Genomic DNA, 288,358 nt, shown 5'->3' with positions numbered 1-288,358 from the left:
CATCTATAACCATCTTGGAATCCCTAACAAAAGCAAAACATGATCTCAACAATCATTTTGTAAAAGAATATCAGTGCAAAGCTACTCTATTACAACAAAGATAGTTTGACGTAAGTGATAAGGTAGGCTCTTCCCTAGCTAAAGCACTTAGAAGGAAACAACTGAATACACATATTCACACACTATCAGATGCAACAGGCCAAACACATAGGGACAGCAAGCATATTGCCAAGACATTTAGACAGTATTACGAGACTCTGTACAACCTCCAAAATGACTGCTGACAAGGGGAAATAGATGGTTTCCTATCTGACATACAACTATGCACACTAGATGAAGCAGACCTTGAGTTTCTTGACTCACCAATCGCACCAGAAGAAATTAAGATGGCCATAAAGAGCATGCCCAATGGTAAAAGCCCGGGCCCAGATGGACTGGGCATAAGATATTACAAGACATACCTGCATCACATGCTGGCCCCCCTAACGTCATTATTCAATTCTCTGCTAAAAGACAAAGGTTTCACCAGCCAAATGCTGGAAGCACATATTACTGTGCTCCCCAAACAGGGTAAGAACCCGGATAAGCCAGAAAACTTCCACCCTATTTCACTCTTGAATTCGGACATCTATGCTAAAATTATGGCCACCAGAATCAATAAATTTCTCCCCAAACTAATACATCCGGATCAGGTAGGCTTTGTGCCCAGACGGGAAGCGCGTGATAATACACTGAAAACATTCCAATTAATATCCTGTGCCCAACAACAACACATACCATTGGTTTTAGTCTCTACGGACGCCAAAAAGGTGTTCGACAGGGTCCATTGGCAAATCTTAAAATTAGTACTACGCAAAATGAAATTTAGTAAAAACTTTATAGACCTAATTTTCACGTTATACCAAAGCCCAACCGCATGGGTCAAGGTAAACGGCATTCTTTCGGACAGTTTTTCTATCTATAATGGCACGAGGCAGGGCTGCCCTCTCTCTCCAATCCTATTTGCCATCACCATTGAGGCTCTAGCCCAAAAAATAAGAACTAACAAACAAATATCAGGGATTAAAACTAAAATTTGTGAGCATAAATTAGCATTATATGCAGATGATGTTCTGCTCACATTAACGAATATTGACACATCATTAGACAAAACATTAGCCATTTTCAGATCATACGGAGAAGTCTCAAATTTCCAATTTGGGGTACCTAACTTGCATATTTATAAACAGGCTATCACCTTGCTTAGACTTTAGGACTGGTGCTATAATGACCACAACAAGAAATGGGTACAACTGGACTGTGACATCCTAGGCACTAGAAATGCCGGCACAACGGTATGGCTACTGGGGAAAGACAGACCAAAAACAACCTTAACCTACCCACTACTATCAGACTTTTACACCAACTGGGACAGGATCCTGAATACCTCAACAAACATATCCTCACAGTTCCCCCCACTGACACCTGTTTATCAAAACCCTGTAGTCCCATATAGAATTGCAAAGAGAAAAGATCAATCCAGAAAACACCTTTCGGGGAATGGACAATTTCAATACTGTTTGCAGGGAATAAGCTTAAACCCATAGCAGAAATAAAATAAACTATGCCTGACATCAACGTGAATTGGCTTTTACATTCTCAACTTAACCATTTCTTAGCGACACACAAGCATAAACACAACCTCACCAGACAAATGACTCCATTTGAAAGTGTCTGTATACGCGAAACACCAACAGCGCGTGCAACATCACTTATGTATCGACTACTGCTGGTAGAAGATGCACACATGCTCCCCTCATACACCAATGCCTGGGAAAAAGAATTGCAAACAGACATAGACCTCCAAGACTGGCAGATAGCTTTACAGATTACAAAACAATAATCAATCTCAACCAGAGTACAGGAATCTAGCTACACATTTTTGTCCAGGTGGTATCTCACTCCTAGAAGGCTGCAACACTTATATAAAACAACCTCAGGGAAATGCTAGAGAGGTTGCGGGGGGGGGGGGGGGGGGGGGGGAACTCCCACAGACATTTGGTGGGACTGTCCCAGACTGGACATGTATTGGTTAGAGATCCTGGGATATATTGAAGCAGCAACAGGGAAACCACTTCAGAACAGCCCCAAGACACTACTATTCCTTTCATTACCCAAGCTTGAGAGTAAGGCAAGTAGAACATTGAGGCTGATTATGCTAAACAGTGCTAAAATGTTAATTTGGCAACATCAGGTAGATACCCTAATACATCTAGAAAGGTATCATCATATGGAGCAAGGAACAACAGACATAATGTACATGAACACATGTTGGCACAATGGGCCGAATGTATGTCACCTCAAGGAAGGGGTACACCGGGGGGGACTAGTCAGGTCAATTGAGTAGTGACAAAGTATCATACTCGTTCTTATGGAATATTCAACAGGGTGAGAGGGTCATTTCATTTCATTCTATTTGGGATGGTATTAAGAATCCCTTTTTAAAATTTAGATTTTTCTTTACATAACTTTGTACATGTTTAGTTAATATTTGTTCACAGCTTTGCATGGACTGGATTGTCAATATGGACACTGATCTGAGATGTTAATCTGGAATAACCATGTCTTGGCAATTAGTAATTTCAAAGAAAAGATTATTGTATAAGGCACCGGGTGCCAGCATCTTAAAATTTTCATGTAACCATAAAAAGCTGAACAGTTTGTAACATTTATATGATTTTCAATAAAGCTCTTTTGAAATTAAAAAAATAAATTAAAAAATGTCAATGTTCGCTGACAATGTTCTGCTTACACTTTCATCCCCTACTACATCTCTACCCCCCTGCTAGAGGAATTTGACACTTTTAGTAGTCTATCTAATTTTTTGATTAACAAGCAGAAATCCTAAATTCTAAATATATCTATTCCACGTAATGAATTTAAGCATCTCCAGAGTACATGTCCATATAAAACACAACACAGCAAACTAAAATACTTGGGAATACAGCTAACTCCCCGACTATCACAACCTTATGATGCCAACTATAAAACCCTACTTAACTCCACTCAACATACTTTACATACTTGGCAAGAAAAGCCACTATCTTGGTGGGGCAGAATACAAGCCATTAAGATGTCACTACTCCCCAAGATAATATATATACTATAAACCATACCAATAACGCTACCCAAATTCTATATTGAGCAACTACAAAAATGTATTAATACTTTTATATGGGGTAAAACGCGTCCACGTATAAACGCAGCAAATATGTATAGAACACTAGGAAAGGGTGGACTGGGTGTTCCTAAGTTAGAATCCTACTACCGGACAATTATATTGCAACATATATTAGACTGGCATAGCAAAAAAGAAGCTAAAGCCTGGGTCTCAATGGACTTGAAAATCCTAAAAGCACCCAGCCCTGGAGCTATCTGTTGGATACCCAAAAACCTCAGGACCCATCTATGTTACAAATCGCCTTTATATAGACACATTCTCAGCACTTGGGACCATATGATTATAAATGCACCAAAAATCTCCACCATATACTCTCCACTGACCCCAATACCCCCCAACATGTAATTTATGGGGGGGGCTACGAATTGATATGGAAAGCAAAAGTAAACTGGGAAAAAACGGAAACAGTTCCAATCATTAGAACACTAGAACAAGGGAAATTGAATCCACGATTAGACTTACATAATATACTAAATGGTGCATTTACCTCCTGGCTTAAAAATTCACAGTTGAACCACTTCCTCCAAAACAATCACCTCAAGCAGAACCTCACCAGATCCCTAACCTCCTTCGAACATCTTTGTTTAACAGCTATCCCTTCTTTATCACTATCTAAAACAATATTAGATACAGCATGCCGACCTCCGCTACCATCATACACGACACAATGGCACAATGAACTAGATCCCCAATTAGACGAAACATTTAATTTTTTTTTATAATAACACACGCAAATCCTCTACATTAGCTCGCCTGATAGAATTAACTTTCAAAGTCCTCCTTCGCTGGTATTTAACACCTACCAGACTTTACAGAATCTATCCCTCTTCCTCCCCATTGTGTTGGAGGGGATATAGAGATACTGGAACCATGATCCACATTTGGTGGACATGCCCCAGACTCGCATTTTTTTTGGAAATTCATTGAACAGACACTAAAAACAATATTAGGACAAGAGTTTGCTTTGAAACCTGAGATTGCACTATATAACAAAAGTACAAATTTTAGATGTAAAATACGTTCCCTACTTAAATAGAAACAGAGAAAAAGGTCTTAGAAAGCAAAGGATTTTCTTCAGATGAACCTTGTATAGTTATGTTTGTAGAGCTAAGTAATCTGAAGTGTGCTGTGAGCATATAATAATATATGTACTTAGAAAAAAACCCTATTAAAGAAATAGGGAGAGAAAGAATGCTCATATAGCACTAACTAGTGATTAGAGGTTAAAATAATATGACAGCTACAATAATAAAGTAAAAATGAGTTATTATGGCTTGCCAGAAGAAGATATTAAAAACACAACTCCATTATGAAAGACTTGTTACACTGTTTGAATTTAAAAATTACAATGTTGTTAATCCCTAAGTGGGTGCAAAGTGAATGGTTTAGGTGAGATGAGATTTCAACACATTATTAAGAATTAAGCCTCTAATTGGGAAATGCCCAGTGTCCCCTGTATTGGGGTAGAGTAAGTGTTCCGTTACTATTATTATCCCCTTCCCATCCTTCCCACCATTCTTTAGCAAAAACAAGGATTTGAAGTTAAATAATTAGTTTGATAATACTGGTCTTAAACAGAGTGCAATTAAAATAAACAGTGTAACAAGTCTTTCATAACGGAGTTGTGTTTTTTAATATCTTCTTCTGGCAAGCCATAATAACTCATTCTTACTTTATTATTGTAGCTGTCATATTATTTGAATTACTAGTAAAAGTTATATTTTAACTTCTAATCACTAGTTAGTGCTATATGAGCATTCTTTTTCTTCCTATTTCTTTAATAGGGCTTTTTCTAAGTACGCTCCTTACTTACTCAGATGTGCGCAAAACTATTAATAGCGCAAAACTGGAAATCTACATTTATCCCAACACACCAACTATGGAAGCAAAAAACAAACTAAATTTTCCCCCTAGAACAATATGGATACTATAAACAAAATAAACTACCTATCTTTCTCGATGAAAAATTCTATTGGGAATCACTAGATGAAACATGCCCTAATCCTGACCCTTCTATTAGTTACAATTCACATTACTAGTAGACAGTCTCAACACCATGACCGGAACCTATCATACTGTCAGGCTTTTTTCCCTGTTTTGTTTGCCATGTGCTGCTGGCAGCCATTTTTACTCACCTCTCTTCCTGACTATGGTGCATTGTGGGGGATGCTGCTCATTTCCTGCACTTCCTTTTATGGCCAGACTGGTGTGCATCATCCATGTGAGACAGGATGCAGTCTCAGAATTGTGATGTCATCACTTATTATTTAAAGTGCCTCTGTTCAGTATGCTTTGCCCTTGCGTTGTCTCAGACCTGTTTGTAAGAGTTCCTGTGTATTACCTGGCTGCCTGATGTCCTTCCTGGTTCCTGATCCCTGGCTTGTTCCTGACTCTGCTGTTTTCCTTGTTGCTGATTCCGGCTTGTCTGACTATTCGCTTTGGCTCCTGACTCGGCTCGTCTGACTACCTGCTCTGGTTTTGACTCCTGTCTTGTTATTTGACTTGTGGACTTTTTATTATTTTTTGCTATTAATAAAGGTGTGATTATTTTTGCACTTCTCATCTCAGTCTAATTCCTGGCACCCTGACATTATGCAAAGGCCATGAATCCTGATGGTGCTAATAATCCACCTTTACCTGCCATCATTTCCAGGATGGATGTACAGGATCACCGCTTGGATCAACTTGCACCAGCCCTGCAAACCCTGCTGACTCTCACTGCACATTTGGACCAAAGTGTCCCACAAGTTATGGCTGCCCCTGTTTCCGCTGCTGCACCTATGCCTACCAGGAGCATGTCCGGTTCTGCACCTCTACCTCAGCGATATGGAGGCGATCCTATTCAGTGCAGAGGGTTTTTGAACCAGGTGGGCATTTACTTTGAGATGTTACCTCAGGCGTTTCCCTCTGACAGAGCTAAGGTGGGATTTCTCATCTCGTTACTCTCTGACACAGCTCTTGCCTGGGCTAATCCCTTGTGGGAGACAAATAAACCTGTGATTTCAAATTACCCTGAATTTGTGGCCTCCTTTCGAAGGGTATTTGATGTTCCGGCTCGCTCCTCCTCTGCTGCTAAACGACTCATGTCCATTCAGCAAGGTACAAGATCTGTTGCTCAGTATGCTATTGAGTTCCGTACGCTTGCCGCAGAGGTAGGTTGGAACAATGAAGCCCTTGATGCTGCCTTCTTTCATGGGCTCTCTGATGCAATTAAAGACAAAGTTGCTGCCAGAGATTTACCAGAGGATCTCGAGGCATTGGTGTCTTTTTTTATCCTAATTGACATCAGACTCAGAGAGAGGCCCTCTTTCAAGGAGCGCTTGCGGAAGCCTCCTGTTCCGTTGCCTCCTACGTGTTCATTCCCACCCATGCCTCCCTTTCCTCCCATGCCTTCTGGTCCCGAGTCACCAGGTACTGCTGAGCCGATGCAGTTGGGATTCAAGCGTCTCTCCGTGGCAGAGAGGGCCTTTAGGAGGAGGGAGGGGCTCTGCCTCTATTGTGGGTTACAGGGCCACCTTTTGAAGTCTTGTCCTACACAGACGGGAAACGCTCACACCTAAGGTCCTGTCGGGGGCAGACTTTGGGTGTTTTATCCTCATCCCCGGAACCGCTTAAGGAGAAACCTTTGGTCACGGTTGTCCTTTCCTGGGTAGACTCCTCCATAGTCACTCAGGCTCTTGTTGACTCTGGTGCTGCGGGCTATTTCATTGACAGTGCTTTTGTATCAAAGCACTCCATTCCTGTTTTTCCTTGGTCCGTTGCACTTGCTATTGAGGCCATTGATGGCAGACCCCTTCAGCCCGCACTCGTTACTCACGAAACTGCTCCGTTGTCCATGGCTGTTGGGGTTCTCCATTTTGAAACCCTCCAGTTCCAGGTGATACACTCTCTGCATTTTCCGGTTGTTCTGGGTTATCCCTGGCTCCAAAAGCACAATCCCAGTCATGACTGGCGCAGGTCTGAAATTTTGTTGTGGTCCCCGCAATGTATTTCCACTTGTCTTCAGAAACCAGTTAAAGTCTTGTGCCCTTCTTCGGTATCTCAATTGCCAGAGGAGTACCGAGAGTTCATAGACATTTTTGACAAGGTGCGTGCCGGTACATTGCCTCCTCACCGGTCTTAGGATTGTGCCATAGACCTGCAACCCAGAGCCATTCCTCCTTGGGGCCGGGTGTACCCTCTGTCTGTTGCAGAGAATTGTGCTATGGAGGAGTATGTTGCCAATGCTCTGTCACGGGGGATCATCCGCAAATCCTGCTCTCCTGCAGGGGCTGGCTTCTTCTTTGTGAAGAAAAAGGGTAGTGAGTTAAGACCATGCATCGATTATAGGGGTCTTAATCGTCTTACCATTAAGAATGCTTACTCTATTCCACTCATTACGGAACTCTTTGACCGCCTCAAGGGAGCTACGGTCTTTACTAAACTTGATTTGAGAGGAGCGTACAATCTCGTTAGGATTAAGGAGGGCCACGAATGGAAAACAGCATTTAACACCAGGAACGGGCATTATGAGTATCTTGTAATGCCCTTTGACCTATGTAATGCTCCTGCTGTTTTTCAGGCTTTTATTAATGATGTCCTATGAGATATGTTGCAACACTGTGTTGTGGTGTACTTACTCACCCACACTTGAGGCTCATCGTTCTGATGTTACATGGGTTCCTAAGAGACTACGTGAGAACGGCCTGTTTTGTAAACTTGAGAAATGTGAGTTCCATCAGACTCAAGTAACCTTCCTAGGTTATGTAATCTCCGTTGCAGGGTTCTCTATGGATCCTGACAAGTTATCTGCAGTGGCCTTGCCCAGTTGGTCTTCGGTCTATTCAATGTTTTTTGGGGTTCGCCAATTACTATAGAAAGTTTATTAAAAACTTTTCTTCCTTGGTCAAACCTATCACAGACATGACCCGTAAAGAGAATGATCCACTCCATTGGTCACCTACTGCCATTAAGGCCTTTGATAGTCTTAAGACTGCCTTTGCTGCCGCTCCAGTTCTGGCTCATCCTAACCCTGTCCTGCCTTTCGTTCTTGAGGTCGATGCATCTGAGACTGGAGTAGGTGCCCTCTTGTCTCAACGTCCTACGCCTGATGGTTCCTTGCATCCGTGTGGTTTCTTCTCTAAGAAATTGTCTCCAGCAGAGTGCAATTATGAAATTGGCGACAGGGAATTACTGGCCATAATTTTGGTACTCAAGGAATGGAGGCATCTTCTCGAGGGTACTAACGTGCCAGTGCCCATTCTTACTGACCACAATAATTTAACTTATCTCTCTGAAGCAAACTTATCTATCTGAAGCAAAACGTTTGTCGCCCCGACAGGCCAGATGGGCGCTATTTTTGTCTCAGTTTATTTATGTGGTCTCCTACCTGCCTGGTAGTAAGAATGTTAGGGCTGATGCCCTCTCTTGACAATTTTCGCCTCTGTCCAAGGAGGAGTCTGTACCTACTCCTGTTATACCTCCTGACCATATTTTGGCTACCATACGTACTAATTTGACTTCTACCTTGGGGGAGGAGATCCTGGCTGCACAAACCAATGCACCTCCTGAGAAACCTAGTGGTAAGTGTTTTGTTTCTGAGAATCTTCGAACTAAAGTTTTGCACACTTACCACTATCCTAAAGCCGCAGGTCACCCAGGCAAGAACCAATGATTTGGTCTGTCACTCGACAATTCTGGTGGCCAGGTCTTCGTTCTGATGTTGCTGCGTATGTTGCCTCCTGCTCAGTTTGTGCACAAAATAAGACTCCTCGATGTCTTCCTGTGGGTCTTCTTCAACCTATTGCTAATGGTGAGCGTCCTTGGACACATCTTTCCATGGACTTCATTGTCGAGCTGTGCTTCCAATGGCAATACTTTTATCCTTATGGTGGTTGACCGTTTTTCTAAAATGTCACATTGCATTCCCTTTGATGAAGCTGCCTACCGCTCAGGAGCTTGCTTCTATCTCTTTGGGTAACATGGGTTACCCAAAGAGATAGTGTCGGACCGGGGTAGCCAGTTTGTCTCCAGATTTTGGCATTCGTTTTGTGCTCAAATGGGGATCCAACTTTCCATCTCCTCTGCATATCACCCTCAATCCAATAGGGCTGTGGAACGGTCTAATCAAGCTCTGGAACAGTTCCTCCGTTGCTATGTCTCAGATCACCACAATAATTGGTCTGAACTGTTACCTTGGGCAGAGTTTGCTCGTAATAGTGCTATTAATGCTTTCTCCAAGTTATCCCCGTTCATGGCGAATTATGGGTTTCAACCATCCTTGTTGCCCGATTCATTCATGTCTCAGGGTATTCCGGCTTTGGAGAAGCATCTCCAGCAACTCCGTTCCTCGTGGGTGCAGATTCAGGATTGCCTTCATCGATCTATGCAGCGCCAAACGTTCCAGGCTGATCGTAGGCGTCTGCCAGCTCCTTCCTACCTGTGGTATACCTTTAACTATAACCCCTCCTATTTAGTCTCCACCCTATATAAGGACTACCTGTAACACTCATTTACTGCCTGATTATTGAAGTCTTAGCTACTCTGGTGTAGCTTTCCTTATCTCAGGTCTCCTATTGCTTGTATCCTGTGCAAGGTGGTTTACTTTGTTTACTCTAGCTGCGTCTTGAATCTCTTATGCTCAAATCGTTACTTTGTCATTACCGACTTTGGATCATTCAACGGCCGGATCTACTTTTTCACCGCTACCCGGAAGTAAGCCGCATTCACACACGCTGCCTCTCCAAACACGGATCTTCCAATGCGGTAACAGAAATATCACGGTCCTCAAGGTGGTAACGTATACGAACAATGCTAAAGCCTTTAAACTTCTTACCTGCTTGTTTTTGTTACCATACTGAATTATTGGGCATCTCCTATTACCTGCAACATCCAATATGAACAAACATTGTATGTCTGTGGAATGTCTGAACTTGTAAATATTTTAGGCTGTGTGTGATTGCGTGAAGTAAGAAGAATCATTTGTTTCTACCAATTCAGATTCTGAGCTTGTCAGTATTTCTTTTTCATCTGTGGCCTCCGGTTATATATATATATCTTGAACATAAGATATATATTATATTAAATATTCCTTATATTTATTAACACTTAAGTCAGTAGTTAATATACAAATTCATGATATATTAAATGTCTCATATTGTTTAATCAGGCTACATAGAAGTTGTTTTCTGATTACTACAAAAAAGAGCAACAAGCTCTAATTTTAGAGCTAACCTTTATAACCAATGTGCAAATACTTGTTTACTCAAATACGAAGCTCAGATTACCACATAATAATCAGGCCCAAAAAACCGAATTTTGAATTAATTAAACATTATGGATCCTAATGAAATAAAAAAGGAGTTTAATAATGTTTACCTCAAACTTGATTATTTAGCAAGAGCTGTGACAGAAGTGCAGACTGAAAATGCTGCACTGAAAACTATAGTTAAAGATTTTGTTACACAAAAGCCTCATGACCCACCTGAACCTCATATTAATTATCCACAACCTTTTTCAGGGAAACGTTCTGAGTTCAGAGAATTTAAGAATGCCTGTAATTTATTATTTTCTCTTAGACCTAAGACTTATCATACTGAGCGGATTAAAGTTTGTACCACAATATCTTTCCTACAAGGTGAACCCAGGACTTGGGCTAATAGGTTTTTTGAAAACAATAACAATATCCTGGATTCATTACAAGATTTTTTTTCTGCTTTAACTAGTCTATATCAAGACTCAAATTCTCAAATAAATGCTGAAATGAGATTGAGGTCTTTAAAACAAGGTAAGAGAAATGTGGAGGATTATACCACTGAGTTTCAGATGTGGGCAGAGGACTCTCAGTGGAATGAAATCAGTTTGAAAAATCAATATCGTTTAGGTTTATCTGAAACACTCAAAGATGAACTTTCACGTCTTGAGATCCCAGAAACCCTTGATGGTCTTATTAAATTAAGTACATCTTTAGATCGTCGTTTGAGAGAAAGGAGGGCAGAAAAGGCCTCTAATGATACCTCATATAGAAGACCTTACCAAGTCACAACAAGTCATGACAAAGCTCATGGCAGTGCTACCCCTATGGAGATTGGTGTACTTAGAGGACCTCTGCCACCAGAGGAAAAAATTAGAAGGAGGTTGGAAAATCTCTGTTTATATTGTGCTCAAAAAGAACATGTAGTATCTACTTGTCCTTTGTTGAAAAAACAAAAGAATGGTAAGAAAAAAACCAGTGACTTTATTTACAGCATAACTAATGATACACACATGACTTTGTCTATTTCTTTACAGTGGGACCAGAAAAATATCCAAACCAAGGCATTAATTGATTCAGGAGCATCCGGAAATTACATTGATTCCACTTATGTAAATAAAAATCGAATACCTATTATTTGTAAACAAAATCCTGTATCTATTAAGCTGATAGATGGTTCATTAATAGAACAAGGACCTATTACACATCATACTATTCCCCTGCTTGTAACATCATTGCAGGGACACACTGAATATTTATCTTTTGATCTCATAACCATTCATCAGCATACTCTCATCCTAGGCTATCCTTGGTTGAAGAAACACAACCCTCACATAAATTGGGTTTCAAATAAGGTAACATTAGATTCTGCTTTTTGTTCCCAAACTTGTTAACCACATCAAACCATAGCGTCACTTGATATTGGTTTACCCTCGTGTTATCAGGATTTGGCAGATGTATTTAATTTAAAAGAGGCAGAAAACCTTCCACCTCATAGGGAGTTTGACTGTCCTATCGATATAATACCTGGTTCCAAAATCCCTCATGGTAAGATCTATCCCCTCTCTCAAGAGGAACTCCAGTATATAAGAAACTACTTAGACGAAAATTTACGTAAGGGATTTATTTCACACTCCACATCCCCTGCAGCTGCAGGTATGTTTCTAGTAAGAAACAAGGATGGTACCATAAGACCTATTATTGATTATAGAGCTTTAAATAACATCACAATAAAAAACAGATACCCGTTACCTTTAATACCTGAACTTTTGGAACGTCTAACTGGTGCAACTATTTACACCAAATTAGATTTAAAGGGAGCTTATAATTTGATTAGAATTAAAGAAGGTCACGAATGGAAAACGGCATTCAGGACCAGATATGGCCTTTTCCAATATAATGTAATGCCTTTTGGTCTGAGTAATGCTCCGGCAACTTTTCAGTTTTTTATAAATGAGATCTTTCGTGACCTGATAGACGTTTGTGTCATAATATACCTTGACGACATATTAATTTATTCTAGAACACCTCAAGAGCATGAAAAACATGTACGCTGGGTATTAACTCGTTTAAAAGAACACAAACTATATGCTAAACTGGAAAAATGTTCCTTTCATGTCACAGAAATAAAATTCTTGGGTTACATCATCAGTCCCAACAAAATTCAAATGGATCCGGAGAAGGTATCAGCAATTCTAAATTGGCCTACTCCTACTTCCACAAAATCTGTACAACGATTCATTGGTTTTGCGAATTTTTATAGGAAGTTTATAAAAAAATTTTCTTCAATCGTTAAACCATTAACAACACTCACTAGTGAAAAACAAAGATTTAAGTGGACCGAATCCGCTAGTCTTGCCTTTAATAAATTGAAAGAAAATTTTACTACAGCTCCCATTCTAGTTATGCCAGATTTTGATTCAGAATTTATCCTTGAAGTAGATGCATCCGACTCAGGTATCGGTGCAGTTTTATCACAACAAGATAAGAACAAGACTGAGATTCATCCTATTGCTTTCTATTCAAAAATGTTAACTAGTGCTGAGAAAAACTATAGCATAGGAGATAAAGAACTTCTAGCTATAAAACGTGCTCTAGATCATTGGAGACATTTATTAGAAGGTTCTAAGCTACCTTTTAAGATTTATACTGACCATAAAAATCTTGAATTTCTAAAAACAAGTAAGACCTTGTCTGCAAGACAAGCAAGATGGTCTATATTTTTTGATCGTTTCGATTTTCTCTTAACCTACAGACCAGGACATTTAAATACCAAAGCCGATGCCCTCTCTAGATTACATGAACAAGACACTCATAATCAAATTTACCAAATCATTCCAAAAGAAAAAATTATAGGTTTATTAACACCTTTAGAAGAGGAGATCTTAAAAGAATTAAAACATGAACCACCACATGGAATAGACTGTCAAAAAGATTCCAAGACTGGTCTTTTCTATCATAATTCTAAACTATATATCCCCAAACAAATTAGATCTTCTATTCTTAAACAAACCCATGACGGGACACTAGCAGGCCATCCAGGTATTTCTAAAACTATAGACCTAACCAGGAGAAATTATTGGTGGCCACTCATGGATACCTATATTACAAACTATGTAAAACATTGTGATACCTGTGCCAGAAACAAGTTAACACACAAAAGACCATCAGGTCTTTTATCTCCTCTGCCTATTCCTGACAAACCCTGGAGTACCATATCAATGGACTTTATTGTCGAGTTACCTGAATCCCACCATTACAATACTATTTTAGTTGTCATTGATCATTTAACAAGACTGGCTCATTACATTCCCCTAAAAGGTCTCCCTACAGCTTTCACTACAGCTCACGTTTTCCTAGACAACATAGTTCGCTTACATGGACTGCCCAAAGTTATAATAACTGATCGTGGTACACAGTTTACCTCTAATTTTTGGAGATCCCTATGTAAGTTAATCAAAATTGATTCTAGATACTCGACTGCTTTTCACCCTCAGACAAATGGCCTTACAGAACGACTCAACCAAACCCTTGAGCAATATCTTCGTTGTTATATATCTCATCTGCAGGATGACTGGTCATCCTATTTACCTTTGGCTGAATTCTGTTATAACAATACTACTTCTACATCTACTAAACTATCCCCATTCTTCGTTACTTATGGATATCATCCTACTACTATTTCATTGTCCTCTCAGCAAGTGAACTCTCCCTCAGCATTGGATTTCGCAACTACCCTACAAGAAAGACTTAACATCCTGAAAAAACATCTTTCGGAAGCTAAAGATTATCAAAAAAGGTTATATGATACCCATCACACTGCTAGCCCGGCTTATCAGATTGGAGATTTGGTACTACTCTCGACTAAGAATCTCAAACTGTCAGTTCCTAGCAAAAAGTTAGCAAATCAATATTTGAGTCCTTTTAAGATTTCTAAAATAATCAACCTCAATGCTGTGAGATTAGAGCTTCCCCAGGATTTTAAGATTCACCCCTCTTTTCATGTCTCTCTGTTAAAGCCATATCTTCCTTCACCTCAGTCTCTCTCCTTGTCTCGACCACCTCCAATACTCGTTGATGATCGAGAGGAGTATGAAGTTGAAGCTGTATTGGATTCTAGGATCCATAGGAAGAGGTTAGAGTATCTTGTGAAATGGAAAGGTTATGGTTCGGAGGATAACTCTTGGCAGCTTCATTCTGATCTTCGCACTCCCCGTCTTCTACGAAATTTTCATCGCCGCTATCCTGAGAAACCTAGTTTGGAAACCCCTGGGGTGCTTCCTTGAAGGGGGGGAGATGTGGTATACCTTTAACTATAACCCCTCCTATTTGGTCTCCACCCTATATAAGGACTACCTGTAACACTCATTTACTGCCTGATTATTGAAGGCTTAGCTACTCTGGTGTAGCTTTCCTTATCTCAGGTCTCCTATTGCTTGTATCCTGTGCAAGGTGGTTTACGTTGTTTACTCTAGCTGCGTCTTGAATCTCTTATGCTCAAATCGTTACTTTGTCATTACCGACTTTGGATCATTCAACGGCCGGATCTACTTTTTCACCGCTACCCGGAAGTAAGCCGCATTCACACACGCTGCCTCTCCAAACACGGATCTTCCAATGCGGTAACAGAAATATCACGGTCCTCAAGGTGGTAACGTATACGAACAATGCTAAAGCCTTTAAACTTCTTACCTGCTTGTTTTTGTTACCATACTGAATTATTGGGCATCTCCTATTACCTGCAACATCCAATATGAACAAACATTGTATGTCTGTGGAATGTCTGAACTTGTAAATATTTTAGGCTGTGTGTGATTGCGTGAAGTAAGAAGAATCATTTGTTTCTACCAATTCAGATTCTGAGCTTGTCAGTATTTCTTTTTCATCTGTGGCCTCCGGTTATATATATATATCTTGAACATAAGATATATATTATATTAAATATTCCTTATATTTATTAACACTTAAGTCAGTAGTTAATATACAAATTCATGATATATTAAATGTCTCATATTGTTTAATCAGGCTACATAGAAGTTGTTTTCTGATTACTACAAAAAAGAGCAACAAGCTCTAATTTTAGAGCTAACCTTTATAACCAATGTGCAAATACTTGTTTACTCAAATACGAAGCTCAGATTACCACACTACCAGGTTGATGAGAGAGTTTGGCTGTCCTCCTGCAACTTGAACCTTCATGTGCCTTCCAATAAATTGGCTCCCTGTTATGTTGGTCCTTTTCGAATACTCCGACGGGTTAATCCTGTGGCCTACGCTCTTGACCTTCCTCCTGCTATGCGCATCTCCAATGTTTTTCATGTCTCCCTCTTGAAACCATTGGTTTGTAATCGGTTTACCACTGTGTTGCCTCGTCCCCGTCCTATCTTTGTTGACAACCATGAGGAGTATGAGGTCAGCAGCATTATTGACTCACGTATGTCCAGGGGCCGTGTACAGTATTTAGTTCACTGGAGGGGCTATGGTCCGGAGGAGCATTCTTGGGTTCCCTCCTCTGATGTTCATGCTCCCGCCCTTCTCCATGCCTTCCATGCCCTTTTCCCCAATAAGCCTCTTGTCCTCCCACGGGGGAGGGGTCATTGAGGGGAGGGTACTGTCAGGGTTTTTTCCCTGTTTTGTTTGCCATGTGCTGCTGGCAGCCATTTTTACTCACCTCTCTTCCTGACTATGGTGCATTGTGGGGGATGCTGCTCATTTCCTGCACTTCCTTTTATGGCCAGACTGGTGTGAATCATCCATGTGAGACAGGATGCAGTCTCAGAATTGTGATGTTATAACTTATTATTTAAAGGGCCTCTGTTCAGTATGCTATGCCTTTGCATTGCCTCATACCTATTTGTGAGAGTTTCTGTGTATTACCTGGCTGCCTGACGTCCTTCCTGGTTCCTGATCCCTGGCTTGTTCCTGACTCTGCTGTTTTCCTTGTTGCTGATTCCGGCTCGTCTGACTATTCGCTTTGGCTCCTGACTCGGCTCGTCTGTCTACCTGCTCTGGTTTTGACTCCTGGCTTGTTATTTGACTTGTGGACTTTTTATTATTTTTTGCTATTAATAAAGGTGTGATTATTTTTGCACTTCTCGTCTCAGTCTGATTCCTGGCACCCTGACACATACACACTATGAAATATGAAAACATTAGCTTTAACAGCTTGTCAAACCTGCACCACTGAATGTAATACATGTTGCCTCAATTGTTATTTTTTAAGTTATGTTGCAGAACAAGGTTTATATGTTTGTATTTTATCTTGCTTACTACCCACATACTCCTCAAGAGGAGATTAACCGAAACTGGACTCTATAAACTGGAAACAACTAAACTGGTTCATCAACACATTATTAAACCAACAGGACAATGGCAAGCTAATAGACTATATCTCTACATTAATGTATTCACAAGTAAATTCCTGTATACTACAAGCCTGTACCTGTATTTGTTTTCTGTCTATATGTATGCCTAAAAACTAATAAAAATGAAGTTTAAAAAAAATAAATAATAAAAAATAAATAAATCCTAAATTACATGATTAAAAAAGCCTAACACTACGAAAAAGTAAAAAACCTAAATTACAAATATAAATAAACATAACACTATGAAAAAATTAAAAAACCTAACATTACAAAAAAAAAACTAAAATTGCAAAAAATAAAAAAACACTAAGATTTCAAAAAATAAAAAACAAAATTATCCAAAATAATAAAAATTACACCTAATCTAATATCCCTATAAAAGAAAAAAAGCCCCCCCAAAATAAACCCCCCCTAACCTAACAATAAACTACCAATAGTCCTTAAAAGGGCCTTTTGTAGGGCTTTGTCCTTAGCTAAACAGCTCTTTTACATAAAAAAATTACAAAATCCCCCCCTAAAAGTAAAACCCCCCCACCCAACCAACAAATAAATCCTAAGCTACCCATTGCCCCTAAAGGGGAATTTGTATGGGCATTTCCCTTAAAAGGGCATTCATCTCTTTTACTGCTCATCAAAACTCTAATCTAAAACAAAAACCCACCCAAAATTTTTTTTAAACAACAAACGAACATTAAACCCCGTAGACCCACTCACAGTTTCTGAAGTCTGGACATCCATCCTCATCCAGGCGGCAAGAAGTCTTCATCCAGGCGACGTCTTTTATCTTCATCCCAGCGGAGCGGACCCATCCTTGAAGACATCCGGCGCAGAGCGTCCTTTTCATATGGTCACCGCCGTACACTGGGTCTTCAATGCAAGGGAGCCTTTTCAAAATGGCATCCCTTGCATTCCTATTGGCTGATTTGATTCTTGAAATTGGGGTGTTATGATTTGATTATGTTTGATTATGTTTGATTCTTGAAATTTGAATCAGCCAATAGGATGAAAGCTACTGAAATCCTATTGGCTGTTCAAATCAGCCAATAGGATGAGAGCTAATGAAATTTGTATCTTTTTCCAGATAAAAGAGCTGATTTCTTTAGGGCAATACCCCTTTTAAGGACTATTGGTAGTTTATGTTTATGTTAGGTTAATTTATAGTTTAAACTTAGTTTTTTTTTTAATTTCACAGGTAAGTTTTTATATATTTTAAGGTAGGGATTTTGTAATTTTAATATAAAGTTAGGGGGTGATAGGTTTAGGGGTTAATAGTTTAATTTAGTAGTGGCAATGTGGGGGGGGGCTGGCGGTTTATGGGTTAATAGGTTTATTAAGTGGCGGTGATGTGGGAGGTCAGAGGTTTAGGGGTTAATAAATGTATTATAGTGGCGGCGTTGTCTGGGAGTGGCGGAATAGGGGCTAATAACTTTTATTAGTAGCGGCTATGTCAGGGAGCGGCAGATTAGGGGTTAATAACTTTATTTTGGTGTCAGCGATGTCGGGGTGGCAGATTAGGGGTGTTTAGACTTGGGCTTTATGTAGGATGTTAGGTTTAAACGTAACTTTTTTTTCCCCATAGACATCAATTGCGTATAGCCATACCACGTGACGTAACATACATTTAGCCGATAAATTGCTAGTGCATTATCACAGCAATACACAATCCTGAATGACTAAACAGATTTTTGAGGACATTACAATAAACTGCTTTGTTCCTCGGGTTGAGAGATATTGTAATGAAAAAGCAATTTCTTTCAAAATGTAGTTAATTCTTGATAATGCTCCTGGATATGCTGCCTATATTGGTGACCTCCATCATAATGTGCATGGAATTTCTGCCACCAAATACCACTTATCTGATCTAACCAATGGATCAAGGTGTAAGATCTGCATTCAAGGCGTATTACCTGAGAAGAACATTTGCTTAGTCAATTCCAGCAACAGATGAAGGCACTGTGAAGACATTAAAAGATTTTTGTAATAAAGTATAACATCTATGACTGTATTAAAAACATAGCTGCTTCTTGGGATGAAGTGACTGAACAGTGTATGAATGGCACCTGGAAAAATACACTAAAAAGGTATGTGCACAATTTCAAAGTGTTTGCAAGAGATGAAGAAGTTGGGAAAATTACCCAAAACATTGTACAGTTGGCCAACAGTTGGCAACTTGAAGTGGACCCAGATGATATGGAGAAACTCACAGAAATAGTTCCAGAAGAACTAACAATTGAAGAGTTACTTGAACTAGCAGAGGAATGTGTTACAGAAGAGGAGGAAAGACAAATAGCATTTTCTTCACTATGAACAGTGTTTTAAAGGAGATAGAGGAAATTGATCTTAAAGGGATACTAAACCCAAATTTTTTCTTTAATGATTCAGATAGCGCATGCAATTTTAAGCAACTTTCTAATTTACTCCTACTATCAACTTTTATTCTTTCTCTTGCTATCTTTATTTAAAAAGTAGGAATTTAAAGCTTAGGATCCAGACCATTTTAGGTTCACCACCATGGATAGTGAATGCTTATTGGTGGATACAGTTAGCAAACCAATAAGCAAGCATAACCCAGGTTCTCAACAAAAAATGGGCCGGCTCTTCAGCTTTACATTCTTGCATTTTAAATAAAGATAGCAAGAGAACGAAGAAAAATTTGGAACGTTTTGTCACTGTAGAGAGAAATCCTTATCATTCACTTGCCTGCTACAAACAGATTTATGAGGAAATATAGAAAAACACTGTCCAAACAAAACTGGACATTTTCCTAAAACAACCAACATCTCCTCCCTGTACTGTATTCTACAAAAAACAGTACTATAGTATATAGTTATAGTACTGTACAATATTCAAAAATAATAAGTGACTACAGTAGTTAATGTACTGTGCTCCAAAATAAAAGTTAATGCAATAGTCTTGTTTGTGTATTTATTTTTTGTGTGTTTAGTTTTAAGCAAATACATTATATTCTGCTCTACAGTAGATGTGCAATAATGTAGAGTGCTCTACAGTAGTATTACACAGAGCTGCCTTTATTGAAATCACCACATAACATGGTAAGTACATCAACACTAATTTGCAGTTATTCATCATTTTATATGCAATGTTGACTTATGACCAATACAACTTATGACAGATCTGTTGGAGCATAACCCCGTCATAAGTCGAGTTATATCTGTAGTTTAAATAATACATTTTGTTAAAAGGGGAACTTGAGTGTAGTCTGTATATATATATATATATATATATATATATATAATTTAGGGCTAGATTACAAGTGACCGCATTGTGGGGGTAAGTAGCTCAGCATTTTTAAATAAATATGTGTATATACACATATTAACACATAAATACATATGTATATAAGCATATAAATATATATTTACATTGCGGTCTAGGAGAACACACAGTTCCCATAGATCGCAATTTAAATGCACTTTTCAGTGCCGTTTTATTTTTTCTAACACACACTCGCACCAGCTTTAAAGCCCCAAAACTGCCTAGTGCAGTTATTTTTTATTTTGAGGGCACTTTTAGAAAATTCATTTTCTGAGCGCTAATTGCTACCGTGAGCAATAACCAGCCAATACCCAGCCACCGTTTGCGGACACGCAATAATTTAGTGCTCCACTTGTAATCTAGCCCTTAATGGGTTAAACACATTGTAACTCATCAGGTATGCTCCAATGCTTGTCCTAAGCAGGACAGGGCAAATGATTGGGCTAATATGTGCGTATGCTACTCATTATCTCACAAGCTTTTCCCTGCTCAGATATTGCGTCTGCCAGTTAGTCCCTTTGCAGGGATGACATTTGCTAGGGATTGATTCCAATCTTTCAGATTTTCCAGTTCAATATCGTAAAATTGAGATAGTCCGTTTAACAAACAATCACAGTCTTCCTGAGTCAAACACAGCTGAGCTTGATAACTGTGACTAAGGATTTGATGGTCAAAACATCCACAATGTAGCGATATATTCAAGAGATCTGTTGTGGGATTGTGAAAGCCGGGAATATATTTAAAAGTGGTGAAATGAGTTTTGCTAAGAGGCTTTTTACTATACATCTCAGTAGATGTGTTATTGAAGGTGTTATGTAAATGATTAATTTACACAGTATTGTATGGCGATATCTTTTACATGTGTAAACCGAAACTCTGCTAATTTTGTTACAATAGTGAAACTAGGAGCTGTGGGATTGTGGGTAAATTATACATATGTGTATTTATATGTATTTTATTGTTTAATGCTATTATATGTATTTAAATTATTGCCATGTTTTGAAAAATTGTGTTTTTTACTTTTGGTGTGTTTTTTCTTTTTTTAAGGAAGAAGATTTTGTGTTCGTGATATTGAAATAGCTACAACTTTCTAGTTTTATTTCTTTATTGCTGATAAGGGTTCTCACTGTTTTGAATGTGTTTTACTTAAAATATTGCGACCTGTTATTAATATCGAGCACAGTGCAGTCGCAATATTATGGGCCAGATTACAAGTAGAGCACTATTTAGCGATTTTGCTCGAGTGCTAACATTGCCACTTTTTGTGTGCACGGATTAGTGCTTGTATTAAAAGTTGTGCACAAGCAAAACCCAACGCGTGCTAACCAAAGAACTTCTGATATCGCAACCACGTTAACTTCTTCTCACCATAGACTTCAATGGAAAGCGCTGTTAAAAATGAAAATCTACCACATAAGACTCGCAAGCTAACCAGACACCATATTGTACCCAAAGCACTATACCTGACAGGAATTATTCATTTGTTTACATTTCAATGTTCTTCACATAGAGGAAAATATTCTTTGTATTTGAAATAGATATGTCTATATGTGTGCAAAACCTGACAGGAGTACACTAATTCTTAGTGTGTGCTAACCCGACATGAGTTATATTAAGATGCGTTATGTATTTATTAAATATATAATATTTAAAAATATCAATAATTAAAATAATTATAGATGTACTTGAAAATTTAAAAAAATCATCTGAATATATATATGTTTTTTACAGTATCTATAATTATTAATAGTATTTTTAATATTTTATATGTAATATTTACATAATGCGCCTTAAGAAAATTCTTCATGTGCACTAACCTGACACCCCACTAGACCTACAGCGCGAAACCCAAAGTGTTTTATGCATATTTTACATTCACATAGAAGAAAATGTTTTTATTTTTAAATATATATATATATATAATCATGTTAATGTAAAAAATATATCTATACCTATAAATCTATATAAATATATAAGTATAGATCTATACAGACATATATAGGAATATCGATTTAAAAATACAAATAAAATTTTTGCAATTACACATTTTTAGGCATTCACATGCTAATTTATTTTGTTTGTATTGGTATGACACAAAAAAGTGGTGGTGGTGGTGGGGGGGGGGAGCCAAATCTGACAGATTCCACTCAAAACTCCAAAAATTGACTGGACAAAATTATGTATCAATTAGCATGTGCTGACAATATAGAAATCCCACCGACAACCAGTTAAAACTGTGAAAAATTGACTCAACCTTTCTGTTGTGTGTCTCTGTGTGCCATACTGAGTATGGAGAAGAGAAAGAGCAGCAAAGTATTTTCTCAGGATTTAAAAACAAAAATTGTGGAAAAGCATGGAAAATCTAAAGGTTACATGTCCATCTCCAGAGATCTTAATGTTCCTGTGTCCACTGTGCGCAACATTGTCAAGAGGTTTACAGCCCATGGCACTGTAGCTAATCTCCCTGGACGTGGACAAAAGAGAAAAATAGATCATAGAAGGATTGTTCTAATGATGGATAAAGAACCTCGATCAACTTCCAGACAAATTCAAGCTGACCTTCAGGCACAGGGTACAAATGTGTTAGCTCGCACTATACATCACCATCTGAATGAAAAGGGACGCTATGGTAGGAAACACAGGAGGACCCCACTGCTGAAACAGAAACATAAAAAAGCCAGTTTGGAGTTTGCCAAAATTTACTTGATCAAACCAAAATAATTTGTGGAGAATGTGCTGTGGACAAATTAAACAAAATTACAGCTTTTTGGTAAAGCCCATCATTCTACTGTTTTCAAGACATCCGACGCAGAGCATCCTCTTCTTCCGACGGACTAACGATTAATGAAGGTACCTTTAAATGACGTCATCCAAGATGGTGTCCCTTAGATTCCGATTGGCTGATAGAATTCTATCAGCCAATCGGAATTAAGGTAGAAAAAATCCTATTGGCTGATCCAATCAGCCAATAGGATTGTGCTTGCATTCTATTGGCTGATTGGACCTAGTAGAATGAGCTGTAATCTCTGAGGCGGAGTTTTACCCGACTCAACATAGGCAAGATGAATTAAAGATTTCAACCAAGATGCCAAAGAAATGGCAGAAGCTTTCTGGCCTTTTCTAGAACCGGAAAAGATAACAAATAGACTAGAAGTCTTCGGAAAGATTTAGTAGCTTCAACATAATATTTCAAAGCTCTAACAACATCCAAAGAATGCAACGATTTCTCCTTAGAATTCTTAGGATTAGGACATAATGAAGGAACCACAATTTCTCTACTAATGTTGTTGGAATTCACAACTTTAGGTAAAAATTCAAAAGAAGTTCGCAACACCGCCTTATCCTGATGAAAAATCAGAAAAGGAGACTCACAAGAAAGAGCAGATAATTCAGAAACTCTTCTGGCAGAAGAGATGGCCAAAAGGAACAAAACTTTCCAAGAAAGTAATTTAATGTCCAATGAATGCATAGGTTCAAATGGAGGAGCTTGAAGAGCCCCAGAACCAAATTCAAACTCCAAGGAGGAGAAATTGACTTAATGACAGGCTTTATACGAACCAAAGCTTGTACAAAACAATGAATATCAGGAAGAATAGCAATCTTTCTGTGAAAAAGAACAGAAAGAGCAGAGATTTGTCCTTTCAAGGAACTTGCGGACAAACCTTATCTAAACCATCCTGAAGAAACTGTAAATTCTCGGTATTCTAAAAGAATGCCAAGAAAAATGATGAGAAAGACACCAGAAATATAAGTCTTCCAGACTCTATAATATATCTCTCTGATACAGATTTACGAGCCTGTAACATAGTATTAATCACAGAGTCAGAGAAACCTCTTTGACCAAGAATCAAGCGTTCAATCTCCATACCTTTAAATTTAAGGATTTCAGATCCTGATGGAAAAAAGGACCTTGAGACAAAGGTCTGGTCTTAACGGAAGAGTCCACGGTTGGCAAGAGGCCATCCGGACAAGATCCGCATACCAAAACCTGTGAGGCCATGCCGGAGCTACCAGCAGAAAAAAAAAAAAAAAAAAAAAAAAAAAAAAAAAAAAAAAAAAAAAAAAAAAAAAAAAAAAAAAAAAAAAAAAAAAAAAAAAAAAAAAAAAAAAAAAAAAAAAAACGAGCATTCCTTCAGAATCTTGGAGTTACTCTTGGAAGAAGAACTAGAGGCGAGGAAAGATATAGGGAGGATGATACTTCCAAGGAAGTGATAATGCATCCACTGCCTCCGCCTGAGGATCCCGGGATCTGGACAGATACCTGGGAAGTTTCTTGTTTAGATGAGAAGCCATCAGATCTATTTCTGGAAGTTCCACATTTGAACAATCTGAAGAAATACCTCTGGGTGAAGAGACCATTCGCCCGGATGCAACGTTTGACGACTGAGATAATCCGCTTTCCAATTGTCCATACCTGGGATATGAACCGCAGAGATTAGACAGGAGCTGGATTCCGCCCAAACCAAAATTCGAGATACTTCTTTCATAGCCAGAGGACTGTGAGTCCCTCCTTGATGATTGATGTATGCCACAGTTGTGACATTGTCTATCTGAAAACAAATGAACAACTCTCTCTTCAGAAGAGGCCAAGACTGAAGAGCTCTGAAAATTGCACGGAGTTCCAAAATATTGATCGGAAATCTCACCTCCTGAGATTCCCAAACCCTTGTGCCGTCAGATACCCCCACACAGCTCCCCAACCTGTAAGACTTGCATCTGTTGAGATTATAGTCCAGGTCGGAAGAACAAAGAAGCCCCCTGAACTAAACGATGGTGATCTGTCCACCATGTCAGAGAGTGTTGTAAAATCGGTTTAAAGATATTAATTGAGATATCTTTGAGTAATCCCTGCACCATTGGTTCAGCATACAGAGCTGAAGAGGTCGCATGTGAAAACGAGCAAAGGAGATCGCATCTGATGCGGCAGTCCTAAGACCCAACATTTCCATGCATAAGGCTACCAAAGGGAATGATTGTGACTGAAGGTTTTGACAAGCTGATATCAATGTTAAACTTCTCTTGTCTGACAAGGACAGAGTCATAGACACTGAATTTATCTAGAAACCTAAAAAGGTTACCCTTGTCTGAGGAATCAATGAACTGATTGGTAAATTGATCCTCCAACCATGAACTTGAAGAAACAACACAAGTCGATTCGTATGAGAGTCTTCGAAAATGAGAAGACTGAGCAAATACCAAGATATCGTCCAAATAAGGAAATACCAAAACCCTATTCTCTGATTACAGAAAGAAGGGCACCGAGAACCTTTGAAAAAAATTCTTGGAACTGAGGCTAAGCCAAACGGTAGAGCCACAAAACTGGTAATGCTTGTCTAAAAAGAGAATCTCAGACACTAAAAGTGATCTGGATGAATCGGAATATGCAGATACACATCCTGTAAATCTATTGTAGACATATAATGCCCTTGCTAAACAAAAGGCAGGATAGTCCTACAGTAACCATCTTGAATGTTGGTATCCTAACATAATGATTCAATAATGATAGATCCGGAACTGGTCTGAAGGAATTGACCTTCTTTGGTACATTGAAGAGATAAAATAAGACCCCAGCCCCTGTTCCAGAACTGGAACTGGCATAAATACTCCAGCCAACTCTAGATCTGAAACACATTTCAGAAATGCTGAGCCTTTGCTGTGTTAACTGGGACACGGGAAAGAAAAGAATCTCTTAGCAGGAGGCCTTAACTTGAAGCCAATTCTGTACCTTTCTGAAACAATGTTTCTGAAACCAGAGATTAAGAACGGAATTGATCCAAATTTCTTTGAAGAAAACGTAATCTGCCCCATACCAGCTGAGCTGGAATAAGGGCCGCACCTTCATAGGTACTTAGGAGCTGGCTATAGGTTTCTATAAGGCTTGGATATATTCCAAACTGGAAATAGTTTCCAAACTGATACCGCTCCTGAGGATGAAGGATCAGGCTTTTGTTCCTTGTGAGGAAAGGAACGAAAATGATTATTTACCCTGGAAAGAAAGGGAAAGCAAAGTTGACTTAGAAGACATGTCAGCATTCCAAGTTTAATCCATAAAGCTTTTCTAGCTAAAATAGCTAGAGACATATACCTGACATCAACTCTAATGATATCAAAAGATGGTATCACCAATAAAATTATTAGCATGTTATAGAATAAAAATAATGCTATAAAATTATGATCTGTTACTTGTTGCGCTAAAGCTTCTAACCAAAAAGTTGAAGCTGCAGCAACATCCGCTAAAAATATAGCAGGTCTAAGAAGATTACCTGAACATAAGTAAGCTTTTCTTAGAAAGGAATCAATTTTCCTATCTAAAGGATCCTTAAATGAAGTACTATCTGCCGTAGGAATAGTAGTACATTAGCAGGAGTAGAGACAGCCCCATAACCTTAGGGATTTTTGTCCCAAAAAACTCTAATCTGTCAGATGGCACAGGATATAATTTGCTTAAACGTCTAGAAGGAGTAAATAAATTACCCAAATTATTCCATTCCCTGGAAATTACTTCAGAAATAGCATCAGGGAGATAAAACACTTCTGGAATAACTACAGGAGATTTAAAAACCTTATTTAAACGTTTACATTTAGTATCAAGAGGACCAGAATCCTCTATTTCTAATGCAAATAACACTTCTTTAAGTAAAGAACGAATAAATTCCATCTTGAACAAATACAAAGATTTATCAGCATCAACCTCTGAGACAGAAACCTCAGAACCAGAAGAACCATTATCAGTATCAGAATGATGATGTTCATTTAAAAATTCATCTGAAAAAAAGAGAAGTTTTAAAAGACTTTTATGTATACTAGAAGGAAAAATAACAGACATAGCCTTCTTAATGGATTTAAAAAATAAAATCTCTTATGTTATCAGGAACACTCTGAAAATTAGATGTTGACGGAACAGCAACAGGTAATGTAACAGTACTAAAGGAAATTTTATCTGCATTAATAAGTTTGACATGACATGCAATACAAATAACAGCTGGAGAAACAGATACCAAAAGTTTATAGCAGATACACTTAGCTTGGTAGCTCCAGCATTGTGCAGTGATTTTCCTGAAGTATCTTCTGACTCAGTTGCAACGTGGAACATCTTGCAATATGTAAAAGAAAAAAAACAACATATAAAGCAAAATTGATCAAATTCCTTAAATGACAGTTTCAGGAATGGGAAAAAATGCCAAAGAACAAGCTTCTAGCAACCAGAAGCAATAAAAAATGAGACTTAAATAATGTGGAGACAAAAGTGACGCCCATATTTTTTCGCGTCAAATAAGACGCCCACATTATTTGGCGCCTAAATGCTTTTTGGCGCCAAAAATGACGCCACATCCGGAACGCCGACATTTTTGGCACAAAATAACATCAAAGAATGACGCAACTTCCGGCGACACGTATGACGCCGGAAACGGAAATAGAATTTTTGCGCCAAAAAAGTCAGCGCCAAGAATGACGCAATAAAATGAAGCATTTTCAGCCCCGCGAGCCTAACAGCCCACAGGGAAAAAGTCAAATTTTAAGGTAAAAAATGTTAAATTAAAATGCATTATCCCAAATATGAAACTGTCTGAAAAATAAGGAAAGTTGAACATTCTGAGTCAAGGCAAATAAATGTTTGAATACATATATTTAGAACTTTATAAACAAAGTGCCCAACCATAGCTAGGAGTGTCACAGAAAATAAGACTTACTTACCCCAGGACACTCATCTACATATAGCAGATAGCCAAACCAGTACTGAAACGAGAATCAGCAGAGGTAATGGTATATATAAGAGTATATCGTCGATCTGAAAAGGGAGGTAAGAGATGAATCTCTACGACCGATAACAGAGAACCTATGAAATAGACCCCTTAGAAGGAGATCACTGCATTCAAATAGGCAATACTCTCCTCACATCCCTCTGACATTCACTGCACGCTGAGAGGAAAACCGGGCTCCAACTTGCTGCGGAGCGCATATCAACGTAGAATCTAGCACAAACTTACTTCACCACCTCCATCGGAGGCAAAGTTTGAAAAACTGAATTGTGGGTGTGGTGAGGGGTGTATTTATAGGCATTTTAAGGTTTGGGAAACTTTGCCCCTCCTGGTAGGAATGTATATCCCATACGTCACTAGCTCATGGACTCTTGCTAATTACATGAAAGAAAGCCACGGCTACTGTCTTCTATAGAATATTAATAGCCCATACACAAAATTATGTTTCTTAAAAAGAAAAAAACATGCCAAAACACTTGCGAAAACACTTTAAATATATAATATAGTATTTTGTTTTGTTATTTCACTATGGGGGCCATAATTGTTCATGTTTAATTTTGGCTTTCCTGTCCTTTTAATGTGACAGAACCCTGATGGATGTTACAAATGATTAAAACAAACTTGTTGTGATCACAACAGGAGAAATTTACACATCTATTATTCATTTTTATGTCACACTCTTTTATAGTGACTTTTCAGCTCTGCTATTCCAAAGATTTACAAGGCTTTAATCTCCTCAAAATACCTCAAATAAATCACTTCTAAGGGGGAAGAAAATAGATTTTTTCTTCTTATAATACACATTCATGTGTATGACCATTGCCACAGAAAGAAACAGCAAGCTAATTTTTTTAAGAAAACATTTACCTGTCTTCAGATCAACAAATATTTTTATTTTTTTTCACCCTGACCATTTTTGCCTATGTTGTGGATAAAAAGGTATTTTGTATAACCTCAGCTACTATTTGTGTGTGAGAGATAGAGAAGAGAGAGAGAGAGGAGACATTGGCCCCTATTTAACAAAGGTCTTGCGGACCTGATCCGACAGTGCGGATCAGGTCCGCAAGACCTCGCTGAATACGGCGAGCAATACGCTCTCTGTATTCAGAATGGCACCAGCAACTCACAAAGAGCTGCTGGTGCAATGCCGCCCCCTGGAAGAATCGCGGCCAATCGGCCGCCAGGAGGGAGGTGTCAATCAACCCGATCGTACTCGAGCGGGTTGATTTGTGGCGATTCCTGTCCGCCTGCTCAGAGCAGGCGGACAGGGTTATGGAGCAGCGGTCTTTGTGATCGCTGCTTCATAACTGCTGTTTCTACTCGCCAGAAAACACGGCCGTCAAGCTCCTTTCGGAGCTTGATAGATAGGCCCCAGAGAGTGGAGAGAGAGAAGAGAGAAAGAGAAGAGAGGAGAGAGAGGAGAGAGAGAGAAGAGAGAGAGAAAGAAGAGAGAGGAGAGAGAGAAGAGAAAGAGGAGAGAGAGGAGAGAGAGAACAGAGAGAAAGAGAGAGAGAGAGAAAGAAGAGAGAGAGAGAGAGAGGGAGAAGAGAAAGAGAGAGAGCGAGAGAAAGAGAAAGAAGAGTGAGGAGAGAGAGAGAAAGAACAGAGAGGAGAGAGAAAGAACAGAGAGAAGAGAAAGAACAGAGAGAGAAGAAGAGAAGAAGAGAGAGAGAGAAAGAAAGAAAGAAAAGAAAAGAGAAAGGAAAAAGAAAGAAAGAAAGAAAGAAAGAAAGAAAGAAAGAAACACTACTACACTACTGGTTTCTAACACATGGGGTGAGCCATTCACAATTGGTATATATATATGTGGCAAATTAAGTTAAGGACGTAAATTGGAAAGTTGTTTAAAATTGTATGCTCTAAATCATGCTCTAAATCAATTACAACTTTACTGTCCCTTTAACTAAGTCTTCAGAAAGTCTGCTTGTGGCAATGCAACTTCCACACACTTGAGTGCTGACAGTCTGTAAAAAGTGAGCTGCTTTTTGCTGTGATAGCAGACATAGGGGCTGAATTATCAAGCTCCGAATGGAGCTTGACGATCCTGTTTCCGCACGAGCCTTTGAGCTCACCGGAAACAGTAGTTATGAAGCATCAGTCTAAAGCCCGCTGCTCCATAGCTGATCCGCTGCCTCTGAGGCTGCGGTCTGCAATCCGCCTGATCCTATACAATCGTGCTGGTTGACACCCCCTGCTAGAGGCTGATTGTTAGCGGAATTGCAGGGGGCGGCACACTGCGCGGCAATATTAAATGCGACAGGTATGCTGTCGGCATCAGCATGTCTGTCGGACATGATACGCTACAACGTATCATGTTGGATAGACATTGATAAATCGGCCCCTAAGATTCTACAGCATGCAAGGAAGGTCCTGGATGATAGCCTATGGAGCTATTATCAAGCTCCGAATGGATCTGTTACACATCTACAACCACTAGAAAACACCAAGCTAAAAAATTCAAAATGTTGTCCTGAGTTTAGAAACACCCAATGTTTACATGTTCCTTTGCTTTTTTTGCAATTATAGGGCAATAAGTACAAGTAGCACTTTGCTATTTCCAAACAATTTTTTTTTTAAATTAGCGATAGTTACATTGTAACACTAATATATGTCAGGGAATCCCTGAATAACCTTCACATGTATATATTTTGTTTTAGTAGACACCCAAAGTATTGATCTAGGCCCATTTTGGTATATTTCATGCCACCATTTCACCGCCAAATGCAATCAAATAAAAAAATCGTAACTTTTTCACAAACTTTAGGTTTCTCACTGAAATTATTTACAAACAGCTTGTGCAATTAAGGATAAAATGGTTGTAAAAGCTTCTCTGGGATCCCCTTTGTTAGAAATAGCAGACATATAAGTTTTGGCATTGCTTTTTGGTAATTAGAAGGCCACTAAATGCCGCTGCGCACCACACTTGTATTATGTACGGGATTAATTAGATAGCTTGTAGGATTGTATCTTTAATTAAGTATCGCGTAGATCGAAGGCTTGCACATGTTCTAGATGTTTATCATCTAACTTGTACTATCTTAATAAAGCAGCAACTAAGTGCATTACGAATGACGCTCACTGGCTTTTCTTTATTTCTACAGTGGGGAGCAAGCTCAATTTTTACACAAAAATGTTTTAATTTTACTTCCTTTAAAATATATATTTTTTTAAGTAACAGGAAAATGGCAGAATAACATTTGATTTGTGTAATACATTATTATAATACATCTAAATTATGTATAAAATAGGTGTATAATTATTTACTTGATATATTCAATGATAGAAAGATACATAGATTGATTGATAGATGTTAAGATGTTGATGTATTAGAATTTACTTTTGTGTTTTTTTTTTTTTTATTTAGTGGCATTTTATTAATATCTATATATAATATTGTAAGTACATAAATATGTATTAATTGTTTGTTTATTTTATTTTACAGATTTTTCTTCCATGGTAATAATTTGAATAGTCTTCACAGTTGATTCACCTGAATGTTTTACCTTCTGAGTTTGGAGGCACACTTCCACCTTATGACATGGGTACCTGGGCTAGGACATTGCTGGGTCCTGATTACAATGATGATAATGAGTATACTCACAGCTCCTACAATGCCATACATGTAAAGTATGACCTAACAACATGGAGAGAGATTGTTCACCAAAGTATATGAAAGGTAATCTTGTTTTTATAATGGCACAAATAAGAGTGGCAGATTTAGAGACTGTGGCAGAGTTTAATAAAGCAGTGATTTGGTGGCATATTTGTGGCATTTTGCTTTGTACCTATCACTACTCACCTCTTTTCCTGCCTTTCTGTAAAACAGAGTCTGACACCTGCCACATCAGACTCTAGCCCTTACACGTTTGGTTGGTGGATGTAGTGCAGACTGCCCAACAGTGAGGGGCTGAAGCAGTAGCTTTTTGAAGGGACTACAAAATGTCTTGATATTTATTTTTTATTATAACTGTTTACTGATTTAATTTTTTTCATGCTGTAATATTTTTATGCCATCACACTACTATGGCATGCATATCTGCAGCTGTTAGCATCTCTGCCATTGGGGAACTACAGTGCAAGCAGCATTGGTTGAGAAGTCTGCATTCCTTTTTTAGTGGTGTCTGATTGGGAGTTGGGACAGGCAACTTGTAAACAAAGAGATAGCTGAGCACCAGAGATCTGAAGAGTGATTTGAACAGCAAAATAAAGCAATTGAACAGCAGAGAGTGCAGTTTAACATCAGAGAGAGAGTTGAACAGCAGAGAGATTACTCTGCCAGTTTATGTTTAATAACTACTAATGTTCTTTACAGGGCAGTTTCTATAGAATCTGTCTCTCAGTGCAATTTGAAAAATGTGCCTCCCCCAAATTATATATATACAGCAGGAGTGCACTCTCACTTTAATTTCCAGCTGCCAGGGTGCATGCAATAAAAAGACAGGTCTGAGGAAGGGGATACGTTCACGAAATGTCACATTAAGGCACCAGTTATTTAAGATCAGCGAGTGCAAGCCTGCTCTTTTTATTATATATATATATATATATATATATGTGTGTGTATATATATATATACAGTATATATGTGTGTGTGTATATATGTATATATATATATATATATATATATATATTATATATATTTATATATATATGCATGCAAATATAGATGCACAAAAAAGTAAAATACAGCAATATTTCAAAATAAATTAAGCACACCATACCCCCCTTCCTCCATCAATCTACTCAAGGGCATTGCAACAATTTTCAAAGCTGCAGAAAAAGATGTCTTTTAGATAGTAGTAATTTTAATTAATGGCAAAAAGCTAAAGGACTCTGCATGCATACCATACAGAAGGGGTTCTTGATTTAGTGAAGTTTAATGCCAGTGATTGGCCAGCAGTATTGTGTATAGCACATGAAGCCTCTAGCATTTTAAAAAGTACTTTACTATATTTTAACAAACAGATACTATAGTTTACACGCACAATTATACACATGTAGGGAAACATACACACAGAGACACACACACACATGTACATACAGAAATACACATAAGCATACAAATACACATACATACGTAGACGAACACACAGATATATATAAACACAGATGTACACACACAAAGACACACATAAACATAGTCAGACACACATACATACATAGACACACAAACACAGATACACACACATACATACACACAAACACACACATACACACACAGACACACATAAACATAGTCAGACACACATACATACATAGACACACAAACACAGATACACACACATACATACACACAAACACAGATGTACACACACACACATAGACACACATTACCACAGATACACATAAACACAGATGTACACACACACATAGACACACATTACCACAGATGCACACACACACATAGTCACACATAAACACAGATGCAAACACACACACATAGACACACATTACCACAGATACACATAAACACAGATGCACACACCACACATAGACACACATTACCACAGATGCAGACACACACAATGAGGCCTATTTATCAAAAGTCTGTCGGACCTGATCCGACAGTGCGGATCAGGTCCGACAGACTTCGCTGAATGCGTAGAGCAATACGCTCTCCGTATTCAGCATTGCACCAGCAGCTCTTGTGAGCCTCTGGTGCAACGCCGCCCCCTGCAGATTCGCGGCCAATCGGCTGCCAGCAGGGAGTTGTCAATCAGCCCGATCGTACTCGATCGGATTGAATTGTGGCAATCTCTGTCCGCCTCATCAGAGCAGGTGGACAGGTTATGGAGCAGCGGCCTTTAGAAGACTTTCTGAAGACTCGCCAGAATCACGGGCCCTCAAGCCCCATTCGGAGCTTGATAAATGGGCCTCATAGTCACACATAAACACAGATGCACACACACACATAGACACACATTACCACAAACATACATAAACACAGATGCACACACACATAGACACACATTACCACAGATGCAGACACACACATAGTCACACATAAACACACATGCACCACACACACATAGACACACATTACCACAGACACACATAAACACAGATGCACACACACATAGACACACATTACCACAGACACACATAAACACAGATGCACACACACACATAGACACACATTACCACAGACACACATAAACACAGATGCACACACACATAGACACACATTACCACAGACACACATAAACACAGATGCACACACACACATAGACACACATTACCACAGACACATATAAACACAGATGCACATACACACATAGACACACATTACCACAGACACACATAAACACAGATGCCCACACACACATAGACACACATTACCACAGACACACATAAACACAGATGCACACACACACATTACCACAGACTCACATAAACACAGATGCACACACACACATAGACACACATTACCACAGATTCACATAAACACAGATGCACACACACACATTACCACAGACTCACATAAACACAGATGCACACACACATAGACACACATTACCATAGACTCACATAAACACAGATGCACACACACATAGACACACATTACCACAGACTCACATAAACACAGATGCACACACACACATAGACACACATTACCATAGACTCACATAAACACAGATGCACACACACACATAGACACACATTACCACAGACTCACATAAACACAGATGCACACACACACATAAACACACATTACCTTCTTCGAGACATCCGACACCTGACATTTCTCTGATGGTTGGAGACTCTATTCTCAACACCTCACCCCATGTCCGTTGCCTTGGGGTCACACTAGACTCAGAACTCACATTCAACCCACATATACAAATGCTTACCAAATCCTGCCGTTCACACCTACGCAACATTTCCAGAATTCGGCCCTTCCTTACTCAAAAAACTACAAAAATACTTATTCATCCCCTCATCCTGTCATGCATTGATTATTGCAATCTATTCTTAATTGGCCTTCCAAAACACCGCCTCTCCCCCCTCCAATCTATTATGAATGCTTCTGCTAGATCATCCACCTAAGTCGACGATCTACATCAGCTGCTCCGCTCTGCCAGTCTCTACACTGGCTCCCCATACACTCCAGAATACAATTTAAAGTATTAGCCCTAACCTACAAAGCACTCAACAGTCTAACTCCCAACTATATTTCCTCTCTCATCGTGAAATACTCCCCATCCCGTCCTCTTCGATCAACCTCTGACCTACATCTCTACACTCCTGTTATCTCTACATCCCACTCCCGCCTCCAAGACTTTGCACGTGCTGCTCCTGTCCTCTGGAACTCTCTACCCCGCTCCATCAGACTGTCTCCAACCTTGTATAGCTTCAGACGATCCTTGAAAACCCACCTATTCAGAGAGGCTTACCATCTCTCCTCCATCCCGCATCCGAACCAAGCTAATACATTTACATGAACTGCCTGACTCACTGCTGCAAATACCGATGTAACAAGCTACCCCAACCTTATGTCTCTGCACCCTAAACCTATAGACTGTGAGCTCTCCGGAGCAGGGCCCTCTTCCTCCTGTGCTAGATTTGTTTAGTTTTTTTATCACAAATCTTTGTCATTGTATACCCCTATCATTGTACCCAGCGCTACGGAATTTGGCGGCGCTATACAAATAAATGATAATAATAATAATTACCACAGACACGCATAAACACAGATGCACACACACACATAGACACACATTACAACAGATGCAGACACACACATAGTCACACATAAACACAGATGCACACACACACATAGACACACATTACCACAGATGCAGACACACACATAATCACACATAAACACAGATGCACACACACACATAGACACACATTACCACAGACACACATAAACACAGCGAAAAAAGAAAAAGCGCGTCCATCCAGCAGCTTAAATCATGAAATGACTTTATTATAGAATTTCAGGTCGTTTAAAAAACTTGAGTACTTCAGAGGCACACATATAAAATAAAGGAGTAGTTGAGAGGTTCGGTTTTGGACTTACGCGTTTCGGCGTATCCTGACCGCCTTAATCATAGACCATCACATAAACACAGATGCACACACACATAGACACACATTACCACAGACACACATAAACACAGATGCACACACACAAATAGGCCTCTAGTTATCAACGTGTCTACTTACCTGCCTTCGCCGGCCCAATACGCCCGCCTAAGCTTGCCTACCATCGCCGCCGCGGACCTGAAAAATCTCGCCAAAGTTATCAATAAATCTGTCAAAAAGTCGCGCACCAAGTACGGGGCGATGAGCAGCGGACTGTGATAGTTATCTCTCATACGATCTTGGTGCTCTTCAGCTTTTCTACAGCTTTATTGATAATCTGTCACTAAGCACCCACAATAAACTACAGTGTTCTAACCCCTATACCGGCACCCCCCGCAACTAAATAAAGTTATTAACCTCTAAACCACCGCTCCTAGACCCCGCCGCAACTTTAATAAAGTTATTAACCCCTAAACCGCCGCTCCTAGACCCCGCCGCAACTATAATAAAGTTATTAACCCCTAAAACGCCGCTCCCGGAGCCCACCGCCACCTACATTATACCTAGTAACCCCTATCCTGCCCCCCTATACCGCCGCCACCTATAATAAAGTTATTAACCCCTATCCTTCGGATCCCGGACCTCGCCGCAACTAAATAAATAGTTTAACCCCTAAACCGCCACTCCTGGACCCCGCCGCAACCTATCTTAAACTTATTAACCCCTAATCTGCCCCCCTACACCGTCGCCACCTATAATAAATTTATTAACCCTATCCTGCCCCCCATACCGCCGCAAACCTATAATAAATTTATTAACCCCTATCCTGCCACCCTATACCGCCGCAACCTATAATAAATTTATTAACCCCTATCCTGCCCCCCCTACACCGCCGCCACTATATAAAATTATTAACCCCTAAACTTAAGTCTAACACTAACCCTAACACCCCCTAACTTAAATATTAATTAAATAAATCTAAATAAATTTCTCTTATTAACTAAATTAATCCTATTTAAAACTAAATATTTACCTTTAAAATAAACCCTAATATAGCTGCAATATAAATAATAATTATATTGTAGCTATCTTAGGATTTATTTTTATTTTACAGGCAACTTTCAATTTTTTTTAACTAGGTACAATAGCTATTAAATAGTTATTAACTATTTAATAGCTATCTAGTTAAAATAAAGAGAAATTTACCTGTAAAATAAAAACAAACCTAAATTACAATTACACCTAACACTACACTATAATTAAATAAATTATTCCTATTTAAAACTAAATACTTACCTGTAAAATAAACCCTAAGATAGGTACAGTGTAATTAATAATTACATTGTAGCTATTTTAGGATTTATATTTATTTTACAGGTAACTTTGTATTTATTTTAGCTAGTTAGAATAGTTATTAAATAGTTATTAACTATTTAATAACTACCTAGTTAAAAGAAATACAAAACTACCTGTAAAATAAATCTTAACCTAAGTTACAATTAAACCTAACACTACACTATCATTAAATTAATTAAATAAATTAGCTACAAATAACTACAATTAAATTCAATTAAATAAACTAACTAAAGAACAAAAAATAAAAAAGCTGTTACAAAAAATAAAAAAAATAATTTACAAACATTTCAAAAATATTACAACAATTTTAAGCTACTTACACCTAATCTAAGCCCTAATAAAATAACAAAGCCCCCCAAAATAAAAAAATGCCCTACCCTATTCTACATTAAAAAGTTACCAGCTCTATTACCTTACCAGCCCTTAAAAGGGTGTTTTGTGGGGCATGCCCCAAAGAAAACAGCTCTTTTGCCTGTAAAATAAAAATACAACCCCCCAACATTAAAACCCACCACCCATATACCCCTACTCTAACCCAAACCCCCCTTAAATAAACCTAACACTACCCCCTGAAGATCATCCTACCTTTAGCCGTCTTCAGCCAGCCTACCACCGATGGAACCAAAGAGGAGATCCTGAGCGGCAGAAGTCATCATCCAAGGGGCACTGAAGAAGTCTTCCATCTGATTGAAGTCTTCATCCAAGCGGCGTCTTCAATCTTCATCCATCGGAGCGGAGCGATCTTCAGACGAGCCGACGCAGAGCCATCCTCTTCTTCCCGATGACAAATGACGGTACCTTTAAGTGACGTCATCCAGATGGCATCCCTTCAATTCCGATTGGCTGATAGGATTCTATCAGCCAATCGGAATTAAGGTAGGAAAATCTGATTGGCTGATTTAATCAGCCAATCGGATTGAAGTTCAATCGGATTGGCTGATCCAATCAGCCAATCAGATTGAGCTTGCATTCTATTGGCTGATCGGAACAGCCAATAGAATGCGAGCTCAATCTGATTGGCTGATTGGATCAGTCAATCGGATTGAACTTCAATCTGATTGGCTGATTAAATCAGCCAATCAGATTTTTCCTACCTTAATTCCGATTGGCTGATAGAATCCTATCAGCCAATCGGAATTGAAGGGATGCCATCTTGGATGACGTCACTTAAAGGTACCGTCATTCGTCGTTAGTTGTCGGGAAGAAGAGGATGGCTCGCGTCGGCTCGTCTGAAGATGGCTCCACTCCGCTGAGGATGGATGAAGATTGAAGACGCGCTTGGATGAAGACTTCAATCGGATGGAAGACTTCTTCAGCGCCCCTTGGATGATGACTTCTGCCGCTCCGGACCTCCTCTTCGGTTCCATCGGTGGTCAGCTGGCTGAAGACGGCTAAAGGTAGGATGATCTTCAGGGGGTAGTGTTAGGTTTATTTAAGGGGGGTGTGGGTTAGAGTAGGGGTATGTGGGTGGTGGGTTTTGATGTTGGGGGGGGTTGTATTTTTATTTTACAGGCAAAAGAGCTGTTTTCTTTGGGGCATGCCCCGCAAAAGGCCCTTTTAAGGGCTGGTAAGGTAATAGAGCTGGTAACTTTTTAATGTAGAATAGGGTAGGCATTTTTTTATTTTGGGGGGCTTTGTTATTTTATTAGGGGGCTTAGATTAGGTGTAAGTAGCTTAAAATTGTTGTAATATTTTTGAAATGTTTGTAAATTATTTTTTTATTTTTTGTAACTTAGCTTTTTTTATTTTTTGTACTTTAGTTAGTTTATTTAATTGAATTTAATTGTAGTTATTTGTAGCTAATTTATTTAATTAATTTAATGATAGTGTAGTGTTAGGTTTAATTGTAACTTAGGTTAGATTTATTTTACAGGTAATTTTGTATTTATTTTAGCTAGGTAGTTATTAAATAGTTAATAACTATTTAATAACTATTCTAACTAGCTAAAATAAATACAAAGTTACCTGTAAAATAAATATAAATCCTAAAATAGCTACAATGTAATTATTAATTACATTGTATATCTTAGGGTTTATTTTACAGGTAAGTATTTAGTTTTAAAAGGATTAATTTATTTAATTATAGTGTAGTGTTAGGTGTAATTGTAACTTAGGTTAGTTTTTATTTTACAGGTAAATTTCTCTTTATTTTAACTAGATAGCTATTAAATATTTAATAACTATTTAATAGCTATTGTACCTAGTTAAAATAAATTGAAAGTTGCCTGTAAAATAAAAATAAATCCTAAGATAGCTACAATATAATTTTATTTATATTGTAGCTATATTAGGGTTTATTTTAAAGGTAAGTATTTAGTTTTAAATAGGATTAATTTAGTTAATAAGAGAAATATTATTTAGATTTATTTAATTAATATTTAAGTTAGGGGGGTGTTAGGGTTAGTGTTAGACTTAGGTTTAGGGGTTAATAATTTTATTATAGTGGCGGCGATGTAGGGGGGGCAGGATAGGGGTTAATAAATTGTATTATAGGTTGCGGCGGAATAGGGGGGCAGGATAGGGGTTAATAAATTTATTATAGGTGGCGACGGTGTAGGGGGGGCAGATTAGGGGTTAATAAGTTTAATATAGGTTGCGGCGGGGTCCGGGAGCGGCGGTTTAGGGGTTAAACTATTTATTTAGGTGCGGCGAGGTCCGGGATCTGCAGGATAGGGGTTAATAACTTTATTATAGGTGGCGGCGGTATGGGGGGGCATAATAGGGGTTACTAGGTATAATGTAGGTGGCGGCGGTGTCCGGGAGGTCGGTTTAGGGGTTAATAACTTTATTATAGTTGCGGCGGGGTCTAGGAGCGACGGTTTAGGGGTTAATAACTTTATTTAGTTGCGGGGGGCTGCAGGGGCGCCGGTATAGGGGGTAATACATTTATTTAGTTGCGGCGGTGTAGGGGGGGGCAGATTAGGGGTGTTTAGACTCGGGGTACATATTAGGGTGTTCGGTGTAGACAGCTCCCTTAGGAATCAATGGGATATCTGGCAGCAGCGAACATGAACTTTGCTATGGTCAGACTCCCATTGATTCCTATGGTATCAGCCACCTCCAGGGCGGCGGTTTGAAAACCAGGTACGCTGGGCCGGAAAAGTGCCAAGCGTACCTGCTAGTTTTTTGATAACTAGCAAAAGTAGTCAGATAGTGCCGAACTTGTGTGCGGAACATCTGGAGTGACGTAAGAATCGATCTCTGTCGGACTGAGTCCGGCGGATCGAAGCTTACGTCACTAAATTCTACTTTTGCCGGTGTCTAGGGCTTGATAACTAAGGCGAATCAGCCTCGCCACAAATACGCTGCGGAATTCCAGCGTATTTGAGGTTGACGGCTTGATAACTAGGGGCCACAGACACACATTACCACAGATGCAGACACACACATAATCACACATAAACACAGATGCACACACACACACATAGACACACATTACCACAGATGCAGACACACACATAAACACAGATGCACACACACACATAGACACACATTACCACAGATGCAGACACACACATAATCACACATAAACACAGATGCACACACACACATAGACACACATTACCACAGATGCAGACACACACACATAATCACACATAAACACAGATGGCGCACACATAGACACACATTACCACAGATGCAGACACACACATAATCACACATAAACACAGATGCACACACACACATAGACACACATTACCACAGACACACATAAACACAGATGCACACGCACACATAGACACACATTACCACAGATGCAGACACACATAATCACACATAAACACAGATGCACACACATGTACATACATAGACACACATAATTACTCACACACACATATCAGACTTTTCAGAAAGGAATTTAATTACCTCAGCTACAGAAACATTAGTAGCCCCTAGAACTTTACTTGTATGGGATGTACAGACTCCTGACCGTTACTGAACTGTACACTGATAAGCGCATAAACTAATAATGAGTACACTATACAGTATAATAGTGCTGCAAATTTGCCAAGTAAGTAAACCAAACTAATGTGTCCAAATGCCAATGCACATAAGAGTCCCTACTCATCTCAACATTTACTAAAAAGAGCCTAACTTTCTAAGCATAAAAATGCCCATGAAAATACTTAGGTGATCAAACGGGTTAAAATGTTATGCTCAGAAAATGATGCTCTTTAATACTATTAATATGTTTTAATATTTTATTTTTAATAATTCAATAACACGCATTGAAGTTAGCAATTCTTCATGTGCGCTAACCCAACACCACGTTAAACCTAATGTGCGAACCCTGATGCGTGTTAAAGGGACAGTCTACACCAGAATTTTTATTGTTTTAAAAGATAGATAATCCCTTTATTACCCATTCCCCAGTTTTGCATAACCAACACAGTTATATTTATATACTTTTTACCTCTGTGATTATTTTGTATCTAAGCCTCTGCAAACTGCCCCTTTATTTCAGTTCTTTTGACAGACTTGCAGTTTAACCTGCTCCCAGATAACTTCATGTGCACGAGCACAGTGTTATCTATATGAAATACATGAACTAACACCCTCTAGTGGTGAAAAACTGTTAAAATGCATTCTGAAAAGAGGTGGCCTTCAAGGTCTAAGAAATTAGCATATGAACCTCCTAGGTTAAGCTTTAAACTAAGAATACCAAGAGAACAAAGCAAAATTGGTGATAAAAGTAAATTGAAAAATTGTTTAAAATTACATGCTCTATCTGAATCATGAAAGTTTATTTTGGCCTAGACTGTCCATTTAAGCATATTTTACATTCCTATGTTCTTCACACACAAATTTTTTTTATTTTTAAATATATATTCCTATATATAGCTGATATTCATGTAAAATAGATATCTATACCTATATATACTATAGGAATAGATATACAGGTATAGGTATATACAGATATATATAGAAATATGTATTTACAAAAAAAAAATAACATTGTCCTGTTTGTGAAGAATGTTGTAATGTGAAGTATTCATAACAGCTGTCGAGTTAGCTAGCGAGCGATATATGTTAGTTTTTTTCCTGCGAATATTAACGAATATTCAGTATTAATTTTAAACTAAATGAATATTGAATAGTGCAGAACACGAATATTCGGGAAAACTAATGTTTCAGAATATTTTTTCCGAATGATTATTCTGAAACAAATAATTCTAGTAAATATCCTATACAATTAAAAATACATTTTTAAGAACAACAATAGTACTTAACCCCTAAAAAAAGTGCAGTGTTGGTGCTTTATATGGAGCTGAATATATTTTATGACTATACATTGTATGTGTCATTTACTCGCATAACTTATTCTAAGAATGATTTGGATGCCTGTAATAACTCTTAATCCCAAATGAAGTGTCAAATTGCAGGAACAATAAACATTAAACATATTACACTACAAAGTATTCAGGAGTGCTTTCTAGATTATTTTGAACCTGCTATGGGTGCCTGTTGCATAATGATTGATATAGAGAGATGCCTGGTGTAGAGAGCAAACAAACACTCATAAGGGAGTTTTAGATATACTTTGAACTTTTTGCAGGTATAAAGACAATAGATTGCATATTTTACTTCATAATTCATTACAACATTCCTTTGGGTCAAATCATCAAGGGTACACAATGTAAAAAGCCAGATCTAGCAAATATTTTAAGATTAAAGGATGAATTTCATAATTTTTTAGATATTAGATACAAAATACATATTATTAGTCTCTAGATGCTTTACAATCCACAATAATATGTATAACAAAGCGTGAAATGTGCATGTTGCTCCAGAAAATAGTTACGTTACACGTTATTGATATGCTAAATCACTTGGATGTGATGCAGCATATCTGTAAAAATCTGACTAATGAAATCACATCTCTATGTTAAAAAAAGAAGAAATTTTATATGAAAATGTCTCCATCTCACCAGAGTAAGTGCTCTGTTATCAGATATCATTCAGGGGGGGAGGAAACAAAACAGCCAATCAGCATCACCTGTGCTAAATTCACCTTTTCCTTTACTCCTATCTCATGGGATTATTCCATAATCTCCCAATATTTCCTAAAAATTTTCTTAAACTGAGAGATGCTTAAAGTTCCTTTATAATAGTATGTGGCTACTGAGGAATTTTTTCGCTAAAAGATATTCCTTTTTTTACACAGAGTTAATGTGATATTTTCTAGTCAGCCTTTTACAGAAATGCTGCATCACGTTTAAGAGATTTAACAGCTGGGTAACATATGCTTAAATATGACTGATATTATGTATTGCTTACTCAAATAATAACACACAGAATGGTGTAATGAATTGTGAGATATATACATATAATTTAATGTATATAGATCCTGAAGAGATATTTTCTAGACATGCTGCATTTCCTTCAAGGGATTCAGCATCTGGGTAACATATCCCTTTAATATATCTGTTTTGGGGTTTTTTTGTATTGTGTACTCCCACAGAATTACACACAGAATGGTCTAATGAATTGGGATATATATATGTAAATACATATGTAATTTAATGTAATGCATAAAGTATTTTACATTTGCAGCATTTCCAGTAGCCTAGCTGTGAAATATGCAGTGTTTTTTGTCAGACACTGTGCAGCCTTCAGCAAAAAATACTAGTAACCACATTAGCAGTAGCAGCAGCTGTTATTTGCAATCAGATTAATGATGTTGACCTAGACGAAGGACATTCTTGCAATTAAAATATTTCCATCTAGTATTCTTCCACACAATTTCAAATCATCTAAATTCGAAGCACAGCTCAGGGAATGATTTGTTTACATTACATTTGCGAGGTACTTCCATAATCACTTAAATTCTATTTCAAATGCCACAATGAAAATAAATATGTATATAAGTAATCATGCTTCTAACACAAGCATAAAATCATATTTTTATTAAGTAGTTAGTCATTTACAGTTCCCAGCATGAACATCATTATAACTGTCAAGATTAAGTAAAGTAAAAAGTACAAGGAACTTGGTCATTGGGATTTAAATTAACATCTGGTGTTTGTCTTATTTACAAACAAAAAAAAGAGAGAGAGATTTGTATCTCCATGACATTGGTTTTCGGTCTTTTCTTATCTTGTTCCCATGATTGTTATAATCCTGCATATTTACTGCATTCTTGGCGTGATGTAGTTAGGCAGTAACTATGGTAGCACCAGGTGAAGATGCCGTCTATTCATGGTATTGTGATGTCTGGAGCAAACATGTTCTGGTGAAAGCAGAAAGGCTAAAAGTTGATGGGGTTAGCTTCAGTATCATTATGGAATAACTCTCATAGGCTTAGGACAAAACGGGAGAAAATAGAAATTCTGCATAATCTGCAATATCAGAAATAAAAATGAAATCTGTGTATTTAGATTCAGACGAATGTAAAAAAAACAATACATTTCCATATTTGTTGCATTTATCCATAAACAATAAAAATAATTTTTGAAGAAACTAATGTATGCAGGCAAAACATTTTTTGTTGATTTGTTCATGTGGGTAAAGTGATGGTAAATCCAAGCGTTAAACGCTAGGATTTACCAACACTAAAAATCAAGGGGAGCTTAAGTGATTAGATCTAAAAAAAAAAGGGTGCTAAACTCACCCTTTCTATGCCGTGGCACAGCCCTAAACTCAGGGGCTCCAGCCGCCCATGGCACATCGGTTTTCTACCAATGAGGTGCCGCTTGCACCTCTGCACCAATAGCCGTGCATGCATACAGAAACCTGTTGACACGCACGGCTATTGGTTTAGAGATGCAAACGTCACCTCATTGAAGGAGACCAATGTTCCCTGGATGGCCGGTGTTCTAAAGTTATGCCTCTACCCGTAGGAATGTGTATACCTCGTCACTTTGTCAGCTGGTGGAGGCTTGTGGCGCTCACTGCGCATGCGCTAGAGGCCCAAACTCCTTACAACAGCTGATGAGGAATTATGTGGCACGCGCACGTTACTGGTTACAAAATCCAATGAACAAGCGGCGTGTCATTGGATTTTGTAACCAGAAACGGTACTGACATTGTATTGAAGATATATGAATATATAGTATATATATATATTTATATATAGTATATATATATATAGTATATATATATATATATATATATATATAGTGTTATATATATATATATAACACTATATATAGGCTTACCATAATTTTTAGAGGTGAAACTGGGACCACCTGGTGCGGTGCCAGTGGGGGTGTGGTCAGGAGCGTGGTCAAGGGGGCGTGGCAAATACCGGTCCTTTTAAAGTAGTAGCTTTTATGTGTGTAATGTTTCGTGGATACTCTACCCTTCCTCAGTCAAACAAGTGAATCGCACAGTTTAAATAGACCATAACACCACCCCTAGTGAAAAAGGCACCATTACGTTGTCATGGCAAATAAGTCATTAATTTAATCTCAGGTGCTAAATAATGCCAAACATCAAGCATAATTATCACTTTCATAATTATCAATTTCACAATTTAATATCTGCAGTGTAATATGTGTTTTATGTGTCTAGTTAAGGAACAGAGCCAAATACTGATAAGCCATAAATACAACATTGAATGAAAGTAAAAATGAAACACGTACCCGCTAAAGCTGTTTAAGAGGCTACTCTATACCATAATGCAGGAAGATTATTGCCAAAATGCTATCCTGCATGAAGTAAAGCAAGATCCAGGCCAAAAAATCCTGCCTGTCTGTACTTCCTAGTCATACCCATATGATTCCCCTAAAGGCGTATTACTGGCAATGTCCCCAGGGGTCGGGGGGTGTTAAATTCTTAGAAAAATAAACCAAGTAGTACTACAAAATTAAAAAAAAACTATGCTGCTCACTAAGCCTGTATTACTAAATGTAAACTTTGAAGGACACAAACGTTAAGCTAAGCAGGGCTGTATGTAACAAAGTACCAGCATCCAATTATGCTGGAGAGCCACAGTCCAGTCATTTCGAATAATGTGTCTGGGTTTCAGGTGGGCTGAAACCCAGACACATGATTTGAAACCTGGAGGTGTCAACCCTACTGGGACAGAATGAACAACTGGGTGGGACACTGGGACAGCGCCTCCAAACCGGGACAATCCCAGTAAAAGTGGGACTTCTGGTAAGCCTAAACTATATATATATATATATATTATATAATATATATATATATATATTATATATATATATATGAACAGTGAATATGTGAAAATTGTCACTAGTACATGGTGTGTGTATTTAGTAACAGTTGACCGCGGTGTACATATTCTGCGACCCTTTCTGGTTACAAAATCCAATGAACAAACACGTTCATTGGGATTTTGTAACCAGTAACGTGCGCGTGCCACATCATTCTTTGAATCTTCGCATCAGCTGATGTAAGGAGTTTGGGCCTCTAGCGCATGCGCAGTGAGCGCCACAAACCTCCACCAGCTGATAAAACGTCACCGGAAGTGACGTAGTATACAAATGCCTATGGTAGAGGGATTAATTTAAGACACCGGAGCCACTGTATTTAGCGCTGTGCAGCGGCACACAAAGGGTGAGTTTAGCACCCTTTTTTTAGCTCTGATAACTTAAACTCCCCTTGATTTTTTAGTGATGGTAAATCCTAGCGTTTGTTTAATGCTTGGATTTACCATCACTAAAATCAAGGGGAGTTTAAGTTATCAGAGCTAAAAAAAGGGTGCTAAACTCACCCTTTGTGTGCCGCTGCACAGCGCTAAATACAGTGGCTCCGGTGTCTTAAATTAATCCCTCTACCATAGGCATTTGTATACTACGTCACTTCCGGTGACGTTTTATCAGCTGGTGGAGGTTTGTGGCGCTCACTGCGCATGCGCTAGAGGCCCAAACTCCTTACATCAGCTGATGCGAAGATTCAAAGAATGATGTGGCACGCGCACGTTACTGGTTACAAAATCCCAATGAACGTGTTTGTTCATTGGATTTGTAACCAGAAAGGGTCGCAGAATATGTACACCGCGGTCAACTGTTACTAAATACACACACCATGTACTAGTGACAATTTTCACATATTCACTGTTCATATATATATATATATATATATATATATATATATATATATATATATATAATATATTAGTTAGGCTTACCAGAAGTCCCACTTTTACTGGGATTGTCCCGGTTTGGAGGCGCTGTCCCAGTGTCCCACCCAGTTGTTCATTCTGTCCCAGTAGGGTTGACACCTCCAGGTTTCAAATCATGTGTCTGGGTTTCAGCCCACCTGAAACCCAGACACATTATTCGAAATGACTGGACTGTGGCTTCCAGCATAATTGGATGCTGGTACTTTGTTACATACAGCCCTGCTTAGCTTAACGTTTGTGTCCTTCAAAGTTTACATTTAGTAATACAGGCTTAGTGAGCAGCATAGTTTTTTTTTAATTTTGTAGTACTACTTGGTTTATTTTTCTAAGAATTTAACACCCCCGACCCCTGGGGACATTGCCAGTAATACGCCTTTAGGGGAATCATATGGGTATGACTAGGAAGTACAGACAGGCAGGATTTTTTGGCCTGGATCTTGCTTTACTTCATGCAGGATAGCATTTTGGCAATAATCTTCCTGCATTATGGTATAGAGTAGCCTCTTAAACAGCTTTAGCGGGTACGTGTTTCATTTTTACTTTCATTCAATGTTGTATTTATGGCTTATCAGTATTTGGCTCTGTTCCTTAACTAGACACATAAAACACATATTACACTGCAGATATTAAATTGTGAAATTGATAATTATGAAAGTGATAATTATGCTTGATGTTTGGCATTATTTAGCACCTGAGATTAAGATTAATGACTTATTTGCCATGACAACGTAATGGTGCCTTTTTCACTAGGGGGTGGTGTTATGGTCTATTTAAACTGTGCGATTCACTTGTTTGACTGAGAGAAGGGTAGAGTATCCACGAAACATTACACACATAAAAGCTACTACTTTAAAAGGACCGGTATTTGCCACGCCCCCTTGACCACGCTCCTGACCACACCCCCACTGGCACCGCACCAGGTGGTCCCAGTTTCACCTCTAAAAATTATGGTAAGCCTATATATAGTTTATATATATATATAACACTATATATATATATATATATATATATACTATATATATATATATACTATATATAAATATATATATATACTATATATTCATATATCTTCAATACAATGTCAGTACCGTTTCTGGTTACAAAATCCAATGACACGCCGCTTGTTCATTGGGATTTTGTAACCAGTAACGTGCGCGTGCCACATAATTCCTCATCAGCTGTTGTAAGGAGTTTGGGCCTCTAGCGCATGCGCAGTGAGCGCCACAAGCCTCCACCAGCTGACAAAGTGACGAGGTATACACATTCCTACGGGTAGAGGCATAACTTTAGAACACCGGCCATCCAGGGAACATTGGTCTCCTTCAATGAGGTGACGTTTGCATCTCTAAACCAATAGCCGTGCGTGTCAACAGGTTTCTGTATGCATGCACGGCTATTGGTGCAGAGGTGCAAGCGGCACCTCATTGGTAGAAAACCGATGTGCCATGGGCGGCTGGAGCCCCTGAGTTTAGGGCTGTGCCACGGCATAGAAAGGGTGAGTTGTAGCACCCTTTTTTTTTAGATCTAATCACTTAAGCTCCCCTTGATTTTAGTGTTGGTAAATCCTAGTCGGTTTAACGCTTGGATTTACCATCACTTTACCCACATGAACAAATCAACAAAAAATGTTTTGCCTTGCATACATTAGTTTTCTTCAAAAATTATTTTTATTGGTTTATGGATAAATGCAACAAATATGGAATGTATTGTTTTTTTTTACATTTCTGTCTGAATCTAAATACACAGATTTCATTTTTATTTCTGATATTGCAGATTATCAGAATTTCTATTTTCTCCCTTTTTGTCCTAAGCCTATGAGAGTTATTCCATAATGATACTGAAGCTAACCCCATCAACTTTTAGCCTTTCTGCTTTCACCAGAACATGTTTGCTCCAGACATCACAATACATGAATAGACGGCATCTTATCACCTGGTGCTACCATAGTTACTAAGCCTAGACTACATCACGCCAAGAATGCAGAAATATGCAGGATTATAACAATCATGGGAACAAGATAAGAAAAGACCGAAAACCAATGTCATGGAGATACAAATCTCTCTCCTCTTTTTTTGTTTGTAAATAAGACAAACAACCAGATGTTAATCTTAAATCCCAATGACCAAGTTCCTTGTACTTTTTACTTTACTTAATCTTGACAGTTATAATGATGTTCTGCTGGAACTGTAAATGACTAACTACTTAATAAAAATATGATTTTATGCTTGTGTTAGAAGCATGATTACTTATATACATATTTATTTTCATTGTGGCATTTGAAATAGAATTTAAGTGATTATGGAAGTACCTCGCAAATGTAATGTAAACAAATCATTCCCTGAGCTGTGCTTCGAATTTAGATGATTTGAAATTGTGTGGAAGAATACTAGATGGAAATATTTTAATTGCAAGAATGTCCCTTCGTCTAGGTCAACATCATTAATCTGATTGCAAATAACAGCTGCTGCTACTGCTAATGTGGTTACTAGTATTTTTGCTGAAGGCTGCACAGTGTCCTGACAAAAAACACCTGCATATTTCACAGCTAGGCTACTGGGAAATGCTGCAAATGTAAATACTTTATGCATTACATTAAATTACATATGTATTTACATATATATATCCCAATTCATTAGACCATTCTGTGTGTAATTCTGTGGAGTACACAATACAAAAAAAACCCCAAAACAGATATATTAAAGGGAGTATGTTACCCAGATGCTGAATCCCTTGAAGGAAATGCAGCATGTCTAGAAAATATCTCTTCAGGATCTATATACATTAAATTATATGTATATATCTCACCAATTCATTACACCATTCTGTGTGTTATTATTTTGAGTAAGCAATACATAATATCAGTCATATTTAAGCATATGTTACCCAGCTGTTAAATCTCTTAAACGTGATGCAGCATTTCTGTAAAAGGCTGACTAGAAAATATCACATTAACTCTGTGTAAAAAAAAGGAATATCTTTTAGCGAAAAAATTCCTCAGTAGCCACATACTATTATAAAGGAACTTTAAGCATCTCTCAGTTTAAGAAAATTTTTAGGAAATATTGGGAGATTATGGAATAATCCCATGAGATAGGAGTAAGGAAAAGGTGAATTTAGCACAGGTGATGCTGATTGGCTGTTTTGTTTCCTCCCCCCCTGAATGATATCTGATAACAGAGCACTTACTCTGGTGAGATGGAGACATTTTCATATAAAATTTCTTCTTTTTTTAACATAGAGATGTGATTCATTAGTCAGATTTTTACAGATATGCTGCATCACATCCAAGTGATTTAGCATATCAATAATCGTGTAACGTAACTATTTTTCTGGAGCAACATGCACATTTCACGCTTTGTTATACATATTATATGGATAGTAAATGCATCTAGAGACTAATAATATGTATTTTGTATCTAATATCTAAAAATTATGAAATTCATCCTTTAATCTTAAAATATTTGCTAGATCTGGCTTCTTTACATTGTGTACCCTTGATGATTTGACCAAAGGAATGTTGTAATGAATTATGAAGTAAAATATGCAATCTATTGTCTTTATACCTGCAAAAAGTTCAAAGTATATCTAAAACTCCCTTATGAGTGTTTGTTTGCTCTCTACACCAGGCATCTCTCTATAACAATCATTATGCAACAGGCACCCATAGCAGGTTCAAAATATATCTAGAAAGCACTCCTGAATACTTTGTAGTGTAATATGTTTAATGTTTATTGTCCTGCAATTTGACACTTCATTTGGGATTAAGAGTTATTACAGGCATCCAAATCATTCTTAGAATAAGTTATGCGAGTATAATGACACATACAATGTATAGTCATAAAATATATTCAGCTCCATATAAAGCACCAACACTGCACTTTTTTTTAGGGGTTAAGTACTATTGTTGTTCTTAAAAATGTATTTTTAATTGTACTAGGATATTTACTAGAATTATTTTGTTTCAGAAATAATCATTCGGAAAAAATATTCTGAAACATTAGTTTTCCCGATATTCGTTGTCTGCACTATTCAATATTCATTTAGTTTAAAATTAATACTGAATATTCGTTAATATTCGCAGGAAAAAAAATAACATATATCGCTCGCTAGCCTAACGTCGACAGCTGTTATGAATACTTCACATTACAACATTCTTCACAAACAGGGACAATGTTATTTTTTTTTTGTAAATACATATTTTCTATATATATCTGTATATACCTATACCGTATATCTATTCCTATAGTATATATAGGTATAGATATCTATTTTACATGAATATCAGCTATATATAGGAATATATATTTAAAAATAAAAAAAATTTGTGTGTGAAGACATAGGAATGTAAAATATGCTTAAATGGACAGTCTAGGCCAAAATAAACTTTCATGATTCAGATAGAGCATGTAATTTTAAACAATTTTTCAATTTACTTTATCACCAACTTATTGCTTTGTTCTCTTGGTATTCTTAGTTTAAAGCTTAACCTAGGAGGTTCATATGCTAATTTCTTAGACCTTGAAGGCCACCTCTTTTCAGAATGCATTTTAACAGTTTTTCACCACTAGAGGGTGTTAGTTCAATGTATTTCATATAGATAACACTGTGCTCGTGCACATGAAGTTATCTGGGAGCAGGTTAAACTGCAAGTCTGTCAAAAGAACTGAAATAAAGGGGCAGTTTGCAGAGGCTTAGATACAAAATAATCACAGAGGTAAAAAGTATATAAATATAACTGTGTTGGTTATGCAAAACTGGGGAATGGGTAATAAAAGGGAATTATCTATCTTTTAAAACAATAAAAATTCTGGTGTAGACTGTCCCTTTAACACGCATCAGGGTTCGCACATTAGGTTTAACGTGGTGTTGGGTTAGCGCACATGAAGAATTGCTAACTTCAATGCGTGTTATTGAATTATTAAAAATAAAATATTAAAACATATTAATAGTATTAAAGAGCATCATTTTCTGAGCATACATTTTAACCCGTTTGATCACCTAAGTATTTTCATGGGCATTTTTATGCTTAGAAAGTTAGGCTCTCTTTTTAGTAAATGTTGAGATGAGTAGGGACTCTTATGTGCATTGGCATTTGGACACATTAGTTTGGTTTACTTACTTGGCAAATTTGCAGCACTATTATACTGTATAGTGTACTCATTATTAGTTTATGCGCTTATCAGTGTACAGTTCAGTAACGGTCAGGAGTCTGTACATCCCATACAAGTAAGAGTTCTAGGGGCTACTAATGTTTCTGTAGCTGAGGTAATTAAATTCCTTTCTGAAAAGTCTGATATGTGTGTGTGAGTAATTATGTGTGTCTATGTATGTACATGTGTGTGCATCTGTGTTTATGTGTGATTATGTGTGTCTGCATCTGTGGTAATGTGTGTCTATGTGTGCGTGTGCATCTGTGTTTATGTGTGTCTGTGGTAATGTGTGTCTATGTGTGTGTGTGCATCTGTGTTTATGTGTGATTATGTGTGTGTCTGCATCTGTGGTAATGTGTGTCTATGTGTGCGCCATCTGTGTTTATGTGTGATTATGTGTGTGTGTCTGCATCTGTGGTAATGTGTGTCTATGTGTGTGTGTGCATCTGTGTTTATGTGTGATTATGTGTGTGTCTGCATCTGTGGTAATGTGTGTCTATGTGTGTGTGTGCATCTGTGTTTATGTGTGTGTCTGCATCTGTGGTAATGTGTGTCTATGTGTGTGTGTGTGCATCTGTGTTTATGTGTGATTATGTGTGTGTCTGCATCTGTGGTAATGTGTGTCTGTGGCCCCTAGTTATCAAGCCGTCAACCTCAAATACGCTGGAATTCCGCAGCGTATTTGTGGCGAGGCTGATTCGCCTTAGTTATCAAGCCCTAGACACCGGCAAAAGTAGAATTTAGTGACGTAAGCTTCGATCCGCCGGACTCAGTCCGACAGAGATCGATTCTTACGTCACTCCAGATGTTCCGCACACAAGTTCGGCACTATCTGACTACTTTTGCTAGTTATTAAAAAACTAGCAGGTACGCTTGGCACTTTTCCGGCCCAGCGTACCTGGTTTTCAAACCGCCGCCCTGGAGGTGGCTGATACCATAGGAATCAATGGGAGTCTGACCATAGCAAAAGTTCATGTTCGCTGCTGCCAGATATCCCATTGATTCCTAAGGGAGCTGTCTACACCGAACACCCTAATATGTACCCCGAGTCTAAACACCCCTAATCTGCCCCCCCCTACACCGCCGCAACTAAATAAATGTATTACCCCCTATACCGGCGCCCTGCAGCCCCCCGCAACTAAATAAAGTTATTAACCCCTAAACCGTCGCTCCTAGACCCCGCCGCAACTATAATAAAGTTATTAACCCCTAAACCGACACTCCCGGACACCGCCGCCACCTACATTATACCTAGTAACCCCTATTATGCCCCCCCCTATACCGCCGCCACCTATAATAAAGTTATTAACCCCTATCCTGCAGATCCCGGACCTCGCCGCACCTAAATAAATAGTTTAACCCCTAAACCGCCGCTCCCGGACCCCGCCGCAACCTATATTAAACTTATTAACCCCTAATCTGCCCCCCCTACACCGTCGCCACCTATAATAAATTTATTAACCCCTATCCTGCTCCCCCTATTCCGCCGCAACCTATAATACATTTATTAACCCCTATCCTGCCCCCCCTACATCGCCGCCACTATAATAAAATTATTAACCCCTAAACCTAAGTCTAACACTAACCCTAACACCCCCCTAACTTAAATATTAATTAAATAAATCTAAATAATATTTCTCTTATTAACTAAATTAATCCTATTTAAAACTAAATACTTACCTTTAAAATAAACCCTAATATAGCTACAATATAAATAAAAATTATATTGTAGCTATCTTAGGATTTATTTTTATTTTTACAGGCAACTTTCAATTTATTTTAACTAGGTACAATAGCTATTAAATAGTTATTAAATATTTAATAGCTATCTAGTTAAAATAAAGAGAAATTTACCTGTAAAATAAAAACTAACCTAAGTTACAATTACACCTAACACTACACTATAATTAAATAAATTAATCCTTTTTAAAACTAAATACTTACCTGTAAAATAAACCCTAAGATATCTACAATGTAATTAATAATTACATTGTAGCTATTTTAGGATTTATATTTATTTTACAGGTAACTTTGTATTTATTTTAGCTAGTTAGAATAGTTATTAAATAGTTATTAACTATTTAATAACTACCTAGCTAAAATAAATACAAAATTACCTGTAAAATAAATCTTAACCTAAGTTACAATTAAACCTAACACTACACTATCATTAAATTAATTAAATAAATTAGCTACAAATAACTACAATTAAATTCAATTAAATAAACTAACTAAAGTACAAAAAATAAAAAAAGCTAAGTTACAAAAAATAAAAATAATAATTTACAAACATTTCAAAAATATTACAACAATTTTAAGCTACTTACACCTAATCTAAGCCCCCTAATAAAATAACAAAGCCCCCCAAAATAAAAAAAATGCCTTACCCTATTCTACATTAAAAAGTTACCAGCTCTATTACCTTACCAGCCCTTAAAAGGGCCTTTTGCGGGGCATGCCCCAAAGAAAACAGCTCTTTTGCCTGTAAAATAAAAATACAACCCCCCCCAACATCAAAACCCACCCACCCACATACCCCTACTCTAACCCACACCCCCCTTAAATAAACCTAACACTACCCCCTGAAGATCATCCTACCTTTAGCCGTCTTCAGCCAGCTGACCACCGATGGAACCGAAGAGGAGGTCCGGAGCGGCAGAAGTCATCATCCAAGGGGCGCTGAAGAAGTCTTCCATCCGATTGAAGTCTTCATCCAAGCAGCGTCTTCAATCTTCATCCATCCTCAGCGGAGTGGAGCCATCTTCAGACGAGCCGACGCGGAGCCATCCTCTTCTTCCCCGACAACTAACGACGAATGACGGTACCTTTAAGTGACGTCATCCAAGATGGCATCCCTTCAATTCCGATTGGCTGATAGGATTCTATCAGCCAATCGGAATTAAGGTAGGAAAAATCTGATTGGCTGATTTAATCAGCCAATCAGATTGAAGTTCAATCCGATTGACTGATCCAATCAGCCAATCAGATTGAGCTCGCATTCTATTGGCTGTTCCGATCAGCCAATAGAATGCAAGCTCAATCTGATTGGCTGATTGGATCAGCCAATCCGATTGAACTTCAATCCGATTGGCTGATTAAATCAGCCAATCAGACTTTTCCTACCTTAATTCCGATTGGCTGATAGAATCCTATCAGCCAATCGGAATTGAAGGGATGCCATCCTGGATGACGTCACTTAAAGGTACCGTCATTTGTCATCGGGAAGAAGAGGATGGCTCTGCGTCGGCTCGTCTGAAGATCGCTCCGCTCCGGATGGATGAAGATTGAAGACGCCGCTTGGATGAAGACTTCAATCAGATGGAAGACTTCTTCAGTGCCCCTTGGATGATGACTTCTGCCGCTCAGGATCTCCTCTTTGGTTCCATCGGTGGTAGGCTGGCTGAAGACGGCTAAAGGTAGGATGATCTTCAGGGGGTAGTGTTAGGTTTATTTAAGGGGGGTTTGGGTTAGAGTAGGGGTATATGGGTGGTGGGTTTTAATGTTGGGGGGGTTGTATTTTTATTTTACAGGCAAAAGAGCTGTTTTCTTTGGGGCATGCCCCACAAAACACCCTTTTAAGGGCTGGTAAGGTAATAGAGCTGGTAACTTTTTAATGTAGAATAGGGTAGGGCATTTTTTTATTTTGGGGGGCTTTGTTATTTTATTAGGGAGCTTAGATTAGGTGTAAGTAGCTTAAAATTGTTGTAATATTTTTGAAATGTTTGTAAATTATTTTTTTTATTTTTTGTAACAGCTTTTTTTATTTTTTGTTCTTTAGTTAGTTTATTTAATTGAATTTAATTGTAGTTATTTGTAGCTAATTTATTTAATTAATTTAATGATAGTGTAGTGTTAGGTTTAATTGTAACTTAGGTTAAGATTTATTTTACAGGTAGTTTTGTATTTCTTTTAACTAGGTAGTTATTAAATAGTTAATAACTATTTAATAACTATTCTAACTAGCTAAAATAAATACAAAGTTACCTGTAAAATAAATATAAATCCTAAAATAGCTACAATGTAATTATTAATTACACTGTACCTATCTTAGGGTTTATTTTACAGGTAAGTATTTAGTTTTAAATAGGAATAATTTATTTAATTATAGTGTAGTGTTAGGTGTAATTGTAATTTAGGTTTGTTTTTATTTTACAGGTAAATTTCTCTTTATTTTAACTAGATAGCTATTAAATAGTTAATAACTATTTAATAGCTATTGTACCTAGTTAAAAAAAATTGAAAGTTGCCTGTAAAATAAAAATAAATCCTAAGATAGCTACAATATAATTATTATTTATATTGCAGCTATATTAGGGTTTATTTTAAAGGTAAATATTTAGTTTTAAATAGGATTAATTTAGTTAATAAGAGAATTATTATTTAGATTTATTTAATTAATATTTAAGTTAGGGGGGTGTTAGGGTTAGTGTTAGACTTAAGTTTAGGGGTTAATAATTTTATTATAGTGGCGGCGGTGTAGGGGGGGCAGGATAGGGGTTAATAAATTTATTATAGGTTGCGGCGGTATAGGGGTGGCAGGATAGGGGTTAATAAATTTATTATAGGTTTGCGGCGGTATGGGGGGGCAGGATAGGGGTTAATAAATTTATTATAGGTGGCGACGGTGTAGGGGGGGCAGATTAGGGGTTAATAAGTTTAAGATAGGTTGCGGCGGGGTCCAGGAGTGGCGGTTTAGGGGTTAAACTATTTATTTAGTTGCGGCGAGGTCCGGGATCCGAAGGATAGGGGTTAATAACTTTATTATAGGTGGCGGCGGTATAGGGGGGGCAGGATAGGGGTTACTAGGTATAATGTAGGTGGCGGTGGGCTCCGGGAGCGGCGTTTTAGGGGTTAATAACTTTATTATAGTTGCGGCGGGGTCTAGGAGCGGCGGTTTAGGGGTTAATAACTTTATTAAAGTTGCGGCGGGGTCTAGGAGCGGTGGTTTAGAGGTTAATAACTTTATTTAGTTGCGGGGGGTGCCGGTATAGGGGTTAGAACACTGTAGTTTATTGTGGGTGCTTAGTGACAGATTATCAATAAAGCTGTAGAAAAGCTGAAGAGCACCAAGATCGTATGAGAGATAACTATCACAGTCCGCTGCTCATCGCCCCGTACTTGGTGCGCGACTTTTTGACAGATTTATTGATAACTTTGGCGAGATTTTTCAGGTCCGCGGCGGCGATGGTAGGCAAGCTTAGGCGGGCGTATTGGGCCGGCGAAGGCAGGTAAGTAGACACGTTGATAACTAGAGGCCTATTTGTGTGTGTGCATCTGTGTTTATGTGTGTCTGTGGTAATGTGTGTCTATGTGTGTGTGTGCATCTGTGTTTATGTGATGGTCTATGATTAAGGCGGTCAGGATACGCCGAAACGCGTAAGTCCAAAACCGAACCTCTCAACTACTCCTTTATTTTATATGTGTGCCTCTGAAGTACTCAAGTTTTTTAAACGACCTGAAATTCTATAATAAAGTCATTTCATGATTTAAGCTGCTGGATGGACGCGCTTTTTCTTTTTTCGCTGTGTTTATGTGTGTCTGTGGTAATGTGTGTCTATGTGTGTGTGTGCATCTGTGTTTATGTGTGATTATGTGTGTGTCTGCATCTGTGGTAATGTGTGTCTATGTGTGTGTGTGCATCTGTGTTTATGTGTGACTATGTGTGTGTCTGCATCTGTTGTAATGTGTGTCTATGTGTGTGTGTGCATCTGTGTTTATGCGTGTCTGTGGTAATTATTATTATTATCATTTATTTGTATAGCGCCGCCAAATTCCGTAGCGCTGGGTACAATGATAGGGGTATACAATGACAAAGATTTGTGATAAAAAAACTAAACAAATCTAGCACAGGAGGAAGAGGGCCCTGCTCCGGAGAGCTCACAGTCTATAGGTTTAGGGTGCAGAGACATAAGGTTGGGGTAGCTTGTTACATCGGTTGTATTTGCAGCAGTGAGTCAGGCAGTTCATGTAAATGTATTAGCTTGGTTCGGATGCGGGATGGAGGAGAGATGGTAAGCCTCTCTGAATAGGTGGGTTTTCAAGGATCGTCTGAAGCTATACAAGGTTGGAGACAGTCTGATGGAGCGGGGTAGAGAGTTCCAGAGGACAGGAGCAGCACGTGCAAAGTCTTGGAGGCGGGAGTGGGATGTAGAGATAACAGGAGTGTAGAGATGTAGGTCAGAGGTTGATCGAAGAGGACGGGATGGGGAGTATTTCACGATGAGAGAGGAAATATAGTTGGGAGTTAGACTGTTGAGTGCTTTGTAGGTTAGGGCTAATACTTTAAATTGTATTCTGGAGTGTATGGGGAGCCAGTGTAGAGACTGGCAGAGCGGAGCAGCTGATGTAGATCGTCGACTTAGGTGGATGAGTCTAGCAGAAGCATTCATAATAGATTGGAGGGGGGAGAGGCGGTGTTTTGGAAGGCCAATTAAGAATAGATTGCAATAATCAATGCATGACAGGATGAGGGGATGAATAAGTATTTTTGTAGTTTTTTGAGTAAGGAAGGGCCGAATTCTGGAAATGTTGCGTAGGTGTGAACGGCAGGATTTGGTAAGCATTTGTATATGTGGGTTGAATGTGAGTTCTGAGTCTAGTGTGACCCCAAGGCAACGGACATGGGGTGAGGTGTTGAGAATAGAGTCTCCAACCATCAGAGAAATGTCAGGTGTCGGATGTCTCGAAGAAGGTAATGTGTGTTTATGTGTGTGTGTGCATCTGTGTTTATGTGAGTCTGTGGTAATGTGTGTCTATGTGTGTGTGTGCATCTGTGTTTATGTGAGTCTATGGTAATGTGTGTCTATGTGTGTGTGTGCATCTGTGTTTATGTGAGTCTGTGGTAATGTGTGTCTATGTGTGTGTGTGCATCTGTGTTTATGTGAGTCTATGGTAATGTGTGTCTATGTGTGTGTGTGCATCTGTGTTTATGTGAGTCTGTGGTAATGTGTGTGTGTGCATCTGTGTTTATGTGAATCTGTGGTAATGTGTGTCTATGTGTGTGTGTGCATCTGTGTTTATGTGAGTCTGTGGTAATGTGTGTGTGTGCATCTGTGTTTATGTGTGTCTGTGGTAATGTGTGTCTATGTGTGTGTGGGCATCTGTGTTTATGTGTGTCTGTGGTAATGTGTGTCTATGTGTGTATGTGCATCTGTGTTTATATGTGTCTGTGGTAATGTGTGTCTATGTGTGTGTGTGCATCTGTGTTTATGTGTGTCTGTGGTAATGTGTGTCTATGTGTGTGTGCATCTGTGTTTATGTGTGTCTGTGGTAATGTGTGTCTATGTGTGTGTGTGCATCTGTGTTTATGTGTGTCTGTGGTAATGTGTGTCTATGTGTGTGTGCATCTGTGTTTATGTGTGTCTGTGGTAATGTGTGTCTATGTGTGTGTGTGTGCATCTGTGTTTATGTGTGACTATGTGTGTGTCTGCATCTGTGGTAATGTGTGTCTATGTGTGTGTGCATCTGTGTTTATGTATGTTTGTGGTAATGTGTGTCTATGTGTGTGTGTGCATCTGTGTTTATGTGTGACTATGAGGCCCATTTATCAAGCTCCGAATGGGGCTTGAGGGCCCGTGATTCTGGCGAGTCTTCAGAAAGTCTTCTAAAGGCCGCTGCTCCATAACCTGTCCACCTGCTCTGATGAGGCGGACAGAGATTGCCACAATTCAATCCGATCGAGTACGATCGGGCTGATTGACAACTCCCTGCTGGCAGCCGATTGGCCGCGAATCTGCAGGGGGGCGGCGTTGCACCAGAGGCTCACAAGAGCTGCTGGTGCAATGCTGAATACGGAGAGCGTATTGCTCTACGCATTCAGCGAAGTCTGTCGGACCTGATCCGCACTGTCGGATCAGGTCCGACAGACTTTTGATAAATAGGCCTCATTGTGTGTGTCTGCATCTGTGGTAATGTGTGTCTATGTGTGTGTGTGTGCATCTGTGTTTATGTGTATCTGTGGTAATGTGTGTCTATGTGTGTGTGTTTGCATCTGTGTTTATGTGTGACTATGTGTGTGTGTGCATCTGTGGTAATGTGTGTCTATGTGTGTGTGTACATCTGTGTTTATGTGTATCTGTGGTAATGTGTGTCTATGTGTGTGTGTGTACATCTGTGTTTGTGTGTATGTATGTGTGTGTATCTGTGTTTGTGTGTCTATGTATGTATGTGTGTCTGACTATGTTTATGTGTGTCTGTGTGTGTATGTGTGTGTTTGTGTGTATGTATGTGTGTGTATCTGTGTTTGTGTGTCTATGTATGTATGTGTGTCTGACTATGTTTATGTGTGTCTTTGTGTGTGTACATCTGTGTTTATATATATCTGTGTGTTCGTCTACGTATGTATGTGTATTTGTATGCTTATGTGTATTTCTGTATGTACATGTGTGTGTGTGTCTCTGTGTGTATGTTTCCCTACATGTGTATAATTGTGCGTGTAAACTATAGTATCTGTTTGTTAAAATATAGTAAAGTACTTTTTAAAATGCTAGAGGCTTCATGTGCTATACACAATACTGCTGGCCAATCACTGGCATTAAACTTCACTAAATCAAGAACTTCTTCTGTATGGTATGCATGCAGAGTCCTTTAGCTTTTTGCCATTAATTAAAATTACTACTATCTAAAAGACATCTTTTTCTGCAGCTTTGAAAATTGTTGCAATGCCCTTGAGTAGATTGATGGAGGAAGGGGGGTATGGTGTGCTTAATTTATTTTGAAATATTGCTGTATTTTACTTTTTTGTGCATCTATATTTGCATGCATATATATATATATATATATATATATATATATATATATATATATATATATATATATATACATATATACACACACACATATATACTGTATATATATATATACACACACATATATATATATATATATATATATATATAATAAAAAGAGCAGGCTTGCACTCGCTGATCTTAAATAACTGGTGCCTTAATGTGACATTTCGTGGAACGTATCCCCTTCCTCAGACCTGTCTTTTTATTGCATGCACCCTGGCAGCTGGAAATTAAAGTGAGAGTGCACTCCTGCTGTATATATATAATTTGGGGGAGGCACATTTTTCAAATTGCACTGAGAGACAGATTCTATAGAAACTGCCCTGTAAAGAACATTAGTAGTTATTAAACATAAACTGGCAGAGTAATCTCTCTGCTGTTCAACTCTCTCTCTGATGTTAAACTGCACTCTCTGCTGTTCAATTGCTTTATTTTGCTGTTCAAATCACTCTTCAGATCTCTGGTGCTCAGCTATCTCTTTGTTTACAAGTTGCCTGTCCCAACTCCCAATCAGACACCACTAAAAAAGGAATGCAGACTTCTCAACCAATGCTGCTTGCACTGTAGTTCCCCAATGGCAGAGATGCTAACAGCTGCAGATATTGCATGCCATAGTAGTGTGATGGGCATAAAAATATTACCAGCATGAAAAAAAATTAAATCAGTAAACAGTTATAATAAAAAATAAAAATCAAGACATTTTGTAGTCCCTTCAAAAAGCTGACTGCTTCAGCCCCTCACTGTGGGCAGTCTGCACTACATCCACCAACCAAACGTGGTAAGGGCTAGAGTCGTGATGTGGCAGGTGTCAGACTCTGTTTTACAGAAAGGCAGGAAAAGAGGTGAGGTAGTGATAGGTAGCAAAGCAAAATGCCACAAATATGCCACCAAATCACTGCTTTATTAAACTCTGCCACAGTCTCAAAATCTGCCACTCTTATTTGTGCCATTATAAAAACAAGATTACCTTTTCATATACTTTGGTGAACAATCTCTCTCCATGTTGTTAGGTGCATACTTTACATGTATGGCATTGTAGGAGCTGTGAGTATACTCATTATCATCATTGTAATCAGGACCCAGCAATGTCCTAGCCCAGGTACCCATGTCATAAGGTGGAAGTGTGCCTCCAAACTCAGAAGGTAAACATTCAGGGTGAATCAACTGGTGAAGACTATTCAAATTATTACCATGGAGAAAAATCTGTAAAATAAAATAAACAAACAATTAATACATAATTATGTACTTACAATATTATATATAGATATTAATAAAATGCCACTAAATAAAAAAAAAAAAAACACAAAAGTAAATTCTAAATACATCAACATCTTAACATCTATCAATCAATCTATGTATCTTTCTATCATTGAATATATCAATAAATAATGTATACAACCTATTTTATACATAATTTAGATGTATTATAATAATGTATTACACAAATCAAATGTTATCTGCCATTTTCCTGTTACTTAAAAAAATATATATTTTAAAGGAAGTAAAATTAAAACATTTTTGTGTAAAAATTGAGCTTTGCTCCCCACTGTAGAAATAAAAGAAAAGCCAGTGAGCGTCATTCGTAAATGCACTTAGTTGCTGCTTTATTAAGATATGTACAAGTTAGATGATAAAACATCTAGAACATGTGCAAGCCTTCGATCTTACGCGATACTTAATTAAAGATACAATCCTACAAGCTATCTAATTAATCCCTGGACATAATACAAGTGTGGTGCGCAGCGGCATTTAGTGGCCTTCTAATTACCAAAAAGCAATGCCAAAACCTTATATGTCTGCTATTTCTGAACAAAGGGGATCCCAGAGAAGCTTTTACAACCATTTATGCCTTAATTGCACAAGCTGTTTGTAAATAATTTCAGTCAGAAACCTAAAGTTTTTGAAAAGTTAACGATTTTTTTTTTATTTGATTACATTTGACGGTGAAATGGTGGCATGAAATATACCAAAATGGGCCTAGATCAATACTTTGGGTTGTCTACTAAAACAAAATATATACATGTGAAGGGTTATTCAGGGATTCCTGACATATATTAGTGTTACAATGTAACTATCGCTAATTTAAAAAAAAAATTGTTTGGAAATAGCAAAGTGCTACTTGTACTTATTGCCCTATAATTGCAAAAAAAGCAAAGAACATGTAAACATTGGGTGTTTCTAAACTCAGGACAACATTTTGAATTTTTTTAGCTTGGGTGTTTTCTAGTGGTTGTAGATGTGTAACAGATCCATTCGGAGCTTGATAGATAGGCTCCATAGGCTACATCCAGGACCTTCCTTGCATGCTGTAGAATCTTAGGGGCCGATTTATCAATGTCTATCCAACATGATACGTTGTAGCGTATCATGTCCGACAGACATGGCTGAATGCCGACAGCATACGCTGTCGGCATTTAATATTGCGCGCGCAGTGTGCCGCCCCCTGCAGATTCGCTAACAATCAGCCTCTAGCAGGGGGTGTCAACCAGCACGATTGTATAGGATCAGGCGGATTGCAGACCGCAGCCTCAGAGGCAGCGGATCAGCTATGGAGCAGCGGGCTTTAGACTGATGCTTCATAACTACTGTTTCCGGTGAGCTCAAAGGCTCGTGCGGAAACAGGATCGTCAAGCTCCATTCGGAGCTTGATAATTCAGCCCCTATGTCTGCTATCACAGCAAAAAGCAGCTCACTTTATTACAGACTGTCAGCACTCAAGTGTGTGGAAGTTGCATTGCCACAAGCAGACTTTCTGAAGACTTAGTTAAAGGGACAGTAAAGTTGTAATTGATTTAGAGCATGATTTAGAGCATACAATTTTAAACAACTTTCCAATTTACGTCCTTAACTTAATTTGCCACATATATATATATACCAATTGTGAATGGCTCACCCCATGTGTTAGAAACCAGTAGTGTAGTAGTGTTTCTTTCTTTCTTTCTTTCTTTCTTTCTTTCTTTCTTTCTTTCTTTCTTTCTTTCTTTCTTTCTTTCTTTCTTTCTTTCTTTCTTCTCTCTCTCTTCTTTCTCTTCTCTCTGTTCTTTCTCTTCTCTCTGTTCTTTCTCTCTCCTCTCTGTTCTTTCTCTCTCTCTCCTCACTCTTCTTTCTCTTTCTCTCGCTCTCTCTCTTTCTCTTCTCCCTCTCTCTCCTCTCTCTTCTTTCTCTCTCTCTCTCTTTCTCTCTGTTCTCTCTCTCCTCTCTCTCCTCTTTCTCTTCTCTCTCTCCTCTCTCTTCTTTCTCTCTCTCTTCTCTCTCTCTCCTCTCTCTCCTCTCTTCTCTTTCTCTCTTCTCTCTCTCCACTCTCTGGGGCCTATCTATCAAGCTCCGAAAGGAGCTTGACGGCCCGTGTTTCTGGCGAGTAGAAACAGCAGTTATGAAGCAGCGATCACAAAGACCGCTGCTCCATAACCCTGTCCGCCTGCTCTGAGCAGGCGGACAGGAATCGCCACAATTCAACCCGCTCGAGTACGATCGGGTTGATTGACACCTCCCTCCTGGCGGCCGATTGGCCGCGATTCTCCAGGGGGCGGCATTGCACCAGCAGCTCTTGTGAGTTGCTGGTGCAATTCTGAATACAGAGAGCGTATTGCTCTCCGTATTCAGCGAGGTCTTGCGGACCTGATCCGCACTGTCGGATCAGGTCCGCAAGACCTTTGTTAAATAGGGGCCAATGTCTCCTCTCTCTCTCTCTTCTCTATCTCTCACACACAAATAGTAGCTGAGGTTATACAAAATACCTTTTTTATCCACACATAGGCAAAAATGGTCAGGTGAAAAAAAATAAAAATATTTGTTGATCCTGAAGACAGGTAGAATGTTTTCTTAATAAAATAGCTTGCTGTTCTTTCTGTGGCAATGGTCATACACATGAATGTGTATTATAAGAAGAAAAAATCTATTTTCTTCCCCCTTAGAAGTGATTTATTTGAGGTATTTTGAGGAGATTAAAGCCTTGTAAATCTTTGGAATAGCAGAGCTGAAAAGTCACTATAAAAGAGTGTGACATAAAAATGAATATTAGATGTGTAAATTTCTCCTTGTGTGATCACAACAAGTTTGTTTTAATCATTTGTAACATCCATCAGGGTTCTGTCACATTAAAAGGACAGGAAAGCCAAAATTAAACATGAACAATTATGGCCCCCATAGTGAAATAACAAAACAAAATACTATATTATATATTTAAAGTGTTTTCGCAAGTGTTTTGGCATGTTTTTTTCTTTTTAAGAAACATAATTTTGTGTATGGGCTATTAATATTCTATAGAAGACAGTAGCCGTGGCTTTCTTTCATGTAATTAGCAAGAGTCCATGAGCTAGTGACGTATGGGATATACATTCCTACCAGGAGGGGCAAAGTTTCCCAAACCTTAAAATGCCTATAAATACACCCCTCACCACACCCACAATTCAGTTTTTCAAACTTTGCCTCCGATGGAGGTGGTGAAGTAAGTTTGTGCTAGATTCTACGTTGATATGCGCTCCGCAGCAAGTTGGAGCCCGGTTTTCCTCTCAGCGTGCAGTGAATGTCAGAGGGATGTGAGGAGAGTATTGCCTATTTGAATGCAGTGATCTCCTTCTAAGGGGTCTATTTCATAGGTTCTCTGTTATCGGTCGTAGAGATTCATCTCTTACCTCCCTTTTCAGATCGACGATATACTCTTATATATACCATTACCTCTGCTGATTCTCGTTTCAGTACTGGTTTGGCTATCTGCTATATGTAGATGAGTGTCCTGGGGTAAGTAAGTCTTATTTTCTGTGACACTCCTAGCTATGGTTGGGCACTTTGTTTATAAAGTTCTAAATATATGTATTCAAACATTTATTTGCCTTGACTCAGAATGTTCAACTTTCCTTATTTTTCAGACAGTTTCATATTTGGGATAATGCATTTTAATTTAACATTTTTTACCTTAAAATTTGACTTTTTCCCTGTGGGCTGTTAGGCTCGCGGGGGCTGAAAATGCTTCATTTTATTGCGTCATTCTTGGCGCTGACTTTTTTGGCGCAAAAATTCTATTTCCGTTTCCGGCGTCATACGTGTCGCCGGAAGTTGCGTCATTCTTTGATGTTATTTTGTGCCAAAAATGTCGGCGTTCCGGATGTGGCGTCATTTTTGGCGCCAAAAAGCATTTAGGCGCCAAATAATGTGGGGCGTCTTATTTGACGCGAAAAAATATGGGCGTCACTTTTGTCTCCACATTATTTAAGTCTCATTTTTTATTGCTTCTGGTTGCTAGAAGCTTGTTCTTTGGCATTTTTTCCCATTCCTGAAACTGTCATTTAAGGAATTTGATCAATTTTGCTTTATATGTTGTTTTTTTTTCTTTTACATATTGCAAGATGTTCCACGTTGCAACTGAGTCAGAAGATACTTCAGGAAAATCACTGCACAATGCTGGAGCTACCAAGCTAAGTGTATCTGCTATAAACTTTTGGTATCTGTTTCTCCAGCTGTTATTTGTATTGCATGTCATGTCAAACTTATTAATGCAGATAAAATTTCCTTTAGTACTGTTACATTACCTGTTGCTGTTCCGTCAACATCTAATTTTCAGAGTGTTCCTGATAACATAAGAGATTTTATTTTTTAAATCCATTAAGAAGGCTATGTCTGTTATTTTTCCTTCTAGTATACATAAAAGTCTTTTAAAACTTCTCTTTTTTTCAGATGAATTTTTAAATGAACATCATCATTCTGATACTGATAATGGTTCTTCTGGTTCTGAGGTTTCTGTCTCAGAGGTTGATGCTGATAAATCTTTGTATTTGTTCAAGATGGAATTTATTCGTTCTTTACTTAAAGAAGTGTTATTTGCATTAGAAATAGAGGATTCTGGTCCTCTTGATACTAAATGTAAACGTTTAAATAAGGTTTTTAAATCTCCTGTAGTTATTCCAGAAGTGTTTTATCTCCCTGATGCTATTTCTGAAGTAATTTCCAGGGAATGGAATAATTTGGGTAATTTATTTACTCCTTCTAGACGTTTAAGCAAATTATATCCTGTGCCATCTGACAGATTAGAGTTTTTTGGGACAAAAATCCCTAAGGTTATGGGGCTGTCTCTACTCCTGCTAATGTACTACTATTCCTACGGCAGATAGTACTTCATTTAAGGATCCTTTAGATAGGAAAATTGATTCCTTTCTAAGAAAAGCTTACTTATGTTCAGGTAATCTTCTTAGACCTGCTATATTTTTAGCGGATGTTGCTGCAGCTTCAACTTTTTGGTTAGAAGCTTTAGCGCAACAAGTAACAGATCATAATTTTATAGCATTATTTTTATTCTATAACATGCTAATAATTTTATTGGTGATACCATCTTTTGATATCATTAGAGTTGATGTCAGGTATATGTCTCTAGCTATTTTAGCTAGAATAGCTTTATGGATTAAACTTGGAATGCTGACATGTCTTCTAAGTCAACTTTGCTTTCCCTTTCTTTCCAGGGTAAATAATCATTTTCGTTCCTTTCCTCACAAGGAACAAAAGCCTGATCCTTCATCCTCAGGAGCGGTATCAGTTTGGAAACTATTTCCAGTTTGGAATATATCCAAGCCTTATAGAAACCTATAGCCAGCTCCTAAGTACCTATGAAGGTGCGGCCCTTATTCCAGCTCAGCTGGTATGGGGCAGATTACGTTTTCTTCAAAGAAATTTGGATCAATTCCGTTCTTAATCTCTGGTTTCAGAAACATTGTTTCAGAAAGGTACAGAATTGGCTTCAAGTTAAGGCCTCCTGCTAAGAGATTCTTTTCTTTCCCGTGTCCCAGTTAACACAGCAAAGGCTCAGCATTTCTGAAATGTGTTTCAGATCTAGAGTTGGCTGGAGTATTTATGCCAGTTCCAGTTCTGGAACAGGGGCTGGGGTCTTATTTTATCTCTTCATTGTACCAAAGAAGGTCAATTCCTTCAGACCAGTTCCGGATCTATCATTATTGAATCATTATGTTAGGATACCAACATTCAAGATGGTTACTGTAGGACTATCCTGCCTTTTGTTTAGCAAGGGCATTATATGTCTACAATAGATTTACAGGATGTGTATCTGCATATTCCGATTCATCCAGATCACTTTTAGTGTCTGAGATTCTCTTTTTAGACAAGCATTACCAGTTTTGTGGCTCTACCGTTTGGCTTAGCCTCAGTTCCAAGAATTTTTTTCAAAGGTTCTCGGTGCCCTTCTTTCTGTAATCAGAGAATAGGGTTTTGGTATTTCCTTATTTGGACGATATCTTGGTATTTGCTCAGTCTTCTCATTTTCGAAGACTCTCATACGAATCGACTTGTGTTGTTTCTTCAAGTTCATGGTTGGAGGATCAATTTACCAATCAGTTCATTGATTCCTCAGACAAGGGTAACCTTTTTAGGTTTCTAGATAAATTCAGTGTCTATGACTCTGTCCTTGTCAGACAAGAGAAGTTTAACATTGATATCAGCTTGTCAAAACCTTCAGTCACAATCATTCCCTTTGGTAGCCTTATGCATGGAAATGTTGGGTCTTAGGACTGCCGCATCAGATGCGATCTCCTTTGCTCGTTTTCACATGCGACCTCTTCAGCTCTGTATGCTGAACCAATGGTGCAGGGATTACTCAAAGATATCTCAATTAATATCTTTAAACCGATTTTACAACACTCTCTGACATGGTGGACAGATCACCATCGTTTAGTTCAGGGGGCTTCTTTGTTCTTCCGACCTGGACTATAATCTCAACAGATGCAAGTCTTACAGGTTGGGGAGCTGTGTGGGGGTATCTGACGGCACAAGGGGTTTGGGAATCTCAGGAGGTGAGATTTCCGATCAATATTTTGGAACTCCGTGCAATTTTCAGAGCTCTTCAGTCTTGGCCTCTTCTGAAGAGAGAGTTGTTCATTTGTTTTCAGATAGACAATGTCACAACTGTGGCATACATCAATCATCAAGGAGGGACTCACAGTCCTCTGGCTATGAAAGAAGTATCTCGAATTTTGGTTTGGGCGGAATCCAGCTCCTGTCTAATCTCTGCGGTTCATATCCCAGGTATGGACAATTGGAAAGCGGATTATCTCAGTCGTCAAACGTTGCATCCGGGCGAATGGTCTCTTCACCCAGAGGTATTTCTTCAGATTGTTCAAATGTAGGAACTTCCAGAAATAGATCTGATGGCTTCTCATCTAAACAAGAAACTTCCCAGGTATCTGTCCAGATCCCGGGATCCTCAGGCGGAGGCAGTGGATGCATTATCACTTCCTTGGAAGTATCATCCTCCCTATATCTTTCCGCCTCTAGTTCTTCTTCCAAGAGTAACCTCCAAGATTCTGAAGGAATGCTCGTTTGTTCTGCTGGTAGCTCCGGCATGGCCTTACAGGTTTTGGTATGCGGGTCTTGTCCGGATGGCCTCTTGCCAATCGTGGACTCTTCCGTTAAGACCAGACCTTTTGTCTCAAGGTCCTTTTTTTCCATCAGGATCTGAAATCCTTAAATTTAAAGGTATGGCGATTGAACGCTTGATTCTTGGTCAAAGAGGTTTCTCTGACTCTGTGATTAATACTATGTTACAGGCTCGTACATCTGTATCCAGAGAGATATATTATAGAGTCTGGAAGACTTATATTTCTTGGTGTCTTTCTCATCATTTTTCTTGGCATTCTTTTAGAATACCGAGAATATTACAGTATTCTTCAGGATGGTTTAGATAAGGGTTTGTCCGCAAGTTCCTTGAAAGGTCAAATCTCTGCTCTTTCTGTTCTTTTTCACAGAAAGATTGCTATTCTTCCTGATATTCATTGTTTTGTACAAGCTTTGGTTCGTATAAAGCCTGTCATTAAGTCAATTTCTCCTCCTTGGAGTTTGAATTTGGTTCTGGGGGCTCTTCAAGCTCCTCCATTTGAACCTATGCATTCATTGGATATTAAATTACTTTCTTGGAAAGTTTTTTGTTCCTTTTGGCCATCTCTTCTGCCAGAAGAGTTTCTGAATTATCTGCTCTTTCTTGTGAGTCTCCTTTTCTGATTTTTCATCAGGATAAGGCGGTGTTGCGAACTTCTTTTGAATTTTTACCTAAAGTTGTGAATTCCAACAACATTAGTAGAGAAATTGTGGTTCCTTCATTATGTCCTAATCCTAAGAATTCTAAGGAGAAATAGTTGCATTCTTTGGATGTTGTTAGAGCTTTGAAATATTATGTTGAAGCTACGAAATCTTTTCGTAAGACTTCTAGTCTATTTGTTATTTTTTCCGGTTCTAGAAAAGGCCAGAAAGCTTCTGCCATTTCTTTGGCATCTTGGTTGAAATCTTTAATTCATCTTGCCTATGTTGAGTCGGGTAAAACTCCGCCTCAGAGAATTACAGCTCATTCTACTAGGTCAGTTTCTACTTCCTGGGCGTTTAGGAATGAAGCTTCGGTTGACCAGATCTGCAAAGCAGCGACTTGGTCCTCTTTGCATACTTTTACTAAATTCTACCATTTTGATGTATTTTCTTCTTCTGAAGCAGTTTTTGGTAGAAAAGTACTTCAGGCAGCGGTTTCAGTTTGAATCTTCTGCTTATGTTTTTCATTAAACTTTATTTTGGGTGTGGATTATTTTCAGCAGGAATTGGCTGTCTTTATTTTATCCCTCCCTCTCTAGTGACTCTTGTGTGGAAAGATCCACTTCTTGGGTAGTCATTATCCCATACGTCACAAGCTCATGGACTCTTGCTAATTACATGAAAGAAAACATAATTTATGTAAGAACTTACCTGATAAATTCATTTCTTTCATATTAGCAAGAGTCCATGAGGCCCGCCCTTTTTTTGTGGTGGTTATGATTTTGTATAAAGCACAATTATTCCAATTCCTTATTTTATATGCTTTCACACTTTTTTTATCACCCCACTTCTTGGCTATTCGTTAAACTGAATTGTGGGTGTGGTGAGGGGTGTATTTATAGGCATTTTAAGGTTTGGGAAACTTTGCCCCTCCTGGTAGGAATGTATATCCCATACGTCACTAGCTCATGGACTCTTGCTAATATGAAAGAAATGAATTTATCAGGTAAGTTCTTACATAAATTATGTTTTTTCATTTTACCAAAGTAACGGCTAGATTACGAGTTTTGTGTTAAGGTGAAAAAGCAGCATTATCAGGTCCTAACGTTGCTTTTTCTTTCATGTAATTGGCAAGAGTCCATGAGCTAGTGACGTATGGTATATACAATCCTACCAGGAGGGGCAAAGTTTCCCAAATCTCAAAATGCCTATAAATACATCCCTCACCACACCCACAATTCAGTTTTACAAACTTTGCCTCCTATGGAGGTGGTGAAGTACGTTTGTGCTAAGATTTCTATGTTGACATGCGCTTCTCAGCATTTTGAAGCCCGATTCCTCTCAGAGTACAGCGAATGTCAGAGGGACGTGGAGAGTATCATCTATTGAATGCAATGATTTCCCTAACGGGGGTCTATTTCATAGGTTCTCTGTTATCGGTCGTAGAGATTCATCTCCTACCTCCCTTTTCAGATCAACGATATACTCTCATATACCATTACCTCTACTGATAACTGTTTCAGTACTGGTTTGGCTATCTGCTATATGTGGATGGGTGTCTTTGGTAAGTTGTTTTTATTTCTTAAGACACCTCAGCTATGGTCTGGCACTTTATGCATTTATATAAAGTTCTAAATATATGTATTGTACTTATATTTGCCATGAGTCAGGTTCATGTATTTCCTTTTGCAGATTGTCAGTTTCATATTTGGGTAAGTTAATATTGAGAAATATTTTTCTTACCTGGGGTTTAGTCTTTTTTTAAATTGACTACTTGTTTTAATTTGCGGGCTGTCTTAGGCTCGCAGGTGCGCTAAATGCTACTCTTTATTGTGTCATTCTTGGCGCGAGAATTTTTTGGCGTGAAAAGGCACGTCCGTTGACGCAAGTTCATCATTTCCAGCGTTGTAGTTGATGCAGGGGTTCACATAGGGTTGCGTGTGTGTCATTTCCGGACATGGTTGGCGGCAAACAAATTTCTAGTTACGTTGTGCATCATACTTGGCTATGCTATTTTGCATTTTTTCCCAGGGCTATGCTATTTGCATTTTTTCCCATTCCTGAAACTGTCATATAAGGAAATTGATAATTTTGCTTTATATGTTGTTTTTTCTTTTACATTCTGCAAGATGTCTCAATCTGATCCTGCCTCAGAAGTATCTGCTGGAACTTTGCTGCCTGACATCGGTTCTACCAAAGCTAAGTGCATTTGTTGTAAAATTGTGGAGATTATGGCCTCTAGTTATCAAGCCGTCTACTTACCTGCCTTCGCCGGCCCCAATACGCCTGCCTAAGCTCGCCTCACATCGCCGCAGCGGACCTGAATACGCTCGCCAAAGTTATAAAAAAAGCTGTCAAAAAGCCGCGCACCAAGTACGGGGCGATGAGCAGCGGACTGTGATAGTTATCACTCATCCGATCTCGCTGCTCTTCGGCTTTTTCCCAGCTTTATTGATAAGCTGTCACTAAGCACCCACACTAAACTACACTGTTCTACCCCTTATACCGCCGCCCCCGGAGCCCCCCGCAACTAAATAAAGTTATTAACCCCTAAACCGCCACTCCTAGACCCCGCCGCAACTATAATAAATATATTAACCCCTAAACTGCCGCTCACGGACCCCTCCATCACCTACATAATACCTATTAACCCCTATCCTGCCCCCCCCTATACCGCCGCCACCTATAATAAATTTATTAACCCCTATCCTGCGGATCCCGGACTAAATAAATTGTTTAACCCCTAAACCGCCGCTCCCGGACCCCGCCGCCACCTATATTAAACTTATTAACCCATAATCTGCCCCCCCTACACCACCGAAACCTATAATAAATTTATCAACCCCTATCCTGCCCCCCCTACATCGCCGCAACAATTAAATACAATTAAATAAACTAACTAAGTTACAAAAAATAAAAAAAAGATTACAAGATTTTTAAGATAATTACACCTAATCTAAGCCCCCTAATAAATAACAAAGCCCCCCAAAATAAAAAAATGCCCTACCCTATTCTAAATTACAAAAGTTAACAGCTCTTTTACCATCCCTTAAAAGGGCCTTTTGCGGGGCATGCCCCTAAGTAAACAGCTCTTTTGCATGTAAAAAAATATACAACCCCCCCAACATTAAAACCCACCACCCACATACCCCTACTCTAACCCAAACCCCCCTTAAATAAACCTTACACTACCCCCCTGAAGATCTCCCTACCTTGAGTCGTCTTCACCCAACCGGGCCGAATAGAATGCGAGCTCAATCTAATTGGCTGATTGGATCAGCCAATCCGATTGAACTTGAATCTGATTGGCTGATTCAATCAGCCAATCAGATTTTTCCTACCTTAATTCCGATTGGCTGATAGAATCCTATCAGCCAATCGGAATTCGAGGGACGCCATCTTGGATGATGTCACTTAAAGGAACCTTCATTAGTCGAGTAGTCGTCGGGGAAGGAGGATGTTCCGCGCCAGAGGTCTTGAAGATGGAGCCGCTCCTCGTCGGATGGATAAAGATAGAAGAATCCGCTTGGATGAAGCTGTCTGCCGGTCTGGATGTCCTCTTCTGCCCGGATAGGATGAAGACTTCTGCCGGTCTGGATGTCCTCTTCTGTCCCATCGGATGAAGACTTCGGCCCGGTTGGGTGAAGACGACTCAAGGTAGGGAGATCTTCAGGGGGGTAGTGTTAGGTTTTTTTAAGGGTGGTTTGGGTTACAGTAGGGGTATGTGGGTGGTGGGTTTTAATGTTGGGGGGGTTGTATTTTTTTTTACATGCAAAAGAGCTGTTTACTTAGGGGCATGCCCCGCAAAAGGCCCTTTTAAGGGCTGGTAAAAGAGCTGTTAACTTTTGTAATTTAGAATAGGGTAGGGCATTTTTTTATTTTGGGGGGTTTTGTTATTTTATTAGGGGGCTTAGATTAGGTGTAATTAGCTTAAAAATCTTGTAATCTTTTTTTATTTTTGTAACTTAGTTTTTTTTATTTCTTGTACTTAAGTTAGTTTATTTCATTGTATTTAATTGTAGGTAATTGTAGTTAATTAATTTAATTTATTTAATGATATAGTGTAGTGTTAGGTTTAATTGTAACTTAGGTTAGGATTTATTTCACAGCTAATTTTGTATTTCTTTTAGCTAGGTCGTTATTAAATAGTTAATAACTATTTAATAGCTATTGTACCTAGTTAAAATAAATACAAAGTTACCTGTAAAATAAATATAAATCCTAAAATAGCTACAATGTAATTATTAATTACATTGTAGCTATCTTAGGGTTTATTTTACAGGTAAGTATTTAGTTTTAAATAGGAATAACTAATTTAATAAGAGTAATATTTATTTAGATTTATTTAATTAATATTTAAGATAGGGGGAGTGTTAGGGTTAGACTTAGGTTTAGGGGTTAATAATTTTATTATAGGTTGCGGCGGTGTAGGGGGGGCAGGATAGGGGTTAATAAATTTATTATAGGTGACGGCGGTGTAGGGGGGGCAGGATAGGGGTTAATAAGTTTAATATAGGTGGTGGCGGGGTCCGGGAGCGGCGGTTTAGGGGGTTAAACAATTTATTTAGTTGTGGCGGGGTTCGGGATCCGCAGGATAGGGGTTAATAACTTTATTATAGGTGGCGGCGGTGTAGGGGGGGCAGGATAGGGGTTAATAACTTTATTATAGGTGGCGGAGGTATAGGGGGGGGCAGGATAGGGGTTAATAGGTATTATGTAGGTGGCGGCGGGGTCCAGGAGCAGCGGTTTAGGGGTTCACATATTTATTATAGTTGCGGCGGGGTCCGGGAGCGGCGGTTTAGGGGGTAATAGATTTATTTAGTTGCGGCGGTGTAGGGGGGGCAGATTAGGGGTGTTTAGACTCGGGGTACATGTTAGGGTGTTAAGTGTAGACAGCTCCCATAGGAATCAATGGGATGTTGGGCAGCAGCGAACATGAACTTTCGATATGGTCAGACTCCCATTGATTCCTATGGGATCCGCCGCCTCCAGGGCGGCGGATTGAAAACCAGGTACGCTGGGCCGGAAAAGTGCCGAGCGTACCTGGTAGTCATTTGATAACTTCCAAAAGTAGTCCGATTGTACCGAACTTGCGTTCGGAACATCTGCAGTGACACAAGAATCGATCTGTGTCGGACTGAGTCCGGCGGATCGAAGCTTACGTCACTATATTCTACTTTTGCCGGTGTGTAGTGCTTGATAACTTAGGCGAATCAGCCTCGCCACAAATACGCTGCGGAATTCCAGCGTATTTGAGGTTGACGGCTTGATAACTAGAGGCCAGTATCTCCTAATGTCATTTGTATTAGTTGTCATGATAAACTTTTTACATGCAGATAGAGTGTCCCTCTGTAATAGTACATTACCGGTTGCAGTTCCTTCAACTTCTAATGTACATGATATACCTGTGAATTTTAAAGAATTAGTTACTGATTCTATTCAGAAGGCTTTGTCTGCATTTCCACCTTCTAATAAGCGTAAGAGGTCTTTTAAAACTTCTCATAAAGTTGATGAGGATCTATCTGATTCAGAAGAACCTTCCTCAGACAATGACACTGACAAATCTACTTATTTATTTAAAATAGAGTATATGCGTTCTTTGTTAAAAGAAGTGTTAATTACTTTGGATATTGAGGAAGCTAGTCCTCTTGATATTAAAACCAGTAAACGTTTAAATGCTGTTTTTAAACCTACTGTGGTTACTCCAGAGGTTTTTCCTATTCCTGATGCTATTTCTGACATGATTTCTAAGGAATGGAATAAGCCAGGTACTCCTTTTAATCCTTCTGCAAGGTTTAAAAAACTGTATCCTTTACCAGCGGTTGCAATAGAGTTTTGGGAAAAGATCCCCAAAGTTGATGGGGCTATTTCTACTCTTGCTAAACAAACCACTATTCCTATGGAAGATAGTACTTCCTTTAAAGATCCTTTAGATTGACATCTAAGTCTAGATTACTATCTCTTTCTTTCCAAGGTAATAATTTATTTGGTTCTCAGTTGGATTCTATTATTTCAACTGTTACTGGGGGGAAAGGAGTTTTTTGCCTCAGGAAAAAAAACTAAGGGTAAATCTAAGGCTTCTAATCATTTTCGTTCCTTTCGTCAAAATAAGGAACAAAAACCTAATCCTTCCCCCAAGGACTATGTTTCCAATTGGAAGCCTTTCTCAAATTGGAATAAATCCAAGCCTTTCAAGAAACCAAAGTCAGCCCCTAAGTCTGCATGAAGGTGCGGCCCTCATTCCAGCACAGCTGGTAGGGGGCAGATTAAGGTTTTTCAAGGATGTTTGGATAAATTCTGTCCAAAATCAATGTATTCAGAGCATTGTCTCTCAGGGGTACCGAATTGGATTCAGAGTAAGACCTCCTGTGAGGAGATTTTTTCTCACGTATCCCAGTGAATCCAGTAAAAGCTCAAGCTTTCCTGAAGTGTGTTTCAGATCTGGAGTTTTCAGGGGTAATCATGCCGGTTCCTTTTCAGGAACAAGGCCTGGGGTTTTATTCAAATCTATTCCTTGTCCCAAAGAAAGAAAATTCAATTCAGACCAGTTCTGGATCTGAAAATTTTGAATTGTTATGTAAGAGTACCAACTTTCAAGATGGTAACTATAAGGACTATTCTGCCTTTTGTTCAGCAAGGACATTATATGTCTACAATAGACTTGCAGGATGCTTACCTTCATATCCCGATTCATCCAGAACATTATCAGTTCCTGAGATTCTCTTTTCTAGACAAGCATTACCAATTTGTTGCTCTTCCATTTGGCCTAGCAACAGCTCCAAGAATCTTTTCAAAGGTTCTGGGTGCCCTACTCTCTGTAATCAGAGAACAGGGTATTGCTGTGTTTCCTTATTTGGACAATATCTTGGTACCAGCTCAGTCTTTACGTTCTGCAGAATATCACACAAATCAACTTGTGTTGTTTCTTCGAAAACATGGTTGGAGGATCAATTTACCAAAAAGTTTTTTGATTCCTCAGACAAGGGTCACCTTTTTAGGTTTCCGGATAGATTCAGTGTCCATGACTCTGTCTCTAACAGACAAGAGACTTTGAAATTGGTTGCAGCATGTGGGCACCTTCAGTCTCAGTCATTCCCTTCAGTGGCTATGTACATGGAAGTTTTAGGCCTCATGACTGCAGCATCAGACGCGATTCCTTTTGCTCGTTTTCACATGAGACCTCTCCAGCTTTGCATGCTGAATCAATGGTGCTGGGATTATACAAAGATATCACAATTAATATCCTTAAATCCCAATGTTCGACACTCTCTGACGTGGTGGTTAAATCACCAGTGTTTAGTTCAAGGGACCTCTTTTGTTCATCCAACCTGGACTGTGATCACAACAGATGCGAGTCTTTCAGGTTGGGGAGCTGTCTGGGGATCTCTGACAGCACAAGGAGTTTGGAAATCTCAAGAGGCGAGATTACCAATCAATATTTTAGAACTCCGTGCAATTCTCAGAGCTCTTCAGTTTTGGCCTCTGTTGAAGAGAGAACCATTCATTTGTTTTCAGACAGACAATATCACAACGGTGGCATATGTCAATCATCAGGGTGGGACTCACAGTCCCCTAGCTATGAAAGAAGTATCTCGGATACTTGTTTGGGCGGAATCCAGCTCTTGTCTAATTTCTGCGGTTCACATGGCTAGAAACACGTGTACGCTCCTGAGCTCACGTAGATTACTCTTTAACAAAGGATACCAAGAGAACTAAGCAAAATTCATAATAGAAATAAATTGGAAAGTTATTTGAATTTCATGCTCTATCCAATCCATTGAAGTTTAATTTTGACTTTATTGTCTCTTTAACTTGCCTGACCATGATTGTAACTTGTGAGCAGCATTCGCTGCCTGTATTTATCAATGTACGAGTGGGTGCTTGTGCAAGCTGCCCCTGCTCTTGTGCAAGCAATTGCACAGGAGTAGATCTTGTCAATCACCCTGGTCAGATCAGTCTTGCCTGACGTTAATAGAGATGACAGAGATGGGTTAGGAAGCAGCGGTTTAAACCTCTGCTTAATAAATATTAAATGCAGGCTTGCATGATAACTCTAGTCCTGAGTGCTTTGGTTTCTTGGGGGCTTTAGTGTAATAGTGGCTATGCGAATTGAGTATGAAGGCTACGTGAGTGTCATGTATTCCATTTTCAGTCATGTTCCAACCATTGCTTTAAAGGACGTGTGTACTTAAATTCATATTCCTAACTACTCAGCTTTATGTACAACAAGGGGTGTAACTGAACCTCAGTGGGACCAAGGGCAAAGGTTGTAGGGGGGTGTCCTATTTCAACTCTTTGTCTGTTTACAATTAGAAGATGTAGCCACATAGGAGAAAAAGCACATGATTCTTTGTGACTGTGAGTCATCCTTCCCTTTAAGTTAGTCAGAGCCAGAGGATATGCAAATGTGCCGCCTTCCTGTACAAATATGGTGCCGTTTTTTAATTCCTGTACAGCAATACTGCAATAGTCATCTTGGAAAGCTTGCCACAATATTGTAAAGGAAAATCAATACACTTACATTAAACTGTGAGCCCTGTTTTGCAGGGGGCACACAGAATGGCGAGACAAAATGCAGGTGGATCCCTGGCCTCAACAGACCCTGTGTAGTGACATCACTTCTTACCGCAGGTCTAAATGGCCCCCTAGAGGTGTGGACCCAGTCTCAACTTAGACACCATATACCACTGGTAAATACATTACGGGCCAGATTAAGAGTGGCACGCTAACAGTTACGCGCAAGCTATATCGTGTTTATTGCGGCTGTTTGTGCATGTCTGATGTAGCGCTCATATTACAAGTTGACAGTAATACTATTGTTTGAGTGCAATTAAATTAAACACACGTCAGAGCTCTGGTTAACTGTTTCTCTATACAAAAAAGTGTCACAAAACACATCAAAAAATACATTTAAAAGTACAGTTACACTCATAATATAACACCATCTGAATTACATACATATCTATGCATATGTATGTGTGTGTGTGTATATATATATATTATTATATATTTAACACAATAGTAGATGTCAACAGACTGGTCAGAAATTTGACTCTAAAAAAACATTTTCACAGTACACAAGAAATAAGAGAGACCGTAGAGGCTAATATAATAGGTGAAGAAACCACACCAGAGATACAATTAGATTTCCAAGACTCATGTGCAAAGGAGACTCTAATGAGTCTACTAAGTGAACAGCTAAACACAGGAGAAAAAAATGCACATATAGGTTTCAAACCTAAGTCCACCTTTTACCCCATTCAGTCCAGGGGGACAATTTTAGAACAATTTCAAGAAAGAGTGGTTAAAGACTTAGAAATACTAAACACAGCCAGTAGTCCCTATCAAGACACCAATTTAACAAGAAAAGAGAGAACAGCTCTGAAACAAATCGCAGAAAATGATAACATAGTCATTAAAAAATCGGACAAGGGGGGTAGCATAGTGGTACTAAATAAGACAGACTATGATAAAGAAATAAAAAGACAACTCAATGACACAAATAACTATCAAATATTAAGAGGAGACCCAAAATCAAACTACATGCTCCAACTCTCCCACTTATTGGATGAGGGCCTAGCCAATGGTTTTATAAATAAAGAGACACATGATTATATGGTAAATAAACATCCAAAGACACCATTATTTCATATATTCCCAAAAGTACATAAAAGTACAGAAAATGTTCAGGGGCGACCCATAGTGTCAGGGATGGGATCACTACTAGAACCGGTATCAGAATGGGTAGATTCCATCCTACAGCCATTAGTTCTAAATCTAACCAGCTATCTCAGGGACTCCACACATTTAATACAAAAATTAAAAAATATAACATGGACCACCAAAAGCAGATGGTTATCCCTAGACGTAGTGTCACTCTACAGTAACATACCACATGTACTAGGTATAGAAGCAGTTAAGTACTTCCTACAAACACGTAGCAATTTGGATGAGAATTTTCAGGAATTTCTCTTAAGAATCATAGAATACCTTCTAACACATAATTATTTTTCTTATGGAGGGGTGTTCTATCTGCAGAGATGTGGCACAGCTATGGGGGCAAAGTTTGCCCCCACTTACGCCAACTTATTTATGGGCTGGTGGGAGCTGTGCCACATCTATGCGGATGGAAGCCCCTTCAGGGAAAATATCAAGCTTTACCATAGATTCATAGATGACCTGATTCTAATATGGGAGGGGGATGACGCCTCAATAGAAAATTTCCTGCAATACATAGGAAATAATAAGATGGGAATAAGATTCACACATGAGTTAAAAAATAAGGAAATTAATTATTTGGACCTCACACTGCGAGGTAATTACTTTAATGGCGAAATTGAAACCACAATATATAAAAAACCAATAACTAGGAATGCACTTTTACACGCAAGGAGCGAACACCCCAAAGAAACCTTCAGAGCCATAGCAAAGGGTCAACACATTAGAATAAAAAGAAACTGCTCTAATGACGAAGATTATTTAAAAGAAGCAAATCTTCTAGATAAACAACTTAAAGTGAGGGGTTACAACAAACAAACTATAAAGAATGCACGCATGGCAGTGTCCACTAAGGCACAGGGAGATTTGATTGTAACTAAACCCAAAAAGAAACCCAGATTTGACACAAATAGAATTAAGTTTGTCACACAATATTCACCCCAATATAACCAAATATGTAATATAATAAAGAAACACCTACCTATTTTGAAGGCAGATAATAGTCTAGCAAAGATAATAGACAGTAATTGTCTTTTTTCATATAGAAGAGGTAGGACTATAGGGAATATAGTCTCCCCAACTAATCTAAAAATGAACAAAAGAACAACTTGGTTACAATCTAAAAGCCTCTACAAATGTGGTTATAGTGACTGTAAAGCTTGTAAACATGCAGATATAGGAAACATCTTCAAATCGACCAAGACAGGAGAAATACTCCAGATAAATAAACACTTAAATTGCAGAGACAAAGGGGTAGTGTACCTCATAGAGTGCAATATTTGCAAACTTCAGTATATTGGAAAAACGGTGAGAGAAATAAGAAATAGAATTAGGGAGCACTTATCCAGTATCACAGTAGACACAGAAAAGAGCAGACAAAGAGAGGACAAACTGCTACCAATAACTAAACATTTTATAGAGGTACACAATAGGAACACCACATCACTCAGATGGACAATTAGTAGAAAAAATAACCCTAGACTCAAGGGGGGGAGATCTGGACAGTATACTCAGTAAGAAAGAGGTATACTGGATGTTCCGTATGAAAACAAATGTACCCTATGGATTTAATTCCAGGTTTGAGCTTATAAATTTTTGGAAATAAACCTATTATGTAAGGAATTCTAGTCAGGAAAGTAAAGGATTAAGATATATTCAAGTGACTAGATAACCAAGGGTTTAACCTAGAGCTCTGGTATTTAAACCAATGACAATGAATTTGCTAAACTCGAATTAATGTTATATTTTAAACAACAACAGACTCCAGAAGCCTACAATTAAAAAAGCATATACTCACATAAAAAGTTTCAGGTACCCCATACCATATAATATAATAGAGAGGATACTATACACATAATAACACTCAGGGGTTAACTGTCTGAAACTAATTGGGCAAGACTGTTTTTAATTAACCTCATTATGAAATGTATATAGTTGTGCAATTACTGCACCAGATCAGAGGTCTATGAGTACGGCTCAACAGAGCTGAAACGCGTAAGACCTGACCTGATCTGATGCCCTTTTATTTTTCCCATGTTTTGGATATGCTTTTAAATATATTTCAATAAATTTCAAGTTTTAATCTACTCACGGCTGGAAATTCCTTTGCTTGTATTTGGATATATATATATATATATATGTGTGTGTGTGTGTGTATGTGTATATATATATATGTGTGTGTGTGTATGTGTATATATATATATATATATATATATATATATATATATATATATATATATATATATATGTTTATATGTGTGTACATCTGTATTTATTTTTTTATATGTATATATTCATTTACAGACATATTATACACATGAATACATACGGAATTTGGTGACGCTATACAAATAAATGATAATAATAATATGTATACATAAATAGACATATAAAGAAGTGCTTTGTATCACTTTGCAGTTAAGTAGATGAAAACATGAAAAAGCATATTTATGCAATATTCAATTTTAATAAAGTGTTATACTGTGTATTTAGTGTAAATATTTCACATTCCAATGTTCTGCACATAGCAGGATATTCCTTTATATATCTATACCTATCTCTCTCTCTCTCTCTCTCTCTATATATATATATATATATACATACATACAGTATATATATATATATATATATATATATATATATATATATATATATATATATATATAGGAATAGATATATATTTTACCAAAATACTATCAGATATATGTAGAAATATGTATTTATGAATAAATATAACATATTCTGCTATGTGAAGAACATTGGAATGTGAAATATTAATATTTTCATGTAAGGTTAGTGCATTTGAGAATATGCAATCAGGTTTGCGAGTGAGTAGGGTGTTTTTTCCCCACTTTTTTTGCTCCTTTGACTTCTATGGGGTAATACGTTAACGTGGTTGCGATATTCCAATGTCGGATTCTTGCACGCATCTGGGAGTCATGGAGATAAGAGATCCACAGGTCAGGGTGTGTGATGATGCCAAGAGAGCAGTCACTGGATGGTCAAGGGGTGTGGCTGAAATTACGTAGCCTATGGGCATCACTGTTCGTTTGAAGGTGGGTATAGACTGTTTCTGGTTTGACTTTGAATACGGCAGAGGCATTGGAACACCTTTCTCAACCCCTGTGAGTCCCACAAAATGCACAATGATTGAGAGCTCTTAAAGGGCCTAATGCTCAAAACCTCGCCGCTCAGGTAGGATATTCTAAGGGCGTGGCCCTTAAAAAATGTAGAATTTAGAAACACAAATTTTATGTTGAGAAATGTTTATGTTGCTAAGTAGTATTATTTATGTGAAACAGAGACTCCTAGTTTAGAAAACAAGGTCTAAAAAAAATCCCCAAAGATTTTGCGCAATTTCTTGCCATGCCGGTGAGATTTTGAATATCAGGCCCAAAATGCTCTAATAGCTATGACCCATTTTCCCTGCAAAGCTTGCTGATCTGTCTAACAATATGAGGAATTTTATAAAATAATAAAAAAAATGTATAATGATTTTGAAGGAAATACAAGTTAAATTGCTCTAATGGCTTTGTATTTTGATTTATGCTCACTTCAAAAGGCGAGCGTGAATAAATGCAGTCCCATGATTGCTTTACACTGAGTTCCATTAGTTTCTATGGGAAGCAGCTCCCAGCTGCAGGGAATTCCAGCTTCCGTCCCCTTTCTTAATGAATTCCTTAGGGACTGCCCCTGTGAGGTCTATAAGCACACGTTCCCATTCAGTTTTATTTCATTTTCCAGCCAGAAGGCTTAGTATTTTTAGAAATTGTGTGAAATACTTGATATTGGACTTACCCTTTTCCTTGTCTTGTCCTTAAGGAATGGTTTAATTATAGTGTACAGGGCATGGATGTACCAGGGTTGATTGACAAAATGAACACCTCCAAAGCGAGCTGGGAAACTGTCCTATAAGGAAATAAAGAAGAAAGTTATTTTATTAGACACATTAGGGAAAGCAGCACACCTGAAAGGCAATCACTGTTATTGATGCAAACATACGTAGATCTTTATTCTCTAAAGCTCTCTGGTCTGGCGAGATTCTATAAGATGCATCATCACTATTACCAGGATCCTCCGGATTGTTTTAAAGGCATTTTATTCCTTGGGTAACTTTGTATCTTATAAAAGGGACATTATTTAGATAGAGCATGGAATTTTAAACAACTTTCTAATTTACTTCTATTATAATTTTTATTTTCTCTTGGTATCTTTTGTTGAAAAGCAGGGACATATGCTCAGGAGCGTGCATGTGTCTAGGGCACTATATGGCAGCAGTTTTGCAATAAAGTTTTCCATTTGCCAGAGCACTAGAGGGCAGCACTAGTTCCTGCCATGTAATGCTCTAGACATCTACCTAGGTATCTCTTCAATGAATCAGAAACTTTTTTTTTTTTTTTTTTAAATGACAAAATATTTTTTTTTCTGTTTCATATCCCTTTAAGGGGAGTTCACTGATATGTGAGGCAGAGACACTTACATTACAATATAATTAGTTAGTAGGAAAAAAAGCTGATGTTTCCTCTCCATGCAGAGAGTTTTTGAGAATCTGTCCCAAAGTGGGAAATATATGGATAAAATGTATCTAACAAAAAAGTAATGGGAAATAAAAAAGTCAAACTTTAATTTCCCTGTATAGTGAAATATCTTTTATTATGTATTTTGCCTTTAATTACAATCTGAATATTGTAGTGTTTCACTGCCCTTAGAGAGATTAGATTTTGTACAGTTTAGAACCCTAAACTCCTACATGCTGGACAGTGATTGCTTACTATGTGCCACTGCCGGGGCCTCTAAATGGCAATCCACAGGAGGTTTCCTAGGCCTATGTCCCTAGACTTCAAAACAATGCAATAAGACCGTTTTAAATGCTTTTTAAACATATTTTGTTATACTTGAACATCCCATTAAGCAGAAAATATACATAATAATTACCATGAAACATACAATTCTCCTGATTAAATCTAAAATAAATATAAGTGGCTCAGTACAAAGACACCATAATAGTAAGAAACCATGGTATATGAGATTGGGTTACTACATGACCTCATTAAACATATTAAAAAGAAAAGTATTAATCTGACAAATAGCTTAGAAACCTATATAAACCACGATAACTAACCCCATCCTTAGCTACGCCTTTCCAAATAATTTAAAGGGACAGTAACATCAAAATTAGACTTTCCTGCAACTTTTTTTGCATTACATTGTTTTGTTTTGTGTTAAACTATAAGAATGTTTAAATATGAAATTGTTTTCAGTGATATGATAAGACCTGCTGTTTAAAGGGACAGTAAACGCCATGTAATTACAAGACAGTTTGGCTGTCTAGCTATAGAATAACATATCAGCCAAGTCTAAAAAAAATTAAAACAAATTAACATCTTTTTTGCTGCCTTTGTTTTTTAATAAGCAAACTCAACCCAGCATTTGCCTTTTTTGGACACAGCAATTTGGGCTTTACTCTGAAAACAGCAAGGCTAGCCATGGTCCAAATATTAGTATAAAGGGCATTGTTATCTGTTAAACTCAAATAGGAAAAGATATGTAGCTGGGTAAGCTTTGACAAATCAGCAAGGTGTAGGGTTGCTAGCTGTTCTTTGCAAAAATACTGGACAATCTGAAAATAACTGGTCACAGTGGTAGGTGGGGTCACACACTGCCTCTGCAAAAGCCCAAACTCTTGATCACACTATGCATATTTGTACAACCAATCAGCCATTTCACCTCTTGGCTGCCATTTACATTAAAATCAGTCATTTTCCTCTTTGATTGCTAGCAATACATGTAAACAGTAGTGATTGTATCCCTTTGACTGCCTCTCACTTCTTTCTGCTCCATATTTGTAATTCACTGAGACATAGGAGACACTTTACATTTAGCTAACACTCACAGACTTTAAAAACTGGACATTTAGGGGTCAAGTATTTTTGTGAGGAATTTACTGGACAGCCTGCTAAAATACTGGACTGTCCGGTTCAATACTGAACACCTAACAACTCTAGCAGGGTGTGTTTCAAGTTTTGAGAATAAGAAAATCCACAATTTTCAGTGCTAAATTAGGCAAAGTTTGTAATAAAAGTTTAATCACAATATTGTTTATCCATAACCAAATATTTTACTTTAAAATGTCAGGATGTTTCCTTTCCCTTTCATGCAGGACAAATTAGTAACATGCTTGAATCACATCTCTGCCCAGGATGTTGCTTTTTTTTACGTGGAACTGAAATACTAAATATAAACACATATTATTTGTTTACAACTGCTGTCATATTTACCCTTGAGTGAATTAAAAAACTTAAATTATGCTTACCAGATAATTTCATTGCCTTCTGTATAAGGAGAGTCCACGGCTTCATTCCTTACTGTTGGGAAATTCTGAAACTGGCCACCAGGAAGAGGCAAAGACACCCCAGCCAAAGGCTTGAATACCTTTCCCTCTTCCCCTATCCCCCGTTCATTCTGCCGAGGGAACAAGGAACAGTAGGAGAAATATCAGGGTATAAAAGGTGCCAGAAGAAAAATATAATTTAGAGGGCCACCCATCAGAGAACATGAAATTAAATTATCTGGTAAACATAATTTATGTTTTCCTTCTTAATATAAGTAGAGTCCACAGCTTCATTCCTTACTGTTGGGAAACTTATACCCAAGCTCTAGAGGACACTGAATGAAAACGGGAGGGAAATAAAGAGAGGCAGACCCTAATCTGAGGGCACCAAAGCCTGCAATACCTTTCCTCCAAAGGCTGCTTCCGCAGAAGCAAAAACATAAAACTTGTAAAATTTAGAAAAAGTGTATAAAGAGGACCAGGTAGCCCCGCCTTACAAATCTGATCCATAGAGGCCTAGTTTTTAAAGGCCCAAGAGGAAGCCACTGCTCTAGTAGAATGAGCCGTAATTCTCTGAGGAGGCTTATGTCCCACTGTCTCATAAGCTAAGCGGATAACACTCCAAGGAAGTCGCAGAGAGCCTCTGCTCCTTACGCTTCCCAGAATAGACAAGAAGGAGTTTGTCTAAAATCCTTAGTAGACTGAAGATAGAACTTCAAGGCTCGAACAATGTCCAAATTATGAAGCAAACATTCCTTCAAAGAAGAAGGCTAAGGACACAAGGAAGGAACCACAATCTCTTGATTGATGTTGCAGTCTGACACGACCTTAGGGAGAAACCCTAACTAAGTACATAGCACAGCCTTATATGAATGGAACACCAGATAAGGAGGCTCACATTGCAAGGCGGCAATCTCAGATACTCTGCACGCAGAAGCAATAGCCAGTAGAAAAAGAACCTTCCAGGATAACAACTTAATGTCAATATCATGCATAGGCTCAAGCGAAGCCCGCTGCAAAACCTTAAGAACAAGATTCAGACTCCGGGGAGGAGCCTTAGATCTGAACACAGGCCCTGATCCTAATCAGAGCCTTAACAAAAGACTGTACATCTGGAAGCTCCAAGAGCCTCTTGTGCAGTAAAACAGACAGGGCCGAACTCTATCCCCTCAGGGAACTGGCAGAAAGACCCTTGTCCAGTCCATCCTGGAGAAACGATAGGATCCTGGCAACTTTAACTTTATGCCAGGGGAATCTACGCTCTTCAAACCAAAATAAATAGGTTCTCCACACTTTATGATAGATGCAACGAGTAACCGGCTTACGAGCTTGAATGAGAGTATCAATAACTCTCTCAGAAAAACCTCTCTTGACTAGGACTAAGCGTTTAATCTCCACGCAGTCAGCCTCAGAGAATCTAGATTTTGATGAACAAAAGGACCTTGTTCCAGCAGATCCCTGCAACAAGGTAACTTCCATGGAGGAGAAGATGACATCCCCACCAGATCCGCGAACCATGTCCTTCGCGGCCACGATGGAGCAATCAGTATCACTGATGCCTGCTCCTGCTTGATGCGAGCCACTACACAAGGAAGGAGTGGTAACACTTATTATCTTAAATTTATAGTAGTATTTTTATTCTAATAGTAATCTATGAATTCTGCAGGTTCTGCAGCTGTGATTCTGCACACCAAAAAACTGGATTAATTGTTAAACATATCCATAGTTGTAACAATTATAGTACCCGTGAATTCTACCCTGGTGCTTGGAATCAGAGAACTCTTGTCTAAGTTTATCTTCCATCCATGAGATCGAAGAAGAGAGGGAAGAGATACCGAATGGTCCTCCGCCAAATGAAAAGATGGTGCTTGTACCAGAATATCGTCCAAGTAGGGAGCTACTGCTATACCCCGGGTTCTGGCAACGGCCAGAAGAGCCCCTAGAACTTTCATAAACATTTTTGGAGCAGTAGCTAGACCAAACGGAAGTGCAATAAACTGGAAGTGATGGTCCAGGAACGCAAACCTTAGGAACTGGAAGTGATCCTTGTGGATTGCAAAGTGAAGGTAAGTATCCTTCAGATCTATAGTGGTCATAAACTGTCCTTCCTGAACTAGATTAAGGATGGACCTTATTGTCTCCATCTTGAATGAGGGGACATTTAGAAACTTGATGGTAAAGAGGAAAGTGCTGCTGCAGTATTCATCCGCCAGGCAAAGGAAACAGAGCGGATCAACTCATGTGTAAACAAGGGGAATGGTGTGGAGCCAACCAAAAAAAAAGCGGCGGACTACCGCAAAATGCACAAAGGAAAAGTGGAGGCTGCTGAGCAACAGTAAAAATGGTAAGTTTATTTCCAATTTAAAAAATACACATAGGGGTGAACACAGCAAACAAGGAAGGAGACAGCAATCTTACATGTTTCACGCACACTTGCTCTTAATCATAGATGCTCATTTAGAAACTTGTTTAAGCATTTTAGGTCCAGAATTGGGCGGAAAGTTCCCTCCTTCTTTGGGACCACAAACAGGTTTGAATAGTATTCCAAACCTCTTTTTGCGATAGGAACCGGGACAATGAACCCTAGAGAGGACAGATCCTGCACGCACCACAGAAAGGCTTCACTCTTTTCTGGCTTTGAAGACAGGCTTGAAAAGATAAATCTGCCCTTGGGTGGTTGAGATTTGAAACCTATCTTGTATCCTTGAGCTATGACCTCCAGGACCCATGGATCCTGCACGTCCCTGAACCAAACATCTAAATTCAGCGAAAGTATGCCCCCTACACGATCCAGTGCCAGATTGGGGGCCGCCCCTTCATGCCGACTTGGTCTAGACGACCTTCTTGCTCTGCTTGGATTTATTCCAGGATTGAGCTGGCTTCCAAGTACTCTTGGCTTGCTCGCCTTAGAGGAGGACTGTTGTTGTTGGGATTTCTCAGAACAAAAGGAACACAAATTAGAGCCTTGTCCCTTAGACTTGTTCTTTTTATCCTGCGGTAGGAAGGCACCCTTGCCCCCTGTAACTGTGGAGATAATGGAGTCCAGGCCTGGACTAAATAAAAGTTTTCCCTTAAAAAGAAGGGAAAGGAGTGTAGACTTAGAAGTCATATCCGCAGACCAGGAAACAGAGATCTTAGCATTTAGGCAAATGATCTGCATGTTTGCATCACAGATAAAAGAATTAGCAATTCACAAGGCCTTAATTCTTTTTTGGATAACGTTGAGGGGAACCTCCATAGTGATCAAATCCGATAAGGAGTCGCACCAGTAGGCCGCAGCTCCAGCAACCGAGACAACAGCAGCTGCCTGTTGAAACAAGTATCCCGTATGCTGAAACACTTTTCTGAGAAAAGTTTCCATCTTCTTATCCATCGGCTCTCTGAACGACGAACTATCCTCAAGTGGGACAGTAGTACGCTTAGACAATGTGGAGATAGCACCATCCACTTAGGGACGGAACCCCACAAATCCAATTGAGAGTCCGGGAATCATTTTTTAAAGGAAGATGAAGGGGAAAAGGAAGATCCAATTCTATCCCACTCGTTCTTAATAATGTTTGCCATTTTTACAGGTACAGGAAAAGTTAACGGCATTACCCTGTCCTCGTAAATTCTGTCTAATTTAGGGATCAAAGGTTCATCAGGCAGCTTGGCCTCTGGAACCTCTAATGTAGACAGAACCTTATTTAGAAGAAAAAGTAAGTGTTCAATCTTAAATCTAAAGCAGGAGGTCTAGAGATAGCAGACTCCGATCCAGAAAATTCACCCTCTGAAGACTCAGAGTGTGACCCATCCTTGGATAATTGAAAAACAGATAAATCCAATAAATCACTAGATGACCCCTGGACAGGAGAGTTATGTTTAACCTTTTGCTTGCGCTTGGCAGGGGGAGGTAAAGCACTAAGAGCCTCAGACACCGCCATTTTTAACTGCGCTGTAAAGTCTGATGGTAAAAGGCTCCCTCCAGATGGAGGATCAGGCGTGCTATGGGAAGCTGCATGTGACAAGGGTGATGACTGATGGGTATGCACCTCACAGGACGACAAGTGGATGGCTCAGTCGTACTACATAATAACTTTGTTGATGCATATGGAAAATAGCTGAGAGGGTGGGCAATATAAACAGGTATTTTTATTTGGAATAGAGGGAGTACCCTCAAACATATCAGAATCCTCCATAGCTTGCGCTAATGACAGTAGGACACAGAATAAAAAAAATATCTTTTTTATTTCTCACAAAAATGACACCTTTATACTCCCAATAACTGTGGCATTCACCACCTCCTAGACCCAGGCAAACAGAGAAAAACACACCTGATGAAGCGGACCGGGAAACGCGTTGTGTGTTTTTGTACATTCCAATAAAGTCTGTATTGGTTTTAGACTGTTGGATCACGACTATAATTTTATAATCAGTATTCAGCTAATCATTTTAGCTATCAGAGAGCATACTTTCCAGCTCATATAGATATTAGGTTGGATTCATACCGGGCTTATGCAAGCTTTCTACCGATTGAATGAGAGCCGTTCCCCGACTGATATAAAGCACAGCATCACCGAGAGGCTAGCTATCTGGAAAGCTACTAAAGTCCAGCAGGCATTTGTGGCACTTATCAAGTGCTTTACTCTCTGTAAGAATAACTTGTACTGCGTGTTTGGAGACCAAGTACCACTGATTGTGTACTATTGTGGCGCCCTTATCTATTCCATTTCTCTTCAGATCTGTATTCCTTGCATCACCATCAAGCTCTGGAAGAGGTTTACAGCCTACGGTCCCTCACAGCCTTCGGTCCGTTGAAGATTTCTTGGAGGACTTTTCTGGCACACACTTTGTGGGATATCCCCATGGACACTAATACACACAAGTATTGTGTTTATCTATGAACTCTGTTCATTGGTATGACATTTGTTTTATATGTTTTTTTATTGATTTTTTTAGCACTTATATAATTTTTAGCACATTTGGACATTAATGCACGTTTGTATCATTAGCTATTTGCTACTCAACATAGTTATACACTCACTTGTATTAGTGGCTAATTGCTACACTTCAAATAGTCACAGGTATATCCATGCATATAGTGGAGCACTTGCTACTACTGCTTAACACTTGCTCATTATTTTATATTTTATCACTTATATCAGCAATATTCAATTTCACCATATATGAATAGGCGCATCTAACATTATTTTGTTTAACAGAGACAAAACTTCTTCTCCGACAGCTAGCTTGGTCAGGAAAGAAGAAATGAAAGTGTGACCACTCCCGGTCACGTGGTGAGCAAGGCAGGACCGCCCCCAAAATGAGAAAAAGCGCGCCAAGCTACAAACTGTGCAGCGTTCAAAGTGAAAGTAAAAACCTGTGTGTTCCAGCCACATAACAAACAGTCTATGAGCCTAATGAAATCTCACACATAAAGCAGCATGCAATCAAAGCATCACATTTGATTAATCCCCACTGTTCAATAACCTCCCTCAAGAGATATTAATCCATGATTCTATTAAGATAAAAGGAGTCACACTGTGACCCTGTCTTCTAGCGTTTTCAACATATGTAAAATTTGAAGCGATCTTACCAGAATCCATGCTGTGGAACAGAAACACAGCCTCTCAAGTGTGACAGTCTTGTAGCATCACTCCTGACATGGACTTGAGTGAAGAAAAAGCAGACAGTGAAACTCCTCAACCCTGATTGCTTAGGAGCTGTTAGCAGGCAGTCAGGATGGGTTTGCAGAAAGGCTCTCCCTGCATCTCCAGACTCTAACTTTCATCAATGCTTTAACTGAGAGGTTGACAAGACTACTTAAAACTCAAGTCCCATATTGAAGGGCAGATACCCCTCCTAAGGAACACTCCGAAATCTTCTGACACTTCTCTGCCACCCTCCTGTGACGAAAGGCAAAGAATGAGTGGGGGATAGGGGAAGTGGGAGAGGTATTTAAGCTTTTAGCTGGGGTGTCTTTGCCTCCTCCTGGTGGCCAGGTTCAGTATTTCCTAACAGTAAGGAATGAAGCCGTGGACTCTCCCTATATTAAGAAGAAAAATACTATTAACCAAATACAACATCTAACAGGTATTTAGGAATTGCAAAAAAGGATGATATATATTTTTTTAATTATTATTATATGTATATATGTGTGTGTGTGTGTGTGTATATATATATATATATTAAGGGTTGCATTTTTAATTTAGAAAAAGGAAATAACTAAATAACTTTATTTCTAGCATTCCATTTTTTTTTTTTATTTTTTTTTCTGTCTGTGTGGGTAATTAGGGGTGGGATTATTTTCACCTGTGTGTGCCTTGCAAGCCTATAAATTTAGCACATTTACTCTGTGAGCTTGCTCTTTCAGGCTTGCTGTATTGATTATCTGTTAAAGTAACATTGTCTGTTTAAGTATAATAGCTAACCAAGCTATTTTATAAATTATTTGCTTTGCAAGGGTTGCATTTTTAATTTAAAAAAAGGAAATAACTAAATAACTTTTTTTCTAGCATTCCATTTTTTTTTTTATTTTTTTTTTTCTGTCTGTGTGGGTAATTAGGGGTGGGATTATTTTCACCTGTGTGTGCCTTGCAAGCCTATAAATTTAGCACATTTACTCTGTGAGCTTGCTCTTTCAGGCTTGCTGTATTGATTATCTGTTAAAGGTAACATTGTCTGTTTAAGTATAATAGTTAGCTAACCAAGGTAGTTAGGCAAACAAGGTTTTGGAGTAACCAAGGGGAAATATATTTATTTTAAACTTTTAAGTTAAACCTTTTATTAAGAATGTGTGAGAATCTCATTCAGTGTACAGCTTGCCACATGTTTGCATCACTGGAGCAGCCGCTTCTGGGATTATATGTTTGTGGCAAGTGTGAGCATATTGTCTCTTTAGAAACTCGTATTGGGGATCTGGAGGAACGAATTGCAACACTACATGAAATTCAGACACTTGAAAGGGAAATGGATAGGACTGAGCTGGTTGTTAATGGTTCCAGCAGTGGGAATGGGGAGGATTCAGATGAGGAGACTCCAGGATGTAGCTGGGTCACAGTAAGAGGGCGAAGTAAGCGGAAGAGACAGGCCAGTTCTGAGCTGGTACACCCCAATAGATTTGTAAGATTAAGTGAAGATGTTGGGGATATCAGTTCAGGGGTGGCAGTGTCAGAGAGGGCCGTGTTGCCTAGTATAGTGAACAGTCCTTTAGCTGTGGAAGAGGAGCATACTATGGTGGGCAGTCCTTCAGTCATGGAAGAGGGGCATACAAGTCAGGGCCAGAGGCAGATGTTGGTGGTAGGAGACTCTATTATAAGGAAGGTTGATAGGGTAATTTGTCATCCAGACCCTTTACATAGAACAGTTTGCTGTCTTCCAGGAGCTCGTGTTAGGCATATTGTGGAGCGTATTGATAGATTGTTAGAGGGATGTGGGTCTGATCCTGCAGTCATGGTGCATATTGGTACTAATGAAGGAATCAGTGGGAGATGGAGAGTCCTAAAAAATGACTTCAGGGAGTTAGGTAGCAAGCTTAAAGCAAGGACCTCCAAAGTAATATTTTCTGAGATATTACCAGTGCCGTGTGTTAACTCAGTAAGGCAGAAGGAGCTAAGGTCTGTTAATTCATGGCTAAAAACATGGTGTAAAAATGAGGGGTTTGACTTTTTAGAACACTGGGCTGATTTTTCACTAGGGTACAATTTGTACAGTAAGGATGGATTGCACCTGAATGACATGGGTGCAGGTGTGTTGGGGGAAAGGATGGTAGCACGTTTAGAGAACATTTTAAACTAGGCAAAGGGGGGGAGGGTCAATTAGAACAAAACAGAACAGAGAGATCAGTCTCTGAATATGTCACTCCCTTAATATCTCAAGGAAGGGATGACTTAAGAAATGTCACATTAGAAAGTATAGAGGAAAGTACACCAAGTAGCAGCAGAAAGCACATGAAAATTAAATGTATGACAACAAATGCAAGAAGCATGACAGGTAAAATGGGGGAGCTGACGCTCTTAGTTGCAGAAGAGGACTATGATGTTATCAGTATAACTGAAACTTGGTGGGATGATTCACATGACTGGGCAGTTAACTTAGAGGGGTATACATTATTTAGGAGGGACAGGAATAATAAAAGGGGTGGAGGAATTTGCATGTATATTAAACCTGACCTTAAACCTACAATAAGGGAAGATATTTATGATACAAGTGACAATGTAGAGACCCTGTGGGTTGAAATAAAGAGTGGGGGGAAAAATCCTAAAAAAATATTACTAGGAACATGCTACAAGCCTCCCAACATTAGTGACCCGGAGGAAACTCAACTACTTATCCAAATAGGTAAGGCTGCTAATAACAGTGCTGTAATTATGGGAGATTTTAACTACCCTGATATAAACTGGGCCAATGAAACTAGTAATTCAGCTAAGGGGGATAGATTTTTAAATGTTCTCAGGGATAACTTCTTGTCACAATTAATAGAGGAGCCAACTAGGAGTAAAGCTATATTGGATTTAGTGCTATCAAACAATACAGATATAATATCAAACATAGAAGTTAAAGAACATTTGGGTAACAGTGATCATAACATGGTCACATTTGAAATCTCTTTTCATATGCAGTGTTTTAAAGGCTTAACTAAGACTTTTAATTTCAAGAAAGCAAAATTCAACGATTTAAGGAAATCATTAAATAATATAAATTGGGACAATGTATTTTCTAATAAAAATACAGAGGATAAATGGATAATATTTAAAAATTTGTTAAATAAATATACATATCAATACATACCATATGGTTATAAAAATAAAAATAAAAAACTAAGCCGTTATGGCTAAATAAAAATGTGTTAAGAGAAATTAGGAAAAAACGTAGGGCATTTAAATTATTAAAAGAAAATAGTACAGACTCAGCATACAATATTTATAAGGAATGTAACAAAGCATGCAAAAAAGCAATCAAATTAGCCAAAATTGAAAATGAAAAATTAATTGCTAAGGATTCTAAGTCTAACCCTAAAAGGTTCTTTAAGTACATAAATAGCAAAAAATCTAAGAAGGATAATATAGGTACATTAAAATGTGTGGAGGGTAGCATGATAAATAATGACAGGGAGAAGGCTGAGGTACTAAACCAGTTTTTTTCATCAGTATACACAAGAGAGGAACCAGTGAATGATACTTTGGAACAGAATAGAACATGCCAGTCCATACCACTAACTGGGTTTTGTTTAGAGGATTTTAGGAAAAAACTAAAAAATATTAAGGTAAATAAAACTCCAGGCCCAGATGGAATACACCCAAGGGTGTTAAATGAACTTAGCACTGTTATAGACAAACCTTTATTCTTAATTTTTCAAGACTCATTATCCTCAGGCATGGTACCCCAGGATTGGCGTAAAGCTGATGTGGTGCCACTCTTCAAAAAGGGAAGCAGGGATGATCCAGGAAGCTATAGACCAGTTAGTCTGACATCAATAGTGGGGAAGATATTTGAAGGGATTATAAGGGATTATATTGATGAGCATATTTGTGTAAACAAGATTATGAGTTCTAATCAGCATGGCTTTAGGAGAAATAGATCATGTCAAACTAATCTAATTAGATTCTACGAGGAAGTAAGTAAAAATATAGATAAAGGGGAATCAGTTGATGTGATATACTTAGATTTTGCAAAGGCATTTGATACAGTGCCACATGAGAGATTAATGCACAAAATTAAGGGACTGGGAATAGCTGAAAATGTTAGCTCATGGATAAATAACTGGATAAAAGATAGGGAGCAACGAGTAGTAGTAAATGGATCATACTCAGATTGGACAAAGGTAATCAGTGGCGTCCCCCAGGGATCAGTACTGGGCCCTGTTCTTTTTAATATTTTTATAAATGACTTGGAGCAAGGATTAAATAGCGACATCTCTATTTTTGCAGATGATACTAAGTTAAGTAAGGTCATTAGGTCAGAGCAGGACGAACTCTCTTTACAAAGGGATTTGCTAAAATTAGAGCTATGGGCAAGTGAATGGAAAATGAGATTTAATACGGAAAAATGTAAGGTTCTACATTTTGGAAGTAAAAATAAGCAGGCTACGTATTTTTTAAATGGGACAAGACTTAGCCAAACACAGGAGGAAAGGGATTTGGGAGTAGTAATAGATAACAAGCTAAAGATGAGTGCACAATGCAGGGCAGCGGCTTCAAAGGCTAATAAGATACTAGCATGTATTAAAAGAGGCATTGATTCAAGGGAGGAAAGCATAATTCTGTCATTATATAAAGCCCTGGTAAGACCTCACCTTGAGTTTGGAGTGCAGTTCTGGGGACAGATTGCTAAAAAAGATATTGCAGAACTAGAAAAAGTTCAGAGAAGGGCCACAAAGCTAATAAGGGGATTGGAGAAATTAACCTATGAGGAGAGGCTAGCCAAACTGGGTCTGTTCTCTTTAGAAAAAAGGCGCTTGAGAGGTGACATGATTACTTTATATAAATATATTCAAGGCCCATATACAGAGATGGCAGAAGCTCTTTTTATTCCAAGAAAATTGTTTCTGACAAGAGGTCATAATTTAAGGTTGGAGGAAAGGAGATTTAATCTCCTGCAACGGAAACGTTTTTTCACTGTAAGAGCAATAAAATTGTGTAACTCTTTACCAAAGGAGGTAGTGAATGCAAATACCATAGATTCATTTAAAAATAGTCTGGATACATTTCTGTATATAAACAAAATTCATGGATATGATTGCTAGTATTAAATGGGTCACATTTTAATGGGGTTATTTAAGCTTAACTGGAGCTTTTTGTAAGTATTTTAGATTTGTATAGGTTGAACTCGATAGATTTCAGTCTTTTTTCAACCTTATCTACTATGTTACTATGTTACTATATATATATATATATATATATATATATATACACACACACAAGCACTATCTAAATAAACAATGATATGTAGACACCCCAACTAATTAATGAATTCAGGTGTTTCATCCACACCCCTTGATAACAGGTGAATAAAATCCAGCATATCACAATTAAATATTTATAGACACACATTAACAGTGGGCTGTAAATAGGAGCTCAGTGAAACTGTGGTGGGATTCCACATTTACTTCAAGTCAGTTTGTTAAATTTCTGCCCTACTAGACCTGTGAACTGTAAGTGCTATTATTGTAACTTATTATAAGTGGAAGTGTCTAGGAGCAAGAATAGCCATGAAGTGGTGAACCATGCAAACATAGAGAGCTGAAGCGTGTTGCGAATAAAAGTAACCTATAATCTCACACTACAGTTCCAAACTGCCTCCAGAAGCAACATCAGCATAAGAACTGTGCATTGGGAGCTTTATGAAATGAGCCTCACATCAACATGCAGAATACAAAGTGTCGGCTGGAGTAGTGTAAAGCAGTGCTTCTCAACCGCGGTCCTAAACTAGCCCCAACAGGCTAGGTTTTTAATTAGCTGAACTAGAGCAACAGATGATGGGTGAGAGCAGGTTAGTAACCATGGTTACTGATCAGCTGATTATTTCACCTGTGCTCTAATTCAGCTAAAATGAAAACCTGGCCTTTTGGGGGTACTTGAGGATCACGGTTGAGAAACACTGGTGTAAAGCACTCTGTAACTGCACTCTGGAGTAGTTCTCTAGAGTGATGAATCCGGCTTCATTGGCAGATTGCAAAAAAATGCTACCTACTAGAATGCATAGTGCCAACTATAAAGTTTGCTAGAGGACGGATAATGGTCTAGGGCTTAGTTTCAGTGCAGAGTCATCTAAATTTTACAGGATACAAAGACATTTTAGACAACAGCAATAGTTAGGAGAAGGCCCTTTCATGTTCAAGCATGACTGCACCCTTTTGAGCACAAAGTGAGGTCCATGATAACAAGTTTGGTGTGGAGGAACAATGGGGCTGTATGTGCGTGTGTGTGGATGTGTGTGTGTGGAGAGACTATATGGTGTGTGTGTGTGTGTGTGTGTGTGGGGAGAGTATATGTGTGTGTGGGGGGTGTATATGTATGTGTGTGTGGAGGGTTGTGTGTTTGTCGGGGGATGTATATGTGTGTGTGTGTGTGTGTGTATGTGTATGTGGGGAGAGGGGGTGTATATGTATGTGTGTGTTTGGGGGGTGTATCTGTGTAGAGGGTTGTGTGTGTGTGTGGGGAAGAGTATATGTGTGTGTGTGGAGAGTATACGATATGTGTGTGTGTGGGGGAGAGTATGTGTGTGTGTGTATGGGGGGTGTATATGTATGTGTGTGTGTGGAGGGTTGTGTGTGTGTTGGGGGATGTATATATATATATATTGTGTGTGTGGGGGGGTGTATATGTACATGTGTGTGTGTGTGGGGAGTGTATCTGTATGGAGGGTTGTGTTTGTGTGGGGGGATGTATATGTGTGTGTGTGGGGGGTGTATATGTATGTGTGTGTGGAGGGAGTGTATCTGTGTGGAGGGTTGTGTGTGTGTGTGTGTGTGGGGGGGATGTATATGTGTGTGTGTGTGTGTGTGGGGGGGTGTATATGTATGTGTGTGGGGGGGGTGTATATGTGTGGAGGGTTGTGTGTGTGGGGATGTATATGTGTGTGTGTGGGGGGTGTATATATTTATGTGTGTGGGGGGATGTATATGTATGTGTGTATGGGGGGGTGTATATGTGTGGAGGGTTGTGTGTGTGTGTGTGTTGGGGGGGGCATGTATATCATCTCTATTGATGTATGAGTATATTGTTCTGTACCACGCCAAAACTTTACACCTAGAGCAGAAGTTATCTTATGCAGTAGCAATAATTTCAGTGTCACTATTCATGTCTGACAGCTCTAAGGCACAATACTTTGTTTTGTTCTTCAATAACAAATATGATATCTATTATTTCCCCTTAAGGGCTGTTGCTTGCTGAGAGTATGTATTCATGTCACATAAAGGGAATATTTTATGCAATTTTGTAATAGTTTTTTATTTATTTTTTATTTGTACTTGACAGAAAGAGCAATTCAAACATAGGGGCTGACAAATCAAAATTGTGTTAGATATTGTTTCTTTTTTTATAAGTGAATATTAAAGGGACAGTCTACTCCAGAATTTTTATTGTTTAAAAAGATAGATAATCCCTTTATTACCCATTCCCCAGTTTTGCATAACCAACACCGTTATATTACTATACATTTTACCCCTATGATTACTTTGTATCTAAGCCTTTGCAGACTGCCCCCTTATTTCAGTTATTTTGAGAGACTTGCATTTAGCCAATCAGTGCCCTCTCACTTGTAAATCCACGGGTGTGGTCACAATGTTATCTGTATGGCACACATGAACTTACTCCCTCTAGCTGGGAAAAACTGCCAAATGTATTGAAATAAGGGGCAGCCTTCAAGGTTTTAGAAATTAGCATATGAGCCTACCTAGGATTAACTTTCAACAAAAAATAACAAAGCAAATTTGACAATAAAAGTGAATTGGAAAGTTGTTTAAAATTGCATTCCCTATCTGAATCATGAAATTTTAATTTTAACTAGACCGTAGTCCCTTTAAATATTTTTACTAAAAAATAGTTTAAGACTCTGAGGCCCATTTATCAAGCTCCGTATGACGACTCACCAGAAACAGCAGTTTCTAAAGACCGCTGCTCCATAACCCTGCCCGCCTGCTCTGAGCAGGCGGACAGGAATCGCCACAATTTAACCCGATCGAGTATGATCGGGTTGATTGACACCTCCCTACGATCGGGTTGATTGACACCTCTCTGCTGGCGGCCCATTGGCCGCAAGTCTGCAGGGAGCGGCGTTTCACCAGCAGCTCTTGTGAGCTGCTGGTGCAATGCTGAATACGGAGAGCGTATTGCTCTCCGCATTCAGCGAGGTCTTGCGGACCTGATCCGCACTGTCGGATCAGGTCAGCAAGACCTTTAATAAATAGGCCTCTTTGTGAAGAACATCATTTTTTCTTTGTTTTAGTACACCATCAGCTTAGCTCTTGAGCAAGAGCCATGGCCTTAGTTTTTCAGCATGCTCCATAGAAATCTATTATGTGAAGGATTTAATCTGGCTTCGCTATCCGAACTCCATTCACTCAAGCTCTAACATTTTACTTTCCACTGGTCATATCAAGTAAAAATAAAAGCTCTGTGGATTGCACTCTAGCAACGCTGGCACACCATAGCGCTATCATTTTTATGCTCCACTTGTAATCTACGCCAATGTGTGAGGTCAATTTTTTTTTTTTTTAAATGCTTTATTGAAAATTGACCAAGATATACATAGAGAAAACAAAAAGGAAACATTCAAAGCAACATCGTTTGTTACAAAAGAAATAAAAATCGAACTTTGTTACAATTATGCGATTACAATGGTTGTGTTTATGCTGCTGGGTCTCGAGATCAGTTATTATAAGTGGATTGGGTTTGGAGTACCAATCTGCCGATGCCTAAGAGTAGAAGATAGCTAGAAGTGGGGTGACACTGGTGCCCTCTTTTCTGTTATTGACCAACCCTGCTGTGTACGCTTATTGCATAAGGGGAGTCTATGGGCATCAAGGGTATAGATCTCATTGTGTGAACTGGTCTATGAGGGTTTGCGGGAGTAGTAGTAGAGAGGGGGAGGGGTGGGTGTCTATGAGCTATTTACATATTCTTCCCACAGGAAGGTTATGTTTTGGAATTCTTCTATTCGCTTGGTGCGGGCATAATGGTATTTCTCCAGTTGGAGGTAGTGAGTGACTTTAGTTTTCCAGACGGCTGGAGGTGGCAGGTTTGTTTTTTTCCAATTGAGTGGGATTAGCCTTTTTGCAGAGTTTATCATGGCGGTAAGGAGTGCTTGTTTCAGTTTGCAGGGGATTTTAGGAAATTTGTTGAAAAGAAAAACCCAGGGTGCGGGAGCGGTGAGCCTAGAGCCTTTTCTATTTCTGGTTTGAGAGAGCCCCAAAAGGATATTACTTTCGGGCATGTCCACCATATATGTGCAAAGGTTGCTATTTCCCCGCACCCCCTCCAACACTTGGCTGTTGTGCTGGGAAATAAGTGGTGCAGTCTAGCAGGTGTGTAATACCAACGGCTCAAAAGCTTGATGTTCATCTCTAGGGTCGAGATGGACGAAGAGGCCTTCATCATCTGTTGGAAAATGATTGTCCATTCGGATAGGTCTAGGGTAGTTTCTAAGTCCACCTCCCATTTAGCTACATATGTAGGGGGCGTCAGATGGGCTGCCTGTGATAGCATTTTGTATGTTAATGATAATATTCCCTTTTGCGGGTGGGGGTGGAGGCATAGTTCCTCGAATTGAGAAAGGGGCCTTTGCAGTTGGGGTTTGAAGGGATGTGTGGTTAGGGTCAAATTTTATTTTATTACATTTTTATTTAGGAAGGAATTTCTATGGCATTGGAAAAAAAACACTTTATTATTTTTATGGAGTGGGAGACATTTTTTAGTTTGATCTCATCTTTAATACTAAGTTTAACCCCTTGGGGTACATTTATTAGATTCGATGGAAACAGGATTTGAGAAGCAGCGGTCTTAAGACCGCTGCTCCTTAACTCATCCACCACCTCTGAGGTGGCGGACTGCAATCACCTCGATCAGATACGATCGGGATGATTGACACCCCAGAAATGCTTGTGTAATGTTAAATACCAATTGGACATAGGTACTACATCACACGGTACTTTACTTAATGTACTGTGTCGCCGTAGTACCTATGTCCAACACAGAAGCGCATGCTGCAGTCCCCACTGTTAGCTTAGACAGCAGAGACTGCAGCTAAGGGTTGAAGGTATCTGCCTTCATATGTCTGTGTCACTCTCTGTAACAATCTTCTGTTGGTGCTGAGTGGGAGAGGTGGTAGGGAAGGAGGGAGGCAAGTGAGTGGCCCAGCGGAGGAGGGGAGAGTGAAAGGCAGTACTACCTACACTACGGAATGTTGGTTATGTATAAAAAAGCTTGGAAGCTTGTAGGAATGCCGCATTAGGCTTGACTTATACGGATATAACAGCAATCATTTAGAACACACCAATCACTTGTAAAACAGTAGTCAGCGCACAGAGAGAGAAAGAACAAAACAAAACCTTCCTTCCTGTTAGGGAATTAACAAGTTCACATATCTGTGTATGACATCCTGCTGCCATCTGACCTGCCTTTAGATCATGACTCCATTTCACCTTCTACTGTTAAATATCTATGAATTGTCCTTTTTTTGCTCAGCTGTTGTCTCTAATCAACTGCAGTTTTCTTCAGCCTTGCAGTACATTTCATTCCATCTACAGTACTTTTTTTGCTATATACTGGATAGAATATGTGGTTCCATACTGATCCAGTCTTGAAGTACCTCTTGCTCAAACTGCCATATTTGTCATATACTGGATTAAACCAGTGTAAAAAGATTGCTCCAGCTTTGCAGCATTCCTTTGCCCCAGCTACATTGTTGTTCATATACTAGATTAAGCTTGTGTAAGCAGACTGCTCCAGCTTTGCATTACCCCTTGTTTTAGCTAACTTGTTTGCCATATACTAGAGTAACTAGACTAAGCTTGTGCAACAAGACAGCTGAAGCTAAGTGGTACTCCTTGTTTGCCATTTACTGGATTCAATAATATATATGATTGCAGTTTTGCCTGCTACATTATACTTTGGTCTGCTAGTATCACGTCTCCAGCTCTAGTGTCTTCATTGTATGCTGAATTCACTGCTACAGATATTGTTCACTTATTATATTTGGGTCTAACCCAAACAGAGTGTAAAGTTGATATGTCACACTGATAGCTTGTGTAATACAAATTATACAGGCTGTGTAAATCTGCTCTCCAACTTAAACAAAATTCAGAAAGGCAGTGAAGAGTTATGTGCACAAGGTGTACGCAAGTTGTAAACTATTAGAACTATTATTGTTATCATCTATTTTAATAGCATCAACATATTCAGCATCTAGAATAGCTACAATGAATACACGGTTATATAACATTTACAAAACACAGTTATATAAACTGTAAAGGGGCTGTAGGTTTCGACTGTGGGTCTAATACTAAGTTTATAAAAGTGCATAGTTGAAACCATACAATAAAGGCTTCTGCAATACACACTGTGATTGGCTGTATCACGCTGGTCTCAAAAAGTGCAGAAGTGGGGAAATTGTTAGGTGGTGTGTAAACAATGCACATGCATTTTTCATTCAAATGGTGAGGCAATGGGGCATATTTATCAAGCTCCATATGGAGCTTGATACCTCGTGTTTCCGCTGCTCCATAACCTGTCCGCCTGCTCTGAGGCGACGGACAGTAATCAACCTGATCGAATACGATCGGGTTGATTTACACCCCCTGCTAGCGGCAGATTGACTGCGAATCTGCAGGGGGCGGCATTGCAGCAGCAGTTCACAAGAACTGCTGGTGCAATGATAAATGCCGACCTATGCTGTCTGCATTTATTGATGTGCTGCGGACATGATCCGCTATATCGGATCATGTCCGCTCGCACCATAGTAAATAGGCTTGAATGGGTTTTATAGACAGAAAAGATTAAATGGTGCGCAAGTGAACCCCTGCACATATACTAATCTGCTCCCAAACAGCAGACAAGATAAATACAGAAAATTACACAAGGTAGAATGTATGTGTGCGCTACAGAGCTAAGGAGTATATGAACTCTTTCAGACTAATGAAATTTATAGTACACACCTTCAGATTAAGTTTTATTTCAGTGTTATATGCATATTTCCTAAGCCCTTGCATATAGTAGTCATTGAATACATATAGGTACTAGTATTTTTCATATATTCATGGATCTGAAATGTACCCATTAGTCTTATATTTAGATACCAACATATGAAATATAGGAGTCTTTGTACATATTTATTGGCATCATTTTAAAAAACGTATTTGGTCTGAGAAATTCTCATTAGTCTGAAAGACATCATACACCCCTTAGCTCTGTAGTGCACACATACATTCTACCTTGTGTAATTTTCTGTCCCAATGGGTTTTGCCTACAAGTTAAGTGTGTATCCTACCTTTGCAGAAACCTACATAACATTACTATTGGTTTTATGTATCTATGAACAAGTGCCTTTAGGGAGTCTAGGAAGTGAGGCTATGAATTACACATAACATTACACCAAGTATGATAAATGTCCCATAGACAGGAGTGTGAGGAAGTGATGAGAGGGGAATAGAGAAGTAGATAAGCATTCATGATGGATTAGGAGACTATAGCAAGAGTGGAGTTGCTGCTGTCATGAAAAGGTAAGATAGATGATTGAATTAAAACAACGCAGAACAATACAAATATATCTTTTTTTTAGTGGTTTTTGGATGTGTAACAGTAGTAGGTGTAGGAGTATAACAGTAGTAGGTGTAGGAATGTCACAGGAAGTAGTCAGAAAGTGAAGATAGTTAATTGCAGTAGTTAGTGCACAAGCAAAAGTCTGAGGCGTGATAAATTCAGGGTTTCGGATATCTGGACCACACTCCTCCTTATAGACTTCTATGGGGCGCTGTGAAAAAACTATTAGTTATCACTCACAGGTTAACTCAACACTGCGCTAGACCAGCTGTGCTAAACCTGAAGGTGCTAGGAATACTTTAAATTCCTATGTTCTTCACATAGAAAATGTTATTTTTATTTTTAAATATATATTTCTATATAGTTCTGATTATTTTTTGTACACTACATATCTATACCTATATACAGTATCTAAATGAATACATATATATATATATATATATATATATATATATATATATATATATATATATATATATGTGTGTGTGTGTGTGTGTGTGTGTGAATAAGCTTAGGAATGTGAGAAAGGTTTGGTTAATGAGAGATATTTAATTTAGCAAGTAGTAGATGGAGAGTGAAAGGAGACTGGTGTATGATTAAAGTGTGAATGTTTATGAGGTGTGAGACACAGTGGAGATAATGATTTTAGAAACGTGAGTAGGTTATGAGGACTGAAAGAAGGTAAAGCAGAAGAAATGGGCCCATAAGTACAGCATGAGAAGATTTATAAGGAAAGAATACGTGACACAATTTATTGGTAAGGAATAATATAGCAGAGAGCAAATCAGAGAGTGCTATTAAGCCGCAGTGATAATAGTAGATAAACTTTTCTTTCCTTGGCTATGTATTGTGTTTTGTTCACATGCAACACCTTGTTACTGCATTATAACATGATTAATTGTGTCTAGTAAAACAATATTTATTAATTATTTTGTCTAATTTTCTTGTAATATAAAGGGACATGTACCGTAAATTGTTTTCCCCTTTAATTTACTGTATACTGTAGCATTCTCTTTAGAAAAGCTGTGTAAATAAGAGACAACAGCAGAAATCAACATCCAAGTTGGGGGAATCTCTTTCATTACCCTTACACTTTGAAAGCTAACTAACATTCGTAATCTTTTTCTGTTTTTCCAAATTCTGTTTTATTCCATCATATTTACTTAAATGTAAAATTGAAGACTATAAGGCCAATTTATCAACGGTCTGTCCGACATGATTCTGGTGAATTGCTTGTGCAATGCCAGCCCCTGCAGATTTGCGGCCAATCAGCTGCTAGCAGGGGGTGTCAATCAACCCGATCATATAGAATCGGGCGGATTGATGTCCGCAGCCTCAGAGCAGGCAGACCAGTTAAGGAGCAGCGGTCTCAAGATCACTGCTTCTTAACTGCTATTTCCGGCGAGCCTGAAGGCTCGCACGGAAACAGGGGCATCAGGGGCCCTTCGGCCCTTGGATAAATCGGCCCCTATATATGTAGTGAGTATATCAGTAAGCAAGTGCAGAAACATACGTGACAAGGCTTCACTTTGTGCCTAATATCATATCACCTTTACACTCTTTATATTTTTGCTTATATATATATATATATATATATATATATATATAAAAATTCATTAAAATTATGGGGGGGGGGAGATAAAAAACTGAAATTAAAATCCTCCATGTCTCAAAATTAAATCAATGTAAATATTTGCATAGGAAATTAGTACATCTAAGCAAGTATCCCCGCTTGCTTTCCCTCAGAAATTCTTAACATGCAATGCTTCTAATGTACAAGAGAATTGTGGGTAAGATATGCAAATTAGGTATGCAAATTCTCAGTTTTTTTGCTTCAAAAATACTGTTTTAACACAGCAATCCTTTTAAACAGGAATATGACAGCAAACCAGAAATCACTTTGCTGTCATATTCCTGTTTAAAAGGATTGCTGTGTTAAAACAGTATTTTTGAAGCAAAAAAACTGAGAATTTGCATACCTAATTTGCATATCTTACCCACAATTCTCTTGTACATTGGAAGCATTGCATGTTAAGAATTTCTGGGGGAAAGCAAGCGGGGATACTTGCTTAGATGTACTAATTTCCTATGCAAATATTTACATTGATTTAATTTTGAGACATGGAGGATTTTAATTTCAGTTTTTTTTATCTCCCCCCCCCATAATTTTAATGAATTTTGGTTTAACCATGAAAATAGCTTTTCCAATTCAGCAATCAGAATTCTATCTCCTACTGATGAGTTCTAAAAAGAACGAAACAGGCTTGTCTAGTGAGTGATTTCTGGTTTGCTGTCATATTCCTGTTTAAAAGGATTGCTGTGTTAAAACAGTATTTTTGAAGCAAAAAAACTGAGAATTTGCATACCTAATTTGCATATCTTACCCACAATTCTCTTGTACATTGGAAGCATTGCATGTTAAGAATTTCTGGGGGAAAGCAAGCGGGGATACTTGCTTAGATGTACTAATTTCCTATTCAAATATTTACATTGATTTTTATATATATATATATATATATATATATATATATATATATATATATATATATATATATATATAGCACTTGACTATAAATACAGAAATACAACAGATAGAAAATAAAGTGCAGTAAACATAATCTAGAAGATCATTATCCATATGTCAATCAAAGTAACATGGTACACAAAACCCCCATTAATAATTAAAAAGTAACAAATCCAGAAACACTGAATATCATACAAGAATTATATAGATGTCTAGAGCCTTAGGAATGATAGCAGAGAGGAGCATGGGACCCCCACAGCCAAAGGAACATCACCTTTATGTTTTTAATGTGCAATTTTTTTATTCAATAAATGTTTACCATAAACCATAAAAAAGAGGATGCTTTCATCTAAAGTTCTATGACTGTGCAGGTCTTTAGGACACATTTGTACACCATCTGCATGAGTGATGTTTCCAATAATGCAGCACATCTGCACTTTCTCACCTATGTTGATAGCCAGATGCATTAAATCTTGTTGGGTGGGAGAACACTGTATGGTCCTCATAGAATGTTCACCCACTGAATGCAATGAGGCTCTAAGGAAACCAGCACCTCCCAACAGACAGCAGGATTTAACACATCAGCAACCAGCATTAATAAAATTTCTCTGTTTGAAAATAATACAAATCAAAACCTTATGTTTTCAGTTACTTTGTATTCACTTCTAGTTATTTTTTTTTCTTTAGGCAAGCAGAGCAATTATGATATACACAGCCCATAGACTTCAAAATAATCTAACACTTATTGGTTCCGTGCTAACCCGACACCATATTAAGCCCACAGCGCTTTACTTATTTACTAGGCGATAAGCTAGTTTAGACTAGTCTATTTTTTTAAAAACTACAAAACCCAAAGCTAATATTACAAAAAATCTAAAATTACAGAAAAAAACAAAGCTATCCAAATTTAAAAAAAATAAACCTAAACTAATAACCCTATAAAAATTAAAAATCCCCCCAAAATAAAAACACCCCCTAATATATCAATAAACTACCAATAGTTTGTAGGGCATTGCCCTAAAGAAATCAGCTCTTTTATATACAAAAACTACAAAGTACCCCCTAATAGTAAAACCCACCACCCAACCAACCCCCCCAAAATAAAAAAAAAGTCTAAAAAATCCTAAGCTACCCATTGCCTTTAAAGGGGCATTTGTATGGGCATTCAGCTCTTTTACTGCCCTTAAAAGGACAATCAGGTCTTTTACAGCCCAAAAAAACCCTAATCTAAAAATAAGTTACCCAAAAAACAAAAAAAGCCTAAAACTAATCCCCAAATAGGTATACTCACCATTCCTGAAGTCCTCAGCGCGCTCCACAGCAGAGGTCTTCAGTGACGGGGATCCTCAGCGGCATGGAGGCTCTTCTTCATCCAATCTCCGCCGTACACTAAAAATTGGATGGAAGGTACCGCATTTAATTTGGGGTACCTTGCATTCCTATTGGCTGGAATTTTTAAATCAGACAATAGGATTAGAGCTACTGAAATCCTATTGGCTGTTCAAATCAGCCAACAAGATTTCAGTAGCTCTCATCCTATTGGCTTATTTCAAAATTTCAGCCAATAGGAATGCCAGGTACCACAATAAATATGGAGTACCTTGCATTCAATCTTCAGTGTGCGGCAGATGATCACATGAAGAGGAGCCTCCACGCCACTGAGGACTGCTGCCACTGAGGACCACTGTTCTAGGTCTGCGCATCGGGGAAGCCAGCTCCGCACCTCTGCTCCGGTTGAAGATAGAAGATGATGGAGCCGCCTGGAAGAAGACCTTCTCTGCCGGACTTCAGGAACGGTAAGTACCTATTTGGGGCTTAGTGTTAGGCTTTTTTTTTATTTTTTTGGGGTGTTTTTTTTTTCTAGATTAGGGTTTTTGGGCTTCATAACGATGCTTTTTCCCTAACGCCGCTATTACAAGTCTTGCAGGTATAGTTGTACCGCACACCTTTTTGGCCGTCACGCAACACGCAATGTGAGTACCGCACTTTTTAAAAAGTCCTTTTTCAATGGGACTTCCATAGCACTGGTACTATGAGTTTGCCTGGGAGGCCAAAAAGTGAGCGGTACACTCTATAACCACAAGATTCGTACCGTCATCTAAAGTCAGTAGTTATGAGTTTTACATTACAAAGATGTAGCATAAAACTCATAACTAAACTGTTACAAAGTACACTAACACCCATAAACTACCTATTAACCCCTAAACCGAGGCCCTCCCGCATCACAAACACTAAAAAATAAACACTATAATAAACCTATTAACCCCTAAACTGCCACCCTCCTGCATCACTACATAAATATATTAATCCCTAACCCTAACCCTAACACCCCCTAACTTAAATATAATTAAAATAAATCTAAATTAAACTCACAATTATTACCTAAATAACCTATTTAAAACTAAATACAAACTTACCTGTAAAATAAAACTTAAGCTAGCTACAATCTAACTAATATTTTCATTGTAGCTAGCTTAGGTTTTATTTTAATTTCAGAGGTAAGTTTGTATTTATTTTAACTAGGTAGACTAGTTAGTAAATAGTTATTAACTATTTACTAGCTACCTAGTTAAAATAAATACAAAGTTACCTGTAAAATAAAACCTAACCTGCCTTACACTAAAAACTAACATTACAATAAAATAAAAAAATTAAATTAATCAAATACAATTATCTAAATTACAAAAAAAATAAACACTAAATTAAAAACAAAATTATCAAAAATAAAAACAAAATTACTCCTAATCTAAATAGCCCTATAAAAATATAAAGCCCCCCCCAAATTAAAAAACCCTAGCCTACACTAAACTGCCAATAGCCCTTAAAAGGGCCTTTTGCGGGGCATTGCCCCAAAGAAATCAGCTCTTTTACCTGTAAAAAAAAATACAAACAACCCCCACACAGTAAAACCCACCACCCACACAACCAATCTCCCCAAGCTAACCATTGCCCTTAAAAGGGCATTTGAGAGGGCATTGCCCTTAAAAGGACATTTAGCTCTTTTATGGTGCCCAAACCCTAAGCTAAAAATAAAACCCACCCAATAAACCCTTAAAAACCTAACACTAACCCCCGACGATCCACTTACAGTTTTCGAAGACCGGTCATCCATCCTCATCCAGACGGCAGAAGTCTTCATACAAGCGAGCAGAAGTCTTCATCCAGATGGCATCTTCTATCTTCATCCATCCGGTGCGGAGCGGGTCCATCTTCAAGACATCCGGTGCGGAGCATCCTCTTCTTCCGATGGTCGCTGTAGAATGAAGTTTCCCTTTAAGTGACGTCATCCAAGGTGGCGTCGCTTACGTTCCAATTGGCTGATAGAATTCTATCAGCCAAAAGGAATTAAAGGGGAAAAAATCCTATTGGCTGTTGCAATCAGCCAATAGGATTGAGCTTTCATCCTATTGGCTGATCCAATTGCAACAGCCAATAGGATTTTTTTCCCCTTTAATTCCTATTGGCTGATAGAATTCTATCAGCCAATCGGAATGTAAGGGATGCCATCTTGGATGACGTCACTTAAAGGGAAACTTCATTCTACAGCGACCATCGGAAGAAGAGGATGCTCCGCGCCAGATGGATAAAGATAGAAGATGCCACCTGGATGAAGTCTTCTGCCCCCTGGATGAGGATGGATGGCCGGTCTTTGAAAACTGTAAGTGGATCGTCGGGGGTTAGTGTTAGGTTTTTTTAAGGGTTTATTGGGTGGGTTTTATTTTTAGCTTAGGGTTTGGGCACTGTAAAAGAGCTAAATGCCCTTTTAAGGGCAACGACCATCCAAATGCCCTTTTCAGGGCAATGGTTAGCTTAGGTTTATTTAGATAAAATTTTATTTGGGGGGTTGGTTGGTTGGGTGGTGGGTTTTACTGTTGGGGGGTTGTTTGTATTTTTTTTTACAGGTAAAAGAGCTTATTTCTTTGGGGCAATGCCCCCCAAAAGGCCCTTTTAAGGGCTATTGGCAGTTTAGTGTAGGCTAGGTTTTTTTTTTATTTTGATAGGGCTATTAGATTAGGAGTAATTTGTTTTTATTTTTGATAATTTTGTTTTTCATTTTGTGTAATTCAGTGTTTATTTTTTTTTGCAAGTCTAGTCTACTTAGTTAAAATAAATACAAACTTACCTGTGAAATAAAAAAAAACCTAAGATAGCTACAATATAACTATTAGTTATATTGTAGCTAGCTTAGGTTTTATTTTACAGGTAAGTATGTATTTAGTTTTAAATAGGAATTATTTAGGCAATAATTGTACGTTTTATTTAGATTTATTTTAATTATATTTAAAGTGAAGGTAAATTTAACTCTATCTGAAGACATGAATGTGTCTATTTTTAATATAAGAAGCTGATCGCTAACTTTATTTTTCAATTTTTAATCAATATGATTATTATATTTTTATTATTATACTCCTACCGTTTCCGTGTATGCTCCTCCCCACCTATATATCCGGACTTTCAATGCTGTGACGTATAGAGCGGTCCCACCCGCTCTATACGTATCTCCCAAGTGCGTGCACAACCTTCGTTTATACTGCGCATGTGCGAATCAGTGATTTTATCAACTTTTGCGCATGCGATAGTCTAAAATTTCCTACACCAATGCGCATGCGTAAGCAGACACTCATACTAGTCCTACTGACATGGAATATGCTTGCGCAAAACGGGACTGCGTATCGAGTTTAAGATTGACAATCTAAATGTAACGCATGCGCAGTTTAAAAGGGAGACGGGTGACGTGGATTGACGGCCGCCTAACGGCCAGAATTTTCAATTGGATGTTAGGAGAACGTGATCTGGAGGTAAAAAAAAAAATAGAAAACGGGTTGAATCGGATCAGCTAAAAATCCTTATTTATTACAGTGATAACTTTTTACATCGACAATTGTGTAAAAGATGATGAATGAAACTTCTACTAATTTTGGTCAAATAATCTAATTCAGGATCAAGAAAAAGGTAACTTAACCTTCACTTTAAGTTAGGGGGTGTTAGGGTTAGGGTTACGTTAGGGTTAGGTTTAGGGGTTAATATATTTATGTAGTGTTAGTGATGTGGGAGGCCAGAGGTTTAGGGGTTAATAACTTTAGTATAGTGGCGGCGACATTGGGGGCGGCAGATTAGGGGCTAATAAGTGTAGGTAAGTGGCAGCGATGTTAGCGGCAGCAGATTAGAGGTTAATAACTGCAATATAGGTGGCGGCGATGTTGGAGGCAGCAGATCAGTGGTAATAACTGTAATGTAGGTGGCGGCGATGTTGGGGGGTGGCAAATTAGGGGTTAATAACATTATGTAGGTTGCGGCGATGTTGGGGGCAGCAGATTAGGGTGTTTAGACGTGATTTTTATGTTAGGGTGTTAGGTTTAAAGATAACTTTTTCTTTCCCCATAGACATCAATTGGACTGCGTTGCGGAGCTTTTGTTTCCACGATCGCAGGTGTTAGGCTTTTTTTTAGCCGACTCTCCCCATTGACGTCTACGGGGAAATCGTGCACGAGCACGTCAAAATACAGCTTGTATTTGGGTGAGGTATGGAGCTCAATGCCACCATATCGCCTGCACAAGCCGGGTTTTACAAAATCTGTAATAGCAGCGCTACAGGGAGGTGAAATACCGCCGCTTTTATGGCGGTTGTTAATTTCCCTATAGCGCTCAAAACTCGTAATCTAGCTGTTAGTTATTTGTGTTGTGGGGGGTTGGCGGTTTAGGAGTTAATAGGAGTTAATGGGTTAATTAGGTTTATTGCGATGTGGGGCTTTGGCAGTTTAGGGGTTAATAGGTGAATTAGGTTTATTCTGATGTGGGGGTTGGCGGTTTAGGGGTTAATAGGTTAATTAGGTTTATTGCGATGTGGGGGGTTGGTGGTTTAGGGGTTAATATTTTAATTATGATATTTGCGTTGTTTAATTTGCGGATTAGGGGTTAATTACATTATTATTTTGCGATGTGGGGGTTGGTGGTTTAGATGTTTGTTAATATTTCTTGCGAGCGCTTAGGTTTTTTTGTTTGTTAATACTTTGGATGGTTAGGTTTTTTTTTTTTTAAAATAATCTTTTATTGAGGTTATATAAACATATATTAACAGTCTTACAACATAAATGACAGAATTTTCTCAGGACACAATACAATGATGCAGGTGAGAGACAAAAATAATGAAACATTATAGTCTTCAGAAACCTCCATTTTACAATTTTAAAAGCTTTTATGAATGACTAGATAATTGGCCACTAATGGGCCCTTTGATTTAGGTAAAAATGTTGGGGCGTGTTAGTCATATTAGAGACCCAAAAGGGACTAATGTTACTTAGAATTGTTTTACAGCGGGTAAGCACCGCTTGAGTTATGGTAAGGAAAATGAGCTAGACAAATAATCATAAGGGTACACGTACTTATCTGGAAATTTTACTCAATATATTAGACTTATGATTCGATAAAGTAGGAGGAGGATCTGTATAACATTTGGAGTAACATGTAATATATGTCTGTAGAACAAAGTAACGTCAACTAGAAACATAAGACCACAATTCCAAGGAACTAGATAAACATATGAACTATGCCAACATTCGCTGGTAACTGCTAGACATATGCATATAAAAAATACACATGTCATAGGGAAAAATTATATAATTAAAGATTCAGTTTGAGGATAAGGCTTTATACTGGCGAATTGGAGATGAGCATTGTTATAGATAAATCATGTTGATATGTACAATACAGAATAAGGGGTATCAGGCTTACAGTATGTAAGTGTTGATGTTATATAAATTGCAAAAGAGTGCTAGAAGTGTATCAATAGCTCATATCTCTATTCTCAAGTTTAACCAAAAAGAGCAACGTGTATTTGGGCATGTTTTTGGGGATAGTATACTTTGGACTCCTAGTGAAAAGATGTAGCCTACAGTTTGGCCTTAGGTTGGAAGGAATAAGAGCCTTTAGCAGCATCGCCCTGTGCTGGTGCAAACTACCTTGAGCTTTCTAATATTTAAAAGATTGTGCAATGTATGGTCAACATGCAGTTGAATAGGTATTTTTTTATCTCCATTGTCAGGGGAATATATGACCTCAACAAATAGATTTAATATAAAGATAGATGTTTATAAGTTAATCAACCTAATGGTGATTCAATACCAAAGCCTATCTGGGATTTAAGGAACATATCTAAACATGGCAAAAACAAAGTGTTTAAGTCTAAAGTGAAAGCCAAAAATTATGAACTGTGGAAAGTAACATCTGAGAGATGGATATGCAGGGCTCCAGTGAAACTTGAGAAGAAGAAAAACTGTAAATCACACAGATATTAACTAGCAAGATTATAATAGTCACCCAATTCCACATTTTAGCAGCTGAGCAAGTCCGGATAATGAAGGCAGAAAAGTCCTAGTGCAACTACATAGGAACCACTGCGGGACAAATACAATTTTCTTTGTAGACATCGGGGCAGAAGTGGTTATACCGTTCCTGTTTTGTAGCACTCTGCCCAGCTGCGTTGCTATTATGCTGTTGTTGTTTTTTTTTCCTTGTTGTATTTCTAGGATCTGTATACTTCTGCTCCTCCCGGGTCTCAGTGAAAATAGATTCTTTCTGTGATCTATTTTGTGTGGAGGTATAGATTTGAATTACCACATCTCCAACTGCAGGTTCCTCCTTCAGTGGAATGGAAAGTTGTTCCCCTATGGACTCTGTAAATACCGGGGTGTAGTTCACGGTGTATTCTACGTTGATGTGCTGTTGGTTCTCGACCTCTCGAGGTTCCCTGTGCTGTACATTGGCGCTTATCACTGTCGCCATCTTATTTGCACCAAAATCACATTCCGTGTATTCAGCTCTAAATGTGTAAAAGAGTTCAGCAAACCCGTCTAGCATCCGTTGTTCTAGGTCTTTTAGAATAACTTTTATCCTGTAGCAATACTCCTCCTCCATGGTCAACTGCTCTACCCGGGGAAACCGGGGGAGGGGTGTCAGGGATCTGAGGACTAGGCCTCCTCCTCGGCTTCTGCTAGTTTAAACTAGAGCTCCGCTGTAGCTATAGCTTATCAGTAAGAATACAGGGAGTGCAGAATTATTAGGCAAGTTGTATTTTTGAGGATTCATTTTATTATTGAACAACAACCATGTTCTCAATGAACCCAAAAAACTCATTAATATCAAAGCTGAATATTTTTGGAAGTAGTTTTTAGTTTGTTTTTAGTTTTAGCTATTTTAGGGGGATATCTGTGTGTGCAGGTGACTATTACTGTGCATAATTATTAGGCAACTTAACAAAAAACAAATATATACCCATTTCAATTATTTATTTTTACCAGTGAAACCAATATAACATCTCAACATTCACAAATATACATTTCTGACATTCAAAAACAAAACAAAAACAAATCAGTGACCAATATAGCCACCTTTCTTTGCAAGGACACTCAAAAGCCTGCCATCCATGGATTCTGTCAGTGTTTTGATCTGTTCACCATCAACATTGCGTGCAGCAGCAACCACAGCCTCCCAGACACTGTTCAGAGAGGTGTACTGTTTTCCCTCCTTGTAAATCTCACATTTGATGATGGACCACAGGTTCTCAATGGGGTTCAGATCAGGTGAACAAGGAGGCCATGTCATTAGATTTTCTTCTTTTATACCCTTTCTTGCCAGCCACGCTGTGGAGTACTTGGACGCGTGTGATGGAGCATTGTCCTGCATGAAAATCATGTTTTTCTTGAAGGATGCAGACTTCTTCCTGTACCACTGCTTGAAGAAGGTGTCTTCCAGAAACTGGCAGTAGGACTGGGAGTTGAGCTTGACTCCATCCTCAACCCGAAAAGGCCCCACAAGCTCATCTTTGATGATACCAGCCCAAACCAGTACTCCACCTCCACCTTGCTGGCGTCTGAGTCGGACTGGAGCTCTCTGCCCTTTACCAATCCAGCCACGGGCCCATCCATCTGGCCCATCAAGACTCACTCTCATTTCATCAGTCCATAAAACCTTAGAAAAATCAGTCTTGAGATATTTCTTGGCCCAGTCTTGACGTTTCAGCTTGTGTGTCTTGTTCAGTGGTGGTCGTCTTTCAGCCTTTCTTACCTTGGCCATGTCTCTGAGTATTGCACACCTTGTGCTTTTTGGCACTCCAGTGATGTTGCAGCTCTGAAATATGGCCAGACTGGTGTCAAGTGGCATCTTGGCAGCTGCACGCTTGACTTTTCTCAGTTCATGGGCAGTTATTTTGCGCCTTGGTTTTTCCACACGCTTCTTGCGACCCTGTTGACTATTTTGAATGAAACGCTTGATTGTTCGATGATCACGCTTCAGAAGCTTTGCAATTTTAAGAGTGCTGCATCCCTCTGCAAGATATCTCACTATTTTTTACTTTTCTGAGCCTGTCAAGTCCTTCTTTTGACCCATTTTGCCAAAGGAAAGGAAGTTGCCTAATAATTATGCACACCTGATATAGGGTGTTGATGTCATTAGACCACACCCCTTCTCATTACAGAGATGCACATCACCTAATATGCTTAATTGGTAGTAGGCTTTCGAGCCTATACAGCTTGGAGTAAGACAACATGCATAAAGAGGATGATGTGGTCAAAATACTCATTTGCCTAATAATTCTGCACTCCCTGTATATGTGTGTTCCGTTGCTTTGCTCCTGAGTTGCTTCAATATTTTTACAGTTATAATGCTTGGCATATAAACAAATAAATGGTATAATATTTGTAAGGATAGCAGAGCTTCTGGTTTCTGCAGCCTACCATGGCTGCTACCTGGACACGCCCCCAGGCAGTTAGGTTTTTTATTATTTTGTGCGGGCAGTTAGTTTTTTTCTTTCTTAATGCTTTGTTTGCCTATGCTGCATCCAGGTGGATTCTTTTGGCTGCACGCGCAGCCAACATTCTTTTGGCTGCTTGGCGCAGCCAACATTCCTTTGAGGATGCGTGAGCAACTGGCGACGGTGTATAGATATTTAACATTCCAATGTTCTTTACATACAGGACAATGTTCTTTGCATTTTAAATAGGTGTATATATATATATATATATATAAATAACTTTAGCTGTATATATTCACAGATATATAGGTGTAGATATATATTTTACTCTACTTTAACATTATCAGATATATATATATATATATAAAAATAAAAATATTTTTTTCTATCTGAAGAACATTGGAATGTAAAATTTGCATAACGCACTTCGGGTTTCTCTCTGTAGGTCTAACATGGTGTAATGGTTAGCGCACATGAAGAATTAGTTATCTTAAAGAGAATGTAAACTTTCATGATCCGGCTTGGCTAAAGAAAAAGGTAAGTATTTTTAAAATAACGCAGCAATGTAAAGTTTCATGAATGAAAGTGCCCCTTTTTTAATATTTTTTTTAAAAAACAGGCACTGATTCATGAAAGTTTACATTCACTTTAAGGTGCGATATGTAAATATTACATTTAAAATATTAAAAATATTAATAATTATTAATAATTATAAATACTGTAAAAAATACATATATATTCAGATGATTGTTTTCAAATTTTAAGTACATCCATAATAATTATTTACATTAATTATTAATATTTTTCAATATTTTATATTTAACAAAAATAAATAATACATCTTAATATAACTCATGCCGGGTTAGCGCACATGACTAATTAATGCACATCTATTTTAAACCAAGTTAGACCTACAGGGTGAAATCCAAAGCGCATTATTCATATTTTACATTCTAATGTTCTTCACATAAAAAAATGTTTTTTATTTTTAAATATATATATATATATATATATATATATATATTTATATATATGATAATGTTTATGATATATATATATATATATATATATATATATATATATATATATATATATAGAGAGAGAGAGAGAGAGAGAGAGAGAGAGAGAGAGAGAGAGAGAGGAATATCTTATAAAATATTTAAAGAACATTCTCCCCTAAATAAAGAATATTGGAATGTAAAATACCTACAGTAAATACACAGTAACCCTTTTAAACCGTATAAAATGTTTTAATTAATATTTCTATGAATAATTTTATCATATAGTACATATATGAGTGTAACAGTTTATTTTAATGTATTTATGTTGTATTTGGTGCTACTTTTATTTTTGCAATAACCCATTACAAGAGGTCTTCAGTCGCACTAACTTGTCGCACGTTAAATTTAATTGTACTCAAACGTGTTAACTTGCAGGCGTATTACATATTGAAAGTAAATGCGGGTGCAATATTGCTATATTGCACACGCACTAACTATAACATGCCCCTTGTAATCAAGCCCATAGCTTCCAATATAAATATAAATGTAGATATTCCTAAATTCTTTGCAATGAAAAAAATAAAGAAATATGACTTCCTTGTACTGCATGTTTCTCTTTTTCTGAGATACCTAGAAAATATCCCTGAATGAGAAATAGAGCTTTTACTATTAAATGTCCCTATTTTTGTCCCTGCTAACCTTGCAGGTCTAATGGATCTAACAGTTGCAGTTCACCGTCCCAGTGGGATTTAATGAATTCAGGTCAGATGAGACAAATGTATGTGCATTAACCCTCACTACAGTAATTGAGCCATTCATACAGAACTTGATCCTATAAAATTAACTATAATGAAGCAGATATGAAAAAAAAATCTGCAACAGCATATTACATATAGTAGATATAGACTGCATTCTTATTACTGAATAACAGCAACTTATTATGGCTGATTGCTATAACCAGCTGATAGGTAACGTCTGATCCCAGCTGCAATTACTCTCTCTTGTACCTATATTAAGAATGTGCTAATATTATGGACCTTTACAGGTAATCACAAGCTCGTTGATTACAATAAATTTGATTTGTGAGCATGTTTTAGGGTCATTAATCCTATCTATGAGCCTGTACAAACAAATTAACTTTAACCATAAACTTGTCCGAGGGTAATTTACCTTAACCGTGATGCTGTCCAAGTATAATTTACCCTAATAGTGACCCAGTTCCAGCACATTTAACCCTAACCACCATTTACACAGCCCCCTAACATGATCCCCCATCACAAAAACACCTTCCTAAATCTAATATCCCCCAACCCCTTTCACTAAATTAATTTCTCAATACAAACCCTCCTTCTCAATAACCTCATATTACATTAAATTAAGATTTCCTCGCTTACTCTCATTCCCTACATCTAGATTCTTTCCCCAATAGCAACTCCACAAGAGCTAAACAGAAAAAAGTCACCTTTAAAACAAAATAAAAAAAATTCTCTTTAGCCTCTTTTGGTCAATGAAGCAACAGATATGTAGCAATCCTCTTTGGTTAATTAGAATAACCAATAAGAACGGGAATGGGCAGGCTCACTGTCAAAATTGAGCCTGTCAATTCTTAAGACTTTCTGATGAGGAAAAAATGAATTGTTTATTTTTGTTCCTCCACAATATGTTTTGGCTGTGTAAAACTGGTGTACAACAGTTAAAGTTATTGTTACCAAAAAGATATTGCTACAAAAAAATGGACCTCCCATAATATTGTCACCTGCCACACATAATAGCAACAGTTATAAGAAGCAGATGGTATTATGGAATAGTGGTTTCCATGCCATTATTATTTGGGCCGCTTATATTTTGTGACCCAACACTATTGCACTGCTGCAACTTAGTCACTTTTAATATTGGTGTAGAGAAAAGACAGCACTTGTAGGTCCGTAAAACCGAAGTTTATCGATAATCCTAAAATCAGACACACTGAACACACAAGGTATGGACGGAGGGGCGGGTCCTTACGCGGCACTTAGTCATAGGATAATTCCCTGTACACCACTTCCCCCATATATGGCAAATTGAACCAATCACAGGCCACAAACAAGCGGCCAATCGGACAACAGCCCACGGAGAAGAAGAGGTAACACTCATTACAATTTAAAAACAAAAAAGTGTTAAACTGAAATTCCAAATGTTCAAACAAACAAAAATAATTATTAGTTATAATGACACTGTGTGATAGTGATAAGTCAAGAATTAGTGATAATAACAATATTCTTAAAATGTTAAAAGGGACATGAACCCCAAAAATTTTCTTTCAGGATTCATATAGAGAATACAATTTTAAAGTGATGGTAAATCCTAGCGTTTAGGAAACGCTAGGATTTACAATCGTAACAAATAAAGGGGACTTTCATTCATGAAGTATATTTCCCGCACGGCTATTGGCTAAGCGGTGGAAACGTCACCTCTCAGCCAAATAGCGTTCTGCCCGTGGGCTGCCTTTAGCAGCTCAGCGCAGCAAACGCTGCTAACAAATAAAGGGGCTTTCAGAATGAAGTATTTTATACTTCATGAATGAAAGTCCCCTTCATTTGTTACGATTGTAAATCCTAGTGTTTCCCAAACGCTAGGATTTACCATCACTTTAAACAACTTTCTAATTTAATTTTATTATCTAATTTGTTTCATTCTCTTGGTATCATTTGTTGAAGGAGCAGCAATCCACTAATGGTTTCTAACTGAACACATGGGTGAGCCAATCATAATTGATATATATATGCAGCCACCAATCAACAGCTAGAACCTAGGTTCTCTGCTGCTCCTGAGCTTGCCTAGATAAACATTTCAGCAAATGATAACAAGAGAAGGAAGCAAATTAAATAATAGAAGTAAATTGGAAAGTTGTTTAAAATTGTATTCTATCTGAATCATAAAATATTTTTTGGGGGTTTCATGTCCCTTTAATGTACTCATTGGATATATAAATAAATAATTAAAGAAACAGGGTATAGACATCAATAGAAAAAACATCAATTTGTCAATAAAACAAACTTGAAATGTTTTATATCAAATAAGCTATGTGATAATATTAAAAATATTTATAGAACAATGAATAGATCAACACTTATTGAATTGGAGGAACAGTGATAAAAAATGTAATGAAACTACTCTACAAAATAGCTGATATCCCATTCTTTATTTAGACCTAGAGGGACCCTCGTCTGGAGCTTCCAAATCCAATACAACTCTTTTTTAGATAGTATTTTGAACCTTTTACCAACCCCTTAATGATGATTTTGCTATATCTATAACCTGTACCTTGATTTTAGGCTCATTAGTGAAGTGAAAGCAGTTAAAATGTTCACCCACCTTGGACCTCAAGCAGTGGGACGTTTGACTCACATATTAAATTTTGCACTTTTAATATTGACTCAAATAAAAATTGGCCCTAAAACTAACAGTTTTTGAAGTGCCTTATTTAGAATAAGATGCTTTTAAGAAATCGTTTAAAATATATCAAATACAGTATAAGCTACCACAAGCAATGAAAATATTATATCAAATGAGTTTCTAATGGCTTGTCTTTACCTCTATTTGCTTTTGTGTTCAAGTGATACAAATAATTTCTAATCTCAATTTCTGATGCTTGGTATTCATTTGTAAGGTAACATTTGATGTTCAGGAAATATTGTATGTGAATCTGTAAGTTATAAATCTGTACTTTCTGAGGCTGTAGGTTATTTTCCCCCAAGGGTTTTGTACAAGATTTTGATAGCTTTACATATTCTCTGATTTTCAGTTACAGCAAAGGTTGCCTTATGTTGAGTTTGAAAAATTACATGGATACTAATGAGATTTCCTTTTTTTACATTTCTTTCTGGTATCTGACAGTTTCTATTTTTTTTTACTTTTTTCCTACCAATGCTGAATGTATCCTTACAGATTTCATGTGATAGTGTCATTTTATTATTAAATGCTGAAATGATAGACATCTTGCCATCACAGTTAATGTTATTAATACTTATGGAGTCTAAAGAGCAAACACTTTTATGCTGTGATCAAAATCAACATCATTAGACACAGATGGTCAAATGTTAATAAATATTGATCTAAATTACATTCAATTGCAAGTTCAAAAATGGTGTTAAAATTGGTTCATTTATACACCAATATATTGTAATCTATTTTTGATTGTTTCATATATACAGGCATGTATTTTGTACTAGGACAAATAGTTTAGTGTCTAGGGTAGCATGATTAAAGGGATACTAACCCCACATTTCTTTTCTTTTATGATTCAGATAGAGCATGACATTTTTAGCAACTTAATTAACTTACAACTATTATCGATTTTTTCTTCGTTCTCTTGCTATCTTTATTTGAAAAAGCAGGAACGTAAGCTTAGGAGCCGGCCCATTTTTGGTTCAGACCCTGGGTAGCACTTGCTGATTGGTGGCTAAAATTGTTTTTTTAAAGTATCCCTTTAAGGGGGGGGGGCAGGACATTTTGAGAAATGGTTCTATGGCACAATGTCTTCCCTGTTTTATGACCTTTGAATGCTTTATGTATTTATGCCCAGTGAATTGTCTAGTGGGGGAACATGAGATACATATAAGGCAAATAGGAGATACATTTTTTAGGTGTGGTGAGGTATCATGGGATTGCAAATTTCCCAGACAACATAGAAACAATATTCCTTTATATATATACATTGTTTGAAATAGCAGTAGACAGTTACAAATGGGTTACAAATGGAGTGCATTCTATAGCGTATGGTGTTTTATCTTGTGCTCGGTCTTCTGCTAAGATTAATGCACAATCTGTTATTTCAAGTGGAAATCAGAGCATAATGCAGCCAGAGCCTTTTTAGCCTTCCATAAAGTTTTAATGGATAGTGTAGGGAGCGCTATTAGTGCGCTTATGTTGCTTATATTATGTTGTTGTGAGTGAAGTGCTGCACTCAAGCACAATCCAAAAAACTGTTGTAGAATTTAGTTTTGTTTCGAAACTTTGTTTACTATTTTAATAATATAGCAAAGAACTACATGAAGAATGGCACTATTTGCGCACCATCTACTTAGTGCACCCTTGGCTTAGCACTCAACTGATCTATTATGTTACTTGAGCAATAAAAAATAACTTGCAAAATTATTAAAAAAATAAAAGTGCTATTGATTGTGCTTGAGCAATGTTATTACGCAATATCACAAATATTTTGATGTTTCACTTGTTTTGTAGTACAGTGCATCAGGAAAGTTGGGTTTTCTTGGGGATAGTGCATCTCATTACACTTGAATATAGATAGAAAGATAGACATAACATGTCATGCAGCAGAAGGACTGATATTACAATTGAGGTCATTTAAGATACTAAGAGGTAGATTGACTAAGTGACGGGCGCACATGATTCGCTGTAGTGAATTATGTCCGCCCAACATCGCTAAATGCCGACAGCATATGGCATTTAACATTGCACAAGCATTTCTGGTGAAATGCTTGAGCAATGCTGCCCCCTGTACATTCGCAGCCATTTGGCCGCTAGCAGGGGGTGTCAATCATCCCTATCGTATCCCTAAAAGGTGGCGGACAAGTTAAGGAGCAGAGGTCTTATGACCGCTGCTTCTTAACTTATGTTTTTGGAGAGCCAGAAACTATGGGCGGAGAAAGCAGCATCCACTGCTTATTAAGTCTCCCCCAGTCAGGATATATATTAAGCAGTGTAATCAGACTGCTGTTTCCCTGTCCTGTTCTCCACCTCTCAGGTGGAGAATTTCAATCTGCTTGGTCTCATCCAACTGGGAGATTGACAGATCCTGTCTGTGCATGATTGACTGTACAAGGGTAGCGGGGGGGAGTTGCATGCGAGTGCATAGGAGAAGTGCTGCCAGAGGAGAAGTTGGGTGGACAGGGGCGAATATGTCCGCCCGTGGATGATAAATGGAGCTCTATATATATCTTCCTTTGCTCAAAATAAAATTGTAGCTGTACAACCAGGCCCGCCATCAGGGAGTGACAGGGGTGACTCCTGTCAGGGGCCCAATGGGCCAGGGGGGGGGGGCATGCAGAGTGCTAATTGAGCATGGGAAATGTTATTACAAGGAGTAAAGTATTAGCATTTAAGAGAATTTCTGAGTGTGCACTAAACCACTATGCACAGTGTAAGACAGACTTGGCACTTTGTACAGTGTGTGCCTGAGTCAGACGGCAGATCACTTTTATTTGCTGAGGAGGTAGGACTTACTTAGTTAATGCTTTTTATTTCTTTGCGCAATTTCGGATTGTAACTTCAGTGTGGTAGTAGTTTTATGGTGGGGCCAGGGGTCCCTAAAAACAATTTTTTTTAGAAGCAGTGTATTTATGATTATTTGACAATGCTGTAGAAATTCTATATTTAAAACCATGCAGAAATGTTTCCTCCTCAATACACAAATGGTAGGTGCCCTTTTGGCAGATATGCATTTTTTAAATATATATATATATATATATATATATATATATATATTACATTCCAGTTTACTGCCCCTTTATGCAAGGACTTTCCAGATGCAAGGAGGCATTTTATCTAAGATTTTTACATCTGCATAAAAATGTTATACTCTCAGACTAAGATTACTCAGTGTTTGAAATGAGACAGGTTAACTTAAAACTGTTCAGTTTACACTACAGCTGACTTAATTTTGAAATACATACCAACAAGCCTAAATCCTGCATTTAACCAGATCTAATGGTATGAGTACCACAGCTTATGGTTCCACCAAGACCATATAAAGTACAGTATTTTCAGAATCCATAAGTACAGCTGACAGATGGGAACATTTGTACACTATATTTGAAGTGATGCTCTTGGTTGGGGAAAAAGGGGAAAAACAAACAAACATATGTCAACCTTTTAAAAGTACTTTTTTTCATCTAGCCATCTACCCAGATCATTAATGTACAATTTTGAATTCACAGAATTATTTTTGTTTGCACATTTACAAATATGATTCTTTAAAAAGTGATTTCTTAATTTCTGCAATTTTTTTATCATGCATGTCACACACTGTCGATTTAGGGGATGCAAGGTGCATAAATGTTTCCTCCTGTGAGTGTTTCTGTGGATGTCTGTGTTTATGTCTTTGTGCTTTGGTTTGTGTCTCTATGAGTGTGTATGTATTTTTTTTCTGTGGGTCTCTCTGTGAGGGTGTGTGTGTATGTCTTTGTGCATTTTCTGTGGATGCCTTTTTTTTACAAAACTGTAGTTTACCTCATTATTTGTCAGGTCAATGTAAACAAGTGCTGAGTGTCTGTTTGGGTGTCTGTGTCTGAGAGTGTTTCTTTGCATGTCTGCTAGAGTGTCTATATGTGAATCCTTATATGTGAGTGTGTGTGTGTGTTTCAGTGTATGAGTATGTCTGTATGTTACTACCTTTACAACATTTCCAAGTTCAAATATACACTTAAGAATAAAGTGCATATACGTTTTAGTCACTTCGTCAAAAATTGCACATGTCAAAGGAGGGGGGGGGGCCTGATCAATGGTTAAGTCAGGGGCCCATTTCAACAAAACAATAACTGAATATAATTCTTCAAACATCTACAGCACAATCTGTGATTATAACCTCCATTTAGTTATTCATCTGCACTGGGAAAGATTTCAGCAATTTTACTGCAAATGTTAAACCGTCCCCCATACAAATTTATTGGATGTTACTTATGAAATCTATGATTTTGGTCATCTGAAAAATGTGGTATATAGTTTGTTTCTTAACATGATATACAGATTGATAAATGCAGTGACTCCATTCCTACATTTACAGTCAAAACAACATTTCTTTATTTCACTATTTTTTAATTATTTTTTTAAATACTGTGATCCCTATACAATACTCTGTAGGCATCATATAATTCGTTTTTGTAGACTGTGAACCTTGTGAATAAGTTCTTCATGCCAATATAGAAAATGAATGGGATGTAATGTAAGGAAAGGTCAGGTGGTGCCAGAGTAAGATGTTATTAACGGAAGAGACAAAAGGACAGAGTGCTGAAGGTTACTTAATAATTTAGTGCAGAGCAAATTTGCATAGTACAGCAGCATTTTAGTAAAATGCATTAGAGAAGATACAAATGTGACTGGTAAATGTGAATGTAAAAAAATAATCCAAAAGGAGCAATTAACAAGATTCACGAATTACACCTTAGAATGAAATAGAAAGTGTGCACATGTTCAACTGAGTGCAGCTCTTTATTTGTTTAGGTAAAAAATAAAAGGAGGCATTAAAGAGAGAGACATGAAACATTTTGAAATTGTATTAAAATATTTAAAGGCACCCTAAAGTCAAAATTAAGCGTTCATGATTTGGAAAGAGCTTGCAATTTTATCTTTCCAATTTACCTTTATTATCAAATGGTGAACAGTCTTTTTTAAATGCTCCCTATGGGACAAATGATATAAAGTCTCTGGGTTGGTGAGATTATTTAAGAATGCTCACCAGTATCTCTATTTCCCTGGTGAAATGACCTAAAGACACTTTTTACCCTGAAAACAGGGTGTCTCGCTAAGGGGCGTATACTGCATTTTCGTATGGAGAGGAGATGCATACATTACAAAAGTGCACAATAAAAATTTGTATTTGAATTTTAAAAAATCTTACAAAACAAATAATTGAATGAGTAAAGAAAAATTGTAAAGGTACATTAAGAATCGTAACAAAATTTTTCACCAAAAATCGTATTTTATCAAAAACATAAAATTTGTTTGTAAATTATACAGAAATAAATTGTATTAAATATGCACAGTGTAAATTGTAATTAATACTGGATGTGTAAAAAAACACACAGAAATTCATAGGTATAAGTACAAAATACAAAACGTAATTTTTTTCATAAAATGGGCTGAACACGGGCGTTCCATGGGTGTATATGAAATTGTCTCTCTAAAACCAGCGTAGTTCTGTAATGATTTTCGCACTACAGATCTCACAGTTTTTTCACACAAACTAAAAGCTTTTCTCAAAACACTCAAAATACTTATAACCCTAATAAAAAAATATATGCATATAAAAATATAGGCGATTGTAAGATGCATAAATCAGCGTAATGAAATTTATATTGGCTGTAGGATTTACTTTTTAAAATGTGCCCCTGCTCAACGCTAACTTCGCTCTATGGAGCGGTGTCCCTTTCCAGCGAGCTCCATTTCTTTCAACTGGAGACATCACAGGGACTACCCCTTTTTTACGATAATTCCACCAGGACAGCCCCTGCGAGGGTCGGTGTGAAAAAACACTTCTGATCTGGCGAAGTTTAGATCATTGGGCCTTATATGAGGTAAAAGCTGCTGATGAGCATGGGCAAGAGTTTACAATATGCATGTATATGAGCCAGTGATTGTCACATAATACAGAGGCAGGGAAATGGACGTAAATTTTGAAATTTGACAGGAAAGATCTATTGGTGATTTGAAATTCTTATTTGTTTGTATTATTCATTTGTTGATTGTGTTATTCTACTCTATTAAATTATGTGTAAACAAAGAAATATAATATACTTTTGATAGTCACTTTGACTCCCTTTTCTGTAATTTAACTCTAAAAACGGTGGGATTCCAAACTCTGATGAGACTTGACAATACTAACCCTTCTACACAGTGATTGCTGGTTCAGTGTAGTAGTAGCCCAATTCTATATGTCCCAAAGTCGCCTCAGCAGAGGAGATACAAATCTTTTAAAAGGACTATCCAAGGAATGAATAACAGATACTCTAAACTACTGTGATGCAATCAGACAAATACACAGAATGAACAGACCAGTCAATTTGTATCTATTAAATAGGCAACATTTCTACACATACCTTTTTATTTAAAGGGACAGTCAACACCAGAATTTTTGTTGTTTAAAAAGAAAGATAATCCCTTTATCACCCATTCCCTAGTTTTGCATAACCAACACAGTTATAATAATACACATTTTACCTCTGTAATTATCTTGTATCTAAGCTTCTGCTGACTGCCCCCTTATTTCAGTTCTTTTGACAGACATGCAGTTTAGCCAATCAGTGCTCAGTCCTAGGTCACTTTACGTGCATGAACTCAATGTTATCTATATGAAACATGTGAACTAATGCCCTCCAGTGGTCAAAATGTATTCAGATTAAAGGCAGTCTTCAAGGTGTAAGAAATTAGCATATGAACCTCCTAGTTTTAGCTTTCAACTAAGAATACCAAGAGAAAAAAGCAAAATTGGTGATAAAAGTAAATTGGGAAGTTGTTTAAAATTGCATGCCCTATTTAAAACATGAAAGTTTTTTTTGGACTTGACTGTCCCTTTAAATGCACCTGTGATAATGCAGTATATCTCCAGCCAGTTTCATATGCTGGTACAATGCACAATTAGCAAGTGTTTCTAATATTTTAATTTTACCATTTTAATAACTAAACCAAAAAATATTTCAGCCTAATCCTAACACACAAAAATGCAATTACAGCATCCTTGGGTTAATATACTATTTTATCAGTTTTTTATACATGACCTATCTCTGCACTCATATGCTAAAGAAATAAATGCAGTACCGTATTTTTTGTAATACCATATATAACTGTATTACACTTTGGCACATTTTTTGGTGCAGTGTCATGGAGCAATACGCAATCTGCGGGTAAAAACATCAGCTATTTGACTGTATCTTGCTTTGTTTTGTTTTCTTTCTTACATATTCCCTCAAGACTGTAGGGAACCCATCAAAATGAATCTGTCTAGCAGCAAAGCATGTCAGTGCATAATTAATCAATGACTCCACATCCCACTGAATCACACCAGCTGCTCTTGAGTGATAATGAATATTGCATATATTTTATAAACTGCTATTTGGGAGCAAAATTTCACAAATTGCAGATAAACCCTTTAAAAAAATCACATATTTGCTACATAGTTGTCCACTAAAATGAATGCATAACCTCAACATGGATTAGAATTTCTTAAGATAGGGAATGTTTTTGGTCAGTGGGTTTATGGGAGAGTGGTTTGGGATGTTCTGACAATTTTTTTCCTGGCCACTGGGAATTACATGGATTATATCAGAGCTTTCTAAGAGCAAAGAGATTCTTGCTTATTTGTGTTTAGTTATGAAATAAATGAAAATAAAAACCAGAGAGAATTGCCTGGTATTTCGGCGCTAGACGGACCATAATAGGGGGGATCAGACTGATATACTACAGGAAAGTTCTACTGTGTGAAAAGCATTCCTTTGCTAAAAGAAGCTGCACTTAGGTGGTAAATCGCCATAGAACAGGCTAACAACGGTATTGAGCTAGTTGTTCGTTCCTGTGAGTGCGCTTCTCTCTGTATGTATGTATGTATGGCTATACAAACACACACATATATATATATATATATATATATATATATATATATTTATTTATTTATACAACTCACACACACACACATATATATATATAAATATATATATATATATATATATAGAGAGAGAGAGAGAGAGAGAGAGTTAAAGGAAGAAGTGGGAGAAGTATTTAAAGCGCTAATACATAGAGGGCCAAACATAAATAACATAAAATATTATTGAAAAGCTCACTGTTGAACAATAAATATTAAAAAAAATTATAGTAATAATAATAATAAGGCTCTTCAGAAAACTGCTAATATAGATAAAATGTATAATTATATATATATATATATATATATATATATATATATATATATATATATACAGGGAGTGCAGAATTATTAGGCAAATGAGTATTTTGACCACATCATCCTCTTTATGCATGTTGTCTTACTCCAAGCTGTATAGGCTCGAAAGCCTACTACCAATTAAGCATATTAGGTGATGTGCATCTCTGTAATGAGAAGGGGTGTGGTCTAATGACATCAACAACCTATATCAGGTGTGCATAATTATTAGGCAACTTCCTTTCCTTTGGCAAAATGGGTCAAAAGAAGGACTTGACAAGGCTCAGAAAAGTCAAAAATAGTGAGATATCTTGCAGAGGGATGCAGCACTCTTAAAATTGCAAAGCTTCTGAAGCATGATCATCGAACAATCAAGCGTTTCATTCAAAATAGTCAACAGGGTCGCAAGAAGCGTGTGGAAAAACCAAGGCGCAAAATAACTGCCCATGAACTGAGAAAAGTCAAGCATGCAGCTGCCAAGATGCCACTTGCCACCAGTTTGGCCATATTTCAGAGCTGCAACATCACTGGAGTGCCCAAAAGCACAAGGTGTGCAATACTCAGAGACATGGCCAAGGTAAGAAAGGCTGAAAGACGACCACCACTGAACAAGACACACAAGCTGAAACGTCAAGACTGGGCCAAGAAATATCTCAAGACTGATTTTTCTAAGGTTTTATGGACTGATAAAATGAGAGTGAGTCTTGATGGGCCAGATGGATGGGCCGTGGCTGGATTGGTAAAGGGCAGAGAGCTCCAGTCCGACTCAGACGCCAGCAAGGTGGAGGTGGAGTACTGGTTTGGGCTGGTATCATCAAAGATGAGCTTGTGGGGCCTTTTCGGGTTGAGGATGGAGTCAAGCTCAACTCCCAGTCCTACTGCCAGTTTCTGGAAGACACCTTCTTCAAGCAGTGGTACAGGAAGAAGTCTGCATCCTTCAAGAAAAACATGATTTTCATGCAGGACAATGCTCCATCACACGCGTCCAAGTACTCCACAGTGTGGCTGGCAAGAAAGGGTATAAAAGAAGAAAATCTAATGACATGGCCTCCTTGTTCACCTGATCTGAACCCCATTGAGAACCTGTGGTCCATCATCAAATGTGAGATTTACAAGGAGGGAAAACAGTACACCTCTCTGAACAGTGTCTGGGAGGCTGTGGTTGCTGCTGCACGCAATGTTGATGGTGAACAGATCAAAACACTGACAGAATCCATGGATGGCAGGCTTTTGAGTGTCCTTGCAAAGAAAGGTAGCTATATTGGTCACTGATTTGTTTTTGTTTTGTTTTTGAATGTCAGAAATGTATATTTGTGAATGTTGAGATGTTATATTGGTTTCACTGGTAAAAATAAATAATTGAAATGGGTATATATTTGTTTTTTTTTAAGTTGCCTAATAATAATGCACAGTAATAGTCACCTGCACACACAGATATCCCCCTAAAATAGCTATAACTAAAAACAAACTAAAAACTACTTCCAAAACGATTCAGCTTTGATATTAATGAGTTTTTTGGGTTCATTGAGAACATGGTTGTTGTTCAATAATAAAATTAATCCTCAAAAATACAACTTGCCTAATAATTCTGCACTCCCTGTATATATATATATATATATATATATATATGAGAGAAGACTAGTATCAAGTATCGATAAAAGGCAAATAAATATATATACAACACTTAAGAGGACTCTAAAAATGGAAATACTAATCAAGTACAAACATTGGTATAAATACAATGAAAAAAACAGAAAAGCCGTCTTTAAAAAAAGGCAAGTGTCCACATATAGAAGTATCAAAATATCCCAATACGTGTCAGGAGGTTGTGATGAGACAGCGGTAGAATAATACAATCCCTTTCAGTGCCCCTCAAACGGTGATAGTGACTTCAAAAGGCCCCCTTAGGGAATATACTCACAGGACAAACACTCAATCGTTATGAGGTAAGGTTCAAGTGTTAAACCGAGATATAGCCCTCAGTCTGTTTCTGGTCAAAGATGCTTGTCTCGCATAGGTGTTCAGCAAGGCTCTTTCAGGGCCGGTGATATGTGGAAAACTGTCGCTTACTCCGTTCCTGACTGTATATACATACATACACAAATACCCCCCCACACAGACATTATATATATACACAAATACCCCCCAAACACACACACATATATATATATATCTTAATATACTTACAATAAAAGCTCCAGTTGATCTTAAATTAATCCCATTAAAAAGGTGACCCATCTAACACAAGCAATCATATCCATGAATTCTGTTTCTAGCCAGAAATGTATCTAAACAAATTTAAATGTATCTAAGGTATCTGACTCTCAGCTTGTCTCCTGGCTATTCTCTCATCTCCAGCCTGTTACTGCTATCTGTTATTCTGTGTAACCATCCTGCCAGTTAATAAGGGAACCACACCTTGCAGTCTAAATTGTGTAGTGTTTGTTAATTGCTCTAACTGTTTCACTGCTGGGCCATTCACAAAACCTACCTTAGAGGGAACAATGGTGTCATCACACCTTCAGCATCCTGTTGAACCCTCAAGTGGTCATTTCAGTCTCTGCCTTAGAGTGGGCACTCCTGTCTTCAGCCCTCAAGTGGGCACTCCAGTCTTGGCCTTAGAGTGGCCAACTCCTGTCTTGTCCTCTAGTGGGCATTCCAGTCTTTGGCCTCAAGTGGGCATTTCAGTCTTGGCCTTGGTGTGGGCACACCTGCTCACCTATCTTGATTCCAGTATCCGATCCTTCAGTGTCCTGTACAATAAACTTACATTGACTGTATGTTTCTTCAGCTATGCCTAAAAGGGGAAGTCCATCTCACTGGCCCCTTATAGTGCACAAGATAACCCTAAGTCAAACACCTACACACATAAGCTCCAAACCCCTGAACCTGCTCCCATGAGCATGAGAGTATGTGTGTGTGTATACATACACACGGTACAAATACACACACATATATTAACACCTATGAGCCATTCCCTGTCAAACAACTTGTCATATACCATATCCCTTTAAATACTTTCTATACATTTATTTCAATAATATTGATTCATCCGCATTCTACAGCTAACAAACTGCTGAATACACTTGCCTACTAAACATTCTCTGGTAATTAATTTAATCTTAGTGCGATCCTGTGATATTGCGATATAGCACCCTGCACTATCAATAGCATTTCACTTTTAAGCTCGGCCATAGCTGTTAATTTATTGTAATTTTGTGGGGAAGTTCCTCCCCTTCCTCAGACTGGAAAGTGTCTATCTATCTATCTATCTATCTATCTATTTATTTATCTATTTATCTATCTATCTATCTATCTATCTCTATCCATTGCTAGTGGTAACCATTTTGAATAACAGTAGCAATCCATAACACAACCTGTAAGTTTATAACTGTTGTCGCCACACCATAATAATATTTATTTTATCTTTATTTCTGCAGATACAGATTTCCGTACTGATGCTGTAGTGGTGCATGTTTTACTTACATCTGTTATATATTCTTACCATCTAAAATGCTACCATGTGCATAGTTGTGTTATTATTCTCTGAATAAATCACTCAGCTTTAATGTGGTTATTGAGTAAAAAAAATGTTTTTCCCCCTGACAACAGAGTAATTGACATTGTCATTAATTCAATTTTAGCATCAATGGATAAGGCCTACAACTCTTATGAAAATATCCAAAAGGTTTGCTGAGCTTGTCTTAGAAATCATTAAGGTCAATGAATTTCCTACAACATCTGCTTCCAAACCAAATATCTGCTGGCTTTAAGGATATCTCTCTACCAGTGAGGAAACCTTTTCCAACTGATTTATGTGTTTTCAGGTGTGTACAAAATACAGAATAATTGAAACTCTCACAGCTAATTTTTGCATATGGGCAGGGCCGGCTTAAGATATTATGCTGCCTGGGTCCAAGAATGAAATGATGCCCCCCCAGGTGTAACATTACTGAATAGCATATCAACCTACTAGCCTAGTCGCTGACCTTACTAAACCTGCCTACCTGCATGCAACCAATACTTCTGCACAATTGCCCAATAAGTGGGATGAAGTTAGGGATCTGGACTGAAATCCACACTTTTGTTACAGAGAATACATTTCTAACATGTAACAAGTCAACTAAGTACTCTCAAAATTTGCAGGTACAGATAACACTATAGCATATTCTCAGAACTTTAAATGCTTCATAGCAGGTACCTTAAGACCATCTCTGTGTCACATACAGCTTTGAATATGCAAATTATTGGAAAGGGGGCTGCACAACAAGAGACTGTAACACAGTATTACAGATAACGTTAGTATCTTTTGTGGGAGAGTCACATAACAACCTATGTAAAATTTAGATCATGAACATTTAAATAATTGTATTAATTGAAACAAATATATATATTTATAAGCCACGATTTAGGCTCACATACGAACCTGCTAACGTGATGCTGTGACATATCACTGTACTGACCCAACTTTTTGCATTAATACTCCACTTTAATGACAAAATGCTTTAAAAAAACATCATTGTTTCAAACACATACAGTGTAGTGCAAAAAAGCACTTTTGTGTGTAGAGGGCTGGATTGTGGACTTTAGGCCTTGGGTTGCATGGAACTCAAAGTCTAGTCCATTGACAAAATACTTAATTGAGCTAATGATGTTCTGTCTTGTGGGTCTCTTTTAGATACAATCATAACGTAGAAATGGGCCTAATGAGCATTGTGTTTCCTTGGTAAATGTGAATATAAATATGCTGCATAGATAAGAACTGACTTAAAGGGACATGAAACCCAAAAAATGTATCTCATGATTTAGGTAGAGCATACCATTTTAAACAACTTTTCAATTTACTTTTATTATTTCATTTGCTTCCTTTTCTTGTTATCCTTTTATGAAATGTTTATCTAGGAAAGCTCAGGGGCAGCAAATAACATAGGTTCTTGCTGCTGATTAGTGGCTGCATATATATACTGATTGTCATTGGCTCACCCATGTGTTAAGTTAGAACCCAGTAGTACATTGCTGCTCCTTCAACAAAGCATACCAAGAGAATGAAGCAAATTGAATAATAGAAGTAAATTGGAAAGTTGTTTAAAAATGTATGTTCTACCTAAATCATGAAAGAAAAATGTTGGATTTCATGACCCTTTAAGTTGCATGGTAATCTGAAAAGTCTTTTTTTATTTTTACTTTAGTATAAAGGTTTGTCTGCAATTTTCATGTAAAGGATAGAAACAGTTTTATTCTCTTTAAAGAGCAGTCTACTTTTTCTCTTCTGAAACAGTTGTATTTGGTTTTGTTTCATAGGATTCCCGATAAAAGAGCCTTTCAAGTAAATTCTAATGCTTTGGTGTCCAGATGTCATTCTCCTCGGTGTAACGATGGCTGCTGTGATAGCCTACCCTTTTTGTGAGCAGTATATCCACCTACTTATGGTCTTGTTTCTTTATTGTACCTCTCTTTTTAAATCGCATTGCTCACAAACGCCTCATGTCTTCAGCCCCAACCTCCCAGAGCACTGCTGCACAATTCATCTCTGACCTTCTGCTTGAAAACAACTGGTGCTCTCTCATCTCCTTTTACTTTATGGATCTCTCTTACATTGATTGATAATGAAGTTAGAGATGTATAAATATATCTTGAGGCCTTAATTGATGAGTAATCTTTATGAGGTGGAGTTAAGGTATGGGCAATTTTGAATTATAGAATGTATGAAGTTACCAGTTTATAGATAAACAGAGGGTTCACTGTAACAAAATATGAATTGTGTGTCTATATATATATTTTATGGCTTACTGTTAACCTAATAAAGAATAAGATTTTTGGATAAACAGTGCTGGGATCTCCTGTGTGTTTCTGGTTATCAAGATTTTACATTTTTCAACTTCAGATGTATTCAACATGCTTTCCATTCCTATTTTGGGGAAACATTATAATTTAATATCATATCTTCTGTTTTGCTGCTGATTAAAACCGCAAATATAATCATCCTGTCTTCCAATAAAATGGAGATTATGCTAGCTTTAGGGAAAAATAATGACTTAATTAAGAGGGAATTATTTTTCATCGCTCCCTTTTTGACTCATTTTAAAACTTTTCCTATTAAAACATACAATTATTAAAATTATTATTAAAACTTTATCATCTGTTGTTGATAGTTCACCATTAATACAGCACTGGTAGCACTAAATAATGAAATAAAAATAACTAACTTAAAAAATGTCCCCTGCGATGCGGACAACAACCTTTTGGCCGCTAGATTTGTTTTCAAAACCTTAACCAACATTCCAACCCTAATCCAGACAGTATTGACAAGTTAATTCTAATTGACACCAATTTCATATACATTTAAAATGTTCATGACTTTTAGCAGTAACATTTCAAAACTGTACTACTTCAGTGTACACCATTTTGATATAGGTGACATTTCAATATAATACCATTGTTCATTAGCTATGTTGTAATCTAGTTCTTGTATTATATGAGAATGTTTACCACATTCAGGGCCAGACTACAAGTGGAGCAGTATTTAACGCTCCCGTTTGAGTGTTATCTCCACTAGAAGTAAAATTTTTGCACACGTCTGGTAACGCTGGCATTACAAATTGACAGTAAAACGTTAACCTGACTCCAAAGCACTTTCAACTTGTAATACGAGCAAAAAAACCTGACTCGCACAAACCCCCGCGATAAACCCCTTTTAGCACTCCACTCGTAAACTAGCCCTTAATATTTAACATTTCTTTTCTTTGCTTCTACAATCTTCTTTGGAGGTTTGAAATTCCCATGAATCCTGCTCTGATTCCTGTGCTTATTTGCCAGACTGATATAATTCCATTTATGGACAGGACAGTCTGAAAGAGAGATCTATTATATGGAAATATGCAGAATTGTACTGTATTCTGATTGGCTACTACATGGAATCTTTCTTGAGCTACTGGCTTTGAGCTACTAATAAAGAATGTCCATTAAAATCATGATTATGATGTAACTACATGAAAAAAAACGAATTTACCATCAACAAAACTACATGTGTTAGCCAGTATTTGTAATTTAAATGACCAGTAAATACAGTATATTTGCATAATCAACAAGAAAATGGAATAGCACTTAGTCTGAATTTCAAATAAGTAGCAGATTTTTTTCTTACAAATTTCAGTTATGTCTATTTCCACTCCTCCTATGTCAGGTGACAGCTATCAACCAATCACAAATGCATATATGTATATTTTGTGAATTCTTGCACATGCTCAGCAGGAGCTGCTGATTCAAAAAGTGTAAATATAAAAAGACTGTGCACATTTTGTTTATGGAAGTAAATTGGATTTTTTTTTTTAAATCTGAATCATGAAAGTTTAATTTTGACTGGAGTGTCCCTTTAAGTAAGCAATACTTAAACATGACTACAAAGGCACTGCATTTAGCATATATATATATATATATATATATATATATATATATATATATACAATCCTAGAATGTTCTGCTGTAATGTTAAGGAGTAATTTATATTTTGGGACAATTATAGAACTTGATACAATTACATTTGAGACTATTACATTGCTATGTGATTATATTTCATTTTGAAAAGACAGGAAAGGGAGAATAAGAGCATAAAATTTAACTACAGAATATAATTAAATCTAATTTAGCTCAAACTGTTGCAGAATGCAGATCATTTGTATTTTTACACAATAATCATGCAGTAAATGTTTCAGGGTAAGAGAGAATAAATTGTTATATTATTTCAAGAACCACTAAGATCTAAATGCAATGGCTTTGTAAGTTTACAGACTTTAGTTCACTGAGAAAAACTATAAAAAATATTTTGTATTTTCTATTATTGCCATTTAATATGTTTTGAAAATTCTCAACAAACAACTAGCTGTTTGAGGATGATGAAGTTTCGGTATAAATATTGTCATTTTATTAAAGGGATTTAAATTTGAAAAAAAAAAATGCAGTGTTTCTCAACCGCAGTCCTCAAGTACCCCTAACAGGCCAGGTTTTCATACTAGCTGAACCAGTTCACAGGTGAAATCAGCTGATCAGTAACACCATGGTTACTAACCTGATTTCACCTATAAGCTGATTATTTCAGCTGTCCACTGGTTCAGCTATAATGAAAACCTGGCCTGTTGGGGGTACTTGAGGACCACGGTTGATAAACAACGCTCTAATGTGCTAGAGCAAAACAGTTAAACACATAGTTAAAATGAACTAGAGAGCAGCTGCTGGAAGCTAGCTGAACATGTCTGGTGGAACCAATGACAAAAGGCATATGTACATAGATACCAATCACCACCAGCTAGCTCCCAGACATGCTCCTCAGTCTACTTAGGTATGCTTGTTAACAAAAAGATTCCAAAAGAATAAAGTTAATTTAATAACAGGAATAAAGTGCATGACCTGACTCATTGAAGTTTAATTGTGACTTTAATGTTCTTTTAAGTTTGCTAGTTTGTGAATAAAACTACTTTCATTACTTAATTTGCCTGCTGTTTCTGATCGTTTCATCTGAAAATTTTGTTTTTTCAATGCCCTTCAGAGTGGCTGAAGTGGATCCAAAGCAATTACAAACCTTTACCCTGCAATATTCTACATACTGCTTGATCAGTGTAGGAGCCATAGCAGAGGAGAGAAGATAAAGGATACTCAAGGGGAAACTTCAAGAAATGTGTTATTGAACCACAAAACAATGCAATTTTTTCTAACAAAATTAATTTTCAATTATGTTTAATTATGTTCAATTTTGTTCTTCATAAATACTAAGCATATACAAAAAAATGACTTTAAAGGGACACTGAACCCAAATTTTTTCTTTTGTGATTCCGATGGAGTATGCAATTTTTTTTTTTTTATAATTTTTTATTTGTGTCCAACAAAGGTGTCTCAATACAATTTTACATAGTACAAATTCATATAAGTATTCAGAGTAGCAAAGATCATATGGTACTTTATTATAACAATCCTTGTTTTTCTATGTACACCTATTGTTGGATTTTTCCATTTCCCCCTTTTTCCCCCTTTTTCCCCCCATGTCCCCCCATCTTCTTCTTTCATTGAATCACTGAATTCTCCCCCTGATAATGGGAGAAGGAAAAACAACCGGGGGGATAAACAAAGCAACAACAAACAAAAACAAACAAAAAAAAAAAAAAGAATTTAGGGAGGGATTAAAGAGCTCCAGGTGTCTGCAATAAATTATTGCCATAAGCCAAGTAGTAGCAGTTCTGTATTTCTAAATGGGTATATTATATATTCCGTTTCAGATGGTGATAAGTTCCGGATAAAGATTGACCATTTTCCAAAGAATTTAGTAACGTCATTTTCGTCATTTAGATTAGTGTCAATCTGTTCCAGAATACATTGTTTTTTGAGATAGCTTTTGACCTCTTGGATACTGGGGGCTGCCCTACATTTCCATTTTTTAAGGATCAAGTTTCGTGCCGCTAATATGACTAAATTAATGATTTTAGTATTTGCAGATTGGCCTTCCGGTTCTTTTCGAAGAAATACAATATCAAGTGGTAACAGAGTCAGAGGGGAGATCCCCATTGTCCAAAGCCAAAATTGTAATTTCATCCAAAATTGATGGATAAGTGGGCATTCCCAGATCATATGTATGAGATTAGCCGCAGGAAACGAACATCTGGGGCAGGAATTAAAGTCCAGACTTCTACATCTAGAGCCCTTCTCAGGAGTGAAAAAGGTCCTAGATAGGAGTTTTATATGAGACTCTCTCCAGGAAGAAGAAAGAGTAGTTTGTGAGACCTCATCAATTGAAAATTCAATTATTTTACTGTCGTCCAAATTTTGTTGCAAAATTGCTCCCCATTTGGTAGAAATGTTTTCCAGATTAAGATCTCCTTTTAAGGAGCTTAAATCTAGATAAATGGGGGAAATTGAGGTAAGGCCATTTTTAGCTAATGTTAACCATTTCTCTATGGGTCCCATTGTCCAACTCCAACCGAATTCATCAACGAGGCCCATAGCAAAATGCCTTGCTTGTAGGTAAGCAAAAAATTCTTTATGGGAAAGACCAAACTCCTCTCTTAATGAGCCAAAGGTCTTTATACATTTTCTCTCCAAGTCTAGTAATTGAGAGATGTTGTTTAACCCCAGGGCTTTCCATTTTTGGAATAAGGATGATTGAATTCCTGCTTGAAAGAGAGGGTTACCGGTTAAAGGGATAAACTTGGATACTTTATGCTTTATTTTGAGGAGTTTACAGATTTTCCACCAGGCCTGCAATGGAATAAACATGGTCTTCAATTTTTTTAGCTCACTGGGGAGATTGGTGACAGTGCAGTGGATAATTGGTGAAGGTGCAAAGGGATTTACTATGCTTTTTTCAAGCTCATTATTCGTGACATAGTCCTTCTCAAATATCCAGCCCATAATTAAGCGAGCCAGGAAAGCATAGTTGTATAGTTTAATGTCTGGCAAGGCCAACCCTGCATATCTTTTAGGAAGAGAGAGTTTAAGGAGGGAAATTCTAGGTTTCTTGTTTTGCCAAATAAATTTCCTCAGCACCATATTATGATGGAGAATGTCTTTTCCCTTAAGAATCACTGGGGTGTTTTGTAACACGTATAATAATTTCGGAAGACATACCATTTTATAAAGAGCAATTCGACCCGAAAGGGAAAGGGGAATACTTTGCCACTTTTTTAAGTCCTCCTTAATTTTATTCAGGACTGGAGGTATATTAAGTTTGTACCACTCTTTAGGGTTGGAGGATATTATAATACCAAGATAAGTGAAGAAATCAGTCACTATTTTAAATGGGATATCCGTGGGGGGGTCCTTTGGTTGCTTGATCCATATAAGCTCAGATTTCGATGTGTTTACTTTGTAGCCTGAGAGGGAACCAAATTGTTTAATAATTGATATTAATTTCGGGATGTTAACACGGGTATCGGAGATGTAAATTAGGATGTCATCAGCGTAGAGTGCGATTTTCATCTCTTTCTTACCAATCTTGATACCGTCAAGACATTGTCTAACATATATGGCCAAAGGTTCGATAGAAATGTCGAAGAGAAGGGGGGAAAGGGGACACCCCTGACGAGTTCCTCTCTTGAGATAGATATTAGAAGAGAGTGTGCCATTAACTATCATCCTAGTAGAAGCAGATTTATGAAGATTGTTGACATAACTAAGAAAATTACCAGTTAAGCCAAATTGCTGAAGAGAATGAGAAAGATGATCAAAATGAACTGAGTCAAAGGCTTTTTCAGCATCAATTGAAATAATTGCAGCATCCAGGGTGTCCCCTCTACCCCCCTCCCCTCTCCCCTTACTGGAAAAGTAATCTATGGTTAAAAAGAGTTCCCTTATCTTTGCTGAAGAATTTCGGTTAAGTAAAAATCCCGCTTGATCCTTATGGATAATCTTAGGAAGAAGTAACTGGAGCCTTGAGGCTAAAATTGAGGCCATTATTTTGTAGTCCACATTGAGCAATGCAATGGGCCTATAAGATTCCTTTTTATCCGGCTCTTTTCTTGGTTTAAGAATTAGGGTGGTGTATGATGCTGCAAAAGTAACTGGTGGGGTGATGCCCTTTATATATATATCATTATAGACCGAAAAAAGATAAGGTGAAATTACTATTGATAAAATCTTGTAGAATTCGTTAGGAAGGCCATCAGGGCCTGAAGCTTTATTTAGAGCCAGATCTTGGATTGCTTTAGAGATCTCTATTTCAGATATGGGACTATTAAGAGGTTCAATCAGATCAGGAGATAACGTGCAGAAGTCAATCTTTTCCCAGAATGATCTTTGCTCAGAAACATTTGAATGTTTCAAGGAATATAAATCCTGATAATATTTTGAAAAGACCTGGATGATCTCTTCTGAGGACGTTATAGTTTTCCCTTCTGACTGTAAAGAATCTATTAATGAGGGAGATTTATTAGATTTTACTAATCTTGCCAAGATTTTCCCAGATTTACTTCCATATCTATATAATTTTGCTTGAAACTTCAAATCCCTCTGAGTCGTCTTATATAACAGAAAGGCATCCCTTGTCTTTAATGCTTGAATATATTTTAGCCAACTTCTTGAAGATTTATCTAAGAGATATAAGTTGTATGAATTGGAGATAGATTTTAAGATTTCTTTTTCCCTATGTTTAAATTTCTTTGTCCTATTAATGGTATAGGCTAAGATCTCTCCCCTTAGTACCGCCTTGGCTGCTTCCCAAAAAATGATCGGGCGGTTAACATAATCCTGATTAAAGGAAGTGAATTCTTGGAATTTAGAAATAAGCCAATTTTTAAATTTAAGATCGGATGCTAGGTATGTTGGAAAATAGAACCTGGAGTATCTTGGGATAACATTGTTGGTATTAAGCTCTAGAAAAATTGGGGCATGATCTGAGATGCAAATAGGGAGAATTCCAGTGGACAGTCTTGACGCACAGAGCCTTTCATCTAGAAGAATTACATCTATTCTTGATAAAGACTTGTGTGACTTAGAGATGCAAGAAAATTCCCTAGAGTCCGGGTTCTGGATTCTCCAGATGTCTCTAACTCCGAGAATCTGGTATAGTCTAAGGTACATTTTTGTTTCTAGATTATCTCTTTTTGTTCTATGAGAGGCGCTTTTGTGCCTTAATCTATCTAGGGGACTTTGGGGTGCCATATTTAGGTCCCCTCCAAGAATTAGGTAGCCTTCTCTATATGTAATTATCTTAGCTTGGAGAGTGTCCCAGAAAGAAAAGCTAAAGATATTGGGAGCGTAAATATTGCAAAGTGTATATATTGTATTAGATATTTTAATTTTAGCCAATAAGAATCTCCCCTCCGTGTCCGCAAATATGTGAAGAATTTGATATTTAAGCCTTTTCCCCAGTAGGATTGCTACTCCTCCTTTCCTTTGGATACTCGGGGAGGCCAGCACTTCATTGACCCAGGAGGTCTTGAGTTTAAGAACTTCTTCCATTTTTAAATGGGTCTCCTGCAAAAAAGCAATGTCGGAGTTTATTTTTCTTAACTGTGAGATGATTGATTTACGTTTAATGGGTTATGTGATGCCCCCTATGTTCCAAGAGGTCACTTTAAAAGCAGATAACATTATTATTTTTATTTAGTAAGGCCAGAGAAGGCAAAACAAAACAAAACCAAACAGAAAAAAACAGAACAAAACAAAACAAAGAAAAAAAAGAAAAAAAAAAGTTTAAGTTCCCATCCCAGGTATTATCACTAGGCTTGACAGACCCTGAATTATGCATCTTAAATTGATATCTGATAATTATTCAGAGCATCCTAACTTGTGCAGTCATGGTTCTAAGTTTTCTAATGAAAATGTCTCAGTACAGAATTTCTCAGCATTTTGGCTGAGTCAAAAAAATAGGTTTGATCGTTTGCTGAGATCTTAAGTCTAGCTGGGTAGGTTATTGTAGCCTTAATATTATGGTTGATTAGTCTTGTGCATATTGGGGCTAATTCTCTTCTTTTAGCAGCAGTTTCTGCAGAGAAATCTTGGAAAATCATGATTTTTGCTTCTCCTAAGTATATAGGCTGATGTTTACGATAGTAGTGTAAGAGTGTAATTTTGTCCTGGAAGTTTAAAGCTTTCGCTATAATAGGTCTAGGTTTAGTTCTTATGCGTTCTTTATCAGTGATATGTGGGCCTATTCAATGCGCTCTCTCTAATATAAATTGTGATTGGGAGTGTGGAATTTTTAACAATTGAGGAATAGTAACTGTTAACAATTTGTACAAATCCTCATATTGTTTGTCTTCTGGGACTCCTATAACTCTAAAATTGTTTCTCCGGGCGCGGTTTTCTAGGTCCTCTAATTTGCTCTGAACTTTTAATAGGGTGGTATTTAGGACCTCCAATTTAGAGTTCTGAGTCAATGTTAAATCCTCCAAATCCGAGGTTCTCTGTTCCACCTCTGAAAGTCTAGCGGAGAACTGTTTAAATTCATTTGATAATGACGTGATGTCCTGTTTAATTTCTAATTTGAGGGAGTCAAATTTTGGAATTTGTGCATCAGATATGTTGGACACTAAAGCTTGAATGTCTAATGTTTCAACTGTATGTAGTGGGCTAGCACTAGCTTTATGTAAGTCTGCTACAGTTTCAGTAATGTTTTTATTTCTCTTTTCCCTTTGACGGGCCGCCATAGTTGCAGGTGAGTTTTTAGCTTGTGTAGATAGAAATTTGTCCATGTGACTAATTATCACGTGAAGAGTGATCAGTGCTTAAGATAAGATATAGGAGTGAAGGGATAGTGTTTGGGAAGGTGTGAAATACAATTTTAGGTGTAAGATATATTTTATTATATATAGGACAAAAGAAAAAAAAGCACAAAGTGAAGTGAGAGAGGGGAGAAAAAAAAGAAAAAAACAAACAAAAAAAAACAAAAAAAAAAAACACACCAAAGTGAATTGTGTATATACCAACTGTGGCAGACGGCTAGGGATTGGAGAAAGAGTTTTACAAGACGTAGAAAATTAAAAAAAAAAAAAAAGAGGAAAAAAAAAAAAACAGATAAAGAGCAGAACTAACTATCTGTTAGATCCAATATCTGTATTGTTTCAGAGGACAAACCTATTCAACTTATTAAGTTTTATGATTCGATTAAAGTTGTGGAGACAACAAAAGAGAAAAAATTTAAAGAAGAAGAGCACACTATATAGAATTTTGTATAGAACATTTGTAAATCATGTGTCAACTTTTCAAAAATAACTTATTTTTTCTCTTTCAGGAGCAATAGAGTAAACTTAGCATTTAGTAATTAAAACAATTTCAGCCTACTGAGTCTACTAATATCCCCCTTTCTTGTCCCTGATCTTTATTTCCCCTTCCCTTCTTCTAACTTTTGCAAGATCGTAACAGTAAGTTAAATAAGCATATGTTATTTTGCACAACAATTTGTTACTTGATATAGAACAGTTCTAAGGGTAACCTTTGCAATTGTTATATATGACTATTCAGTGTTTCAGGGAGTTCATTAGCCTAACCAAGCAATTTAAACTACCCTGCAAGATTTTCCCCTGCTCACACTCAAACTATCAGAGGAGTTCTGGGTAGAAGATCTTCAACTAGAGTGTTTTAAAGTCCCATAAAAAGAATGCCAATAGAGAGGACAATTAGCCTCAATGGTATCAAAAAAGTCTACTTGGTTGCAAATGTTAACGGCTATTTGATTGCCTTGTAAGCAAGTCCAATTTTCAGTCCGCTTCTAGCGATGAGTGAAAGGGAGTGATTGTATAACAATATGGGCTTATTTCTACTCATAAGACGAGGCTAATTGCACAGGTATTTTGCCCATAATGAGAAAAAGGATGGTATCTGTTCTCGCACCACTATGGGAGCTTGGCTGGGCTTACCTTGGTTCCCACGAAGACAGCTTATAAGTGCCCCCCTCTCGCAGCATCGGTGGGAGGGGGGGACCAGGAGCAAAGTTAGACACTCAGATGACGGGCTTCAGGAAGAGGAATCCGAGTCCTTCAACAAATGATGCGCCTCACGGAGCGGGCGAAGAGAAGCGGGCCAGGTGTACAGCGCGTCTAAGCCTCTGCGTGTGAATAGCAATCCTGATGCCTCCCCCTCTCGCAACATCGGTGGGGGGGAGGAGCGCAGCCCGGCTCAACAGGCAGGTGAAGGGAGGTCCGCCACAGAGGGAAACTCGGGGTGTCCAATAAATGTCCTAGATAAGTATCTTCTAACCAGGTAGAAGCTGTCACCAGGTATGTCCGTTCGCCTCTTCCATCCGCCAACACCTCCGAAGTCTCTGCAATACGAGTGAAGCAGGAATGTGCCACTACGCTACGTGCGTGCAGCAAGGTGTATCAGAGATAGCCGATGCCAAGGTAAGCCCAGGTTGAGGTTGATCTCGTCAGAGAGAATTGTTTATACCCCCCTCTCGAAAACTTCCGTGGAGAAGGGGAAAGAAAAGGTATTGTTCGCCAGGATATTTTTACTCCGGTCTCTGAGTGTAGCTGGTCAGGGTGTCAGCGTTAACAGCTTCAGGTGAGCCAAGAGCAGAGGGAAGCAGTTTATTCAAGCGTTAGTGATAAGTAACACAAGTGCGATGGTATTGCACTTAATGGAGCTCCGGTAGCGTTTGAAAACGGGCTAAGCAAGCCGCCCCAGGTCTAGGGTTTTCGGCGCGGGTAACTGCCGCCAGTGACTTGAAGGGGAATGAAGAGCAGGTGTTCACCTGACCTTACACACTAGCTCCTCCCCCGGAACTCCCCCAGAGCACTGGAGTATGCAATTTTAAGCAACTTTCTTATTTACTCCTATTATCAATTTTTTTTTCATTCTCTTGGTATCTTTATTTGAAATGCAAGAATGTAAGTTTAGATGCCGGCCCATTTTTGGTGAACAACCTGGATTGTTCTTGCTGATTGGTGGAAAAAATTCATCCACCAATGAACAAGTGCTTTCCAGGGTACTGAACCAAACAAATAGCTTAGATGCCTTCTTTTTCAAATAAAGATAGCAAGAGAATGAAGAAAATTTGTTAATAGGAGTAAATTAGAAAGTTGCTTAAAATTGCATGCTCTATCTGAATCACGGAAGAAAAAATTTGGGTTCAGTGTCCCTTTAATGTAATTTTACATCATCAACAAAATATTCTTCTATGCACATTAAACATATTTATCATTATTAGTTAGCAACCCTGTATAATTTAGTTATATACCATCTAAACCTATGGTATTAAAATTACCTAAACTATGGGTTTCAAACTTATTTTCCATTTGAGTTACAGCTAAAGGAACCACAGCAGATAGCATGAATTCCATCACTCACTCCAATATGATGTTTGTTTATTATCAAGTTGTATTTTATGTGCTGCCTCTCGGTAAACATAGCAATGCTATTAGCCCATATATATTGCTAAGATAACCAGATTTCTCTCACAAAAGTCACACATTAAATCCATAGTTTACGCTTTTTATTGGACTGAGAGTTTACTAATCACAAACTAATGCTGAAAGAGCTGTTAAAAATACGTAGTGAATTCTCAAGTTCAATTACGATACTGTAGATATTTCTATATGTATTAATGGCATTTCATGTTCAGAAACTCATTACTTAACTAAGCCATCTGTCTCTTCATCAAGGATAAGGTAAAACCTTGCTACCGGGGTATCCCTTTTTATTGGTCTTAGAGCTTACTAATCACAAACTAATGGTGAAAGAGCTGTTGTAAAAAATACTTAGTGAATTCTCAAGTTCCATTCCTATACTGTAGATATTTCTATATTGGATTGATGGCATTTCATGTTCAGAAACTCATTACTTATTGATTAACTAAGCCATCTGTCTCTTCATCAAGGATTAGGTAAAACCTTGCTACCGGGGTATTCCATTTTTTTTCTCAGATTATAACAATACTACAAGTAACTAACTGTTGAATGTAATGTATACTAATTTCTACTCTTCAGTACTATCCATAAATCATATAAATTACCAGTCCTGCAAAACCCCAAATACTTTTTCTTCCCCAGTATCTATGCTTGTGCATCCGAACTCCACAGTGTTTACCTGTAGCAATAATTTCCCTTCTTCTCTTCCCCTACATATTCTCTTCCTTCATGCAACCCCTCAACTTTCTGTACATAAAAAAATAATAATAATTTTGGCAACTTAAAGGTATGGTAGATCTTAAAATGTCTTCTATGTATTTATAGGTTTAATTAAATGGACTTCTATCTTTTTTCAAACTCATCTACTTTGTTATTATGTTACTCTTTGCAATATTCGTTTATGGGGTCATTCAGAATTAACTTAACTATTTCCTATGAACATTTTCAGGGCATCAGAGGAGCAGCTTAATCTCAAATAAAGTTAAAGTAGTAGCTAGTGCTACTGCTACAAGCCAGCTACAGAACAACACAAAATTGTCCAAGAACAGAAGTAAAGCTTACATACTGATTGGAATCATTAAGTTGACAAGGATATTGGTGTATTGTTATTGAATAATGTAAATGTGAAGCCTTTCCTACCTAGAATAACTGTTTAAACAGCATGAATTAATCTTTTTTTTTTGTAATGCTTCATGCATTCCTCTGTTCATTGACTCAGTTATCTTATTTTGAAGAATAAAAAAAATAAAAATAAAGGAAATTTATCTGAAAATGAATGTGCATGTCTACTTTTTATTATAGCAAAGGTATATTATCTCTGCTGTGCATAAATACATAGAAGAAATTGTTTACTGTCCTTTACTAATTTGAATAACAGCTGATCTAATGCACTGGAATGTCATAGAAAAAGAAGTCGAAAACCAAACCAGTTGACCTGGAATTGGAGCAGGAGCCAATTCCAAAAATATGTATCTATTCCTTCTCTGAAATCAAATTTGTGTGCATCTATTTCCTGAAGTGAAAATCTACTCTGCCTTATGTTCAACTTAACCTGAATGTTCTGGTTGTCAGTTTGTTTAGATGTCACTAAGTATGTTTATACATTTTCAAAAATGGTTTGAAAGAATTTACCTAACTCATACTGAAAGCAAACGTCTGTTGTTTTAATTTAGTGCTGAAGCTTTTTTTTTTTGTGTATATTGGCAACCGCTGAGCTGTAGTTCTGTACGAAAGAGAAAATAATAAAGTAAATAAAGTCACTACAGAGAATTGTAATGTTAATAATAAAACAAGTGATCAAAATGGAACAAAAGCAACAATAAAAAGTTCAACGTGTAAAGTAGATAATACTTTCTAGAAACAAAATAAATATGACCGGCAAATTAATTTTGTAATTATGTGAGATTTGTACATTACCAGTAATGAAGTTAGGATGTGTATGTTCTATAAGTGAATATGGAGTGTTGTAAATCCTTACCACTTCCATTTTTATGCTCAAATTACAAGTAGTTGGTTAATTTAGACAATGTAGTTTGCACTAGCTCCTTGTCTAGAGTTAGTAGAAAAAAATGGCGCCCCTGTTACACTCTTAATTCCTAAACACTAACCCACATCCACTATTAACCTCTAAATCACCAGACCCTTCACCTCAATTAACCCACAACATAGACCCCACTGAAATATAAAGTTTAATAAATTCACCCCTATTCTTTTCTAAACTGTCAGACTTCTGAAAGCAAAAAATAAATAAATCACCTTCTATCAACCCTAAACTGCCAGGCCATTGTCACAATTACCTCCCTAATCAACATAACTCCCATCAAAATAAAACTTCCACTGTTAAAACTCCATAAGCACTAAGCTCCCCCTAACTACTATTAACCCCTTAACAGCTTGACTCTCCATCACAAATAACCTCCACATCCCTGGATAGCAGTTAATCACCACTGTTAAAACACATTAAAAATTAAAAATCACTAAACCCCAGACCCTCCATTGCAATTAACCCCCTATCATCACGATCACTGCAAAAAACCCTCTGATGTTAACCCCCTAACTTCCATAATCCAATTACAAAAGATCCCCCTCACTATTATTTCCAAAGTTGCCAGATTCCCAACACAAAAAAAATATTCAGCTATTAATCTCTAAGCTGCCAGACCTCTCATTGCATTATACTTCTTTACAGCCACAATCCCTACTACAAAAAACCCACCATTATTAGCCCTTTAACAAGCAACCTATGTAAAAAATCTCCAGCAAAAAAATAAAAAACCCTCCTTATTAACATTTAACCCATTAAGTACCAGGAATTTCACAGAAAAAAGCCTAAAATACTGGAGAATATTTAGCATTTTTGCTATCACTCCATTTAAACAGAAATAGAGCCTTGTGTTTTTGTTTTTATTTACCTATCAAAACATTCAGCTAGATTACGAGTCTTGCGTTAGCCTTAAAAAGCAGCGTTGAGAGGTCCCAACGCTGCTTTTTAACGCCGCTGGTATTACGAGTCAGGCAAGTACAGGTGTATCGCTCACTTTTCTTCCGCGACTCGAGCTTACCGCAAATCCCTTTACGTAAATTGCGTATCCTATCTTTTTAATGGGATTTGCCTAACGCCGGTATTACGAATCTTGGAAGAAGTGAGAGGTAGACCCTCTCCTGTCAAGACTCCTACTGCATTTAAAAGTCAGCAGTTAAGAGTTTTATGGGCTAACACTATAACATAAAACTCTTAACTAAAGTGCTAAAAAGTGCACTAACACCCATAAACTACCTATTAACCCCTAAACCGAGGCCCCCCCGCACATCGCAAACACTTAACTAAAGTTTTTAACCCCTAGTCTGCCGACTGGACATCGCCACCACTGTAATAAATATATTAACCCCTAAACCGCCCCTAACCCCTAAACCCCCCAAAATAATAAAATTCCCTACCCTATACTAAATTACAAATAGTCCTTAAAAGGGCCTTTTGCGGGGCATTGCCCCAAAGTAATCAGCTCTTTTACCTGTAAAAAAAAAAATACAATACTCACCCCCAACATTAAAACCCACCAACCACACACCCAACCCTACTCTAAAAACCCACCCAATCCCCCCTTAATAAAACCTAACACTACCCCCTTGAAGATCACCCTATCTAGAGACGTCTTCACCCAGCCGGACACAAGTGGACCTCCAGAGGGGCAGAAATCTTCATCCGATCCGGGCAGAAGAGGTCCTCCAAGCGGCAGAGGTCTTCATCCAGATGGCATCTTCTATCGTCATCCATCCGGAGTGTTGCGGGTCCATCTTCAATCCAGCCGACGTGGAGCATCCTCTTCAAACGAAGTTCAAGCGAAGAATGAAGGTTCCTTTAAATGACGTCATCCAAGATGACGTCCCTTGAATTCCGGTTGGCTGATAGGATTCTATCAGCCAATCGGAATAAAGGTAGGAAAAATCCTATTGGCTGATTGAATCAGCCAATAGGATTGAGGTTGCATTCTATTGGCTGATTGGAACAGCCAATAGAATGCAAGCTCAATCCAATCAAAATTCAAGGGACGCCATCTTGGATGACGTAATTTAAAGGAACTTTCAATCTTCGCTTGAACTTCGTTTTAAGAGGATGCTCTGCGTCGGCTGGATTGAAGATGGACCCGCTACGCTCCGGATGGATGAAGATAGAAGATGTCGTCTGGATGAAGACTTCTGCCGCTTGGAGGACCTCTTTTGCCCAGATCGGATGAAGACTTCTGCCCCTCTGGAGGTCCACTTGTGCCCGGCTGGGTGAAGACGTCTCAAGGTAGGTTTTATTAAGGGGGGATTGGGTGGGTTTTAGAGTAGGGTTGGGTGTGTGGGTGGTGGGTTTTAATGTTGGGGGGGTTGGGGTTTTTTTTTTTACAGGTAAAAGAGCTGATTACTTTGGGGCAATGCCCTGCAAAAGGCCCTTTTAAGGGCTATTTGTAATTTAGTATAGGGTAGGGAATTTTATTATTTTGGGGGGCTTTTTTATTTTATTAAGGGGATCAGATAAGGTGTAATCAGTTTAAAAAAATTGTAATTATTTTTTTATTTTCTGTAATTTAGTGTTTGTTGTTTATCGTACTTTAGTTTATTTTATTTAATTGTAGTTAATTGTAGTTAGTTTATATGTAATTAATTTAATGATAGTGTAGTGTTAGGTGTAATTGTAATTTAGGTTAGGTTTTATTTTACAGGTAAATTTGTACTTATTTTAACTAGGTAGCTATTAAATAGTTAATAACTATTTAATAACTATTGTACCTAGTTAAAATAAATACAAAGTTGCCTGTAAAATAAATATAAATCCTAAGCTAACTACAATGTAACTATTAGTTATATTGTAGCTAGCTTATGGTTTATTGTATAGGTAAGTATTTAGTTTTAAATAGGAATAATTTACAGCTAGATTTAGAGTTTGGCGGTAGCCGTCAAAACCAGCGTTAGAGGCTCAAAACGCTGGTTTTGGGCTACCGCTGGTATTTAGAGTCAGTCAGGAAAGGGTCTAACGCTCACTTTGCAGCCGTGACTTTTCCATACCGCAGATCCCCCTACGCCATTTGCGTATCCTATCTTTTCAATGGGATCTTCCTAACGCCGAGTCTTGGCTGAAGTGAGCGTTAGAACTCTAACGACAAAACTCCAGCCGCAGAAAAAAGTCAGTAGTTAAGAGCTTTATGGGCTAACGCCGGTTTATAAAGCTCTTAACTACTGTGCTCTAAAGTACACTAACACCCATAAACTACCTATGTATCCCTAAACCGAGGCCCCCCCCACATTGCCGCCACTCTATTAATTTTTTTTAACCCCTAATCTGTCGACCGCACACCGCCGCCACCTACGTTATCCCTATGTACCCCTAATCTGCTGCCCCTAATACCGCTGACACCAACATAATATTTATTAACCCCTAATCTGCCGCCCCAACCTACCTACAATTATTAACCCCTAATCTGCCGACCGCACACCGCCGCCACCTACGTTATCCCTATGTACCCCTAATCTGCTGCCCCTAATACCGCCGACACCTATATTATATTTATTAACCCCTAATCTGCCGCCCCCGCTATCGCTGACCCCTGCATATTATTATTAACCCCTAATCTGCCACTCCGTACACCGCCGCAACCTACGTTATCCCTATGTACCCCTCATCTGCTGCCCCTAACACCGCCGACCCCTATATTATATTTATTAACCCCTAATCTGCCGCCCCCAACGTCGCCTCCACCTACCTACAATAATTAACCCCTAATCTGCCGACCGGATCTCACCGCTACTCTAATAAATGTATTAACCCCTAAAGCTAAGTCTAACCCTAACACTAACACCCCCCTAAGTTAAATATAATTTAAATCTAACGAAATAAATTAACTCTTATTAAATAAATTATTCCTATTTAAAGCTAAATACTTACCTGTAAAATAAACCCTAATATAGCTACAATATAAATTATAATTATATTGTAGCTATTTTAGGATTAATATTTATTTTACAGGCAACTTTGTAATTATTTTAAACAGGTACAATAGCTATTAAATAGTTAATAACTATTTAATAGCTACCTAGTTAAAATAATTACAAAATTACCTGTAAAAGAAATCCTAACCTAAGTTACAATTAAACCTAACACTACACTATCAATAAATTAATTAAATAAAATACCTACAATTATCTACAATTAAACCTAACACTACACTATCAATAAATTAATTAAATACAATACCTACAAATAAATACAATGAAATAAACTAACTAAAGTACAAAAAATAAAAAAGAACTAAGTTACAAAAAATATTTTTTTTTTACAAACATTAGAAAAATATTACAACAATTTTAAACTAATTACACCTACTCTAAGCCCCCTAATAAAATAACAAAGACCCCCAAAATAAAAAAAATGCCATACCCTATTCTAAAATTAAAATAGAAAAGCTCTTTTACCTTACCAGCCCTTAAAAGGGCCATTTGCGGGGCATGCCCCAAAGAATTCAGCTCTTTTGCCTGGAAAAAAAACATACAATACCCCCCCCCAACATTACAACCCACCACCCACATACCCCTAATCTAACCCAAACCCCCCTTAAATAAACCTAACACTAAGCCCCTGAAGATCTTCCTACCTTATCTTCACCACACCGGGTATCAGCGATCCGTCCAGGCTCCGATGTCTTGATCCAAGCCCAAGCGGGGAGCTGAAGACATCCATTCTCCGGCTGAAGTCTTGATCCAAGCGGGCAGAAGAGGACATCCAGACCGGCAAACATCTGCATCCAAGCCGCATCTTCTATGTTCTTCCATCCGATGACGACCGGCTGATCTTCAAGACCTCCAGCGCGGATCCATCCTCTTCTGACGACGACTAGACGACGAATGAAGGTTCCTTTAAGGGACGTCATCCAAGATGGCGTCCCTCGAATTCCGATTGGCTGATAGGATTCTATCAGCCAATCGGAATTAAGGTAGGAAAATTCTGATTGGCTGATGGAATCAGCCAATCAGATTCAAGTTCAATCCGATTGGCTGATGGAATCAGCCAATCAGATTGAGATCGCATTCTATTGGCTGTTCCGATCAGCCAATAGAATGCAAGCTCAATCTGATTGGCTGATAGAATTTCCTACCTTAATTCCGATTGGCTGATAGAATCCTATCAGCCAATAGGAATTTGAGGGACGCCATCTTGGATGATGTCCCTTAAAGGAACCGTCATTCGTCGGGAAGTCGTCGGTGAAGATGGATGTTCCGCGTCGGCGGGATGAACTACATGGATCCGGAAGAAAGAAGATTGAAGATGCCGCTTGATAGAAGACTTCAGTCGGATCATGGACCTCTTCAGCTCCCGCTTGGATGAAGACTTCAGCTGGATCATGGACATCTTCAGCCCCCCGCTTGGGCTTGGATCAAGACATCGGAGGCTCTTCTGGATCGATCGGTGAACCCGGTGTTGTGAAGACAAGGTAGGGAGATCTTCAGGGGCTTAGTGTTAGGTTTATTTAAGGGGGGTTTGGGTTAGATTAGGAGTATGTGGGTGGTGAGTTGTAATGTTGGGGGGGGTATTGTATGTTTTTTTTTCCAGGCAAAAGAGCTGAATTCTTTGGGGCATGCCCCGCAAAGGGCCCTTTTCAGGGCTGGTAAGGTAAAAGAGCTTTTCTATTTTAATTTTAGAATAGGGTAGGGCATTTTTTTATTTTGGGGGTCTTTGTTATTTTATTAGGGGGCTTAGAGTAGGTGTAATTAGTTTAAAATTGTTGTAATATTTTTCTAATGTTTGTAAATATTTTTTTATTTTTTGTAACTTAGTTCTTTTTTATTTTTTGTACTTTAGTTAGTTTATTTCATTGTATTTATTTGTAGGTATTGTATTTAATTAATTTATTGATAGTGTAGTGTTAGGTTTAATTATAGATAATTGTAGGTAGTTTATTTAATTTATTTATTGATAGTGTAGTGTTAGGTTTAATTGTAACTTAGGTTAGGATTTATTTTACAGGTAATTTTGTAATTATTTTAACTAGGTAGCTATTAAATAGTTATTAACTATTTAATAGCTATTGTACCTGGTTAAAATGATTACAAAATTGCCTGTAAAATAAATATAAATCCTAAAATAGCTACAATATAATTATAATTTATATTGCAGCTATATTAGGGTTTATTTTACAGGTAAGTATTTAGCTTTAAATAGGAATAATTTATTTAATAAGAGTTAATTTATTTCGTTAGATGTAAATTATATTTAACTTAGGGGGGTGTTAGTGTTAGGGTTAGACTTAGCTTTAGGGGTTAATACATTTATTAGAGTAGCGGTGAGATCCGGTTGGCAGATTAGGGGTTAATTTTTGTAGGTAGGTGGAGGCGACGTTGGGGGCAGCAGATTAGGGGTTAATAAATATAATATAGGGGTCGGCGGAGTTAGGGGCAGCAGATTAGGGGTACATAGGGATAACGTAGGTTGCGGCGGTGTACGGAGCAGCAGATTAGGGGTTAATAATAATATGCAGGGGTCAGCGATAGCGGGGGCGGCAGATTAGGGGTTAGTAAATATAATATAGGGGTCAGCGGTGTTAGGGGCAGCAGATTAGGGGTACATAGGTATAATGTAGGTTGCTGCGGTGTACGGAGCGGCAGATTAGGGGTTAATAATAATATGCAGGGGTCAGCGATAGCGGGGGCGGCAGATTAGAGGTTAATAAGTGTAAGGTTAGGGGTGTTTAGACTCGGGGTTCATGTTAGGGTGTTAGGTGCAGACTTAGGAAGTGTTTCCCCATAGGAAACAATGGGGCTGCGTTAGGAGCTTAACGCTGCTTTTTTGCAGGTGTTAGGGTTTTTTTCAGCTCAAACTGCCCCATTGTTTTCTATGGGGATATCGTGCACGAGCACGTTTTTGAAGCTGGCCGCGTCGGTAAGCACCGCTGGTATTTAGAGTTGCAGTGGCGGTAAATATGCTCTACGCTCCCTTTTTTGGAGCCTAACGCAGCCATTCTGTGAACTCTAAATACCAGCGGTATTTAAAAGGTGCGGGGGGAAAAAAGCATGCGTAGCTAACGCACCCCTTTGGCCGCAGAACTCTAAATCTAGCCGTTAGTTAATTATAGTTATTTTATTTAGATTTATTTAAACTATATTTAAATTAGGGGGGGTGTTAGGGTTAGACTTAGGTTTAGGGGTTAATAACTTTATTATAATGACAGCGATGTTGGCGGCGGCAGATAAGGGGTTAATAAGTGTAGTTAGGTTGCGGCGACGTTGCGGGGGCAGATTAGGGGTTAATACATTTAATGTAGGGTTCGGCGATGTTGGGGGCAGCAGATTAGGGGTTCATAGGGATAATGTAGGTGGCGGCGGTGTCCGGAGCGGCAGAATAGGGGTTAATAATATAAGGCAGGTGTCGGCGATGTCGGGGGCGGCAGATTAGGGGTTAATAAGTGTAAGATTAGGGGTGTTTAGACTCGGGGTTCATGTTAGGGTGTTAGGTGTAGACATAAAAAGTATTTTCCCATAGGAATCAATGAGGCTGCGTTAGAAGCTGAACGGTGCTTTTTTGCAGCCGGCTCTCCCCCATTGATTCCTATGGGGAAATCGTGCCCCTGCACATTTAGCCAGCTCACCGCTACCGTAAGCAGCGCTGGTATTACAGTGAGATGTGGAGCTAAATTTTGCTATCCGCTCACTTTTTTGCGGCTAACACCGGGTTTAAAAAAACCTGTAATACCAGCGTTGTCTTAAGTGAGTGGTGAGAAAAAAATGCTTGTTAGCCCCGCACACCATTACCGACAAAAACTTGTAATCTAGCCGTATATATTTTATTCTTTTTTCTGTAGTGTAGTGATCCTTCCTCAACCATCCCACCTCTTTGATCCCTTCCAAACAGCTTGCTAACCTTCGCCCTCCCACTAGTGGCAGCCATCTTAAATACTGGTAAGAAGTCTCCCAGTACCCAGTTTTATTTATATTAGTATAATTATTTATGAATATTGTTTTCTGTAATCATTATCACCCCCCAGCAATCATTATATAGCCCCTCTCTGACTCCCCCTTTTTCTGTAGTGTAGTGTCCCATCCCTCCATCTACCTTCAAATTATTTTTCCTGTAGCGTAATTACAAGGTGTTTTATGTCTCTTTAAGGTGTGGTTTCAGCTTCTCATGGTGGATTGATAAAGCATTTTATAAACTTATAAACAGAATAAACATACCATCAATTCAGACTGATTCTCAGAAACTGTGGTACCATCGAGCTATAAGACAAACAATCCCTTATTCTTAAAAATCCATTTAGGGAAAAAGGATATCCGTGTAATCTGATCCAAGATAGCTACAATAAGGCTAGAAATTTAGATTGAACACTAATTCTGGCACCCACTGTTAAATCAGGAGGTGAGCAAAAAAATACTAAGTTACAGAACCCTGCCTTTATCATTCAATTTAATTCAGAACATAGCTACATTAGAAAAATATTGAACACTCATTGGCCTATAGTTCTGAAAGATCCCTATCTGAAAGGGAATTTGGAAAATAATCCAAGATTGGTATTTAGACGTGCACCAACATTGAAACAAAAACTAGCTCCAAGCAAAGTTGTAGTTTCAAAAAAGAATATCCATAATACACAATTCAAAAGTTTGATTATGCGTCCTGGAAGAGTTGGATCATTAAGATCTAACAAACCTAGATGCCTCATTTGTAAATTTATCAACCATGGTAGCAGAACTAGTAAATGCAATACCACAGGGGAAATTATTGACATTAAATCATATCTTAACTGTAGCACTGAATTTGTTATCTATGTGCTAACTTGTGTGTGTGGTTCGCAGTATTTGGGTCGCACCTGTAGAAAGGTGCACACCAGACAGAGTGAACATTTACGCAATTATAAGAAATGTTTCATGAAGCAATAAGGTCTCCAGACATAGCTCTATTTAGCATAACAAGAATCATGACACATTTCGGATCACTCCTCTGAAAAGTATTCTTTGCTCTACCGGATATAATAAAAGGTACTGTATACTCATTTACGCCAGAGGGAAACATATTGGATATATCGTTTCCAGTCACTGTTCTTATCTGGCTTAAACAAAGTATTGGACTTAGCTGCATTCTGATATTCGCATAAGCTTCCATTATGTAAACAGAAAGATAATTGTAACTGGGGTTGGATTTTGTGTAACCTTATAGGACCTTTTGTATCATAGTCCATCATTGAGTTACCACTCTTAGCATTTTGTTAGTCTCCCATTTACAACTAAGTCATACCGTGTTATGCTATTAGGATATATGATGTTGGGCATCATATATATCAGTCGAATGTTTAGACATTAGGCTTTTTATATATATATATATATATATATATATATATATATATATATATATGAATCTACAGTATATCTTACACAACCTTATACTCTTTGGAGTATATATATATATATATATATATATATATACATACAGTATATATATGAGTTGAATTGGACACTTATAGGACTGTAACGTCAAATATCAGACCAGATTTGATGTTAGGGACGTGAACCTGTTCATGGTACCAGCATATAATGTGACTCAAGTGCAGCTTGTTATATTACACCACACCCCTTTTTTTGAGATTTTTATCTATATATTTGCTTTCACATAATCATATTCACAAGAGGTACACTGCATTATATTATTGTGATATATTTTTTAGAATTTTGTATCACCCTTATGGAGATAAGACACTCACTGATAGATACACAATGTTATCTATCACTATATTCCCTATATTACTATTTTTTTTAGTTGACACACGTATATTTTTTTTACTTTTTGAAGGAGTCAAAAATTAGGACACAATATTATCGTTGTCCCCTTTCCTTAATATATACACTTTTATTTGCATAGCACATGAAGTTAATAATATCTAAGTAATTTAATAATATAACTTCTATAAGACATTAGTTAAGGATTCAAATATCTACCACTTTTTTATTAATTGATTTTAACCACTAGACCAGTATTACAATTAGTTTAGGAATTCAAATATTGACACATTTTGGGCTCCATGTACGAAGCAGCGAAAGCTGCTCCGGAGCCATATGCGAGCCTGCTTCCCGCAATGTAAGAAGCAGCGGTCATTAGACCGCTGCTTCCTACACCCTACGCCACCTCTTAGGTGGCAAAGCAAAATGACCGAGAGCACGCTCGCTCTCAGTGATTGACAGCCCCTTCAGTCGCGTGATTGGTCGCGCGATTCAAGGGGCGGGCATTACACATTCCGATGAGTGTGTAATGATACATACGGGCAAGCGGATCAACAGATCTGCTGCCCGTGTGTAGCGGAGGCGGGCGGACTGCTTCGCGAGTTAAGAAGCTGTCCGCCCGCCGTTTCGTACATGGCACCCTTTGTCACTAGTTATTCCCTGTTGATTAACTTATTTCTTTCACAAGATCAGTATCATGAGCATGAGTTATTAAACTAGGAGATAACCCGTTTTGATATAATCTTTTTATTATACTAGTAGATATAATTTAAGTAATTTACTCATTTAATTTAAGGATCCCACATTATTGTAGTGATTTTATATTTATATCACTTATTGTTAGCATAGCCTATACGGCAGTTTCCGTTGGCTGCCCCTTTGAGTTAGTGATTTCTACCTAGCAACGAGCTATATGCATGGCTCTAATTAACGTATTGGCTGAGCTGGGTCATGTGACGATGTTGCTGGTGTGAGCCAATCACAAGCCATTAATGATGTCACATACACGGAGAGAACTCTTCCGTCAAAAGGACAACTAAGTAAGTGTTCAGGAACGTGAAAAAGGGTGTGTGTACAAGCGCTAAGGTAATCCCCAAGCTGTATCCAAACAGAGATCCTAACCAACCTCCAAAAAATATGCACAAGTAGTAAGAAGTGAATACAGCGCCAACAAGAGGCCAGGAACACTTATAGAACTAGAAGTGAAGAAAGGAACAAGGTATTCAATGATATTTAAAATGCATTGCGGTTATTATATAACGTAACGCACATTTACTTAGTAGATGCCCCTATTGAATCTTATTCACAAAAAACTTGTGCTTCTCTTATATGCTGGAGCTGGGTCTTGGGTATCACTATTAAGACCGTACGGGAATTTACATGTGGTTTATTCAGACAGAGATCTAAGAAAGATACAAACTATATTTATACTGTTTATATATAGGGGTTATTATGTACAAAAAAATGGCTACCCTATGATCACAAAAGTATCTGTTTGGCATATTTATTTGTTTATTGTGGCTCTGATATGATATATATAACGAGGCATTGACTCATTAAGAACACAGGTGTTTAGCCATGCCCTAATGGGGTGAAATTCAATCTGATTGGTTTTAGTTTATTTAAAAGTTTAGGAAGTTGTAAGGTGCTTTAAGCCTGATGAAACGGCGACGTTAGAAGCCGGGAAACGCATTGCATACAGGGGGCTATATGTCTATGCCCCCATCAATTATTGCTTGATGTTTTAAATGTGATTTTTAATAAACCATTTTTAACAAAAGCTAAGTGCAAGCACCTTATTATCTGTTGGAACTGCATCCTGAGGCCCATTGTTCCTGGAATTAACATCTTGTCTTCCAGTCTGAAGCCAGGAGAAGGGTTAGCTGATACACCCTGAGATATCAGCCTCCTACTACCAGCACACAAGGGTGCTATTGTCACATGTGAGTACCCATTTGGCATCTACTGATGTTATTTTGCTTGTGGTACCATTGATCTACACATGAGGCGCCCTTCTGTTTTGTGTTTAAACAGAATTTTATGTATGTGATGCTAAGGCCCATTACAATATCTTAATTTGTGTAAATAATGTGCATTTGGCCATGACTCTAAAACACATATTCAGTAGCTGGCAAGTACTTCAAATTAAATACATGATTTAGGATATGTGCAGCATTTTGAAAACCTAGGTTAAATAGGTTATATAGTTAAAGGGACACTGTACCCAAAATTTTTCTTTCATGATTCAGATTGAGCATGAAATTTTAAGCAACTCTCTAATTTATTCCTATTATCAAATTTTCTTCATTCTCTTGGTATCTTTATTTGAAATGCAAGAATGTAAGTTTAGATGCCGGACCATTTTTGGTGAACAACCTGGGTTGTCCTTGCTGATTGGTGGATAACTCCATCCACCAATAAAAAAAGTGCTGTCCAGAGTACTGAAACCAAAAAAAAGCTTAGATGCCTTCTTTTTCAAATAATGATAGCAAGAGAACAAAGAAAAATTGATAGTAGGAGTAAATTAGAAAGTTGCTTAAAATTGCATGCTCTTTCTGAATTACAAAAGAAAAAATTTGGGTACAGTGTCCCTTTAAATAGCTTTTAATCTCTCAAGGTTTGTTTTTTTTCACAAAAGCAAAATGTCTCAGCTGTCTCCGTCTGTCAGACACAAGCATCCTGCTAGACAAAAAGAAAAAAAGTGGGAAAACATGTAGTTCTATAGATAGTTTTCAGAATGTACAACATTGTCCTATGCATGCTGTTAGCCAGGACACCAAGAGTTAAATTGTAGGAAATTTTCACCCTAATCAGTAAACCCATCTCATGAGAATCATTCCACCTGTTACTAATCAGTTACTAGCTGAAATGTAATAATCTAGAGAGGGGAGTACAACAATGTCAGCCAAATATCCTTCTTGACTACAAGCAATTGTAATTCATCAGGAAGCCACCACCCTGGGATATAGTCTAGAAAACTCCAGAAGCTGGTGAACTACTGTATGTTGCTTTAATGAAACAGTTTTATGCAAATAAATAATATTTTAACAGATACAACAGCTGGACAAGTAATTGATCAAACTAATGAGCTGACAGTAAACTGCAGCACTAGAACAAAGCTCAGGTTTTAAGTTTTAAATCTCAACAGAGGCATCTCAGCCTTTAGTTCTTCTAACTGTAGTGTAATGAGGACCATTAGACTGGAGATCATTCCCAGCTTTCATTTATCACCTGCCAATTATTGGCTAAGTATGAAGTCTGTTTGAAGGGTAATGCGAATCCTTTGATTAAAGACCGTCTAACAGAATTTACTTTAAAGCTTAAGATGTAACAGATGAAATTAAAAATAAATATATACATTGTATTTATCAAGAACTCATGTAAGTTTACAAGGGGTTTATTTTCTTGGCACAAAATAACAACTCTAAGTTTCAGCTGCTTCCATGGGGCATATTTATGATTGTGCGAGCGGACATGATCCGATATAGCAGATCATGTCCGCTGCACATCGATAAATGCTGACAGCATACGCTCTCTGCATTTACTAGATTTGCAGCTAATCGGCCGCTAGCAGGGGATTGTAATCAACCCGATCGTATTTGTTCGGGTTGATTTCTGTCCGCTGCCTGAAGGCTCGCCGGAAACACGGTGCATGAAGTTCTATACAGAGCTTGATAAATATGCCCCTATATCTTCTTAGTCTCTCTATTCAATTAAAAATCACAACTTTCCTGCTGCTGCTGTCAAGATCATCTTCAACGTGTACAGTAACCAATTATCTTTATTTGGCTCAATAGGTAGGAGCAGTTGGTCACTGGCTCTGATCAGTAGAGGCCACAGTGTTGCTATTCGCATATCAGTGATTTCTTCAGCTGTGAGGTCAAATCCCTGAACCTTATGTCTATTTTATCCTATGGTTGTTTCTGTCTACTTTCTATTCCTTAAAGGGATACTAAACCCAATTTTTATTCTTTAATTATTCAGATAGAGAATGCAATTTCAAGCAACATTCTAATTTACTCATTTTCTTCATTCTCTTGCTATCTTTATTTAAAAAGCAGGAATGTAAAGCTTAGGAGTCGGCCCATTTTTTGTTCAGAACCTGGGTAATGCTTGCTTATTGGTGGTTAAATGTAGTAACCAATAAGCAAGCACTATCCAGGGTGCTGAACCTAAAATGGACCGACTCCTAAACTTTACTTTTCTGCTTTTTAAATAAAGATAGCAAGGGAATGAAGAAAAATTGAAAATAAGAGTAAATTAGAAAGTTGCTTAAAATTGCATGCTCTATCTGAACCATGAAAGAAAAAATTTGGGTTTAGTGTCCCTTTTAAATTTATCATTATCTCTCCTGTAAAAGCCAAAGAGGCCTATTTAACAAATGTCTGTCGGACCTGATCCGACAGTGCGGATCAGGTCCGACAGACATCGCTGAATGCGGAAAGCAATACGCTCTCCGTATTCAGCATTGCACCAGCAGCTCACAAGAGCTGCTGGTGCAACGCCGCCCCCCTGCAGACTCGCGGCCAATCGGCCGCCAGCAGGGGGTGTCAATCAACTCGATCATATTCGATCGGGTTCAATTGCGGCGATTCCCGTCCGCCTCATCAGAGCAGGCGGACAGGGTTATAGAGCAGCGGTCTTTAGACCGCTGCTTCATAACTGGTGTTTCTGGCGAGCCTGGAGGCTCGCCAGAAACACAGGCCCACAAGCTCTATACGGAGCTTGATAGATAGGCCCCATAGTCTCGTATTGTCCGTTACATGTTCCTGCTTTATCTTTGAGCCAGACAAATCTTGCTCTTATTCTTTTAAATTCCTAATCCTCTGTTCTTTAACTGATTTTCTGCTTGGTTTACATTACTTCTTATCACCTACAAGCTGCGCAGTCTCTAGTATCTAACATTTTGTAACTAAGCCCTCCACAACAAAGGGTCTAATTAGCATGAGCCACACTCATCTATCTTTACCAGGGCCTGGAACTTCTCATTTTACAGAATAGGAGGTGAACATTTTATCATTGACGATTTTGCAGATTAGAGACACAATAAACCGTAGCATCAGCTGGTATAGTGCAACTGATCTAACCCTATACTTTAATAAGGGGTTAACCCAGTGCATTTGCTTATTTATGCCATGCATTATTATTGATACATTAAAGGATGTTACTAGCAACGTTATGTGTGATACTTAGCTGACAAATCTTTGTATATTAGTAATTTCATATTCAATTAAGCAGGTTTTTCCAACAGCTTTTCAAAACCACTACACACATTACTAAACAACTTTAATAACCATTATTCACATTTCTAAACAACGTTTAATAACGGCACTATTTATATTACTAAACAAATTTGAATAACCACTGTGGCCATTAATAAACACTTTGTTTTGTAAACATATTTATTATCTTTTGTACTAAAAGGGAGGCAGCAATATGTGCTGTGTAACAATTTATCTTTAAAAGCACCAAGTCGGATTTCCCGCACGGCTATTGACTAAGAGGTGGAAGTGTCACCTCTAACCTAAATAGCGTTCTGCCGTGGGCTGCCTTAGCAGCTTAGTGCGGCAAACTCTGCAAACAAAGGCACTTTCAGCATGAAGTATGTTATACTTCATGACTGAAAGGCCCCTTTATTTGTTACAATCCCTTTAATATCACTGATAATCATACCTAGGGTCAGCAATATTTGCATTTTAGTGTACCGGAAAACTTTAAGAATCTTTATTTATAAGCCTTAAGTTAACTTTTCTGATAGCAATAAATAGATAACTAGAAAACTCCAAGCATTATTGTACATAAAACCCCTCATCATAATAAGTACACAGCAGTCATCAAAGTTATTCATCTTTTCAGATACAAATTAAACAATTTTCTCAATATCGAAGATGTCATTTGTATTAAAGGGGCAGAAAACCCCAATAATTTAATTAATAATTGGGATAGAACATACAATTTTAAACAAATTTTACATTTTCTTTTATTATCACATATGCTTCATTCTCTTGTTAGCCTCTGCCGAAGGAACAGCACTACTGGAAGCTAGCTGAACACATCTAGTTATCCAATCACAAGAGACAAATGTATGCAGGCACCAATCACCATCTAGCTCCCACTAGTGCGCAAGCGCAATATTTTTACTATTTTCACAAATTGTGCGCTGGTATTCAAAGTGACTCGCGTTTGCTTTGCATGGAAGCTTTGCGCTCAAAAGAGTGCTCTTCCAAAGACTCCAATGGATGTCTCATTATTATGCCGTAAGACACGGCATGAGAACTAAGCACAGCAAAGGGGGTAAGTCGTGCAGCAGATTTAAATATATATGTATACATATATATTTATGTATTTATATGTTTATATACAGATATTAACACATAAATATATATGTATATAAGCATTTACATATATTTTTATAGAGAACACACAGTTTTCCATAGACTGGAAAGGCACTTTTTAGTGCGTTTTTTTTTTTTTTTACACACCACACCCGCACTTTAACCCCTAAAAAGTGCTTATTGCAGTTTATTAAAAAAAAAATAAAAAAAAATAAGATGTTTATTTTTTTTATTTTCAAAAAGGGACCTCATATTTTATTTTGGGGGCAATTGTACAATTATAGATTTTTAAAATGCACCAGAGGTCTGACCTCTGGTTAATTTTTTGATCACTAATTGCTACCGCAAGCTCGCAGTAGCAATAACCAGCCACTTGTAATGGCAGGTTTTTTATCTCGTGCCTGTAACCGGACAAATTTACCGGTTTACGGGCGCGCGATAAATTAGCACTCTACTACCCTTAATAAGTAAAATCTTTTTCTGGCACAACATTACAATAGTGATCTCAGAAAACACCCTTCACTCGCTGCTTTTATTTCCCTACAGCTTACCTGCTGCCTCTAACGGCTTTCTCAATCGTATCCTATTGGTAAATATCCTGAAACATCCTGAGAGTACATTCTACTGCAGTTGAAACACATGAAATATAATTTATCTTCAAAAATCATTATAGAATTTAATGGAAAATGTTATTAAAAAAGTGTTGATAAGCTTTCAGCTTTACAAAGAATTTACTCTGGGCTGAATTATATTTGTGTTGTTAACTTTTAACAACACAAATCTTCCTTGTCTTCTATGAATATTTTTGTTGGTATATGACCTAGCTTTATCTTCTGAATGGATATAACAGTATATAAACCTCCTCTAATTAATAAGCTTTTATTACTCGGTGCAATGAAAACCACTGCCTTTGATAGTTTGCAAGTGCAGTCACAGCTATCTCCAAATGTGTGCCCTGGTGAATGACTTCTTTATTGGCTCTAGCTTGGCTGTGAGTGTGCCATCTTCACTGAAGCAAGTGGTGTTTTAAATGGACATAAATCCTCCAGGGGTTGGAATAAGCACAAGATAGGAATGTGCATGACTGCAAATTCCCACTGTATAGATAGTGGGGTACATGCGCCAGGAGAATTATCATCTACACCTGCGATAACTAGAAGTATATTTGCATAAACATCTACATTTAAAGTAGGGCATTTAGAATTGTTAATATATACCTTTAAGCTTAAAGATATAGGGGCATATTTATCAAGCTCCGTTGCTCCATAACTTGTCCGCCTGCTCTGAGGTCGCGGACAGAAATTAACCTGATCGAATGCGATCGGGTTGATTGACACCCCCTGCTAGCGGCCAATTGGCTGCGAATCTGCAGGGGGCGGTATAGCATTGCACCAGCATTTCACAAGAACTGCTGGTGCAATGATAAATGCCGACAGCAAATGCTGTTGATATTTATCGATGTGTGGCGGACATGATATGCTACTTCATATCATGTCCGCTCGCACATTGATAAATATGCCCCTTAGGATAATATAAGAGCACTTTGACCCTTTAATCCACACAGATCAGATGAGTAGAGCAATTCACATATAATTAACTTTTTTCCCCATTTTTTATCCTTTTATCATATTGTAAATTTGTAATGTATAAGTTTATTATTGACTTTTGAATAATGCTTTATTTCACGTAATAAAACATCTATCTATCTATCTATCTATCTATCTATCTATATGTCTGTCTGTTTAGCTATCTTTTTCACAATAATTGCAATGTAAATTAAAGTGATGGTAAACTCTCCCCTTTTTAAAATCAGATCTGGAATGTAAGCGTTATTTTAGATAGGGTTTTATTCATCATGTGCAATGAAGATGCGCTATAACTTAGTTATTAATATAGATATGAAATTCAAATACCCCACGTTACACCACCCACTTCAAAAGTCAATTTTCCTGTCAACTAAATGATTGAATTACTCTCCAATCAATGCTCTAGCTACAACAAAAGTGCCATATGGGGAGAGCGCTGACTGGACAACAATTCAATCTGTTAGCTCACAGAAAATTTTACTTTTGAAGTGGGTGGAGGAGCATGCAGTATTTGAATTTCATATCTATAATAAAAAGCATGTTATACTGCATCTTCATTACAGCTAATGAATTAAACTTCATCTAAAATAGCGCTTACATTCAAGATCTGATTTTAAAAAGGGGAGAGTTTACCATCACTTTAATGTTATAGGACTAATTCTTCCTTTTGGATAGATTCTATTAGATATTATACCCCATTAACAGAAAAAAAGCAATTTTTATATTACAGCTAATATTAGTGCACTGGATTTGTGTAAGTCTCCTATTTTTAGCACATCACAATAGAGCTGAATATGTTAATGGAGCTTAAGATTTGCAGCACAGTGCAATCTGCTAGGTATAATGTATCGAATGCAAACACAATTGCATCATGATGCACAGTATAACACAATAGGCTTTTGTGGGAGGGGAAATTGTAAAAACCTGTGTTAAGTACAGGTTACAGGGCTTGTTTACTGCATATTTAAAAGTAACAGTGATTTACTGCAAACCCTATTAGAGTGTTTACCATGAGAAAATCATGTTTCTCCCCTCACATAAGTTTCAGCAAATACTTATAATATGAGAGAAGGAAACCAAATGACATCTTAAGACAATTACATTCTTTTTTTTATAAAACATATAGCAGAAGGATGTCATTTTGAGACAGGAACATTACAAAACTATTATAATATACTCAATATATTGGGACTAAAATGCCATTTTAACCATCAATCTCAAATATCAGATTTTCCCTTATTTAAAGGGATATGAAACAAATTTTTGTTCTTTCATGATTCAGCATCATGCAATTTTAAGTAACTTTCTAATTTACTCCTATCATCAATCTGGTATTTTTATTTGAAAAGCAGGGATGTAAACTTAGGAGCCGGCTCAGGATTCTGAACCAAAAAAGTTGCTTAAAATTGGATGCTCATCTATCTGAATCATGAAAGAAAAAAATTGTGTTTTATATCCCTTTAATATATTTATTTTAATATGTTTATTTGAGAATTTCTTGATTTGTTTTAAGATATAGAACTAAAAATGTAGTTAGCCACATGGGATTAAGGGAATTTAAATGTATTATATAGGAGCTATGTGCTCTAACACTTAAGATGCTATATCTTTGGTGTCTTAGCTTTGAATCTTTGAATGAAGCTTTGAATGAAGTTGTTTTTTATATATCAGTTCAACGCTTACACTATTTTGTCACTTTACAATATGTATCTCCAAAAGTTGTCCATTCACTAATGACTGAAGAATTAACAAATAGATGCATCTTTCACAGGTGAAATGTATTCACAAATGTATTCTTTATGCAAATGATATTCTAGAGAGATTTGTTAAACCATGTAAATACATACAAATATACAATTTCCTATTTTTAAGTGAAAGATTTCCATTAATAAAATAAATAAATAAATATCTTTAATATTAATAGACTCACATTTAGGGACAATATAATTAACTGAGATGATTTTTAATGAGCAATGGTCCATCTAGTCTAGTTGGGCCGTGCCATGCTTCTGTAATAATTCATAAACCAGACATCAAAATTACAAAAATGAACATAATCTCCTTAATTATTTGTATTCTTGAACTGGTTGTTCTGCATATTTAACATCTGCTAAGCATATTTTAAAATTGTAGTAAGAGTTTACTGTTTATGTACCTGTTCCAGATATAAAATATAACATATTTCACATGGACCTAAACTGTCATGTTCAGTTTGGTCTATACAACTACAAAAATTCACCAATTTGCTAAACATTTACATTTTTGACACTAAAAAAACTTATCAACTTAATTTCAATTGATTTCTTGATTCTGCAGTTTGGCTTGTAGATCTGACTAGTCTCCCTCTATACATATAATTTTAATTATGAAAAAATACATTGTATAAAAAATTAATCAACCAATTTACGTTAATTTTTTTTTATTTTTATAATCAATACTTCCATTTTCAAAAGTTGTTTTTTTTTGCAATCTACAATTAGAAGCAAATCAGTTTTATTGTTGCCGTACTATAGTATATATTGTAACACAGCCATAGAAATGCACTTCTGTTATAGAAGTGAAACTCTGCACAACAAAAAGTCACATGCACATGTCAACCACTGAACACCTACTAAATATTCTCAAGCATTTTCCTCCCTGCACCTTAATGAGCACAGACAGTTACTAATTATGGTACAAAGTAATAGCAAATGGAAAAAGCCTGTTCAAGCCAATTTAGCTCTTATTAAGCAATTGTGCATTTCCTTCACGTAACTTATTCCTACTATGAGCTGTTTTTGTAATCCAAAGCAGATGCTTGCTTGCAGTATTTGTAACTTTACTTCCATATTATGTAACATTTCTTATATTTATTCCATCCAACATATTGTGACAATTATGAAGTGCAGTAAATACAACATGTAGTGTCATTACAATATTAAAATGTTAAAAAAACAAAAATAAATGCTATGGTATGTATGCCGGGCTTTCCCCATGACGGTTTATTAAACTGACAAGCATATACTGTATATCACAGTGTCATCATGTTGGTATCGTAGAGCAGGAAAGTAAAATGTAATATACAACTTAAAATGGCATGAAACACTATTTTTTTCTTTCATGATACAGATAAAACAAAACAACTTATCTAGTTTGCTTTGTTCTCATGGTATCCTTTGTTGGAAAGCATTCCTTAGTAGTCCCAGAAGCAAAAATGCACTACTAGGCTAGCTACTAATTGGTGGCTGCACATATATGCTACTTATCATTGGCTCATCTGATGTATTCAGCTAGTTCTCAGTAGTGTTCCTTCAACAAAGGATACCAAGATAATTAAACAAGTTTGATAATATAAGTAACTTAGGCCTAGATTTAGAGTTTGGCGGTAGCTGTCAAAACCAGCGTTAGAGGCTCCTAACGCTGGTTTTAGGCTACCGCCGGTATTTGGAGTCAGTCAGGAAAGGGTCTAACGCTCACTTTCCAGCCACAACTTTTCCATACCGCAGATCCCCTTACATCAATTGCGTATCCTATCTTTTCAATGGGATCTTTCTAACTCCGGTATTTAGAGTCGTGGCTGAAGTGAGCGTTAGAAATCTAACGACAAAACTCCAGCCGCAGAAAAAAGTCAGTAGTTAAGAGCTTTCTGGGCTAACGCCGGTTTATAAAGCTCTTAACTGCTGTGCTCTAAAGTACACTAACACCTATAAACTACCTATGTACCCCTAAACCGAGGTCCCCCCACATCGCCGCCACTCGATTAAATTTTTTTAACCCCTAATCTGCCGACCGCCACCTGCGTTATACTTATGTACCCCTAATCTGCTGCCCCTAACACCGCCGACCCCTATATTATATTTATTAACCCCTAACCTGCCCCCCACAACATCGCCGCCAGCTAACTACAATAATTAACCCTTAATCTGCCGACCGCAAAGCGCCGCCAGCTACATTATAGCTATGTACCCCTAATCTGCTGCCCCTAACACCGCCGACCCCTATATTATATTTATTAACCCCTAATCTGCCCACCTCAACGTCGCCTCCACCTGCCTACACTTATTAACCCCTAATCTGCCAAGCAGATCTCACCGCTACTATAATAAAGTTATTAACCCCTAATCCGCCTCACTCCCGCCTCAATAACCCTATAATAAATAGTATTAACCCCTAATCTGCCCTCCTTAACATCGCCGACACCTAACTTCAAGTATTAACCCCTAATCTGCCGATCGGAGCTCACCGCTACTCTAATAAATTTTTTAACCCATAAAGCTAATTTTAACCCTAACCCTAACACCCCCCTAAGTTAAATATAATTTTATTCTAACGAAATAAATTAACTCTTATTAAATAAATTATTCCTATTTAAATCTAAATACTTACCTGTAAAATAAATCCTAATATAGCTACAATATAAATTATAATTATATTATAGCTATTTTAGGATTAATATTTATTTTACAGGCAACTTTGTATTTATTTTAACCAGGTACAATAGCTATTAAATAGTTAAGAACTATTTAATAGCTAAAATTGTTAAAATAATTACAAAATTAGATGTAAAATAAATCCTAACCTAAGTTACAATTAAACCTAACACTACACTATCAATAAATTAATTAAATACAATATCTACAATTATCTACAATTAAACCTAACACTACACTATCAATAAATAAATTAAATAAAATACCTACAATTACCTACAATTAAACCTAACACTACACTATCAATAAATGAATTAAATACAATACCTACAAAAAACTACAATTAAATAAACTAACTTAAGTACAAAAAATAAAAAAGAACTAAGTTACAAAAAATAAAAAAATGATTACAAACATTAGAAAAATATTACAACAATTTTAAACTAATTACACCTACTCTAAGCCCCCTAATAAAATAACAAAGCGCCCCAAAATAAAAAAATGCCCTACCCTATTCTAAATTAAAAAAGTTCAAAGCTCTTTTACCTTACCAGCCCTGAACAGGGCCCTTTGCGGGGCATGCCCCAAAGAATTCAGCTCTTTTGCCTGTAAAAAAACCACATACAATACCCCCCCCCAACATTACAACCCACCACCCACATACCCCTAATCAAACCCCCCTTAAATAAACCTAACACTAAGCCCCTGAAGATCTTCCTACCTTATCTTCACCATACCAGGTTCACCGATCGGTCCTCGGAAGTGTTGATCCAAGCCCAAGCGGGGGGCTGAAGAGTGACGTCCATCCTCGGGCTGAAGTCTGGATCCAAGCGGCGGCTGAGGTTGAAGAGGATGTTCCGCGTCTGCTTGGAAGAAGATGGCTCCGCTCCAGAAGAAAGAAGATTGAAGATGCGGCTTGATAGAAGACTTCATCCCGATGATGGACTTCCGACTTCGGCCCGATGATGGATTTCTTCAGCCGCCGCTTGGATCCAGACTTCAGCCCGAGGATGGACGTCACTCTTCAGCCCCCCGCTTGGGCTTGGATCAACACTTCCGAGGACCGATCGGTGAACCTGGTATGGTGAAGATAAGGTAGGAAGATCTTCAGGGGCTTAGTGTTAGGTTTATTTAAGGGGGGTTTGGGTTAGATTAGTGGTATGTGGGTGGTGGGTTGTAATGTTGGGGGGGGGTATTGTATGTGTTTTTTTTACAGGCAAAAGAGCTGAATTCTTTGGGGCATGCCCCGCAAAGGGCCCTGTTCAGGGCTGGTAAGGTAAAAGAGCTTTGAACTTTTTTAATTTAGAATAGGGTAGGGCATTTTTTTATTTTGGGGGGCTTTGTTATTTTATTAGGGGGCTTAGAGTAGGTGTAATTAGTTTAAAATTGTTGTAATATTTTTCTAATGTTTGTAAATCTTTTTTTATTTTTTGTAACTTAGTTCTTTTTTATTTTTTGTACTTTAGTTAGTTTATTTAATTGTAGTTTTTTGTAGGTATTGTATTTAATTCATTTATTGATAGTGTAGTGTTAGGTTTAATTGTAGGTAATTGTAGATATTGTATTTAATTAATTTATTGATAGTGTAGTGTTAGGTTTAATTGTAACTTAGGTTAGGATTTATTTTACAGGTAATTTTATAATTATTTTAACTATTTTAGCTATTAAATAGTTCTTAACTATTTAATAGCTATTGTACCTGGTTAAAATAAATACAAAGTTGCCTGTAAAATAAATATTAATCCTAAAATAGCTATAATATAATTATAATTTATATTGTAGCTATATTAGGATTTATTTTACACGTAAGTATTTAGCTTTAAATAGGAATAATTTATTTAATAAGAGTTAATTTATTTTGTTAGAATAAAATTATATTTTACTTAGGGGGGTGTTAGTGTTAGGGTTAGACTTAGCTTTAGGGGTTAATACATTTATTATAATAGCGGTGCGGTCCGCTCGGCAGATTAGGGGTTAATAATTGAAGTTAGGTGTCGGCGATGTTAGGGAGGGCAGATTAGGGGTTAATACTATTTATTATAGGGTTATTGAGGCGGGAGTGAGGCAGATTAGGGGTTAATAACTTTATTATAATAGCGGTGCGGTCCGCTCGGCAGATTAGGGGTTAATAAGTGTAATATAGGGGTCAGCGGTGCTAGGGGCAGCAGATTAGGGGTACATAGGGATAATGTAAGTAGCGGCGGTTTACGGAGCGGCAGATTAGGGGTTAATAAAAATATGCAGGGGTTATCGATACCGGGGGCGGCAGAATAGGGGTTAATAAGTGTAAGGTTAGGGGTGTTTAGACTCGGGGTACATGTTAGAGTGTTAGGTGCAGACGTAGGAAGTGTTTCCCCATAGCAAACAATGGGGCTGCGTTAGGAGCTGAACGCGGCTTTTTTGCAGGTGTTAGGTTTTTTTTCAGCTCAAACAGCCCCATTGTTTCCTATGGGGGAATCGTGCACGAGCACGTTTTTGAAGCTGGCCGCGTCCGTAAGCACTGCTGGTATCGAGAGTTGAAGTTGCGTTAAATATGCTCTACGCTCCTTTTTTGGAGCCTAACGCAGCCATTCTGTGAACTCTCAATACCAGCAGTATTTAAAAGGTGCGGCCAGAAAAAAGCCAGCGTTAGCTACGCACCCCTTTGGCCGCAGAACTCTAAATCTAGGCGATAGAAAGTTGTTTCAAATTATATGATCTGTCTGAATTATTAAAAATGGGTTCCATATTCCTTCAATTTAAGTTAGTTGTTGTCAATGTCAAGTACAGTAGTAGAATTTGTAACCTTGTTTGAACCCAGACAGTTTATAGTATATATATATTACTTATTCATAGGATTATGAGTTCACCATCAAAGACATCTTAGATTTTTACTAGTAGATATTCATGTAGATGCCTTTGGTTTATCTGATATTTAGCTGATCTACTTCCTCTTCACTACATTAGCCACTAAACTAATGTGACTTACAGGTACTACAGATAAATACGAAAATTGAGTATTGTTTTACATTTAAAGCAATACTATTTTTAGTTTCATCATCTAACTACTTTACTTTACTTTCAACATTTGAGCTGATTACAAGTGGTGCGCTATTTAGCGTCCCCGCTTGAGAGTAAGCTTCACTAGAAGCAGTTTTTTTAAAGTAAAAAGTTGAAAGTAAAAAGTTTGTGCGTGAGCGAAAACCCAATGCACTTTAACCAAAGGATTTTTAGATATTCCTAACTTCTATTACCCATAGAAGTCAATGGAGAGCGCAGAAGAAGAAAACATCTATCGCTTGCACGCAAACCCGACAGGAGTTAGGAATATTTCATATTCCAATGTTCTTCACTTACAGAACAATGTCATTTTAATTGTAAATACATATTTCTATATATAGCTGTAAATACCTATACCTGTATATCTATATCTATAGATATATAGGTATAGATATCTATTTTACATTAACATTATCATATATATATATATATAGAAATATATATTTTATAACAAAAATTACATATTTTTCTATGTTAAGAAAATAGGAATGCAAAATATAGGTAATGTGCATCACGGTTCATGCTCTAGGTCTAACCGTGATGCGCGTTACATATATTTACTACATCGCGTTCTTGAAATATTAAATATAATTTATTTTTAAAAAATAATAATTATTATAATTTATAGATACTGTAAAAAAATAAATAATACAAAATATATACATAGATGTACTGTATATATATATATTCTATAGATTATTTAGATTTTTTTTACAGTATCTATAATATTTTTTATTTATAATAGTTCAATAACGTGATGTAAGATTAGTAATTATTAATGTGTGCTAACCTAACACCACATTAGACCTAAAGCACAAACCCTGATGCACATTACACATATTTTACAATTCTATGTTCTTCACATAGAAACAAATATAGTTTTTATTATTAAATTTAAATATATATATGTGTGTGTGTGATAATATTAATGTAAAAACATAATTTATGCTTACCTGATAAATTTATTTCTCTTGTAGTGTATCCAGTCCACGGATCATCCATTACTTGTGGGATATTCTCCTTCCCAAGGAAGTTGCAAGAGGATCACCCACAGCAGAGCTGCTATATAGCTCCTCCCCTCACTGCCATATCCAGTCATTCGACCGAAACAAGCCAAGAAAGGAGAAACCATAGGGTGCAGTGGTGACTGTAGTTTAATTAAAATTTAGACCTGCCTGAAAAGGACAGGGCGGGCCGTGGACTGGATACACTACAAGAGAAATAAATTTATCAGGTAAGCATAAATTATGTTTTCTCTTGTTAAGTGTATCCAGTCCACAGATCATCCATTACTTGTGGGATACCAATACCAAAGCTAAAGTACACGGATGATGGGAGGGACAAGGCAGGAACTTAAACGGAAGAAACCACTGCCTGTAGAACCTTTCTCCCAAAAACAGCCTCCGAAGAAGCAAAAGTATCAAATTTGTAAAATTTGGAAAAAGTATGAAGGGAAGACCAAGTTGCAGCCTTGCAAATCTTTTCAACAGAGGCCTCATTTTTAAAGGCCCAGGTGGAAGCCACAGCTCTAGTAGAATGAGCTGTAATCCTTTCAGGAGGCTGCTGTCCAGCAGTCTCATAGGCTAAACGGATTGTACTGCGAAGCCAAAAAGAAAGAGAGGTTGCCGAGGCCTTCTGACCTGTCCTCTGTCCAGAGAAAACAACAAACAGGTTAGATGTTTGGCGAAAATCTTTAGTAGCCTGTAAGTAAAACTTCAAGGCACGGACTACGTCTAGATTATGCAAAAGACGTTCCTTCTTTGAAGAAGGATTAGGACATAATGATGGAACAACAATCTCTTAATTGATATTCTTGTTAGAAACCACCTTAGGTAAAAACCCAGGTTTTGTACGCAGAACAACTTTATCTGAATGAAAGATCAGATAAGGAGAATCACAATGTAAGGCAGATAACTCCGAGACTCTTCGAGCCGAGGAAATAGCCATCAGAAAAAGAACTTTCCATGAAAGAAGTTTGATATCAATAGAATGAAGGGGTTCAAACGGAACCCCTTGAAGAACTTTAAGAACCAGGTTTAAGCTCCATGGAGGAGCAACAGGTTTAAACACAGGCTTAATTCTAACTAAAGCCTGACAAAATGCCTGAACGTCTGGAACTTCTGCCAGACGCTTGTGTAAAAGAATAGACAGAGCAGAAATCTGTCCCTTTAAAGAACTAGCTGATAATCCTTTGTCCAAACCCTCTTGGAGGAAGGACAATATCCTAGGAATCCTAACCCTACTTCATGAGTAATTCTTAGATTCACACCAATGAAGATATTTACGCCATATCTTGTGGTAAATTTTCCTGGTGACAGGCTTTCGTGCCTGTATTAAGGTAGCAATTACTGACTCTGAGAAGCCACGCTTTGATAGGATCAAGCGTTCAATCTCCATGCAGTCAGTCTCAGAAAAAGTAGATTCGGATGATTGAAAGGACCTTGTATTAGAAGGTCTTGTCTCAGAGGCAGAGTCCATGGTGGAAAGGATGATATGTCCACTAGGTCTGCATACCAGGTCCTGCATGGCCACGCAGGCGCTATCAATATCACCGATGCTCTTTCCTGTTTGATTTTGGCAATCAGTCGAGTGAGCAGAGGAAACGGTGGAAACACATAAGCCAGGTTGAAGAACCAAGGCGCTGCTAGAGCATCTATCAGTGCCGCTTCTGGGTCCCTGGACCTGGATCCGTAACAAGGAAGCTTGGCGTTCTGGTGAGACGCCATGAGATCCAATTCTGGTTTGCCCCAACGGAGAACCAATTGAGCAAACACCTCCGGATGGAGTTCCCATTCCCCCGGATGAAAAGTCTGACGACTTAGAAAATCCGCCTCCCAGTTCTCTACACCTGGGATATGGATCGCTGACAGGTGGCAAGAGTGAGTCTCTGCCCAGCGAATTATCTTGGAGACTTCTGACATCGCTAGGGAACTCCTGGTTCCCCCTTGATGGTTGATGTAAGCCACAGTCGTGATGTTGTCCGACTGAAATCTGATGAACCTCAGTGTTGCTAGCTGAGGCCAAGCCAGAAGAGCATTGAATATTGCTCTTAACTCCAGAATATTTATTGGGAGGAGTTTCTCCTCCTGAGTCCATGAACCCTGAGCCCTCAGGGAGTTCCAGACTGCACCCCAACCTAGAAGGCTGGCATCTGTTGTTACAATTGTCCAATCTGGTCTGCGAAAGGTCATACCCTTGGACAGATGGGCCCGAGATAACCACCAGAGAAGAGAATCTCTGGTTTCCTGATCCAGATTTAGTAGAGGGGACAAATCTGTGTAATCCCCATTCCACTGACTGAGCATGCATAATTGCAGCGGTCTGAGATGCAGGAACGCGAATGGCACTATGTCCATCGCCGCTACCATTAAGCCGATTACTTCCATGCACTGAGCCACGTGGGGCGCGGAATGGAGTGAAGAACACGGCAAGCATTTAGAAGTTTTGATAACCTGGACTCCGTCAGGTAAATTTTCATTTCTACAGAATCTATTAGAGTCCCTAGGAAGGAAACCCTAGTGAGAGGAGATAGAGAACTCTTTTCTTCGTTCACTTTCCACCCATACGACCTCAGGAATGCCAGAACTATCTCTGTATGAGATTTGGCAATTTGAAAACTTGACACCTGTATCAGGATATCGTCCAGGTAAGGAGCCACCGCTATGCCTCGCGGTCTTAGGACCGCCAGAAGTGAGCGCAGAACCTTTGTAAAAATTCTTGGGGCTGTAGCCAACCCGAATGGAAGAGATACAAATTGGTAATGCCTGTCTAGAAAGGCAAACCTCAGGAACTGATGATGATTCTTGTGAATCGGAATGTGAAGGTAGGCATCCTTTAAGTCCACTGTGGTCATGTACTGACCCTCTTGGATCATGGGTAAAATGGTTCGAATAGTTTCCATCTTGAATGATGGAACTCTGAGGAATTTGTTTAGGATCTTTAAATCCAAAATTGGTCTGAAGGTTCCCTCTTTTTTGGGAACCACAAACAGATTTGAATAAAACCCCTGTCCTTGTTCTGTCCGCGGAACTGGATGGATCACTCCCATTACAAGGAGATCTTGTACGCAGCTTAGGAATGCCTCTTTCTTTATCTGGTTTGCAGATAATCTTGAAAGGTGAAATCTCCCTTGTGGAGGAGAAGCTTTGAAGTCCAGAAGATATCCCTGAGATATGATCTCCAACGCCCAGGGATCCTGAACATCTCTTGCCCACGCCTGGGCAAAGAGAGAGAGTCTGCCCCCTACTAGATCCATTGTCGGATAGGGGGCCGCTCCTTCATGCTGTCTTAGAGGCAGCAGCAGGCTTTCTGGCCGGCTTGCCCTTGTTCCAGGACTGGTTAGGTTTCCAGGCCTGCTTGGATTGAGCAAAAGTTCTCTCTTGTTTTGAAGCTGAGGAAGTTGATGCTGCACCTGCCTTGAAATTTCGAAAAGGCATGAAAATTAGACTGTTTGGCCTTTGATTTGGCCCTGTCCTGAGGAAGGGTATGACCCTTACCTCCAGTAATGTCAACAATAATTTCTTTCAAACCAGGCCCGAATAAGGTCTGCCCCTTGAAAGGAATGTTGAGTAATTTAGACTTTGAAGTCACATCAGCAGACCAGGATTTGAGCCATAGCGCCCTACGCGCCTGGATGGCGAATCCGGAATTCTTAGCCGTTAGTTTAGTCAAATGAACAATGGCATCAGAAACAAATGAGTTAGCTAGCTTAAGAGTTCTAAGCTTGTCAACAATTTCAGTCAATGGAGCTGTATGGATGGCCTCTTCCAGGGCCTCAAACCAGAATGCCGCCACAGCAGTGACAGGCGCAATCCATGCAAGGGGCTGTAAAATAAAACCTTGTTGAATAAACATTTTCTTAAGGTAACCCTCTAATTTTTTATCCATTGGATCTGAAAAAGCACAACTGTCCTCAACCGGGATAGTGGTACGCTTTGCTAAAGTAGAAACTGCTCCCTCCACCTTAGGGACAGTCTGCCATAAGTCCCGTGTAGTGGCATCTATTGGAAACATTTTTCTAAATATAGGAGGTGGGGAAAAGGGCACACCGGGCCTATCCCACTCCTTACTAATAATTTCTGTAAGCCTTTTAGGTATTGGAAAAACATCAGTACTCACCGGCACTGCATAGTATTTATCCAGCCTACACAATTTCTCTGGCACTGCAACTGTGTCACAGTCATTCAGAGCAGCTAATACCTCCCCAAGCAATACACGGAGGTTCTCAAACTTAAATTTAAAATTAGAAATCTCTGAATCAGGTCTCCCCGATTCAGAGACGTCACCCACAGACTGAAGCTCTCCGTCCTCAGGTTCTGCATATTGTGACGCAGTATCAGACATGGCTCTTACAGCATCTACGCGCTCTGTATCTCGTCTAACCCCAGAGCTATCGCGCTTGCCCCTCAATTCAGGCAATCTGGATAATACCTCTGACAGGGTATTATTCATGATTGCAGCCATGTCCTGCAAAGTAATCGCTATGGGCGTCCCTGATGTACTTGGCGCCATATTAGCGTGCGTCCCTTGAGCGGGAGGCGAAGGGTCCAACACGTGGGGAGAGTTAGTCGGCATAACTTCCCCCTCGACAGACCCCTCTGGTGACAATTCTTTTATAGATAAAGACTGATCTTTACTGTTTAAGGTGAAATCAATACATTTAGTACACATTCTCCTATGGGGCTCCACCATGGCTTTTAAACATAATGAACAAGTATCCTCTGTTTCAGACATGTTTGTACAGACTAGCAATGAGACTAGCAAGCTTGGAAAACACTTTAAAGCAAGTTAACAAGCAATATAAAAAAACGTTACTGTGCCTTTAAGACAAACAAATTTTGACAAAATTTGAAATAACAGTGAAAAAAGGCAGTTACACTAACAACATTTTTACAGTGTATGTAACAAGTCAGCAGAGCATTGCACCCACTTGCAAATGGATGATTAACCCCTTAATAACAAAAACAGAATAATAAATGACAAAAACGTTTTTTAAACACATTCACAACAACTGCCACAGTCTACTGTGATTGTTACCCTCCTCAAACACGACTTTGAAGCCTTTTGAGCCCTTCAGAGATGTCCTGTATCATGCAGAGGGAAGCTGAATGTCTCTGTCAGTATTTTTAGCCTTTTGAGCCCTTCAGAGATGTCCTGTATCATGCAGAGGGAAGCTGAATGTCTCTGTCAGTAATTTTAGCTGCACAGAAAAGCACTAAAATAGGCCCTTCCCACTCATATTGCAACAGTGGAAAGCCTGTTACAAGGCAAAAATCAAGCCAGCCATGTGGAAAAAAACTAGGCCCCAATAAGTTTTGTCACCAAACATATATAAAAACGATTAACATGCCAGCAAACGTTTTATATTACACTTTTATAAGAGTATGTATCTCTGTTAATAAGCCTGATACCAGTCGCTATCACTGCATTTAAGGCTTAACTTACATTAATCCGGTATCAGCAGCAGTTTTCTAGCAAATTCCATCCCTAGAAATATGTTAACTGCACATACCTTATTACAGGAAAACCTGCACGCTATTCCCCCTCTGAAGTTACCTCACTCCTCAGAATATGTGAGAACAGCAAAGGATCTTAGTTACTTCTGCTAAGATCATAGAAATCACAGGCAGATTCTTCTTCTAATGCTGCCTGAGATGAAACAGTACACTCCGGTACCATTTAAAAATAACAAACTTTTGATTGAAGTTAAAAAACTAACTATAATACACCACTCTCCTCTTACTACGTCCATCTTTGTTGAGAGTTGCAAGAGAATGACTGGATATGACAGCTCTGCTGTGGGTGATCCTCTTGCAACTTCCTGTTGGGAAGGAGAATATCCCACAAGTAATGGATGATCCGTGGACTGGATACACTTAACAAGAGAAATAGATATTTATACTTATATATCTATAGGGATATACAGATATATATACATATATATATATATATATATATATATATATACATATATATATATATATATATATATATATATATATATATATATATATATATATATATAGTTGTGCTCATAAGTTTACATACCCTGGCAGAATTTATGATTTATTGGTCATTTTTCAGAGAATTTTAATGATAACACAAAAACTGACTGAAGCCATTTATTATCAATCAAATGTGTTTATTTTTTTTTAAATCATAATGACAACAGAAACTACCCAAATGACCCTGATCAAAAGTTTACATAACCCAGTTCTTAATACCATGTATTGCCCCCTTTAACATCAACAGCTTGAAGTCTTTTGTGGTACTTGTGGATGAGGCTCTTTATCTTCTCAGATGGTAAACATGTCAATTCTTTTATTTTTATATATATATATATATATATATATATATATATATGTGTGTGTGTGTGTGTGAACAAAAAACTTGCACTCTCTGTTCTTTTTCAATTAAAAAGATCACAGTAAACTTTTTACTTTATTGAAAAAGACCTGAGAGTGCAAGTTTTTTGTTCACATCTATTGATCTCACTAGCACCCTGGCAGTTGTTACATGGAGTGAGAGTGCACATCTAAGCTATATTTATATATGTATGCATATATATATTTCCTTCTTAATATGAGGAGAATCCACAGCTTCATTCCTTAATTCCTCACAGGAGGTTGGCAGAGAAGTGTCAGAAGATAGGGAGTAGTTCCTTATGGACGGTAGTATCCTTCAGAATGAGACTGGAGTTTTAAGCATACTTGTCAGCCTCTGAGTGAGAGCATTGACAAATGTTAGAGTCTGGAGATGTAGGGAGAGTCTTTCTGCAAACCCATCCAGACTCGTATTAACAGCTCCTAAGCAATCATTGTTGAAGAGTTTCACTGCCTGCTTTTATCACTCAAGTCCATGTCAGGAGCAATGCTACAAGATTGTCAAACTTGAGAGGCTGTGTTTCTGTTCCACGGCCTAGATTCTGGTAAGATCGTTTCATTTTTTATTTACACATATTATAAACGCAAGAAGACAGGGTCACAGTGTGACACCTTATATCTAAATTGAATCAGGGGTTAATGTTTCCAGAAGGGGATTATTGAACAGGGGGGATTAATCAGATATTCTAAATAGTGATTTTATGCTGTGACAAGTGTGAGATGAAGCTCATGCAGATGTTGGAATTTACAGGTTTTACTTTCACTTTAGGAGCTGTGCAGCCTGTTAGGCTTGGCGCGCTTTTAGTGGTGCAGGGGTGATCTTGCATGGCACACTACGTGACTGGATGTGGTCACATTGATTCCCTTCTTCCTGACTGTGCGGTTATCTGGAAACTAAGAGGGGTTCTCTCCTGGGCCTGGGTCATAGGAGGTGGTGAGTGCCCCAGTCATTGGGGGTATAAAAGTGCTATTTATCTTTGTCAATTGTCCTATTTATAAGCACAAGCTATGGAGGGTACTCACTCTTTACCTAAATCGAATGCCTGTCTATATTGTGAGGAGGCCACAGTATACCCACCTGATCAATTATGTTCCACATGCCTTAATAAAGTGATTATATCAAAGAAAGCTAAAATGTTTAGTACCACTAAGCCATCCACCTCTGAGGAGACCCCATCCTGTGAGGTGCGCACCCTACAGTCATCTCCTAATACACATGCAGCTTCCTGTAGCACTCCTATTCCTCCATCTGGAGGGGCCCTTTTACCGTCAGACTTTACTGATCAGTTACAGACGGCAGTGTCTGTGGCCTTTAGTGCTTTACCTTGCCCTGCTAAGCACAAGCGAAAGGTTAAATATTGCTATCCTTCCCAGGGGTCATCTGCTAGTCTATTGGATTTATCTGATACAAGATTATCCAATGATGAAGACACCTCTGTTACTTCAGACGCTCTTTCAGGGCTGGGATCTGCGGCCAGACTTTAGATTTAGGATTGAACACTTACTCTTTCTGCTAAAGGAAGTTTTGGCTGCAACAAATGGCGGATGTCGGAGATAGATCTCATGGCGTCTGGCTCAATTACAAGCTACCCAGATATGGGTCCTGGTCCAGGGATCTTCAGGCGGATCTAATAGATGCATTAGCAGTGCCTTGGAAGTTCAGTCTGATCTACATTATTTCACCGTTACCACTTCTCCCTTATGTAGTGGCCTGCATCAAGCAGGAGCAAGCATTAGTGATTCTAATAGCTCCATCATGGCCGTGGAGGATATGGTTTGCGGACCTGGTGGGGATGTCCTCAGGGATCTGCTGGAGCAAGGTCCTTTTGTTTATCAAAATCTAGATCCTCTGAGGCTGACTGCGTGGAGATTAAACGCTTAGTCCTAGCCAAGAGAGGTTTCTCTGAAAGAATTATTGATATTCTAATTCAAGCTTGTAAGCCGGTTACTTGTCGCCTCTATCATAAGATGTGGAGGACCTACTTATTCTGGTTTGAAGAGCAGGGATTCCCCTGGCATAAGGTCAGGGTTTCCAGCATTCTTTACTTTCTCCAGGATGGCCTGGAGAAAGGCCTTTATGCTAGCTCCCTTAAGGGACAGATTTCAGCCCTATCTGTTTAACTGCACAAGAGGCTCACTGAGCTTCCAGATGTCCAGTCTTTTGTTCAGGCTCTGACTAGAATCAGGCCTGTGTTTAGATCTAGTGCTCCTCCTTGGAGTTTAAATCGTGTTCTAAAGTTTGAGCCTATGCATGGAGTTGACATTAAATTACTGTCTTGGAAGTTTCTTTTTCTACTGGTTATAGCTTTGACGCATCTGAGATGGCTGCCTTGCATTGTGAGCCTCCTTACCTAGTATTCCATGCTGATTAGGCTGTTCTTCGTACTGGGTTAGGTTTTCTTCCTATGGTTGTTTCAGATCGCAACATCAATCAGGAGATTGTGGTTCCTCCCCTGTGACCTAATCCTTCTTCTTCAAAGGAGCGGTTACTCCATAATTTGGATGTGGTTCATGCCTTGAAGTTCTATCTTCAGGCTACAAAGGAGTTTAGACAGACTTCTTCCTTGTTTGTTGTCTATTCTGGAAAGCGTAAGGGGCAGAAAGCCTCATCCACTTCCTTGTCATTTTGGTTGAGGAGCATTATTCGCTTAGCTTATGAGACAGTGGGACATAAGCCTCCTCAGAGGATTAAGGCTCATTCAACCAGAGCTGTGGCTTCCTCTTGGGCCTTCAAGATTGAGGCCTCTATGGATCAGATTTATAGGGCGGCTACCTGGTCTTCCTTACATACCTTTTCAAAATTTTACAAATTTGACGTTTTTGCTTCAACTGAAGCTGATTTTGGGAAAGGTTTTGCAGGCTATGGTGCCCTCAGAATAGGGTCTGCCTTTTCTTTTACCCTCCCGTTTCATTTAGTGTCCTCTAGAGCTTGAGTATATGTTTCCCACAAGTAAGGAATGAAGCCGTGGACTCTCCTCATATTAAGATGGAAAACATAAATTATGCTTACCAGATAATTTCATTTCCTTCTGTATTCTCTGTTGGGCGGACCTACATTTTTTTTGTTCCTCTGGCACCATGTATACCCTGATATTTCTCCTACTGTTCCGTGTTCCCTCGGCAGAATGACTGGGGGATAAGGGAAGTGGGGGAGGTATTTAAGCCTTTGGCTGGGGTATCTTTGCCTCCTCCTGGTGGCCAGGTTCAGTATTTCCCACAAGTAAGGAATGAAGCTGTGGACTCTCCTCATACAGAAGGAAATGAAATTATCTGGTAAGCATAATTTATGTTATATATATATATATATATATATATATATATATATATACACATATATACATACATACACACAGTATATATATATATATATATATATATATATATATATATATATATATATATGTATTTATGTATGTGTGTGTGTATGCATGTATTTAGAATAAAAATTGTATCCTGTATGTGAAGAACATTGTAATGTTATATTTGTACAGTAAATATACAGTAAAACACAAATACATATATACACACATATATACATATACACTTATTTAGACATGTATATGTACAGTGCCCTCCGCTAATATTGGCACTCTGGGTAAATATGAGCAAAGAAGGCTGTAAAAAATTGTCTTGTTATTGTTTAACCTTTTGATTTTTTGCTAAACAATTACAAAGACAACATAGGTTTATCCCAAAAAATCTTTGTTAAATATATGTGTGTCACAATTATTGGCACCCAATGAATGCATTTGAGAAAAATATATTTGAAGTATATTCCCATTAATATTTTACATGTTTATTACACCTGGGTGACTAGGAACAGGAAATTGTTTAAACATGACTTCCTGTTTCACAGAGGTATAAATATGAGGTAACACATAGGCCAAATTCCATTAGTCATTTTTCACAATGGGCAAGACCAAGGAATATAGCTGTGATGTGCGGCAAAAAGTTTTTGAGCTTCACAAAATGGGAAGTGGCTATATGAAAATAGCAAAAGCATTTGTATTGACGTGTGTCTATTTTGTCTCAACACACTGTAAAGAGAATGGTTCAAGTGGCCAAAATATATCCATGGTTCACAGCTGGAGAATTGCAGAAGTTAGTTGTGTCTTGGGGTCAAAAAGTCTCTAAAACTACAATACAACGTCACCTACAGCACCACTAGTTGTTTGGAAGAAAAAAATCTCTACTCTCATCCAAAAACCAACTCAAGTTTCTATAAAAATGTAAATATGAGCAAGGAAGGCTGTGAAAAATTGTGTTTATTGTTCACCTTTTGATTTTTTGTTAAAAAAATACACAAAAATGCTCTGCTCTGATGGATATCAATCAATGGCAAATACAACACTGGTTTATAAAAAGAAAACAAAAACAAAAACCTTTGTTAAATATACGTGGCACAATTATTGGCACCTTTTTTGTCAATACTTTGAGCTACCTCCCTTTGCCAAGATAACAGCTCTGAGGCTTACTTATATAATGCCTGATGAGTTTGGAGAATACATGACAAGGGATCTTCTTCCATACAGAATCTCTCCAGATCCTTCAAATTTTGGGGTTGATGCTGGTGGAATTTCCTCTTCATTTCACCCCACAGGTTTTCTAAGGATGCTCAAGTCAGGGGTCTGGAATGGCCATGGAAGGACCTTGATTTTGTGGTCAGTAAACCATTTTAAGCTTTCTGGCAGAGGCAGTCAGGTTTTCATTTAATATCTGTTGATATTTCATAGAGTCGAGGATGCCAGGTATCCTAACAAAATGTCCAGGTCCTCTGACAAAAAAAAAGCCAAAAAACATTAAAGAGCCACCACTATATTTAATCTTGGGCATGAGGTACTTTTCTTTGTTTGCCAAACCCACCTTTGGAATTTATTGCCAAAAAGCTCTATTTTTGTTCGATCTGACCATAGAACCCAATCCCATTTTGAAGTACCGGCAAACTGAAAACGCTTGAGTTTGTATTTGTATAGTAGAGGCTTTTTTTTCTTGAAACCCTTCCAAACAACTTGTGGTGATGTAGGTGACTTCGGATTGTAGTTTTGAAGACTTTCTGACCCCAAGACGAAACTAACTTCTGCAATTCTCCAGCTGTAATCCATGGAGATATTTTGGGCACTCTAAACATTCTCTTCACAGTGTATTGAGACAATATAGACACATGTCCTCTTCCAGGTTGATTCATAACATTTCCAGTTGACTGGAACTTCTTAATTATTGTCCAGATGGTGGAAATGGGCATTTTCAATGCTTTTGCTATTTTCTTTTTCTTAAAGCCACTCCCTGTTTGGTTAAGCTCAACAACTTTTTGCCGCACATAACAGCTATATTCCTTGGTCTTACACATTGTGATGAATGGCTAAGGGAATTTGGCCTATGTGTTAGCTCATATTTATACCTCTGTGAATCAGGAAGTCATGGTTGAACAATTTCCTGTCCTAGTCACTAAGGTGTACTAAAACATGTAAAATATTAATGGAAATATACTTCAAATATATTTTTCTCATATGCATTCATCGGGTTGCCAATAATTGTGATGCACATATTTATTATTATCAGGTATTTGTAGAGCGCCAACAGATTCCGCAGCGCTATAAAGGTATACAAGATAACATTTACAGGTATCAAATGGGTAGAGGGCCCTGCCGAGAGTTGCGCTGTTGTAGTTGGCTCCTATGAAGGTGAACTACAAACAGCTGGGCTCATAGGCTTACAGGCTAAGGGGTCCAAGGGGATAACAGTGGATATATTTAACAAAGATATATTAACTTGGATAAACCTGTGTTATGTTTGCAATTGTTTGATATCCATAAGAGCAGACCTTTTTTGTGTATTTTTTTAACAAAAGGTTAAACAATAAAGACACATTTTTACAGCCTTCTTTGCTCATATTTACCAAGGGTGCCAATATTAGTGAAAGGCACTTTATATATATATATATATATATATATATATATATATATATATATATATATATGCATTATAGCCCTTTGCAGTCAAATACCTTGTTATATACCATATACCTTTTTACCCTTATAACCTTTTTTTAATACTTGTATGAATATTTTTTATCAGATAGTTTTTAAATGAGTGTAAATGTATGTTTTATGCCATCTGTTTTAACGCACTGCCCTTTACGCAAGGGTTTCAGTTGTGCTAACCCTGAGAGTAAAATGCGATTGCACTCTTGCGATCTTGTTAACTTTTATCTTGTAATACGCATGCTTTTTCAATGCCCACAAAATGACAATATCCCTCATGTGCAACCTTTAGTGCACCACTTGTAATGTAGCTATTAGTGATTTAGTGCCATTTATATAAACTCACATGGTGTCAATTCAAATGCAAATATAAAATAACATGAGCCAGCATTTAGTGTAGTATAGAGAAGTGTAGATATAATTTATTTAAAATAATTCTTAGGCTAGAAAAGCAGTCAATAAACAGATTTTGCAGAAAGTCGGATAGCCAATTCTGAGAACGTAAAACATTATTCTTGTACTAAGTTTGATTGTATACTTATGTGCTCATCTAGACAAGTATTATGATAAATGTAACATAGATAAACTCAAATTGATGTAGAATTGCATTTCTATTTCTATTTCTCATCAAAGCATTACATCTACCAAAAAATACTGACATATTCAAGCAGGATCCTCAAACTCATCTGCTTCAGTCTATTTAACTATTAATATGTTTCATGTACGATAACACTTTACAAATTAATTTTATTAATTACTATTATTACTGCCACAACATATGGATTTACTCTTTTATTTCATTGCTTTGCCCAGTAATTACAATGAACAACAGGGAAATGCAGCAGCTTGGTTAAAGTGTATGTCTACTATGCACAAAAGATACACTGAGATGTATGGGTAGATCTGATATTGGATCTCAAGGTCGTTGTAGGATTCTGCTAATTTCCAAGGGCAGTAGTGACTGGCTTAAATTCCATAAATCTGGATTAAGCTCAAGAACATTATAATATTATTTTTTAGTTTTCACAAGTAGACCTCACTCAAAAACATAACAGATCAGAAGATCTCAATGCTCCAAAGTCTAAGGAACCCTAGCACACACCAAATGAAATGCCATAGTTGTGTAGTTGAGTGGTGGATTCATGAAAGGAGATGTATGCCTAATTTTGTGGATAAAACTGAAATATTAGTAAGATTTTAATTTTTGTTATTGAACTTTACATTACATTTTAAATTAGCCAATTAAGCAACAGCTAAGCAGAGACATGGCCTTTGAATAAAACTGTCTATTCAACAGATTTACAGTAAACAATTTGTGCAATATACATATTAAACCAAAAATATTATTTATTTATTTTTGTTTACATACCTGTAAACCTTCAATAGCTAGTCTGAGGATAGAGGGGGTAAGCTTGGAGGCTTGCTTGAAGGAAAAATTGCTCCAGTCTATAATTAAAATAAACCCATTGATCTGAAGCTCCTGATCTTCAATAAGAACTTCTAGCGACAGGAGAATAGCTCGTAAGATGTCAACAAAACAGTTCCTTAAAAGTAGAAATAAAAAGGTTTATTTTAGTAACAGTGTTGATATTTTAAGAAACATGGATAAGGAACAACTCAAAGTACACACTATCCCTTCATGTTCAGAGGAATTCCTCTATCTATCTATCTATCTATCATTTATCTAGGCATCTGATTGTGAAGAATCATAATGACTGATAAAGCAGAAAGGTTACACAATTGGAATCATTGAAAAACCTTTCTCTGTCTGGTTATCTATGCATTAACTATAACCTCATATTATTTACACATAGAGTGCTAGTGAACATGGCCCATCAATTGAAGTTGAGGGAACACTTTTCTAAAACATTGTTATATGAGGTCTGGTTATCTAGAGCAGCAATGCCCAACTTTTTTACACATGGGACCTGCAGGTCAATATTTTAGAAGCCTTAAGGGCTGCATCCAAAGTTATGGCTATTAAAAGACACAAATTATAAGAGATGGACCTAAAAATACACTATTTAATACTAAGGTTGTCAGCAGTGCATTTTGTAATGTATCATTCAAAGAAGGGGAGAAGAGAGGGGTGGGCTGAGAAGGAAGGAAAGAGAGGGATGTGAGAGTGGAGGGATGAGGGAGACAGTGTAACTTATACTCACATACCTTATGCTTAGCCACAAGTACTCTGTAACTCAGCTCTTAAACTTACTGCTTTCCAACAGTGCCATGCACAAAACAATGCAGCAGCTCCTATTTAAGTTTCACTTTGGTTACTGGCGGCAAATGCCTTATTAAAAAGAGGGAGGAGGCTGGAGGAGTAGTGTGCTGTGCAACAACTTTCACCACCCTCCCTCAGCACCACTAAACACTTGATAAAATTTCAAGCACTGTAAAGCTGAACAAGAAGTGTGCTGCATGGTTACTTCCCCACCCTGACCACAATAAACCTGCCTCAGTATCGCTCGTTGCAAAGATGAAGGACTGTGCTACACGGCTGGTTTATCCACCCTCCTACCATGACCACTAAATACCTGCCACAGTATTAAGCACTGCAAAGCTGAAAGAGGAGTGTGCTGTGTGGCCACTCCCCCCACCCTTAGTATTGCTCACTAACGGCTAGATTTAGAGTTTTGTCGGTAATGACCCGCGTAGCTAACGCTGGCTTTTTTCTGGCCGCACCTTTTAAATAGACAAATAATACAACACACTAAAAAGCGCCCCACATAAAAAAGGATATATGATGTATAAATTACATTCAAATGATGTTTCCAAAGATTCAATTCACATAGTAGAGGTTGCTGCCACCACAAATACACGGTTCTGGAACCGGATAAACTAAAAAATAAAGAAAAGAACAGAGGCAGGGCGCATCCCCTCTAAGTGTAACATGTTTGTTACAGGCAAAAATTTATTAAAATATACAATTTCAAACTCACACAATCAAACCTCAAACATGTGAGGTATGTTCAGGCACTGGGAGAACAACTTTCTGGGTCTCTCAAGGCAAATCTGTAGCCATGTATTTGATACAGCTCACTCGGTCTGGAGGTTTAGATGTTAGTTCCTCACTAGTGATATCCAGTATCAGGGACTCCTCCGGTCCCAATATTGTCCCCAGAAAGGATTAAAAGTGTTCCAAAACACACCAACAGTTAATAGTTCTGTTAAAAGTATATATAAATATAGCTACCACCACGCTCAGTCTTCTGAACAGCTAAAGCGCAAGAATAAAGCCGGCTTGCTTGCGGTTGCGGTTGCTGAAACGGCTGACGTGGTGACGTGATGCGGTGGGCGTGGCCTTACGCGTTTCGTAGGGAATCTCCCTACTTCGTCAGAGGCTGCCCACTGTAACCACCAATGCATCTTAAATAGCAATACCTGAGGCCACCCTATTTTCCGGAACTGCCCTCAGGTATATCTGAAACCATATTTGTTAAGGGCAACATGTGCATACATTATATATATTTAACACATAGAAATAATTTGATCATTTTGTCGCCCGTACTTTAAAAATATATGAAAAAGGATAAACGAATGCATGTCTGGAGTGCTAAAAAACATACATGTTAAAAACAATATCACCAGTGACAATATCACCAGTAATTACGATATTGATCTAAAATTCCAAAGGAGTGCATTATTTATTATTATTTTAAAAACCGCATTTCATTACACTTCATAAATATTTATTTATAAATAAAACATATGATAATAACCTTTAAAAAACCCCTATAAAATACCAGGAATGGTGATCATAATTTAGTCACACATATATGATATAGAAATTACAAAAAATGATTTAAGTTCCATTCAATCTAAAGTTAAAACACTTGTTACTTTCCTATGAATTAAAGGTCAACCCAGTATTTATTGTGTTGAAATACCTTATCTCAGATCTACATGTGGAAATAATTTGTAACATATAATCTACAACTCATGATTTATAATTTATCATTTATAATCCATAAAAAGGTATACCATATTGCATGCACTTCATACATAATTTAATTAATATAAAATATTAAATATTAAATATTAAAAATTCAGTGTGTATACCTATTCACTAGATTACACCCTACTACAAACTAATGTGAATACATATGTAAGTGTAAGTGGTGTAAAATTAGGAATGGATATTTATGACAAGCAGGTATGAGAAGGAGGGGGGCACAATAAAATGACATCTATCCCAAAAGGGACAACTCATGTTTCGCCACTAGATGATTGTTTAAAACTAATGATGATAAAATTCATATTCAATCATCTACTAAAAAGGCCGCTAGATCTATTTCTCGGTTCATCCCACTGGGCTCCAGTGTTCCCAGAGTCCTAATCCAATAGGTTTCTCTTCTTCTCAGGGCTATTAGTCTATTACCTCCTCTTATATCAAGTTTTACTCTCTCAATAGCCTTAACCTGTAAACTACTTGGATCTTTGTTATGGGCTTCAGAAAAATGTGCTATAACCCCATGGGACAAAACACATTTTTCAATGTTAACAACATGTTCCCTAAAGCTGGTTTTCAAACTTCTTTTTGTTCTTCCAATATATACTTTCCCACATGAACAAGATAAATGGTACACTACATGTGTGGTTTTGCAATTTAAGGATTCTTTGATTGAATAAATTTTATCATCTCTTAAAGATTTAAATTCCGTATTCACCTTGTCCCAGTGTAGGCAACTTAGGCAGTTTTTTCTTCCACATTTAAAAAAACCCGAAGCCCGTTTCTGTAACCAATTCTTACACTTAGCCTCTTCTCTTAGTTTACTGGGAGCTAGAATATTTTTCAAATTGTCATTTTTTTTAAAAATGATATGTGGTCTCTCAGTTAAAACTTCTTTTAAAATCGGATCTTGCAGTAAAACTGGCCAATGTTTTCTAAAAGATTTTTCAATTTGTCTAGAGGCTCTATTGTATTTGGTTATAAACAGGGGTTGATCTTTCATTTCCTTAGTCTTTCCGGGATTTTTGTCTTTTTTTGTTACCAGAAGGGTGTTTCTTTCTATTTTCTTGGCTCTAGTATACGCATCTGATATTACTATAGGATCATATCCTTTGCTTATGAAACAAACATATAACACTTAGAGGGGATGCGCACCTTTTAAATAACTCTGGTATTGAGAGTCCACAGAATGGCTGCGTAAGGCTCCAAAAAAGGAGCGTAGAGCATATTTAACACAACTTCAACTCTCAATACCAGAGTTGCTTACGGACACGGCCAGCTTCAAAAACGTGCTCGTGCGCGATTCCCCCATAGGAAACAATGGGGCTGTTTGAGCTGAAAAAAAACCTAACACCTGCAAAAAAGCCGCGTTCAGCTCCTAACGCAGCCCCATTGTTTGCTATGGGGAAACACTTCCTACGTCTGCACCTAACACTCTAACATGTACCCCGAGTCTAAACACCCCTAACCTTACACTTATTAACCCCTATTCTGCCGCCCCCGCTATCGCTGACCCCTGCATATTATTATTAACCCCTAATCTGCCGCTCCGTAAACCGCCGTTACTTACATTATCCCTATGTACCCCTAATCTGCTGTCCCAAACACCGCCGACCCCTATATTTATTAACCCCTAATCTGCCCCCCACAACGTCGCCTCCACCTGCCTACACTTATTAACCCCTAATCTGCCGACCGGACCGCACCGCTATTATAATAAAGTTATTAACCCCTAATCCGCCTCACTAACCCTATAATAAATAGTATTAACCCCTAATCTGCCCTCCCTAACATCGCCGACACCTAACTTCAAACATTAACCCCTAATCTGCCGACTGGAGCTCACCGCTATTCTAATAAATGTATTAACCCCTAAAGCTAAGTCTAACCCTAACACTAACACCCCCCTAACTTAAATATAATTTAAATCTAACGAAATTAATTAACTCTTATTAAATAAATTATTCCTATTTAAAGCTAAATACTTACCTGTAAAATAAATCATAATATAGCTACAATATAAATTATAATTATATTATAGCTATTTTAGGATTAATATTTATTTTACAGGTAACTTTCTATTTATTTTAACCAGGTACAATAGCTATTAAATAGTTAAGAACTATTTAATAGCTAAAATAGTTAAAATAATTACAAAATTACCTGTAAAATAAATCCTAACCTAAGTTACAATTAAACCTAACACTACACCATCAATAAATTAAATAAATAAAATACCTACAATTACCTACAATTAAACCTAACACTTCACTATCAATAAATTAATTAAATACAATATCTACAAATAAATACAATGAAATAAACTAACTAAAGTACAAAAAATAAAAAAGAACTAAGTTACAAAAAATAAAAAAATATTTACAAACATCAGAAAAATATTACAACAATTTTAAACTAATTACACCTACTCTAAGCCCCCTAATAAAATAACAAAGACCCCCAAAATAAAAAAATGTCCTACCCTATTCTAAATTACTGATGATGGATGTAAGGAATTCCTTTTTTCTCATATGCTGTACCTTTAAGGATATAAACCCCTCCCTATAAATAGCCACATCCTGTTTTACTCAATGCTGGATTATTGAAGTTCGTTCTTTAAACTTCAGCCTCTTGGTTACTCTGACCTATCTACTAGTTACCTGGAAATCCTTGCTGACAAGTGCTGCTTTCTGAAGTTTATCCCGGACCTTCCGGGGTTCCGCTCTTCATACCTGCTGGACTCAGAGGCACAGCTCTGAGCCATACGTCATCAGCTACGGCCCTCTGTCTGCAACAGCGTCTCTCACTCCACACTCAGACGCCGGGTGAATATTCTCTAGCTGCCAGTTGAGTTTGCGGGACTCTCAACCTCTGCTGGTTCGTATCTGACTCACTGTATTCCTAACATCTGCGGACCTGAGGTATGAACTGATGCTTTTACTGTTATATTGCCTTTGCTTATATCTTGTAGTTTGTGCACCCCAGACTTCAGGCATCAAGTATTAAGGCTATAGCAAGTCACTACCGTAACTTAGGAAAATCCTTATGTTAGTTACCGTAGTGACACAAATTAATATTTTTTCACCTTGTTGTCAATTGTAATCTGTTAAACACACGATAATCAGGAAAATTGATTCAATAGAGTTATAACATTCAAAATACTGAGTCACTCTTAACATTTCATGACATATTCATGACATAATAATCCAGCCTTAAATAATTAACAGGAAAACCCTGATACAAACAGATTTTTTTTGTCCTGTTAAAATAATTGTTGTACTCTCCTCATACAATGGATCCTAATGCTATGGCAGATCATTTGAAAAACCTGTCAGACAGGGTGGATCTCCTAGCTGATTCCTTTCATGAACTGCAAGTAGAAAATCAGGCCCTAAGAGCCTGTCTCAGAGAATCCCTTGCAGCTAAACCAGTTACAGCTGAACATTCACCTGAAAAAGTAGTATCAACACCTGAGAAATTCTCAGGCAATCGTTCTCAGTTTAGAGAATTCAGGAACTCATGTTTATTATTATTTCAATTAAAACCCAAAACTTATGCCTCTGAAAGAACAAGGGTTTTAACAATAATCTCTTATTTAAGGGGAGAGCCCAGGGCATGGGCAGATACTTTCTTTGAAAGAGACGACCAAATCTTAGGATCAGTAGATGCTTTTTTTCACTGAAATGTCATCACTATATGACGATCCGTATAAACAGATTTCAGCTGAAAACAACTTAAGGGCATTAAAACAACATAAAAATCCGGTTGAAACATACATAACTCAATTTAAAATACACGCCAGAGATTCAATGTGGAATGAGATATCACTTAAGAATCAGTTCCGGCTAGGATTGAGTGAGGAACTGAAGGATGAGATATCTCGTGTAGGTCTACCAGAGACCTTAGAGGATTTCTACACCGTGTCTATATCTATAGACAGACGTCTCAGAGAAAGACGTTCAGAAAAAAATGGGTATTGTAAAAAGATCACCTATACCCCATACAACACCAAGCAAGGACCAACCACAACCAATGGAGATCGGCTTCATAAAAGGACCTCTGTCCTTACAGGAGAAGACTAGGAGGAAGAATTTGAATCTATGCCTATATTGTGCTTCTTCTAAACATGAAGTGAAGGACTGCCCCATACTGGCAAAGCAGAAATTAGGTAAGGACTCTTTACTTCAAACTAATTTTTTCTCCAAATTAGTCCCAACCTCATACCTCACCTTACCTGTCTTTTTACAGTGGGAGCACTACAAGATCAAGACAACAGCCTTGATTGACACAGGTTCCTGTGGAAACTTTGTTGACATGAAATTTGTGACATACAATAAAATCCCTTTAATTCCCAAGCAAACTCCAGTGTCTGTGAAAGTCATTGATGGTAGTACATTGGCGAGTGGTCCTCTCACACACCAAACAATTCCCCTACACTTAATAACAGGTAACATTACTCAGGAACAAATATCTTTTGATGTAATTTCTTCCCCTATGTTTGATATAATTCTAGGGATAAAGTGGTTGAGTTCCCATAAACCTAACATAGATTGGCAACAATCCACCATTTTCTTCCCAGAAACATTGAAAGAGAATCAAACTGTTACCACTCTTATCCTTCTCTCTGAAACTGAATCTGTAGATAAGATTGGTATACCTGTCCATTATCAAGAATTTAAGGACGTCTTCGATAAAATTGAAGCTGAGTCCCTTCCGCCTCATAGGGCATACGATTGCCCAATAGACCTGCTTCCTGGTGTTTCGATTCCTTTTGGGCATCTGTACCCCCTCTCTAAACCTGAGCTGGAAAAACTTAAAGCTTATATAGATGAAAACCTTAAGAAAGGCTTTATAAGACCTAGTACCTCCCCAGCTGGTGCTGGTATGTTTTTTGTTACCAACAAGGATGGTACGCTTAGGCCTATCATAGATTATAGAGAGTTAAACAAACGTACAAGGAAGAACAGGTATCCCCTCCCTTTAATACCCGAACTAATAGAAAGATTACGAGGTGCCTCGTTATTCACTAAATTGGATCTCAGAGGCGCCTATAATCTTATCAGAATGAGAGCTGGAGACGAATGGCTTACAGCTTTTAGGACCAGATACGGTCTTTATGAATATACTGTAATGCCATTCGGGCTATGCAATGCCCCAGCAACATTCCAATGTTTCATAAATGATATTTTTAGAGACATCCTGGATGTATATGTAATTGTCTATCTTGATGACATCCTAATCTATTCCCCAGATTTGGCACAACACAGAATTCATGTCAAGGAAGTTCTTTCCAGGTTAAGACAGAATAGGTTATATGCTAAACCAGAAAAATGCATTTTTGAAACAGAGACTATCACCTTCTTAGGTTATCACATAACGGAACAGGGCATATCTATGGATAATAAAAAGGTACAGGCCATTCTTGATTGGCCAGTTCCGACCTGCAAAAAAGAAGTACAACGCTTCTTGGGCTTCTCCAACTTCTATCGGAAGTTCATTCCAGGGTTCGCAGCTATTAGTAAACCTCTCACAGAATTGACTAAGGCACACATCACCTTCTCCTGGACACAAAAAGCCCAAAAAGCTTTTGATTATCTCAAACAGAAATTTTCATCTGAACCCATTCTTAGTTACCCCAACATGAATCATCAATTTGTATTAGAAGTAGACGCTTTTGAACATGCTATAGGGGCTATTTTGTCACAAAGACCTTCATTTAAAGAACCTTTACATCCGGTTGCCTATTTCTCCAGAGTGTTACAACCGGCTGAATTAAATTATCCAGTCGGGGAAAAGGAACTTCTGGCAATAAAGAGTTTGTTTGACCACTGGCGTCATTTATTGGAGGGTGCTGTACACCCAATCATTATATTCACAGACCATAAGAACTTGCAGTACCTCCAAACAAACAAAACTCTCTCTTCAAGGCAACTTAGATGGAGCCTCTATTTCTCCAGGTTCCGATATAACATCACTTATAGGCCAGGGGACAAGAATGGGAAGGCGGATGCCCTTTCTCGTCAAATCAAAAGGAATATCTCACACAATACTCCCACTACTGTTATCCCTAAAGAATGTTTCATTGGATTTATAACTTCGGTAACAAAACTGATTAAAGAGGGTCAAAGAACTGATACTACCTTACCATTAGAAACTCTCACCCTACATACTGATGGACTTTACTACAAGGATGGAAAACTATATATACCACCAACTCACCGCCAGGTGGTTCTGCAACAGGTCCAAGAGTCGCCTCTTGCTGGACATATGGGCTCGACGAAGACCACCGAATTACTCCTACGTTCCTATTGGTGGCCAGAGATTAGGAAATCTATACAAACCTTCCTGTCTAAATGCATCATTTGCGCTACCTCTAAACACTCCAAACAAAAACCGCTTGGGTTCTTGCAACCACTTCCACCTCCTCAAAGACCATGGGAGAAAGTTTCAATGGATTTCATAGTCGACCTCCCCAGATCTAATGGCTATAATACTATATTTGTTGTCACAGACCTTTTTTCAAAGATGGCCCATTTCATCCCCACAACAGCTCTTCCTACTTCTGGACATACCGCTGATCTTTTCCTTAGAGACGTTGTATGATTACATGGAATACCTGAATCTGTTGTTAGTGACCGGGGCACGCAATTTACATCCAGATTTTGGCGTAATCTTTGAAAGGCACTTCACATAGAACAATGTCTTACGACTTCCTTTCATCCTCAGTCGAATGGCCAAACGGAGCGTGCGAATCAATCATTGGAACAGTTCCTTCGATGTTACTGTTCGCAGGAACAACATACTTGGGCTACTTTCCTCCCAATGGCTGAATTCGCCCATAACAACCATGTGAATTCATCTACTGGCTATAGCCCTTTCTTTATCAACTACGGTATGCATCCTCGTTCTGACCTACTGCCTAAGATAAATTCACCTTGTCCACAGGTGAATGATACCATTAATGACATCTCACGCATTTTTTCGTCTGTTAAGGATCATATTTTGGAAGCCCAATCTTCACAGAGTAAGTACTACAACTTACGGCATAGGTCCAGCATCTCATACACAATAGGTCAAAAGGTGTGGTTATCTACCAGAAACTTGAAGTTGCATTACCCCAGTAAGAAGTTAGGCCGCACCTATATTGGACCTTTTGTCATCTCTTCCATCAACAATCCCCTTACAGTTAGGGCTCCATGTACTAAGCAGTCAGCGAGCTACCCGCAACAAATCTCGCGTCAAAACTCGCAAACTGATATGTACAAAGTCGTCAACTATGTTCAAACTCGCATCTTTAAAATTGCGAGCGTACTTATCCGCCAAACCTCGCTACCTCTCCATTTTTCACTGTAATTAGACACATTTGACCACCAACTCGCCAAAAACGAATGTACTAAAAAATCTATTTGTCCGCTCGCTACAATTTCCGCTCCCACCTAGTTATTTTTGCCTCGCCACCTTTTAGGTGGCGGGCAAGGTACAAAACAATAGGAAAGTCAATCTAGACGCCAGTCTAGACATATATAAAAGGCAGTAATATCAGCATTGTACAGCATAAATGGCGTCTAATTTGTCTCTCATTTCCATGTACATAAATTGCGCCAAATTTGTCGACTGTAATTAAAGAGTAATCTATATTTTAAATTTGTATTGTATAGTTGTCAATCTTTATAATTATTTTTATATTAATATTTATATATTATCAGATCCAGATGAAGCCATATCCAAATTGTAAATAAATATTACAAAAATAACGCTCTGTTATCACTCTTCAAAAAATTTAGAACAATAATAAAGTTGTTTAGATAAGTTGAACTTTTATAGGAGCAAAATTCTATTCCCGCGACTACTATGATGTTCGTGACACCTTGCATGTCACGTGTTAATAATTGGCCAGACAATTCAACTGAAAGTTAAAAGTACATCAGCTTAGTCGCGGCGAGCGAGACGTCAAATTTATCAATAATCCGCCACTGCTCGCGGCGGGCTAGACTTGTCTATTTATTGGGGGATTATTAGTACATAGTGACAGGGGACACCATTTCGCCCGCGGCGAGTAACGGCGAGTTTATCCACGTCTAAAATGACGGATGAATTGACGGCTTAGTACATGGAGCCCTTACTTTGGATCTCCCACCTTCGCTGAAGGTACATCCCACGTTCCATATTTCCTTGGTGAAGCCTTGTTCCTCAGATGTACCCACTCTCAAGGACCTGCCTGGGACTTCTACTTCTGGGGCTCAGGAGGAGTTCCAGGTACATAGCATTCTTGATTCCAGAATTGAACAGGGACGCTTATTTTACCTGGTCCGCTGGAAGGGCTATGCACCAGAGGACGATACTTGGGAACCTGCTTCCAACCTTTCGGCTCCTAGGCTTGTCTCCCTGTTTCACCGACGGTACCCTGACAGACCCAGGCCCTGAACCCTCGCTGTGGGTTCCTTGGGGGGGGGGGCTATGTAAGGAATTCCTTTTTTCTCATATGCTGTACCTTTAAGGATATCAACCCCTCCCTATAAATAGCCACATCCTGTTTTACTCAATGCTGGATTATTGAAGTTCGTTCTTTAAACTTCAGCCTCTTGGTTACTCTGACCTATCTACTAGTTACCTGGAAATCCTTGCTGACAAGTGCTGCTTTCTGAAGTTTATCCCGGACCTTCCGGGGTTCCGCTCTTCATACCTGCTGGACTCAGAGGCACAGCTCTGAGCCATACGTCATCAGCTACGGCCCTCTGTCTGCAACAGCGTCTCTCACTCCACACTCAGACGCCGGGTGAATATTCTCTAGCTGCCAGTTGAGTTTGCGGGACTCTCAACCTCTGCTGGTTCGTATCTGACTCACTGTATTCCTAACATCTGCGGACCTGAGGTATGAACTGATGCTTTTACTGTTATATTGCCTTTGCTTATATCTTGTAGTTTGTGCACCCCAGACTTCAGGCATCAAGTATTAAGGCTATAGCAAGTCACTACCGTAACTTAGGAAAATCCTTATGTTAGTTACCGTAGTGACACAAATTAATATTTTTTCACCTTGTTGTCAATTGTAATCTGTTAAACACACGATAATCAGGAAAATTGATTCAATAGAGTTATAACATTCAAAATACTGAGTCACTCTTAACATTTCATGACATATTCATGACATAATAATCCAGCCTTAAATAATTAACAGGAAAACCCTGATACAAACAGATTCCTAACATCTAACCTAATGAACTGATGCTTTTACTGTTATATTGCCTTTGCTTATATCTTGTAGTTTGTGCACCCCAGACTTCAGGCATTAAGTATTAAGGCTATAGCAAGTCACTACCGTAACTTAGGAAAATCCTTATGTTAGTTACCGTAGTGACACAAATTAATATTTTTTCACCTTGTTGTCAATTGTGATCTGTTAAACACACGATAATCAGGAAAATTGATTCAATAGAGTTATAACATTCAAAATACTGAGTCACTCTTAACATTTCATGACCTATTCATGACAATGGATGTCTAGCCCCCGCTTGGGCTTAGATGAAGATTTCCGAGCCTGGAACGATCGGTGATACCTGGCATGGTGAAGACAAGGTAGGAAGATCTTCAGGGGCTTAGTGTTAGGTTTATTTAAGGGGGGTTTGGGTTAGATTAGGGGTATGTGGGTGGTGGGTTGTAATGTTGGGGGGGGGTATTGTATGTGTTTTTTACAGGCAAAAGAGCTGAATTCTTTGGGGCATGCCCCGCAAAGGGCCCTGTTCAGGGCTGGTAAGGTAAAAGAGCTTTGAACTTTAGTAATTTAGAATAGGGTAGGGCATTTTTTTTATTTTGGGGGTCTTTGTTATTTTATTAGGGGGCTTAGAGTAGGTGTAATTAGTTTAAAATTGTTGTAATATTTTTCTGATTTAAATATTTTTTTATTTTTTGTTACTTAGTTCTTTTTTATTTTTTGTACTTTAGTTAGTTTATTTCATTGTATTTATTTGTAGATATTGTATTTAATTAAGTTATTGATAGTGTAGTGTTAGGTTAATTGTAGGTAATTGTAGGTATTTTATTTAATTAATTTATTGATAGTGTAGTGTTAGGTTTAATTGTAACTTAGGTTAGGATTTATTTTACAGGTAATTTTGTAATTATTTTAACTATTTTAGCTATTAAATAGTTCTTAACTATTTAATAGCTATTGTACCAGGTTAAAATAAATAGAAAGTTACCTGTAAAATAAATATTAATCCTAAAATAGCTATAATATAATTATAATTTATATTGTAGCTATATTAGGATTTATTTTACAGGTAAGTATTTAGCTTTAAATAGGAATAATTTATTTAATAAGAGTTAATTTATTTCGTTAGATTTAAATTATATTTAACTTAGGGGGGTGTTAGTGTTAGGGTTAGACTTAGCTTTAGGGGTTAATCCATTTATTAGAATAGCGGCGAGATTCGGTCGGCAGATTAGGGGTTAATAATTGAAGTTAAGTGTCGGCGATGTTAGGGAGGGCAGATTAGGGGTTAATACTATTTATTATAGGGTTATTGAGGCGGGAGTGAGGTGGATTAGGGGTTAATAACTTTATTATAGTAGCGGTGAGATCCGCTTGGCAGATTAGGGGTTAATAAGTGTAGGTAGCTGGCGGCGACATTGTGGGGGGCAGGTTAGGGGTTAATAAATATAATATAGGGGTCGGCGGTGTTAGGGGCAGCAGATTAGGGGTACATAAGTATAACGTAGGTGGCGGTCGGCAGATTAGGGGTTAAAAAAAATTAATCGAGTGACGGCGATGTGGGGGGACCTCGGTTTAGGGGTGCATAGGTAGTTTATGAGTGTTAGTGTACTTTAGAGCACAGTAGTTAAGAGCTTTATAAACCGGCGTTAGCCCAGAAAGCTCTTAACTACTGACTTTTTTCTGCGGCTGGAGTTTTGTCGTTAGAATTCTAACGCTCACTTCAGACACGACTCTAAATACCGGAGTTAGAAAGATCCCATTAAAAAGATAGGATACGCAATTGACGTAAGGGGATCTGCGGTATGGAAAAGTCGCGGCTGAAAAGTGAGCGTTAGACCCTTTCCTGACTGACTCCAAATACCGGCGGTAGCCTAAAACCAGCATTAGGAGCCTCTAACGCTGGTTTTCACGGCTACCGCCAAACTCTAAATCTAGGCCTAAGTAGATGCAGGAGGAGTGTACCGTGCTGCTGCTCTCAACACCCTCACACCCTAACCTTTTGCCTCAATGCTCTATGCCACAAAGCTGAAGGAGGAATGTGCTGCATGGCTTTGTCCCCCCCCCACTCCATCCATTCACCTTATTCTTCCCAACCTAAGTGCTGACAGGCTGTACAAAAAAGGGCTACATGCGGCCTGCGAGCTGCCCGTAAGCCTTCACTGATCTAGAGGTATAGAAATTTGTTTAAATTAATATCATTTTAAAAATGTGTTCCCCATCCTTGCAAGGATATCAAACTCCATCATTACAGCCATGAGATCTCCAACAACAATCTTGACGTGGTGATTAGAGAACTTATTGCATGCAAGTACAACCTTGGTTTAAGGTAAGATTAGGGTTAGGCCTAACATTAGGTATTTGGCTAAGGTCTTCCTTAATCTCTTCCAACAATTTGTGCTTCTCTTTGCCTTATATATTTTTGGAGGCCAAGGACACGCAGGGAGCATGTACCCCCACTAGACCACTACAAATTGTTGATTTGTTAAAAAATAAAAATATCTGTAAAAGTATAAGAGGTTAAAAAGGCATTGTGCTATACAATACATGCTGCCAACCTCTTAAATCCTACTGCATTATATACAGGCCCAGTTAAGTAAGCCACAATACTTTTTCCCAGTGTAGAATATTACTAGAAATCATTTAATAAACTACGTAAAAGTAAATTTTGTTTCTCAAAGTACACAAGAAATTCAAATCCAAAGCTCTTCCCCAATACTACTATGTTCATTGTGTTGTTCTGATTGTCATGCAGAGGTTTAACAATAATTTATCTGCTGTATTCATTTTTTTCACACTGAGGATTAGCTGTGATAACTCTACAGACTGCTTGGTAATTTGGTTGGTAAAGGCAGGAGATAATGTAAACAAAAAAGACAAAAAGGAAATGTCATGGATGTAGAATAATTTGATTGACATGATTCAGCTGTATTAAATATGCTCAGTCTCTTGGTCTTTACTTCAGTATCTGGTGGTGCATGCAAACTTACATATTCTTGTAGCATTGCAGCTTTATGATAAAGTCCATATATACATATAATATCAGTGATTTTATATGCCTTTAACAGAAATGATTTTACACTATATCAGCTTAAAAAATATCTGCACAGTAATAGGGGTTTATACAGGATTGAATATTCTTTGCTATAGTGCTCTATGTACATAGCATTTGATTTCTAGATAAGGAGGCTTACCTTTCAAGTCAGATTGCTATGGAAACCTACTCAGATCAGCAATCAAAAGATACAGACCAGAAGAACATACCCTGCTTGTCAAGATTCTAAATGGATTACAACATTATTTTCCATTTTGTTAAACAAACATTACTTGATATATTCAATTGCTACAAAATATTCTCATTTAAAACAGATATCACAGTAAATTTTACTTCTGTTAGTAAAATGTTTTATTGAATGTTATAATCCAGTTCTACAAAATATGTTCTCAAGAAATTAGATTTGTACCATGTATTTACCATGGAATTGCATAGTTTTTCTATGGCACTGTAGCATAATATTGCATTTATGTAAACCCACCAATATACAGATTCTGTATTTACAAACATTTTATTTTGTTAACTTACAAATGATACTAGTTACCCAGGCATTCATGTGTTCTTGCCCCCATCATTCTAGGAAGACAAATTCCCCAGGGGTCATTTGCACACACAACAAACATGGAAAAAGAAGTGCTTAAATACGATTGGATTGAACTGAATTTAGTAGCTTGTCCTATGGAATGGTACCCACTCAGGGAGTACCCTATTTTAGCACATTTGTTCCTTTCACAATGGAGAACTTCCCTGCAGTATCAGTCCAGCCCATCATAAGGACAGATAACCCACATATGGTGTGCTTTTTGGCATATATAGGCCTTCTCAGTAGAGATGGAGCACAAGTGGGATAAAATAAGTTGGTTGCAAGGGGCGACCTCCAGATAACAAATTATTGAGGCATACCTCATCCTAGTTTGGATCTTCTCTTTTTGTTAATATGTAAATTATTACCCTTTGGAAATGCCACCCTAAAGGTGATGGGGGAAACCAAATGTGGACTCCCTGCCCAATGATATTATAGCAGGGGCTTTCAAACCTGTCCTTGGGCCTCTCTAACAGGCCAGAGTTTCAGGATTACATTGGATGAGAGCAGGTTAATAGCCATGTCTACTAATCAGTTGATTATTTCTCCTGTGCTCCAGTTAATGTATCCTAAAATATCTGGCCTGTTAGGGAAGCCTGAGGACAGGTTTGAAAACCCCTGGATTAGAGGGATAAGAATGTACCTCACTAATGAAGCCCACAGAATGCCTTGGGTTGCACTTGCCATGTCTTCATTCAGAAGAGGACTTCCTGGTATTTTGAGACTGAAACATCCTTTTTAAATTGGATCAGATCAATATACTTTAGGAAAATTCCTCTCTGTAACAAAACAAAATTAGGCTACAAAAAGCTGCTCCCATTTGGTGAGGCAAGCTTCTTCCTGCTTGAGTACTTTTTTTGTTAATTTGTTTAGTCTCTAGGTGCTCCTTTACAATGATATTACTGTATTTTCTTGTTCGTTAATGGAACTTTAATCTTGAAATGTAATTCACATAAATTGTAAAGTAAAAATGTTATAATTTATTTTAATGATGTAATTTTGTCAGTTTTACCTGTGATGGTTTTAAAAATTGCGCTTAAGTGGATTTTGAAAGATCCTGAAATCTAACCCAACAACATTTTACAAAGAGATTGCTTGATCTCTCTAGGAGTTTATTTCTATTCTTCTCTAATTGACTTAAAAAAAGCTATCAGAAAATTACTGTCATAAGGCTTTTCAAAAGGGACGTCCATGAACAGCAAAATCTTATGCTGAATGTTTTAGCATCAAATTCGCTTTGTTCTCTTGAAAGCTAAACCTAGGTAGGCTCATATGCTAATTTCTAAGCCCTTGAAGGCCGCCTCTGCATTTGACATTTTTTCACAGCTAGAGGGCGTTAGTTCATGTGATTTATATAGATAACACTGTGCTCATGCACATGAAGTTATTTAAGAGTCAGCGCTAATTGCCTGAAATGCAAGTCTGTCAAAAGATCTGAGATAAGGAGGCAGTCAGCGGAAGCTTAGATACAATGTAATCACAGAGGTAAAAAGTGTATTTATATTACAGTGTTGGGGTATTAAATGGATTATCTATCTTTTTAAACAATAACATTGTTGGTGTTACTATCCCTTTAAACCAAGAGGTCAATCACAATCTACTGTTTTATAATTATTAACCTAGAAACAGCAGCTGTTGAACACTTTTTAATGTTGGAGCAATCACAATCACACATTTTCCATTGTTTATCAGTTCTGAAAAAGCATTGTTGGATCACCAAGAACTATCCCTATACTTACAATGAGACAGTCATGTTCAAAGTGATTACAATCTAAAATCACAATACTTATCCACACATTTATGGGCCCATATTTCAGCTATACAATTTGACAGCTAACAGTACTTGATAAAGGCCTTTTTTTTACCTTTTTTCCTAGTATCTCAACACAAGTTTGAATGGAAGATTGATTTTGCAAGTCTGCAAAACACACTAAAGTTAGCTGGCAATGCTATTTTGGCTTTAATTATTATACATTGTTCTAGATTTATAGCAGCCTTTTGCATCTCTGTTATATAGCCCTTCTCTAGTGGGTATTTCTGTTTTTTTATATATTTAATTGTATTACTGTAATTAGCCAAGTATATGTTATCTCAGGAAGCAAACAAGCACTTATAGGAACACGAGAAAACAAAGATCATGACAGTAACATCTAGAAAACACATTTGGCAAACATGTTTTTATAATGTTATGTTACAGTTCTTTTTATTTTTTAAATGCAATTTGTCATGGTAATCACATCTTCAAGAATGAGACCAAAATTGTGTGTTATTAAAAATGTATTTTTCCTTATGAAGTATCTCATGTTACAGTCTGGTGCCACTATTAGGAATTTTGCCAGCTTGTGAAGTTCATTATATTCTTAAAATAAAAAAATATAAAACATTTTCTCTATGTATAGATAAATATAAAAAAAATTTAGCTTTGAGGAGGAATGGTGTTAGATATATAGATATTTTGAATTCCACTACTGCCGAGCAGAGAAATTGTGGTCAATTTTATTCTACAAGATATTCCAACAAGGATATTCCTAATTGCAGACCAAAATCACATAAATCATAGAAATGCTTCCTGCTGAATTAATTTCAAAATGTATACACTAATAGCAATATAGATAATCCCTCAAACACACATGCCCACTTTACCCATAATGATCATCTTCAAATGCCTTAAATTGTCCTAACCACTTTTTTGCTATGGTTTTGGAACACAACTATCTGTGAAAAACATTTTCTTAGCTGATTCCTGTTATTGGCAGAAGCAATTTTGTATTGTGATCACTGAAAATCGTTGATGATAATGAGCAAGATTGGAAGTGGAGTGTAATCGATAATACAGGGTTTGTGATCTTTTGAGCAGCCTTGTGCAAAAAAATTATGCACAATCTCGTATCTGATATCGGCTGAAAATACCAGCAACATTTTGACTGACCTCCAAATGTGTTTGTATAAAACAATGAAGAATTATTAGTATGATCAGTTATTTGTACAGCGCCAACAGATTTCATAGTGCTATAAACATGGGTCTAATATGCAAGGTAACATTTATGGGAGACAAAGGGATAGAGGATCCTACCAAGAGTTGTACTGTTCTAAATCAGCTCTCATTAAGGTGATCTACAAAGCCTTGTAGCCTTACATGTTAAGGGGGTTAAAAGGGATAACAAAAGGAGGATAGGAACAAAGATAACAAAATGTTAGTGTATATTGTATGCATCCATGAACAGTAGAGTATTTAAGGAGCGCTTGAAAGTTTAAAAACTAGGGGAGAGTCTTGTGGAGCAAGGCAGAGAGTTCCATAAGATAGAGGGCAATCTGGAGAAGTCTTGTAGATGGGAATCTGAGGAGGTAACAAGTGAAGATGAGAGAAGGAGGTCATAAGTAGACGGAAGGGAACAGGATAGAATCTGGAGATGAGGTCAGAGATATAAGGGGGGCAGTGTTATTGAAAGTAAGAATGTTGTGTTTTATTTAAGAGGCTAGAGGAAAGCAGTGAAGGGAATGGCAGAGGGGTGCAGCGGATGAGGAGCGACGTGTAATGAAGATCATCCTGGCAGAGGCATTTTTTATGCATTATTTGGGAGGCCTGAGAGGATTTAGTTACAATAGTCATGGAGGTTTACTATCCTCGAATTTTGCTATATCTGATGGCCCAATAATATTTGGGAGCTCAGTATCAAGTGAAATACTGTTTACCTAGATCACATTTAAAAAAATGGAAGTGGAAAATGTAATGTAATGTAAATATATTTAACATATTTAAACTTTTTACTTCTAAGATATTTCACTCCTCTGTGGTGAAGTGGTTATTAGTCTTCGTCAGCTTATTTCAAGTAAATTTTGAAAATACCTTTTGTTTGCAAAAATACTAAATTTGGCACATAGCCACTAAAAATGTAATCAAAATAAGTGAAACTTCAAGGTTATTTTCTATAGCACAGATGATAAACAACATCAAATAAGTTATTATTTCCTAAATATTACCATCAAACACTTTATGGTTCCTCGAATCCTCAATTAAAATTAACCTCCCTTAACCAAATCCCAAAATGCAGGATTCTCATTCATATAAGTATATGTGACATGTGCTGTCTTTATATTATTGTCTCTTCTATACGTCTCCTGGTCCGGTGCTCAAGCCGCAGGGGAAACACCAGTACCAGCCCAGGAAGTAACAGTAGTAAATCTCTCTCACGAGCAATTAACAGAAAGTGAGTACAGTCTATTAAATAAGGGACTATCTTTTTGACCTAATACCAACACAAACGTTTTTGAAATAAATACGGATTTACAAAAATTCTATAGAAATATTAAATTAAAATTCTGGTATGCTCAAGGGGAACAAAATTAAATATTAAGTGATGAAAAGCAAGAAGATGTGGACTTAAAAGGAAAAGTAACAACAATATCAGTGTAAATACATTTATGGATTTAGTGAATTTGGATGTATAACGGTTGAAGAAAAAAACAATAACAAATGTGTTTAAACAGTAAAATCATTTAGTTATGAAAACAATGCACTACAAACGTAAAAAAGTAAATCTCAAGATATAATCCTTAAAGGGGCGATAAGGGGGTGCGCTACTTTTATAATGAATAAAGATTATTATGTTAAGGAAATATCATCTCAGTTACAGAATGAAGAAACATATGAGTAGCTTATAAACCTTTATTCAAAATCCAAAAATAAATTGACTATCTACTGTCAAAAGCCTATAACATCAATATTATTGAGAAAAAATTAAAGGAATATATGTATAATACACATCCCCATACTCCCATTTTTTATACTGTCCCTAAAGATACTAAGAAGCCCCTCTGGAAGACCTATAGGGGTATATTTATAATAGTGCGAGCGGACACGATACAATATAGCTGCAGATTCGCGGCCAGGGGGTGTCAATCAACCCGATCGTATTCGATCGGGTTGATTTCTGTCCACGGCCTCAGAGCAGATGGACAAGTTATGGAGCAGTGGTCTTTACACAAGGGGCATCAAGCTCCATACAGAGCTTGATAAATCGGCCCCATAGTCTTCAGTGTAGACTCTATATACATATATTTCCATTTTTGTGGATAAACTTCTGCAATCTGAAGTATTAAAGATGTCTTTGTATATCAGAGACAGTGGAGACTTTATCAAAAAAGTTAAAGATTTATTTTTTCCCTCAGAAAGTTTTGCTCTTCACTATGGAGTTGAAGAGCCTTTGCACTTCTATTAAACATGAAACATATCCAGACCATAAGACAAGTCCCAATTGGTAGGAAATATTCTTGAAGAACTTCTGCAATTAGTATTATGCTGGAACTACTTTCTCTTCCAGGATGAACTGGTACATTCAGGTCAAGGGCACTGCCACGGGGTCCAACATCGCCACATCATACACCAGTTTATTTATGTAATTTATTAAAGAAAGAATAGTCTATGAAAAAAAAGATGTTAGACAGTATGGCGTCACATGGCGGCACTATATCAATGATGTCTTTAGCGTGTGGTGGAGAGACAAAGGATCTCGGAATTATTTTGTGAAAACCCTCAACTCAGAGGTAAGGGTTTTTTAATTTCTTAGTATATAAGAAAGGTAACACCATTCAGTTCAATCTATATACCAAAAACACCAACAAAAATACCTTATTAACATATGACAGTTTCCATTCTAGTAAATTGATAAACTGGCTTCCAAAAAGCCAACTACTGAGAGTAAAAAGGATAGTAAGTAAAGAAAAAAAAATCAAATCTTGGCATGAGGTTAGAAGAAATGGAACAAAAATTTGTCAAAAGAGGGTAATCTGGAAGACTTACAACAAGCAAATGGCACCCATTCAGTGGAATGACCCATATACTATATAATAAATAAACATCACTTTAATGTACCTTTAAACAAACTAATCTGCCATTGGTTGCAATTCATGTATGCTCACAGAATTATGATAACAACATTTTTGTTAAAATTGTTAAATCAATTTCCTTTCATGTCACTATTTTATGATTTATCTGCTGTGTGGAAAAAATATGTATTCTATCAAAATGATGTATTCAAACTCCCTATCTGCTGAGTGGAAACATATTTATTCTATTACAATTATGTTTTTAAGCTTCCTATCCAGTTTTACCTCTCTGTTGTAACAGCTATTTCAGGAGTGCAACCTTGAATTAATTGAAATGCACCATTGTGCTATTATTTTTCATTGTATGTTCAACTTGCTCCATCTGCTATTTATTTATTTGCTATTTCTGTGATCTATCAAAAGAAGCAAGTAAACTGATGCTGCTTTTTTCTTTAATCACACTTTTATGTTTGTTCATTCCAGGCTTTCTGGACCTCCTAAGGAAAATGGTCTATCGTCTTTTTTTGGGTATTGATAATTGACTGAGTTCTTGTATTTAGCCAACTACAGTTACTATAGTTACGCTAACCAAGTATGTTATAAATCTTGCAAGTCTATTAAAAATCAAGCATAGAGGCAAACACTTGTGGAAAATGTGAGCACTTACTGTTAAAAATCAAAAGTTACGGCACAAATATCACATGCATCGTGTCACATACACAACACTTTCCCTGATTTGTTGATAGTTGCAGGAGTAAACTATATGGGTTTGTATTTTTTAACCCTCATGCAGCTATATTGTCTATAAAAGCTATTAAAAAAACAAACAACAAAAATCCAATTCTTAGTCAAGCCACAAATGTTTTACAACTGCTATTTGGGGAATGCCAAGAAAATTTCACATGCAGAACAATTAACTCAATTTGTTTTCTGGCAGACTACAATGAATCATATCCAATTTCAGCCCATGGATTCTCATATGATCCATCAAGGACCTGTTCATTTAGCAACAATGGAATAAACACTTTAAGGGGAAGAACACCCACATACTTTTCATACGGCTAGATTTCGAGTTTTGCGGTATGAGGGGTGCGGAACTAACTTGCACGTTATTGTCACCGCTCACTTCCCTTCAGCGCTGGTATTACAGGTTTTCATAAACCCGTCGTTAACAGGCAGTAAGTGAGCTTAGAGCAAAATTGTGCTCCATACCGCACTGCAATACCAGCGCTGCTTAAGGACATCGCCGCCACTATAATAAACACATTAACCCCTAAACCGCCGCACTCCCGCCTTGCAAACACTAGTTAAATATTATTACATAGTATTTAACTAGTTAAATACTAGTTAAATATTATTAACCCCTAATCTGCTGCCCCTAACATCGCCGCCGCTTTGTAGCTTAAAACTCATAACTACTGACTTTAGATTGCATTACGAATCTTGCGGGATAGGCTGTAACGCTCACTTTTTGGCCTCTCAGAAAAAGCTTGTAATATCGGCACTATGGAAGTCCCATTGAAAAAAGACTTTACGCAAATTGCGTAAGTTAATTTGCGGTACGGCCCAAAAAGTGTGAGGTGTCCCTAAACCTGCAGGGCTCGTAATACCAGCAGTAGTGAAAAAGCAGCGTTATGAGCCTTATCGCTGCTTTTTTACTCATACCGCAAAACTCGTAATCTAGCCGATAGTTTTTAACTCCTAGTGCTTTTCTTTAGTGCCCCCTCTTCACCCCGTAGTTTTCATAACTGTGTATAAAGCCATCCTGGGAAGCTATTAAAAAAGAGGGACTATGCCCACAGTGAAAGTGCCCCTAACGTGCGTTTCACAAACACTTCCTTCAGAGGGGTACACACCTGCCAAAAGTCGAGCGAGTTAAAGGAAAACTCTTGAAATTGGATCAGCCTTAATTTTGAAAATACAGCAAAGCCGCAAAATCCGCAATTTGGACGCACGGATTGGGTATAGCATTCCATGTGACCAGGTGACGTCACTCACAGCCCATCCGGACCGCACACAGAGCAGTCACAGAACGAGGAAGTGAGAGAAAACGCTAGACGCCCACCGCGAGCATGGTGCCGGATTATCACTTTATCAAGGAAGATACATAATACTGTGGAAGTGGGACGACCTAAAGGGTCTGACATCCAAAGGCACAAAAGTGGAAAGGTAGCAGAGTTAACTACAGGCTACATTTGTGTTTACAAGTAACATTTACTATACGCATCAAGTTGATGAGAGTTTTGAAACCTATCAGCAATACTCAAAGGTGAACAATCACATCACTAAACTTTGACCATATTGAACCAGTGTATCAAGTATATATGGTGGATTACCTTATAAAAGGTTTATTTGTGATTTTATAATCAGACTTTCAAGTTGCACTTTTTAACTTTTTTTGGCCTTAAATAGCGATATTCCTATATGATGTATTGATGTTTTAGCATGTATTTTATTATGCTAGTGACCGGTCACATATTATTTATTCTGTAACTCATTTATTTATTTTTGCTAACTGTTTCTTTTTTATGTAAAAACATTTGATTGATATTATCTATATTTTTCTTTCTCTGTCTTTCCCTTTATATATATGGTACACAGCATATTGTATACATTTAATTTATATTCAACTAGATTACATGTTTTGCGTTATGAGGGGGCTAACTTGCACATTATTGTCACCGCTCACTTCCCTACAGCGCTGGTATTACAGTTTTTTAAAAACCCTGCGTTATCAGGCAAGAAGTGAGCTTAGAGCAAAATTGAGCTCCATATCACACTCCAACACCAGTGCTGCTGAAAGCTGCTGTGAGCTGGTTTTACGTGCTTGTGAACGATTTCCCCATGGACATCAATGGGGAGAGCCGGCTGAAAAAAAGTGTAACACCTGCAAAAAATGCAGCGTAAAGCTCCGTAACGCAACCCCATTGATTCCTATGGGGACACAAAATTTATGTTTACACCTAACATGAACCCGAGGCCAAAACACCCCTAATCTTACACTTATTAACCCCTAATCTGCTGCCCCCGATATCGCCGACACCTATATTATACTTATTAACCCCTAATCTGCCGCTCCGGACATCGTCGCCACTATAATAAACATATTAACCCCTAAACTGCCGTACTACCGCATCACAAACACTAGTTAAATATTATTAACCTCTAATTTGCCACCCCTAAAATCGCCGCCACCTACCTACATTTATTAAACCCTAATCTGCTGCCTCCAACGTCGCCGCCACTATACTAAATCTATTAATCCCTAAACCTAAGTCTAACCCTAACCCTAACACCCCCTAACTTAAATATAATTAAAATAAATCTAAATAAAACTTACTATCATTACCTAAATAATTCCTATTTAAAACTAAATACTTACCTGTAAAATAAACCCTAAGCTAGCTACAATATAACTAATAGTTAAATTGTATCTATCTTAGGGGTTATTTTTATTTCATAGGCAAGTTTGTATTTATTTTAACTAGATAGAATAGTTACTAAATAGTTATTAAATAAATACAAATTTACCTGAGTTACATTAACACCTAACCTTAAACTACAATTAAATAAATTACCTAAAGTAAATACAATTACCTAACTTGCAAAAAAAACACTAAATTACACAAAATAAAAAAAGACATTATCAGATATTAAACTAATTACACCTAATCTAATAGCCCTATCAAAATAAAAAGCCCCCCCCCAAATAAAAAAACCCTAGTCTAAACTAAACTACCAATAGCCCTTAAAAGGGCCTTTTGCGGGGCACTGCCCCAAAGAAATCACTCTTTTACCTGTAAAAAAAATACAAACACCCCCTCCCAGCAACAGTAAAACCCACCACCCACACAACCAACCCCCAAATAAAATCCTAACTAAAAAACCCTAAGCTCCCCATTGCCCTGAAAAGGGCATTTGGATAGGCATTGCCCTTAAAAGGACATTTAGCTCTTTTTCAATTGCCCAAACCCTAATCTAAAAATAAAACCCACTCAATAAACCCTTAAAAAAACCTAACACTAAACCCCGAAGATCTACTTACAGTTTTGAAGACCGGACATCCATCATCAACGAAGCCAGGAGAAGTCTTCATCCAAGCAGCAAGAAGTCCTCAACGAAGCCGGGAGAAGTCTTCATCCAAGCGGCAAGAAGTCCTCAACAAAGTCGGGAGAAGTCTTCATCCAAGCTGGCAGAAGTGGTCCTCCAGACCGGCAGAAGTCTTCAGCGAGACGGCATCTTCTATCTTCATCCAGCCGGCGCGGAGCGGGTCCATCTTCAAGACATATGGCGCGGAGCATCCTCTTCAATCGAAGTCTTCTTCCTGAATGATGGCGTCCATTGAATTCCGATTGGATGACAGAATTCTATCAGTTAATAGGAATTAAAGGTGAAAAAATCCTATTGGCTGATGCAATCAGCCAATAGGATTGAGCTTGCATTCTATTGGCTGTTCCAATCAGCCAATATGATTGAAGCTCTATCCTATTGGCTGATTGCATCAGCCAATAGGATTTTTTCACCTTTAATTCCGATTGGCTGATAGAATTCTATCAGCCAATTGGAATTCAAGGGACGCCATCTTGGAACCTTCATTCCAGAAGAGTCGTTGTAAGAAAAGGATGCTCCGCACCAGATGTCTTGAAGATGGACCCGCTCCGCGCCGGATGGATAAAGATAGAAGATACTGTCCTGATGAAGACTTCTGCCCGTCTGGAGGACCACTTCTGCCAGCTTGGATGAAGACTTCTCCCGGCTTCATTGAGGACTTCTTGCCGCTTGGATGAAGACCTCTCCCGACTTTGTTGAGGACTTCTTGCCGCTTGGATGAAGACTTCTCCCGGCTTCGTTGAGGATGGATGTCTGGTCTTCAAAACTGTAAGTGGATCTTTGGGGGTTAGTGTTAGGTTTTTGTAAGGGTTTATTGGGTGGGTTTTATTTTTAGATTAGAGTTTGGGCAATTGAAAAAGAGCTAAATGCCCTTTTAAGGGCAATGCCCATCCAAATGCCCTTTTCAGGGCAATGGGGAGCTTAGATTTTTTTAGTTAGGATTTTATTTGGGGGTTGGTTGTGTGGGTGGTGGGTTTTACTGTTGGGGGGTTGTTTGTATTATTTTTTTTTTACAAGTAAAAGAGCTGATTTCTTTGGAGCAATGCCCTGCAAAAGGCCCCTTTAAGGGCTATTGGTAGTTTAGGTTAGGCTAGGGTTTATTTATTTTAGGGGGCTTTTTTATTTTGATAGTGCTATTAGATTAGGCGTAATTAGTTTAAATATCTGATAATTTCTTTTTTATTTTGTGTAATTTTTTTTGTAATTTAGGTAATTGTATTTAATTTAGGTAATTTATTTAATTGTAATGTAAGGTTAGGTGTTAGTGTAACTCCGGTTAGGTTTTATTTTACAGGTAAATTTGTATTTATTTTAGTTAGGTCGTTAGTACATAGTTAATAACTATTTACTAGCTAGTCTACCTAGTTAAAATAAATACAAACTTGCCTGTAAAATAAAAATAAAACCTAAGCTAGATACAATGTAACTATTAGTTATATTGTAGCTAGCTTAGGGTTTATTTTATAGGTAAGTATTTAGTTTTAAAAAGGAATTATTTAGGTAATGATAGTAATTTTTATTTAGATTTATTTTAATTATATTTAAGTTAGGGGGTGTTAGGGTTAGGGTTAGACTTTGGTTTAGGGGTTAATAAATTTAGGTGGCGGCGATGTTAGGGGCGGCAGATTAGGGGTTAATAATATTTAACTAGTGTTTAGGGGTTAATATGTTTATTATAGTGGCAGCTATGTCGGGAGCGGCAGATTAGGGGTTAATAATTTTATTTTAGTGTTTGCGATGTGGGAGGGCCTCGGTTTAGGGGTTAAAAGGTAGTTTATGGGTGTTAGTGTACTTTTTAACACATTAGTTATGAGTTTTATGCTACAGCTTTGTAGCGTAAAACTAATAACTACTGACTTTAGATTACGTTACGAATCTTGCGGGATAGGCTGTACCGCTCAATTTTTGGCCTCCCAGAAAAAGCTTGTAATATCGGCGCTATGGAAGTCCCATTAAAAAAAGCCTTTACACAAATTGCGTAAGTTAATTTGCGTTACGGCGAAAAAAGTGTGCGGTACAGCTTTTTTGACAAGACTTGTAATAGCAGCGGTAGTGAAAAAGCAGCGTTATAACCCATAACGCTGCTTTTTCACTCATAACGCAAAACTCATAATCTAGCCGATAGTTATCCTAACGGATTATCACATATTCACTATTTAGTGAACTATTACTGGGGTATATTTATATTATACTACCCCTTATGGTATAATTTCTGCACGCTATATCCACATAGAGTGATAATAGTCACTTTCCTCTGCAGCATTGCGCTCCTCTGAGATTACTCTACATATATCTAACATTTTTAGTCATAGGGGTGACTTATTTATCTCTGGGGAGCTGTAGGTGAGTTTAGACAAGCGCAAGAGTGATTTCCTTTTTTAGATCCTTTCTTAAAGGAAAACTCGCCCGCCTCTTCACCATTGATTGATTGAAGTCTAATGTGTATGCATCCGTTGTATGTCAATAACAGTAAGACAGCCAATTGGAGTTGCCATGGCATCATTTCTTGTATTGTATTGTATACCGCGTCTCTACATCAGCCGGGACACCTGGGGTAATAGCGCTGTCATCTTGTGTTTGAGTGGTAGTGGTTTCGGCGGCCATTCATCTGCTGAGCCATTTACCCCTACACTGGAGTAGCCCTTCCAAGCATTGGTCATATTATCTTTGCTGTTGGACCCTAAAATATTGGTGGTTAAAAGGCTGTTGTAACGCTTTTATGTATATTTTAATAAAATTTTATATCTGAGATTTGCCAAGTATACTGTTTTCCCTCCAGTATAAAGAGGGAGTGCGCATATCCTTGAGCTTAGTCGAAAGCTCCAACGAATGTGAGTAACCATTTGTTACAAAAGAATTACCTATCCACGAGTTGATACAGTGTCACACTATGTTGCTATTTTCTGTTTCTTTCTCCATGAGATTCCACTGAGGAATATTCTATCAAGAAAACTCGGATATATCCTTATATATGAACTTTGTTTCGTTATTTTATTATCACATTTATATCACATCATTGCTTGTATTGTCCATTCAGATTAGACTTACACTGTAAACAGCCCTTGTAATTGGAGGATCGCTTGTACAGCTGATCGCCAACACATACACTTTGTGTATGCTTTGGATATATGATACGATTGAGCTATTATGGATGATTGCTATTCCTAGATATGCAGAGCAAATGTTAATGCGGTTATTAAGGAAATATATGTTATATTGATCCATCTGGAGACTCCTTAACCAAAAAGATATGGAAGTCGAAGTAGCCTTCTGCCCATTACGCTTCCCTGAATAAACAACAAACAAAGAGGAAGATTATCTAAACTCCTTAGAAGCATAAAGATAGAACTTCAAGGCGCGAACCACATACAAATTGTGAAGTAAGCTGTCCTTCGATGAAGAAAGATTAGGACACAAGGAAGGAACCACAATCTCCTGATTGATGTTGCGATCTGACACAACCTTAGGAAGAAAACCTAATTTAGTATGTATAAATGACTTATCTGCATGAAAAATAAGATAAGAGGGCTCACATTGCAAAGCAGATATCTCAATATTGGCAATAGCCAATAAAAAGAGAACCTTCCAAGATAACAATTTAATGTCAACGGAATGCAGAGGCTCAAACTGAACCTGTTGCAAAACCTGAAGAACAAGATTTAGGCTCCAAGGAGGAGCCCTCAGGGAACTAGCAGAAAGGCCCTTCTACAGCCCATCCTGGAGAAAAGATAAGATCCTGGCAACCTTAACTCTGGGCCAGGAAAAACCGTGCTCTTCATAAATAATCAAAATAAGTAGGCCCTCCATACCTTGTGGTAAATACGCTGAGTAACTGGTTTATGAGCTTGAATAAGATTATCAATGACACTCTCAGAGAAACCTCTCTTGGCTAAGACTAAGCGTTCAATCTCCACGCAGTCCGCCTCAGAGAATATAGATTTTGATGAACAAATAGACCTTGTATCAGCAGGTCTATGCGACAAGGTAACTTCCACGGAGGAGATCAGGACATCCCTACTAGATCCGTGAACCAAGTTCTTCGTGGCCACAATGGAGCAATCAGGATTACTAATACCCGCTCCTGCTTGATGGGGGCCACCACTTGAGAAAGAAGCAGTAATGGAGGAAAACGATATATGAGTTTGAACTGCCAGGGCACTGCTAGTGCATCTATGAGATCTGCATGGGAATCCCTCGACCTGTACCTGGGTTGCTTGGTATTGAGACAGGATGCCATGAGATCTATCTCAGGCGTCCCCCACTAGCTGCATATCTCTGCAAACACATTGGGATGGAGAGACCATTCCTCTGGATGGAAGGATTGCCTGCTGAGAAAATCCACCTCCCAGTTGTCCACACCCAAAATGTGGATTGCTGATAGCGAACAGCTGTGGGCCTCCGCCCACTCCAGAATATTAAATACTTCTTTCATCGCCAAGGAACTTCTCATTCCCCCTGATGGTTGATGTAAGCTACTGAGGTTATATTATCTGATTGGAATCTGATAAACAAACCCAGAAGTGGTCAAGCCTTCAAGGCCTTGAAGATTGCCTGTAGTTCCAAAATATTGATCGGGAGGAAGGACTCCTCCTGAGTCCACAGCCCCTGTGTCTTCCTGGCACCCCAAACAGCTCCCCATCTGGATAGGCTTGCGTCCGTAGTCACAATCTCCCAGGATGTTCTTAAGAAGCATGTTCCTCTGGACAGATGATCTGGACAGAGCCACCAAGAGAGCGATTGTCTCGACCAGCTGTCTAATACAATTTGTTGAGACAGATCTGACTGATCGCCATTCCGCTGCCACAGCATGCACAGTTGTAAAAGTTTGATACGGAACCTGGCAAAAGGAATGATGTCCATGCAGGACACCATGAGACCAATCACCTCAATGCACTGAGCCACAGAGGGACTCAAGGAGGTCCGGAGGGCAAGACATGCTGAAGATAGTTTGCAACGTCTTTGGTCTGTTAAAAATGTCCTCATGGATATGGAGTCTATTATAATACCCAGGAATTCGACCCTGGTACTTTGGATAAGAGAACACTTTTCCATGTTTATCTTCCATCCATGTGATCGAAGAAGGCTGAGAAGGGACTCCGAGAATTCTTCCGCAAGATGAAAGGATTGTGCTTGCATCAGAATATTGTCCAAGTATGGGGCTACTGCAACGACTAGAAGAGCCCCCAGAACCTTTGTAAAGATTCTTGGAGAAGTAGCTAGGCCAAACGGAAGGACAATGAACTGGAAGTGCTGGTCCAGGAATGCAAATCTTAGGAACTGAAAGTGGTTCCTGTGGATTGGAACATAAAGGTAAGCATCCTTCAGATCTATAGTGGTAATAAACTGGCCTTCCTGAATTAAAGGAAGGATGGACTTTATCGTCTCCATCTTGAAGGAAGGGACACTGAGAAAACCAAATTTATGCTTACCTGATAAATGTATTTATTTCTGGATATGGTGAGTCTACGGCTTTATCAATTACTGTTGGGAATATCACTCCTAGCCAGCAGGAGGAGGCAAAGAGCACCACAGCCAAGCTGTTAAGTATCATTCCCCTTCCCACAAACCCCAGTCATTCGACCCAAAGGAAATGGGGAAAAAGGAGTAACACAAGGTGTAGAAGTGCCTGAGGTTTAGTCAAAAAGAAATGTCTTGAAATAAAGGGCGGGGCGGTGGACTCACCATATCAGTAAACAAATACATTTTTCAGGTAACTTAGAGAAGACATAAGTCACAGCCTGTGACCTACGTCAGAAAGGAATGCTTCTATACCCCCTCTGAGGAAGCGTATGTGAAACACCACGTCAGGGGTTTCTCTCATTTTAACCGTGCTCTCCTATATGTTGTAAAACAAGTTTACTTGATAATTTAATGGTTGGTGGTCTTTAGAAGTTTAAAACTAATATTTCAGGATAACAGCAATGCCTAAAGTTGTGTGGCTATTTATATCGCAGGGCACGGTAGTGCCAATAGGCTATATACTTTAAAGGTTGTGAACAGATATACAACATATTGTTACAAATGATACAATGTATGGTATAAGTAATTGACACTGGTATAAAGCAGTTGTTATTAAAAGTCAGACAAACGAGTTACAATAGATACAAGCCTTAAGCGATATCAAAAGGAGCAATAGCTCCTTCTCTATAAAAACAGAGGACAAGTGTATCCAACAGGTTTTAATATCATTCACTTTGAGGTAAAAAATAACTGGGATAAAGTTACAATTTAGGTAGCTGTATTACCGCAAAGTTATACCGGCTCCCTATGCTTATTTTCACAAGCGGCAAAGCAGAGTTAAGCTGCAGATTTAAATTGCAGTAATACAAACTGCTGTCTAAGCTGGAGGCATAATACTATACATAATTAAAAAGCAGCAAGACAGATAACGGCTTATGGTATTAATTAAAGTTACAGACGATAATACAGGGAGTGCAGAATTATTAGGCAAATGAGTATTTTGACCACATCATCCTCTTTATGCATGTTGTCTTACTCCAAGCTGTATAGGCTCGAAAGCCTGCTACCAATTAAGCATATTAGGTGATGTGCATCTCTGTAATGAGAAGGGGTGTGGTCTAATGACATCAACACCCTATATCAGGTGTGCATAATTATTAGGCAACTTCCTTTCCTTTGACAAAATGGGTCAAAAGAAGGACTTGACAGGCTCAGAAAAGTCAAAAATAGTGAGATATCTTGCAGAGGGATGCAGCACTCTTAAAATTGCAAAGCTTCTGAAGCGTGATCATCGAACAATCAAGCGTTTAATTCAAAATAGTCAACAGGGTTGCAAGAAGCGTGTGGAAAAACCAAGGCGCAAAATAACTGCCCATGAACTGAGAAAAGTCAAGCGTGCAGCTGCCAAGATGCCACTTGACACCAGTCTGGCCATATTTCAGAGCTGCAACATCACTGGAGTGCCCAAAAGCACAAGGTGTGCAATACTCAGAGACATGGCCAAGGTAAGAAAGGCTGAAAGACGACCACCACTGAACAAGACACACAAGCTGAAACGTCAAGACTGGGCCAAGAAATATCTCAAGACTGATTTTTCTAAGGTTTTATGGACTGATGAAATGAGAGTGAGTCTTGATGGGCCAGATGGATGGGCCCGTGGCTGGATTGGTAAAGGGCAGAGAGCTCCAGTCTGACTCAGACGCCAGCAAGGTGGAGGTGGAGTACTGGTTTGGGCTGGTATCATCAAAGATGAGCTTGTGGGGCCTTTTCGGGTTGAGGATGGAGTCAAGCTCAACTCCCAGTCCTACTGCCAGTTTCTGGAAGACACCTTCTTCAAGCAGTGGTACAGGAAGAAGTCTGCATCCTTCAAGAAAAAACATGATTTTCATGCAGGACAATGCTCCATCACACGCGTCCAAGTACTCCACAGCGTGGCTGGCAAGAAAGGGTATAAAAGAAGAAAATCTAATGACATGGCCTCCTTGTTCACCTGATCTGAACCCCATTGAGAACCTGTGGTCCATCATCAAATGTGAGATTTACAAGGAGGGAAAACAGTACACCTCTCTGAACAGTGTCTGGGAGGCTGTGGTTGCTGCTGCACGCAATGTTGATGGTGAACAGATCAAAACACTGACAGAATCCATGGATGGCAGGCTTTTGAGTGTCCTTGCAAAGAAAGGTGGCTATATTGGTCATTGATTTGTTTTTGTTTTGTTTTTGAATGTCAGAAATGTATATTTGTGAATGTTGAGATGTTATATTGGTTTCACTGGTAAAAATAAATAATTGAAATGGGTATATATTTGCTTTTTGTTAAGTTGTCTAATAATTATGCACAGTAATAGTCACCTGCACGCACAGATATCCCCCTAAAATAGCTATAACTAGAAACAAACTAAAAACTACTTCCAAAACTATTCAGCTTTGATATTAATGAGTTTTTTGGGTTCATTGAGAACATGGTTGTTGTTCAATAATAAAATTAATCCTCAAAAATACAACTTGCCTAATAATTCTGCACTCCCTGTAGATTGCATTGAAATCCACATTACTTCGATCAGCCTCAGTGCGTTATCATTCTTGCCGTAACCAAATTAAAAGACACAGTAGTGTTAAGTGGCTAAAAGTGAAAATACATTGCTACATGTGATATAATGTATGGCATAAGCAACTGATGTTGTTTTGGAGTGGGTGTTACTATTAACAAGATAAAGTGAAAAACGGCTGGTAATATATACAAGTTCCAAGTGGTATTATAAAGGAGTAACAGCTGCTCTCCTAAACATTAAGTGGAATTTATGTACCTAGTAGATTTTTAAGCTATATCTTTCACTAAGTGATAAGGAATAACTGTGATTAAGTTAAAACCTTGGTAGTGGTTTTAATACAAAGATAAGAGGTGAATGTGCCAGTGGCAAAGCAGCATTCAATTACAACTTTAAATCTCACCAATATAAACTGCTACCCAAGCTGGATATAAAACATTAAACTAAAGTAAGGAGCAGTAAAAGCGATATTGGTTCTCTGTATGTTTCTAAGCTACAAATAGTAACAAATTGTAACAATAATTAAGAAACTGAGAAACAATTTAAGATCAGTGCAAAAACACCATATAAAACATATACCATACTAAACTACACTGATACTTTTATCAAGCCTGGCAATGATATTAGGCCAATTCAAAGATATAATGCAATTATAAAAATAAAAAAACTTTATTTTTTAAAGACCCGGAAAAAAGAGATAATATAGTTTACATATTGGAATATACCAGAGAGGTATAATATAAACAGTTGGCGAGCTGTAATTTTCTGACAAGCCACAAAAAAGGCTATAAATATTTAGAAAATATACTCAAAGCCAACATAATATTCCATATTAACCTATAGTTCCTACAGTTACATCCAACCACAGAATCAATAAAATATTGATATTAACATATAGGAGATTTGTTTTTAATTGAAGTGAGAACAGCAAAACAAATAGCTGTCTTTTTAATCAATAACAATAAAAGTTACATTTTATACTAGAATATCCTGACATCTATGACAAATATATAAGATCAGTGTATAGAAGCATTCCTTTCTGACGTAGGTCACAGGCTGTGACTTATGTCTTCTCTAAGTTAACTTAATCTTTATGCTTAAGCACTGCTCCCATAGATTACCTATTTATATAGCATAGTCTCTAACAAGGTATCTAAGGAGAAAATTCTTAAAGAAAGAAATATCAATTATATTTCGGTCTTTGTTCCTAAACCCTTCAATTTTTCATTTAAGCATAGATTTTGTTTTCTTTCATAAGATATGACGAGTCCACGGCTTTATCAATTACTGTTGGGAACCAATACCCAAGCAAGAGGACACAGATGAATAGGGAGGGACAAGACAGGCGGACCTAAACAGAAGGCACCACCGCTTGAAGAACCTTTCTCCCAAAAGAAGCCTCAGCCGAGGCAAAAGTATCAAATTTGGAAAAAGTATGCAGAGAAGACCAAGTTGTAGCCTTGCGAATTTGTTCCACATATGCTTCATTTTTGAAATCCCAAGAAGAGGAAACAGCTCTCATAGAATGAGCCGTAATTCTCTCAGGAGGCTGCTGACCAGCAGTCTCATAAGCCAAATGAATTATACTTTGCAACCAGAAAGAAAGAGTAGTAGCAGTAGCTTTCTTACCTTTACGTTTCCCAGAGAAATAAACAAACAGGGCAGAAGACTGGCGAAAATCCTTAGTCGCCTGTAGATAGAATTTAAGAGCATGAACAACATCCAAGTTGTGCAACAAACGTTCCTTGTGAGAAGAAGGCTTAGGACATAGAGAAGGAACAACAATCTCCTGATGAATATTTCTATCTGAAACAACCTTAGGAAGGAAACCTAACTTAGTACGAAGAACCACCTTATCCGCATGAAAGATAACATATGGTGAATCACACTGTAAAGCTGAAAGTTCTGAGACTCTCTGAGCAGAAGAGATAGCAATAAAGGACAAAACCTTCCAAGATAACAACTTAATATCTATGGAATGTAATGGCTCAAAAAGAGCCTGCTGTAAAACTTTAAGAACAAGGTTAAGGCTCCAAGGAGGAGCAACAGACTTAAACACAGGCCTAATTCTGACCAAGGCCTGACAAAAAGATTACACATCTGGCATATCCGCCAGACGCTTATGTAACAAAAATTGATAAGGCAAAAATCTGACCCTTCAGGGTACTAACTGACAAACCCTTCTCCAGACCTTCCTAGAGAAAAGACAAAATCCTAGAAATCCTAACCCTAAATCCTAAATAAAGATATTTACCCCATATCTTATGGTAAATCTTTCTAGTAACAGGCTTATGAGCCTGAATCATAGTCTCAATGACCGACTCTGAAAACCCACGCTTAGATAGAAATAAGCGTTCAATCTCCAAGAAGCTTCTTAGCTGCAGAGAAATGAGATTTGGATGAAGGAAGGGACCTGGAATTAGAAGGTCCTTCCTCAGAGGTATCTCCAAGGAGGTAGAGACAGCATCTCCACTAGGTCCGAATACCAAATCCTGCAAGGCCATGCAGGAGCTATGAGAATCACCGATACTCTTTCCTGTTTGATACGAGCAATGACTCATGGAAGGAGAGCAAAAGGAGGAAATAGGTATGCCAGCCTGAAATTCCAAGGAACCGCCAGAGCATCTATCAAAGCAGCGTGAGGGTCTCTTGACCTTGAACCGTACCTTGGAAGCTTGGCGTTCTGCTGAGGTGCCATCAGATCCAGCTCCGGCACCCCCCATTTGAGGGTTAAGCTGGAGAACATCTCCGGATGGAGTGCCCACTCCACAGGATGAAAAGTCTGTCTGCTCAGGAAATCCGCTTCCCAGTTGTCCACACCTGGAAAGTGGATGCCAGATAGACAGGAATTGTGAGCTTCTGCCCACTGAACAATCTGAGCCACCTCCTTCATGGCTAAGAAACTCTGAGTTCCTCTCTGGTGGTTGATGTAAGCCACTGAAGTGATATTGTCTGACTGAAACCTGATAAACCAGGCTAATAGAGGTCAAGCCATCAAAGCATTGCAAATCGTTCTCAACTCCAAGATGTTTATGGGGAGAGCAGACTCCTCCCTAGTCGATAGTCCTTGCACCTTTAACAAATCCCAGACTGCTCCCCAGCCCAGCAGGCTGGTGTCTGTGGTCACAATCACCCAGGAAGGTCTCCAGAAGCATGTGCCCCGAGATAGATGCTCCTGAGAAAGCCACCACGGTAGAGAGTCTCTTGTCGACTGATGTAGATCTATCCTCTGAGAGAGATCTAAATGGTTTCCGTTCCATTGCCAGAGCATGCATAACTGCAGAGCTCTCAAATGGAACCGAGCAAAGGGAATGATGTCCATGGAAGCAACCATCAGACCAATTACCTCCATACATTGAGCCACTGATGGCCAAACAGTAGACTGCAGAGAGAGACAAGAGGAAAGAATCTTTGATTTTCTGACCTGCGTCAGAAATATTTTCATAGCTAGGGAATCTATTATGGTCCCTAAGAAAACTACCCTTGTAGCTGGAACAAAGGAACTCTTTTCCAGATTCACTTTCCATCAGTGGCCCAAGATATATAGTGGGGGACCCAGCTGACACTAAAATATCCCCTCCAGGATAAATAAAATATGGTTTAGAAAAATAGATAACCAAATAGTGGCAGCGCTAAGAGTTTGTAGTCATCCGCTATTTTTTATCTTAGCGTAGTAGCGCTGCCACTATTTGGTTATCTTTTTAACACACTGTATCTATTGTTACACATCTAGGCTACACATAGCTATTATTTTATTACCGTAATAATTTATCCAATTAGAGTTTGAACAGATCTGCACTTGACCCTAGCTTAGTAGCGCTGTCACTTTATTTTTATTTTTCTAAACGTAGAAAAGACAACAAGGTCTCTGTATGAGAGTTTGCTTGTTGAAAAGATGGCACCTGAACCAATATGTCGTCTAGGTATGGCACTACAGCAATTCCCCTAGACCTAATCACTGCCAAGAGAGCCCCCAGAACCTTCAAGAAAATTCCGGGAGCTGTGGCAAGGCCAAACGGAAGAGCCACAAACTGAAAGTGTTTGTCTAGAAAGGCAAATCTCAGAAATGTGTGATGACCCCTGTGAATGGGAACATGAAGGTACGCATCCTTCAGGTCTATGGTCGCCATGAACTGACCCTCCTGCACTAAAGGAAGAATGGAACGGATAGTTTCCATCTTGAAGGACGGTACTCTGAGAAACTTGTTTAGCCACTTCAGGTCTAAAATAGGTTGGAAAGTTCCCTCTGTTTTGGGAACCACAAATAGATTGGAATAGAAACCTAGACCCTTTCCTTTACTGGGACTAGAACTATCACTCCCAGGGAGGAAAGATCCTGTACACATTTCAAGAACGCTTCTTTTTTTATCTGGTCTACAGATAATCTTGAGAGGTGGAACCTGCCTCTGGGAGGAAAATTCTTGAATTCCAATTAGTAACCCTGAAATACTATGTCCACAGCCCAAGCATCTGGGACATCTCGTATCCAAGCTTGAGAAAACTGAAAAAGTCTGCCCCCCACCTGATGCATAGCCCGGATCGGGGGCAAACCCTTCATACTGATTTGGATTCAGATGTGGGTTTATTAGACTGTTTCCCCTTGTTCCAAGACTTATTGGGTCTCCAAGAAGAATTGGACTGCTCCTGCTTGGAAGAAGAAGGAAAAAGCTTTCCTCTGAAGTTACAAAAGGAGCAAAAATTACTCTGACGTCATTTAGGTCTATTCTTCTTATCCTGAGGTAGAAAAGACCCTTTTCCACCTGTAATATCAGAAATTATTTCTGTCAGACCAGGTCCAAACAAGGTCTTACCCTTGTAAGGAATCGCCAAAAGCTTGACCTTAGGGAAAACATCCGCTGACTTCAACCACAATAACCTATGGGCAAAAACAGCGAAACTAGAAGTTTTAGCTCCCAGTCTAACAACCTGCAAAATAGCATCAGAAATAAAGGAATTGGCTAGTTTTAGAGCCTTAATCCTGTATTGGATCTCATCCAAAGAAGTCTCTACCTGAAGAGAATCAGACAATAGGATGCCACACTAGTCACAGTGGCAATACACACCGCAGGTTGCCATTGGAGACCTTGATGAACATATATTTTTTTCAAATAAGCCTCCAACTTTTTGTCCATTGGGTCCTTAAAAGAGCAGCTACTCTAAGCCAGAGTAGAAATGGCCCTTTCTACTTTGGGCACAGTGTGCCAAGGGCCCTTAATGGAGTCAGCGACAGGAAATACCTTTTTAAAAATAGGAGACGGGGAAAAATCTACCCTTGGCTTCTCCCATTCCTGTGAAATAATCACCATAGCATGGTCTGGCACAGGAAAAACCTCTGAAGACGGAAGGAACATCAAAGTGACTATTAAGTTTACTAGATTTCTTAGGTATGACAATGACAGGGGTATCAGAGTCATCTAAAGTAACCAAAACCTTCTTTAACAGTACACAAAGGTGTTCAAGCTTAAATCTGAAGAATACCACTTCAGGCTCAGAAGAAGGAATTATACTGTCAGAATCTGAGATTTCAGCCTCAGAAGCTCCCGACGTATCTTCCTCATCAGATTTATGAGAAAGGGGAACCTGGGAAGCAGAATTTGGAACAGAAACCTTACTATCTGAATCTCTAGATTTCCTCTTGCATTTTCCCTGTAACCTGGGAATGGCAGCTAATGCGGCAGATACCACTGAAGATACCTGGGCAGCAATTTCTGCTTTCAAATAGACTCCACCAGGAGTTATAGAGGAACCGCAGGGCACTGCATGTGATGACATTGAGGCTTGGGATGTTACAGGAGAAAGCTGTGGTATTACCTGAACAGCATCATCCTGAGAGACATTGGGCTCAACACAAATTTTTTTTTATTTATTTTGCAAGGTTTTCTTGACACATCAAGAACAAAATTGCATGGGGGCAGCAACTTGCACTTCCAAACACAAAAGGCAAGAGTTTTTTCTCTGAAGTTATGACACTCTAAGAGAAAAATGTATCAAAAAATAAAATTATGCTTTTAAATTTGAGAACTCCCAAATACTGTTTATTCCCAAATTAAATGCCTTCTAAATAACACACTCTTTATTTTGTTACCCAGAGCTTAGAGCATCAGTCCCCAGCAGAAAAACAATTTAACAAGATACTAGAGCGCAGTTATGCTCCAAACAACCCCCTCAGGCCACTCCACACCTCAGTCTCGACTGAGGCGTCTACCTTCACCACAACCATTAGAACCAGATGAAAAAACAAGCCTGGAGGATTGCAGATCTCAGTCACAGAGCGCCGCTCCGAAGTACAAGAAGCCGCTCATGTAACCGGACTCGTCTACTGCGCCACAAGAAAGCGCGAAAAAGCTACTTCCTGGTATGCTGTGTATCAGAGAAAGTAAAACGGAGCCCAGTATATTCAGCTTAGAAGTAACACTCCCTCTACACATGCCGACATCCTAAGAGCAAGGCGAATTGAGCCACATATAGGTTTACCCTACCCACGTAACAGGCTCTGCTATACTGCATCCGATGCCAAGATGCAAAACACCTCAGACCTGTGTGCAATCAAACACACTAAGCATCCCCTCTCAGTTCCTCAGAATCTGTCAAAAAATAAAGAGCCCCAAAAAAAACCATTAACCCTTTTCTACATAAAAAAGTAATGCCAGTCTCACACATGCTACTACAGTGCCTGCCTCAGGCCCAAATGTAACCCTTACCACAGGATTATCTTTGTCCCAAATAATAAAGCAGGGTCTGCTTAAGTTGTCAAGTGCACAGTCTCCCCACCTGGAAGAGAAAGCACTTACCTGCCATCCGCTCTCCGGCATGTAGACAGTCACAAGGTATGAGAGGACACAGTTCCTCACAGAGACCTGTGGAAGAGAAAGAACAGAGTAACCAATGCTGGCTTTCTATACTAGGGCAGCAACGGTTAATAAAATGCAGCAAGGTCCACCTTACATGTTCCTAACTGCTTTAAAGCCACCACTACAAGACTGCAAAGATTAACGTGGAATATGGCTATACCCCAAAACTTGCTTGTAGTGAAAATCCAATTTTTCTTCAGACACCAAAACTTTACCACCATGCACAAAAGGCAAAGAGAATGACTGGGTGTTGTGGGAAGGGGAGTGATACTTAACAGCTTGGCTGTGGTGCTCTTTGCCTCCTCCTGCTGGCCAGGAGTGCTATTCCCAACAGTAATTGATGAAGCCGTGGACTCACCATATCTTAGGAAAGAAATATGTTTAAGCACTTTAGGTCCAAAATTGGGCGGAAAGTTCCCTCCTTCTTTGGGACAACGAAAATGTTTAAATAAACCCCCAAATATCTTTCTTCGATGATCCGGTATAACAACTCCTAAGGAGGATAGATCCCGAATACAGCCTAGAAAGTCATCCCTCTTTTCTGGTCTGGTAGACATATTTGAGAGAAGGAATCTGCCCCTTGGTGGATGAGATTTGAAGCCTATCTTGTATCCCTGAGATACCACCTCCAGGACCCACGGATCCTGTACGTCCTTGAATCAGGTGTCTGAAAAAATAGACAGTCTGCTCCCTACACAATCTGATCCTGGATCAGGGGCCGCCCCTTCATGCTGATTTGGTTTCGGTGGACTTCTTATTCTGCTTGCATTTATTTCAGGACTGAGCTGGATTCCAAGGACTCTTGTGTTACTTGGGTTTGGAGGAGGATTGTTGTTGTTGGGATTTGTCAGAAAAAAAGGAACGAAAATTAGAAGATTGTCATCCCTTAGACTTGTTCTTCTTATCTTGCGGTAGGAAGGAACCCTTGCCTCCGGTAACCATAGAAATAATGGAGTCCAGGCCTGGAGCAAATAAAATTTTTCCCTTGAAGGGAAGAGAAAGGAGTCTGGACGTAGAAGTCATATCCGCAGACCAAGACTTCAACCAGAGCACCCGACGGGCTAGGACCACAAAGCCAGAGGCCTTTGCATTTAGGCGAATAATTTGTATGTTTGCATCACAGATAAAAGAATTAGCAATTCTCAGAGATTTAATTCTGTCTTAAATATACTCAAGGGGAGACTCCACCTCAATGAGTTCCGACAAAGAGTCGCACCAGTAGGTAGCCGCTCTAGCAACCACGGCAACTGCAGCCTCCGGTTCAAACAAAAATCCATTTCCATTTTTTTATCCATTGGCTCTCTGAACAAAGAACTATCCTCAAGACGTATAGTAGTATGTTTAGAAAGCGTAGAGATAGCACCATCCACCTTTGGACCAGGAACAACTTTTTAAAAGTAGACGAGAGGGAAAAGGAAGAACCAATTCTTTCCCATTTGTTCCTAATAATGTTCGCTATCTTAACCGGCACAGGTAAAGTCAAAGGAACTTTCCTGTCTTCGTAAACCCTGTCTAATTTAGGAATCATAGGTTCTTCAGGCAGCACGGCCTCTGAAACCTCTAACGTAGACAGAACCTTCTTTAATAAAAAACGCAAGTGCTCAATATTAAATCTACAGGACGGTTCCTCTGCAGCAGGAGGCTTAGACGCTAAGGACTCCTACCCAGAAAGTTCACCCTCTGAAGCTACAGAGGTTAACTCATCATCAGATAACTGGGACATCATAGCTAAATCCGATAAAAATTTAGATGACTCCGGGCCAGGAGAGGTATGTTTAACCTTTTTCTTGCGTTTGTTAGAGTGAGGTAATGCACAGAGCCGCAGACACCACCGTTTGTAACTGCGCAGCAAAGTCTGCAGGAAGAAGGGCCCCTCCGGGTGGAGGATTAGATGTGCTACAGGGAACTGCATGTGGAGTAAATAATGTAGCCAGGGTAGTAAACTCAAGGGACACCGAGTCCTGAGAGGTAGATGGCTCAGAGGGACTAAGAGCCTTAGCAGGCTTGTCTCCCTTCTTAGAATTTATAACAGTGTTAAGGCATGTGGAACATGATTGAGTGGGCAGGAAAACCATGGCCTCCTCACAATATAAACAGGTAAGATTTAGTACAGAAGGAGTACCTTCTAACATGTCAGAGTAATCCATAGCTCAGGTTATACCCTCAGAAGGACACAAATAAAAACATTTTTTATTATAGAAAACTGCACCTTTATACTCCCAATGGCTGGGGCACTCACCACCTCTTAGACCGAGACAGTTAACAGAGGAACGCTCTCCTCAGGTTCAAGTCTCAGCTGGAATGGAGGAAATGAACATAGACCACACCCAGTCACATGGAGTGCAAGACGGTACTTCCCCTGTTATTACAAGTACAGCAAGTAATAGGAGCTGTGCAACACTTTCAAAAATGAAAGTGAAACTTAAAAGTGAAACCTATTTGTTCCAGCCAAAAACACACAGTATACCAGCCCAAGAAAAAAATCACACAAAGCAGCATGTAAATAATTAATACACTGATTAATTAACCCCAATTGTTCAATAAACCCCCTTCAGAGGATATTAACCCTGGATCCTATCAAGTAAAAAAGGAGCCACACTGTGACCCTGTTATAGCATTTTATGTGTAAAAATTTAAACAATCTTACCTCCAGGATCCATGCTGTGGAACAGAACTCAGCCTCTCACATGTGACAATCTTACAGCAGCGCTCCTGACATGGACTTGAGTGAGAGAAAGCAGGCAGTGAGACTCATCAACACTGATTGCTTAGGAGCTGTTATAGCAGTAGTCTGGATGGTTTCGAAGAAAAACTTTCCCTGCATCTCCAGACTCTAACTTTCACCAATACTCTCACTGAGAGGTTGACATGATTACTTAAAACTCCAGTCCTATCTCAAAGGGCAGATACCCTTTTTCAGGACTCTCCAAATCTTCTGACACTTCTCTGTCACTTCCTAACATGACGAAAGGCAAAGAATGACTGGGGTAATAAGGAAGTGGGAGGGATATTTAAGCCTTTTGGCTGGGTGTGTTTGCCTCCTCCTGGTGGCCAGGGACTCTCCCTATCTTAGGAAGGAAATGTTCTATATATTTTTAAATATATATTTCTGTATATATCTAGGTATATACAGATATTTTTATATATATATATATATATATATATATATATGTACTGGTTCAGGTATCACAAAATTGCCACCAGCTACCCTAGAGTCCCTAGAGTATTTTAGGGGTTCAACATTGTTACTGAAGACTTAAATCAAACGAAAACCAACAAACTTTTTGTCCAACCAACGGTCTGACGTGATTTATTTGGCCACCGGTTCTTGATCCTGGAGAAAGGCTTCACATGCAGTTAAAGTGAATTTCAATTTTGATGCTAAATTGTCCGGTTTTAAAAAATTTGATTAAAAACAGGGGCACTTTAATTCATCAAAATTTACATTTCACTCCTGTTGAGAAAAAAAAACTTACCTTTTAATCTTCACAGTGCATCTGTTTTTAATCAGATTTTTAAAAACCGGACACTTTAGCATCAAAATTGACATTTACTTTAAACAAAAATTATACTAGGATGATCTGGTTAAATATAAAATTGCTAGTATATTTGTTTAAGTTGTTTATAGGGAAACACAACATTTTTCTTTCATGATTCAGATAGAGCATAACATTTGGTTTCCTTTGTTGAAAAGCATACCAAGGTAGACCCAGGAGCTGCTAATTGGTGGCTGTATGTATATGCCTCTTGTGAATGGCTAGCTCCCCTGCAGTGCACTGCTGTTTCTTCATGAAGATATACAAATCGACTGAAGCAAAAATGAGAAAAGTAAATTCAAAAAATGTTAACAAATCTATGCTCTATCTGAATCATGAAAGAAAAATTTGGGGTTTCATGTCCCTTTAAGCTTTTACACAGTTGCATAAAGTTGCTAAGGTTTCAACATATCTTAGTCAATTCCCTTCAGAGATGTTTTTTTAAATCTAGTTTGTAGTTCATGGAAGAATAAACTCCATAAGATCTTTATTTATTTATAAAGAATGTGTGAGACTTGCTGTGTCAAGGTGAATATAAATGTACTTTCAAATCAAAAGTCATGATTGATGTTTCAACTAAGTATATGGGATCTGAACTTGCCAGTACCCTTTAGTTATTTCAATTCTAGATGTCAATACTCAGTATTGTACAAAAGTAATTTGAGGTCTGCTAAACTCCAATAAGAAATATTACCGACAATATAGAAGCGAGTCACAGTTTTTAAAAGAATAGTGTCCATTTACAAAACAGTATTTTTATTCCATAAATAATAAATATACTAAATATATAAAACCCAAAACTTTTCTGTCATGATTCAGATAGAGAATACAATTTTAAACAACTTTCCAATTTACTTCTATTATATAATTTGCTTTATTTTCTTGGTATCCTTTGTTGAAGAAGCAGCAATATACTATTGGGAGCTAGCTGGACACATTGGGCGAGCCATTAACATAAAGCATATATGTGCAGCCACCAATAAGCAGCTCCTGAGCCTACCTTGGTATCCTTTTCAACAAAGGATACCAAAGAACACAGCAAATTAACCAATAGAAGTAAATTGGAAAGTTGTTTAAAGGAACATTTCTTTAAACATTCCTTTAAACATTCCAGGAAACATTTTTGCTATATACATTTATCAGCAAGAATGTTTTTAGTAAAAGCTATAGCTTTTTCAAAGGTGTAATTAAGTATGCTCCATGCGCCAACATTTTAAACTCAGCACTTGCTCAGAGATTCCTAAGGTGTGTGTACCATCTGTAATGACTCAATTTGCTAATTGGTGACATGATACAAGCCCCACTGGCTCTCTGAGCAGCTGCAGTATTTAAAATACAGGTGCACTGAGAATATCCAGCTATGTTTCACATGCACATGCAGAGAAAAATGTAAACACTAAAACAGTGATAACTTTTACTAGAAGCATTTGTATATTACAATTCAAATATGTAATTCATCAATGTGTATTGTGATCGGAATGTCCCTTTAAATTCACATGCTCTCTTTGAATCATAAAAGAAAACATTTAGGTTTATGCCCCTTAAAGTATTCTATAATGTATTAAGGGCTAGATTACAAATAGCGAGCTAACTGTTGCGAGCAAGCGAAAAGAGGTTTATCACCAGGGTCGGCTCTAAGGGGGGGCATTGGGGGCAATGCCCCCCCCAAATGGAATGCTGTGCCCCCCAGGGCAAAAGAAGTGATTTTTAAAAAAAATGTCGCATCAACCATTTGCAGCCACTGGACCCTGGAGATCCACCACTGGAGGGCCCAGCTAATCTCTTTACTCTCCTCTATTTACAACAAGATAACAAATAAAGTTGCATTTCCCTGCTGGTGCTCTCACAGTTAACCTAGGGCTTGCAATGCCCCTCCTCCTGCTAGCCCACTTACTACAGAGCTGAAGTTAGATGATGACATCATCAGACCTCTGCAGGAAGTGCTGGGAGAAGCTAATAGTCAGTGAGAGGGAAGGCAGAAGTAATTTTGTGAAAACACAGCCGTATAACCAATGTGTGTGTGAGAGTAGTATCCCTTCCCTATTGTGCTTTATATCATGGTAGCCACAGATAAAGAAGCAAATTGGGAATTCCTTGGTTTCCCCACTGCAGGTCACACAAAACAAGTGTGCATTGTGCCTGCTTTATCTGCAGTGATCAGTGTAAAATGTGTGTCAGATTATAGGTGCTCAAATACACACACTTCAAATGTAGCTGTGGGACAATGAGTGAAATAGCCTTATGTTTATTATTTACATTTTTCAAAACATCTCCTATTTGTCCCCAAGGTTGTTTTATTTTATATATATATATATATATATACATACACACACACACACACACATACATACATACACACAATACACACACTGTGTGTATATATATATATATATATATATATATTGTTTGTGTGTGTGTGTGTGTATATATATATATATATATATATATATATATGTGTGTGTATATACATATATACCGTGTGTATGTGTGTGTGTGTATATGTGTCCACTGGCTGTGTCATATGTGGGAGACATTCCTGAGATATGACAAATGTAACCCCTGCACTGCCATAAATCTGGTAAATATAACTGCTGCGGCACTGCCAGACATCTTAAAAAAGTAAACCTTATACTCCTTGAGATATGACACATGTAACCGCTGCACTTCCAGAAATATAAACTCCTGCACAGCCAGAGATCTGATAAATGTAACCCCTGGACTGCCACAGTAGGTCTGCTCTTATTTTGACTCTCATACATGCTTTTTAAATGCGTGCCCCCTCGTAAAAAAAAAATGCTCCCCCATTTCATTTGTTCTGGAGCCGACCCTGTTTATCACAATGAAAGTGATGCGCGAGTACTACTGGTTGAAAGTTAACACGTTCGCTTGAGTGTGATTGACTTTAAAGCGCGTCCGGATAGTGCAACTTCAGCAATTTGGTTGACTGTAAAGCTCGACTACAAAGTTGCACAAAACACATCAAAATCAGGGACCTGCGGTGAGTTCAGAGGCTGGGGAGGCACTGGCAATGATACACTAGAGAAACACATATGAACGCAACAGAGGCAGCTTAAATTTACAATTAAATTGGCAGGTGGTTGCGGGTACAATTTATTGCTACTAATACATTTGCTTAATTCTCTTTGTATCCTTTGTTGAAGGATATGCAGCAATGCACTTCTGGGTGCTAACTGAACATGTTACATGAGCCAATGACAAGAGCCATATATGTGCAGCCACCAATCAGAAGCTAGCTCCAAGCAGGTAGCTAAAAGTAATTGCTTCTTCTGAGTCTACCTAGGTATGCTTTTCAAAGTATACCAAAAGAAAAAAGCAAATTAGATAACATAAGTAAAATATAAAAGCCAATCGGAGCTTTGCTTCTCAGACAACAAGGCTAACCACTATCATAAAGTTAGTATAAAGAGTTTTGCAGCTGCTATCTACTAAAGCCGATTAGGGACTGATATGTAGCAGGATTAGCTTTCAGAAGTAAGAAAGGTGCATTCCATGTTCTGATAATTAGAAATTGCTCAACTTTCAGTGCTAAATTACATGAAAAAGGGGGCAAAATAAATAATGAAAATACAGTATATTGTAAAGTTGTTTAATTATTCATAACTAGGAAGTAAAGCTTTTGTGTAACTCTGAAGAGTGCTGGAAACAATGCCAATCAAAATAAGCATGTTAAAATGAGAAATGCTTTAGTTAGGTACTTATAGTAATAGATTCCACTTTGTGCAGAGACTTTTCACATAGCATTGAGAAGTTTAGTAGCTATAGTACTACATGTTGCTTTTTTATAGTAAAATAACAAATGTATGAAGTACTATAGCTTCTATTCTTCTCAATATCATTTAATGTCAGTAAACAATCTGTTTGGCCTGTCATGGGATTTCTTAACCTACAAATTAGGGAATTTGTACAGTACTGCAAGTAAAATTTTACTTGCAGTACTGTACACATTCTCACATTTGTAGGTTAAGAACACACAGTCTCATACAGATGCACACACACACAGTCTCATACAGATGCACACACACAGTCTCATACAGATGCACACAAACAGTCTCATACAGATGCACACACTCCCATACAGATACACACACACTCTCATATAGATGCACACACACTCTCATACAGATGCACACACACACTCTCATAAGATACACACACACACACACTCTCATACAGATACACACACACACACTCTCATACAGATACACACACACACTCTCATACAGATACACACTCACACACTCATACAGATACACACTCACACACTCATACAGATACACACACACATTCTCATACAGATGCACACACACACTCTCATAAAGACGCACACACACACTCTCATACTCACTCTCATACAGATGCACACACACACTCTCATACAGATGCACACACACACACACACAAACACACAAACACACACACTCTCAAAAAGGCACACACTCATACAGATGCACACACACACTCATACAGGAACACACACACACACTCATACAGGAACACACACACACTCATACAGGAACACACACACTCTCATACAGATGCACACACACTCATACAGATGCACACACACTCTCATACAGGAACACACACACTCTAATACAGATGCACACACACACACACACTCTCATATAGATGCACACACACACTCTCATACAGATGCACATAACTAAGAAGTAAAGCTTTTGTGTAGCTCTGAAGAATGCTGGCAACAATGCTAATCAAAATAAGCATGTTAAAATAAGAAAGGATTTAGTTAGGTACTTATAGTAATAGATTCCACTTTGTGCAGAGACTTTTCACATAGCATTGAGAAGAATAGTAGCTATAGTACTACATGTTGCTATTTTATAGTAAAATAACAAATGTATGAAGTACTATAGCTTCTAGTCTTCTCAATATCATTTAATGTCAGTAAACAATCTGTTTGGGCTGTCATGGGATATCTTAACCTACAAATTAGGGAATTTGTACAGTATTGCAAGTAAACTTTTACTTGCAGTACTGTACACATTCTCACATTTGTAGGTTAAGAACACACAGTCTCATACAGATGCACACACACAGTCTCATACAGATGCACACACACAGTCTCATACAGATGCAGAGACACAGTCTCATACAGATGCACACACACAGTCCCATACAGATGCACACACACAGTCTCATACAGATGCACACACACACAGTCTCATACAGATGCACACACAGTCTCATACAGATGCACACACACAGTCTCATACAGATGCACACAGTCGCATGCAGATGCACACAAACAGTCTCATGCAGATGCACACACTCTCATACAGATACACACACACTCTCCTACAGATGCACACACACACATACTCTCATACAGATGCACACACACACACTCATACAGATACACACACACACTCATACAGATACACACACACTCTCATACAGATGCACACACACACACACTCTCATACCGATGCACACACACACAATCTCAAAAAGACACACACACTCATACAGATGCACACACTCACTCTCATACAGATACACACACACACACTCATACAGATGCACACACACACTCATACAGGAACACACATACTCTCATACAGGAACACACACACACTCTCATACAGATGCACACACACACAAACACACACACTCTCAAAAAGACACACACACTCATACAGATGCACACACACACTCTCATACAGATGCACACACACACTCATACAGGAACACACACACTCTCATACAGATGCACATAACTAAGAAGTAAAGCTTTTGTGTAGCTCTGAAGAATGCTGGAAACAATGCTAATCAAAATAAGCATGTTAAAATAAGAAAGGATTTAGTTAGGTACTTATAGTAATAGATTCCACTTTGTGCAGATACTTTTCACATAGCATTGAGAAGAATAGTAGCTATAGTACTACATGTTGCTATTTTATAGTAAAATAACAAATGTATGAAGTACTATAGCTTCTAGTCTTCTCAATATCATTTAATGTCAGTAAACAATCTGTTTGGGCTGTCATGGGATATCTTAACCTACAAATTAGGGAATTTGTACAGTATTGCAAGTAAACTTTTACTTGCAGTACTGTACACATTCTCACATTTGTAGGTTAAGAACACACAGTCTCATACAGATGCACACACACAGTCTCATACAGATGCAGAGACACAGTCTCATACAGATGCACACACACAGTCCCATACAGATGCACACACACAGTCTCATACAGATGCACACACACACAGTCTCATACAGATGCACACACACAGTCTCATACAGATGCACACACACAGTCTCATACAGATGCACACAGTCTCATGCAGATGCACACACTCTCATACAGATACACACACACTCTCCTACAGATGCACACACACACATACTCTCATACAGATGCACACACACATACTCTCATACAGATGCACACACACACACACACACACACTCATACAGATACACACACACACTCACACAGATACACACACACACACTCATACAGATACACACACACTCTCATACAGATGCACACACACACACACACACACACTCTCATACCGATGCACACACACACACTCTCAAAAAGACACACACACTCATACAGATGCACACACTCACTCTCATACAGATACACACACACTCATACAGATGCACACACACACTCATACAGGAACACACATACTCTCATACAGGAACACACACACACTCTCATACAGATGCACACACACACACAAACACACACACTCTCAAAAAGACACACACACTCATACAGATGCACACACACACTCTCATACAGATGCACACACACTTTCATACAGATGCACACACACTCTCATACAGATGCACACACACACTCTCATACAGATGCACACACACACTCATACAGGAACACACACACTCATACATGAACACACACTCTCATACATGAACACACACTCTCATACATGAACACACACACACTCTCATACATGAACACACACACTCTCATACAGATGCACACACACACTCTCATACAGATGCACACACACACTCATACAGGAACACACACACTCTCATACAGATGCACACACACACACACTCATACAGATGCACACACACACTCTCATACAGATGCACACACACACACTCACTCACTCATACAGATGCACACACACACACTCTCATACAGATGCACACACACACACACACACTCTCTGATTCAGATGCACACACAAACTCTCATACAGATGCACACACACACACACACACTCTCATTCAGATGCACACACACACACACTCTCATACAGATGCACACACACACTCTCATACAGATGCACATAACTAGGAAGTAAAGCTTTTGTGTAGCTCTGAAGAATGCTGGAAACAATGCTAATCAAAATAAGCATGTTAAAATGAGAAATGCTTTAGTTAGGTACTTATAGTAATAGATTCCACTTTGTGCAGAGACTTTTCACATAGCATTGAGAAGAATAGTAGCTATAGTACTACATGTTGCTATTTTAGTAAAATAACAAATGTATGAAGTTCTATAGCTTCTATTCTTCTCAATATCATTTAATGTCAGTAAACAATCTGTTTGGCCTGTCATGGGATTTCTTAATCTACAAATTAGGTACTTGCAGTACTGTACACATTCTCACATTTGTAGGTTAAGAACACACAGTCTCATACAGATGCACACACACAGTCTCATACAGATGCACACACACAGTCTCATACAGATGTACACACACAGTCTCATACAGATGCACACACACAGTCTCATACAGATGCACACACACACTCTCATACAGATACACAGATACACACACACTCTCATACAGATACACACACACACTCTCATGCAGATACACACACACTCTCATACAGATACACACACACACACACTCTCATACAGATACACACACACTCTCATACAGCTACACACACACACACACACACACTCTCATACAGATACACACACACACACACAAACTCTCTTATACAGATGCACACACACTCTCATACAGATACACACACACTCTCATACAGATACACACACACACACACACTCTCATACAGATACACACACACTCTCATACAGATACACACACACACTCTCATACAGATACACACACTCTCATACAGATACACACACACACACTCATACAGATACACACACACTCTCATACAGATACACACGCACACACACTCTCATACAGATACACACACACACTCTCATACAGATACACACACACACACACACACACACACACATACAGATACACACACACTCATACACACACTCTCATACAGATACACACACACACACACTCTTATACAGATGCACACACACTCTCATACAGATACACACACACTCTCATACAGATACACACACACACACACACACACACTCTCATACAGATACACACACACTCATACACACACTCTCATACAGATACACACACACACACACTCTTATACAGATGCACACACACTCTCATACAGATACACACACACTCTCATACAGATACACACACACACACACACACACACTCTCATACAGATACACACACACTCTCATACAGATACACACACACACACACTCTCATACAGATACACACACACTCTCATACAGATAAACACACACTCTCTCATACAGATACACACACACACACACACTCATACAGATACACACACACTCTCATACAGATACACACACTCTCATACAGATGCACACACTCTCATACAGATGCACACACACTCTCAAAAAGATACACACACACACACACACACTCTCAAAAAGATACACACACCCTCAAAAAGATACACACACACACTCTCATACAGATGCACACACTCACTCTCATACAGATGCACACACACACTCTCATACAGATGCGAACACACACTCTCATACAGATGCACACACACACTCTCATACAGATACACACACAATCTCATACAGATGAATACACACACAATATCATACAGATGAACACACACTCATACAGATGCACACACTCACTCTCATACAGATACACACACACTCATACAGATGCACACACACACTCATACAGGAACACACATATACTCATACAGGAACACACACACACTCTCATACAGATGCACACACACACAAACACACACACTCTCAAAAAGACACACACACTCATACAGATGCACACACACACTCTCATACAGATGCACACACACTTTCATACAGATGCACACACACTCTCATACAGATGCACACACACTCATACAGGAACACACACACTCATACATGAACACACACTCTCATACATGAACACACACACACACTCATACATGAACACACACACTCTCTCATACATGAACACACACACTCTCATACAGATGCACACACACACTCTCATACAGATGCACACACACACTCATACAGGAACACACACACTCTCATACAGATGCACACACACACACTCTCATACAGATGCACACACACACTCTCATACAGATGCACACACACACACACACTCATACAGATGCACACACACACACTCTCATACAGATGCACACACACACACTCTCTCATTCAGATGCACACACAAACTCTCATACAGATGCACACACACACACACACACTCTCATACAGATGCACACACACACTCTCATACAGATGCACATAACTAGGAAGTAAAGCTTTTGTGTAGCTCTGAAGAATGCTGGAAACAATGCTAATCAAAATAAGCATGTTAAAATGAGAAATGCTTTAGTTAGGTACTTATAGTAATAGATTCCACTTTGTGCAGAGACTTTTCACATAGCATTGAGAAGAATAGTAGCTATAGTACTACATGTTGCTATTTTAGTAAAATAACAAATGTATGAAGTTCTATAGCTTCTATTCTTCTCAATATCATTTAATGTCAGTAAACAATCTGTTTGGCCTGTCATGGGATTTCTTAATCTACAAATTAGGTACTTGCAGTACTGTACACATTCTCACATTTGTAGGTTAAGAACACATAGTCTCATACAGATGCACACACACAGTCTCATACAGATGCACACACACAGTCTCATACAGATGCACACACACAGTCTCATACAGATGCACACACACAGTCTCATACAGATGCACACACACACTCTCATACAGATACACACACACACACACACTCTCATACAGATACACACACACACTCTCATGCAGATACACACACACTCTCATGCAGATACACACACACACACACTCTCATACAGATACACACACACTCTCATACAGATACACACACACACACTCTCATACAGATACACACACACACTCATACAGATACACACACACACACACACACTCTCATACAGATACACACACACACTCTCTTATACAGATGCACACACACTCTCATACAGATACACACACACACACACTCATACAGATACACACACACACTCATACAGATACACACACACACACACACACTCTCATACAGATACACACACACACACACACACACACACACACACACTCTCTTATACAGATGCACACACACTCTCATACAGATACACACACACTCTCATACAGATACACACACACACACTCTCATACAGATACACACACACTCTCATACAGATACACACACACACTCTCATACAGATACACATACACTCTCATACAGATACACACACACTCTCTCATACAGATACACACACACACACTCATACAGATACACACACACTCTCATACAGATACACACACTCTCATACAGATGCACACACTCTCATACAGATGCACACACACTCTCAAAAAGATACACACACACACACACTCTCAAAAAGATACACACACCCTCAAAAAGATACACACACACACTCTCATACAGATGCACACACTCACTCTCATACAGATGCACACACACACTCTCATACAGATGCGAACACACACTCTCATACAGATGCACACACACACTCTCATACAGATGCACACACAATCTCATACAGATGAATACACACACAATATCATACAGATGAACACACACTCATACAGGAACACACACACTCACATACAGATGCACACATACACTCTCATACAGGAACACGCACATCTCCCCCTCATACTTTTAGACAGAAAGATTGGAGTTATATTTTAATTGGATCACTATAATGCAAGCAGCTGCTGAGCAGGTTTCCCTGCAGTAAACATGCTCTGCACAGCAGAGATAGCTACCAGAAGGAAGAGAGACACCAACCACACAGCCCTGAGAGGGAATGGAGGAAACGAGAGCAGTGAGGAGGGGAGACTACAAGAACAGACACAGCTACTGTGAACAGCTTCAGACCTCTATAGCACTGACAATAATATAGGAGTTACTTACAGCTGACTCCAGCATTACCTCTAGTCCAAGCTCCCCCCACATGATTCCTGCAGCAGCAACAGCACCAGTGTAAAAAAGGTTCTGTGCAATGCTCACTAGCAGATCTCTTGGAATAATAAATTAAGATGTCTTAAAGGCACACACACCCTTACACCTGCACTGTGTATGTCCATCTAGCTCAAACACATACATCTATTAATATAGTTAAATAAAAAACAGAAATAAAGAAATACCATACATTTTACACACACATCCTCCAATACTTTTATTGCCACACATAATATTAAACTTCTCTGAAGAGTTAAATACAGATGTAAAATAGTTTGCAGATAGTTACTAAAAAAACAATTCAAACCTCACTTAATAGCCTTATGCAGCTATCAGACTGAAATCTTGCCCTTAAAAACACAACATAAAAAACCTACCAAGGAAAACTTATCCTGCTGCTAAAAATTATTACTTTACTCACTGACAATATTATTTCTGCTGGCCAGGAAGCAACACAGAGGGCAATAAATGTGATGTCCTTACCTGCCTTTCACAACCACAGCTGTCAGTACTGCAATTAGGGTTGCCACCTCAGCCATGTTTTCCAGGACACTTATGAGTTACACATGCTGCAGGGTATGCAGAGGGGAACATGAATTGCACCCCTGGACAGCACATGAATAGTAATTCTTGACAGCACTATTCATGTTCTTCCCTGCATACCCTGCAGGATGTGTAACTCATAAGTGTCCAGGAAAACATGGCTGAGGTGGCAACCCTAACTGCAATAGCCATGTGTGCTGTCTGTGAGCAATAAAAAACCTGCTCTAAATTCCCACACTTCACTGCAAATGGCTTGTAAACCTCGCGCCCTGAATATGCGTGGTACAGCCCAGAGTACTCACTGACAGTCACTATTTGCTGTACAGAAGGATGCACTCCCATATCAACCCTCAGTACTCACAGAGCAGTCCAGAGAGAGAGAGACTGAGAAGCGGGGCTACAAGCCAGGTTAGGATGGAGGTGGAGCACTAAAGAATCTCCCTGGGGAACAGGGTGTAGGTCTGGAAGTTCTAATAACCGGATCTCTACACTGCCAGAGAGAAGAGCAAGTTGACAGGCCATATTAAGAAAGGGGAGGAGCTTATACCGGCACTGCTGAACAGATTAGTAGTGAAGTCCTGCTCTCTGCAAAGTTATTACACTACTGCCCGCTGCAATCAGAATTATTCAAGCCAAAAAGTTAAACACCACTATCTCTGGTGCACCATAATAAATGACTCATATGCGGATGCGTGACGGCTATTACAATTACTGCAATATTCTTTCTCTTCTGAATTGTGTCTGTTTTTATTTATTGCAGGTTAAGGAAACGTTTTGTCACAAAACTCCTTTACCTGCAATAAATAAAAACAGACATGATTCAGAAGAGAAAGAATATTGTAGTAATAATAATAGCCGTCACGCATGAGATGGATCATACTCAGATCAGTCATCAGGCTTAGTGTGTGACACATACTATAAGGAATCTAAAAGTAACAGACAGGACAGTCTGACAGATAACTGTTATAGCCCCATTTTGCTCCAATCGTTTGCAGTTTTCTTTTGCACTAACATTCCCCCAAACCTATCCCCCCACCCGCCTCTTCCATCAAAGTCCCAGACTCTCAGGCCTCAAAACTAAATTGAACAAAAAAAGCTGTGTTGGTTGTAGAGGGGAGTGTTCAATTGCAGAGATGGTCTGACTCTGTTGGCTGTTAAGATGAGGGTTTGTATTTGTAGTATTCTACCAAGCATCCTGGTGATCCAATAAATTAAAACATGACTTACTTGCAACAAGTAGTCAGGCTCTGCAGAAGTGTTGTCACCCAGCCATGTCCACTGTTCCAGCTGCTCACTCAGTGTCCACTTCTTCTTCCTGATGTGTGTCTTGCGGGAGTGTGGATGGCAGCTCTCGCCTCTCTCACACCTGAGCCTCTCACACGAACTGACTGAGTGTGTTGTAATGTCCTCTTCACCGGCACGTGACAGCTCTCCTGCCCGGCACCAGACCAGTCCCAGAGTCAGAGCAGACATGCTCCTGAAGGCTGATTGGCTGAGGGATGGGCAGCGCTCCCGAGGCTGCTAGAGGCCAGCCTATATTGGGAGCGGTATGGGCCGCAAAGAGAAGAGCTTTAAGCGTATTCGCCACTGGGTGCAAAAAATGCATTCATATTGCGCAACAGAAGGGGAGCAGAACGGCTCACAGCCTCTACTTCCTTGCACAATATGTATGTAAGTATAGTATATGTGGATGTATTTGAGAATTTTGGGCACGGCAGCCTATATTTTAGCTGAGTCGGCGGCGAGTGGCAGGGTTGGGGGGCACCTTTGATTACTAAAAATCTTTTTTATAAATTTTTTTTTTTTTTTAATAAACATTATTAAATAGTGTAATTACTGCCTCACCTGCCTCCTATGACAGCACGTCACTTCAAATTTATATTTAAAAGTACAGTTACACTCATAATAACACTATCTCATAAAAAATATTTTTAAAACAAATTGCAATAAAAAGTTATAAGGGCTCAAAGATATGAGGTCTCAGGTGTTAGAAAAAAATTACTGCAAAGGGCTTTAATATAGAGATACATACATATACATCTCTAAATATGTATATGTATGTATTTATGTGTATATATGTGTGTGCATATGTATTTATATGTGTATATATGTATTTACGGACATATATACACATACTAGAAATGTGCGATTCGTTTCGGATCTATTCGGAAATTCGGCCGAATTCGTAAAATTGGGGATTCGGATCGATTCAAATTTACGAATTAAAATTTGCTGAATCTACCGAATAAATCCGAATTAGTTCGGATTTATTCGGATTTATTCGGTAGATTCGGATGGCCATGGATTACACTAGTATTGTACAGTATATTAGGTTATATCACTCTGCTATGGGTTACACCTAATATACAGTACATAATACTAGTCTAATACACAGCACATCCCCCCTAACACTTACCGAAATTCCGAACCGAATCGAACCGAATCCAGCCGAATTTATTCGAATCCGAAAAAATCAGAATAGATCCGAACCGAACCAAATTTTTTCGCCATGCACATGTCTAACACATACAAACACATAAATAAATACATATACATATACAGACATATATATATATATATATTATATGCTTTAAAGCCCTTGGCAGTCATGTAGCTGAAAACATGTAAAATCATATTTATGCAATATTCATATTTAATAAAAGTGTTTAACTGTGTATGCTCTTGCACTCTCTTTCCCCTCTCTTTTGCTCTCTCTCTCCCCTCTCTTTAGCTCTCTCCCCTTCTCTTTTGCTCTCTCTCCCCTTCTCTTTTGCTCTCTCCCCCCCTTCTCTTTTGATATCTCTACCCTCTCTTTTGCTCTCTCTCCCCCCTCTCTTTTGCTCTCTCTCCCCTCTCATTTGCTCTCTCTCCCCTCTCAGTCTATGTGTTGTTAAATTAAAAAAGAAACTGAACTACAGAATTATTTTTTTTATCAAAAATAAAAAAATAAAACCTAATCCATATGAAAATAAAAAGCCCCCCCCCCAAATAAAAACACCCCCTAATCTAATGCTATACTACCAATAGCCCTTAAAAGGGCTTTTTGTAGGGCATTGCCCTAAGTTAAACAGCTCTTTTGCAGTTACCAAATAATCTAAGTCCCCCCTAACATTAAACCCCCCCAAAATAAATAAACCTAAACTATCCATTGCCCTGAAAAAGGCATTTGTATGGGTATTGCCCTTAAAAGGGCATTCAGCTCTTTTGCTGCCCATCCCTAATCTAAAAAAAAAATATTTAAAAAAAAAATAACTCCTAAAAATTAAACTTAAATTTAAATTAATCTAAATTACAGAAAATAAAAAAAATCTAATATTAAAGAAAATAAAAAAACAAATTACCAAAGTTTACAAAATGAAACCTAATCCCTATGAAAATAAAAAAGCCCCCCCCCAAAAAAAACACACCCCCTAATCTAAGAATAAACTGCCCATCCCAGGGGATAAACTGCCAATCCCAGGGGATTTAATGCATAGACGATCCTTCTCACCAATCAGATATGCCATCCAGATAACACAAGGTACCCTTCGATAATACAAGGTACAGCTTCATATCCAAGCTAATCCAGGCATACATTAGCGATTTCAAAGAACCCGCTAGCATTGGCTCTGTTTGGCACCTGACGTCACTAACACACAGGCAACGCTCGTTTCGGGCTCCCATGTTCAACTTGGCCTGTCAAACCAGGAGGCCACTCTTCTATTTAAGGCAAATCTCACGAGAACCAGAGTGCCAACTAGAGGTAAACACTCACATTGAGATCAATATGGGACTGCTTAAAGTGATACAGCCAGATCCATGATCACATGTTATTCTCAGTTCATTGTACCAAAAAATTAAAAAAGCAAAACCCTTAGCTGGGGCTGTATTGTATAATGTCTAATAAATGGTAATGACTTGTGTGCAAACATAAAGAAAAAAGTGAACATTAAACATAATGCATGTCTAAATAAACAAAATAAACAGAAAAGATGACAGTAATATAAATAATGAATATACATAGATCCAAAGTCTCCCTAATGTATAAAGTCCTAAAATCTAAGAAGTCTAAAGACCTATGTCACAGTATCTTCAAAACGTTTTGTAGGGCATTGCCCTAAGTTAAACAGCTCTTTTGCAGTTACCAAATAATCTAAGTCCCCCCTAACATTAAACCCCCCCAAAATAAATAAACCTAAACTATCCATTGCCCTGAAAAGGGCATTTGTATGGGCATTGCCCCTAAAAGGGCATTCAGCTCTTTTGCTGCCCATCCCTAATCTAAAAAAAAAATATTTAAAAAAAAAATAACTCCTAAAAATTAAACTTAAATTTAAATTAATCTAAATTACAGAAAATAAAAAAAATCTAATATTAAAGAAAATAAAAAAACAAATTACCAAAGTTTACAAAATGAAACCTAATCCCTATGAAAATAAAAAAGCCCCCCCCCAAAAAAAAACACCCCCTAATCTAAGAATAAACTGCCCATCCCTAATCGAAATAAAACAAACCCCCCCAAAAGAAACTTAAGTCTAACCCCCAGGTTAGTACTCATTGTTCCTGAAGTCCGGCGGAGAAGGTCTTGTTCCAGGCGGTGAAGTCTTCTTTCAAGCAGCGACATCTTCTTTCTTCTTCCAGGAACAATCCAGGTGAATTATTTTGGCTGCGCGCGCAGCCAACATTCTGTTAGTTAGTATAGGTACCACTGTCCACAGCATAATCATGATGTATGGGATGTAAAAGCAGATACCGGCACTTAAGGACACCAGTCCGCCAGTTAACATGCAGCAGCTACAGGTAATGAAGGAACAACCTTCGCTCTATGATCGATCTCACCCAGTCCTCAGGGGATTTAATGCATAGACGATCCTTCTCACCAATCAGATATGCCATCCAGATAACACAAGGTACCCTTTGATAATACAAGGTACAGCTTCATATCCAAGCTAATCCAGGCATACATTAGCGATTTCAAAGAACCCGCTAGCATTGGCTCTGTTTGGCACCTGACGTCACTAACACACAGGCAACGCTCGTTTCGGGCTCCCATGTTCAACTTGGCCTGTCAAACCAGGAGGCCACTCTTCTATTTAAGGCAAATCTCACGAGAACCAGAGTGCCAACTAGTGGTAAACACTCACATTGAGATCAATATGGGACTGCTTAAAGTGATACAGCCAGATCCATGATCACATTTTATTCTCAGTTCATTGTACCAAAAAATTAAAAAAGCAAAACCCTTAGCTGGGGCTGTATTGTATAATGTCTAATAAATGGTAATGACTTGTGTGCAAACATAAAGAAAAAAGTGAACATTAAACATAATGCATGTCTAAATAAACAAAATAAACAGAAAAGATGACAGTAATATAAATAATGAATATACATAGATCCAAAGTCTCCCTAATGTATAAAGTCCTAAAATCTAAGAAGTCTAAAGACCTATGTCACAGTATCTTCAAAACTATTCAAATCTATCTTTTTGAAAGCTAAACCCTATTAGCTAATCTCAAACAGGATAAAAAATAATATATATAATTCCAAAGGGTTAAGTCTGATAATATATTAGATGAATCACAGTCTTTATATGAAAGTACCCCATGCGATCTCCCTATTAAGACCATAGGGGATCATTGAATCCAACTTTTGGATCCATAGTGCTTCCTTTTCAAAGAGCAGTTTCTACCTGTTACCTCCTTAAGGTCCCTACACTATCCACTACCTGAAATTTCAATTGACTCTTGTTGTGTCCAAAAACTGTGAAATTGTGGGCAACTGGAGCAGACGGATCTAATTTACCTATCGCTGGTTTATGTTGTTTTATCCTATCTTTTATGCATTTGGTTGTTTCGCCAACATAGGCTAAACCACAATTGGTGTACGGAAAGGTGCCATTGGGTATATCCGGGCTGTCTTGATTGAATTTATCGTAACTAGAGCCTATATCTGCCTTAACCAGATTGTCTCTAAAATTGTGATGAAGAATCAAATAACCCAATAGGAATGCAAGGGACACCATTTTTAAACGGCTAACTTCCATTCAACTTCAGTGTTCAGTAGTGACTGTATGAAGAGGACGCTCCGCAGGATGAAGATAGAAGACGCCCCTGGGATGGATGAAGACCTTGCTGCCTGGATGAAGACCTCGCTGCCTGGATGAAGACTTCTCGCCGCCTGGATGTCCGGACTTCAGAAACCGTGAGTAGATCTTCTGGGGTTAGAGTTAGGTTTTTTATTTTGGGTGGTTGCTTGGGTGGTGGGTTTTACTGTTGGGGGGACTTTGTATTTTTTACAGGTAAAAGAGCTGATTTCTTTAGGGCAATGCCCTACAAAAGGCCCTTTTAAGGGCTATTGGTAGTTTATTGTAGGCTAGGGGGTGTTTTTATTTTGGGGGACTTTTTTTATTTTTTAGGGCTATTAGATTAGGTGTCATTATTATTATTATTATTATTATTATTATCAGGTATTTGTAGAGCGCCAACAGGTTCCGCAGTGCTATGAACATGGGTGGTATACAAAAACGATTACAGGGATCAAATGGGTGAAGGGTCCTGCCGAGAGTTGCACTGTTGTAGTCGGCTCTTATGAAGGTGAACTACAAACAGCTGGGTTCATAGGCTTACATGCTATGGGGGTTTAGGGGATAGCAGTGGAGATAGGAAGGTTAGTGTAGGTTGTAAGCGTCCTTGAATAGTAGAGTCTTCAGGGAGCACTTGAAGTTTTTAAAACTAGGGGAGATTCTTGTGGAGCAAGGCAAAAAGTTCCATAAGATGGGGGCCAGTGTTGGGAAATCTTGTAGACGGGAATGTGAGGGGGTAACAAGAGAGGAGGAGAGGAAGAGATCATGAGCGGAGCAAAGGGGACGGGAGGGAGAGTATCTGGAGACAAGGTCTGAGATATAGGGGGGAGCAATGCAATTGAGGGCTTTGTGTGTCAAGAGTGAGAATTTTGTGTTTAATCCTGGAGTCAAGAGGAAGCCAGTGAAGGGATTGGCAGAGAGGTGCGGCAGATGAAGAGCGACGTGCAGGGAAGATGAGCCTGGCAGAGGCATTAATTATGGATTGTAAAGAAGCTAGGTGTCAGCTAGGGAGACCAGAAAGGATAGAGTTGCAGTAGTCGAGGTGGGAAAGGATGAGAGAGTGGATTAAAATCTTTGTTGTATCTTGTGTAAGGAAATGTCTAGTTTTAGCGATGTTTTTAAGGTGGAAGCGGCAGGCTTTAGCGAAGGACTGAATGTGAGGAGTGAAAGAAAGATCTGAGTCAAGTGTGACCCCAAGACATCGGGCATGTGAGGTTGGGGTAATGATAGAATTGTCAACAGTTATAGAGACATGGGAGGGTGGATATTTTTGAAGAAGGGGGAAAATAAGGAGCTCAGTTTTGGAGATATTTAGCTTGAGGTAGTGAGAGGACATCCAAGATGAGATATGAGAGAGACAGTTAGTGACATGGGTGAGCAAGGAAGGAGATAATTCTGGTGCAGAGAGGTAGATTTGGGTATCGTCAGCATACAAATGATAATGAAACCCGTTGGACTTTATTAAGGAACCTAGTGAGGATGTGTAGATTGAGTAGAGAAGGGGACCGAGGACAGAGCCTTGCGGTACCCCAACAGAAAGAGGTAACGGGGCAGAGGATACCCCAGAGAAATCTACACTAAAGGTACGGTTAGGCAGATAGGAAGAGAACCAAGAGAGAGCTGTGTCACAGATGCCGAAGGATTGGAAGGTATAGAGCAAAAGAGAGTGGTTGACAGTATCGAAGGCTGCAGACAGATCAAGGAGGATAAGTAGAGAGAAGTGGCCTTTTGATTTTGCTGTAAGTAGGTGAAGGGGGCGAAATCCAGATTCCAGTGGGTCAAGGAAGGAGTTTAATGTAAGGAAATGGGATAGACATGCATATACTAGCTTTTCAAGACGCTTTGAGGCAAGAGGCAGTAGGGAAATAGGGCGGTAGTTGGATGGGGAGGTTGGATCAAGAGAAGGTTTTTTGAGGATAGGTGTGACTAATGCATGTTTAAGAGATGTGGGAACTATACCAGTGCTAAGGGAGAGGTTGAAGATGTGTGTGAGTAAAGGGGTAAGGGTAGAAGAGATGGAGGGGAGTAGTTGTGAGGGGATGGGGTTGAGGGGACAGGTAGTGAGGTGAGAGGATAGTATAAGGGCAGAAACTTCATCCTCTGTAACAGGGGCAAAAGAGCTAAATGTATGGCTATGTGGGTTTTGGATGATTGTGAGCTTTTGAGGGGGTGGGAGACCGGTAGTATGTTGAGAGCTGATTTCAGTTCTGGTGGAGTCGATTTTGTTGTTGAAGTAGCTGGCAAAATCTTGGGCTGAAAGAAAAGTTGTGGTGGGAGGTGGGGTTGGGCAGAGAAGAGTATTGAATGTGGAGAACAGACGTTTTGGGTTTGAAGAAAGAGTAGAGATAAGAGTAGAGAAGTAGTGTTGCTTATATAGATTAAGGGCAGAATAGTAAGAGTTCAAGGTGAACTTCTAGTGTAGAAAGTCAGCAGAACTCCAAGATTTCCTCCAGTGTCGCTCAGCAGTACGGGAAAATCTGCATATGTACCGTGTCAGAGGAGTATGCCAGGGCTGAGGATGAGCGTATTTTTTCCAAGCTATGGTAGGTGGGGCCAGGTTATCAAGGACCGATGTAAGGGTGGAGTTATAGTGGCAGATGGATTTATCAGGACAGGAAAAGGAGGGGATGGAAGAGAGAAGAGGTTTGAGAGAGCTAGCGAGCTGTTGCTGATCGAATGACTTGATTCTTTTGTGAAGTTTAGTGTGGGGGGTAGAAGGAGGGAGAGTTGTAGGGAAGGAGGTGATGGTACAAGTGAGGGGGTGCTGGTCAGAAAGAGGAAAAGGTGAGTTTGTGAAGTTTAAGATAGTGCATCGATAACTGAAAATCAGATCAAGGGAGTGACCATCTTTGTGAGTGGGTGAGTGGGCAAAGTGATCTAGAAATAGAGTTGCGGAGCCAGGGGTACGGTATATGACTGCAACGCGTATAGAGAGGGGAGAGAATAAGCGAATCATGTGTGTTTCGAATGAAGAAGATGTGAGAGAAGAGAAGGGATGCATTTGTTGAAAGTGCAACCAGAGGAAAGTAAAATACCAACACCACCTCCTTGTCTATTGTCATTGTTTTTATTTTTGATAATTTCGTTTATTTTTTTTGTAATCTTAGTGTTTTTTATTTTTCGTGATTTTAGTGTTTATTATTTTTGGTAAACTTAGATTTTTTAAATATTTCGTAGGATTTGTTTTTTTTTTTAGTTGTAATTTAGATTTTGTAATTTTTCTTGTAGTGTTAGGTTTTTTAAATTTGTAATTTAGATATTTTAATTGGTAGTTTTTTAAATTTTATTAGAATAGTAAGGTTAGGTTAATTTAGATTTATTTTTATTTCACAGGTAAGTTTTTATTTATTTAAATAGAGTTGTATTGTAATTTTTATTTAAAGATAGGGGGTGTTAGGTTTAGGGGTTAATAGTTTAATTTAGTGATTTGCGATGTGGGGGCAGCAGTTTAGGGGTTAATAGGTTTATTTAGTGGCGGAGATGTGGGAGGCCGGAGGTTTAGGGTTTAATAACTTTATTTAGTGGCGGTGATGTTGGGGAGGGGCAAAATAGGGGTTAATAGCTTTATTGTAGTGGTGGCAATGTCGTGGGAGTGGCGGAATAGAGGTTATTAACTTTTATTAGTGGTGGCGATGGGGTGCGTGGGAATAGGGGTTAATAACATTATTATAGTGGCAGCGATGTCGGGGAGCGGGAAAATAGGGGTTAATAACTTTTATTAGTGGCGGCAATGTCGGGGTGCGTGGGAATAGGGGTTGATAACTTTATTATAGTGGCTGTGATGTCGGGGAGCGGCAGAATAGGGGTTAATAGCTTTTATTAGTGGTGGCGGGGAGCGGCAAAATAGGGGTTAATAACTTTATTTAGCTGTTGGCAATGTCGGGGGCAGCAGATTTGGGGTTAATAACTTTATTTAGGTTTCAGCGATGTCGGGAGTGGCGGATTAGGGGTGTTCAGACTAGGAGTTTATGTTAGGGTGCTAGGTTTTTACATGAGTTTCTTTTCCACATAGACATCAATGGGGTTGCTTTACGGCGATCTCCATTCCGAACTTCAGATGTTAGTTTTTTTCCTAACACTCTTTCCCCATTGGGGGAAAGCGTGCACAAGCACGTCAAAGCAGCCCTTGGATTTTGTGCGGTATGTAGCTTAACACCACCATATCGCAAGCACAAGGAGGCTTTTCAGAAACTTGTAATAGCAGCGCTATGGAGAGTGAAATAACTTTTGTTGTGTTCGTTTCGCACCCTGTTTAGCGCAAAACTCGTAATCTAGGTGAATGTTAACTGTAAACTGGGTTGCATTAAGTGGAAAAAAGTAAAATATTATTAAAAAGCTCCAGAACCTATGGACTTTTACATTTAAGTCAAGAATAACTGCTGCTCATCAGCTTGTGGAGTCAAGGTCACTTAAGATGCATCTGAGAACTTGACATCACACATAATGGTGTCTGTACACATGCGCGTGTGTTCAAGTTTCAGATAGAAACAACATACCCAGATAATACACAATGCACACCAAGCATCCATCACACATGCACAAATGCTATGAGAGTATCAAAAACTCACAAGCAGCTTAAACACACGTGCATGTGGACAGACACCATGAAAGAGCCACATGTGCAAGCACACACACACAAATACACAAGCTACCTCTAATTTCCCATAATCATTTAATACATACAGATTATCTGTATGTAGAGCTGCAGAAGTAGGCACAGTAAAGGTGAGACCAAACCCATTAAGTATACCTCAATAGAGAAGAACCAGCCCTGCAAGGTTTGATTGATATTGAGTGATGTTAAGCGTGGGATCTGGCCCACAGGCAGCCCTAGTCCACCAGGAAATGCCCGGTATGCCCAGTGTTCAATCCAGGCCTGACATTAAGAAATGTTTTGCTTATTTTTCTGTTACAGAAATAGATTAGAAGTGTGTCATTAAGAGTCCAGGTGTCCACAGGCATAGGTTCTAGGCAAACCACTAATAATAATATGATGTGCATGAGTATTTTTTTCTCTCCATATTTTAGTTAAAGGGACAGTAAATATATTGTAATCAAAATACATTTCTGTTGCCTTGGTATAGAAAAACATATCAGCCAATTCTAAATATTTTAAAAACAAATGCACATTTTGTTTGTTCCTTTTGTTTTTCTGTAGCCAATCACAACACACCACGTTTTCCCTATTCAGAGAAGCCAATCCAGGTTTGAGTCTGCAGACCACAAGACAAACCACAGTCATAATGTTAGTATAAAGATCATCGTTTTGCTGTTCTTATCTGTTAAAGCCAATTACGGAAAGTAGCAGGGTTAGTCTTGGGAAATCTGCAGGTTGCATTTCCAGGTTTGAGAATTAGAAAAGGCACAATTTTCAGAGCTGAATTACATTAAAAGGGGGAAAATAATAAAGTATATTGCAAAATTGTTTTACTACGCAGAACTAAACATTTTAAATTAAAATATCAAGACCTTTGATCTAGCCCTAAACTTGTATTTCTCCTACCCTAACTAGAACAACTAATCCGCATTTTTTTAACAAGGGACATATTAAATGACTAACCCTTTCACCCAATAAGACGTATATATACGTCTTGCAGTACGTTGCCCATCCTACTGCAAGACGTATATATACGTCTGAGCTCCAGGAAGCTCCAGCACTCTCGGCTGTTAAAGTGAAGGTAAAGTCTATCGCTAAAATAACTCTTTGTTTAAAATCAATAGCACTTTAATTCATTAATTTTCTTAAATTGTAAGATAAATCAAGTTATCACCATTTTAACTCACTTTTTTAATGTCCGCTAATTCAACTCGTTATTTTTTTTTTCATTCATGATTACGTTTTTCTTTGAGGCAATTGAAAATCCGTTAGGCGGCCGTCACACCACGTCATCCTCCTACTTGATGTTATGCGCATGCGCTACAATTTATTTCTTATTATCTGAATCCATGCGCTCTCCCGTTTTGCGCATGCGTACTTGGATTATTTAGTAATTTCTCATAATACGTCATAGTATTATTATTACGGACTACTCCGATACGGACAAGCATATCACTTTACTCCTCAAACTGTTAATTGGAAGTAAGTACCGCTGTCCTTTAAAATCGGGAATTTTAAAAATGTTAATTTTTAATCTAATAGCTCATTAACATATTTTATCTCTGACAGTATAGTAGTCAATGAATATAGTAATCCATTGACTACTATGTTTCAACAGTGATTGGTGCATGCGCAGTTGGAATCAACTTTGTGAACGCGCTTTGGATGGACCGAAGACGTCACACTCAGGATTACAAGGAAGTAGCGGATGGGAGGAGTCGACCACAAGACGGTACAGACTTTCAAAAATAAATATTATGAAAACTATAGCTAAAAGATAAAAAATAAGTTAGCGACTGGATTAAGGTACTATAGATAAATGCTTGGTCCATTTCAATAGCTGTTAAATTTACCTTCACTTTAAGTTACAGCTGAGAGCTGGGGTTCCTGAAGCTCCAGGCATCTGCCACATATGGAGCCGAAGCGCGATTGGTGCTCCGGCTCCATATGAGGGCAGATGCCTCATTGTTACAGATGGTGATACTGTGTGTGTCACCGTCTGTAACGATATTCTGCTGGTGCTGGCAGGAGGTGTGGGTGATGGATGGGTGGCTAAGCAGTGGAGGGGGGAGGAAGTGGGAGGGCCCTACTCTACAGAAAAAAATTAAAGGAACAGGAAGGGATGGGGCAGCTACACTACAGAAAATGGGTTTGGGGGTGCGGGGGGTTACTAAATGGCAATCGTGGGGGGGGAGGTGTTGGGACCACTACACTACAGAAAAAATAGAAAATTAACGAAAAAATAGAAAAAAAATTTAAAAAGGGGGTTTATAGGTACTTGCAGACATCTGCCAGTACCTAAGATGGTAGCAATAGAAAGCTGTTTGAGGGGGGATCAGTGTGGTTGGAGTGTTAGGGGGATCGTACACTGCAAAAAAAAAAAAAAAGATATTAAAAAAAAAGTTTTAATTTTTTTATTGGCAGACTGTCTGCCAGTACTTAAAATGGGGGTGACCAGTGGGGGTGGGGGAGGGAAGAAAGCAGTTTGGGAGAGATCAGGGGATGGGAAGTGGCAGGTGGAAGGGTAATCTCTACTCTAAAACTTAAATTAAAAAGTTTTCTTTCATGATATGGATAGAACATACAATTTTAAACAACTTTCAAATTTACTTCTATTATCAAATTTGCTTCATTCTTTTGTTATCCTTTGCTGAAGGAACAGCATTGCACTACTTGCAAGAAGCTGAACACAGCTAGTTAGCCAATCACAAGAGAAAAATGTGTGCAGACACCAATTAGCAGCTAACTCCCACTAGTATAGTATATGTGTGTATTCATTTTCAACAAGTAATACCAAGAGAAAAAAGCACATTTGAAAATAGAAGTCTTAAAATGACATGCTCTATCTGAATCATGTAAGTTTAATGTTGACTTTCCTGTCCCTTTAATCTTACAAGTTTCCTAATTAATCCCTTCACTGCCGGGAATAATAGAAGTGAGCTGCACAGCTGCAATTAGTGGCATATATGTCTGCTATTTCTGAACAAAGGGGATCCCAGCGATGCTTTTACAACCATTTGTGCCATGATTGCACAAGCAGTATGTAAATAATTTCAGTGAAAGCAAAAAAGTTTGTGGAAAAAATGTACTTTCTTTTTTTATTTGATCATATTTGGCGGTGAAATGGTGGTATGAAATATACCAAAATGGGCCTAGATCTTGACTTGGGTTGTCTACTTAAAATATATATAGTTTTGACAGGTAAATAAAAAAAAACAAGGCTCTATTTCTGTTTATATGGAGTGATAGCAAAAATGCTGAAAAATCTCTGGTATTTTGGGCAAGTTTTTCTCTGAAAGTCCCGGTAGTGAAGGGGTTAAAACTGTTTGGACTTATAGACTTAAATAGGACTTAAATAAGTAGAACAGGATTTTGTTTTGCAACCAATACCAATGCAATAATATGCAATAATATGCTTATGTCTACTATACGTCTCCAAAATTAACGATAGATGATAAAATGCTCAATCTCATTATTTAGTTATTTTATTCTCCAAATATAACTGAGCTGTCCTTGCATTTATAAGACTTTATATACCTTTCTGAAGGCTTGGCTCGTATAGTACATAGCCACAGTTAGTCATGGCCGTCAGCAGCAATAGACCAGTGCGCTTCTACAAAGCATAATAACAAACAGGCTCGGATTGAGCATCGAACACAGGCAGGCTCTGTGCAGGGTGAGGCTATGGCAAGCGGCTCTGGCCCACCAGGCATTTGTTTAGTATACCTGATGCTCAATCTGGGCCTGAACATAATTAATGTGTAATAAATAATATTGTAATCTAGTGGAAAATTTTAGCAGCACTACAGTTTATAGAGTCTCACACTTCATCTTAGAATAGTAACTCTGATTAGTCTCAGCAAAGGAGACCAGAAACAAAAAGACCGCCTAGCTATTGAGGAGGTTCAGCTTTGGACTGCTCTGCAAATAGTAAAATGCATCAAATTAAACTAAAAATGCAATTTTTTAATACTTATAAACTTTTATTTGTGTGTGATTTTGGTATGGGCAACCAGTAATTAGGAAACTTGAAAGTTAAAATTGTATGCTCTATCTGAATCATGAAAGAAAAATGCTGGGTTTTATGTCCCTTTAATTTCTGATATAAAATGTGCTGATACAAAATAATGCGGTTCTGTATATTCACAGCAACAAATCCACACAACTCACAATGCTGCTAGTTACATGTTTGCATTGCATAAAGGTTATTTGACAACATTTTGGGTGTTACATTAAGGATTGTCTGCCATCCTTCACAAACAAATACTGAAGACCACTTGTGTTGTGATCAAACCTTATAAAAACACCCTTCAGTCCTGTAATCCCTCATCTATATTGGCCAATATCTATATTGTTCCCAGATCAGACCATTAGCCCTGCAGCTTCTATCAGTTATATGTCCATATCAATTCACAAAAGAGACCCATGGCCCATGGACCTGTAGTCCCTGTCAGTTATATGCCCATATACGTTCACAGAACAGACCCATGGCCCTGCAGCCCTTGTCATTTAAATGCCCACATCAGTTCACAGAACAGACCCATGGCTCTGCAGCCCTTGTCATTTAAATGCCCACATCAGTTCACAGAACTGGCCCATGGCCCTGCAGTCCATGTCAGGTATTTGTCCACATCAGTTCACAGAACAGGTCCATGGCCCTGCAGTCCATGTCAGTTATATGCCCATATCCATTCTCATAACAGACCCATGACCCTGCAGTCTCTGTCAGTTAAATGACCACATCAGTTAACAGGACAGGCCCAAAATACTGCAGGCCATGTCATGTATATGTTCACATCAGTTTACAGAACAGACACATGGCCCTGCAGTCTCTGTCAGTTATGTTCTCACATCAGTTCACAAAACAGGCCCATGATTCTGCAGTTCTTGTCAGTTATATGCCCACATCAGTTCACAGAAGAGACCCATGCAGCCCCTGTCACTTATATGCCTATATCAGTTTATAGAAGCGACCCATGGTCCTGTAGATCCTGTCAGTTATATTTTTATATCTGTAAAAAACAGGCCCATGATCCTGCAGCGCCTGTCAGTTATATGCGCAAATCAGATCACAGAATAGACCCATGGCCATGCAGTCTCTGTCAGTTATATGCTCACATCAGTTCTCAGAACAAGCCCACGATCCTGCAGCACCTGTCAGTTATATGCCCATATCAGTTCACAGAATAGACCCATGGCCATGCAGTCTCTTTCAGTTATATGCTAACATCCGTTCACAGAACAGACCCATGGCCATGCAGTCTCTGTCAGTTATATGCTAACATCCGTTCACAGAACAGACCCATGGCCATGTAGTCTCTGTCAGTTATATGCTAACATCCGTTCACAGAACAGACCCATGGCCCTGCAGTCTCTGTCAGTTATATGTCCAAATCAGTTCACAGAACAGACCTATGCTCCTGTAGTCTCTGTCAGTTATATGCTAACATCAGTTCACAGAACAGACCTATGTTCCTGCAGTCTCTGTTATATGCTAACATCCGTTCACAGAACAGACCCATGGCCATGTAGTCTCTGTCAGTTATATGCTAACATCCGTTCACAGAACAGACCCATGGCCCTGCAGTCTCTGTCAGTTATATGTCCAAATCAGTTCACAGAACAGACCTATGCTCCTGTAGTCTCTGTCAGTTATATGCTAACATCAGTTCACAGAACAGACCTATGTTCCTGCAGTCTCTGTTATATGCTAACATCCGTTCACAGAACAGACCCATGTCCCTGCAGTCTCTGTCAGTTATATGCTAACATCAGTTCACAGAACAGACCCATGGCCCTGCAATCTCTGTCAGTTATATGTCCAAATCAGTTCACAGAACAGACCTATGCTCCTGTAGTCTCTGTCAGTTATATGCTAACATCAGTTCACAGAACAGACCTATGTTCCTGCAGTCTCTGTTATATGCTAACATCCGTTCACAGAACAGACCCATGTCCCTGCAGTCTCTGTCAGTTATATGCTAACATCAGTTCACAGAACAGACCCATGGCCCTGCAGTCTCTGTCAGTTATATGTCCAAATCAGTTCACAGAACAGACCTATGCTCCTGTAGTCTCTGTCAGTTATATGCTAACATCAGTTCACAGAACAGACCTATGTTCCTGCAGTCTCTGTTATATGCTAACATCCTTTCACAGAACAGACCCATGTCCCTGCAGTCTCTGTCAGTTATATGCTAACATCAGTTCACAGAACAGACCCATGGCCCTGCAGTCTCTGTCAGTTATATGTCCAAATCAGTTCACAGAACAGACCTATGCTCCTGCAGTCTCTGTCAGTTATATGCTAACATCAGTTCACAGAACAGACCTATGCTCCTGTAGTCTCTGTCAGTTATATGCTAACATCAGTTCACAGAACAGACCCATGTCCCTGCAGTCTCTGTCAGTTATATGTCCAAATCAGTTCACAGAACAGACCTATGCTCCTGCAGTCTCTGTCAGTTATATGCTAACATCAGTTCACAGAACAGACCTATGTTCCTGCAGTCTCTGTTATATGCTAACATCCGTTCACAGAACAGACCCATGTCCCTGCAGTCTCTGTCAGTTATATGCTAACATCAGTTCACAGAACAGACCCATGGCCCTGCAGTCTCTGTCAGTTATATGTCCAAATCAGTTCACAGAACAGACCTATGCTCCTGCAGTCTCTGTCAGTTATATGCTAACATCAGTTCACAGAACAGACCTATGTTCCTGCAGTCTCTGTTATATGCTAACATCCGTTCACAGAACAGACCCATGGCCCTGCAGTCTCTGTCAGTTATATGCTAACATCCGTTCACAGAACAGACCCATGGCCCTGCAGTCTCTGTCAGTTATATGTCCAAATCAGTTCACAGAACAGACCTATGCTCCTGCAGTCTCTGTCAGTTATATGCTAACATCAGTTCACAGAACAGACCTATGTTCCTGCAGTCTCTGTTATATGCTAACATCCGTTCACAGAACAGACCCATGTCCCTGCAGTCTCTGTCAGTTATATGCTAACATCCGTTCACAGAACAGACCCATGGCCCTGCAGTCTCTGTCAGTTATATGTCCAAATCAGTTCACAGAACAGACCCATGTCCCTGCAGTCTCTGTCAGTTATATGCTAACATCAGTTCACAGAACAGACCTATGTTCCTGCAGTCTCTGTTATATGCTAACATCCGTTCACAGAACAGACCCATGGCCCTGCAGTCTCTGTCAGTTATATGCTAACATCCGTTCACAGAACAGACCCATGGCCCTGCAGTCTCTGTCAGTTATATGTCCAAATCAGTTCACAGAACAGACCTATGCTCCTGCAGTCTCTGTCAGTTATATGCTAACATCAGTTCACAGAACAGACCTATGTTCCTGCAGTCTCTGTTATATGCTAACATCCGTTCACAGAACAGACCCATGTCCCTGCAGTCTCTGTCAGTTATATGCTAACATCCGTTCACAGAACAGACCCATGGCCCTGCAGTCTCTGTCAGTTATATGTCCAAATCAGTTCACAGAACAGACCCATGTCCCTGCAGTCTCTGTCAGTTATATGCTAACATCAGTTCACAGAACAGACCTATGTTCCTGCAGTCTCTGTTATATGCTAACATCAGTTCACAGAACAGACCTATGCTCCTGAAGTCTTTGTCAGTTATTTGCTAACATCAGTTCTCAGAACAGGCCCATGATCCTGCAGCACCTGTCAGTTATATGTCCAAATCAGTTCACAGAATAGACCCATGGCCTTGCAGTCTCTGTCAGTTATATGTCCAAATCAGTTTACAGAACTGATCCATGGCCTTGAAGTTTGGTTTGGTTTTCATATATATTTACAGACTAGAGCCATGGCCCTAAAAGCCTTGTTTGTTATATGTGCATATCAGTCCACAAATCAGACCAATGGCTTTGTTGCCCTTGTCAGCCAAAAGCCAAGATCAGATCCCATTGGTCAAGTGACTGGGTGAAAAATGTTTCATGTATCATTCAAAACATGTGGTTTGTTCATCTCATAGTTAATGTAGCAGTCAACTGATTTCTAAAAAGTATAAACATTGTACTCAAAATAAAATAAAGGAACATTCAGAGGATAAACTCTCTCCAACAAACTTTGTAGATAAAATGAAATAAAATCATCAGCATGATGAGCAACAAAATAGAGCAAATACTTTTTTTTATTAAAATGTACATTTAGGGCTAGATTACAAATGAGGCACAAACATTTTCGTCTTTTCGCAAGCAGTTTTAATTGTGCTGATAATACAAGTTGATCAAAATCACTTCAATCCTTACTGCGATCTCAGAGCTGTGGTTAACTGTTTTGTAAAACTAAAAAGTGTCACAAAACACATCGAAAATACATTACAAAGTACACTTACACTCATAATAGCACTGTCTAATAAAAATTATGCACAAAAAAAAAGATATGAAAAAAAAAGCCACCAAAGTACTTTAATATAGAGATACCTACATATACATTGCTAAAGATATATTTGTATGCATATAGATATGTTTAACTATGTATTTACTGTACGGGGGCAATTTATCGATGTCTGTCTGACATGATACGTTGTAGCGTATCATGTCAGACAGACATCGCTGAATGCTGACAGCATACGCTGTCTACATTTAACATTGCACAAGCAGATTTAACATTGCACAAGCAGATTCGCAGCCAATTGGCCGCTAGCAGAGGGTGTCAATCAGCCAGATCGTTTAGGATCGGGTGGATTGCAGACCGCAGCCTCAGAGGCAGCGGATCAGTTATGGAGCAGCGGTCTTAAAACTGCTGCTTCATAACTGCTGTTTCCGGCAAGCCTGAAGGCTTGCGCGGAAACAGGGGCATCCTTTCGGAGCTTGATAATTCGGCCCCTAAATATTTAACATTCCAGAGTTCTGCACATAGCAGAATATGTTCTGTGTATTTTTAAATAGATATTCCCATATATATCTGTATATTTCTATACCTATATATATACAGGGAGTGCAGAATTATTAGACAAATGAGTATTTTGTCCACATCATCCTCTTTATGCATGTTGTCTTACTCCAAGCTGTATAGGCTCGAAAGCCTACTAAGCATATTAGGTGATGTGCATCTCTGTAATGAGAAGGGGTGTGGTCTAATGACATCAACACCCTATATCAGGTGTGCATAATTATTAGGCAACTTCCTTTCCTTTGGCAAAATGGGTCAAAAGAAGGACTTGACAGGCTCAGAAAAGTAAAAAATAGTGAGATATCTTGCAGAGGGATGCAGCACTCTTAAAATTGCAAAGCTTCTGAAGCGTGATCATCGAACAATCAAGCGTTTCATTCAAAATAGTCAACAGGGTCGCAAGAAGCGTGTGGAAAAACCAAGGCGCAAAATAACTGCCCATGAACTGAGAAAAGTCAGGTGTGCAGCTGCCAAGATGCCACTTGCCACCAGTTTGGCCATATTTCAGAGCTGCAACATCACTGGAGTGCCCAAAAGCACAAGGTGTGCAATACTCAGAGACATGGCCAAGGTAAGAAAAGCTGAAAGACGACCACCACTGAACAAGACACACAAGATGAAACGTCAACACTGGGCCAAGAAATATCTCAAGACTGATTTTTCTAAGGTTTTATGGAATGATGAAATGAGAGTGAGTCTTGATGGGCCAGATGGATGGGCCCGTGGCTGGATTGGTAAAGGGCAGAGAGCTCCAGTCCGACTCAGACGCCAGCAAGGTGGAGGTGGAGTACTGGTTTGGGCTGGTATCATCAAAGATGAGCTTGTGGGGCCTTTTCGGGTTGAGGATGGAGTCAAGCTCAACTCCCAGTCCTACTGCCAGTTTCTGGAAGACACCTTCTTCAAGCAGTGGTACAGGAAGAAGTCTGCATCCTTCAAGAAAAACATTATTTTCATGCAGGACAATGCTCCATCACACGCGTCCAATTACTCCACAGCGTGGCTGGCAAGAAAGGGTATAAAAGAAGAAAATCTAATGACATGGCCTCCTTGTTCACCTGATCTGAACCCCATTGAGAACCTGTGGTCCATCATCAAATGTGAGATTTACAAGGAGGGAAAACAGTACACCTCTCTGAACAGTGTCTGGGAGGCTGTGGTTGCTGCTGCACGCAATGTTGATGGTGAACAGATCAAAACACTGACAGAATCCATGGATGGCAGGCTTTTGAGTGTCCTTGCAAAGAAAGGTGGCTATATTGGTCACTGATTTGATTTTGTTTTGTTTTTGAATGTCAGAAATGTATATTTGTGAATGTTGAGATGTTATATTGGATTCACTGGTAAAAATAAATAATTGAAATGGGTATATATTTGTTTTTTGTTAAGTTGCCTAATAATTATGCACAGTAATAGTCACCTGCACACACAGATATCCCCCTAAAATAGCTAAAACTAAAAACAAACTAAAAACCACTTCCAAAAATATTCAGCTTTGATATTAATGAGTTTTTTGGGTTCATTATTGTTGTTCAATAATAAAATTAATCCTCAAAAATACAACTTGCCTAATAATTCTGCACTCCCTGTATATATATATATATATATATATATATATATATATATATATATATATATATATATGTATAAATATATATTTGTTAAAAAAAAAAATCAGATATATGTATAAATATTTAATTATGAAAACTAGAACATATTCCGTTATGTGAAGAACATTGGAATGTGAAATATTTATATTTTCATGTCGGGTTAGCCCAATTGTGAAAATTCTACAGTGTTTGCGTGAGAGAGTGGGTTATTTTTTTTTTCCACTTTTTTTTTTCTCCATTGACTTCTATGGGGGAATGCAAAAATGCAATTTTCGACTTTAAGCGCAAATTGGGTTACCACTGGAGAAAAAACTGTTTCTTTCAACTTGTAATACTAGCGCAACCCAGCTATCGCAAAAATGAAAATCCTAGCTGCTCCACTTGTAATCTAGCCCTTAATGTCTAACTGTAATTTACACAGACATTAAATCTATATGCACATTCAGCTACATGGGTTATGTATGTCACACCAGCTTAGTCTATCTGAGTCTATCTTCATAATGCCTAAAACTGTATTATAACTTGATGCTATAAAATAATTGCAAACTCTTCCCTATTTTACAAACTCAAACAAAAGGAATCCTGGGAAAACTGTTTTTTGTTCTTCCTGATGGCATCTTTATAAATCTGCTTCTCATAACTTCACACCTTTTGAAACTTATGATAAACTCATTCAGCAGTGGTATTAAACGCTAGTAAAATTACATTGTTTCCTTTTTAATACCAAACATCTGCGGGCAGCCTGCTGGTTTCTGTGGTTTGTTTTGCAAGATCATATCTCCTATTTGTTCCATATCTCTAGAATAATTGGTTTTACTTTACCTACTGTTTCTGAGCAGCGCTGTGTGATCACAGTTTATACAAGCTGCAATGTTGTGATACCTATGTTTTAGCCAACATCAGTGTGCATGTAGTCACAAAAACATCTAGAATTATAGATTCTGATGGCAGATAAGAGCTATAAGCCCAAGAAGTCTGCCTACATTCCCTAAAAAGTGCAAGCTTTGTAAGATAGCCTTATGCTTATCTCATGCACTCTTGAAATCCCCCACAGTGTTTTTCTTTACCATCTCTAATAGGAGTTTATTCTATGAGGCAACCACCCTTTCTATGAAGTAATTCTGCAAATTTCTGCGGAACCTTCCACCCTTCAACTTATATTCATGAACATTTGTTGTAGTGGTGCTCTTTTGTGATAAATAATTACAGCTTCAGTTTTAATAAGCCACTTAATATATTTGAACATTTCTATCATATCACCACTTTCTTTTCTCTCTAGTTTTATTTTTTTAGACCATGTACCATTTTAGTAGCCATCCTTTTTATCAGATTCCAGTTTATTTATATTCTTCTAGACATATGGCCTCCAAAACTGCAAGTTTTTTTTTGTTTCTGCTGTAATTACCATATTTTAACCACATTTCTTTTCTTCCTTAATGCATAATTTTGCACTTTATGATGTTGAACTTTAGATGTCAGTCAAGTCATTGTCTAATCCTCCATTTTTTTTAATATTTTTATTTCATCCATCCTCTCCTCCAAAACATCAACTCTGTTATAATTTTTTGTATCATCTACAGACATATCTTCCCCTGTAGCCCTTTGCTGATTATCACTGATAAATAGATTAAACAAATAACGCCCCATACCAGACCCCTGATGAACACTACTGGTAACTGCCTCCTCTGCTGAATGCACTCAATTTTTTAAAAGCCAGCATTCTACCCACTTAACAATTTTGAGTCTAGATCAAAGAAATGCATTTTATGAATTTGTTGTGTGTGACAGTGCGAAATGTTTTGCTGAAATTTAGATAAGCTATATCTACTCGGCCACCCTGGTCTAACACTTTAGTTATATAGTCAAGTCAATTCAATTAGTCTTACATGATCTTCCTGAAGTAAAACCATGCTGTTTTTTGGCCCTCAAAATTGTTCCCTTTTATGTCAATCATAATTTTTTCTTTCAAAAGAGTTTCCATTAATTTCCCTACTACTGAACAGACATGTAATTACCAGAGTGTTCCCTACTGCATGGTTAAAAAACTCAAGTTCATAGAAAACAGAGTACATTTTTCCATGGCTTTGAGTCTGTGAATTAAATGTCCTTAGCAAAGTGGAAAGATACTTCAAAATAACCAATCCCTTAAAGCTTCTAGGAATGTGTATGTGTGAATTTGCATTATTTATAATTTTAAAATGCACAATATAACCAGTGATTTCATAAAAGGATAGAGGGCAAAAAGTATATGTCAATATCATTGTATATTCCACATTGTTAAAAATAAATATTAAGATTATATCTACATTTACCTACTCTGATCCCAGTTGGCTGCAAATATCAGAAGAATCTTCCGTCCATAATGATCCCGATTTTCAAGAACACCAGGAAACCCATCCATAAGTGCCCTTTTAACTCCAGGATCATCTGGCTTGAGGTTTTTGAACATGTCCAAGTTTAGCTGTCGATACTGGAAATACTGGGCAAGAAGTCTGAAAGCCTCCATTTGGTTAAACTTCCTGGCTCTCAGAAATCTTAAGATGAAGGCATCATCTGTCCGTAAGAACCCAATGTCTGGTCTAGTGATAATCATGTCCCTAACTTGTTGGATATCCTGATGTAAAGTGTCCGGGTTCTCATTTAACTCCAAACGAGCTTTCTCCACCGTCTCTGGACTAAGGCCAGCTTGCAAGTGGGTCATCTTTATAAAATAAGTTTGTTGTACAGCTTGACTACTGTTAGATGAATACTAGAAGCACATATCCCATGCACTGATGTGCCAAATATATTCCTTCACAGTGATCACAAACTTTTTAAAAAGATATTCTTCATTTACGTGAAATTGTTAAATAGTGTAGGCAAAATAAATCCTTCCACAGGAAAGAATAACTGTACCTCTGAAAAAAAGGATAAAAAAGAAATACATATAATTAAATACAGATATTTTGAAATACGGTAAGTAATATTAATGACAAATTAGCATTGCATAGAAATCCTTGTTTTTAAAAAGCTTAACTTGGAATGGCTCCACAAATGTGGCTACAACACGGTAATTTACAATTTAATGATACTTTTTTGAGATATTTAACTAAATTGGATTGCTACTTTTGAGTTATTAAGATGTGGAACTATCTGGACAGGATGAACAAGCTTAATATGAAGAAAAACTTAGCAGCAGATCTAGATATAAAGCAAAGTTCAACATCTTAAAACATATAAATCCAGATTATGAGTGGAGCACAAACATTTGCGCCTGAGCGATAGGGGGTTTATCACGGGTGTTTGTGCTCGTCGGGCTTATCGCTCGTATTACGAGTTGGAAGTAGACTTGAACACTTGAGTGCAATTGCGATTTATGCTAGAAGGATTACCGTGTCCTCAGAGCTCTGGATAACTGTTTCGCAAAACAAAAAAGTGTCACAAAATACATTAAAAATACATTACAAATTACAGTTACATTCAAAATAACTCTAATAAAAATTATGCAAAAAATATATTGCACAAAAAAGTTATAAGGGCTCAAAGATATGAGGTGTTAGAAAAAAAGGCAGACAAAGGGCTTTAACATAGACATACATACATATACATGTCTAAAGATGGATATGTATTTTTATATATACGCTGTATATATATATATATATATATTAATATATCTTTATATGTGTACATATGTATTTATAGGTGTATACAGTACAACTCCAAAAATCCGGACCCCGGAAATCCGAACAACCTGAGAATCCAGACTCTGGAGTGATTATAACTTCCGGGTGTTGGTTTGTCACTGTGCAGGCGCAAATTGGCATTCAGAGCTGCAACAAGCAAAGGCAGTGAGAAATCTGAGCTCCACAACTGCGCACTACAGTTTGCCATACATGACCGGTACGCTCCATCCACAAGCGGTTCACTGGGCGGCATATGTATGGAGCTTGATGGCCCCTGTTTCTGGCGAGTCTTCAGACTCCATACACCAGGGGGCATATGTATCAAGCTCCGTATGGAGCTTGATGGCCCCTGTTTCTGGCGAGTCTTCAGACTTGCCAGAAACAGCAGTTATGAAGCAGCGGTTACAAAGACCGCTGCTCCATAACCGGTCTGCCTGCTCTGAGCAGACGGACAGACATCACGGGAAATCAACCCGATCGAGTACGATCGGGTTGATTGACATCCCCCTGCTGGCGGCCCATTGGCCGCGAGTCTGCACGGGGCAGCGTTGCACCAGCAGCTCTTGTGAGCTGCTGGTGCAATGCTGAATACGGCGGGCGTATTGTTCGCCGTATTCAGTGATGTCTGTCGGACATGATCCGCTCTGTCGGATCAGGTCCGACAGACATTGATAACTAGAGGCCCAGACATCTATTTAATTTTTAAAATAGCTAAATCTTTAGTCTATTTTTTATATATTTTTTTTATTTATTCATATTTTAAAACAGTGATCTAATTAATCTCTAGTAAATAATCATTAAAGGACGCATATTATAATCAGAGTAAATGTTTTTATTCCAGTTATTTAAAGGGACCATAAATGCAAAAAATAATGTTACATAATTCTGTACAAAGTGCAGAATTATAAAACATTATCTTAGCGACTGGTTTAAAATCTTACCATTTTAGAGTTTTTACCCCTCAAAGTTGAACTCAACTGGTCTCCTCTCCAGGATCTTCTGATCGTGTCTACTTTTTCAAAAGCACTTAGCAGGCGCGCTGTATAATCACAGTGCGCCCGATCACAATATTGAACTGAATGAAGCACGTTTCCACTCGAGTCTGGTAGCGGGATCGTGCTACATTTACTTCAATAGCGCGATCGGACGCGCTGTGATTAGAGAGCATGCCCGCAAAGCACTGTTGAAAAAGAAGACACAATCAGAAGATGCGGGAGAGGAGAACAGGAAAGTTCAACTTTGAGGGCTAAAATCTCTAAAATCTTTCAATTTTAAACCTGTCGCTAAAATAATGTTACATAATGCTGCACTTTGTGCAAAATGATGTAACTTTATTTTTTGCATTTACTGTCCCTTTAAATAAAAAGATAATTGTGGAGAAACATGTCGGCAAGCTAAAGAAAGTTTAGAATAAGCTTTTTATTTACAGGTGTATTGTTACTTAGTAAAAATGGAGGTGAATCTTATCTATGTAAAATACACAAATGTTTAGTTTAATTGAGGTGATTGAATAGCGGTATGTGTTTTTTGTGCCCTTTCCCTGAGCCCTGCCTATGATAGATAATTCAAAGCAACAAACGGATGCTTTGCTTTACAAAAGGCACAATGAGATATGCTTGAAGGAAAAGCATTTAAATGTGTGATGCACAATACAGCAGATGTTTCCTTGAAAAGAATAATTTCACTTATGCTAATATTCAGGCAGGAACCAACAGAAGAATACTAAGTATTGTCAAAGGCTCCATGTAAAAAAATGTTGTGAATAGTTATGATTAAAACAAGTTGTACAGTCAATGTTAAAAGAATTCTTAAACTCTGGACTTCAGCTTCTCCGGTTCCTATCGAATTCTATGGAACTGATTTACCTAAACTGGTGAAACTAAAGAGGCTTATGAGGTCAGTTAAGCTAGAAAGGCCTATTAGTGAATTTTGTCTGATATTTTTTTAGCATTACTTGTATTACTCTACTAATAATAAAGTTGTCATATGATGCCTGTTGTGTGAATTAAAGCCACCAAAATAAAGAAAGAGGTGAATTTGCTGACCCCCCCCCCATCTAAAATAATTGGTTCATCTTACTAGACGAAATGCGAAAAAAAAAAATATTAAAATGCTATCACCATGTATTCAATCTTATAAAACATATAAATTAAGATGTGTTTGTGTGTGTGTATATATATATATATATATATATATATATATATATATATATATATATATATACAGGGAGTGCAGAATTATTAGGCAAGTTGTATTTTTGAGGATTAATTTTATTATTGAACAACAACCATGTTCTCAATGAACCCCAAAAACTCATTAATATCAAAGCTGAATAGTTTTGGAAGAAGTTTTTAGTTTGTTTTTAGTTATAGCTATTTTAGGGGGATATCTGTGTGTGCAGGTGACTATTACTGTGCATAATTATTAGGCAACTTAACAAAAAACAAATATATACCCATTTCAATTATTTATTTTTACTAGTGAAACCAATATAACATCTCAACATTCACAAATATACATTTCTGACATTCAAAAACAAAACAAAAACAAATCAGTGACCAATATAGCCACCTTTCTTTGCAAGGACACTCAAAAGCCTGCCATCCATGGATTCTGTCAGTGTTTTGATCTGTTCACCATCAACATTGCGTGCAGCAGCAACCACAGCCTCCCAGACACTGTTCAGAGAGGTGTACTGTTTTCCCTCCTTGTAAATCTCACATTTGATGATGGACCACAGGTTCTCAATGGGGTTCAGATCAGGTGAACAAGGAGGCCATGTCATTAGATTTTCTTCTTTTATACCCTTTCTTGCCAGCCACGCTGTGGAGTACTTGGACGCGTGTGATGGAGCATTGTCCTGCATGAAAATCATGTTTTTCTTGAAGGATGCAGACTTCTTCTTGTACCACTGCTTGAAGAAGGTGTCTTCCAGAAACTGGCAGTAGGACTGGGAGTTGAGCTTGACTCCATCCTCAACCCGAAAAGGCCCCACAAGCTCATCTTTGATGATACCAGCCCAAACCAGTACTCCACCTCCACCTTGCTGGCGTCTGAGTCGGACTGGAGCTCTCTGCCCTTTACCAATCCAGCCACTGGCCCATCCATCTGGCCCATCAAGACTCACTCTCATTTCATCAGTCCATAAAACCTTAGAAAAATCAGTCTTGAGATATTTCTTGGCCCAGTCTTGACGTTTCAGCTTGTGTGTCTTGTTCAGTGATGGTCGTCTTTCAGCCTTTCTTACCTTGGCCATGTCTCTGAGTATTGCACACCTTGTGCTTTTGGGCGCTCCAGTGATGTTGCAGCTCTGAAATATGGCCAAACTGGTGGCAAGTGGCATCTTGGCAGCTGCACGCTTGACTTTTCTCAGTTCATGGGCAGTTATTTTGCGCCTTGGTTTTTACACACGCTTCTTGCGACCCTGTTGACTATTTTGAATGAAACGCTTGATTGTTTGATGATCACGCTTCAGAAGCTTTGCAATTTTAAGAGTGCTGTATCCCTCTGCAAGATATCTCACTATTTTTTACTTTTCTGAGCCTGTCAAGTCCTTCTTTTGACCCATTTTGCCAAAGGAAAGGAAGTTGCCTAATAATTATGCACACCTGATATAGGGTGTTGATGTCATTAGACCACACCCCTTCTCATTACAGAGATGCACATCACCTAATATGCTTAATTGGTAGTAGGCTTTCGAGCCTATACAGCTTGGAGTAAGACAACATGCATAAAGAGGATGATATGGTCAAAATACTCATTTGCCTAATAATTCTGCACACGGTGTATATATATATATGTTTTACTTGCTTTTTTTCTTAAATTGCTACTCTAATAAAATATAAAGATATTTATCTGAATTAAAAAGATAAAACATAATAGTAACCAATCAGGAAGCTCTTTAATACATATTCTTACATCTATAAATATATAGTTTAGACTTCAATTATATAATTGTTTACATTTTGGAAATGGAATGTGGCTGTGCCTTAACCTTTTTTTCATGTGAATAGTCTACTCTTGTCTCACCATTGTTCCCATGACATTTCCAAATTTCCATTTGCATTCTATGTAGTACTTTCCTGCATTGTGTTTGATGCCATCTGTTATCAGCTGCTACCCTAGTCAGTCAGTTAAGAGATCATACATAGAAAAAAAAACCATGTACATATATATATATATATATATATATATATACACACACATATATATATATTTATATATATAAAATATATATACAGGGTTGGGAAAATATCACTGTAGTTTGCTAGTCAAGAGTTAAAAGCTACTAGCCCAGATGGAAAATGTTACTAGTCAACTCAATGTTTCAAATAGGAAAAAGTAAAATTTCTAACTTGTTTTGGGACTAGTGGACCCTGAATATTTTAGAGCCTTGTATGCCTATCAGTTACAAAGGCATCTGGGAATAAGCTTTTTAGGTACCCTGTCTCTTGAAGTATACTTACAGTGAGTAGCAATGATGTGACCAGGGCTTAGACAGCAGTACCACAGCATGAAGAACTAACAGTGCCTGATAGTGACACAGTTTAGAAATGCTGACATCACACTCTTTCTTATATTCATATTATAGTTTGTGCAACCACAACCTCAAAATTATCAGCACTACAGGTAACTGAAAAAGACACACAGTATATTCCTGAAGAAATGGAAAGAAAACTAAGTACCCTAATAGATAATGAAATGCAACATAGCATTGAGACAAATGATAACAATGTAAAAGACAAGAACCATTTTTACACACATTCAATGGGAAAAGGGAATACATCAGAAATATTTACAGCTAACAGAAGTCGGTTTGATTGATTAAAAAAGTGCAGTAACCTTCATTGCCTATGTGTCACTGGTGAAGCAGCTAGTGCAAATACAAAGGAAACCTCCGAGATATTCCTTCCTAATGAAGTTGTCTTTATGATGATGCAACAGGATGCCTTGTACTTTTATCTCCTGTGAAAGAAAATATTCATCTGGATTAAAAGCTCACAGTATGTTTATAGGGACAGAAAAAACACTGAGATTTTTATATAAATGTTTCCTTATGAGTGGTAAAATAACTTTCTAATATACTTTCATTATTTATTTTGTCCCCATTACATGCAATTTAGCTCAGAGAATTGGGGATTTTTTTAATTCTCAGAGCTGCCAATGCACACTACAGGCTTCTAAAGGCTAAGCCAGCTACATATCTTTCCCTCATTGGCTTTGTTGATAACCACTGCAAATCAATAGGACAGTGGATAGTATTGTTGTCTGCAGACTCAATCTAAGATTGGCTCCTCAAAATAAAACGAGTGGTGGGTGAAAAAGTGATGCTTCCGGGTCAGCAGCTATTTTTACAATAAATAGTTAAAACTTTCAACAAATGAGTGAGTGCCAATCTCTCTACAATTGAATTGTGTTTAACTGTTTCTGCATCCTGGTAGATGGGCTAAAATGAGATGTGAGTGTGAATCCAGCCATATTTACCGCTGTTCCTTAACTCGTCCGCCACCTCTGAGGCTGCGGACATCAATCCGCCCAATGGCATACGATCGTGTTGATTGACACCCCCTGCTAGCGGCCAATTGGCCGCGAATCTGCAAGGGACGGAATTGCACAAGCATTTTACAGTAAAATTTGTACTAGTACTGCTTGTGCAATGTTGAATGCTGACAGCATATACTGTCACATGTCTGGCGGACATGATACGCTACAGCGTTCCATGTCTGCTATACATTGATAAATCGGCCCTGAAATATCTGTATATAACTGGTAAGACTCAGAAAAACTAGTTACATGAAAACCAATAATTCACATTAAGTGACTATATGAGGCCCATTTATCAAGCTCCGAATGGAGCTTGAGGGCCTGTGTTTCTGGCGAGTCTGAAGACCGCTGCACCATAACCTTGTCCGCCTGCTCTGATGAGGCGGACAGGAATCGCCACAATTCAACCCGATCGACGACGATCGGGTTGATTGACACCTCCCTGCTGGCCGCGAGTCTTGTGAGCTGCAGGTGAAATGCTGAATACGGAGAGCGTATTGCTCTCCGCATTCAGCGATGTCTGTCGGACCTGATCCACACTGTCAGATCAGTTCCGACAGACATTTGATAATTCGGCCTCTATATCTCATATATTGACACTGTATGTACAGACAATATTTTGGATATTTCATAAGTTCATTTTGGTTACCTAAGCATAACTGCTGCTCTTAACCTTTTTAGCATTATTAATCCAAACACAAAAATGTCCTCCTACTCCTACGTCTATTCAAAGTTCTCTATTATGTCCTTAGGAGAAGGCCACTTACATTATTACCATTTAAGGTTATACCATTATTCCATGGGTTCATCCTGTTTTGTTGTTTACAAAAGATAATGTGTATAAAAATCAAAAATATTTTATTGACATAGGTTATATCTAAAAATTGATAGTGTGAGTATTTAAAAAATAAATGTTTTTTAATGTTTATGTAAGAAATGCAAAACTCATATTCAAAGGGCAATTTATCTTATTTATTATCGTCCAACATATTTTATTCTTGTTTTATTCAGTCATGACTTGAGAATAAACACTTTACATATATTTTGTAATTGCATGTGATTCAATAGTTCACAGCAAAATATTTGCCTTTGTCCTGGTATTTCAGGGAATACATTATATGTGAAGGTTTTATTTTATAAGTAAAATGCTTCTTATAAGCTTTTAAATCACAGTTGTATACACTATGTCAAATTTAAAGATTTTGCTAGAAAGCCTTTGTAAAACCATTCAGCCTAGACTGAGCTTTCCAACTTCTGGCCTGCAATAAAAAAGCAATTTAGAACACATTTTATCCCCCTCATTCAGTGAATATGTAGGTCTGACATCTGGTATCTAAAATTTAACTTCAAACTCTGAGGTGCAGCACAAAATCTGTGTTATTTTTGGCAGGGTCATACTATGAGTGATTGAGTGACCATTTATCCTAGCTTGTTGGAACAAAAAATACAACAAACCTATTGCTAATGTGAGCAAGAGAAATGTATCTGATTTTTTTCACCCTTATATTTTAAAAGGCAAGTTTAGGTACATCTTATACTGGGCAATATTACAAGTGGAGCACAGGGTGTGTTATCTGTTGTGTGACTTAGTACAAAGAATAACACAACATCTGACATTACAAGTTGATAGTTAAATATCATCTTAATATGGCTGGAACTTTTTTAGTGTGTCCTATATTTTTAATGGATAGTGCAGGGAGCGATATTAGCACCCTCATTGTGTTTGTGTTTCATATAGCACAGATCTACACTAATTGCGCACTTTATGCTTAGCACACAATCGGCTTGGAACTCAAGTGATATCCGCCCCAATAATGTTAATTTTTTTGTTTTATGTTAATGGTCTGATCTTTTAGGAATAAATAAATTAATGCTATCAAGGAGTTTTTGTTTACATGAAGCTTAGCAGCATTTGGTGAAAAAAATATATATATTTGTGCCAGATGATGGATTTGGGTCTTTAATCTATGTATTATGAAGGGGATTGAAAGTAGAGATAATCAGAGTAGAAAATGCGGGGGCAGTAGAACAAGTCCCTTCTTGGTCTCAGGTTAGACTAGTAGGTGATTGTGACTTCTTTTGTGACACAAAACCTCCTTTTAGTTCTCATACAGACATATATGCACTTTTGAATCTGTTGAAATCTATATTTTACTGTAAATTGATTTCTAAATTAATTTCAGAAGATAAACTGGTTCCGTATATCAGATTTTGAAAAGAAATTCACTGGCATGTTGTATCATTTAGACAAATAAGTGAACAGGTTAAGAAGATATTTTTTCATAGACTACTGCATTGAAGAAGGCCTGTTTGTGGGCCAAGATGTATTTACATTATTTTTATGTTTCATCCTTGTGTGGTCTGACTAGCGCACCCCCCCAACCGAGCTGATTATTAGCCAGTAGTAAATGGGGGGTGCAACTATATAATGCATTTTTTGCAGACCTAAGGATAGTTTTTTCCTGTGTGCAACTATATAATTTAAGGAATTGGTACTCCAGATATTTATGGGTGTATTCCCGCATTAGACTCATATGATTTTCGGTTCCTAGTACCAATTCCCTATACCTTAGTAATCAATTAAATTAAATTAATATATATATTTTTTAATTGTATATAACAAAGTTAAAACTTTTAATTAAAGTTGCACTAAACCCTCCTTTCTTATCTTTCTTGTTTCTTCCTCCATATACCGGGGTATTAGCATACCTGAAACATTCCCCAAAAACAAAAAATACACAAAAAATAATGACACAACCCATGCCTCTGCTTCAGGCCAATAATAAATGGGAAGTTTAACACAAAATTGTATGGAAGTTTTCAAAGAAAATTTACAAAAACTAATTTGAGGATAATTGGTGATCCAGAGACACACAGTAAATACCATTAATATGCCTTTAATATCAAGTGTCAGAGGAGGAAAAATCTGTTTGTTTCTTATTGTTTTTTTATTTAAAGGGAATGACCAAATCTGAGACATTTACACTACAAATTATGGTAAGAGCACTGGGTGATAACAATCACAAAACGTTTTGTCTAGAATTGCCTATCTCCACATAGAACACTTTCACCTAGATTACAAGTTTTGCGTTCGTGTTTTAAAGCTGAAAAAATGGCCATTTCAACATTAAAACAGCAACACAGCCATTACAAGTCTTGTCGGTATAACTGTACCACAAGCCTTTTAGCCTGTAACGCAACGTCAGTCCCGCACTCGAAAAAAATGTCATTTCTGCGTGCGATTTCCATAGCGTGCCATTACAAGTTGTGCGGTGAGGCTAAAGTTTCATAACCCCTAATCTGCCGCCCCCGACATCGCTGCCACTAATAAAATTTATTAACCCCTATTCCTCCGCTCCCCGACATCATCACCACTATACTAAAGCTATTAACCCCTATTCCCCCACTCCCCGACATTGCTGCCACTATAATAAAGTTATTAACCCCTATTCCCCCACACCCCAACATCACTTACGCTATAATAAAGATATTGACCCCTATTCCGCCGCTCCCCGACATCGCTGCAACTTAATAAAGTTATTACCCCCTTAACCTCTGACCTCCCACATCACTACCACTAAATAAACCTATTAACCCCTAAACCACCAGCTCCCCACATCTCCAAAAACTAAATTAAACTATGAACCCCTAAACGTAACAACCCCCTAACTTTAAATTAAAATTACAAGATCCCTATCTTAAAATAAATAAAAACTTACCTGGAAAATTAAAAAAATCTAAATTTAAACTATAAATTAAACTAACATTACTATTATAATAAAATTAAAATAACTACAAATTAAAATAAATTACACATTAAAAAAAATAACCCTACTAAAAAAATTAAATCTACAATTACAAAAAATAAAAAAATACTAAATTACAAAAAATAACAAAGAAATTATCCAAAATAAAAACAATTACACCTAATCTTATAGCTCTAGCAAAATAAAAATAAAATAAAAAAGCACCCCCCCAAATAAAAAAAAAACCTAGACTACAATAAACTACCAATAGCCCTTTAAAGGGCCTTTTGTAGGGTATTGCCCTAAAGAAATCAGCTATTTTCCCTGTAAAAAAAATACAAAGACCCCCCCAACAGTAAAACCCACCACCCAACCAACCCCCCAAAATAAAAAACCTACAAAAAAATGAGATATTACAAATGAGATATACAGGTATACCTCACTTTACAGCGCTTCACTTTAAAGTGCTTCGCTAATACAGCACTCTGTGGAGCTGAAGTTCAACCTCCAAGGATTTTGAAACAGTGTTGTAATCATTGTGATATTGCAAGAAAAGTGTCTGGCACCGTTTTGTTATGCTAAGTTCACTCTGTTTACAGCATTACAGTGCAATCTGTGTCTCAGTGTTATAGTCTGGTAAATTGTACTACAGTAATTGTCACTATTTTACAGGTACAGTATTTATTGAATACTAATTGAATACTGTGCTGTGCTAGTGTTAAACTAAACGTAGCACTATTGCACCCCTAATATATGTTAGTTCAAACATGTTTTCAAGTTTTTAAAACATACTGGCAAGTGAAAAGAAAGCTAAAACTGCCTTGTTTCACTTTAAGGCGGTTTTCACTTTACAGCGGGGCTCCGGTCCCTAACCCGCTGTATGAGCGGGGTATACCTGTATCATACATACATTTTATTATACCTTATCTCAAATGTATGTATGATATATCTCATTTGTATTCCACACAGTTATTTATCATTGGCTTCAGTTTTGACGTTTATATTTCGATCCGTAAGTGTCTGGTCACTTTTTGAATTTATTTTGTACACTCATTAAATATTCACAGTTTTAATATATATTATTAACACATAAATTAACTCTCACGTAGTAGCGGATTACACTTTTAGTTGCACCTTCTTAACCAACACCTCTTGGTCTTCGGTTTGGGACATACAATCGTCTCAAATTCGATCACGAATATCTAAATTGTCTCAAATTTGAGTACTAATATTTAAATTTTATAACTTTTGATAAAATACCCTTAGTATTGTATATGTACTTTACACTTTATTATAAGTGATACGTTTGTGCACGGCACACTGAGCACAGGTCAGTATTGCATATATACCTTTAAGGTAATTAATATCATCAGGGTTTGACTTTTTGTGAGATTATTATTATTTTTTTCACTATTATATTTTATTTAAGATTCCTTTAGCTTTTTTTAGCGCCCTCACAACCCATCCATTATTCACTACTGATTTGGAAAGACAGACGGATCTTTTCTTCCAGTGAGGTGTTTGGAATCTCATATTTCCAGCGCTCTACTCACTCACCCATATAACAATAGTTTATTGTAGGCTAGGGGTTTTTTTATTTTGGGGGGGGGGCTTTTTTATTTTGATAGGGCTATTAGATTAGGTGTAATTGTTTTTATTTTGGATAATTTCATTAATTATTTTTAGTAATTTAGTGTTTGTTATTTTTTGTACTTTAGTATTTTTTTATTTTTTGTCATTTAGTATTTTTATTTTTGTAATTGTAGATTTAATTTTTTTAGTAGGGTTAGGTTTTTTTAATGTGTAATTTAATTATTTTAATTTTAGTATAATAGTAATGTTAGTTTAATGTATAGTTTAAATGTAGTTTTTTTTTAAATTTCCCAGGTAAGATTTTATTTATTTTAAGATAGGGATCTTGTCATTGTAATTTAAAGTTAAGGGGTTGTTAGGTTTAGGGTTTAATAGTTTAATTTAGTTTTTGGCGATGTGGGGGGCTGGCAGTTTAGGGGTTAATAGGTTTATTTAGTGGTAGTTATGTGGGAGGCCAGAGGTTTAGGGGTTATTTTGTGGCGGCGATGTCGGGGAGTGGTGGAATAGGGGTTAATATCTTTATTATAGTGTGGGCTATGTTGGGGTGCGGGGGAATAGGGGTTAATAACTTTATTATAGTGGCGGCGATATCGGGAGCGGCAGATTAGGGGTTAATAGATTTATTTTGGTGGTGGCGATGTCGGGAGCAGCAGATTAGGGGTTAATTACATTATGCAGGTGTCGGCTATGTCGGGGGCAGCAGATTAGGGGTGTTTAGACGTGGGGTTTATTTTAGGGTGTTAGGTTTAAACGTAACTTTTTTTCCCCATAGACATCAATGAGGTTGTGTTACGGAGCTTTTCATTCCGCGATCGCAGGTGTTAGGTTTTTTCTAACACTTTCTCCCCATTGATGTCTAAGGAGAAAGCGTGCACGAGCACGTCAAAGCAGTGCTTGTATTTTGTGCGGTATGGAGCTTAACACAACCATATCGCACGCACAAGGCGGCTTTTTCAAAACTCGTAATGGCAGCGCTACGGAGGGTGAAATAACGTAACTTTTGTTGCGTTCATTTCGCACCCTTTATAGCGCAAAACTTGTAATCTAGGAGATTGTTATAATGAATCACAGTGTTCTATACTTTTCCCTATACTAATGCATTCTATAACACATCAGAGGAAAAACAATGTCTTCAATTGCTCATCTTAGCAAATGTAAAATTTAAGCTTTATTATGTACACTTGGTTCTTGTTTAGGAAACTGCATGTATAAGAAACATATAACCAATAATTGATTTTATCTTGAAAGATTTTTTACAAGAAAACAAGAACTTAATAAATAAAATCTGAAATAAAAAACATCTTTGTGTATTACACTTATGTGAATTCTTAAATTGTGCTTCCTGCCATCTGTCACAGTCTTACAACCTGCTTTAATATATGGACACTCCTTTTTTTATTGCATTGCATCCTTCACCTCCACCAACATATAATTACATGAGTTACAAAACTCTGTATATGTATCTCCATTTTTTCTTTCTTTCACACAAAATGTCTCTATATCTCTTTAACTCTTTCAGCTTAACACACATTCACTCTGGATAAATGTACTTTTTCTACAGCCACACACATATACATACACACACATATACCTATACACACATAAACACACTTACACAAATATACCCAGACACATACACACACTTACACAAACATACCCAGGAAAAGACACACATACAGATATACAAATATACATACACACACATATACCTATACACACATAAACACACTTACACAAATATACCCAGGCACATACACACACTTACACAAACATACCCAGGAAAAGACACACATACAGATATACACATATACATACACACACACACATATACCTATACACACATAAACACACTTACACAAATATACCCAGGCACATACACACCCTTACACAAACATACCCAGGAAAAGACACACATACAGATATACACATATATATACACACACATATACCTACACACACATAAACACACTTACACAAATATACCCAGACACATACACACACTTACACAAACATACCCAGGAAAATACACACATACAGATATACACATATACATACACACACATATACCTACACACACATAAACACACTTACACAAATATACCCAGGCACATACACACACTTACACAAACATACCCAGGAAAAGACACACATACAGATATACACATATACATACACACACATATACCTACACACACATAAACACACTTACACAAATATACCCAGACACATACACACACTTACACAAACATACCCAGGAAAAAACACACATACAGATATACACATATACATACACACAAATATACCTATACACACATAAACACACTTACACAAATATACCCAGACACATACACACCCTTACACAAACATACCCAGGAAAAGACACACATACAGATATACACATATATATACACACACATATACCTACACACACATAAACACACTTACACAAATATACCCAGACACATACACACACTTACACAAACATACCCAGGAAAATACACACATACAGATATACACATATACATACACACACATATACCTACACACACATAAACACACTTACACAAATATACCCAGGCACATACACACACTTACACAAACATACCCAGGAAAAGACACACATACAGATATACACATATACATACACACACATATACCTACACACACATAAACACACTTACACAAATATACCCAGACACATACACACACTTACACAAACATACCCAGGAAAAAACACACATACAGATATACACATATACATACACACATATACCTACACACACATAAACACACTTACACAAATATACCCAGACACATACACACACTTACACAAACATACCCAGGAAAAGACACACATACAGATATACACATATACATACACACACATATACCTACACACACATAAACACACTTACACAAATATACCCAGACACATACACACACTTATACAAACATACCCAGGAAAAGACACACATACAGACACACACACACACATACACAGGCACATACACACACATACACAGGCACATACATACACACATATACATACATACATACATACATACAGACACACACAGGCACATACACACATACATATACATACATACACACACAAGAACATGGAAAAGCTGCTATAAAGTAATACATTTTATACATTTGTACAAACTTAAAAATATGAAATCATAATTCTTTAAATGCAACATTATGACAGTTACTGTGACTATTTGCTCTAGAACAAGTACATGGCAATCTTTGAGAAGTATACAAAAAAACTGGTGAATTTAAGACTAGGGGGTAGATTTATTATGCTGCGAATGCCGCTGTTTCCGCACGAGCTCTCAGGCTCCTTAAAGGGACAGTCAACACCAGAATTGTTGTTGTTTAAAATGAAAGATAATCCCTTTATTACCCATTCCCCAGTTTTGCATAACCAAAACAGTTATAATAATACACGTTTTACCTCTGTAATTACCTTGTATCTAAGCTTCTGCTGACTGCCCCCTTATTTCAGTTCTTTTGACAGACTTGCATTTTAGCCAATCAGTGCTCCCTCCTAGGTCACTTCACGTGCATGAGTTCAATGTTATCTATATGAAACACATGAACTAATGACCTCTAGTGGTCAAAATGCATTCAGATAAGAGACAGTCTTCAAGGTCTAAGAAATTAGCATATAAAACTCCTAGGTTCAGCTTTCAACTAAGAATACCAAGAGAACAAAGCAAAATTGGTGATAAAAGTAAATTGGGAAATTGTTTAAAATTACATGCCCTATTTAAATCCTTCAAGTTTTTTTTGGACTTGACTGTCCCTTTAACTCATCCGCTACAGCATTGCACAAGCATTTCACCATAAATGCTATGACATTTCATAAATCTACCCCTAGTTATTTTCTTGCTTTCTGATTCAGTTCCATATTATTTTATAACACAAATTGTGGCTATGTAAAATGTTTGAAGTTATTAATATTTCTCTTAATTTCCATATTTTTATTTATCTATTTTAAAATCACAGTACTTTTAAAAGGCCAAAAGCACTATAAACAACTTCATTAGTACAAGTCAGGTTTGATTCTCTGTAGAGTGATATGAAGGTCAAAAGAAAGATGCCTAACATTGCCCAGTAAAAATAAACTTGGCAAAATTTAACCTACAAAAAGCATAACACATTACAAAAATATTCTATTTTGTATGGGAATTTTATTTGGTGTAGCAATTTACAGCTAGCATTTCCTAATGAGTCGTGTACTATGTATGAATTTTAGCATATATCTAAAATGTATATAATACCCATCAAGAGACCAAATATCCATCAACATCTTCTTTTAGACATCTAGATTAATTCCTATTTTTTTATTTAATCTCTGATCACTTTATCTCTGTCAACAATGGTGTAAATTACTCAGAAGGCCATATCTGATTAAAAATGCAGCAGTAACATATTTACCATATTCTGTATCACAATTTTATTTAATTTGCACTCTAAGCTGCAAAAATATTTCATCGCTGTTTATAAAACAAGACATCTACATTATTTAGGAATTGACATAGCCCTGATTATTTTGCTGACTCACCACAGACCATCATGTCCTGTATCAAATCCCCCAAGCCACCCACCTCTCCTCCGGACAAGACAGGCACAATATGTACTGCAATGTACAACGTATTGCTGAATCTTTCTTTATCCATGCAAACAGTAAATCTGAATCCACAGAATTAGAACTGGACACAGAAAAAAAATGTGTATGGAGCTGTCCATGCGCTAAAGTGCTGAAACACTGCAGATTATGCATAGAAAAAAAAGCAACAAAAACATTTACAAGGATAATGCATTGCTCACATACCTGATACCTGTTACACATTGGATGATTAAGAAAATATCCAGCTATCCATTTTCAGTGTTATAGGTGGTATCTGCTAAAGTATTTTCTTTGGTGTATTGCATTCAGCTCTGGGGATAAGAAACTGTGTGGAGGTGTGTGCCAACGAGAGGAGAAACAGTAAGATTTTCAGCATCCCCACCAGACTCTGTATCACTCTCATTCTCATTCAGGCTCAGACCCCGCCCAGCCTTATTCATAGCATCTACCCCTTTATTTAAGGTGGATTAATCAATGTTGATGTTTTGTTATAGCCCTAAAAACATGACTGTATTTGCTTAAAACGGGGGTGCCGGTCATTTGAATTGGAGGGAGGTGCAGTACAGGCATTTTTTAAATTTGATTCTGCACTCACCCGAATTAAAATATATATGTTTCAATCCATGAAGGGTTTTGCTGTCACTTTGATCATGAAACAATAGAGTGTTTAAAGGGACAGTAAACACCAACATTTTTGTTGTTTAAAAAGAAAGATAATCCTTTTATTACCCATTCCCCAGCTTTGCATAACCAACACTATATAGAAATACACTTTTTACCTCTGTAATTACCTTGTATCTAAGCCCCTGCAGACTGCCCCCGTATTTCAGTTCTTTTGACAGACTTGCATTTTAGCCAATCAGTGCTCACTCCAAGGTAACTTCATGTGCATGAGTTCAATGTTATCTATATGAAACACATGAACGAATGCCCTCTAATGGTCAAAATGCATTGAGATTAGAGGCAGTCTTCAAGGTCTAAGAAATTAGCATATGAACCTCCTAGGTTTAGCTTTCAACTAAGAATACCAAGAGAACAAAGCAAAATTGGTGATAAAAGTAAATTGGAAAGTTGTTTAAAATTACATTTTCTATTTAAATCTTGAAAGTTTTTTTGGACTTGACTGTCCCCTCAAAATAAGGAATATGTATTAGTTCAGAAGAAAAGTGTTAGTGGTAAAAACGGTATGTAAGAGACAAACATTTGAAGTTGATTCCCTGCATTAACATGGGTCTGTACAATATACCACAGCTTCATAGCTGCGTCACATAGACTGGACTAATTTGTATACTTTAGCTATAGGTAAAATTTGAGTTTAGCGTTCCAAATTATTTTCTCAGCCACATTGCATTATTTTACATCAGAGATTGCTATGGAGGTTCACATGAGAGCTATTAACAATACTGCACTGTCTCTTCTGTAACAAAAAGGCACACATACACCACTCAGCCTTGAAAAGATAACAATGATCATAAATTTGCTGTCACTGTTGTGTCAAAGTTTGCAATGGAAGACGAAGTACACAGGGAGAAACCGGCATATGTTTAAACTTGAATTGGAAAAGTTTTGGATTTACGCTGTGCATATTTTATACAATTTATTCCTATGTGATTAACATACAAACTTTTTCAGCTATGTTGAGTAGGTTTACATAAGCTAGCCTGCTGCCACATATTTAAGAAGCGCAAACCACTTCTTTTTCCTCTCTGCCACTTCAGAGGTGGCAAAATCAATCACCCGACACTCGCTCTGGGTGATTTTTATTCCCTGCTCTAGCACAACTTGTTGCGCTGCAGCAGGGGTCGACATTACTCAAGAAACCTCTTGTGCAAATTTGCAATGTTAAATTTTGCAGTGTGATGCAACATCAAAATTGTCGATTGCAGGTGGACAGGTTAACTACTTGTGACCGTGTCCGCCTGCAGGGATAGTAAATTTTGCCCTTAGTCTTAAAGAGTTAGGCGTCCACACACAACTTATATTTGAACAACTTACACCACATGCACAGTCACACCACATGCACAGGCTTAAAGGAACCGGTGCACGCACTCACACATTACACACAGCTGAAAGGGGACCACACCACATGCCATGCATAGAGTCTTAACGTTACAGGCACACAAACACCCAAGTCACAGCTGATGTCATGCACAGTCTTTAAAGGACCAGTAAACTTACAAAATAATGTTATATAATTCTGCACATAGACCTGAGTCTTAAAGGGACAGACCACAGCATGCACAAAACACATGGCACATGCACTCTTAAAGGAACAGATTATGTCTCTCATACACACACACACCTACACACTCACTGTCTTAATGGTACCATTGCATAAGAGTGTACACAGCCCTAAAGGAACAGCTAACACTATGCCTATACAAGGGCTGGTACACTCAGACAATGTACACATCCTTAAAGCACACACACAAAACAGTTTTAAAGTGACAAGTCAGGTCACAGCACACACAAGAATACATGGCACATGCAGACTTAAAGGGATGACTCACACCACATGCACGCAGCCTTAAAGCAACAGTTCACACCAAGGGGGATATTTATCAAAGCCTCAACTATGTTGCATTCGCCGGCACCAATACGCTCGCCTAACATCGCCTAAAATCGTGGCGCGGACCTGAATACGCTCTCTATATTTATTTAAAAAGCCGGCAAAAAGCCGTGCACCAAGTACGGGGCGATGAGCATCGGACTGTTGTTAACTAGCAGTCATCGATCTCGCTGCTATTCGGCTTTTTCCCAACTTTATTTATATCCTGTCACTAAACGCCGCCACTATAATAAATTGTTTAACCCCTATCCCGCCGCTCCCGGACCCCGCCGCCACTAAATAAATGTATTAACCCCTATCCTGTCGCTCCCGGACCCCACCGGCTCTGAAATAAACATATTAACCCCTAAACCTCTGGCCTCCCACATAACTACCATTAACTAAACCTATTAACCCCTAAACTGCCAGCCCCCCACATCGCCATAAACTAAATTAAGCTATTAACCCCTAAACCTAACAACCCGCTAACTTTACAATAAAATTACAACGTCCCTATCTTATAATAAATTTAAACTTACCTGTAGAATTAAAATAAACTATATTAAACTATTAATTAACCTACCCTAACTATTATACTAAAATTACATTAAACTAGCAATTAAATTAACTATATTACATATTAAAAAAACCTAACCCTACACAAATTATTTAAATCTACTATTACAAATTACTAAATTAAAAAAATAAATAAACGCTAAGTTACAATAAAACAAACACTAAGTTACAAAAACAAACAAACCGCAGTATAAAAAATAAAAACGAAATACATCTAATCTGATAGCCCTATCAAAATAAAAAATTTTTAAAAAATTTTAAAAAAACCTAGCCTACAATAAACTACCAATGGCCCTTAAAAAGGCCTTTTGCAGGGCATTGCTCCAAAGAAATCAGCTCTTTACTTGTAAAAAAAAATACAAACACCCCCAACAGTAAAACCCACCACCCACCCAACCAACCCCCCCAAATAAAAAGCCTATCTAAAAAACCTAAGCTCCCCATTGCCCTGAAAAGGGCATTTGTATGGATATTGCCCTTAAAAGGGCATTTAGCTCTTTTACCTGCCCAGACCCACCCAAAAAACCTTTAAATAAACCTAACACTAACCCCCGACGATTCACTTACAGCAAAGCGAAGTCTTCATCCATGCGGCCTCTTTTATCTTCATCCATCCGGCGCGGAGCAGGGCCATCCTGAAGACATTGGGCGCGGACCTCCTCTTCAATACGGTCACCGCTGTAAACTGGAACTTGAATGCAAGTGAAGTCATCCAAGATGGCATCCCTTGCATTCCTATTGGCTGAATGGTTCCAATAAGCCAATAGGATTAGAGCTGCTAAAATCCTATTGGCTGATTGGAACAGCCAATAGGATGAGAGCTGCTCAAATCCTATTGGCTGATTGGAAAAGCCAATAGGATTTTAGCAGCTCTAATCCTATTGGCTGATTGGAAACTTTCAGCCAATAGGAATGCAAGGGACGCCATCTTGGATGACGTCACTTGCATTCAAGTTCCAGTTTACAGCAGCGACCGTATTGAAGAGGAACTCC

General features: G+C 38.1%; 1 protein-coding gene across 1 annotated transcript; it reads right to left on the bottom strand.

Annotated features, from left to right (window-relative positions):
• Positions 1-62,228: 62,228 nt before the first annotated feature.
• CLVS1 (clavesin 1) lies at positions 62,229-271,815 on the bottom strand. The gene is made up of 5 exons (XM_053713149.1): positions 271,762-271,815; positions 267,370-267,758; positions 188,160-188,334; positions 83,796-83,906; positions 62,229-62,468 (listed from the first exon to the last, which is right to left on the bottom strand). The coding sequence occupies exons 2-5, from the start codon at positions 267,756-267,758 to the stop codon at positions 62,229-62,231; spliced, it is 915 nt and encodes a 304-aa protein (XP_053569124.1). The 5' UTR covers positions 271,762-271,815.
• Positions 271,816-288,358: the final 16,543 nt, after the last annotated feature.

Source organism: Bombina bombina, chromosome 5 (genome assembly GCF_027579735.1).
Source record: "Bombina bombina isolate aBomBom1 chromosome 5, aBomBom1.pri, whole genome shotgun sequence".
NCBI lineage: Eukaryota > Metazoa > Chordata > Amphibia > Anura > Bombinatoridae > Bombina > Bombina bombina.
The sequence above is the reverse complement of the archived record's forward strand: the minus strand, read 5'-3'. Positions and strand labels throughout refer to the sequence as shown.

What these genes read in the sequence shown, in the direction of transcription:
- CLVS1 (XM_053713149.1), bottom strand. Translation starts at nt 267,758, where the DNA reads ATGACCCACTTGCAAGCTGGCCTTAGTCCAGAGACGGTGGAGAAAGCT. An exon ending in TAGCTATTGAAGGTTTACAG is followed by an intron (nt 83,907 to 188,159) that starts GTATGTAAACAA and finishes ATTTCCTTATAG; the next exon opens with GACAGTTTCCCAGCTCGCTT. An exon ending in AGGACAAGACAAGGAAAAGG is followed by an intron (nt 62,469 to 83,795) that starts GTAAGTCCAATA and finishes TTTATTTTACAG; the next exon opens with ATTTTTCTCCATGGTAATAA.